This window comes from Leptosomus discolor, chromosome 11, assembly GCF_034619465.1.
Source record: "Leptosomus discolor isolate bLepDis1 chromosome 11, bLepDis1.hap2, whole genome shotgun sequence".
Classification (NCBI taxonomy): Eukaryota; Metazoa; Chordata; class Aves; order Leptosomiformes; family Leptosomidae; genus Leptosomus; species Leptosomus discolor.
The window spans coordinates 4,697,278-4,985,635 of NC_141401.1; the positions used below are offsets into that span (position 1 = coordinate 4,697,278).

General features: G+C 42.1%; 3 protein-coding genes across 4 annotated transcripts; 2 read left to right on the forward strand and 1 right to left on the reverse strand.

Annotated features, from left to right (window-relative positions):
• Window positions 1–6,892: 6,892 nt before the first annotated feature.
• Window positions 6,893–192,166, forward strand: IGF1R (insulin like growth factor 1 receptor). 2 transcript variants are annotated; one of them, XM_086471912.1, is made up of 21 exons: window positions 6,893–6,986; window positions 38,323–38,868; window positions 146,351–146,663; window positions 149,247–149,392; window positions 151,219–151,363; window positions 159,498–159,712; window positions 161,727–161,853; window positions 163,078–163,316; window positions 163,666–163,833; window positions 164,043–164,247; window positions 168,494–168,780; window positions 170,289–170,425; window positions 170,757–170,916; window positions 172,007–172,112; window positions 173,515–173,585; window positions 175,557–175,786; window positions 176,087–176,197; window positions 178,311–178,470; window positions 180,753–180,882; window positions 185,375–185,509; window positions 191,800–192,166. In XM_086471912.1, the coding sequence occupies exons 1-21, from the start codon at window positions 6,893–6,895 to the stop codon at window positions 192,164–192,166; spliced, it is 4,092 nt and encodes a 1,363-aa protein (XP_086328038.1). The 2 variants fall into 2 exon arrangements, with proteins under 2 accessions (XP_086328038.1, XP_086328039.1); XM_086471913.1 differs by having other exon boundaries at window positions 172,010–172,112.
• Window positions 192,167–201,128: 8,962 nt separating this feature from the next.
• On the reverse strand, window positions 201,129–212,508 carry PGPEP1L (pyroglutamyl-peptidase I like). Its single transcript, XM_009961344.2, has 5 exons — window positions 212,475–212,508; window positions 209,798–209,850; window positions 203,022–203,138; window positions 202,294–202,523; window positions 201,129–201,333 (listed from the first exon to the last, which is right to left on the reverse strand). The coding sequence occupies exons 1-5, from the start codon at window positions 212,506–212,508 to the stop codon at window positions 201,129–201,131; spliced, it is 639 nt and encodes a 212-aa protein (XP_009959646.2).
• A 5,615-nt stretch (window positions 212,509–218,123) lies between these two features.
• On the forward strand, window positions 218,124–258,934 carry FAM169B (Protein). The gene is made up of 9 exons (XM_086471783.1): window positions 218,124–218,238; window positions 231,058–231,236; window positions 234,026–234,125; window positions 241,739–241,824; window positions 243,418–243,592; window positions 251,013–251,195; window positions 253,575–253,703; window positions 257,725–257,801; window positions 258,713–258,934. Exons 1-9 carry the CDS (start codon window positions 218,124–218,126, stop codon window positions 258,932–258,934), a joined length of 1,266 nt encoding a protein of 421 aa, XP_086327909.1.
• Window positions 258,935–288,358: the final 29,424 nt, after the last annotated feature.

Consider the following 288,358-nt stretch of genomic DNA (forward strand, 5'->3'; position numbering starts at 1 on the left):
GCATCGACAGCCTTTAAAACGCTGTCAAAAAGGCACAAACATCAGCATAATTTATCGGTGGCTATTTTAGGCAGGTGCACGGGAACTCTAAATATATGGCATTCACCGCTTGCTGCAGTTGCTATGGATATGATATCTCAGGCCTGTAACTAGGGTTATAAATGCTGTTGTGTGCTTATTATTGTTGTTGTTATTAAAACATGAATTTTATAGTTATTCCTGCTCAGCTGCTGCCCCTAAATCGTCCATGTAACTGCATGCTTCTTTGTTTGAAGGAGGGATGTGTATGGGAAAGAAGTAATAAACAATACCCTTTCTTCTCTTCTGCTTTTTATTTGCTCCAGAAGGGACCAATTTTACTGTTTGCAGTAGCATTAGGGCCAAGAGAATTAGAAATCACCCAGTGCCGAAGAAGTGTACTTCATTTGGGTCTATCTGATTAGTACTCCGGCACTTAAGTCTTGCACACATCAAACATGTCCAGTCTTTTTTTTTTTTTTTTCCCTCCATTTGTCTTAAGAGGTTGGTCTCCCGCAGCTGCAGGGATTCTGCTCAGCCCTCTTGCTGTTATAGCGAGGTGGTGACTTCTGCCCAAATCCTGCCCAACGCTGCGGATCTGGGAAAGGACGGATGGCCGGTGGATGGAGAGGCTCTGCAGACACCTCGACCACTGCAGAGGAGTTAACGGCAACCTGCCCACCCAGCGTCCATCCGAGTGTGTGCTGCGCTCCTGTCCCCTTGCCAGGAGGAGATGGAGCATTTTCCTGCAGTCGGGAGCCCATGAAGGTCATCGGTATGTGCTGCAATTCACAGCAGGGCAAGAAGTGGAAAATGTGGTAAACCCACATTTTGCCTAACATTGATGGGCTCGTTATGAGCCTATAAAATGCAGTTTATAAGTGGAGATTTTGGGGAAAAAGCAGTGATGTCCAAGGACTTGTATGTGTCCTTCAGGCGTACAAATCACACTCACCCAAGCTGTGTAAAAGATGTATCACTCGCCCAGACGTAATTCCTACCCTGCACGCTTACCTACCCACACCTACCTACAGCACAAGTGTTCAGCCCGAAATGGAGCCTGAACAAGGTGAGCTGGCAACATCAGCAGCCCCTGGAGAAGCGGAGGTGGCTGCGGTGGGTGCTCTTTGCCGCTGGGAGCATGCCAAAGGCCATGCAAGGAGCTGCAGAGACCTTCAAGGAAGCAGCACCTCAAGCAGATACAGGCAATGCTCCGCAGCGGCTGACCTTCGTCCTGGGGAGCTGACATGGTTGGAGAAGACAGAATAAATTTCAACTACTCCCTTACGCCGGTGATACAAAATGTTCAGATGCTTAAAGGTTATGACAAGCTCGCGTCTGGTAAAGAGGTCAGTCTGCCCTGAAAGCATTGCAGAAGCCAAAATAAAGTCTAGTCAAGCCTATGCGGAGTACGAGCACTGAGGCAGGGAAAATAGTGAGGCCTCTTTCTCCCCAGCGGTGGCCCCAGAAAGCAGCGGTAAGGCTGCTGTAAAAGTTAAAATATGGCTGAGTATTAGGATATTTGCCTTGGGCAGATATATGTTTTGAGAGACCGGGGTCAGTGGCTGTTTTAACCGCGTTGTTTCATCCCTACTGCCACACTTCCTGAATTTTCCACTTAAGCGGCATTTTAAACAGGACGCAGGTATGCTGGTGGCATTCGGCATCACACTCTAGAGGGTAAAATGTGTGTGTGTGTGTATTCATGTGTTCCTTTCTGTCCATCTGTCTATCTCAAGGACCATAAACCAGCAGCGGGAAAAGGGGAGGCACAAAGTCCAGTGCAAACGGAGAGGAGGAATGATCGTAGAACCAACAGGACAGAGAAGAAAGTAATTTTCTACCATCAGGGAAGATCGAGTGACGACAAAATGATTTCTTACACTAATGAAAATTATATTTTAGACTTCATGTGCAAAAAGAAAGGAGGGGAAATAGATTTGCACAAATCTAGACACACAACATACATTGAACAGCACGTACCTTATTTTTAAAATGTTTTATTTCTTATCAGTGGCCTCACATAGGAGACAATGCCAAGGATGGGGACCGCAGTGAATTGCTAGGCAATAACAAAAGAACAGTGACCGCTACAGGTTATAGCTGAGCTGCCGGGCACGGTGCAGCAGGCAGAAAAAGGGACATGAGATGTAAGCTGGGAGAATGACTGACAAAATAATTGCGTTAGGAAAAAATGGAGGGGTGGTTTCATCAAATCTCCGCAAAGACTGCACACGGCCACAACTTGGGAAGCTGTCTCCTAACACATCCGTAATGTATTCAGACGGACTTGGGGAGACCGGGATCTACAGGAATTGTGCATTTTGATCACCTCAATTAATCCATTGGCTGAAATGCTTCCCTTTTGGGCTGGGTATTTTTATACCCAGTCAGTTTTGGTTTCTTGTGATGAGGTTTCAACAAAACATTTTTAATCACTTCTCGATCCAAAGAAAAGCTGAAGCTATTCAAGCTGCTCTGAGGATCTCAGTATTGTTCAGCCTGGAGTAGGATGCCAGATCTGGGTTCCCGGTAAAGAAAAACTTCCCACCACTCCTATCAACCTCCTTTGCACAGGTCTATAGATAAAAGCAGTGTTGACAGGGAAATAGATTTCATCATGAAGCACCTTTGCGCATTACCATGAAAATTAACTTTAATTTGTCCAAATCGTTAACGCTTTAATTTTGCACATGGTGCATGTAGTACATTTTGCTGGAGGTTGTCATAGTCAAAGTTATGACCGTGCTGTGGTTGTACACGCTGAAAAATCCTGACTTAAATATTTCCATTGAAAATAACAGGACCACTCTTGGAGAAAGATGCCAACATAAGGAGCCGAATCTGATTAAAAGTGTGCACTGAAGCTGAGCGTGTGTATGTGCATGGCTGGCACTGAAAGCGCCGAACACGTGAAAGCGCAAGGGAAGCTGAATGCTGGGCCCAGCTCTCCTCTTAACCTCTTACGAGTCCAGAGCTATGGGCATCTCAGCACCTGCAGAAAAAGGGCTTCTTCCCACGTACATCCCCAGCATAAAAGGTAAAGACGTCCTGGCACAAACCAGGCAAATAATTCCAAATCATGAATTTCACGTTGGCAGTTTGGGAGGATGGAGAGCCCTGTGGATGCCCGCAGTTCAACACTGTGCTGTTATTGCCTTTTTTTTTTTTTTTTTTCCTTTTAGAAGAATCTGACAGATTCCAGAAACAAACTATGTTACAATACCTATAGGACTGTGTTTATATGAGACTGTAAGCTCTTTGGGGGCACAGCACATCTTTTTGTTCTCTGCTTGTACGGCATCGAGCACAACGTGCTTGTCCATGACTTACCCCATTCGTCAAAGTAATGAAAGAAAGGCTATTTTACGATAATAAAAGTTCTTTATGACAGCAGAACGATAAATGATAGATGCCCAGTTCCCACTTCAGCTCTGTCTTTACACAACAACACATTAATTTGTAAATAACACATTACAATTTCTGCTGCCTCAATGCCATAATACGCACAGAAAGGACACTTGTTCTGCTCAGTATCCGGCAGTAGTGTGAGGCACAGCTGTACAGAGCAGTAGTAAAAATTTACTGGACGTAAAGATCTTTCTGGTCCAACTTAACTGAAACCTCGAAAGCCTGCCTGCAGTTCCTAAAGTCTATGGTAGACACATGCACGGCAGTCCAGGACAGTTCCACACGTAAATGCCTGATTCTCCTGCACTGAACCTTGTGAGAGTTGTGCTACCACCCAAACGGGCACATGCCCACGCTTTGACTGGTGACTGACTTACTGACGCAGTCCTGGGTGCGTTTGCACGGGTGGAATTCTGCCCCTGTTGTACTCCATGATTCATTTCCCCCTAACTTCTGCGGCACAGAATGAAGCCTCCTCATCTTCCCTGAGGGGTACGAGAGCTCCTGTGTAACTAAGGCAGCAATACCAGGCCATTCCGGGAAGGCAAATGGTATAAAAATGGATGGAGAAACTACAAGCAGAAACACATGTATAAGGTTGTGGAAAATGATGTAGTAACATAACTGAAGGCTATTGTAATACAGGAGGTTCAAGAAGAATTTAGGTTTAAACTGAAAAGCTTAATTTTGACGTTTTCATTAATAACGTGACATTTGTGTATTTTAAATGTAGTTTTTAAAAAACTAGAATATAGCTAACGCTCACAGATGCCTGCTTTCTTCTACTTCAGCATCATTTTGATCTCTCCCCATGCCGAAGTATTGCAACAAATCTGTGATTACTCAGGACATCCATATGCTGCGCAGCACTGCTGCCGGGAGCTGGGGCGAAACAGTGGGAACATGGTCCCTGTTTTCTGATTCCAAAAAGCCCAAACCTTTTCTGCTCCAACTAATCCCGTCTCCCCCCATTTGGGGCCTGGGTGTACAATGCCACCGTAAGGGACTGGTGAACAGCAGGGAAAAGCGTGAGAAGAGGCAATACTGGAGTATTCAGCGAAGACGGTAAAGGAAAGGGGACGTGCTGGTTGCTCCCTCAGGTGAACCAGGCCTGGGCACCCCCTCTCCTCGCTCCTGCCGAAACTGCGTCCCCAAGAGCAGCGCGCTCGGGGCTCGGCACTTCGGCTGTGCGCGACCCACAGGAGCAACTGCGAGTACACGCAGTAAATAAACAAACAGGCCATGGGAAAATCAAAGCTACGCGCTTCTCGTTCCTCCTAACTCGGTCCCTTCCTTTTTACATGGTTTTTTAAAAATTTTTTTCCCCTCCATTTCTGAAGAACAGAGGTGTTTCCACCGGCACGGGGCAAGGGGGCAGCCGCTCGCTGTCTCTCCCGCCGTGCTTTCCTTCGGCGCCCCGCAGGATGCTCGCTGCAGCCATCAGGGCTCCGCCGCCGCCTCCTTTTCCCCCTATCGCCGTTAGCGCGGACGCCGGAGCAGAGGCAGGAGCAGAGGCCGGAGCGGCGGGGCCCGGGCCCAGCCGCGGCCCCGCTCCCGCAGCGGCCCGGGCTGCAGCCGCTCCGCTCCGCGCGCCGCCGCTCCGGCTTTTGCCTCGCGCCCGCTCGCGCCCCGCCGCCACCGCCGCCGCCACCGCCGCCGCCGCCGCCGCCGCCTCCGCGCGCGCCGCTGCCGCCGCCTGGGCGAGGGGAGCCCGCGGGAAGGGGGGGGGTGTGTGTGTGTGTGGGGGGGGTGTGGATGTGAGCGCGCGCCGCCGTGCGAGAGAGGGCGCGTGCGCGCGCGGGAGAAGGAGGGAGCCGGGACGGGGAGGGGGGGGTGAGCAGAAAGAGAGGGCGGGCGCGAGCTCCGTCCCCGTGCGGCCACAGAGAGGAGAAGCAGCGGCGGCGGCGGCGGCGGCGGAGCGGCGCCGAGGCTCTTGTTTACCAGCGTTCACTCTCCGTCGTGCACAGGGAGCCAGCGCGGAGGAGGAGGAGGAGGATAAGGGGGGCGAGACGCGGGAGCAGAGCGCTGCAAACCCTGCTGCAAGCGAGCGGCGAATTAATTGGGAGGAGCAGCAGCAGCAGCAGCAGCAGACCCTTCCCCCCCCATCCCCCCTCCCTTCCCTCCCCGGAGGAATTACAGACCCTTCGCAACAAGCTCCTGGGCTTTGACCTTCAGCAAACCGGATCGCCTTCCTCGTCCCCCCGCCGCCCCCCCCCGGCTTACACGCGCACACATACACACACACACACACCTCTTCCCGGCTCCCCCTCCCCCTTCCTTGGGCTGGGCAGCGCGAGGGGAAGGTTTGCAGCGCGCGCACACCCAGAGGAGGAGGGGGGAAAAAAAGAAAAAAAAAAGGAAAAGGATTTACAAATTCGCTGGGTGGTTTTTGTTGTTGTTGTTGTTGTTGTCGTCCTCCTCCTCCTCCCCCCCCCCCCCGCCCCCGGCGCGATGGCAAGGCGGCTCGGAGGGATGCGAGGAGGAGAGCTGCGGGGGGAGGAGGCGGGGTGCTGAGCTGCTCCGCTCGCCCTGCTGCTGCTTTGTGTGTGTGTCCTGGATTTTTCTTTTTTTTTTTCCCTTTCTTTTTCTTTTTTTTTTTTTTCTGAGAAGGAGCCTGTGGCAGCGGCACCGAGAGGAAGGGGCGGGGGGGGGGGGGGAAGCAAAGCCTTTTTAATTCATTTTCGTTCCAAATTCCGCATTTCGAGTCTCTGCAGCCAACCGGACTTGTGGTGGTGGTGTTGTGGGTGGTGGTTGTGCGTGGGGTGGTTGTTTTTTTCCGTGGCGCCCCCCCCCCCCCCAACCTCGCTGAGCTGGGAGAGGAGCCGGGGGGGATCCCGCCAGCGCAGCCCCGTCCCCGCGCGGAGGGACGGAGAAGCTGTTGTTGTTTTGTAATAAGATTGTCTGGGTCGCACACCCCCCCTCCCCTTTCCCCCCGCAGCCCTCCCAGTTTTTGTGTCTCTGTGTGTTGTGTGTGCGCGCTGCCTCTGTGTGCGGTGTTTGAAAATGGAGGTTGAAGATGCAGACTGCCAGCCCCGATGTGCCTCATGTTTGCGACTACTGTGCACGATGTACCACTGCAGCCAGCGCTGAGGGGAGACGGCGGCGCCCCCCGCCCCGGAGCCCGCCCCGCCGACCCGGAGACAGCGTCGCCCCGGGGCTTTCATGCCTTGTTGTTGTTGCCGTTAATACATCTTGAATATCTGTGTATTTTTGGTGTGGTTGCTCCGGAAGATCAACACCCAGGGACCTCAAAAACCCTCCGGTTTGCCAGTCCGAAGGGTCTTGTTTTTTTCATTTCTTGAGGCAACGTGGATTTATTTATCCTGCCCCGCTTCTCGTCCGCCTTTTGCCTCCTCCGTTGTTTTTAGAGGACGGGGAGAGAAAAGAAAGCGAACAATTTTGGACTTTTTTTGTTTTGTTTTGTTTTCGGAAAGGGGGATTTTGTCCAATTAAAAAAAGAGGAATGAAGTCTGGCGCTGGAGGAGGGTCCCTCGCCGTCGTCTGGGGGTTTCTGCTCGTCTTCGCCGCACTTTGTCTGTGGCCAACAAATGGGGAAAGTGAGTACGGTGCGTGTCGGCCGGGCGGGGTGTCGGCGAGGGGCCCCCGGGGCGTGCGAGGGAGCCGCGGAGGGGTTCGCGGTGCAGGCATGAGGGGCTGTCTGTGAGGGGGGTGTGAGGGCGTCGGCTGCCTGTGTGTGTTTGGGGGTGAGGGAGGGGGGTGTCGGTGAGGGGCTCCCTGTGTGCCTGGGGGTGTGTATGTGAAGGGGGTCCGTGTGTGTGTGTGAGAGAGGGCTCCTTGTGTGCCTGGGGGGGGTGTGTGTGTGAGGGGCTCCCGGGGGGGGTGTGTGTGTGTGAGGGGGGTTGGTGAGGGGCTCCTTGTGTGCGTGGAGGTGTGTGTGTGTCGGTGAGGGGCTCCTTGTGTGCGTGGAGGTGTGTGTGTGCGCCTGGGGGGGTGTGAGGGCGTGGGTGTGTGAGGGGGCTCCCTGTATGAGGGGGTCGGTGAGGGGCTCCCTCTGTGTGTGTGTGTGTGAGGGGGTCGGTGAGGGGCTCCCTCTGTGTGTGTGTGTGTGAGGGGGTCGGTGAGGGGCTCCCTCTGTGTGTGTGTGTGAGGGGGTCGGTGAGGGGCTCCCTCTGTGTGTGTGTGTGTGAGGGGGTCGGTGAGGGGCTCCCTCTGTGTGTGTGTGTGTGAGGGGGTCGGTGAGGGGCTCCCTCTGTGTGTGTGTGTGAGGGGGTCGGTGAGGGGCTCCCTCTGTGTGTGTGTGTGTGAGGGGGTCGGTGAGGGGCTCCCTCTGTGTGTGTGTGTGTGAGGGGGTCGGTGAGGGGCTCCCTCTGTGTGTGTGTGTGTGTGTGAGAGGGTCGGTGAGGGGCTCCCTGTGTGTGTGTGTGTGGGGGGGGATCGGTGAGGGGCTCCCTGTGTGTGTGTGTGGGGGGGGGGGGATCGGTGAGGGGCTCCCTGTGTGTGTGTGTGTGTGAGGGGGTCGGTGAGGGGCTCCCTGTGTGTGTGTGTGTGAGGGGGTCGGTGAGGGGCTCCCTGTGTGCGTGGGTGGGGGTGTGTGTGTGAGGGGCTCCCTGTGTGTGAGGGGGTCGGTGAGGGGCTCCCTGTGTGCGTGGGTGGGTGTATGCGTGAGTGAGAGGCTCCCTCCGTGCGTGAGGGGCTACCGGGGCGCGCGCCGTTTCCCGCCGCAGCGAGCGGGTTTCGCCCCTGCCCGCGGGGATGTGCGTGTTTCCCTCCTGTTACGCCTCTGCTTCTTCGGCACGTTTAACGACGCGGGGCTGCACGTCTCCCCCCCCCCCCCCCCGTCCCGTCCCTCCTTCCCCGCGGTGTCTGGCTGCTCTGACCCACAGGATCGGCAGAGCCGCAGGCCCCAACCCGGCGAAGGGGGTGGTGATGCCTGCCCGTCCCCTCCTTTGTGTTTCCCCCACCTGACCCGCGAACTGCTGCTACCCCCCCGCCCCGAGCCCGGTGCAGACCTCTGCAGCCAGCGCTGCGAGCTGCGTAGTAAACACTTGCAGGCTGGGAAAGAACTGTGCTGGCTTTCCCCGCATGGAAGGAGCTTGATCTTTGTCAATATTTAGAGGTTGTATGCAATAACCTGCCATAGTGAGTGAAGGATTCCTGGAAATAAGCGCCTTGCCTTTTATTGCCGCTTTACTGCTGAGGAAAGGTTTCACTCGCCCTGCTCGGGGTGCGGAATTACGATGGCATCCCGCAATCTAAAGGTCACAGCCTGCTGTTTGCTGGTTGTTTTTTTAATTAATTTCTACGTTGATACTTTACGTTTGTGTCTAAATCGCAACGCTTGCTGGCCGGATGGGCTACACTCTTCAGGGTGATTTTTTTGGTGTTTTTGAGCAGCTGCGGTGCATCTAGCATTTAGGTTCGTGCAGTTGGCTTAGCAGCGTGCGAGCCGCTTCCCCCGTGTGTGCGAGTGCGGCACCGAGAAAAACGTGGTTCATTGTGCGTGACCGCGCTGCGAGCGGCCGCGTCCCCAGCGCACGGGGGACTCTGGGTCCCTCCGGCCGTTTGTCGCCTGCGGATCGCGGTGTCGGTCTTTCTGTCTTGCCCGGGAGTTGCAAAAGCCCCGACTTTTGTTTTTGTGCGTTTCAAACCTGTGATTATATTGCAGGGCCCGCCCCCTTCGGGCGCAGGGGGAAATAAAGGGGGCAGGGATGACTGGCGCTGCAATTGATTAGGCTGCAATCATCACCATATTAATCCCGGTGCTGATCGGTTTTCTTCTGGTATGTCGGGCTCAGGCTGGATTGAGGATCTCTTGCATGAAATTAGCCCTCCCTTCTTTTCTGGAGTAGCTCTGTAGGCAGGGAGATGGTAAATGTGCCTTGGAGCCCAACCATTTTAAAAACTGCTCCCTCTCCTTCGGCGTCTGCGGAAACGGGGATGTTTCTTTACTGCATCTTGACGCTTTAAATTCTTCCGTTGTGTGTTTTTCAACATACTCCTTGGGCTGTTGGTGTGTGCCACTCACTTTCAAAAAGATAAGCGTTGTTGGAGGGAAGGAACGGAGGGATCAATTTTCTCCATTTTAAATGTAAAGAATTTGGGAGCTAGAAACACTTTTCCTGAAAGTAGTTTCGGGTTGAAAAGAAAGGGAAGTTCTTTGGATGCACTGACAGTGAGGCTAACTACCAAAAAAAAAAAAAAGTGAGCAAGAAGCGCATCGATGAAGTCCGTAATACATGTTGAGTAATACTGTGTTTCATTAGCCAGTGAATGCCAATTAACTCCTCGCAAATTAAGGCCCAACTTAGGCTTTTGCGTTGTAGTGGCAGGGCCAGCTAGGGCTGGAGAGCTGCAGCCTTACTTGCATGAGTTGAACTTTTTAGCGAGAGCAGTTTTCAAGAGGGAAGATTATTCTCTAAGTTTGAAAACAAACCCCCAGTGCCCTTCTTCAGGGAAGGGCTTACAAAGGATCGAGTAGCGTGGAGAAACAGAACAGGAGAAGGAGATCTGGGGTGTCCTTCAGCAGCTGGGGTACAGGCTTACAATTTTTTTTTTCTTGCCTTACCTGGTAGAGAACACCTTCAAATAAAAATGCTCGCCCTGCTTTGGCAATAAGTAACGCCGGAGCAGTACGTTAAGATTTTAGGTTCCAGTCCTCTGAAGTGTTTGCGGTTGCCACTTAGCTAAAATGACCCAATTAAGAACCTCCCAAATGAAATATCTTCTTCTGCTGAAGATCTACGCTTTTAAATATGGGAAGATATGCGGAACAAAATTGTCTTAGCTGAATAGTGCCTCTAATCGATTGTCTTTGTAGTTTACAGTTAATAGCCTTTGTTTTCACGAGTTATTGCTGAAAGAATTTTGCTGTTAGGGGGAAAAATGATCTCCAGAGCAGATGTTTTGCATCTCTTCATATTCTTCTCTCTCCCCACAATAGTGGAAGGAAGATTAATCTTAATTTTTATTTGTTTTTCATATATACTGTGTCATAGCTAAAAGGCACTTCCATTTTCGGTCAAACAAGCAAGGCATTCCTAAATAGGAATACAAAGGAGTTACAACTGGAGGGGAGAGACCCATCCCTTTAATGCTAAATTATATAAAATCTGTTTGTGGTTGTATGACAGAAACCTCTTTAAAATGCAGGTAGCTTCAGTGGAAAGCTTCTCATTCAGAAGCAGTCACTAAAAAAATTCTGAGAGTTTCCTGAGATTTTGTTGGGATAGCAGAAAAACAAAAAGACCCTTCGTTAAGATAAGAGTATGTGCTGGTATAACCGTGCATTTGATGTGTAAGGCTTCGACTGTTGGAGACTGTTTTGTCCTAGGGGTGGGTTTAAGATGAACCATGAACACAGTGTTTTCTTCCTTTTCTACCTCGAGCATGATGGGGTTTTGATTTTTCACACTTGTGTACATTTAGAAAGGGAGCATCTGGAAGGGAAGGGGTTAAACATTTAGAATGAAAAGTAATGGGTTTAGGTCTGATAATACTCATACTGATAGATACCTTGATGGAGCTGTTCATATTAGCTCTGAGCTTTTGTTTGTCTATCCAGGCTGTATTTTATGTTTCTGATGTTAATAAACAGGAGCTCGTGCTCTATGTTTAATCCTCTCCGAGGTTGCTTAGTAAAAACCCTCATGACCTCCCGAGTGTCGGCGTTGCACACACCTAGCTTTCACATCAGCGTTTTCATGTACGCCTAGTGGTTAGTGAGTGTTGTTAAATGGGAGTTGGATAATTCCTTCTCTAATTGAGGTTGTGAATAGAAAATGCCAGAGCGTTTGCGGAATTGGTGTCAGTCAGGCTCGCTGGAGAGGAGGAGAGCGTTCAGGGAGGGATGGTGATGGCAGTCCATGGGAAGGAGTGGTGCGCCAGGCAGGACTTCGACTTTTTTTGATTATGTTAGACTGTACATTGAAAGTGTTTCCATACCAGCACTGGAGCAAAGGCTTGCATGACTCAGAAACTGAACGGGTTAGGAAATGGTAGTGACTTAGCTAATATCAGGCAAAATGTGTTGGGAATGTGAGAAAGCAGAGGAATGGGTGTGGAAAGAAGATGTGTATTAGAAGTTTCATTGCTGAACCAACATTTGAGAGAGAAATACTCCTCTTTGTGTAAAGTGAAGGAAATTTAACGTAGTTCTTAAGTGTGTTGTGAGAAATAAGGAAAGGGCTGCCAAGTGAGAGGACAGATCAATAGTTTAACTTCAGTACAACAAAAGGTACGATTTATTTGGTTTAATAGGGAAAAACTGCTCAGATTTGATAAATACTGTGTTTTTCCATCAGCTTTTCCCTGACCACTTGTTACTTCAGACTAATTCTAGAGTATAGTTAAAGCACAACTCCAGTGATACTGAAATTGTTTTCATCTTGAAATACACATGCAAAATCTAGGTTGAGGAATTTCCATGTGATGATTTTCAGATCTGTCTTCATTGGTAAATAATTAATTTCTCATAGTGTATGTTACCTTGGGAAAAGTTGTTTCGAATCCTGTTTAATTTTCTGCTAAACTGGCATTTACTAAGAAAATCTTTGAGGAGAATGTCTTCAGTGAGGAGAATTTTTTTTTAAGCATCTAACATTTAGATTTAAAATACATTTCAGGGCTGAAACTGTTAGCTTTAAAGGATGATTTGAGTTCATGTTTAACTGAAGCTTTTTTCTCTTCCCCAATAATTTTTTTTTTCCCTCTCTTTACTCTGAGGTAGATTTTACCAGTGATCACTGGAACTATGAACTCAGTGAGACCAGAAGAGGCAGTTTTGTTAAATGATTAATTATATTGTGTGTGTATATTCCATCTGTGTGAATTGTGAGCTACCGCAAACTTCATTGTAGAGAAGTTTGTTTATGGTCCTGAAGTTTGAGAGAGAGGAAATAATATATGCACGAAACCTGTTTTTCTCACACTGGATGTTAACTTCATGATCCCACACAGAAAACAACTTATCTGGCTTGTCATCTGTAATGGTCCCAAAGGTCATAACTTACAAAATGTACTGAATTAGATTATTAAAAAAATTAGAGTATTTCTTTAGATTATCTGTAGTTAAACTAATAAACTTCTTGAGCATTGTTTTACTTTTTTGAAGAGGTGATGACTGAGAAGCAATGGCAGCTTTCTGAAAAAGTTCTTTAAACTATGGTTTATGAAAATAAATATGTTCTTATTTGGATTTTAGTGAAAAGCTTTCACATTTGGAAATGCTTTGTGATGTTATCAAGTAGCAGCTGTTTTTTATTTATATGTGTGAGTGTGCACATAGGAATGGGTAAACGACAGTTTATTATTGAAAACTATTGTGTATGCTAAATTTTAAAAAAAGCTGCAGTTTGAGTAATTGTCTCGAGAGTCTCATAATTAAAGTTGCTGCACATTTGTAGTTTCAGTTTATTTCAGATCTTTCTGATGAAGTTGAGCTTTGAAGGTTTCTGGGCTTAGGTGGTAATGGAACATGCTCCTTTTAAGAATTCCGTGTTCAGAAAGACTCCAGGAATGCAATGATGTGTTTGAAAGGTAGAAATACTGTTTTAGTATTTTGATATATTTGACATGTATAATTTTTCTATCACTGTAAATTGTATAGACAGCTTCTTTGTGTAGGTTAGTTGGATTAGTTTTTATGATTTATGAAAGCCACTTTAAAAAAAATAGTTTCAAATTTTTTTTGTTGTACAGAAGCAGAACTCAACAAACAGTTGATGAAGACACATTTGTGGTTGTTAGCCAGCCTGTCTTGTGTGTGGTTTTTTTGGGTTGTGTTTTTTTTTCCCTCTTAGCCAAGTCATGACAGGTACAATCTGGACTGATTTCTCTAGTACTATATTTGTCTTTTTTTGTGTCCAGAACTGTCTGAGACAAACTTTGAGGACGAGTAAGTGATTAGCAACATACAGTGTTCGTTCATGTGTTTCAGTGCTCTGCAAACAGAGCTGCACCAAGTCCTCAAGCTCAAAAATAGGCTCTGGTTCCTTTAGTCAGGGCTGGTTGTTTTTGCTAAGTAAGTTTGATAATAGTTTGGCTTATTAATTAAGGAGATGCATTCTGGCATCTGGTGTTAGCGCAATGGTGTATTGTGAAGGTTTAACTTGCATTTATCACTGTTTTTATTTTTCTTTTTAACCTTTGCAAATGCTAAATATGAGCAGTTCCCTTGGGATATCTTCCAAGACACCAATTAACTTCGATGTTGATATCCTCCAGAAGTTGCTGTTGTGGCACAAGATTACTTAAAATGTGCTGAAAAGCAAAATTGTTATTTCTTGATTTACAGATTGATTTGCATATGACTTGTAAGCTTTAATGTAATATAATTTTATTTATTTATCAATTTTGTAATATCCAGGCATGTACATTTCCTATTACTCTGTTCCTTTCTTGGTAAACGTGCTGGTATAAGCAGAAATAAGCATCATCTATGTGTTTCAGTGACTCCCCAGGTAGTTTTTCAAGGAAACTGTCAGCGTTGACTTACCCAGCGAGAAGGGACCGCACAACCCGATAAACTACTAAGATTATTACTCTAGAGGAACAAATCCACTTAGTAAATATTTTGGTAGAACAGCAAATGTATGCTTTTGTAGCAACACAAAGTCATTTTAATAATAACTTGGAGCAATAATTCACACTAAGATTGTCACTGAAGAGGAGTGCCAACCAGTTTGTGCTTTAAGAACTTCATGCTATGCTGCTGACTTCAAAAGTGTACAGTAAACAAACAAGAAACTTTCAAAACAGGAGACGGGTGAACTGCACATGTATGTGCTTTACTGGAGTAGTTAATGAAATAGGTGTGTGTCCCGCTTTTGTGAATACTTGGTTTGTGAAGATGTGTGTTTTGGGCAAGTCCAGTGACCTAATGAGTTTGTTTGCTATGTGTTGCCACCAAGTCGCGTATTATTGAAGCAGCTCTGTGACCAGTCAAGGCGAGTGTTATCTTCAGACCTCTTATTGGTGCCATTACATGCTGTAAAGATAGCTCTGTTTACTTGGAAGTGTGAGCATCAACTCTGATCAAAACACTTTCTCTTAACAGGTGGGCCTTTTTTGGACTTCTTTGCGGAACATTGCTTCTCCTTGTGGAGGGGGAGCAGTGTCAGAATGTGGCAACATGAGGCAAATGCAGAAAATACTAGAATTCTTAATGATAGGAGGCAAATTTGACATGTGTAGTTTTTTTCCTGCTGTTGGATGGGTGGTGGATCATTTTTACTGATTGTTTCCAGAAGCTTTATAGTTTTTTTCTGTCAATATATGAACGGTTCACAAATTAGCGTGCTACTCATTTAAGTCAGCTTCTCACACAATCCTGTTCAAATAGCAGAGGGTTTGATTGGAGGCAGGAAAGAAGTTTTTGAAGTTCAGACTGGATGAAATGAATACATGCTGAAGTAGTCAAAGATCCCTTGTACTTTATCAGAGAGCAGTCTGCTTGAATGAAAGGTACTGTACCTGCTGTTAAGTTTATAAACTTGGTTTATACAGATTACTTTTTAAATTATTCATGATGCTACAGTACAAGTATATCTGACAGGTTTAAAATAAATGGCTTGATGGTAAGAGGGAGCATGCATAAATTAGAGCTGGGATAATGTGCTCTTTGAAGTATCTCTTCCATTTGTTACTACTGGAATACAGTAGGTAGCTGCAGCTGAACGTGTGATTCTCGAGTATGGAGTACATCAGTGTCTTCAAACCGTGTTGTAGTGGCGGTTCTTACATAAGGCAGACGAGATGAAGTGGCAGGGAGGACTAAGGTGCTCACTTTGTATTTAGTTACATACACATTTCTGCTGAAATGTGGAGAGTATTTACAGGATGAAACTTCTGTGAGCACAGCAGTTGCGAGGGTCGGCTAGTAGCTGTATGTTGGTAAGGTTAGGATAGCATCACGTTTTATTTACTCTTTTTTGTTAGCGTGGCTGTGGGTTTAAGAGCTGTTCTAGCAAGGTGGTGAGAGGTTTTCCCTTATACTTTGTTGGACACTCTGTCTGGCTTGCTTATGGGTCGTGGTACTCAGCTTGAGAAGTCTTTTTCGTATGTGTGCACAGGAAAACTTTGCAAGAACTGAACTGTTGTATTTGGAAAAGATTATTGGTGGGGAAGGAAGATTCCAGATCTCTTGGATGCAAAAAACAGCTTCCCCAAACATAAATTGACGCAGTGCTAGTTTTCCTGATTTTGTAGACAGGCAACTCGTTATATTTGAGAAGCAAGCTCCCAAAGTATTTCATGGTGTAGAAAAAACCCTGAAATGATGTGTGATAGAGCAGCCCTCAAAAATAATTAGTTTTTCTGGAAGTGGAAGGTCATCTTATAGAGATGCGTAGTTCAAATCTTAAGTTGTGATCAAATGGGTACAGCATTTTGGAGAAAGATCTGGTGATAGCTGCTCCTGGAAACAGTCTGTAAGCAAACTTTAAAAGAGAATTGACTTGGTCTTTGGAGGGGCTTTATCCCTGGATCACACTGGAGTGGTTTCCTCATTATTTGCATTGGCTTCAGTTTAGAGTCGTCTCCACATTTTGTCCTTCTCCAAGTACTACATTTTGCTTTTCTGCTGCTCTTGTCACATCCCCTTGGGTCCTTACTTCTGTGTGAGAGTAGCGTGTACCCTGAAAGGCTTAAAAGCCCATTGCAGACACCTGGCGGGAGGAGAGGAGGCACTGGCACTGCCCTGTAGGAACAGGGGGCTGCTCAGCTGATCTTAGAGTAAGGTTTGACTGTAGTGTTAGAGTTGAAATCGCAATGGAAATACCTTGTTTGTCCCATCCCCTGTGCTCTTTGCCAGTGCAGAAATTACTTTTATTGTGGTGTTTCTGTTGCTTGCTCCTGGGGCTTTTGATGTGTAGTGAAATTGTTACTGTTGTCTTCTCTAGTCAAATTTCATGTAACCTACTGGGGATTTGGTTTGTTCTCGAAAATATGGACAGAGTTAAATAGCGTGGATTTTTCTTGTTAAGCTTTCAGGTGGCTCAGCCTTTCTTCTTGGCTGAGAAGCAGTGTTCAGAGAGGCATTTAACATGATGATGGCACAAACTGGTAGGAGTTCACAGACCCACTGGGATGGAGGGGTGAGCCCACTGGAATTGTGATGGTGTCTGCCTGCCATGACAGGATTTTTAGCTGCTGCTTCTCTCTGGTTGTTCTGTATCCCCAGCAGGTGGAAGCAGCTTGTGATTCTGTATTGATTGCAGTTAGCATCTTCTGTCAGTTTATTGTGGCTGAAGCTTGCTTTTTTTTTTTTTTTTTTTTTTTTGAGATGAATGTACATTTTATTGGTCCCCTGCAAATGCCCTGTCTCCTGGGAGGTATGGAGAGAACGAACATCCAGCTGTGTTGAGATGCATATAAATTGCTGTTGTTGTGTGTGCGTTGCTCCTCTTCCTCAGACCCGAGGGGTACCAAGACTGGGGGAAGCAAAGTTGCAAACGAGTAGTATGTGTAACTGTTCATGTGTGGAGAATGCCAAAATTCAAAGGGTCTCTTAGTCGTGTTGCTCATGCATCTTGAATATGGTTTTCTTTTAATAAATGATGTTGGTAGCTTTTCCAGTGGTGGCACCCGTGGTGGAGGTTGAGTCTGTGCAGTTGTCACTGTACGAAAGAGCAAAAATGGAGTTTAAGAAAAGCTTGTTCCAAACTTGAGACTTGGCTTGGTTGGAGGCTGTGACTTGAGCCTGTCTGGAAGTGACTGAAGGTTTTGATTGTTTGTTTGTCTGTTTCCTTTTTGGTGCGTGTGTGCTAATAAAATGTTTGGTTTTTTGTCACATTCGAGTAGGCTGACTATGTGGACAAGTATTTTCATTGATAGTGTGTCTCAACACGAGACATGTAATATGTATTTAATATTTAAATTAGGTTATGAGAGTCCCTTTTAAAGCTTGAGCTTGCATATGCTTCGATGGGTTGTAGTTCAAAAATGTGGGCACTGTTATCAGTGAATGAACTAAGGTCATTATGGGCTGGTTCCGTTGTTATCGTACAGAAATAAGGCAGGGACAGAGAAATGCATTTGAGTGTGTGCGTATGTGGCGGTGGTTCTGGACTTCAGCAGAAACACATGTGAAATGGACATCTGTTTTTACATGGTCTATGTTTTGTGTATCTCTTCTGGTAGTTCATTGTTGAAGTAAACATGTTGCATTAGCTGTAAGGCTTTAGTGCGGAATGCCCGCTGATGAGATATGTCAGGGTTTTGCTGTTCCCGAGCCGTCCTGGGAAACAACAGCTTTACAATTCAACACGTTTGAGGAAGATTACAAAAAGAACTTGGGGTGGATCGCAATCAGCACTTCAAAAGCAATAGCTTTGGAGTAACTCTGCTGTAACACAGCACAGCCCATGGAAAAACACCGTCATCTTAACAGATGCAGTGTTATTTTGGAGATTCCACTGTATAAATACATGGACTGTGGTTAAATTGTGATGGCAACAGATGCAATCTCAGTTCTCAATTCTTTTGTCTCTTTAATATTTAAAAATACCCCACAAAGTGAAAAGACAACATCAATTCTGAAAACATGCCCTCTGTAAGTTGTTGGGGCTGTACCTTTTGGGCCTTGTTTCATTTCAGATACGTCACTGCAGATTAGACTTGGGCAGAGTAAATGCTCATCTCTGTGAGGGAGTCTCTGCAAGTGCTGCTACTCGTGGCTTATTGTACAATTTGCATATGAATGGCATTATTCAGCTATCCTTAAGAAATGTCAGCAAGATTGAAGTCAGAGTTAGTTAACCTGGCAAAAAGATATTTCCAGTATTTTTCATGAAAGAAAGTGATAGTATAGAGACAAGAATTACACATTCCACTGGCTAAGCCAGCATTGTCAGAGGATTTTCTTCGTGTTTTTGTAGTTGCTATCAGTGACTTTATTTTTAAATTTGTCCGCAATATGTTGCAGTGTTTGAGAGCGAGAGAATTGGAATGCGGGAATCAGATGTATCGTAATGCCGCACAGTTGTGTTCACATTTGCTTTTCTTTCCACATTTGGTTTTGTTCAAATACTGATTTGACAAGTATAAATTGAGAGCAAGGGTCTTGGTTTTTTTTTTCCTTTTTTCTTATGAACAGCAAATAAAGCATAGCAAGATGTTATTGGTGCATTCACCTCTATCCATCCTCTAATTGGGTAGAAAAGCCTGAAGTTAAATAACGTAACTGGATTTTAAAAAGGGACTGAATAATTTTTGTGAGCAACAACATTGGTAGTCATGCGTGCTAAAATAGGGAGTGATCACATCTCGTGCTTCAGAAGCTGACAGTATGCAAGGGTTGGGAAGAAATTGTATTCCTCCTCCGGGTGTTTGTGTTTCCCTCCCCATTTGTGAAATACAGAGAAATGCTGTCCTTGAGGGGTGGTTAAAGGGCTTTGTTTTTAGAACATTGATGTGATGTCAGATGCTCCTGTGATTCTGTCATCCAGGTGAAGGCACTTTGACTGGGAAGCTGTGTGTTGTCAGGCATTTGATGACTCTACTCTTAGCAGAAGTATGAGGATGGTGGTGTTGGAATCAGCTGGCTGATAAGGAGATAGTTTACTACTAAAAATAAACCCCAGATCTTCACAGGTGACTGTTAAGATTACCTGGTGTCACATGCAGTTAGAATGCAACAAAAGTTGAGGTTGGTTGAGCCTGGTTTTGCCTCCCTATGAGGATGTGCTGTGATGCTGTCTGTTGGTTCTTGAGGACTTCTCTTCATTCTTCAGGAGTAACTGCTTACAGAAGTATGCAGCTATTCATATTTCTTGCTTGTTGCATGTGTGGCCACAGGCCTTGTTTACTGTGGTACCAAAATACTGTTCTGACCTCAGGATCACTGTCACTGCTCGTAGTGTCTCATGCCTTGAGTTCATCCTTAACACCCCCGCAGCTTTCCCCAGACCTGGTGAGGTGAGAAGGTGAGAGTCATGGTTAATAGAGGGAAGCGGGTGGAGGAGAAGCGGCGAGCAGAAGGGCTGAAGATATAATTGTCATGTCCACTGATTTTTGCAGAGGGAGGGAGGAATGCTCCATTTAAGATGTCTACATACCCTGGTTAGGCATGTCCCCCTCTGTTCTCCTTGTCCATCAATACTCAACCTTTTGCTGGTGTCATGTGCTTGCGATAGGGCTCTTTGATGTCTTGATTGAAGATCATGACTGCAGGGCTGTTGTTGGTGTCGAGCCTGGTGCCCAGAAAATGATGAACATCTGTGGGATGCTGTGTGCAATCGTAACTGCTGGGATGTTCAGAGGGTGGAAGAGTTCATTTTCCTCTTACCTGATTTAACTAGCGAGTTACACTGGCTCATGGGAGGGCGTGATGAGAGCCTGAGGGGATGGCGTTGTGTGTTTGGGAACAGGGTGAGGGAGAAGCAGAACAAATGGTGGCTTTAGCACAATTGTCCAACGAGCAGTGCTCTGTGCTTGCCCTGTCCGTTCCGTGGAAGGTGGGTTTTGGTGACTTGTGCATTACTCAGGGCTCTACGACTAGAGGGGGAAATACTTCCTCCGGGTTAAGAGACCAATCTGTAGGTGGATGAAAGTCTCTGTGTTGGCTCTGGTGTGGCATCGCAGCCCACCCCTTGCTGGCAAGGGGCAGCTGCTGGCAAAGGCAGGGGCTTCTTATTGAAATGGCTGCTGTTTCCCGTTCCTACACAGTCACGTAAATAATTAGATGCTTTGGATACATTTAGTCAGATCCTTAATTTTCACATTTTTAAGTGATGAATGGTAAATGTTGTATTTTCTGGTAGATTACTTCTCATTTGTGTTATTTTTTTATTTGGATGGAAAATGGGGTTTTAATTGAAGTGCAGAAGATTGGCATTTTGAGACTTAATTAGAACTTCCAAGTATGATGGTCAGGCATGATTTAAAAAAAATATCAACAGAAAAAATAGTTTGTCATTGTTTTGCAGAAGTTTAGAGCTAATAGATCTTTCCCACTGGCTGTTTCACAGGTTTCTATGCAGGAGTCCTTTTTAATTTGGGATTAAGTGCTTGTTGAACTGAACAATTTGAGTAAACTAAAATGAGGCACTTGCAGAAGTAGCTGTTGGATGTAAAAGCTATCTTAGCATTTCGACAAAGGGTGGCTCCAAGAGAGCACTGAACAGTAAATTTCCCAGTCCAAACTCTGTGTAAATTACATGCTTACTATTTTTATTTTATTTAAATTACAGTAGGCATTTGCCCTAATATATGCTGTTATAATTTCATGTTGGATTTGTAATTAAGTTTATTTTTAGAAGAATGCATTTAAATGGTTTATATAAAATGATTTTCTATTTTTGTAAATGAAATAATTGTTTTTTATTGACTTCTAATTTCATGCAAATTTTTCTTTGGCTTGGAGGTTATGTAAGCAGAAATAAATCAATGATTTGAGAGTATTCTCATAAAGAATAGAGGATTTGTTGTCACTGGCTAGGGACATGGGTAGACAGTTAACTCTCACTTAGGCATCTTCAGATTGACTGATGGATGCTGTAGACTGTAGTACTATGGGTTTATATAATAAATTTTATTTATTGATTATTCTTCCTGGTTAAACTAGGAAAGCCAAATTGTAACTGTTTGGAATCTGACAGATAAGAAAGATGGTCATAATGTGGTGATATCTCAGGGTGCCTGAATATGTTGCAATCCATGGCAAATCTGATGGACAACTTGCTATTTTTAATTTGGCCTCGCTATCACGTCTCTTCACAGATGAATTTGAAGGCTAAGGGGAGTTGAGTGATGAGTCATTATTGAGTTAGTAAAATCACAATTGATCTCCATTTCCTGTTGATTCCAAAATTACTGAAGTGTGAAAGCTGAGAGTGACTGATGACTTCTTGGAGGGGAGTTTGAGGGTGGAATGTGGAAGTGACTCTAAAGTAATTCAATGCTGCCCTGGGTGTTAGTACAGAATTGTCTACAGTGAGAACAGGTGTGTGTCTGAGATGGGAGGCTTTGAAGGAAGTGTGGTGGTCTGGCTAGCCCAGTTACCCAGAAGTAATGATCATCTGGGCTCTAAAATATGCTCTTCAGCAAGGTGTGTGTGGGAGAGATTTCTTAAGTAGCTACTCAGAGAAGCTTAAGATTAAAATTTTCGTTAGTCTTCTCAGTACTGGAGATTTCTTCTGGTTGACCTGTGTTTCTGTCACTTAGCTCAGAAGATTTTTGTCTTGAAATCCCTTTGCTCCCAGGTACTATGTGCTGTGAAAGGCTGCTGCTTTTCCGCAGCATGGCCGCAGAATGAATGTCAGACTGCACAGTGACAGAGGATGGGGTGTAGGGACAGCAGTGTTGCGTGACAGAGAAAATGTTGTGTATCTTGGTTATTGTTTGCAATAATCTTCTGATGAATCCTTGATCTTGTCATTCTGCAGAGTTGTTCTTTTCTTGTGATGCAGTGAGATTAATGCTTTTTTGACAGATACTAATTAGAAACATTGCGGTAACATGTGCAGGTGAGGTTTAAAATTTCTTTTTTTTTTTTTTTTTTCTCCCTAGAACTTACTGTTAGCAAAACTTTTTTTTGTTAGGAACTATTAAGTTACATTACTCGGCATTGCCCACATGGTATATGTGAGAGTAAATTCTGCTGAAAGGAAGAAATTAAAGGGAGGATGTATACTGTTCTGAGTTACATTTGGAAGCAAGCTATAAAGAATCCTTGAAATATCACTTGAGGAAGAGAAAACGTAGTTCCCTGGGGGGAGGATAAGAGGAGGTGTGAGGTAAGGCTGTCCCTTCTCCTCTGTTTGTTGCATCCCTCACAAAAATCTGATTTTAAAGAATTTTTCTTAAGTGGCATTTTGGAAGGTGAAATCTGTGTTCTGTCTTAGGACTATTTGGATGGTCTTTGCACCACTGCAACTTGTCATGGATGTACGCTCTGATACGCTGTGTTAAAAGAGAAATAAAGAACTAGGAGAGGGAGAAATATACTTCTTCCCTGGAATTTTGTACAAGCTTTTCCCATTGTTGCTGTATTTAGGATTGTAGAAAACTGAGAAGGGGGGGGGGGGAAAGAGGTGGTGGATCTTGCTGTCTGAGAACAGCTTGGTTTTCAAATTTATAAACAAAACAGGAAAAAAAAATCTTCCAGGCTTCTTGACAGGCTTGGTATGTGGTTTTCACATTTAGAAAAGCTGATTCAGTTGGTCTGGTTATTACAAGGGAACAAGTAGAGAAATAAATTGCTCTGAGAGGGTGTAAAGAACTTTCCTCTAGAAAAAGTTGAGCAAACATGGAGCACTGGGTTGCATGGTTGAAATTTGGTGACATGTGGAAAGTACACTACTTTTCAGAGAAGTATGATGTTCCTTGAGGGTGTTGTGAATTCAGAAGTAAGAGTTGCCATGCTTAAAAGACGTGTCTCGGTCTTACTGAGGGTTATAGGAGCTGCAAGAGAGCTTTGTCAGGAGTAATCATAACAGTTCTCAAAGCTGTCGCTTGCAGAGAATCTTCAAATACTGGAAGTTGCACCTTGATACTTTACACCTTGTCTTGTAGTATCTGTGTTGATATGGCCCAGTACAAAAGCACTTTGTTAAACCAATTAAATGCATAATATTTTTATAATACTTGTGTTTTGGAAAAATCAATATGATCAGTTTCCCTTTGAAATGACAAGGAGCCTGTTGTGCTGACAAAGTAGAATGCATTAGGAAGTGGTGCTTTGTATCCTCTCAAGAGTAATGTGCTCTTGTTTTTTCTTAATCAGCAGGATGTTCTCCTGTATGTCAGATGTCTTAGTTGTTTTTGTGATCTGTATCAGAGGAGCGGGGGGGAAAAAATGTCAGAGAAGCAGAATAGGTTTAAATGCTTTATAGCAACAGAAGGCCTGCAGCCCTGTATTTCTCAGTTCTACTAAAACTGGTAATTGCCACATTAGTGTTGGACACTTTGTGTTTATGTTTGTGTTTTAAACAATAAATAAAAGAACAACTTGCCCTTCAGAGGAACATCACGTGTAGCCTGCTGAAATACTCTGGAGCATACGGGATATAATTAACCCTTTCCCCTTTAGCTTTGTTATGTTTCAGAAGGTAACACAAGTTGTCTAAAACATCTGAAATTGCTTATTTACCGGTTCACTGAAGTAAGGATTTTTCAAGTTGTTTGTCTGAAAATCAAGCCTCTTCCTCTCTCCCTTGCCTTCCCTTCCTTCCCTGTTCCCTGATCTGCAGTTTACAAAGTTGTAATAGGTCTAGTACTGATTTCACTGCCTCCCTGCCCCCCTTTTTATTTTAAACTTAAAAGCACCCATTGAGGAGAAAAGTTTATTTCCTGTCACTCTTGCTCAAGGCTATAGAAAATAGATCTTGGAAATTTAGGCACTTGTTCAGGCCTTTCAGAGGAATTTCAGAGGAATCTTTAAAAGATGCTTTGCTTTTGATGCAATGAGGGAACTTGAAAGGATTGACAGCACAACCAGGGTTTGGCTCATTGCATGAATGAAACCTCTTGCTGTGATCCTGAAGTGTTTTGCTTTACTGACCAGGTGCTCAAGTAGTACAAATCTGTCCTGACCGGTTTCTCTTAAGTTAGTTCTGGTACTATTTGGTGGAAGTGGGCTGAAAGGAGTCAGAATCTGAAATGCTTCCAGCCTTTTTTTTCCATCTTGACTGTCCTTGAAGAATGTGAATTAGTGTGAGAAAGTGTCTGTAGTTTCCACTGGGTCAAATAGAGGTTGGGATAAAAATACGTATCTCTCTGTGTGTATTGTAATATTGATCGTCATGTGGTAAAAAAATTCCTTGGCAGCAGGATTACCAAGACTGATGTTTTATGCTTCATTTGTAAGTTTTGGTGCAGTCTTACTGCTGGCTCTGTGCTCAGCCCTCCTTTTTGTTCTTTGGTGGATACCTTCTTCATGACTTCCTTTTGACCAGCCTTTGCTTTCCGATAAAATGTCATCCTTCGGACTGGTTAATACCACTGGAGCTCACTTGATCGCTTAGTTCACTAGCTGCTCTCTTTTTTTTTTGTTAGGATATTTTAAGAAGTTAAGTCTCCTCAAAGACCCATTCTTGTCTCTCTCTCACCTCCCCCAGCATGGGTGTGTACATATTCACACCAAAACAAAGATTACTTTGGAGTCTTTTTTTCTTTATTTTTTAATTCTTTGTTTTTATCTGTTCCATTTATAAACTTCTTTAGAGACTATTCCATGTGTTGCATTTTAAGGAGGAACACTGACCTGTGTGTTACTTCAGATCAGATTACATCTTTTTTGTTTTGGTTTGGGCTTGCTTGCTTGCTTTCTTAGTTGTCTTAGTTGGAATTTTTGGATTAATTTGGCAAGGAATATCAAAATACGACTGGGGCTGAAAACGAGATCATTCAGACTTTGGCAGCATCACTGAAGCGACTCCACTTCAGCACTTGGAAGTTCTGTTCTGATTAATTTGTGATGTCTTTTATTTTCCTCCTTGGTTTAACTCAATTTTGGGTTTCTGCGTTGAGATTAAAGCATGACTCTTCAAAGTTTATTTACAGAATGCTGTCTTCCTGTGTCCTCTGTTCCAAGTGTAGGTTGGAAATAGGTCTCCTTATGTTGACTTTCTAGTTTGTGCTTTGTTTCAGCTGGGGTGGCTAATAGGTACAGGTTTTTACAAAGATGCTGGGCAGAGCTGGGGGAGCTGGGACAGTAACATGGATGACTTCATCTGGCCTAATGCAGGGGTGTGCAAGAGCGTTTTACCCTCTGTCAAGGTGGGACAATGTCTTTCAAGGAGAAAAAGAGTAAGAAGGAAGGGCAGGTAGATGTCTTCTGGCAGTCTGTGTACAGGAAGGGAAGGTGATGATGGGACCAGTCTGCTTTTGTTGTCCACGGAGGACACCAGAGACGACTGTGGCTGCGGCGCCACCCAACACAGTCATTCATGTCGCTGAGGGACTCCCTTTTTTGGGTGATGGCCTTTTCCAAATAGGAGTAGAAAATTTCCTGTAGAAGACAGTGTGTGACCTTTCACAGGTCTGGGGGCGGTTTCTGAGTTCAGGACTTTTCTCTTTGTCTCCAAAATTGCTGGTTAACTGTGGAGGAAATAAGGAGACTTAAACCCTGTTTTCTGAATCTGGAGTTGAATGAAGCTGGCATGTGGTAAAGCAAAGCACAGTCCGCTCAGATATATTTTCTTAACATGGAACCAACTAGCCTTGCACAAATACCGTGGTTTTCTTTCACAACAGCAATGAGAGGCCAGCAGAGCTGTCAGACAAGTGAGGCAAGGCCAAGGACTGTCCATGAGCTGTGCTCTCCAGATGATTTTGCCTTCAAGCTAGCAGTTGGAAAGTTTTTTGTGTGTGTTTTCCTGTTCAGATCATTTTTACCTGTGCTCTTTCTGTTAATTTATGTTTTTCTTTCTCAGATCAGACTTAGTTTGACGCTTTGCAGTATAGCTGTGTTTAAATGTATGTGGCACTGTTACCCAATGTAGTTCTGCCATCGAACGCCCGCCCTGTAGGTGCAGTTTATGTTGGCAGGTGCTGTTTGGCTGGTGTGACCTAATGTTTGGGCAGGCAAATCATAACTACAGGCAGAAGAGTTTTGGGTTTGTTGTTTTTTTTTTTTTTTTTTGGGGGGGGGTGGCTGTGGTGGCACATCCTTTGCAGTGGAGGTGAGATTCTTGCTTTACCTTACAGCTGGTTTTTGTATATGTTGTTGGGGGCTGGGGAGGATGCAGGATTCTATAGTTAGTTCTGGGATTTCAGAGCTTGGTGAAACCTTTCGTGTGTCTGGAGGAAGCAGTCTTGCCAAAGCTTTGTTGGATGTAAAGTTGTCTGGATCCAGAGAGAGATTTTCCTTGATGAAATCCTGTCGCCTTTTTCTGAAGTCTTGTGGGCAGCTTCTCCCCATATGATACTGTCCTTTTTGTGAAGAGATGGGCAGAATTCTTTTTGCTGATGTCTCTCTGTTTGAGAGATGGTAGCTATTGAACATCAGGTAGTTTTTGTAAAACTTTATTTTTGTATCTTGCTTAATACAAAGTAGTTGTGTTTTTACTCATGAGAATTGCAGAATGTAGTGAAACTAAAGAATATGTCATTCAGCTTTATTTAAGAGCGTGTTACAGGTTCACGTGGTTTCTTTCGCTTCCCTTTTTCTGTCTAGCTGCTCTTATTTGTTGCAGTGGATAAATTTAATTGTTTAAAGCAATTTTTAATTTAAGTTCTCTAAGGAAAGATTTCTTATCATAGGTTAATTATAAATTTGTTTACTATAATAATTTAGATATTAAATAGTACAGACTTGTTAACAAAGCCAAAGCACTTCGCTGAAGCATGACGCTCAGCAGGCAAAAGTAGCAAGTGAAGAGAGAAACCATTTTTAGTAGAAAATCAGCATCATTCACTGGTTACTAAATCACAATAAACTTAAACCAAACCAACCCACCCTCCCCCAAATATAAATGCAAAATGAAATAGTTAAATACATAAACATAATATTCTGACATGAAATGAAAGCTAAGTGACAACTGAAACTTAGTGATGGAATTGCATTGGTTACAGCTAGTCCACTGTTCTGTTCTTCCAACTGGTTGTTTTTCTCTCCTTGATGTTATCCACCTCTTCTTTCTGGCTCAAATTTCTACTGATTTCTTGTGTCGCCTTCTTCATGAGCAGAACAAATAGTGAAATAATGCCAGGGAGCTGGCAAAGCTCTGCTTAAGTGTATGTTCTCCAGCTGTATCTTCAGCTGAGTGGGTTGTGTATGGAAGGTATAGGGTAAAAATAATGATGAAGACAGGTCTCTGTCTCGGCCTTGCCTTGATTTACCTTCTGGAATAAGTGTGTGTGTGCAGCTGCAGATCCCGGCAAAGGGAGGTGCCTCAAGTTTGGAGTGTCTCAAGCATCCAGGTTTGATGTTGCTGTTTGGTTTGCCTCCAAGTCCCATCTCCCCCTCTTTCATCCCTTTCTTCCAACATTCTTCCCCCCCCCAGTTTTGGCTCAGAAGGGGAGCAGAAGAGAATCCTTGATGATGAGTTGCTGAATGAAGTTGCCATGGCTGTATTTCTCTCACCCAGTTGGACCTGCTGGGGGGATTTGTTAGAAATGCATTAGGGCAACCTTTTGCATCCCAGGCTCTCTAGAAGTACCTGCCAGAGGATGAATAATAATTCTCCTGCTTGCTTTGCCATTCCAATCCTCTTCTAATAAAAGTGGATATTGCAACAATAATTGCAGTTGCCAAGCAATAGAATCAGCTAGGCTGATTAAATACCTAAACCATTTTGTTAACTAGAATTATAATATTAAGCACTGTGGGTGATGCACATAGGCAGTGTCTAAAAACTGTATATAGGGTTGGAAATCCGATGTCTGGGGCAGTATATAAATGTAAAATGGAGAGTATGGGCTGAAATGTCACCTTGAACTTAAAAGCTATGTGTCCACAAGCGACTGGAAATAAACCCCTGTTGGCACTTTTTTTAAGGCTCACCTTGACTGGTGTCACAGAGGCCGTGTTGTGTGTGTCTTCCCCCCCCCCCCGGTTACTTATTGTACTGTGATACCTCTGAGACAAACACCCTGTGTGAATGCTGCTGTTCTGGTATAGAGGGCACTTTCCTTGATTGGGCTGTGTGTTTGATACTAAAAGCGAGTCAAAAGCATCCTTTTGGCCAGAAAAGTGAGTTCACGTAAGAACTCCTACTTAGGTGTAGCTACTTTGGTTTATATTTGCCTTAAATTGTGTTCTGATGCAACTGTTTTTGGTTGCGAAGACCTGAACAACTGGTTACCTTGTCTCTGGTGCCAGCCTGTGTATTTGGAGAGCATGGTTAGCTCATGACCGAAAAGCCCCACAGCACCTGCATATATGTAATTTAATACCTTTAGAGCACTTTTTGGGGATTGCAAGTTGGTCATATTCTAACTGCCTTGAGAAAGCAGGTTACAGCACGACCTATGTGATTATAAGCTGTGTAGCTGTCATGTGAAGGGAGGGGTGGGAGGGCTCTCTGTTCTGTTAAATGAAGTTTGATAGCACTGTCGTCTTCTGTGCAATTAAATGCCTTTTTTCTTTTTCCACATTACCTTAAATCTCCATTGAAGTGAAAATACAGGATAATAGAAGTCTTAGTTCAGTTTGTTAAAACAAACATTACTACAGAAGGCCAGAGAACGTGGGATTTCTGGGTTTTGTCATGTAAGAGATGGTTAGCACAGAATAGTAGGGCCATGTGTTGCATATTGTTAAGAGTAATTGCATCAGACTTCTAATTTTTCTGTGGATCTAAGTATAACTTCCCGGTGACTCTCTTAAATCCTTTTGCTGACCATTAAGGATGCAATTATATGTTATGATAGTTTTGTCAATTTGTTTCTAATGAAGCCTAAATGATCTGTCCTGGTTGGCCAGTCATTTTTTAAAAAAATAAAAATAAAAATTCCAAAAAAACTTTGAAGAGAAGCAGATTTCCTAGATTACTGCAGGATGGCAACTCAGCAGGCAGCTAAAAGCATAGTAAAGTCTCCCTAAATGTGACTTGCTGAGCCCAGCCACATGATGAATTTTCATTCTGGAGGAATTGGCTGCTTATCCCGGCTACCTAAGTGTATATCCCATAGGTTTCTGTCTGCCAGTTGCTGAGTCACTTGCATGTGTAGACAACTCTTTTAAAAATAAATAAAATAATGCACACAACTATTTTTTTTAAAGGTGGAGAAGAACAGTCCCCAGGAGAGACAATTTCTGTTAAGCTCTATTGTCATCACAGATTGTGAAACATAAATTCAGTGTTATAAACAGCTTGTAATTTCAGTCTTCCATTTTTGCTTTAGCAGGCATTAGGCTGAAGCTGCTGGAATAAGGTTTAAATGTTACTATCACAGTTAAAAAATGTTTGACTCTCATAGGTATTGATCATAACATGCCACCTACTCACTTCTGTGTTACGTATTTTGTATAGAGTGGCATGCTCTTATTTTGTGGTGCTGTCAGAGAAGTGATAATGCAGGGTACGAATGAGTGCAGAGGTTTGAAGTCTGTCTTCTGTGAGGATGGAGCTCATCTTTAGTGATTTAGGCATTACCTGCTTTCTTCTGCCTTTTTTTTTTTTGTTAAGTTTCGACAGTTTTCTCACAAGCTGGCAAACTTGACCACACTGTGACTCTGAAATGTTGCAGTGCAGTTTATTAAATTCTTCTGGAGTCACGTTCAGCTAGTGCTTCAAACAGCTTTCCCTTCCTTCTGAAAACACAGAAGCATCTTGCCAGAGATTTCAGTGTTCGCCTCCAACTATAATGTTCAAACAATGGTTTTCAGTGTTTGGCATATACTGGCATTAATGGGTGAGGAATTTACTGTAGGTTTGATCTTTCTGTAAGGTTTTTGTCTTTTTTTTTTTTTTTTTCCTTCTTCTTGGTTGAGTGGCAGAGAATCCTCCAGGTGTTGTCCATAACCTGGGCACTACAGATCAAGGTTAAAAATTTGGTGCTACTTGTACTTGGTTTGTTAACCAGCAGTTCTGGGGTGATCATGCAAGCTCAGCCGCTTGGACGTTGTTAGCTCTACAATATCTCCCTCCGTTTTTGCCCTGCGTACCCACGAGGACGAACAGAAATCTGTGCCAACTGAGCCACTCGCTCGTGTTATGCTATTTCAGTAGTAGGAGGTAACAGATGTGGCTTCAGAGGAACCCCTGAGGGATGTGCTGGGTCAGTGCAGTCTTGGTGAGAGGATTAATTTGGGGATGACTTTGTCATGAGGATGCTTTCACGTGAGCTAGGCTAAATCTGGACCCACTTGGTCTGGTGAGCTGTGTGGAGAAGGCATCAATCAGTATTATTAAAGGGATTCAGTTCATTTTGTTGGCTCCATTTTCACTAAGCTGCTGTTCCTGTTGACTTTCAAAGTAAAGTGTTGGCAGAGAGAAAGCAAATGAGATGAGGGACAGAAATGTGATTTATTCTGAATTTTTTTTGTGTGTGTAAACTTATGGGGAAGTTGGAGGAAGTTCATGGAAAGCAACAATGCCAGAGATATCTTTAGCCAATGACAGCTGAAATTGCAAGAGCAAAAAGGCAGAGCCAGTTTGAGTTTGTGATGTGGGTTGTAGTCCTTCTGTGTGTTATTTCTGTGAATGTTTTGTTCTGGTCAGCTTGGTAACACAGTGGCCCTTGGATTTGGAATATATAGTTAGTAGAGTGGTAAAAGACAAAATTAAAGTAGGATGTGTGTGTTTTTCTAAAGGGTATGGGAGACAAGGAGAACATGTGTGGGGAAAAGGAATCCAGTTGCTTTTTAAGGTATTTGTGCCAAATTTGATTGGCCTCTTGTGACACCACTTTTTCCTTCTAAATCTGGGAGAGAAGAATTCTGTAAAAGGTTGCTAGGAGTGATGAGTGAGACAAGGTAAATTAATGATAATAGACTATATTTCTCAGAAATGACAAGCTATGCTGCAATATAATCTCCAATCCCTGGAGTATTCAGAAGATCATAGTGGTCTGGCTTTGTCCTCCAAAGCTTAACTTTTAATTAAATGAAGAAAAAACCCAAGTCCTCTTCCTGGGCCTTAGATGTGTAAGCAAGAATGTTCTATATTCAAATGGAAACAGTTGGGTTTTGTTTGGGTTTCAGTATTGCCTTTCATGTTTCGCAAGCCAAAGATGGCACCGTTGTGCTAGTGCTAGGAATACAGAAGTTGAAATTCAATTATGAGCTTGCTTAGCAAAAGCTAAAGTGGTTGATGTTTTCTGGATTGTGGGGTGTCTTTTATCTGTCCTTCCCCCCTTCCATGCAAAGAGATGTAACTTTGCAAAATCTTGATAAACGTAAAGCAGTTCATGTAGCATGTTTGATGAAGAGGAATAGTTCAGTGGTTAGGGAGACAGCTTGAATCATGTGGTGTAGATTCAGTTCCCTCCTTGTTACCGGTTCTGACATCCCAAGAGGTAATACAGAAGCTGGCTTCCCCGGGAAGAGATCTAGTGATTGATGTGACACATGCAGGATAGGTGAGCTTAGAGAGTACAGAAATTTTGTGGGAGGTTGTGTAAGTACATTAAAGACACTAAAATATATATTTCATTCATAGTGTCACTACGAAGGCAAAACCAAGAGCTCAGTGGGTGGTGGAATCCTGTGTTAATGTAAAGTGTCATAAGCAATCTCTCCAACCACTGATTTCTGTGAACTCCACATTTAATTTCTTCCTTGCATAGTATGCAATTAAAGAATCCTTAGACTTCTGTAGTAATTTTTTTCTGTGCATCTGCAGATGGTGCAACCATGCTGAAACTTTTCATGGGCTTGAAGGGAAATTGTGGTTGCTAATCAGTTTCTTCTCAGTCTTTCTACCTTTCCCTTCCAAGTGTGGAGTGAAAAACAAGTACAGGAACGAACTAGGTTTAAGACCAGGCCATGGACTACAGTACCTCTCTGTTCAGTGTTGACTGAATAAGAACACTTAAAAGATTTTTCTTTTTCAGAGCTGTATAACAGTCGTGATGGTTTTCTTAAAACAAGCATGATACTTAGCAGTAAGAATGAAGAGAGAGGTTAAGGTCAAGTTTTACTTTTCCCTGTTTATAATCTGTATGGGCTTAACATTTTCAGACTATTCCCTCTCTGTTTCCGCTGTTTCCCTCTGCTTCTCTTCTGAGCAGTTGAAGTTGGGTAGAAAAGAGGCTCCTTTTAAATCCACTGACTGGCTTTATCGTGTGTTTCATTCCTTTTTCCTAACCTGATTCAAACTAGTTTTTCAGTTATCGTGAAGATTAGGATGCTGTCATCAGCCAAGGTTGTTCTTTAACGTTAAGTGTCTGCAAGGAATTTTTTTAAGTCATTGGGTTTTTTCCAATGTGCCACATAACCCCTCTATTGAGTTGATCTGGTATGTAGTAAACGTGTCAATATGCAGGCCATGATACACTGCGCAGATCTAAGTCCACCCAATGCAATAAACGTGTTCTTTGTTGTGAGGGAGGGATGGTAACTCTGGAGATGCTTGCCTTAAAAAGGATGCTGCATGCTGTGGATCTGGGCTGAGGGCTGCTGGACTGCAGCCACATTCAGTAGCTGCTTTGGACCCTTTTTTTATAAGGACCTGGCATAGATTAAAACTAAAAAACAAATGGTGAAAAGGAAGTCACTCTGTTGGGAATAATTTACAACAGTGTTCAGAAGATATGTGATCTCCCAGAAAGACCCACAGCTCTGAGCTGAGATTACTGAAGGATGATGTGGTCAAGCCTCTTTCAATAGAGGAGTCTGGGAGAGCACGATGTTGCTGTGCTCAGTAACATCAGTTTGTAGCTGACCAGAGAGTAGCAGTAGCTGTCTGGGAAAGCAGACCTCTCATTGAAGTGGAGCGCGCTCAGAAAAAGCTGCTCTTGGCAAAGTGAGATTTTTTTCTTGTGGTGGTGGTGTGAGCAAGCTACTCTGCTAAAAGCAGAATTAGCCACAATTGTTTTTGTGTTAAGCCTTGTAGTTCCTTCTTTGCGTAGGAAGTCATCCAGTGCTGGTGGTAACATACTGTACTTGTTACCACTGTACAGAATTTCAGGGTAGATGAGAAGTTGAGCAACCTCATGCCTTCCCTTAAAAGAACCCTTTTGAACCTTGCAGATCACAGACTTTCCTCAGAATGGGTGCTTGAACCCATGGGCGGGAAGACAATACGGAATTAGAACAATTTCTGCCCCCTCAGCCCTTTCAGCAGATACCTTCAGCTTTTCCATTTTAATAAAAAGTATCCAGCCTCCTCCTTTAAGATTAAGCCTTCCATCTCCACTCTGAAGTAAAGGAAACAATTTTCACAGAAAGGAAGCCAGAAGAAGGGAGACAACTAGAAATCATAACTTGCTTCAGTAACACGCCATGAGTATACAAAACAGGAGAAAGGTGAACAGGAGTTGATTTCAAGATTGCTACTTAGATGTTAACGGCAAGCAGTCTATCCTGATTCTCGTTTCAGAAATGTAAATGACTGCACAGGCTGAACAAGTCTCTGTTGCTAGGGAAAGCCTGACCCAGCTGGAGCAGACTTAGGCTGAAAAGGCCTTAGACTTGCAAAAGGGTTGTGCTGGATTGACTGTGTGACTCAGAGCTGTCTTGGTGCTGCTTTGTCTAAGACTTTGCTGTTGAGAGAGCCAGAGAGTGATGGGTGCTCCATCTTTAACTTCAAGCTGGTTGAGAGGATACTGAGACCATTCAGCGTAGTACAACCTTTTAACATTGCCCAAAAAAGTAAAGGGCCAAAGGCAAGGCTTAAAATGTGAAGGTGTGTATTTTTTTTTCCCAAGAAAAACCTAAACAGTTGTGTTTCTTTAAAACTTCCAAATGGAGTAACTGGGAGAAATACAAAATTTGGAAGCAAGAACTACACCATGACTGAAATGGTTTCTTGTAGGAAATTAATTCTTCTCATTACTAAAATCGGTGAATGTGTGAACTGTCAATCCTGCCCTTGAAGACCTTAGTATTGATAATGAATTAACTGCAATGAATATATGTACAGCTGTGACATGCTGTAGCAAGCAGAAGTTGTATCGTAGGCTGAATGTTAAACAGCAGGCTTTCTGCTGATTTGTCTTCTGTAGCATGCCATTTTGCAAAAATAATGGTTTCTTCGAAATACTGAAGGCTAACAGGGAAGTCTGTTTAGGAGTAGCTAGTGACCTGAAATAACGAGTGGGTATATAAAAAGAATAAAGACTTGCTGCATGAAGTAAATGATTATTTGATGACAGATGATGATTAAATAGCAGGCGTTTCTCAAGGTGGCAAGGTTCTCCTCCATGTCAAAATGTTTTTTATGATCAAAATGAGCATTAGCAAATCATAGTTAAGACCGAGAAGAAACTACTGAATCGCTGTACGGTGAGCTCTTTGTGTCACACACAGCTTTGCGTTAGCCTGCCCAGTCTGTGTGTACGCAGTAGTGTCAGCTCACTGCCCGTGTGCTGTGCGGTGTGTCTGTGTTCACAGCCTCTGTTCTGCTCCTTGCTGTCCCAGCCTGGAGCAGCACTTGCAAAGGAGACTTGCCAGGAGATTCTGCCAGATCAAGGAATAGGCTGCCTGTCGCATTAATTACTCTCATCTTATGAACCTGTTACGTGCAATCATTTTTCCTGGTAGTTCACTGACCCCCTTTCAGTTACGTGATCAGGCTTGGATCTGTCCTCTGACGAGGAATGGGCTGCAGGTCCTCAGACTGTAGTGTGGAGTGGGTTTTTCTGTTACCTTTGGAAATCTACATGCCCTGCAGCTTGCCCCTGGGGTGCTCCTGGGGAAAAAAAGAGCACAGTTGGGCTTCTTGTTGGTTAGTAGGTGAAGCTCAGTACTTTTGGACTAAAGCTCTGCTTCCAGGGAGGCGTTTGTGTTCGTCTAGGTAAAGAATACACTGCTTATCTTTGGTATTTTACTGTATTGGGAAGTTAACTTTAAACAAATAAATATGTATTTCTTTAAAGAACTAATTTCTCACTCAGAATTAGGCCCTTAGTTTAGAGTAAGTCTGAGACATGATAGGCAGTTTAAGGAAAGGATTGGAAATCTGTAAGCAGCTAAATGAAAGCAGCGTGAATCTGACTATTGGTAATTATCCTGGGTGTTTCTAATCTACCCAAAACTATTGGGGCAGGTTAATAAACAGATGTTGCATTTGTGTATTCTGTCAGCGAGCAGAGTAAATACATACCTTTGTTACATGTGCAATTCAGAATTGGAAATGAACTAGTAAGTTATACTAGTCATAATAAAAAAAGCTCTATAAGCTGGAATATCAAAAACTGTTAAATGGAATATAAATGCTCTAAAGAGCATTTTATGTGCACTTCATTGTTTCTGACAGACCAGTTTATATTGTTAAGTCCATATATGCTTTCTCTAAAATGGGATCCAAAGAAAACACAGCACAGCCAGATGGAAAATGTAGTTGACTTTGAGCTCTGATGAATTTGTTTTTCATATAATCCTTTTCAGGGCAGCAAGAAAAACGTGAGAAAAAGATGATGCATTGTGATATAATTAACTTTCATGAACAATGTGAACTTTAAAGAAATTTCTTAAAGAAAAAAGAGAATCTGCTTTAATTTGAACTGTTTTTTCCAAATGTCAGTCTGGACCAAGGTACTTGCCCTAGTTCGTGTTTGCATCTCTGTAATTCTCATTATATGCATGAAGTTCTGCAAAATATAACTCGCTAGATGGACTAATAAGTTCTTAAATCAAGAATGTCAACAGCACGCTCATCTGTAATCAGTTTCTAATGTTGGCGCCCACTGGACTTTATCCTTTTCCATGTTAAGGGAGTGATGTTTCATAATTGAGGCAAGTGAGTGCATACTTTAGCCATAAAGTTCTAGAAAACTCATTGATTTATAAAAGCATTAAATAGCTAAAATTAAGTAACTTTCAAGCTGAAACAAACATAAAGCTAAAAGCAATATGGCTTTTAAAGCCCAGCTTCAGAATAGACGCATGAACAGCTATATAATGCTTTAGTTAGCGGTTGCTGCCATTTCTCTTACAAATTGTTCTTTAGGGTATTGTAACTCAGCTGTTTTTAAACCCATCACTCTGGAACCTTGCCTACAAAATGTCAGCGCAAGTGCAAATTTTATTTCTTTAACAAAATAAAGGGCTTGGAGCAGTTACGCTTTCTAAAATTTTATGACAGTAAAATAAATGTTGCTACTTTTGCTTTGCCATAACAGGAACCTTGTTCACCTTGTCCTGCCAGCAGGTAGAGACTAACCAAAATAGTGTAATTGGAAAAACGCTATGTGTTCTGACTTTTTCTGAAAAAGAGAAGTCCAGTGTCACAGTGTAAATATGCTCATGTTATCGTCGGGCTGTGCTTTGGGCAGAGGGCACTGTCCTGTGAGGGCAGGTGGAGGGCTGGTTGCTTTGGAAGAAAATTTCAGAAGTTAAAAGCAAGCTGTGGGTACCAGCTTATTAAAGGAATTCAATCCGGGTTGAGGTTGTCTTTCCTCAGATTCAGGAGAGAAGCCCACGCTGCTGCACATGACCAGTACCTCTCTTACCAGATCTGCTAGCTTGGAGTTCTTTAACATTCTCCCTCTCCCATCTGGCTTCTAAAGCAGGGCGATGCCAACCCAGTCACCTTTCCAGATGTTTTCCTGAAGCTGAAGCCTTGACGCGTGTTCCAGGCAGTAGCATGCAATTGTTCTGTAGCCAGTATATACTAAAATGGGGATTTTTCTGTCTCACTGGTCGTGATGGCCGAGTGTTACTGTTGGTACATTAGTTTTGGTGGTGGGGTGTTTTTGTTTGTTTGTTTGTTTGTTTTCTTAAGGTTTAGGGAATGAGCTTTCTTGCACATAGCTGCTTCTAGTGCAGCAAGTCCTATTTTAATAGCCTCTGCTTTCAGCTTGGATCTTTACAGAAGGAAGATTAGGTAATTGTTAGCGTAGAAAACATCTGTTTCTTAACAAAGATCTCACCCTGTTGTTTTTTTATGTTGTCCTAACATGAAAGTCCTTTAGTCTTTTAGAGACTTAAAAGTCTTTAAGTCAGTGTCGGATATTAGAGTTGCTGTGGTTTTAGCATGCTCATGTTCTGGATCCTTTGTTAGCTTAAGTTATTAGCCTTAGATAAGTGTTGTGGGATGGAAGGACTGCTTTCTATTGTCAGCGCAGTTTCTGAATCTCTGGACAATTTGTCTGGGTTAGAATTTAAGTTTTTTGGCTCCAGTGTTTGTTTAGACCTTTTCTTGTCTGAGGAAAAGATATTGTTAAAATAATTAAGCCTAGCATGCATAAAAAAGAGAACTGTTCCACAAAATTGAGTTGCTTGGGGTTTATTTAAGTTTTTGGTTGCTTAAATAAATTGGCATTTTACTTTGTCTGCTTACAAGCAACTTACGATCTGTTCCGAGGAATCTTTTTTCCATGTTTTCCACAGAAGACCAACTCTTGAGGATTTCTAAGAACAACAGCTCTCTACACTCCATAGTTCTTTAGTTTACATAGAAGTGCATTTTATGTATCTAATTATTACATTGTTAGTACGCTTTTCTTCCAGCCCCTTAAAGTGTTTTATTGTGGTATGTGTCTAATAAGGAAAGACTTAATATATGTATTTATTAGGGAATAATCCTTTTGGTCATTGTTTTCTTGAGAGTGCATTGAGTTCAGTCTGCTGTTTTCAAGGGAAATTCCTCACTGTGTTGTTGTGTGTACTTGTAAATAAATTTATCCTGTGTTTCTTAGAACTCAAGAAACTTTTTTGTATCTTGGTGCCAAAATCAGTGAAACTTGGTTTGCTGGAACATGCAAACAGGAATTCAGTGCATTAGCTACAAGTTCAAGCACTTTTCTTCCCAGTCACAGTGCAGGAAGTGCTGACCAGCTTTCCATGGGTTTTGTGTTGTTGCTCATCTTACGCAAGACCAGCATTCAAGAACTGGGGCGAGTTTGGCTTGTGACCCTGGGAAGAAAGAGTGATTTGAGAAATAAGTTGTAATTTTCTGGGAAGTGTTCCCTTTTATGTGCATGTGTCTTAAGGGGGGTGGGGGGGTAAATTAGTGACTTGATGACCAGTGGGTCACTCTCTGTATTACCTGACTTGTTTGAAGTCATGTGGCTGAGCCCGTAGTTTGGTCACACATGTCATGGTGTAATTTGAAGCAGGGTGTGCAAATGCATTTGGTTTATCTTTATATTCCTTAGTCCAGTGCAGCTCTTTCCAACAGCAATAGTAAAACAACGTTTCTGTTTGCTGCAGAATACAGACAGCTTGCAACTGTGTGTTGGTCCTGGTAGTGTTTACAGTGATAGGTTAAATGAAATGAATAGGCAATGTAGGTGTAAATCAAGTACTCATTTCTTAGTTTAACATTTCAACGTAATTAAGAAGTTAAAAAGTTCATGGCCATCAGTGTCCTACTTGCATTCCAATTTCAAAAGACTTAAAGATGCCTTATTTACTAACTTCCCTTTTTTTTTTTACATTTTCAGTTTGCGGGCCAAATGTTGACATTCGCAATGATATCCATGAGCTGAAACGCCTGGAGAACTGTACGGTAATTGAGGGTTTCCTGCAAATTCTGCTCATCTCTAAAGCAGAGGATTACCGCAACTTCCGCTTCCCAAAGCTCACTGTCATAACTGACTATTTGCTGCTGTTCCGTGTGGCAGGCTTGGAAAGCCTCAGCGATCTCTTCCCCAACCTCACAGTCATTCGTGGGAGGAACCTCTTCTATAACTATGCCTTGGTTATCTTTGAAATGACAAATCTTAAAGAGATTGGGCTTCACAACTTGAGGAACATAACCCGCGGGGCCATACGGATTGAGAAGAACTCTGACCTGTGTTACCTCTCCACAGTGGACTGGTCTCTCATCCTAGATGCAGTGTCCAATAACTACATCGTTGGGAATAAACCTCCAAAGGAATGTGGGGACTTGTGTCCAGGAACAATGGAAGAGAAGCCGTTGTGTGAGAAGACATCTATTAACAATGAATACAACTACCGCTGCTGGACCACCAACCACTGCCAGAAAAGTAAGATTTGAGTAGATAGTGTGGTTTTGTTACCTCTTTCTGAAGTAAAGGTTTAGTTTTGTGGTTTTATTTTAAGCTTTTTAGCAACTTGAACTTTTATTCTTTTTGTGTGTAGGCTGCCTAACAAGTTATCCACTTACCATGCAATAGATTCCTCTCCAACCAGTAAAACATCGTCTCACTTGATTTAAAAAAAAAAAAAGCGGGAATGGGGCAAAATCCCCCCACCAAAACCAGCAAAACACACCAAAACCCCACCAGCTTTCTGGGTTACTTCCTCATGGAAAAGATGCAAAGTAAATGTAGAGCTGAAGCCATTACAGCAAAGCTGGAACCAGTCTTACCTCCCTTGAAGACTTCAGCAGGAGGTGGCTGTTGAATGCCATCTCCTCCTTGCTGAAGTGACGTTGTGTGTGTGTCAGAGTCAGAGCCGTACTGAAGCTGTTAACTGGGCTTTGACTTTGTTTTTTGCCTCCCTTGACATGCACCTTCAGAAATTCCTGTAATGGTAAATGGTGTACGCAAGTACTTTGTTATTGAAACCAGTTTTTACAGTACAGTGCGTGCCAAAGAGTCAGTGGGTATCTTGACTCTCGGTGAAATTATCCTTGCCCGTTTTGTTCTTATCTGGCATGACGGGGTTTATGTCTTTCTGATAGCAAGTATTAGCAAAAACAAAACCTGATCTCTTCTCACTTTTTAAAAATAGAGTAAACATACATGGTTTACTCAGATAACATGATTACATGGCAGGCTTTTTGAGTTCATCCTGTAACTTTACGAAAGCTGAACCCTGCAGTGTCAGTAGGGCTTAATTACAAGCAGTCGTCACGGGGAGGAACAGTTCATGAATTCCACTTATGGTCTTGACCAAAGCTCCTATATGAGACGAAACACCGCAGTGTGAGAGAATTGAACGCCTCGTGTTCGGTTAGAACTGAAATGAAAATACCTTGTAGGGAGGTTTCAGTCAACACATGCCAAAAATATCTCTGAAAAAAGGCATTTGTAGGGCTCTGCTTTTATCAATACTTCCGACAGGAAACAAGGTTTGTTTTTAAACAAAGAAAAGAAACCCCCTCAGCCTGTTGCTGGGAGACTGTGATTTGTCCAAGGTGAGGGAAGTGAGCTGCATTGCTTTCTTACCACGTGTTGCTATGAGTCATTAGGCTTCTGCAGGCCAAATTTATGTCTTCATTAAAAGAGTGTAACTCTGTTGTCTACAGAGGGTGACCTAGGTGATTCCTGTCTTTAGTGGTTTGAATGGATGTAACGAGAGTGTATTTAATAGTACAACAACTTACTTGCTTTCTCTTGTGTGCTCTGGCTGTTTGGAATAGACAGAAGTAATGTGCACAAAAAGCTTGTTGGATTCTAGGGCAATGTTAAAATAATTTGGATCCCAAATGCACGTGAGAAGAAACCTGCTTAAATAAAGTGAGGTCATAGTTACGATGGCAGCACTTTTAAGACAAGGATGTAGGTAATGTTTTTCTTGTCCTATATGCTTTCACCTTCCTTTTGTGGGAGATTGTGAAGAAGAAAGCAAGTGTTGGAAAAGAGATGTGAAAGGCTTGTTAAGAGCGTTATACTGTGGAAAAACAATGTAGGTTTATAGTATCTTGGGATGCAGAGCGTATAAAGAAATGATCGAGTTCTAATTGATAAAGAGAGTGAGAAAAGTTGGACCTGTTTAATCTGTTGGTCATGGTAAGCCACTGACTTTGAGGAAGAGGACTTTAATAAAAATTTGTCAGCCGTTCATCTAAAACAAAACAAAAAACCAACAAAAATATCCAACCCAAAAGTACTTCTGTTCTGAAGAATAACAGGGGAAGTATAAATGCAGTTGTTCAAAAGGAAGCTTTTTGTCTTTCCTGCTAGATTGATTGGACGCTTTGGTAATGAACTGCTGATCTGGAGAGGACCCTTGCAGTACAAAATTACACAAGAAATGGAAAAGAATAGAAGCAAGGACTTTTAAGTTGCTGAGTGTTTCAGTCTGTGTTTTCCTACCAGTAGAGATATGAGACCTATGTTATTTTCCACGGCATATTTTTCTAGTGTAGTATCTAATTTAACCCTGACACTCTCCTTGTGCGTCACAGTAATGTTAAACTGAAAAGGCTGTCTATCACTCAGGGTTCCTTTATGCCTTTTTATTTTTCTTCTCTCTGGATCTGTGGAGGAGTGTATATTAAATCTCTTTTGTCCCTTGTTTAGGTTTTATGCTGAAAGATCTGAAGTTGGTGGGTAAATGTTGTGTGGGAACACTTAGTACTTTAAGTAGCCTGGCTTCTGTTTAGTTTTGCTGTTGAGTGGAAGTTGTTTTTTTCCATCTTTCTCTTGCTCACAAACAAAGGAAGAACACTGTGCTTCCTTCAATATAACTTGTTGAGGGAGGAGAGAGGGAAGGATATGCTGTGTTTGACTTTGAATAATCCGTTGACATTTGTATAGTAGAACAAGCTACAAAGAAGCTGTAACTTTTAAAATTTTTGTTTTGTTTTTTAAGGTTCACTGTAGAGTGTGAGTGGCTTCTCTGCCAGTTTTGTTGCCCTGGTTTCTATGTAGTGTACATTCCTTTACCTTCAAGTGCCCCAAGGCAGCAGCAGCCTTACTAGTTTGCTCCCTTTGGAGCTGCAGCATACTGTGTTGGGTTTGGCATGCTGTCATCTCCGACTTGCACCTACTTTTCTTTTGGCATATCAAATGCCAGCTGTACTTCACTTGGGTTGCAGGTCCATGTAGAAGAATCCCTCAAGATAAAAGGAGAGTACTGGAGTTGTTTGCATCAGTGGTTGTGCTTCGGGGCACAGGTAGAGATGGAAAAGATAAAAACTGAGCATCCAGACATACAAATAAGATTACAGCCTTTTGTTGTTGTGCCTTTTTTTTTTTTTTTTTCCTGGCAGATGTGTCTGCTGGAAACATGTATGGAAGCTGCCTGCATCTTGCTCAGGGATTGATGGGAGAACCAGAAAAACTGTTCCTGCTGTACCCCTTGAAAGACTAGTCTCTGACATGCTTGCTTTGCCTGTCCATTGGTATAGTGTAATGAAAACTTTTTGTTGTTTTCTATATTCCTTTTGCTGATGACTAAGTTTTGAGGTCAGCTGCCTTAGTCACTAGGCCTTTGTAAGCCTGCAGAAGCCAAATGTAAATTACAACCTTGAAAGCCTTCCTGGAAGTTTAGGATCACTTGTCTACCATGACCTTTGTGGTGTTTTTCGAACAAGTCCCTAATGCTTCCTAAGACACTTTTGTGTTTTCTGGGGCCATAAGAAATGAACTAAGGCAAACTGTTTCTCTGGGAAAGTAATAGCAAAACTAGCAGTGATCCATACATGAGATGAATTGTGTATGGGTGGTTTTTTCTTTCTTTTTAACTTCATCCAGTCTCCGTCCACCCCCCAGTTAAGTTGGCAATGTTCTCTGTCAACTATTAGCTGAAACCCTTCCTTTCCTACTCAGATGAAAGAGAGACTAGGGGTCTGATTATGGGGAGGACAAGCTATTAATACCCGCTATGAAGGGGTAACGGCTTCAACTGCAGCTTCTGTGTGAGAGGACAAGAGCACAGTCTGGAAGTCCAAGTCTTCCCTTTGTGAGAGAGCAAATTACAGTGCTGCACAAAGGGGAAGAAATATGGGGATTATGCTTCCCATAAAAACAGTGAAGGTGAGTGTCTGAAGTGCATGAGGGACCTTTAAGATTAGATTTGCCACTGACATAAAAAAAATTAGGTTTAAATTGACATCGTAGAGAGAACATGGAGTAGGGCCTTAAGCATTAAGCACTTGTTTCAAAAGGGGTGAATTTGACATGAAAAACAATAGCTCACGTAGACTGCGCTTCACAATACAACAGAAGAAAACTTTCAGCTTCCGAATGTGTGAAACTGAGAACCATGGAAAAGGCATGTGAGGATTTGGAGACTGATAAAGAAGCAGATGGCAGCTAAGCACAAAATGTTTTTAATGAAAATGTATCCTTATTCCTTTTTGAATTGGTTTGACAGTGGCCTGAAAAGATATGGTGTATGTGGGGAATGAGGAACAGGAGGGAGAGAATGACAGTGAGTGGGAAGAATGGTCCATATGTACCTTCTACTAAAATGTTTAAACATATGGAGACAGTAACATGATGTATTCTCACAAATATTCGGAATCTGCTCCTGTTTGTTTACACGGAGCTCAAAAGATAATGCAGTTGAGTGGTATCGTTTGACATAGCTTCATTGACTTGTGCAGTACTTACCAGTGTACGCCATCTGGGAATCTGCTCCCTGTTGATTCAGCAGAGTAGTGGTGAAAACCATGTGCTGGGATTTTTTTTTTTTTCCCCTTCTCTTCTCCTTGTTTTCCCCTTTCTGAGTAGTATTCACTATATTCCCCTGTCCTTTAGAAATACTGAACGTACGTGAACTGTGTAGATGCAGAGAGGAAGAAGTTGGGAGCCAGAGGTGCCACATTGAATTGCACTTGTTTTGCTTTAAGTTACATCTGCATGCTTTTTTCTGTTTGCTGCTTCATTTAAGTTTTTTTTTTGGTGTTTTTTTCTTAAACCCTGAACTGTAGTAGAAATTGCATGTGCCAGCAGAAGACGACATGCTTGAAAAGTTTTACTCTTGCAACAAGCAAATTTGATGTGTTATAATGTTAAGTGAGGTTAGTCTGTGTAACGCCAATCCTGTCTTTTTTGGGTTAAAAAAAGGTATCATATAAACCTGAACGTATTTTGAAGTGGACAGGCTGGATGTCCGTTTGGTTGGTATGCGAACTCTCCAGCAAATAAACATTTTCTGAAAGGAATAAACAGAACGGTGGACAAAAAAAAATAAATTGTAAAAGGCACAGGGTGGTGTCACCGAGTATAGAAAAATCTGGAGCATGTTAAAAAAAATTTTGTTAGTGTTTTCGTTCTGAATGAAGTTTTTTCCTGACTTTTGCTCCCCTGCTGAGAAGCCTGCTCTTCAGCCAGAGGTTTCCCAGAATTTTTATTATGGCTGTGAGAGCGTATTTAATTAGTAAGCTGGAATGGCCGCAGAGCAGTTGAGGCCAATCTGCAGTTAATTACTGTAGCAGTGGTTTATATTCTGAGAAAAGAGCTAAAATTAAACAAATGTATACTTGCTATTTTTCTTTGTTCTGTTGCAAAATGCCATAACCTGTGAAGACTATCTTGAATCTTGCAGCCTGCACTGGTCACCAAAAACTAAGTGCTAATGTTGGATACTCCTCTTGGCTTCCTAATTTCTTTTGGCACAGAGATGTGTAGTGGTTTTGAGAGGATTTCAAATTTTGGAGTTTTGTTTTACCATATTAGAAGACTTGATGCAATTAACTAGGTCCATCAATGACACTTTGCCACAGGTTAAAAACTTTTAAAAAATACTTCAAAAAATTTAGAGCTTTTCCCCACTGTTTAGAATAAAGAGTAAAAGGAGTTAGAAGTGTTCTTAGGGCTTTTGAGAGTATCTTGTGTCTTTTCTACTCACATGTATGCACACACTTTTCTCCTTACAAACCATCGTATTTTACACTTGCTTTGACTTGCTTTCTCTTTTGTCAGTCCAGAGGTGTGTTTATGTACACCAGATGATGTGTAGCCGTATCCTAGTGACCATCCATGCTACTGGAGGAATTTACTTATTTTGGTATTGTTTCTGATAATGAGGAGGGGTAATCCATGTGTTGCAGAATGGTACAGTAAATGTCGCCATGATTTCAGTGGAAGTACAACACCTTATAAGTGGTAATCAGGGTGGTTAAATGTATATGCTCATTCATTCTGACTAATATAAATGCTACTTTGCATAGAGACCATTCTGATTTAAGAAAAAATGAGGATTAGCAGGTCTAAAGTTAACCCGACAACAAATTTACTCAAGCTGGGAAGTGGAGGCAGAGTTTTTTGTGGTTTATGTAAATGCATCTTTTACTTGCAGTTGAACACAAGAGCGTGCTGTGATTGGAACCTGGCTGGACAGAAAGCCCTTCCAGATCCAGACTGTGCCTGTCTGCCATGGCTTCAGATTTTTGCCTCATGAAACTTTGAAATCCCAAATAATCTTTATTGCTACTACAATATGGATTTACTTGAATTGTCTTATGCCAAGCAACTGCTTCACTGTCAGAAAAACAACTATAAAAATATAATTGGAAGTCACTTATAGGAAACAGTCATTCCCTGGTTTTACAGGCTGCATGTGTGTTAATTCCTCCATTCGGTGTCTCTGTGGTAAAGGATAGGGAAGAAAAACAATGCCAGTCCTCCTTACGAGAAGATACAAAAGCATCACTAGATTGTCACTTACATAGTGTGCGATCTTTTAATGTGTAGTGCTTGAAAAGAAGTCCTGGTCTAACCTCTCATTATATGGAAGCAGGGAATGGACTTTGTAGCCAAGGGGCCTGAGGCTGTGGAGCAGAGGGGGATGGGAAGATTGTGTACAGTCTCATTCAGTGAAGGTTTTGAAGATGTTGCTTATTTATTTCAAACTTAAAAATCTTGGTAGCATCCTAAAGATACTTTCAAAGATTAGTAATGTTCCAGAAATTGGATAATCTGGGCTAGGTAGGATTGGAAATGGAATGCTTTTTGTTTTACTTGTAACACTTCTGCTGTTCTTAGCGACTTACTTTCATCTTAGAGGAGACTGAGGATCATGTGTTGTTTAGAGAATTATTTTTTTTTTACCTTCGTGTGCAGCAGTGCCATGTTAAATCTATGAGACTAAGTATGCATCTAAACTTGAACCAAATCTTTGATTAACCTGCTTAACATGGACTTCTAGGCCCCACTGATATATATTAGACAAAAGGTTGTTAATAGAATAGACAGTTGTATAGTTAATTACATGTAATGTAAGACTTTAATTTTATGATGAATTTGCAAAACAACTGGGAGCTGGGAATAGCTAGCAGCGTTATAGGGAAAATGTCAGGGAAATGTCAAGTGTAAGACCAGAAGAAAGCTGTGTTTTTGCTGTGTTCTTGCAAATGTCGCAGGGAGAAGGCAAACTCTGCCTGGCATAGCGTTTTCCACAGTGTCTGTGACTGTTATCGACACAAGGAGTCTGGCTGGTAGTGGGTTGCTAGCTTTCCTGGGGATTTCTGTTTTGACAGTTAATGCTTGTATGGATGTCTGGGGAGGGGTGAACTTCAGCCACAGTCTCTTTATCTTGGTGGGGACCCTAAAAAGATCTGTCCATTTTCATGGAATGTATAGAAATACGTCTTTTGTGATGACTGATCTGCAATTGAATTTGGCTGAAATGGGCTGAAGGAGGTTTGGAGCTGGGCATGTGAGTCAACTCACTGAACTTGCCATTCTACTTTTTGTAAGAAGTAAAGATAAAACTTTGTATCAAGCTTGGGTATAGGACTCGTGCCCTCCAAAAATTTCAAATAGTAGGCGCCATTTTCCTTTTTTTCCTTCCCCAAACACACACATGAATGTAGGAATGAATTGTCCTTAAGCATTTTCATAAATTGTTTTAATGTGGCAAACAAGTTTTTCTGTGTTAAACAGTGATGAAACAGCCTTTGTTTAGCCTTCCTTCCCACTAATAGTGTGATTTCCTTCTCAAGTCTGTTTATGGGTCTGAGAATTAACTTGTAATAAAAAGATGCTTGGATAATAGTATGTTAATACAGATTGTTGAATTGCCTTTTTCTTCTGAGGTGAACTCAGCCTGACTGTCTCTTCCTCCCCCTCCCCGGTAAAGTTTTCAGCCTGTGGAATGGAATGTGCATGTGCTATCGGCCGAGCGCTAAAAATGACTTAGCAAGTAGCGTGCCCACCGTAAAATGGTAGGGGTCTGAGATGCCCGTAACCTGGGTTTTTAAAGCTGGAAACCATATGCCATTCTCTCAGGTTTGGTTTGGTTTGTTTACTGTTTCTTGCTGGGCAAAGAGAACTTGTAGTTACCTGCCCAAAGCATAGTTCTGTATGCCCTGGCTAATTATTAAATACATTTGTATAGCCCTTGACAGTGTAGGCGAGAATGAATTCAGCACATGACTTGAGGATCCCTCTTGGAAAGGTTGGTGTTTTTTGGAATTTGGTTGCTGATTTGCATGTTCAGAGGGATTCGAGAGGCAACTCAGAGTTCTTGTTGCTAGTTAAAGTTCAGCTTATGCTCTTAGGTGGATCAGACTTGTAGTTCGTACACCAGTGTGACCTTCCTGATGTGTTTTTTCCTTGTTGCAACATATTGGGTTTATAGGCGCTTAGCTGTTCCCTTCTTAATAAACAGTGCTCTATAGCTCTTGAGACTCATCTCTTCCCAGCATACTCATTGCCCCTCTGTTAATGGCTTCTCTAGCTTTTCACCAGCGTAACTCGGTTGAGGGGTCTGTTTCTCCTATTTTTTTGTTTCTTTTCTGGTTGGTGTGTGAGGGATCTATGTGGATGATTAAAGGTTATAGTTTTGGGAAATGATGCCATTTAGGAAGCATCTTTGAAGTGTTGAGTGCGCAGAGAAAGTCTTTTATATCGGTGCAGGCCTTGGGAGGAGGAGATGTTTTTCTATGTATAGAAACTTCCCGTATAGGATGGCAAGAGAAGGTTGCAGGGGGATTGCCTGTCTCTTTAAGTGGGTTTATAATTGGCTAGGGATTTTTGTCAGCTTAGTCACTGCAGCATTCAGCGGATGAGGGGGAAAAAACCACAGGCCCCAACCGTTACGGGCCGTGGATAGGCTCTGTCATCCCAAAGGAATGCATGTGAACAAAACACTTTGTGCGGTGCAACCGTTGGCCTAAACAGTATTGCATTCTTAAAGCAGGCTCTGAGTCACATGGAGCAGATGGATTGTTTCACTAAAATGGAAGTTATGTATCACTGAGCACTCGGATCGAGCTTTTAAGTGTGGTTCGAATAGGTCACGATATGCGAGTGTGATGAAGGGGTGTAAAGGTAAAAAAAAAAAAGCAGCTGCTTGTTCTGTGGTTGAAATAGTTTCTGTGGCATTAAAAAGGTAGGAAAGTCTTTCCCTTTGTTAATTACTGGGCTGGCACACGGGTCTGAAGATTTCTCTCTAGATTTCAGACAAGCATGGTCTTAATTCTGAGGCACTCTGTGTTCATCTGGGAAGCTTTATGCTGCCCAAACTAATCCAGAGAGACCCCTGTTTGGGGAGGAACATAGGACACACACCAAACCCCAAACCTATTGGCTTTTCTCACAATGAAACCAGCTGCTCAGCTCTTCTTCCCCCACCCTGCACAGCCTTTAGCCCTAAAATCTATCTCCAAGCCGTTCTCTCGAGTGCTCACGGTGTATTGATTAGTGAGAGAGTAGCTCTGTCTCTGTGGGTGGTGTTACCCTTTATTTGGCTTTATCTCTTCCCTTTAAGGGATTTGAAAGGATCTGATAGGATCGTTGCCAGTCTCCAGCCTTCAAAGCATGCAGAGGAGGAGCTGTGACTTCTGGCTAAACAAATTCAGAGCTGTCAAGTGATTTCCACACCCCACCCCACTCCCCCACCCCCCTTCTGTTTTGTGGGGAATCCTCTTTAAAGAGTGGTCTAGGATTTAACGGAAAACCCAGCCTCCAGTTGGTCGTTATTGACAGCTTCTGTCATTTGGCAGGCTGTTGGTGTTAGGAGTGGAGCAAGTTTGGAGGTCTTAATCTGGTTATCACTAAGGCAGGTGTTTCAGAATTAGTGCCTCCCCGTGTAGTATTAATTGAATCTTAAATCATTACAACACAAAGGAGAAACATTGACTAAATTCCCTTCTATCTCTGGAGCTTTCCTCATGAAGGCAGCACAGGAACAGAAACTCTCTTGGAGAAGATGCTTTACTTTTTAAGAGCTTGATGAAGGTTGTTTGGCAGAATCAGAATTGACTGGTCCACGTGAAGCACTACATGCAGAACTGAAACTGCAGTGAGTCACTGTCTGCTCTGTCTTTTGTGATCTGCGAGTCTGGGATAGAATGCTGCAGTGGGTGTTACAGATAAAACCCAGTCTGCCAATCCTTAATTCAGAGGTGAAGTGTTCTTCCTCTTCTGCTCACTACAGTTGTTTGTCTGTGTGCATCCATTTCTCTTCTGTAGAAGAGAAATTAAAATAATCAGCAGTACCTTGCTCCAGAAAATGCGGAATGGTGGCAGGGAAAACAAATACCCCTTCCAGTAAACCAGCTGTAGAGAGTTTGTTGAATTCAAAGGCTGGTTAAGATCAAGTTGTTTACAGGAGGATATAAGGATATAAATATATTACAGGAATATATCTTACAGATAGAAAAATTAATATTCTTCCTAGGCAAAGATTTTTATTCTTTTCTACCATTAGGAAGCTTCTTGATACGGTTAGAAATTGTCTGCACGTGGCAGATAATCTGTTTAGGAGAAAAGTGAAATATAAGTAAGAGAGAGTAAGGGGGCATTTTTGGAGTAGGGAATGCAGTGGAAATCATTCACCATGGCAGTGCCTAGTGAAGGTGGTGGCCACTGAAACCTGTGGTGATTGCAGGTCTCAGCCTCTAGCTTCCTGTGACTTGAGAACTGGGCTGTCTGGTCGAAAAGGAACATTTTGCCTTGTGAACTGGCATTGCTTTGTAGCGTGGCACTGTTCTGATCATACTCAGATCAGTGTGCTGTACCTGTGGTGTGCTGTTAGGGCTCTGGGTACAGTGTCCGTATGCTTCCCAGTTAGGTAAATATTCAACATCATGCAAGTAATACCTGAAAACTTCAAGCTGTAAAGGTTTCTTGCCTCTCTACTTATTAAATATTTATTACAGTGGTAGCTGGCCTGGGATGAGGGAGGAGGGGGAAATACTGCTGTACAACACAGGGCTTACCAGTCATCATAAATGGTGCAAAGCTCTGTGCAGATCCTCCAAGAGATGTACTTTGTTCACATTAGGCATGCTTTAATAAACAGTATGTGTAATAAGGTTGCTTCAATGAAATTGTATAGCAAGAAGTAAAAACGTTTGCTTTTCTGTGTCTGCTGAGTGGGCTGCGTGATCTGACCTGTATGCGAGGGTGCTGTCTGGACAAAGAATGTCATGAGCAAGTGGACAGCTATTTTGCAATGTTATCCTACTCATTCTTCTAGTATCCGGGAGACGTTAGAATTGGTGCGAAAACTGTGCCATGCCTGGTTAAACATAATGCCTTAAAAGCAGGCGTTAAACCCTAAAACGATGACACCCCCACCTCCAGATCTTTCTGGTAAAGGCTGAAGGAAAAGGAGTTTCCTCCTGGCTTGTGTTCCCAGCCACGGCAGCAAGTGTGGCAGTAACTTGCCTGGGTTCTCGCAAGCCGTGCTCCTGTCACCCTTTTAAGACCTCAGCCTTTTCTGCCCTCCCCTCCCAGCACGCATTTCAGAAGCTGGGAGCCTTCCCTTTGCCTACCTGCCCCTTACTGCCGCTCGCTGCCGCAGCGCAGAAATGATGTGCCTGTCGACTTCGTTCTGCTGCTGCTTGGTAAACTAATGAGCAGAGGCAGCGCAGCTGCCAGGAGGAATTCCTTTCCAGCAGTTTTGTGAGAAAAGTCAGCAGGATTAGGGCCTAGTTAAAACTTGATGTTTCAGCAAATCTGCTATGCAAACCATTTGGGTGAGGGAGAAAGCAACCAGAGTGGCAACCAACTTTGCTTGAGGCAGAAATGAACTGTGGGAACAAGGAGGAGACTGTCTTGTTCTTTATAAACCATAGTGCTGCTTAGAGCATTTTGGTGTGCTTGAGTATATACTTATATATGTATACATACATATACACACACTCTATTTTCTGCAACAACACCTCAAGTTAACTGTCTGTCCTGGCCTAGAGGAAACAATTATTTCAAAAGCCTTTCTTAATAGCCTTTTGAGCTGCTCTGATGTTTTGCTGTTTGGATGCGCCTGCTTGTGCCAGATCGTGCACTGGATCTCACTGTTCTGGAGCACCTACTTAGTTATCTATCTAGGCAGGGAGCATTGGGGCACCTCCCAAGTATTTAAAAATAGAAATAAACAACTCATGCTCGTTCTTCCTTCCTTCATTAAATTTATAGGGTTTGTGTTGGGCTTGTTTTGGTTTGTGTGGGTGAGTGGGTGTGTCTTGTGGATGAAAAAATAATTGCAGGAGAGCTGGAGCAAAAGGAAGATGTTTCTACATTAGCTTGGAAGCTGTGAGGTCGTTTGTCATTTTACTTTCTGGGGTCAATTTACATGAAAGTTCTACTTTCTAGGCTTTTAATATATATTTTTAAAAATTATTTTTAATTTTTTTTTTTAATTAGTTCCCCATGACTGTGTAGTCAAATCAGCTGCTGTGGGAGGTTGCAGTCACAGCAGTGAGAGGTAATCTCTCAGGTAGCTTGGGCCATTGCCATGAAGCATTTGAAGTATCTGGAGAGAGACCTTGAACTGTATTACCTAGAGGAGCAGGTACAGAAGGTAGATCTTGTCATCATACTGTTGGAAAGACAGCCTGCAAACAATAGCTTTCTAGGAGATGATAACTGAAGAAGTGTGGTGATTGCAGTAACTAATAGAGGAAGAGTCTACAGATGTGATTATAGTAATGTGTTTTTGAGTAAAACTAGGTGAAGCAGGTATATGAACTTTTTTTTTTAATTTTCTTGTTAAATGCTTTGTTGTGCTAGTAATTTTTTTTGCATTCTTGTGAAGCAGGTGTGGTTTAATCTACCTGTATGCTGCAGTAATGAACGCTTAGACTGTTGTACATAATACATGGAAAATAAGATTAGCAGAAATAATAAAAACACAGTGTTTGTGCTGCTGCAGATGTGAGAGTTAATGGGACACCCAGAGGCAAGTGATGAACCAGTCAAACAGGGACCAGGCACTCTGGTTTAGCAAGCCATTCTGTTCTGAACGCAAGCAATGGAGACAAGTTAGACAGTGATTGCAAACTTGTTTGTTTGACTTTGCCTCAGTGCTTCCTGAGACAAGCTGCCTTAATTATATGGGGGAATTACTTCTCAAAATGACTTCCAGATAAACCATTATCTGTACTTGAATGACTCTTAGATCTGTAGCAGTCCTGTCTGCAGGTGAGGAAAGTATTCTTGACGGTCTGCTCTATGTGCATTTCCTTTGGAAGATGTCTATTGACAAGTTTTAGTCTATTTTCTCACTACCTATTGTATAGGACTAGGCAAGAAAATAGTAAGTGTAGAGGAGAAATATTCTGGTCCAGATGGTCTGCTTTGTAGCATGTGTTATAGAGGATGTTTGATTTGTCTTCAGCACTGTGTTTTGTGAATTGGAGCTGTAGAAAGCCTCCAGAGCAGAGTAATAGTTCAAAACCTTTGCATTCTATATTGTCGGGTAGCTCTTAAATGATGTATCACTGACAAACTTGTTACTTCTGTCAAAACAAAGGAGATGCTGATCTCCAGGTTAGCCGATGTGAGAGGCCTTTGCAGATATTGATAAAACACAAAGAGTGCAAGCAATCTTCAGAAAGCTTGCCTCTGTGGACTACTGCCTACCTGAAATGACAAAGAAGCAGTCTTTCATGTTACTATGCACAAGCCTTTTCTTAAATCTCTTACTACTGCTATTTTGGGCTGTGTCTTGGGTGGGCAAAGTATTTGGTAGCTTGAGTCACGATGGTGCATGTATCATCAGCTTCAGGTGAAGCATAGGCTGAGCTGAGTTTGCAGAGGTCTGTCCTCATCAAGTGAACTTTCATGGTGGAAGCGTCTTCTGCTCCTGTTGTGTTCTTACTCTCTGGACATTCTGCCAAAACCAGTTTGCAGACCAGGGCTTCTAAATTAATGCTTCTCTGTGAATGCATCATGTTGTGCCTTGCTCCCTTCCAGGACAATATTGTTAAAATAAAAGACACTATCCAATCTATAGCAAAGATTTTTGTATATATCAGCTTTCTATCATTTACAGAACTGTGCTGCAGGCTTGCTGCTGATTACTTGCCTTGTTTCCTACTCCTTATGTCATCAGTGTGGTGGGTTTTTTTAATATGAAGCAGTGAGGTCATACTGTAACGTAATATTTGGATTCTCATTTTAGTGATTTTTCATGTGTTACGAACAGTTCCTGGCAGAGAGGCCTAGCTCTTTCTGGATCATAGAACCATAAAATCATAAAACTCATGGAATGGTTTGGGTTGGAAGGCACCTTAAAGATCATCTAGTTCCAACCACCCTGCTGTGGGCAGGGACCCCTCCCACTAGACCAGGTTGCTTGGGCTATTAGCATATGGTAATTCAAAAAAAAAAAAAAAAAGAAAAGGGCAGTGAAGTTTGGGTTTTTCAGTGAGAGATACCCTGATTGATTGATTTTATTTAAGAAGTGTTCTGGTACACAGTATTCTGATGGGTAGTGTGACAGCTCAAGGTGCCTGAAACCAGTAGTCCTATTTGAAAATCTAGGCCAGAGGATTTTGCCAGGAGTAAACATTGTCTCATGGTGTGAAAAACAACTAAACAATTTTAGTTTGTTAATATAATGTACTTGAAGACAGACGATGCACTCGACATGGCTATTTATGCCATTCATATATCTGATTTTTAAATTGGTTGGTTTAGAGCAGGCCAACCAAAACTGGCTTATTTAATCTATAGTAGTAATTCCTAGATTGTCCAATTACACTGGATTTATTTATTTAAGCAGGCACCTTAAAACTAATCTTCCAGTTGAAATAACAGGAGTTTCCCTGGGCCTTTCCATTGTTTTTTTTCCTTTTTTTTTGAGCCTGGAAGGCATAGAGCCTTTGATTATTGCATCTATTTCTGCAGGTAACTGGAAACCCCCCGGCCCCCAGCTTAACTGCAGAATTGGGTCCTACTCAGCTCCTGTTGGAGCCAGCGGTGGGGTATACACTGATTTTGCTGTGTTTCACAGTGGAAGCTCCAAAACCAGCATCTACATCTCGATGATCTTGCCCTGGAAGCAGAGGGAGATGGGAAAGATGCTGCACTAGTGTCCCAGGGTGGAGCAACCTCACCAGAAGTGCTGCTGCGCTGTTCAGAAGCACACCTTTCCAGAGTTGCTCCCCCTCCAGCAGCCACAATAGTTCAGTTTTGGGGGAAAGCAGTCACTGGCGGCGTGCTTGGTACAGCCCGCTTGTAACAGCTGATGTCTCTTGTCAGCGTGACTGGAGAGCTTTTCCTCTCCCCTTGCCTTCCCTTCCACCTCCCACGTCTGCCTGGTTACAGTCAGAACAGCACCTGAGCTGAGTCTGGCTTGGGCTGCCTTTCGCAAATTCGTGATGAAAATGGAGAGCTGTTGCCGGCTCTCTTCCTGCGTGTAAACTCCCCTCCAATTTTGTGGGCTTGGGAGCAATTTCTCCTTGCGCGTGGGTCACGAGGCTGTAATTGGGTTTATGGAATCTCCCCAGTCCTGTGCGTTCCCCAGGGTTTGTTGTTGTCAGACCTCATTTTACCCCCCACGCCCTTCATCCTCTTTTGTTAATCCATGAGTTTTGGGAATGTCTGAATAGTGTTTATTGCTTTTATTGTTTGGGTGGGAAAATGGCCATGGAGCTTTGATTGGTTTATGGCAGGAGAAGGGCCTTGTGGAACCCCAGGCACTTTTTTCTTTTCTTTTTAACCCCAACAAGGAGTGCAGAAAAGTAACCAGTAATTTAATTTTAAATGAAGAATCTCTTGCTGGTTATAGCCTAGGGACGTGTTTTATTTGAGTCCAAAAACCAACCAGAAAATAAATTTAATTGCTTTCTAATATGTCTTGTTAAAGCATAGATCAGTCTGTACTGCAAATGAGTTTTGGAGGTACTGGTGAGAGAGAACGTAGACTTCAGTTTTGATGGTAGATCAAATGTTGGATGTCAGCGCTTTCTCTGATAACAATGTTGTTGAGAACTGCACTGGCTCAACACATTCCCTTGCATGCCTGTAGCTTGCCATGAAGTTAACTCAGGACTTCAGCTTGTTTTGTCATGCCTCATTTGGAAAGTTTTGATTTGGGGGGGTGGGGGGGAATAATGCTGTCTGCTTTTAAGCGTCTAAAACGAAGTGCAGAAAGCTGGAGTGAATAATTTTGAAGCTTGTGAAAGAAGCCTTACATATCTTTCTTCAAAGAATAACTTAGTTTTATCTTGTTATATCTTTCAAAAGCTTGATCATTAGATCACTGGTATCACTAAAATATCAACAGACATAAATGATTAATGTTTTATTTGGTGGTTGTTTTTTTTTTTCTTGTGTGTTTTTTGTTTTTGTTTTTAAATTTTTGAAAGATAACCTTCCTGCAAGATGAAGCCCTTTCTCCTGGCACGTTTGATGTGTATTAAGTGTATTAGTTTTAGAAAGATGCTGAGCAATGCTCCTTACACTCTGTATTCTTGCTTTTTTCCTGTGGGTAAAGAGAAAAAATATTTAATAATTTACTGTATTCTCAGCAGTTAAAAAATAAATGTTTGTAGACACTTTCTGTCTGTGTTAATTTATATGCTAGACACTGTTGATAATGATTTGAAACATGTCAACTTGTTTGATATTTAGTGTTTTCTGTATACAGAAATTTACAGTTATGGGTTTGAAATTGTAGTGACTATCCCAGGTAAGGAAGTGAGGTAACTTACTACTATTGTTCTCTACATAAAATACTTTGAATAATCTCCAAACTGATTTTTTTTTTGTTCCCTTTTCCAGGATTTTTAAATCTTTAATTATATCATAGTATTTAGATTAATCCAAACTTGTTCTTATATGTCTGAATATTGAAGGTCTTTACCTGTATTCTGGGTGATGCGTTGAATTTGTCTGCTCTGTGTTATGTTTCTGTGTATGGGCAGCTATTTAAAGTGGTCTGGCACTTTAAGATGTTAGTCTGGGCTCAGTTTATGTCTCTGTCCTATGCTTGCTTTATGGGAAAGTCACTTAAGTTGCAGTGTCCCATCTGTCCAATAAGGAGGATAATCTTGTTTAATGTGAATATTGTGGTGCACCAATTAATATTTGTGAGTGGCTGCAGGTACTGTTTAAATACAACATAAAGAGCTGATGAGCATCTTGCTTGGAAATCTTATTGTTAAATGTGTTTTTGTTACTGTATAACCCTATTTTCTTACATTGTACTGGACCAGTGATGTGCAGGCCTGTATTACAGTCACGCAGCTTGCTGCTTCTGGAAGATAAATCTGTTGGAATGGGTATGCTGGAGTTTTTTTGGAAGCACATGTAAAGCACATTAAGCAAAAGAGACTTAGATTCATCACTTCAGTATAAAGATCCAACAGGACAGCGTAGAGATTTTTCTTCCAGCATGCTTCTTAGAGTTGAAGTGTTGTAGAGAAAGGAATTACATACACAAGAAGGAATACCTGCTTCTCTGTTACTTTTTTAACTCCCTGTTTTCTTTCATGTGCCTACTCATACACCTAAGGCAAGAACAGAATACATTTAAGTTTTTTTGGAGTAAGGGAACAAAAGTAGTCTTTTTAGATAATATTCTGATTACCTTAATCTTTATCCTATTAATTCATATTGCTTGGTCGCTACTGGTGGAGGAGTAGCTAATGTGAACTAACAAATTAGATTTGGTCTGGAAAGCCTGGGTGGTTTTTTTTTTTTTTAATTTTTATTTAAATTTCTTTAAAATGCATCTCAGCAGGAGAGACTGTTACCTGTTAGCAGCTTGAATGAAATGCTGTATGAATCAAACTCCAGCTCTTCTAAAAGGTTGAAAATGAGGGAAGCATCTTCTTTTATAATTCATTCATGATCCAGCTCTATTAGGAAATTATGTGTTTTACTTAACGCTGTCTGCATTAAAAATGAGCCAAATTTCAGCCCCTTTTCTCCTCTCCAAGCCCAGTCTAGTTACGCATAAAAAGTAGGTAAGCAATGTGAATCTAGAATTGAATGGTCAAGGTGAGTGGGAAGGTGAAATCAATTATCTGCTATAATGTTGATGCAGGTATGTCTTTGGGAGCATGAACTGCTGTTCTGATATTTGCTAAGAAGCCTGCAGTGTGTATGCATCCTGACGTGGCTTTTTCCTCATTATGAGGGGGAATAGATCTTTAAAAGATAATACCTGCCCTGACTGCCAAAAAACCCTATAAACGACTTCTTTCTTGAATTTGCAGTTGAAATGTTTCCAGTTTTTGAGTTTCATTAACAGTGGTGTAAAAGCTGTTTGTCTCTTTTTAGTATCTTTATCCAACCAAGTTCAGTTACGAAGGTATAATGTATATTTGGCCTAGGAAAATAGGTCAATTCTGTACTTAAAGTATTTCTTTAAGTGATAGTTAGTGGGTAGCCTGCAGAAAGGAAGAGTGACTTTTGTTGTTTCATAAATGTCAGCCATGCTAGTCCTGTGGTGTCTGACTTGCTGTCTGATCTGCCATCGGTTGTCGAGAGGCCACTCCAGACTGCACAGAAAAGGCATCATTTGACATGAAATGACAAATTCTGTCAGATCTGTTTGGTCCAGGTATCACTCAGGAATATATTTTGGTTTTGGTGCATATCTATTTTCATTTTAAAGAAGCAAAACAATGCTGATACATGTTGGGTTTTGGTGGTTTTTTTATAGTTGACTCTAGTCACCTGGCATCTAGGAGCATCCTTTTGTTAGTCTTCTGGGAGCATGACTGTTCTTTGGGGTGAGAAGAATTGAGAAAGGTTTTCCTGTAATAAAACAAGCCTTTCGCAAGCAAAAAATTTATTGAGAGGGGATTTTGTTTGTTTTAAATGGAACATTTTCCCTCGGGGATAACTGGTTTGTGGGTAGCAAATATAGAAATTTAAATGTTGTGGTGGGAGAACGTTGGAAAGACAGTGTTCTATGTACATTTCTGAGAGTGAATGTTACCAAAGTTGTTCTTCTAGGATTCTTTCTCAGAAAGTATGGTGCGGCTTGAAAAGGTAAAGGTAAAGTCAACCTGAATGACTGAGGCTTAGATCTGCGCATCAGGGAAAACGTCCGGGATTCTGGGGAGCATTTGGCTGTGGGATAATGCCATTGGAGGGACAGGAGGAAATTTATGCTCATGTATGGGGAAAATGAGATACAGAACTTAAGTGACTTGATCAGATTCACATGCCTAAGACAGTAATAGCGGGAAGGAGAATCACATGCTGCTTGTCTGGTAATCCAGCTAGAAGGTTGTGCTTTGCCAGCTTAGTAGCAATGACAAGGACATGGCCTTCTGTGAGAGTCTCCTTCATGAATTTGCCATACGTGTGGATTTTTAAACAAAAAAACCCCGTGCATCTGTTTCATGTGTAACTACAGTCTATAGGCTAACATGAGAAGGCAGCATGGGTTAGTTTTTCTTGCTCCTTCATTCACCTGCTAGAATTGGGGATTTACTGAAGTGTCAGCGGATAGCGAGCATTTAATTTGTTGCAACTAGGAGAAAGATGCAGTAAACTTCAGTTCTGAAGAAGCTTAAGTTTTTCAAATAAATCCTCTGGGGAGTCATCTCTGTGTAGTGCATGGACTGAGAAAGATTGACTTGGTCAGGTTACGTTTGTAGAAACAAACATGTTTTCCAAGACCCTAGTTAACAATTCATAATGCTTTGTTTATAAAGGCTCTTTTCCCTGCGAGTTGGCTGAAGTGCTGAAAGTGGTCTCTTTGCTCTGTTTGGATTCCCTGTAGCTGGGTTTGTACGGCTGGAAAGCACATCGCTTTTGTGTGGCTCATAATCCTCTGTCTGAGCATCAGCCTTTATTTTACTCACAAAGAAAGCCTACGTTAGCTATGCTGCAGATGAGTTCAGCCAGCAAAATTTTTATCAATGCAAGGAAAGTGAATCCAAACAAGTAGAGAAACAATGGGCTTTTTTTTTTTTTTTTTTTTCAGCTCATAGGTGGCAGGCAGTTCTTTGTTTTGCTGTGGCCTGCAGATGAGACATCAGGATTGCTGTTCTTGTGCTGTAGCTTGGTATTTTGTTCTTGTCTGAAACACATGGACTAAGCTCTTTGGTCTAGCCTGGCTGCTCTGCCAAAGTCTAGGGCTGAGCAGTATTGAACTGTGACCTGCAAAAGTTTACTTAGTCATCTTCCTTGTCCCTGTTTTACATGGAAGACTCTCCTGGAAATGTTGAAGGGAAAAAAGAACGGTTGAAGGTGGCTGGTTGTTGAAAGCAGTTCAGTTTTACTAAAACTGGGCCAATTTGAGAATTACTGGCACAGTTCTGTAAATTTATTCATTTAATTTGGCTTGTTTCACTTTCTGGATGCAACTTCTATGGAAGGAAAACTCTGGATAGTGAGGAAGAAGCTATTTTACTATTTCAGTTCTTCCTCCTTCCTCTAAATTGAGTAGGGTAGCATTACCATTTCCATGCACCAGCAACATGAAGGTTGCAGATTTCTTCAGGCAACACTTGCAGAACTGTGTACAAGACTACTAAATTCCCCTCATCTCCCTGCCAAGAATAGTAAGCCTTTAAAAATATGTGAATATGTGAAGCATTCCAAAGCTTGTGAGTACCAGCGTGCTGAGCTACAAAGCTTTTGCATTTTAAGAGTACCGTTTTGGATGCGCTGGGGACGTATTTGTGTTCTCGTACTGCAGGCACGTTACCTTGGGCTGCTGCCTTGTCAGATCTGGTAAGGGAAGGAGGGTCAGGCCTAGTCAGTACTGGAAGGGAGAACTTCAAAGAAAGCTTAAATGTTGGAAGAATTGAAGTGATTGAAATTGGTGTTCTATTTTTAATTACTGATGCTGCAGCTTAGTACTGGAGGCATTGTTGTATTCCAAATGGAGTCTTTTTGACTTGGGTGTTCAGTGGAGATCTTCACTGCTTGGATCAGTACTTACCGGAGATATTTTTTCCTCTAGAATTATACAAGCTTAAGTGTAAGTAGTTCAGAGTATGCAACTATTTGATGTTCTCCTTGCTTTTTCAATTTAATACTGTCATTGTAGCTTTGTAGTTTTAGCGGCGGTGCACTATTAATCACTTCCAGAACAGCTGCTATGTTGCTCCGAAGAAGTGAGTGAAAACAGTGATACTGTTTGCAAAGCATGTTGGGATGTTTTGAAATGAAAAGCACTTAATAAACATTATTTAGATCAGACAACCTTTTTACTAGGTGGTTGAGCCCTATGCTACAGGATGATGTTCTGAGACAAGAATTTAGGATTAGAGTGATAGTTTTGTGGCAAAAAAAGAGAAAAGTATTATCCACATGACACAAAACCCAACAGTTTAATGTTGGAAAATGTGTTTGTGAGGATCATGTTAAAATTCTGCAAGAGATTACCTTTGCTATTGCCTGGCCTGAAACCTTGAAATGCTTGAAACTGGGTCTGTGAACGTTTTTTATTTAAAAAAAGTCATTGCAAATCAAGCAAGTAAAAAGGAAAAAACAAAAGCCATGCTTCTATGCATTTAAGGAGATGATGCGTTGAAGTGTTTGGATTTCAGATTTGCACAAAACTAAAACATTCTTCCAAACAATTGAATATTTTACAAATCAGTTGTGCTTAACCTGGTAATTTTTTGAAGTAACCATAAAAGCATTTATTGAGCTAAGAAAGTATTTTTTTGCTTCAACTCTAATCCACATTAGTTCTTCTGATTCATCTACCCACAGTTGCCTTTAAAATTTCTCAAACTTTGAAATGCCCGAGTACATTTCATCCTTCTAGTTGGGAGCAATTTTTTTTTTTTTTTTTTAAAAAAAAAGGCAGCAGAAAGCATTGGTTTTTTTCAACTTTGCCACACCCACCACAAGATAAATTCCTTAATTTTGTGCTGGGTCGCAGCACAATCGCAGAGAAGCGTGCTCCAGCAGCTGCGTGCATTCAGTTGCTGTTTCTGACCACACCTATGTAAGTCAGTATTGAATGTGAATTTTTGGGATTGTGTTGGAAATAACAAAACTTCATCGGGGCATTATCTTTATTTATAACAAATGCTGAAATAGCAAGAGTGGCAAACCTCTCTTGCTACGTGCAGATCTGCTTTTTAAGCACCAGTGTCGTTAGATACAAGATTAGAAATATTAAAAAGCAAGGCAAAACACTTCAAGTTTCTAAGAGTGAAGATGTGTGGTGTTATATCTCTGTTTGAAGAATCAAGACCTAATCTGATTTATTAGTATCAAGTGAAGAAGGAAAATACTCTTTCCTTGCGTGTGCCACATCAGAATGTGGAAAAAGATGACACATTTCCTTTAAAACACGGCGGTTTCTACCAAAAAGGCCCATTGCTGGCACTCAGTGTTGATTTAGGGTCTTAGTGACGTACTTATCTACTGGTATAGTAGTTCGAAAGTAGTGAAACAGTAGTGAAAAAATTTTAGGCCTGTGACTACTTAAATTTAGGTATCGAAATGAAGGCCATACTTACATCATTACCTCTTCATTGAAGCTGATATTCCTGCCCATACTGGGTAGGAGGACATGAGCTGGTGGTTCCCAGCGGGGGGCTGGGCTGGGTTTCTCATCTGTTGTGCGGAGTCAGGCTGACATGCTGAAATCCTCTAGCTGTTGCCACTGTGAAGAAAACCTGCAAAAGAAAAGAGGCAGTGGGAAAACTGAAATCTGGGAGTCGGAAATAAGTCTCGATGTGTGGGTGGGATTTTTTGTTTGGGTTCCCCTGCTTCCCCCCCCCCCCCCCCCTTGGTTCCCAATTTGAATTCTAGGCATCTTGTCTTAAATGATCCACAGTTGTTAATGCTCATGGAAGAGAAGTGAATGTTCAGAGGCGTGTGAGTTTGGTAGAACATCTGATGACTCTCTAGTCGGGTCTGGGAACACAAGAATTGTATGAGGGTTACTGCAGGGGCATTGAAATTAGTATTTCGTAGATATTACAGGAAGATACTGCGAAGATGCCAGTCATCAATCCCAAGCACAGCTGTGCAGAAATAGCTATGCTTTTTTCATTTTTAAATTTTCCCTCTCAGTAGCGTGGCTGCCTTAAATGCTTCCTTGCCCTGTACCAGCCTCCGTGCTGGTACAATTGTTTATGGGCTTGAGCAGTGACTGGGAGCAGAGAACTTCATCTGGGTTAAAAATAACTTGGTCCAAAAAAATAAACTGTATTTTTAACCTGGATCAAGTTTCCTGATCCAGAACACTGTGCAGCTCTGCAAACACTTGTAGTGACACAAGTGTGAAGGTGCTGCAGGGGTCCTGGGGTGCAGCTGAGGCAGTTTAAGCCAGGTTTTATGTTATACCCCAAGTGCAACAGGCTTGGCAAGCAGACATGGAAACCAATTTCTGCTGTTAGCCAAGCCTGCAGTGGAAGGACGTGCTTTGTGGGTGTTTGGGGCCTTTTTGAGTGCTAAGTATTCCATTAGCGTGTTTTACATTGTGATTTAACCAATAAGGCATATTTTTCAGCAATAAATAATTGTAAAAAATTCCGTCTCTTATAATACTGAACTATTTTAGTGGAATGACTTGGGGAGCATCTGCTTCGGGTCGGGAGAGAGAAATGGTGAAATCCAGAGGCTTATGAAGCATAGTTGTACACATTGTGTTCTCCGGTACTTGCTGGGTCTCTGCTGAAAAGGTAGGATGGTTTTCAAGGCCTGTCGAGTGGGGACAGAATACCATACCTTTTAGAGATGTCAAAGGGCTGCCAGTGATCTGTATGTCACTCAGTGGAGACCTTTGGTGTAAGTGTATGTCATCCACTTGATCAGATATGCTAGGTCATGAGTTGTCTGTCTGTTGTCTTCTGTCACCCACCCTAGGTGGCCTCTTTTTCACATGTCTTCCACTCCCCTAGAAAAAAATGTATTAAGCCATTCTAGCCCCAGTAGTGCTATAGAAACAACCCAGGTCCCTTGGACTTGCTTTTAGCAGGTAAAATCTTTCTGAATCTTTCTGAAGCAAAAAGGTCTCATTTTCAATTCTAGCAACAAAAAGAGAAGTCCTGCTTACCTTACATTTGGGGGAAAAAGAATGAACATGTAGTCGCTAAGGAGTGAGCTGCATCCTGCCTTTCACGTGTAAATTCTGCCAGAGGGCTCAGTCTTCTTCTGAATGTGGATCTTAATTTCAGACTTCTCTGTGGTACAGCTTAAATTGGTATCCTGTTTCAGGGTGCGGGGCGGAGGGTGGAGGTGCGCACCATGGACCTGTAGGATTTTGCTGTCATAGTCTTGAAAAATGTATGTGCTTGAGACAACTGAGTCTGCCTTGGGTCAGTCTTCTGCCCTCTTAAGACTTTGCTTCTGCCTGAACGTTGGGATGAAGGGCTGAATGTGGAGAAGTTAGGATCATCTCCCAACTCAGCCATCAGCATTTTAGAAGCAATGGGTCCATTAATGATGTAGGGTTGGGTTTTGGGGTGGGGGGGAGAATTGGGATGTGTGTGAGTGTTTTGGGGGGTTTTGGAGTGGTGTTTTGTTTTGGGTGTGGTGGGGTTTTGTTTGTTTGTTTGTTTTTTTAGGAAATGTGATTTAAAAGTGTCAGAAATGGAAAGTGGATTGAAACCATTTTCCTTTTTTTTTTTAAAAAAAAAAAGTTTTTATTCCTCACCTCTTTGCTTTCCCTTACAGTTCACAAAACTCTTCGAGCACGGTGAATCTACTTTCAGTTCAGTTAGGGATCTGGCAATGCCTTGGTTCCTAATAGCGCAGATACTACATCTGCTTCCTGTGCATTATCAGACATGGTTTTACGTCTGAGTTGTGATCTGCAAAGCTTTTGCTGAACTGGCCCTGGTCATTTTAGAGACAGTTTCATTTGTGGTCTGGACTACCACAGTACTCAGGGACTCCAAGTGGACGGGGCTGGAAGCGATACTGTGTGGGGGTGATGAGGAGCTTTCTTGGCAGCGCTTAGCCTGGAACTCTGTTTTGCATGATATGAGCCCGAGCCTGGATTTTACTGGTTTTGGGGTGAAACACAAGAAGGTTGGTTTTACAAAAGGTTTATCTGTGGTGCTAACTAGTAGAGTGCTCCAAGTGAGGGGACTCTGTAAGGACAGTTTCTGTATGCCAGTACCTGAATATAATCCAGTTCTTCAGGGCTTTAATTTTTTTACATAATTACCCCGTTTTTCTGTGTCTGGGTTTGTTTTTTTTTTTCCATCTTGTGAAGAACTATCTCAATCCTATTTTGTGAAAGTCAAAAAGTACTTGTTTTCTTTGCTGTGTTGTGAGCATATGTTTAAGTAACCTATTGTAAGAAGTGCTGACTATATTCTAGCTTGGTAGATTTTCAGAGGTGTCCTGATTTCACACTCCCTCCTGGTTTTTAGGTAAGAATAAACAAATTGTAATTCCTCAAAATTCTCATCTGTAAAAATACAGTCTATTTGTAGATGTCTGCTACTGAAAGAAAATGTGTGTTGAATCTTAGACACTAAAATGTTTGACAAAAAACTTCAGACTAGCAACAGTGGAGGAGGTGGGGAGAATAATGTTTGTTTGAAGATCAGTGCACCCTGGAGAAGAAATTTATTGTGATAGTAAATAAATATAGTAAATTTACTTTATATAGAGTAAATAAAAGTCCTTCTTTGGTGTAGTTATGTTTGTCTTTCTAATTAGCATGGTTCCTTGGGGGCTAGTTTCTGCTGGGGGTTGACCTGTATGGGTTTATAATAAGGGTCACTGAGAAATTTTTTTGTTTGTTTTGTTCTAAGCAGGTTTTTTTTTTTACTTTCTTTACAACTGATGTATTTAGCACTTTGTTTACCAGTAAGAAAGGAGAGAATTCCTTCTTAATCATTCTCTTCCTAGTGGAGGGGAGGGGGAACTATTCCCGATTTAGTGTTTCATTTGCAAACTGTTTAAATTCTGTGGTGTGTTTTCTTAAATTTGTCCTGTACCTGTGCTTTGGCACTTGCCCGTGTTTCTTACTGAACTGTGGCAGACTCTGTATCACTGTTGGAAGCTCTTTGGTTTCGTGGTCGGGCTTGCAACCTGTTTCAAAACTTTGAACTGTTGTTGTAATGTGGGAGCTGGTGAGGTACGTTATTAGGGCGATCTATGTAATTTCAAAATGCTGATTTGAAAAATTAGTGTGTGGGTTTTTTTCTTTTAAAAATACATGGATCACAATGCCTTGTCAAGTTCAAGAGGGTCCTTCCTTGAATACTTAGGAGAAAGAAGTTAGCTGAGTAGTTATCAGTCTTTGACCCTTTCATAAGATCTTATCCATAAATTGTTTGCTTGACCAAATTAAGCAATATTGTTTGTAGTATCAAGTGAGAGTTTCGTGTGCTGATGTTGATGTGGTGGGTTGTATAGGCATCTACATCTAAGGTCTCAGTTTGGGTATGAAATAGATGGGGAAGTAGTAGCGAGCATCAACTAGGTTTTGGTGGAATAATAGAATGAGAGTTTTAGTGGGATGGATAAAAGGAGGCCATGATAGCAGTTCAGAAGAAACCATTGAGTTTGGGCCATGGCTTGAGACTGAAAGCTGTAGAAATGTTAGCTGGTCACGGCCGTCATTTTCTATCTAAATTCCTTGACTGCAGCTGCCCTGACTTCTTTTCTCTCTAGTCTTTACCAGGAATAGTCTTTGCAGCGTTAACTCTGGCTCCTACTCAGATTTTGGTTTTCCTCTGGGGACTGTGCCTCCTCTGGCTCTGTGCAGTCACATTTACTGCTGGTCTCACCTGAGAGAGCTGACAGACAGAGGAGAGTCCCCGCTTGCAATGAAAATCTGTTTGCTTGGGGTTACCTTAAGCTGCTCTTCTCAAGCTTTCCTTGTGCCTTTCTGCAGCCCGAAGCATGGGTGGGTTTTCCCATGTTTCGCTGGCCAAACTCTGCAGTGCTAAAACCCAGGTGGTATTAGTCAGAAGTCTCGGTGTGCCTCCGGGCATCTCCAGCACAGGACGGGCACAACAGTTTGGGGATAGCTTCGCAGCTTTGGCAGACCTCACCTGGGACAGACGAACTCTGCAAGTAGCTGTGACTTCATTTGAAGTGAAGAGCATGCCTCCCACTCGCTCTCCCAAAGGCCACCACTCTGCTGAAGGAGGTAGTGCTTAGGGTACTTTGTCATTTGAGAGCTAGGGAATGCTTTAGGCAGACTTTGTATTGCTAATTTCTCCTAGTGCCGTGCCAGATCTGAGAAGCTAATGAGTCAGGCTGGCCTCACTGATTTTCTTTGCTTAGGTGAAGTTTATGAAGTTTATAAAGTTTGTTTGTCAAGTTTTCTGCAGAGATTTTCAAATAGTGAGTGGTCTGTAATGGGGCCGTGCTGATTTCTGGGAGGCAAACACTGTGTGATTCTGTGCTCTTTCTGCAGTGAGTTTGTGTAGTTCTTCAGTTCGTATGGGGTTTATCTTGTGCTAAATTATTGACCCTGAGAAATGATTATAGCGACTAGAAAAACACAACTGGAAGCTGTTGTGCCCCATTTGTTTGGGGAATGTGGTCTTAGTTTGTCCCAGAAATAAATTCCACTTTTGGCTGTAATTGTAGGGTTGTGGGGGTAGTGTAATGGCTTGTGCTCAGTGTAGTGTCTAGGTCTGTGGGCTGGATTAGGGTAACAGGCTACCATTTACAGGACTGTCTTTGACTCGATTGTCACAGGGTTTTTTGGGGGGTTAATTTGCACATTCAAAAGAGAAAAGGCAATAAATACAAACTCCGGATATGCATTCTATTTTCTTCTTTGCCCTGCATCTCTAAGATGAGCACCAACTTGCCCTGTCAGTGAAATCGGAGTAGTCACAACCTTTCTCAATTGTGGCCCAGTTATTTTATGCTGGGAGAAGTGTATTTTATGTCAAGAATTCAGTGTAATTGGCATTGCAGATGAAAGGCACAGCACCCTGATAAATGCTTATTTTTACTTATGAGTAAAACCAGATTTTGTGAACTTTGGGATGTTTTAAGGCTATAGCTTCTTCAGAAATCTGTGTCCCTTTTTGTGTGGCAGTTTCTTCCGCTTGATTGGCTGCAGCTACTGATCATCGCCTTTTCTTGTTGTACATGAACCTTGGAATCTCCCCTGGAGTCGCCCAGGACTTAGAAGCTGCTTTGGACATTGCCAAGGCAGACAACTACTGGCCAAGGCTGTGAGCCGATCTTTTTGCACCCTTGCTCCCTCTTCTAGGCACAGGGGACGTTGAACATTGCTCCTGTGAGTAGACCGAGCTCTGCAAGCAGGGGAGGTGGGAGGCCGTCGGCAAGGCTTCGGCTGCTGAGCTGCAGCGCTTGGTGCTGCCTGCTGCCGCCAGCCAGGTAGTGAGCCTTGCTGCCTGTCCTGCCTGCCTTCCCCAGCCTGGATTTATAGGGTTAGACTGTGCACCAATTGAATTAGCCTGCTGATGTGTTTTAATGAAGAATTGAACCAAATTGCTTTCCCACTCATGCATTTACAGATAGAGGAGTCGTTTTTCACATAATTCCATGAATTATTGATTACTCTGGGCTTCCTTTCCATCTCAGATCCTGCTGCTTTCAATGAATGCAAAGTTAGAGGTGTCCCTGCTCTGCAGATCACAGAGATCTCTGTGGTGGGGAGGGGGAGACTTCGTCAAATTCAGCGTTACAGTGAACTAGCAGTGAAGCTGGCAGAAGCCCTGTTGGACACAGTGATAGTTTAGCACTGGTAATCACCATTTTTTTAAATGCTTGTGTGGTTAGCAGCAGATACACAGTAACTCCAGGTCACTGTGACTTTTTTTTTACCTTGAAGAAAAGCAGTGTGGTTGGAGAGCTGTGTAGCGTGTGTTCTCATGTCTCATCCCTATGCTGTCAGGCTAGAAGAGGCTTAGATTGCAATAAGAAAAATTTTCTAAATCTTCCAGTATTTCCTTTATATTTTTACTGACAATGAAGGAATGGGGAAAAAAATCATATGGTATTGGCATTATGTGCTTTGCTTACAAAATAGTGTGTTGCAGTTTACCTGGACAGCAGGATTTAGAGCAGAGGCACGTGGAATTTTCTGTCCTGGGGTAGACAATGAGCTTGTTCTGTGTGCTGCTCTCAGCCTGAAGCGTATCCATTCTGTCTGTGACCTGAGTGTGTGTGTGTCTCTTTTCTTGTTTATAAGAAATGAACACTGCTCTCTTGCATGGCTGCCATGCCTGTAGCTGACATTGCAGCGGTTCTTTTCATGGTAACGTTCTCTCTTGTACAGAAACCCACTCCTGCTGCATAGCATGTGGCGTGCTCCTGTGGTGGCTGCATTTCTGTTACTATGCAAACGTCTGAGTGCCTCCCTTGACAGAGACGCTGTAGAAATACCCAGAATATTGCTGCTGCTCTAATCCTGTCCTTGAAAGCAAGAATGTTTATGGAATTTTGGTCTTATTCTTTAGGTCTTGCATTCCTCAGTAAATAACAGTATTTGACTGTAAAATACCATTTAGGGTTTGAGTGAGGAAATGCACGAGAGGCCCACATGCATGAACTGGGATGCTTTCGTTCTGTGGCCTGCACAGCAATTGGGTCTGCCTTCTGTGCAGGGAGGAGAACAGGCTGTGAAGTCAGTTTGTGGAGTGGTACTTCAGGTCTTTGTTGCTTGAAATTTACATTGTCTTCCCTCTTCTCCCTCTGGAAAAGAAACACTCCTCTGTTCTACTCTCTTCATGCGGAATGAAATGAAGTAAATCTGGCATTTTTATCACCTGGGGTAGATGATCGGTGTTCTGCGGCATAATGCTCTCTGTAACAAAATACATTGAATTTGATCCTTTCTCCTCTCTGACAGTAATGAGGGGGGTTGACTTGAGGCAGGAAGCATCTTCCCATCCTTCTCTGATAATCTAGTCAGCTTGGAAAAGCTTTATCGCTGTGGCCGGGTTAGAAGTGTTTACTGTGTGGGAGCAGGGAAGAACTGCAGCACTTATCACCCCTCCTGTTTTTCCTGTCTTTAGAAGCTTAAAACCATCACTCCTCAGGAATTCCCCATGCTGCAAATCACCCCTGTCTCTTGCGTGCTTGTGTTTCCTAAATGACCCTTATCTGTAGTGACAGGGCTCTAGTGACCAGTTGATCTGGATCTGGGTGGCCGCTCTCTCTTATCTTGCCACATTGACTTTATTTTGAGAGCAAATTCTGCTGGTCATAAATGGAAATTACTGTAGTTCTTGTTGACTCTTTGGCTGTTTGAATCATACTTTAAAAGAAGCTGGATAATAGTTTTTTAGATAAGAACCCTTAAAAAAAAAAAAAAAAAAAAGGATTTTGGGCCTTTCAAACTATATACACCTTGCTGGTGGTCGACTATGGGAGAAGTAAACATCTGTGCTATTACCAGTAATGTAAATCCAAGCAGATCCAGTATCCTGTGGTGGTTGTACTGACAGAAATTGTCTTAATGCAGAGGATACAGTTAATTGATGCTGGTGTGATTCAGACAGTTGCCTCTGATACCTTTGTTCACCACCTCCCCTTTAATCACATAAAATTCCAAGGTGGCACATTTATAAATTTTGTTTTAGAAGCTGTGCCTTTTTTTTTTAAATTGATTGATTTATTAAAACAGGTGGATCCCGTGTGGACAATGTCCAGCCTATAGAGATCAGGCAGCGAGGCCTCAGTGTCCTGTGGCTGGGTTTGATGGCTGTCCCTATCACTTACTTAGCGGAATGAAAAAGACCCAGTGTTAAGTGGTTTTGAAAATCCACCAGCAAAGGGCTCAATCTGCTCTGCAATGTACACCAGAATCTTCTGGGAAGGGAGGGAGGAAACGAGAACACGCCAGTGGGGTGGTTTTTTTTTTTCCTTTTTGTTACTTGGTTTTTCTTTTTTCTTCCGGAAAATGTCACTGTGTTTGAAGGCTCCAGTTGCACAAACTCAAAAGGCAGAATGAGGCTTTGCCGGCAACTCTTTTGTCCCTGTGGATCTTAAGAGTTTTGAACAATTAGTACCGCGTCAGTGTTAAACATGTTTGAAATCTCTCCAAGGCTTATAGTTTACGTCGAAGTCCACGTCAGTAGTTTTCCATGTTAGAAGGGATCCTTCTGATTCAAACTAGATGCATGTGTCAGGACGGTTTAGTTTACAATAGTTGCCTGTGCCTGCCAGGCAGTTAGGTCAAACAGATAGCAGGAAGCTCTGGCTTTCCATGCCCATCGGTCTGATTTTTAACCCATTGGGGGCCAGAACTGTTGTCTTCTCTTCCCGGTGCAGCATGGCTGTTCAGCATGTGTTCAGAGCACTGAGACTTCCCTCACTTCTTGGGTGACCTTAAAAGGCATCTGTCAAAGATTTTTGGTATTAAAAGACATATGGCTATAGGTTGGGGCCTTTTACATGAGCAGTATGGCACCGAAGCATAAAACTGTATATACCGTGGTGTTGAGGAAGAGTCCAGTATGTGCAGTTACTCCGTAAACGCCTTCACAGGCCATATGTGGTGGCTCGGGACCCTCTTTATCATGTGTTGATGTGTTGTCTTACCAGAATAAAATCTTCTTGAGCAGTCCAGTAGATGCAGTGAGTAGCTGCAGATGGAAAGCCTACATATAGCTGAGGAGAATGTTACAGGCTCTTTCAGGGACCTCAGTGATATCATTTTTCTCTATCTTAATGAAGCATTACAGTTAGTTTACATAGTGATAAATATAATTATTATTGTAGTGGTGGCTGTGTGCCCAAGATGCCTAGAAAGCTGAATGTGAAATCTTTTAATGGCATCATAATGGTCTTTGTAAGTGTTACAGATTTCCTAGTGTTATGTATAATAAATAATGCACATTATTTTGCAGTGGACTTGTACAACTCGGCAGTAGGTACACACAGGAAAGACTATCTTGAGAAACGAAATTTTTTCTGTGGCAACTGTCTCTGGTTAGATAGTTTTCAGCAGTGGCAACGCACTACAAGATAAGCAAGCATTACACTAGGCTTGCTGGGGAGCAAATGTGTGTTTGTGGAAGTAGGGGGAGATGAGATGAAAAACACATACTAGGCTTTGGAGAGTAAGTTGGGTGCCTTCCTCTCTTCGCTAATACATTTTTGTGCGTTAATTTCTGTTTTGTAAATAATACATTTTACAAGAACACACAAACTTACCACAGTATGGCTTCCTTCCCTTCTCCCTCTTAAATCCCTCAAAGCAAACAATCTGTAGCCAGTGTGAGATGCTTGTTTGTGGATTCTGCTTCACTTGGCAAACTACGACTCTTTTAACTTTGGGTCCCATTCCTGGCAAGGGTCAAACTTTTAACTACAGAAATCAGCAGGAAGCTGTTGGACCAAGATGCATCAGGCAAGAGAAAAAGCTGTTTGTAATTTTTTTTTGCTTCTTCCAGCAGATTCGAATTAAAAATATGTGTAAAAGTATTAGGCCCTTGAATTTTTAATATTAAAGTGTACTCTGCCCTCATCCTTCAAATTCTATGCTAAGAGTGTCTGCACCACAACAATTTGTGAAGATGAACCATGAATTTTCAGTGTTAGCAATGAATCCTGTATGGTCCCACCTTCCCTTATGCTTAAGGATAAGGGTTTCCAGCAGCTCTGCATTTTTAGGAAGCGTGAGTCAAGTAAGAGTTAACTATTGGCATCTGAGTAGAACGGAATACTGCATCCATAGCAACTACAAATGAGACAGTACTGAAATCAGTGATTTTTAAAAATCCTTTCTTATGCCATATTTGTAGTGTTCTGTGAAAAGTAAAAGGGGAACAAGTAATAAGATGAAAAAATATTTATGTGGTGACTTTCGGAGCCATACTTGCTTTATTACTTTGACCAATCTCAGTAATTTGGATTATTACTTGTAAAGAGCGTGGTATCTCAAAAGCATCTGGCATGGTGGTGTTGTACAGATGACAACTTGATGAAATTCAGTATTAAGGACTTAGTTTTTTCCTGTGACTTCAATGCTTTGGCAGGGAAGGGAATGAAAAAGAGATGGGAGAAAAAGGGTGGCTACTGAATAAAATACATAGCCTTTTCCTTTGGAAATATAACATACGTGGTCTATCTCTTGAGGAAAGTTTTTAAAGTCTTCATTCCTGTGAGTGCAAGCAGAAGTATGAACGATCTTTTAAAAATGTGCTTTTGTTATGAATCTTGTCCAGCAGAACATTTCCAGCATATCAGAGTGCTTCATTGGCCCGTGTGGGTGTATTGATACAATACTCCCTTTGAAGAGGGGCTTCAGGGATCTCTCCAGTTGCACCTGTGGCTGAGGAACAGTACTTGCCTGACAGCCTTACAGGGAAGAAGAAAATTACCAGGCAAAAGCTGACATCTGCTTTAATGCACAGCATTTTCTTTTGGTAGGCCCAGTGCAACCTTCTAAGTATGAAGAATTTTGACATAACCTTGTGGAACTCACTGTTATATTCATGTTCTTTGGGTGTACCATACTCTGTGAGGGGAGGTTTGTGTAATAATAGGCAGGCACCTTAATTTTGTATATTTGAAAAGAAATATGCACACAATATGCACACAAATTTGAATGTTTTTATATCATGTGCAAGGTGATTAATCTAGTGAATCTTTCGTATTTTAATTATCCTCTGTCACCCTAAAGACTACTAATTTAGAGGGTTGAGTAATTCCAGGCTAGTAGTCATCGATCACACCTGATGTTACTCTGTTTTAATTGTTGCTTCTACTTCCTTTCTAGTCTTAACCAGAGACTTCTCTGGTCAACCCACAATGCTCAGATGCCATTTAGGTGTAGTTGTCAATATGTTAAATGCTGTGGAGGATGTGGAAGTCTCTTGTCTTTTCTAAGGTGACTGGAAATGCTGGTTGTGCATTTGGTCATGTTACGCTGAGTGCTGCTCTGGACTGTGAGCTCTTTCACTCCTCCTTGCATACTAGAAATAAATGGTTTTGCTTTGGCCCTTTGGACACTTGCTGCAAGTTGAAGTGCTGTGAGATGTTACCAATACCTCTCTTTCCTAATGGTTAAAAAAAGAACCAGAAAATCTACTTGCTTGGTGGAAACTTCATTGAGTTCCTTCAAACCTTGTTAAGTGGGCTCATGACGTTTCCTTGTTTCTCTCCTTTGGCTGCTGGGTGGCTGCTGGTGGAGTAGGGAGGCTGGCAGTGAGGGGTCAGTGCCTTAGGCTGGTGTATGGTGGAAAAAGAATCTGCTTTGAGAAGGAGAAATGAAATCTCGCTGGCTGTGGAAAGCCAATTAGTGTGGGGCTGCACAGTGTTAGAGCTAACCTTAGCTCTGGTGGTGTGTGTCGGGGAGGACTGTGTGGATCTTCCTTGGAGCATGCATTGGCCCAAGTAGCAGGAACAGAGGCAGCTGCAGCCCCTAAATCCACTGTGCTGAAATGCAGAGACTTGTGTGCAGAAGTGTTGGTAGTGCTGAGAAAGGCAACGGGAGAGGAGATGTCCAGTTGCTACAGCAGCTTGCAAAAAGCCAGAGTGGTCTGTTGGTTCAAGCTCAGGGCTGGAGGTTAGCACATCCAGAGCTCAAATTTGGGATAGACAATATACTTCCTGTGACCTCAAGTCAATCGCTTAATCTGAGTAATCTGACTTTGTGGTTTGCTTTCCTCTTTAAGGTAGGAGTGATAGTGTTAGCTGCTGCTGTCTCTCTCAGGTGTGTTAGGATTAGTGGGTTAAATTTAGTTAAGACATGTCAGGCAGAAGTAGGAGATAAGTGTAGTAAAAATGCTGCTCTTACTGAAATACCGTCTAGGTGTAATCTTCTTGTCAATGCTTCCCGAGCCTGCTCTAGAGAGGGAATTTCAAAGTTTGAGCCATTTAAGGTAGAACAAGTAGTCTAATATTGGAAGCTTCTAAGTCATAGCATATTGAGGTATGATTATTATTGTCATGTTGTCTCTTACAATCAGTAAACAGGCTTGTTCGCAAACAAATCAATTAAATGTATCATATGAAGCTGTCACGTTAAGCCTTCCTGCAACATTTTGAAATAGTGATTATATTGTGGGGGTCAGGTAGGTGTATTGATAAAAAGGATGACAGGTTGCAGCTGAGCTGGGGGAAATTCAAGTTGTCTCAGCTTCTGCACGGAGTTCTCACTAGGATAGGTTGTGCACCTGGCTTGGATTACCTCTTTGCAACTCCTGCTGTCTGGCACAGATACTGTTTCCCTCCAAACGCTGTGGAAGTGAGGGTTAACTATCGATGGAAATGTCGACTGCCTAAATTGGCTACTTCAGGCTTTGCTAAGCAAGATAATGGGTTACCTCTCCCTGATGTAATAGCTTATGGGTTTTTAAAGGCTTTTAAATAAGTCTTTCTTAGGAAGTAGTATGGAGTGAATTGCCAACTCTTCTTATTTCCTTTCCTTTTTTTTTTTTTTTTTAAAAAAAAAAAGAATTTTTCCCCTTGGAGAAACCCTAAACCTGCCTTGAGTCTGTAAGAGGAGATTTTTGTGGGTTGGGTGGGAGGAGCTGCAGAAGGGGAGGGTGTTCAATGTTTTGCATTTCCCTTGCTTGGAATGCTTGAGATTGAGTAACCAGGGTATTGCCTGGCATATCTGAGGCCAGTGCTAAAGCTTACAAAAGAGCTTAAGCCATTTCAGTAAATGAATTTAGCTGTTGTCCATCTACATCCTGTGCTTGTTGAGACTTTGTTGATTCCCAGCTGTTTTCTGTTGCTCCTGTGCCAGCAGTTGCTCCACCTCCTCTCAAGAGCTGGTGGAATAATTTGAGTGCTAACTTCCTCCAGGCAAAGTTAGCCGGGTTTGCCTAAACCTGGTAAGAGATGAGAAGAGTGGGTCTGGCTCAGGCTTCTGCGGTGGGCTGGGAGTGCTCCTGCAGTTCCTCCCTCGGCTTTGCAGTGGGGGTGGCAGTGGCTCCTGTTGTTGGCATGAACTGCATTTGGAGAAGTGATTTTGATATCCTTGGGAGCCTTTCTCCGTTGCGTACGCTTAAATGAGCCAGTTCTAGTGCTGGAGCAGCCTGCTGTAGTAGAGGAGGAGGGAAACAGTAGGAATGCTTTCTACAAATTGCTGAGATTTTCTGGAGGCAGTAAGGGACAAGAATGTCATGGTAATGTTTAAATCTATGAAATAGGGCCCTTTCGTGTAGTCGCAGGAAGACTGTCGTTAGTAAAAGAGTAGGAGATTAAGCAGGTGTTTATCCCAGAGGGTGTGAATTTCCAGAAAGGAGGAAAGATTAGTTGAGGTTTATGTTCCTCTTTTCAGTGTGCTGGCTGTACTGTCCAGGTTAAGGTTCTCTGCCCTGTCATATCTGTAGAGGAGGAGGATTTGAGCTTCGTGGAGATCAGGCTATAATCTCAGTGATGACTTGTATATTCAAATCAATCCTATAGGACTGGTGTACTACAGAATGTATTCAGATTTCTTTTTCAAAGAGCAAGGAAGAAGGTGAGCTACATTTCCCACAAATTACTTGTCATGGACTGAAAAGCCAGTTTTTCTTTTTCAGTTACTTTATCTCTCTGATTCAGTAAAAATCTTCTAAAGGAGTCTTTTTGAAGACAGAATGTTTTTATTAATTTAGGAGTAGTAATAGGGACAAAATCCCTAGAAAGTTCTTTTAGTGCTCTTTTTTGACAAACACAGCCTTGGGAAAGTCTTAAGTATTTAGGGGATTATGTTATGATTTGCTTTGAAACACAAGGAATTGAGAGGCAGGGCTGAAACCTGGTCTGTGGCTCTGAATATTTGGAGGTCTTAAGCTGTTTGTATGTGATCTTTTTGCCTGGAGTGGAGGGAAGCCTCTAACTCTAGCATTGGCTGGGTGATGGGGAACGTGGAATAGACTTGTTCTGATTGCAATCTGGGACCCTGGAAATGGTTTTAAATGGGGAAAATGATCAGAATTTGTGCTCTTGTTACTAAAATGCAGCCATCCTTAGAACATCTCTGTATCTGTTGGTCCATATTAGTCATGAAATACTGTAGGTTCTGCTGGGGTGAGAGTAAGCATAAAGGTAGAAGTATTAGTCAGAAATCTCTCAAAATACTGGAAGTTTTTTTGAGTCCTGGAGGGAAACTAGAGGAGAAATTAAAATTTTAATACTCTTTCCCTCTCAGAAGAAATCTTCTTTCCCAATCAGCTATCATTTTAGTAACGCAGGTCACGGCTGGTGGCATCGATTTCAGTGTAGCTTCTGCCACTGTGTGGACAGAGGAGCTTGTTGTGTGTGGTCTGTCTTCACATTTTCTTCTCCCCTCCTTCTCTCTCTCCCTCTCCCCCTCTCCCCCTGCTCGTACTGTAATACTGAGATTCTGCAGTTTTTCAGTTGTAGTAGCTGCTCAGTGGGAGTGTGAGAACTTGTGATGTAAAGCTCAGTTCTCACTTTCGAATTTCTTAGTAATTGATACAAGAAAATAGACCATTGCTGAACTGCACGAAGACTAGCACTCACCGTCTAGTCAATAAAATGTAGTTGCAGAACTCTTCAAAATGAGAAGAAAAAATCTGTAAGCAGCATCACTTTCTTCATTCCGATAGTGTTGTTCTTGGGACACTTCTCAGCTCTGTAAATGCTCTTAGTAAATAAAAACCCCAGTAACAATACCCCTTATTAAGCTTTGTCTAAGTAGGCGAAAAGTTTAATAAAACTTTACCAGGGCTTACTGGAAAAAACCTCTTTAAAGTTAAGTGGCTGAAATAATTTTTATAGATTAATAGGCTTGATTAGTTTAATATGAACTGAATATCTAAAATTAGAGGCTGGTCTTTGCATTGGCTTATGTTCTTGGGTATATTTTGTTCAGTTCTGAAGGTTATGTTTTCTGAGCAGGGCTTAGGAACGTGGGAGAAGTTATGGACACTTAACTTGGCAAATAAATCTGTTCACACCTTATAGTCCTTTCAGGAAGTTTGCTGGGATTGAGGTGGTATGAAGGCAAGAAAGGAAGATGTGGAACTTGTGGGGTAGTCACAGACTTTGTAAAATAACACCACCAAAACAGCTTCCTGTGATTGAGCTGCTATTGACACTTGTTACCAGCAGTACTGTATAAATAGTGAAATCTAAACGGGTATGAATGGGCTGATGAGGGTGGCAGTGTGTTTTGCTGGTTTCAGGTGAACAGACTTGTTTTTCCATGCATTACAAAGACTAGATTTTTAAAATTTGTATCATTGGCTGAGATATATTTATGTAAAGCCGTTTGAGTTCTGGGGCTTAGTGATTCAGATTTTCCAGATGCAACAAAAGGTGTTGCTTTTGGAGGCGTGCCCTTTCCCACTAAGATAGCAAGAGCAAAAGTAGAGACTGTGACAAAACCTATATGGTTAATGTCCTAGTGCAAGGAATAATCTAGGGTTTTTTTTATCCCAAGGCTCTGTTTCATCAAAGTTTCTCAGTCAGAGATGCTTTTTCTGAAAGCTGTTGGTGTCAGTTTGGGGATAATGAAGGGGGAAGAGGATTTGGGATTAAAATTACTTGCTGCCTGGTATGTGCTATAGATAGCTGTGAAATAGCGCAGTTTGTTCAGGGACAGCTTTGCTACCTGGAAATAGAAAATAATCCCGGAGTGAAGCTGTGTCCCACCACGCAAATTTTGTAAATAAAGGAGCCTTGTCTGGAATGACAGACAAATCTGCCCGAGTACAGGGCAACCTTTTCCTCCTATGAGTTGTCAGAGACTTGTAATGACATCCCTGTTTTCAAGACTAGGGTTTTCTGCACATTTTGTGGTTAAAAAGAAATGCAAATTGTGGATTGATCAGGGGAATCAAATAAAAATTACATGTTTGGTAATTGATCTTTAAACTTGTTTCTAATAATTTGACAGCTCCACTCTACATAGTGTAAAGGGCCTGAAACCAATCTCTCCAAGAATTAAGTACCTCTCCACTGGTATGCCGAGAGCAGAACAGCAGTGACGTTCTGTGGTTAACTGGGATGCTGAATAATATTTTTCCTTCATTGAAAGCTACTGATTCCTTTTGAACTTGCGGATCTTCTTTTTCTGGAAGAAGTATGTTTGCTTTGCCTTATGTTCCTGATAAAGAAGTGGAGTTCAAACCAGAGTAGTTTATTTAAATTTCTTTTTTTTATATAATGAAATTATGATTTATTTCTCCAGTGGTCAGTTGGCCAAAATCTAAACTTTGAAGGGGCACTGGCCTGTGAAGCACTTGAAGTACTGTTGTTACAACAGGGTTGCTGTTAATTTAGTTTTAGCTCTAAATTCAAGTCCTGTTTACTTACAAAGTAAGAAGAGAAACAAGGCAGTGGAATTGCCTGATATGAATAAGGATGTTTTCTATTTTAACTAAAAATTGTTGGTTTATGTTCTCATCCGTGGAGGGATCAGCCCCAGCCCAACAGCACTGATCTGGATTGCTTTCGCAGCTGAAAAGTGAAACTGGGAAGTGTGACTCTTTGGGGTGGGGAATGTTTAACTTTACTGAAAAGCAGGAGGAAAAAACTAGTGATGAAGAAATGACATGAAATACTTTTTGAGTTGATTTCAATTGTGATGATTGATTTAAAAATAGGTGAGTAATTACAAACAACAGTTCTTAACACTAGAATTCAAGAATGCAATATTTTACAGTAATAAGCCTTGCATATTTTTGTTCTCCTAGGATAATGTATCAATTTGAGCTAAGAAAAAAAATAACTACAGTACAAATCTAATCTACAGTACTTATCTAATCCAGTACTTGAAAACACTCCTTTCTTCAGAATAACCCCGTGCTTTTGAAAGGAGAATCTAAAACTTTGAAGCATCGCACCTGCTCCTTGCACATTGAAGTCTATATACCTTAATGTCTGGTGCAGTGACTTGCTTGAGGTCACAGTCCTTGGCATCGCTTGAAATAGCAGTCGGATGCCAGGCTTGCTGTCCTCTGACGTCAGCACCAGACACGCTTTTCCCCAGTGCATTCTAGAGCTGTGATGCCTACTCCTAACTTGAGACACGAGAAGGCTGTGTGGAGAAGTAACGATGGCGGTTTCACCAGCCACTGTTTTAGTTTCTGCATACACAGACTGTTTGGAGTATGAAAAGGCAGTTTACAGTCAGGTGAAGGTATAGGAGTTACCGGATGTCCGTGGAGAACACTGTCCACGGTGAAAGAGTCAGGGTGAGGAAGTGCAGTTCTCTCAAAGTGAGTCAGTTGCCTAATGTAGTACAGCATTTAAAAAAGAAAAGGGCTGAAAACACAGTGAATGTAAACAGTTTTCCATTATCGTTTTACTTGAATTTTGATCTGTCAAACAGGTATTCCTGAAATTCTTCCGCTCTTGATTAATCACTTGAACAAACGTAGACTTTATCAAGGAATTATTTTGATATCTGATTGTCTGCAGTCTGCCTGCTGGTTTTTCTCATTGAGGTGTTGCAAACCTTTTTCCCTGTTTGCTTGGCCAAAATGAAAATCTTCAACTACAGAAATCATTTGCAGAGTTTGAATGGAAGAAATGAAAAAGTATTGACTTACAGTGTGTAACTGTTTTCCACTGACTCTTAAAGTCAGGGATGTTGCTACCAGAATTTTAATATGTTGCTAGGAGTTAAGGTTAAAGGGTCAATTTTCATTGCTGTATGGACAGCTTGTAACAGGGCTTGTGAAAAGCTAATGCATGAGTTGAATATAAACCTTTTTTCTGGCCCCTGCCCTTCCCTGGGTGCACAGGAGATTTGCAGCTCATTCTGGGAAAAGGGTGCAGTGAGTGGAAAGGAGTAGAAGGGATTCAGCTACTATTTTAGAGCTTCGTAGAAATGCTTGGACTTTCGGCAGTTTGGTAACCCAAAAATGATGTAAAGTGCCATGTGTTCAAAGGCTGGGCTGTGTGGATGGCACAGCTTCCAGCTTAGCTTTTGCATCTGGAGTTTTCCCCAAGAATTATAGTTTGTATTGTAGCTGTATTAGAAGCAGAGCCTGTGCCACATTTGTTCAGCTGTCTAATAATCTCGCTACTTGTCTTCTGTATTGCTGATATATGCTAATTTTGATACACTGTCCTTTAAATTTAAGTTTCTTCAAATACTGACACTACAAGCAGCAATATAGTATATTGTGATATTACTTTATTGCCAGGGTAGATGAAAAATGGATGATTGTTTTTAGAATCATAGACCAGTTTGGGTTGGAAAGGGAACATAAAGACCATCTAGTTCCAAACCGTCCCACCACGGGCAGGGACACTTTCCGCTAGACCTGGTTGCTCAAAGCACCATCCAACCTGGCCTTGAACACAGTGTCTCAGCACCCTCACAGTAAAGTATTTCTTCCTTACATCTAATGTAAATCTCCTCTCTTTTGGTTTAAAGGCATTACCCCTTGTCCTGTTGCTGCATGTCCTTGTAAAAAGTCCCTTTCCAGCTTTCTTGCAAGCCTCCTTCAGGTACTGGAAAGCCGCTGTAAGGTCTCCTTGGAGCCTTCTCTTCTCCAGGCTGAACAACCCCAACCCTCTCAGCCTGTCCTCATAGGAGAGGTGCTCAAGCCCCCCAATCATCTTCTTGGCCCTCCTCTGGACTTGCTGGAGCAGGTCCATGTCTTTCTTACACTGAGGGCCCCAGAGCTGGATGCAGTGCTGCAGGTGGGGTCTCAGCAGAGCAGAGTAGAGGGGGAGAATGATTTCCCTTGACCTGCTGGTTGTGCTTCTTTTCATGCAGCCCAGGATATGGTTTTAATATGGACCTGTGCATTTTGGTCTTTCTAAATTTATTAATGAATCAGTGATGTGTATATGCACATCAATAGCAGATAATTTTGAAAATGAGCTTGAATGTTTTAAAAATACGTGCGTTCTTGCAATTACTTAGTGTTTTTCAGGTTTAAAGAGCTGTGTTGCAGGTTCTTCCCTTCAGTCTACAAAAAGCTACTGAGAAAGTCCATGTGCCTTTTGTGGCTTGTTCACTGGTGTCCTGATTGCACTTGAAACATGGGTGTATGAAATCCAGTCCTCTGCGTTTAGAGTAGCAAGGTTGGTTTGTTTTATTTCCAGAGCCTAGTAAACGTCTCTAAATGTGTCAGATGCCATCTCAGTGCTTTGCCAGAGCAGCAGTTGGAGCAACAGTTGGTAACGATTGGAAGCATACCTGATGGCTTTAGTCATCTGAACGTTGCATTTTTGTCAGTGGTGCTGGAGAGGCGAGCAGAGGGTTTGGATGGCTCACAAGCCATGCAGTACCTGAACAGTGGCTTTGAATTTCTCTGAAGGCAATAGCAGACTTCTGAAACCCCTGCAACAGAAAATACTAATGTTTCATGCACTCCGTTGAAAGCTTTTGCTTGCTTTGGAGTGTCTCATGTTACTAAAAGAGATGGAAATAGACTGTAAATGTGTTTTCTCCCCCCCCCCCCCCCCTGTTTAATTCCTTTGTATATTGGCTAAGATTCTTCTCTGTAATCAGTGGCAGGTTTTTGCACTCGGCCAAATCAGCCTGTTGAGAGGGGATGGAGTACATCCCACAGGGTAAAGCCTCCTTATTGCTCCCTGTAGGGAAGGAGGCTTCAGATCTACCACCTGGACCCCTGCCCTGCCTTTCTTAGACCTTGCTTGGCTGCTGGATCCCTCCTGGCAGCCGTGGCTGGCTTGGGAAGCCTTTCATTGCTTCCTGGAGTACTTCCTGAAAAGTCTTCAGGGGCTCAGTGAGATAAACCTTCTCGTTTCCTCTACGGTTTCCTGATGACTGGTCTCCAGTACAACTCTTCCTGTTTCTAAGTGGAGGGGGGGAGTTTATCTTCTCCACCCACTTGACTGGCCAGTCACAGTTAATGGGGTGTTGCTTTGTCCATCCTTTTGCTGTAGCTCTGTTTTACATTTCTCTTGTTAGTTTTGTTGTTTTGGGACTCATCCAGACAGTTTAAAATGTTTAAATTTTGGCAAACCTCTGATGGACATAGAACTATTTGCACATGCTTCAAAGTGGGTTCGAACACAGAATTAGCAAGTTCTTTCCTTCCATTGCAAAGCAATGCTGCAGGTGGTAACTTTTTTTTCCGCTGACCTTGAAACTACCTAATAAGCTGTTATGTAGAAAGTATTTCAACTTCTGCTGTCCAGGAAAGGTTCCCTGTGTGCGCCCGCCCCCCCACCCCTAGGAGACTTCTCTCTTTGGGATCCCTAGGGTCACTGCTGTGAAAGCAGTAGGCATTTGTGCTCTTCAGCCTTTAACCTCAGTACTTTTGTAATTCTTGAGACTTCTGAATTCTCAGTTGCATTTGGTAGATTGACCGATAACTTGTGATCAGAGCTTTTCCCTCAGCGGAGTGAAAATAACCTCATCTTCAGCATTTCGTTGCTGCTGTTTGTGTGTTGTTGACCAGTTGAAAATACAAGATACTCATGCATTAATTTAATTTATAGATTTGACTATATTGTGATCATGTATGAGTATATAGTGTATTCTGTGTATGCATGCAATCAATGTACATATGAGTAGTGCATTTATTCTCTGTAAGTAGTTTGTTTCTTGATCCTTGCTTTAGAAAAGAGGAAGAAAGTTGATAGATGTTCTTTTCTCCTGTATCTAGTTGCGTCTGTATCCTCTGCTTTTCTTACTGTCTAGTTATCATACAGTCAAGTGGTATTTTAACTGCATTTAACTGATTTCTGGTAGTTACTTTGAACAATAAAAATAATTTCTGCCACTCTAAAACAGGCAAATGTAACCACTGAGTTAAGAATACAAACGTGAACTTTATTTTGGGAGGTGGAAGAGTCAAAACTGAGTGGAAGTTAACTTGCAGTGATGGCTCAGGTTGTAATTAGATCTAAGAAACTGGAAGTACTGTTAACTGTGGTGTGTTTCAGGCCTCTGAATTTCCAGAGCTTTGAAGTGAAGGACAACGAAGCATAGCATGTGGAAAAAATTTTCAGGACAATCAATCTGTTACTTGGGAATAAATCTTAGATTAAAAAAAAAAAAAGTTTTGTTGCAGCTGTACAGTCTAGATGGTAATTCAAGAATTAACCTACTCCCAGGCTCCTGCACCTCGTGCTTCAGAAAATGCAGACAGTTAACTGCATCTTTAGCCTAATTGGCTGCAGGAAATAAATTTTAAAATTTTAACTGTGTTTTTCCTTTGTATAAGAGTTGAAAGTCCCCCAAGGAAGCTGTTTAACATTAGCAGTCACTTCTTATTGAAAAGTCTTGATGGTTATGTATTCAAAGTTGTTTTTTTTATGGAGGGTTTTGTTTTCATTGTGTAAGTAGAAGTAACAAAAGTTGTAAATATTTTCCATTTAAAAAATTTAAGTTCTTATCACCACTCCAAGCACCTGAACTTCCTGACTTAAACATTAATCTGTCCTTAGTTTTGGCAGCAGCAGGTGATGGTGTGGCATGGGTACTATTCTTGCACAAGGCATATGCAATGTGTAGTTTGTATCTGCTGCTGAACTGCTCAGCTGAGTGGAAGTGAGAGGTTGGGGATGGAAAACAGATGAAATAAGGACTTGTGGGTTTTGGTTTGTCTTGTTTTTCCCTGCTGTAAAGGAAGTGCAGACCCAAGTGTTGCATTTTTATGTGTCTGTAAGAGCCTGTGTGATTTTTGTAGAGAGGTACTGACTTCAGTTTAGCTTCATCTATGCGTTTAAATTTTGGGGAAATTTGAGGACTTGATTTGTGGTGCAGGACTTGAAGGCTTTGATTACTAAGCTGCTTTGCTTTCAGTTACTGAGGGCTGTTTCATTTCACATGCCCACCCGTGCATGAGCCTGTGTTAGGAATACCATCTTTCCAGAGTGGTCAGTGGTCTAACTTATCCTTTTAATTTAACATGGGGATCATTGATGGTAAAGCAGCAGCCTGTATTTTACTACATGTAGAACTACACACAGGCAATGTCTGTGTGATCAGATAGCAGGGCTGGTATTTTGGGTATGGAATCAACGTGCTTTCCTACCTGTTAGGCAAGTTACTGATTCACGTCTCTTGTCGTACACAGAAGCGCCTTTGAAAAGCTGAGACCTGAGCTCTGTGTGTCTTTGGCTTTTGAAAAGCTTGAACTTGAACACGTGGCTCTGCATCTTGGAGTCTCTAGTTGCTCAAAACTTGTGTTGGTGTGTATTAGTTCCCTTTTCCATGAACAAGTTCTTTCTGTATCCGAAATCAGCAGGTAGCCTGATTCTTTATATTATCTGGTGATGACATGATTTTCTCTAGCTTGCAGTAGTCCATACAAGTCCTTACTGGTAAGAACTTGTGGCAGGAAAGGAGGGGAAGAGGACAGCAGTAGGTGGCAGCTTGTCAGTTAAATGAATTTACACACCCCCCACCCCCCCAATATTGTATTCATTTTGGGGGGTGGAACTGAAACTGCTTTTCATAATCTCAGCATCCCTGAGTAGCAGCAAGCCCGACAGCTGCAAGCGTCTGCTCAGTGGGGACCTGCTGCTGCCAGAAATTGAGCTGATAATGATGAGCAGCTCAGTAGTGTAATTAAGGTCATATTAACTCCAACAGTTCCTCCTACCTTAAACATAAAAATCCAGGAAACCCGTCATGCAGGAGAGAGCACTTCAGGGCTGGGTCCTATTAGGTGGAAAGCGCTGAATTCTTGCATTGAAAAACAAAGGGATGTTCAGAAAAATCTTAAGTTGATTATAGAGGAGTGTTTGATACCAACATCGTGCGGTTGCAGGGCGTCTTTCATGTCACATTGCTGGAGATACTTCTTCAGCAACCTGTCCACAGCATGTCTGACTGTGCTGTATGGGAGAATTCCTAAGAGTAGCTGGAAAGGTTTCATTGCTTCTGAAACTGGAGGAAATCCTAAGAGTAGCTGGAAAGGTTTCATTGCTTCTGAAACTGGGGGAAGGTGGTGTATAAGCTACCATCTAGGCTGTGCTGTAGTGGGGAGAGTGGGTGAGCAAGGCTTAGAGATCCAGGAGATTCCTTCCAGCCTTGGTGTTTTTTCCTGAATTTCTGAGGTGTCATTTATGAAACAGACCTGAAAAATAGTGCCAGTAAGTGCTGACATTGACTATGATATTCAAAGTAAAGTAATGTTCTGTTCAAAATCAGGGAGGTGTTTGAGGAATGCAGAAATAAGTGCTTGAAGTACAACTGCATATGGTATAGGCATACTGTAAGGATGCTTATTTGTTTAATTTTTGATTCAAGAGACTTGTTCTAGCTGGTGAGACATCTTTGGAGGAGCTATTGTCTTTTAATCTAGTTTTGCAAATGTCAGATGTGGTTACTCTTCTGCATTGAGTTTATGACCTGTAAAAGGGATATCATCATCATAATTTTAAGCTGTTCCAAAGGCTTATCTTGTACTTGATATAACTTACATGATAGATCTTTAAACCAAAGACTTTAGGTTGAAAATGCTTCTGGGCTAAGACTTCAGAGTAACTTGCAGCCCAAAGGAAGTCCTGTGAAGCTAAGCAATAAACTTCTTAAAATGAGGTTCATGATGCAAATTCTTAACTGTAGCAGCATTAGTAGTGGTTGTTAAACTGAAATACATTTTTGGAAAATGTGTCTGTTGGTAATAGCCAAATTGATTAAATTGGACTTTTTTTTTTTTTTCCTATCATCAGCTGGTTTCCCTGATACAGTGCTTTGACTGAAAGAATTAACAAGATTTAAGAGTTTGGGAGAATATCCTTAAGATAGTGCATTGGTAATAACAGGCAACCTGGTGCTGCTGAAATAAGTTATTTATTGTGGCTTGGGAGCCAAGTATCTGACCAGATGGACGGTTTATCGCAGCCTGACACAGTGTCACATTGTCTTGTACGGACAGAATTACAAGTTCCTCAATGCCAGTCCTTGCGTAGCCCCTGAGCAGAGGGCTGTGCTGCTTGCCCTTCTCTGTATGGCGATCTAAGTGTAGCTGTAACTACACTCCTCACTCCTGCTTGTTTTGATGGCTTGAAATTAGGTGGTACCATGTCATATCTGTGTTTCCTCTTTCCCCTTTCTGAAATGAAAAGTGGCTGCCTCAGGAGTGTTTTGAAATCTCGTACACAGAGAACCCTTTCCTGTTCTCAGAAAAAGCTGTGTGCTGTGCTTCTTTTGCAGTCTCGATTCCTTAGGAAAGAAAGTAATTATGTTGTTGACTGAAAGTCTGTTTAATGCTTCAGAGAATGGATTTCTGTGATTGTATTTCTTGTACAATGTTTTTCTTGGATTTTTTTTTTCAGATATCAGAGTTTCTTTTGCATAAAGATTGTCAAGTGTTGCCTCTAAAAGGTTTGTGATGTCTCTCCAGAGTTGCGACTTTCACATGTACCTGGGGAGGATTTTTGCTCCATGTTACTGGGAAGGTGGAAGTGCGATTTCTGCTCCAGGTGGCTGGCTGAGAAGTTGGGTTCTCTGTGCTGCGGCTCTCTGAGTAGAGGTGGTGTTTTCCCGTACCAGAGTATTTTTATGTGCCAAGGATGTGTTTTTCAAAGAAATGCATGCATGTAAATCAGCCTGTATTTATGATTCTTTCTTTCTTTTTTTTTTTTTTTTTTATTTCAAGGCGTGGTTATAGCAGGCCGGCTCTTTCTGTACTGGAAGTTGCGAAAACAAACGGCAACAATAAAAGGGGTGAAGCAAACGAAGTGCTGAGGAGACGGGGACTGTGTGCTTTTAAAAGTGGTGATTAGGGAGGGTAACTCGGTGCCTCTTTCTCCCGCCTTTGCGAGGCCCTGTGTCTGTTTTAAGCTGCTCCAGGCGCTGCAACCTAGTCTCAGCAAGCGTGTCAGTGTGAGGCACCTCGAAAGGGGGAAAGGAGAGGGTGGCCTGTTTCTGCCCTTTGTGTGTGTGTGTGGGAAGAGGAACGACACAGAGGGCTTTCCACACGGCTTTTTAAACCTGTAGCCTCCTCAAGCTTGAACTGGGGATGCTTGTTTGCGATTAGACCTGAGGTTTCGTTGTTGCCTGTATCCTGAAAGGAGTTTCTCCTGGCTCTGTGAGACAGTGCTGTTTAAGCTGGCTGTGATTGGGAGGAAGGAGGGAGGCAGTGAATGTTGTGCCCTCTTGTTTTTCTCTTCTACAGGAAGAAAAAAGCTGAGAAGCCTGTCCTCCTCCTCTGAGTCAGCTGTGGTTACGGTTTGCTGAGTAGGCGTGTATGTTTTGAAGAGAAAAGCGGCTTCAAATTAAGTCAGTTAAATGCTGTGCCCAAATAAGTTTGGGGAGGTTCCCCCACCTTGGACATAGTCTTGTTGGAGCTGACAGTTTGGAGTAGAACTGGTTTTACGATAATTACTAAAACTGTTGTGTGCATTGGGCAATTCTTGAGCTAAATAGGAAAACATGTTCTGTGCCCTGGTAGGTTTTCTATTTTGATAGCTGTTGTTACCACAGCAAGTTGAGGTACTGAGCTGCAGTGAGCAGGTAGGATTCAGTATTACACCAGTAGTATGCTTTCCCTCCTGTAGGTGCGTCCAGATCTTGCTAGTACAGCAAGGGTGAGCTGTCTGCATGCGTACTGTGCATGTTACCTTGGATGACTTGGGGTCAACATGAAATACAGGAGTCTGGAAGAGTACTTCCTAAGATTAGAAGATAACTGGGAGGCAGAAGTGAGCATCTTCCATGGGGTAGAATAGAAGAAAAAAGGATGCCTAAGGAGTTGATGTAGGAATCTGGTAGCTCAAAAAATGAATCTGAAATTTGATGGATAAATGTAATCATAATATGAAGTAGCTCTGTAACAGTATTAGAAAATTACACTCAAGAGGGAAACCCAGTTCCCCCACTGTTGTGTTTGGCTGGTCATTGTCATACACAACGAAATCATTTACTTGAGGACTTCAATTAAAAAACAAAGAAACTGGTATGTGAATGTTTGTCTTCAGCAAATTATTCAGGAATGTACTGCACTTCAAATTTGTGAATAGTCCTGTTGATATCGGTTGAGTACTCCAGGAAAGTGAGAACTAACTTCAGTTGGCACCAGTTCTTTCCATAAGAAAACAAATGTGTGCTCTGTAAGGTGTCCTGCTTCTCTTTCCAGTATCAACTGTGGAAAGTACTGGGACACTACAGTGAATTTTTGACTGAGTCATACACAGATGCTTTTAGATAAAGTGGTGACACCTGCAGTCTCGATTATCAGTACAGTGTTGAAATAATCAGCTATAGGTGATGAGGGTTGGACTGACAGGTGAGTGAAAAGACTGGAAGTACAAGAATATCACAGTGTCCACACAGCAATAAGACGGGTGACCTGTTGTTGAGGTAAAATGGAGGTAAGTGAAGTTCCTGTTCCAGCTGTGACTCAAGGACTGTGCTCAGGGGTTCAGTGTTAGGACACAGGAAGCAGCTGATACTGGCTTGATTTTGCATGTAATCTTTCCAGTATTTTGCAGAAAAGCCTGGCTCCTAACTGTACACCTTCCGATGCTACTGGTTGTTGCCAGTGTGACAGGAAATGTTCATTCCTTTTGTCTTTAGCTGCGGTATCTTTGCTAACAGAGATGGTCTGTTCTTGTTTTGTGACAGAGGGGGAGGCTCATTTGCTCTGTTTTTTTTTTTTTTTTTGTGTATCTTATCTTTTTTCCTGCCAAAATGAACGTAATATGATTTGTCATGGTTACTTTTTGGACAAACTGATCTGAAATGAAATGTAAATGATACTGTGTGTTTTGCCAGTACAACTGGAGTTCTAAGTGTACATCCTGTTTGTCATTTTGTTTTGCTGTTTTGTGAGGACTTTGATCATGGTGAAGTTGCAAGAAAGTACATAATGATGTTTAAGTGGAAGAGGAATGTATAAAAGCTGTTTTACTAGTCATAAGCCAGTGCTCAGCCCGTGTAAGAGACTTTGAGTTGACACCCCCAGGAAAAAAATAGAAACACATGTGGGCTTTCTGGCTGGATGCAAAATTAATATTTTTTGATGAATACGAAATACTAAGCTGTCTCCTCTAGAGTTTCTGCTTCAACGTGAGCAGGTTATTGCCGTCACTAAATGTTTTCTTGGGTCTTGGTAGGTTGCTGATATTTGAGACAAAGCTCTCCCTTGCGAGTTATGATCACTGACACTTGCAGTTTGTGGCTTCTTTATTTTGTGCTAGAAACTTTAAGTTAGCTATAGCTTATATAATGTTTTGTGGCTCGTGATGTTTGGGTACATGTGGATATTCTGTGGGCCTTCCAGGACAACAAGCATATTTCTGTGGTGCTTGAGGTTGTAGAGGATTGAGGTTAAGACAGAGAATGGCTCTTTCAGATTTTAGTGTTTTCCATACTGATTCATGAGCTAGAAGAAGGGCTGTGACTTGTAGGCTACAAAAACAACCAGATGTGTTGTTTATCTGAAAAGTCTGATATGCTTTTGATACTGAAGAGAAGTGTATTGCAGAGCTTTAAAGGATAACATGCTCCAGAGTTTGTTATTGGGTTTGGGTTTTTTTTTAATGTAACCTGAGTGGGCTATTTCACTTACCTCTGAGGCTGTCCAGAGATACTCTCATCACACAATACCTCTGCCAAAGGACTTATTTTGGGGGCAGATGCACAAAATTTAAAGAAAATCAAGCAACTTCCTTCTTACTAGGTTGTTTCCTAAAAGGTTGTGCTATGCAGCAATGATCACAGGGTTACATACAAAGAAGCTTCAAGCCAGTGCTATGAAAAAGGTTGATCATTGTGTTGTGGTTTTTTCCTCATAAAAGTGGTTCTTTGATTGTAAGTTTTGACATTGCTTTGTTCATTGAAGCAATGCTAAGATACCTATATAAAGTGTGTGTCTATATACATAGGTACATAAAAATAAAAATATTAGTATTAACTTCAGTTCCTACTTTTAAAACGTGGTCAGTGCACAGTAGCTTAGCTCAAGGCCTGTGACCTTATGCATTGAGAAGGTGTAGCTGTGGGGTGTGTGTCTTGGCCAAACAAAAAGTTCAGTTTAGATGAATCAGCAGCTGAAGGGTTGCTACCCCCCGATTTATCTCTTGTTAAGTTTAAAGTAATGATATAGGAACGTGTTCTGCTTAGCAAATTGTGCGTGGGTTTTTCGTCGTCTTGCTGTTGAAGTGCCCTGTACTGCAGATGATGTACACAAGAGCTCGGTATTACAGTTCTGCTCTAAGAATTTTCTGTCCTTGCTAGTGCTGTTTTAATTAAAACAGTTCCACAAATGTAAATGGAAACCATGCCCACAGAAAACTGATGCTGCAGTATTCATCAGGAAATGTTCTCCTGCAGAGCTTGTGAGTTCAACCATTTCTTCTGGAGCACAAAATCTTTGGTGATCACACCTGTGGGGAACAACAGTTGCAAATTATTTTCATCAAATGCCAGTGGGACTTTCTCCCCAGAAGTATGCTTTAGACTTAACATAGGCAACTCTCAAAATATTTCACAAATAATTCTTTTGAGGAGAGATGCCAGCTGTGGTTTATGTCTTTGGATCTGATAACAATATGCCTGCTCTTCAGAGGCCGTGACTATGGGTAAAAAATTGTCTTCCAGGTTTCAACGATGTGTGACAAGAGGGAATGGAACCTGAGAGGTGATGTGGGGTGGGTGGAAGTGGGGGCAACCTGCATTTTTTGAGTGCCTTTTTTGTGAATCTGACCTGATTGATATATGCGGGGAGTAAACAGTCATCTCTCAGGAGTTTTAGTGCCTCTTCTTGGTAACTGAATACATTGAGATGGGTCAGATGTGGTAACGGCTATCTGCTTGGGAGTTTGGACACCCTGTTTTCTTTTGAAATGCCTGTGAAATGATGAATTGCTGCTGAGGATCTTGCACCATCTCACAGTATTCTGTGGGCACTTCTATGCTTTTATGAAACGTTGACACTGAAATATCTGCACCTTTAATCCATTTGATTCAAGTTTGAACTTGTGTTAATTCAAGGCCTTTCTTCCCCTCCCTGGTCTAGAGAGAAAATTGTTTTCGTGATGAAGATGTGGCTGGGTTCTTGGGTTAGTTCTGCAATACCTACTTTTCCACTAGTGTAAATGTGATCCTTCCTTTCTTCCTACACAGTGTAAAATGAGCAAACGAGCAGGGCAGGCCTCCTTTTCCTGCTTGTGAGTTGGTCAAATGCGTGTTCTCACTTGCATGCTGTTTGGTCTGGGGGCCCCTCTGGAGGTTTAGCAAGACGGAAGAGAGATGTTATTTGTCGTCTTTTACATTGTCAGATTATTCTAATTTTGGAATAAGGAACTGCTTTGTTAAGGGAGTTACTTATCTTCTTGGAAAGTTGGCTGTAAAAGTAAGTCTGTTATTAAATGGCTTTGTAAGAAGTGGATTAAAACTTCCTGATTTATTGTTTAGCAGGAGAATTGTTCATTGTTCAGCAGGAATTTGTGTTTGTTTAGCAGGAGAATCAGAAATGAGTAACTCATACTGATGGTGACAACTTCAATCAGTTAATTTATTTATTTTCTGATAATGAAATAAGGTCCTTGGTCGGGCCTTGGCCCCCTTTACCATCTATCATTAGTTACCCGGGCTTTCGGCAATCCTTGTAAAGGTTTTTCTTAGCATTCCTACATCTATGCAAGTCTTGAGCATAACCGGTGGGATCTTTCCTTCATACATCTTCCTCACTCCTGTGCACATTTGCTATTTAATTTTTCTTCCTTTTTTGGGTAGTATTTTGGAAATTCCCCTTTGTAACTACAAACAGTATGCTGTATTGCCCATGATTTATTAGTACTGATACTGTTATGGCATGTTTGAGTCTTGTTCTACCTAATTGAAATGTTCTGAAGGAATTCTGAGCTGCAAATAACACAAACGTAAGGAGTAATAGAACTACCTACACACGTATGTAAGCTGGGGAGGCATATGAAAGCTTTTTCATTGCTTTTAAGCTAGCAAAATTTGTGATAATTTATTCTCAAGATCTTGTCTTGTTTGTTTCTCTATATGCATACATCTACAGATTCTATTCTTAGCAACCCGCTGTGCAGAGTAAGGACAAAGGCAAGCTTTGAGAAACCAGGCTGGCAGGAGAGGTGTTGGGTGAAGCCCGGGCTGAGCCCGCTGCAATTCCTCGTGTCCGATGGCGGGCACCTCCATCGGCAGCCGTGAAGCCCCTCTGGTAAACAAGCCTGCAAAGTTTCCCCCCCCCCCCATCCAAGAGGTTTGAGAGCTGAGAGAAAGAGTGGATGATTACGGAAAAGTAACGAAATACTCGTTAAAGCCGGTCGTGTCCCTCTGGCTGTGTGTCAGCGAGGGGCACGGGCTGCCGGGCGCCAGGCCGGTGCTCGGGCTCTGCAGCTGGGGCTCCCGAGCAGCCCTTTATGAATGAGGCACCAGAAGGGGAGGAGGGGATTTCATCTCCAGTAACAGTCTGCTACGAGGTTTCATTCACTGCTTACAATCTCGGTGTAATTGACGTGGTGTTTTAATAATACTATGTCCCTTTTTTTAAAACAAAACACATTCCTTCTTTTTCTGATTGAATCTGTTGCGTGATTTACTTTCCTTCCACTCTACCTTCCTTCATCTCTTCCCCTTTCCCCCCAGAAGCCCACCCATATGCTAAAGGTCATGGCTCCTGGTTTTGCTTTTTCTTTAAAACAAACCACACATCTACTCCATTTCTCCATCCCCGGTTAGGAAGCCTGGGCAGAGATGTGCCCCTCGCCGCTCTGTGTGCTGGGGCGGTGGCAGCGCTCCGGCCTGTCCTGTGTCACCGGCCCCTGACACGGCTCTTGTCAGAGGAAGCATCAGCCGGGTTTAAGGCACAGGGAGGGCTGGGTGAAGGGGGACTGTGGCTACTGCGGAGCTCCCCCTCCTTCCTCCTTCTAGCTACTTTAGGTAGCCCATTATTTTCGGCACTTCAGACCCCTTTGTTGTGACTGAATTGAAGCCGGGTGACAATGGCACCCTTGCTTCCTATTCACAGCAAAATGAAGAGACAGGCCATTGTGCTGAGCATAATTGAGCCTCTATCAAAACAAAAACACAAAGAGATGGGCAACTCAGTTAAAGCTGCTTGTTTGAGCTGTAACAGTGGAGGCTGTTTAGGACTAGAAACCTAATTACCAACAGTGAGCTTTTGAAAGCCAGTGCAGCATCCCTTTTCAGTTTAAGGCATGCAAGTTAAAAAAAAAAAATATATTTTTTGGTGGGAATACTACTAGTAGTGCTATCACTGATATCACAAACCACCTGCTGCCCAAATTTGATTAATTTTTTTAAATTAAACGTAAGCCAGCTTTACAAGAGATCACAAGTTCCAGCATCAAGTATATCTCCTCAGTTTAGACAGCTAAGCCAGCAGTTTCAAAAATGTATTTAAGCAACATGTGCTTGGTCAAGTTTATATTGTCTCGCAGTTTTCATTTGCCCCAGTCAAGCTATGGCGTTAGCTGTTGTTCTTCCTGTTGCTGCAAGTCTCAACATAACTGATCATTTTCCCCTTCTACTACATAAAGTATGGCATGTTTCTGTAACCCCTCTCGTAAGAACTGCCATAAAGTGCCCAAAACTACCCAGTATGTAAGTTCATTTTCCTAGCCTACATGGGAGGCTTTACAAGTAATTTCCACTGCAGTGGTCATTGGTCGGCCATAGGAGGACAATGTTTGTGCCAGTTAGTGGCAAGTTGATGCTGCTGCTCGTCATCGTCCTCACAAACAGCTCAGTCTTTCTGATCATCCGCAGATAAAGGGTTCTGCACACTGGGTTAACATAATAAAGACCCATATATTGTTATTTCTAAAGAAATTAGTATTTTGATCATCTGAGAGTGTCCTAGGATTTAATGCACTTAAACTTGTGCTAAGTAAATAGTAACTTCCTAGGAGATACTAAAAGCATGCATATTCTGGTGTGCCTAATACATGTAGGGGGGGCAGATTTTCTGATAAGGAAAATCTTGTGAAGAGTAGGGATCTCCAAGCTGGATTGTGACTTCAGAAGACTCTTTAAAAGGCTTCTTTGACTGGATATGGGAAACTGATGAAAAGGTTGGGAAGTATGGTGAGGGAAACTGATTTCCTGTTTTTTTAATGTGTTCCTCTGGGAATTGTATCTAGTGGGAATGAATTGTCTTAGGGTTGTTGGCTGGGAAGGTTCGTCTTGCTTTTTTCTTGTTAATATTATGATTCAGAAATAATTTTTAAACTGAGTAGGCATTTTACATTCTGGAGACGAATGCTGAACGGTTGGTTGAATTTGTTGAGTGGCTCCGATTGCTGGTGGCTGTTACCATGAAGTCAGGGGAAGGTGGAAACAGCACCATTTGTTTGGGCAGACAGAGGTGAGCAGAGCTCCCCTCCTCGGAACAAAATCTGGCCAGACCACTTCTTGTTCTGATGATGCCAAAGGAAGCAGTGATAAACTTCTACTGGTATAAAAGTAAGTAATCTGGTTCCCTAAGATCCGTATCCTTTGTAGTGTTGGAGTTAAGGGTCTCTGTGACTCATATCCATTAATATAGACACAAGTCTCTGTCTGAAGAAAAGCCTTAAGGGATGAGTAAGCTGAGATGACTCGAGAGGCTTGTGGGCTATGAAAGGCTGGCTAATAGCGACTGGAATGAGACTTCAAGTTGCTACAAAAGATATCTGCAGATTATGTTAGTTTTTCGATCATGAGCAATACACAAATAATGGAATGTAGTGTGGAAATCTGCTTTTGTGTAAAGAATCAAGTACTTGGGGCATAGTGTGGGCATAGGAGATGCCCTTCAAGACCCAGCAGACGGAAAGCTTTTGAGCAGTAGAACCGGGCAGTCTTGGCTGTTCTTCCATCCCAGTCTGCTTATAGTCTTACTTGCATTTTTTTTTCTCTTGAGAGTCAATCAAATCAACACTGTTTCTGTGTGAGTGTAGGCTGCAGACATATTTAATGTGACCCCACCGAAGTGGTGCACAGGCATCTGCAAAATACTCCTTTAAATGTTCAGGGAGTTTGGGGCCAGTTTTTATTTAATTTTTCCATAGACAAGGAAGATACCGGAATGTTTCTTTGGGTTTCTTTTCTGGAAGGACCTTCTCAGTCTCTCTCTCTGCAGTTCTGTATCATTGATGTTGGTGGGGTGCTCAACCAAGCACATGCCACGTAGATATTTTGTGAGATTGTTGGCTTAAGGGGTTTAGTTCAGGAGATACCCTTGATACTGGAACTTCTGATCTCTTGCGGACCTGGCTCAGAAGAAAATGCAGTTTGGGAGGTAGATGGTTCGTGAGTTGTCAGTGATATCGCTACTTGTAAATTCTTGCCTAGCTATTTTTAATATTTGGAAATGTGCAAAGCCTGTCTGTATGCCAGTTTTATAAAACTGTTGAAGAAAGTGTAGGAAAGAGCTCATCTTGCACCACATAAGTGAGCTCTTCCTGTCGAGGTTAAATAAGCGGACTCTGAACTGCAGCGATCAAAGGCAGGCACGCTTAGCCAACGCGTAACTTTAGAGGTTTAGCTCCAGGCAGTGTTCAGTGGTTGCCCTCCAATTCGGAGCCCTCTGCTAATAAAAATTTCTCCTTCTCTGAGATTTACTTAGTTGCACATTAGGGACTAGGATTTGGGAAGGGAAGCGGGGAGGGATGTGTTTGTGGCTTTGCAGTTTCAGACATGTTCTTTGGGGGTTTTATAAGCTATTTAGTGAAACTGAGCTGAAACAAAGAAGGAAAATACCTCTTAGCTTCCTCATATTAATATATTATTAAACAAACAAACCCATAACAATTGTCAGTTATTTTTGTTATGTGGAAAATATATTATTTTATTTTGTGGTTATCTTTCCTTGAAATTAAATTCATCTGTTGCCAATGGTAGACTAAATGAAGACTGAAAGGAGATAGGGGAAATCCCGGATTTTCTAATCTTTATATCTAGTATGAGCTAAGCCTCTATTTTGTGCTTGTTAGGTGATTTCCATTTGAGCAGCTTGAACATAACAAAATTAAAGATTCAAAACGAGCCCGTGGGGTAAACTGATGGACTCTTCCCATTCTTCAGAGAGAAACCACGTGGAGGGGGCCAAGGCTGGCTGCATGCAGAGTTCTGTGTGGGTACGTAGAGCTGTGACCTTGCTGCAGGTTACAATTGTGCATGAGCTACTGCTTGGATACAGTTTTCAGTTCACACATTTCAGAAGGAACTCTGTCCTCGTGCATCTTGACTGCATCTGGTTTTAAAATCTGCTGGTGATCTTCACACGAATTCTTTTTCCTGTAGCATACGCACTTACTGCAATGCTTCCAGACCAGTTTGGGGTTTTGAACATAAAGAACATGTTATCTGCATCTCGGCTTGTCTCACTGATTTCTCTCATTGCAGAGGCTTTTTTGCATGACGCAAGTTTGCTCTCGCTTATTTATGTCTGGGGCAGAAATTTTTTAGCTGTGGTTCAGCAGCAGTGGGCTGATGAATAAGGTGATACCGTGTGATATTATTGTGGATTGTTCTGGGGTTTAGTTGATTCTAAGCTACTGCAGGAATTTTTTAATTGCTGGTGACTCGAGCAGTTTTTAAAACAAATTTAAAGAAAAACCCCAAACACCCAAAACCCAACACCAAAGCAAAACATGGCCCTTCTGTGTTTTTGTATGCTGGAATCTTTGCCTTGGAGGTAATTAGAAATCTAACTGTTCTCCTTAATGGGATTTCTACACAGCTGTATTTTTTACCAAGCATGCCTGAGTGCAGCTGGCTGAACAGAAACATAATAAACACAAGAAATGGCTGACATTGTACTCAGATGTTCTTAAATATATATAAATATGTATATATATTTGAAAGCAGATCCTGTACAGCAGCTTGAGTTATACCAAGTAGCCTAGAGAGCTTTTTGAAATGACCTTGGAAAGGACAAGTGCAGTTAGGGAGGTGCTGGCTTGGCCTGACATAAGTGCTTCTGTACTCTCCAGTTGTTCAGGCATATAGACCGCGTTGTAGTTGTTGGGGGGTGGCCTGTTACTTGTTTGTGTGAGTTTTGGGGTATTTTTGGTTTTGTTTTGTTTTTTAGGCTGCTACTTGTCTCTGTGCTCCTATGTTCTCTACAAATAAAAAGATGAGCTTGGACGTGGGTCAGAACTGTAATTGCTTACCATTGGGGGTGACTTGCTTTGGTTAAAACTGGCCCCATCTAAGATAGCCTTGCAGTTTGTCCTTCTCAGATCGTCATAACTGTGTACTGGGGACTTGACATCTCATGGCCAGGGATGAGAGTCTTTTATCATAATTTGAGCACCCTGACTTCACTGAAAGACTAAACTCTGCGAAGAAGGCTCATTGGAAGGGCAGTACAAAGTGCCTTGGCAGCCTTGGATTGTACAGTTTACATAGTTTTTCAGTACTGTTTAGGTATTTGCTCCTGTAACATAGTCTTGAAGGAGTCCTGTTCACAAATAAATGAATTTTGTTTTCAGCAAAACCGTATGGCAGTTTTGTCTCCCGTGTATGTCTCCTTCCTCCACAGTCCAAACACATGCAGCTCACAGCTAGCAGCTTTGCTTGTGTGTGTGTGTTGGTGTCCCTGCCATGCGGATGCAAAATATCTTTACGTCTTGGCTCTCCAGGTCCAGGTTCAGACCCATTCCATTTTTCTTTCGTAGTCCAATAATACTGAATGTGTGGATCAAGTTGTGCTCTTTTTTTTCTGCATTTGCTCAGGGTAGCTACTAATGAGCCCCCAGCTCTTGAACTAACAACTGTAGTGGCCCAGGAACAGAGACTGTGGCTGCCTGCCGTGACTGTCTGACCTCTTCGTTTGAGTGGACTGGGACAAACGGGTTAGGCAAAAGTAGCTGTGTTTTTCAGTAGTGCTCCTACCAGGACACTGAGGCTGGTAATGTAAAGAAAAATGTAAAGAAAAATCCATGCGTTGCCTATGAAATATGAAAGCCTTGGCTTGTAGCCTGGGAAACTTAAACAAAACAAAACAGTGATGATTGTGGTGACAGCAGAGAAGGTGGTTGACCAGCGGTATTTTGGCCGCTTGGCAGGACTGGGAGACTGTCTGCTGCTTCTCAGAAAACTCAGAGCTCTGAAGTGCAGCCTTGGAAGAAAAAAAACCACAAACAAACTAGCAAAAACAACCAGCAACCCCCCCCCCCCCCCCCCCCGCCCCACCACAGAAACAAAGAGTGTTCAACATTGGACGTTTGCAAGCACTATGTTACTACCTCAGGTGTCCCTTCCTGAAGGTATAGCTTTTGTTTGCATGGATTCTGTGTGGGATGAGGAGCCCAGGCTGGTGACAAGGTGATGTTGAGGCAGAGCTGCTCAAAGTCTCTCCTTACCAGGCCTGGCCTGTCAAGAAGGCCCTGTGCAGTGGGTGGTGGCCTGGGACAACCAGCTTATGAGTGCTTACCCCCCTGCCTCCAAGTGGTTGGACATTTTGGGGAATAATAAAGTATCTTGATAGATTCTGTAAACTTTGAAGTAAATAAAAGTTCAGTGGACATTGGCCTTGTGTGCATCATCTGGCAGATGAGAGAAGGGAATCTGAGTGAAGCTCAGACTCTAAACACACAGCCTGTCGAATCTTAAAACAGCACAGTATGCAGCATTTCCTTCATGTTCCATCTCTGTCAATTAAGTAGTACCTCTTCTAGTAGGGCTTGGGATCCTGACTCTTTATAAAAAATAATCAAGGTCTAGATGATTGAATCTAAATAATATGCTTCTTGGTGCTAAAGCAGAGACTAGTAGATGCAAACCGAAGTATTATGTGATGAGCCCTTGATGATGCTACTGTTCATAAATAGAGAACCAAGCAACACGCACGTGGAAGTTGTCTCTGGATTTCTTCTAATGTACTAGAGTACTGTGTGTACCGTATCACGTTATTACATGCTGTTTTCCTTCCATTGCCATCTGTTATCTGTTTTCTGGTCCTTATCTTTAACTCCGCAAATCCTCTTAGAAATTTCTTAAACACTGAAGGGGGAAGCTGGCTCTTAGGTAATGCTTTTATTCATGGAGCATTTGTTTTTATTCGCACCACCCTCTTTTATTTTAACCTAGTATCTTTCTGTGTATTTTGGGTGCAAGACTACTGTGATCTAACTCGCTAACTCCAGTAATATATGTAATTCAACAACGAAGTACTGGAAATGGTAAGTTTTGTAAGCTTGTCTCTTCCTCAAAGTAAAAAATCAATAGTATTAGATGCGCCAGGCTTTTCCACCTGACTAACATCCAGTGTATAAGCAACCTATTTCAACACCCATAGAAAATTTCCTTTCCCAGTCTCAAATTTTAGAAACCCTGACAGTGAGCGCCTGCTACCCATGATACTTGAGAACATGCAGGTAGTGGTCACCGTGTTACTCTGTTTAATGTGCCGATTGGGAGATAATACCACATGTTTATTTTTACTGTAGGGATTTAGTTTGAACTTGGAAGGGCAGTGTGAGTTTCCAGGATGCTCTCCATGTGTGATACTGGCGCTCATCAATTAGTGTTTTAATATTCTCACAGTAAAGGCTTCTGGTCTAATGAAGAAGAAGGAATAAGAGGAATACAGACAATAAGATGCTAACAAAGTCTGTGACACTTGGGGTGTGAAAGCAAGGAGAATTCCTTTAGAGAGAGCATTCAGTTATGTGTTTAGATTAGAAAATACTATCTTGAAACACTGTAAGTCCTTATGGCTGCAGAGCTGCTTTTAAGGATTGAGAAGTTTCAAAATGGGGTGACAGAAGGATTGTTCTGTTTGAGGGTGGGAAAGGACATCCGCCCCCTCTTTTGGTAATTCAAAATCCTTTGGTTTGCTTGCTCTCAAAATGAAGGCAGTCATAAGTGAAACCTGAATATGATACTGTTTGTTCCGTTTATATGAATTTTGCTTTGAGTTGAGTTCTGGCAGCTTTGCTGAGTGGGAAGCTGATATGTTTGGCCTCTGTAATGGCTGTGTGGGTTGTCATTAGGAGGTGTTTTGCAGAAGTTGCTGTATCTTACCTTCTCACTTCGTTATAAAGCTTAAACATGCGATCTGCCCTCTCCCAGCTGGCACTGTATTTGTGGGTCTGAAGTGGTTTTAAAAACCCTGGGTTGCTAGGCTTGCAGAGTGTAGCTTATATTGCAGATTGGCTGGGAGCTGCTGCACTGTCTTTCTGGTTTTGTACCCCCGGTATTTTTATTAGCAAGGTACCTGCCTCTGAAGGAGAGGAGAGCACCTCACTATACCATTATGAGATACCACCTTGCGTTGCAAACCAGGGTTTCCACATTCAGGTAGGCATAGGTATGATGATCCTGGCCTAGGCTAAATACTGCATCTTGCTCTTGGGAATTGGAAGTTGTGTTGAGCTGGAAAAACATCAGGACCGTGAGGGAAAGATAAAGTTTTCAGGTCAAACAATGCTACGTAAGGGGCTGTGCTTGATTGAGAATGGTGAGAAGCTCCTTGCTGTACTATGTAGCTCATCCTGCAAGATCACAGAAATAAAGCATTCCAACAATTTAGCTCTTAAATAGTCAAACTAAAAAATGAAGTTAAAAAGGAAAATTAATTATGTTCTGGCAGTTTGTGGGTGTGAGTGAAGGACAAACTTCACGGAGGGCGAACTTCACGGAGACCACAACACTGGTCATGCAGGTATATAGGAGGTGCTTGTCAGTGTTGTCAAACGGCTGCACCACATGTAAAGAAGGGAAATGCAGTTTTACGTTCTCCAGAAAAACACTGGAGATTTCCCTCTAAATTACCTGTATGTGTGGAGGAATTTCAACTTGCATAACCATGAAATTCTCTTCAGAGTTTAGGCAAACATTTATTATGGAGGCCTACAAAACATCAAGGCAAAAATGAACAGAAGAGCAGCTAACAGATAAGCATTGCAAATGCTCAGATACTTATCTGAATCTTTTTGGTTTAGAAATTGGGTTTGGGAATCTTGAGAGAGCCTGTTCTCACGATAAGATGCCTTGTAAAGCCCTGACTCCCGCTAGTCAAGAACAGCACACGTTTAGCCTTTCATTTAAAGGATTGAATCCCTCTGCTGAACAGAGGTGGTGTAAGATGTGCCTCGCATCTAAATATTACAGTTGAGGTCTCTGGGTAGTTTAGGAAGTATGAAATTTGATGTTAGAAACTAAATGTTTTGTTAACTAAATGCTTTTCTTAAAGTGCTTGTGATACTGACGAATATATTTTAAAGTGTAATGCACATGTAAAAAGGCAGTAGGAATAGGTATAAATGTAGAGATCTGCTTTGTTATTAATTTATGGAGGTTTTCTTTGTCAGCTGTCTGAAATGCAGTCAGTCTTCTTCCAAGGCACTTCTATGAAGTAGATCAGAAATACATAAAAATGTTTTTTCCGTACACACCTGTGTCTCTTTATTCAGTTTGTAGTTGGGGCCCCTGAAGTATGAAGCTGTTATACTTTGCATGTTTCTCCCAGAGTGTTAGGGTAGTGCTTGCACTGCAACTTCCAACTTCTAGTGACAATTTGAGATGGTGTGGTTGGTAAATGAGGACACCACTTGTTGAGGTAACTTTGTTTAATTGGTGGTAGTATCGAAAAAAAAACCACCACCAAACAACAACAACAACGAAACAGCAAAAGAGACAACCAGTAGATGCTGAACTCATGTTGAGATCAGTTAATGGCTTTCATTTTTTTAAATTAAAAATCATGATCTTTTGCATTGAAAATAGATCGCATCAGTAGTGCACAGGTTTTATGAATCGTGACCAACCATTGGCAGGGGTTAATTCCTACTTGTGTTTTGTTTTGTCTTTGGTTCTACCTGATAACTTGCCTACCTGTGAGTGTGAGAGTTTGTGTTCTCAAGTTTCACGTCAGAAATAAGAATTTTGTAATGCACTTCTTGGTTTCTGACATAAGATGTCACAAATTTTTGGCTGTAATGAAAATCATTCTTCCTAGAAAAACAGAAAACAAGATAAAAATATATGGCCACAAAACTTCCCAAGATGCATCTACAGATGGAGACACTGCCTGTTTTTCTATAGGCTGAGGCATAAAGAGGGATACAGAAAATGGAAGTGTTGATTGGTGTTAATTAGCAAAGCGAGTGCTTCTCCCAAGCTCACTAGAAGTTTTACGCCCAGATTTGTAGAAAAGCAGATCTGAGTCCAAGATGCTGCTTTGGTGAAGACTGGCTGCAGAGATGGCAGTGGAGAGTGCTTCTGTCTCCTTCACGCTGCGTGGGCAGGAGGTGTGAGCGAGCTGTGCGAGCGTTACCTCTGCTACCTGCCTTGCCCTGCCTCTCCCGGGAACCGTGAGCAGGCACAGCCAGGAAGATGGGCTGTTGTGATTTTTTAACTACGCTCGGGGTTTTGTGATGTCCAGATAACCTCTAGAACTTGGGCAGCGCGAGTATGGAAAGTCCCGTGTGAAGGTGCTCTTTGTTCTCGCAATTCTGTGTTGCAGCACTTACATACTTTCTGATGAGTTAATGTATTGTTATCCAGGCCGTTGCGTATTGCCAAGTCACTTCTGTTTCTGATACAGAAAAGGCAGGTAGTCTTGCTTAATTCATGGGGTTTTTTTACATTTTAACAATTGGCTCTTTACTGAGCCTGAAGACAGGGGCAGGGGAAGCTTTCTTATATCTCCAGGTGGCTAAGAAATTTTGCCCTTTTTTTCCCCACTTGGCTCTAGTGATCCACACAAGGCTCTGATCTCCTAAGCCCTTGGTAAACCAGGATGTGGCTGTAGCAGTGATAGTGTCATCACTGCTCTCCCAAAAGCAGCTGTGCTCCTCTGGGCTGAGGGATTTACTGAGCCCAGGCTGGAGCTTGTCCCAACAAAGGTTGTTTGAAATAGTTTGTGGAAGGAACTTGTAAAGCAGTTTTGGACTAATTTGATTACCTACAGAGTCCATTGAGAAACACTGGTTTTATCCAACGTCTTCTCTCTGAGTAGTGTGTACATGGTGTAACTGTATCTGTCAAATGCAGCTATAAATGTTCCAACTTCAGCCAGAACCTTCTGTTACTTGAGAAAAGGGAAACACGCAGGTTGACTGTAACCCCAGACTAAGCTCTTACATGTATGTATCGTGGGAACATGTTAGTACACAGTTGATGGGTGGTGGTTTAAATCTCTGCAGATTACCAGTAATGAGTCTGAAGTTAAAAATAGAGGTATATGTGTAGAGAGCTGGGGGAAATACTTCTGACAAAAAAAAGGGACTTTCGTAGAGAACTTCATTAATTTATTATTTTTTTTTTAATGCCTTAGGGAACTTTGGTTGAGCTTATTAGTTTACTTGTATGGGCATCCAAACTTTCAACATCTGCTAAGGGTTAATGTCATGAAGTGGGCAGGTGCTGGAGCTGAAGGATCTCCAGAGCCATGAGGGGTGCCAAGGAGCCGGTGCTGCCATGCAGGGGCAGGGGGAGGTGAAGCCAGACAGCTCTGACGTGGGGCAGGGAGGGACCCTTGAGCCTTCGGATGCTTGGGTGTGCTCTGTGGTTATCGCGTGACTGAAAAATTCTATTTTGTAGAAAAAGCGAACATTTTTCAAATATACTGTCATGTCTCAAAGCATGTTTTTAAAAGCATGACCAGGTAAGGTCAATGATAGGTGGTCTTGCTCCATTAGCTTTTTCCAGTTTTCTGTACGCCTCTTTATGCCTTAGCCTGTATAAAAACTGGCAGTGTCTCCCTCTGTAGATGCATTTTGGAAAGTTTTTTGACCGTGTATTTTTATTCTGTTTTTCCAGCAAGTTTTGAAGCAGGCATTTTGCATAAATTTGTCGTAAATTTGGCTTAATCGCTGTGGCTAGCACCTGTCTGTTTTCTTTATGCCTAGTGTGGTGGGTGTTTTGAAGTGTAGTACAGATCAATGTACCTATTGATGCATTTATTGTAGTCTTTTTGGTGCACTTCAAAAACCAAACAAAGCAACCTGATTTATTGCAGACATGATGTTACTATCCATGCTCTTGCAACTGGCCATGTGCACTCTGCTTTGGTCTGTTGTAAAGAGCAGTGTAACTATTTGGTCTCATAACCATTACATCTGGTTTACACAGAATAATATACTATGTTCTATATATATATAAATAGTATGCGATGGTAAACATTTGGCTTTGAGGAGATTACAGTGCTGAGATGGTACTAGTACGGGCTGCTGGCTCTAAGTGGAATTAATGCATATTTCAGGCAGGCAAGGTTGGGCACTTCTGTTGCTCTGGTTTGGTTTTTTCCCAGCCCGAGTACTTCCTGCTGCAGCTGACATTATAATTTTTGAATGTGCTTATCTACGAGGTGGGGTAACTGAATAATCTGTTTGGAAGAAGTGTTTTGCCCAGAGCCCTGGGACAGCTAGACCTGTAGTTGGGGTTTGGACTAACTGGGTACCGGCGGCGCTGTCTGGGACATGAAAGGTGGGCAGGAGTGCCTGGGATGGCTGGCTGGGTACTGGGGAGCACTGGTGCTCCTTTGATGTTGCTGGGGCGGGTTGTTTTCTAATTCCTGACGTGAAGGAGGAAGGTGAATCACTACAGGAGTTACAGCTCTCAGGTTTCCTAACTCAAATGGGTGACTCTTTCAAAACACCTTATAGGCAGAAAAGGTCTCTTCATTGTTTTCTTTTAATATCCGTAGAACAGCCCTGCCTGGCCTGTAGTAGCTGCCCTTAGACAGCTTTTATCTTAAGAATGGTGAGAGGCCATGCTCATTCTGAGGCTACTTGCTCAGGAGAGTAGTGTGATGGGGCAGACATGCAAAAGTGGGTGCACGCCGACGGCTGTCACAGGTCAGCAGCACCCCCAAATCAGTCCCACAACACTCATTGGGGTCCGCTTCTGGGGAAATAAGAAATGTTGCTCCATGTGAGGTCTGTGGCAGGGCCTGAGGGGCTTTATAACGAGCTTTTGTTTGTTTGGTTTAGCTTTTTTTTTTTTTTTTTAAGTAGAAGCCCTCCGATGGCTGCCGCTTCAAAGTCCCAGTGGAGGGATGGCATGGGAAGGCGAAGGAGTAGGAAGGGAGCAATGCTGGCGGAGCAGGAGCGAGAGGCCCCAAGCCCTGAAAGCCGGCCTTTGTGTCCCCCTCCCCCCGGGCCCTGCCTAGGGCAAAACATTACACAATCTAGCTATTGTTTGCTTGGAAATGTCTACGGCATCCTATTGCAATTATTTATGAAAGAAAATATTTGATGTTTTTGTGGAAGGTGGGTGGGGGAAGCTGAATTTACCTCTCTTCTTGTTTGGCAGTAATATTTCTTCCTTTTGTTCTTCCTGTCCAGTTGTTCCAACGTTTTTCTAAGCAGCGGAGAGTGCCCATGCCTGTAGTCTGTGCTGCAGTGAAAGTCTTGCAATTGAACAAACACACACACACATACTGATTCTACAGAACTTCATTTGGTGTCATAAGTGAAGATACCCACAAGCTCCTTCTAGGGTTTTGGTTCATGTCCTTTGCGCTTTTGTCTAGTATGTTTTACAGTTTGGAAATGTTAGATCTTCCTCAGTTTTCCCTGGAAGTGTAGGTGTAGTGAGAGAAGGAAGGGAGCTAGGGAGGATCCAGAAGATGATAATCCTAATGGAGAGGCTCAAAATTAATGACATCACTTGAATCAGTTTTTTCTCAGCTGGGGGCCCTCACTGCAGGTGATGTAGAAGGCAACAGGAAAGCAGGTTAAAAGTAATACTAATAATTACAAGTTTTTACACACTTGCAGAAGAGAACTGAACTAGGAAGTACTGAAAGTAATGAGAAAATACCCAACACTTCTACACCACCTTTCACTTTGTGGCAGTACTGTGCAAAATAAATCTGAGCACCGTTTTCTTAGAGGCCTTTCTAGGTTTGTTTGAACTGAACTTGAGAAACTGTGTTATGGGCTGATGAGCTTCTCTAACACAGTTTCCAAAAGAAGTCTGCCTGAGACTGATGTCGATCAGTATTATTTCATCACATGAATTGTGGAAGCTGGCTTCATTCGTACTTTAGGGAGATACTTTGTTTTAGCTGGTGGATTTGGGAACTTGCATGCTTGTTGTCTTTGATCTATCTGTAGAACCTGTCTTGTGTGCTCTTGCCTCTGGAAGAGTTGTCTTGCAGCAGTGACTCCTCCAGTCCTCCTCTTTGAGTAATTTTTAGGCTGATACTCCTCATTGGTTGGTTGAGGGAATGTTATGAAGGCTCATTGTGAACTGTGGTGCTTAGGAGGAAAGGTTTGGAAACATCTAAACTCTCATAGCCAAGATCAGAGTGAGGGCAACTCAACTTCCTAAGCCTGTGAAAAAAACTTAGATCAGGGAGTAAATATTCTCCCTCTGCCAAAGGAGCTAAAGAAGTGCCTCATCACTGGAAACTGGAGGACAATTCCCCAAGGCCGTTCCTGCTGCAAGGTGCGCTCAGGTGCAGTGTTGGACATTGCTGGGGTTGTTCTTGGTGAGATGTATGGAGGAAGAGTGTTCTTGTGAGTAATAAAAATGCATTGTTTTGTGTAAAATGCATCACTTGGATTTTTAGAGCATTCTGAAAAGTGATAAATGAAGAGATCATTATGTTTCAGGTCCTGCTTAACGATCTCAGCCAGTTTTGCTGAAGTCAGGAAAAGCTTGCTGAGCCAGAAGGTTCGCTGTGGTGCTCTGAGCATGACCTACTCCCTTGTGGTAGTAGCAAAGAGCATATCTATCTTCTAGCAGCTGTCTTGTGTCTGCTGCAGAAGATCAGACAGACTAAACTGTACCTGTGTTGTCCCTGATGCATGTGAGCTTTACCCTGTTAACCCCAATCGACTTGTGTTGATGTGAACAGATTCTGTGTTTTTGAGTCGTTTCTCACATGGCAGCAAGGAGACTTTGATCGCTGAGATCACGGTTGGCGGAAAATACCCCCATGAAATACTGTATTCCAAACTACGCAAGGTAAACAAAAGAAAACCTCACTTCTGTGTTTGCTTAATTTCACCAGTGTTTTTTCCCCTGCCTTGTTACTGTCTAGAAGTCGAAGCTAGAACAGTTTTACAGCATTTTGATTTCATTTGCACATAAAAGCATTCAGTTTCCTTGTGTCTAAGGAGGGCTGAATTATTGTCCTTGTAAAATGTGCTGAGGTAGGAAGCAGTACATATTAAACTATTAAGACACAGTCTTAAAAGTAGTTCTGGGGTTTTGGGGAGACTTTTTAAAGCTGAACACATTTGTTTAGTGTGTTGAAACACGTTCTCTTAATATAGAAGAAATAGCGACATCATAACATGTAAAAATGATTCAGCTAGTGATGCTGTATGTGAATTTAGGTAGAACTGAAGTTATGTTGGCTTGAATTTATATAGTGGCTTATGGTGCTGCCTTTCTTGCATAAGAAACTTTTCTCTGAAAGCTTTCCTTCACAGGATGTGTTAGGATAGCAATGCAGCCTGGCTGAAAGTTGCCCTCCCGCATGGCGTGATGCTGGCCTGTCTTTGTGCATGGGAATGGGTCAGAGGCTCAGGGTTTGTGGAGTGGCCATCCTTCAGGGTTGTGCGCTTTCCACAGGGTATGTGGATGGTGTGGGTTATGGGAGATGCCCTTGAAATGCTGGATGTGTGCAGAAACTGCATTTTGTAAACACAGGAATGAGTTTTGGGAGCACAATTGTATTTGTGTAATTGATTTTGTATAAATTGTTGAGAAAACATTTTTAAATTGCAGGCCCTGTGGATACGTTTTGATGCATTAATAGGCGAGTAAAGCACGAGGTGTCTGAGATGAGTTACTCTCCATGCTGTGTTATGAACTCAAGCTCAACATTAACAACATATTTTTGTACTTAGTTGAAACTGGTCTTCTGCCTGATTGATCTGTGTTCATGTGCACATGAATAATTCATACAAATAAGCATTTGTATGTATGCATGCACACACATCCTAGTGTGTATGTGTGTGCTAAATAGAAATGTCCTGTTTAGTAGGTACAGAGGCAGAGCAGCCCATTTTTCAGTTTGTTTTTCCAGAGCGTGGTTGTAGACCATTGTTGTATATTTTCCTATGGTTGTATGTGCTATAAAATAATATTTTTTCAAAATGGTGAAAATATCAAGTTACTTTCATTATGTGCTTTTATAAAATCACTCGAGAAATTAACATTCTTTTGTATCAGGTTACAGGCTCCGAGTTCAGAAGGGGCGAAGCAGGACGTTAAGCTGGAACAAAGGCAGCCTCGAGTTGCAGAGGGGTAAACAGGAGACGGTACCGCTTTGTCTTAGATCCCTTCTGGATGTTAACAAAGGAATGGATACTGGGGTGCTCTTGAGCGCTCTTTGCGAGGGATTTGCCCTGCTCGTACGCTGTTTCCATACACGCTGTGTATCAATGTATAATTGCGTGTGTGTGCATGGGTGTTGTTCACTGTGTCTCTGTTGTTACGTTGCATATGGTTCCCATTTTCCAGGCTTAAGGTCTTGTTTGGCAACAAGTTTAAGACTTTTGCTTTAACACTTGCTGCCTTGCTATAACCTGTGACCCTGGTGAGCCTCCCAGCGCAATGGCCTTTCCTGGCTCGGCAGCCCAAACGAGACCGAGAAGCCACAGGCCTCTCCGTTTCGCTGCCGCTTTTGCGCGGGGAAGCCCCAAGGTGGGTCGGGGCTCTGATGTGCTGCTCGGGGCGGGCTGCCTCGCTCCTCTCAACTTGGCAGAGCTGTGTGAGGTCTGGAGGTCCCTGAAAGGGGGAAGCTGAAATGCAAACACGAAGCTGAATAATAAAATGATGTCACTGGCAGCCAATCAGGAGGGGTGATGTCACACGCCTGGCAGCCCCCCTGCCCTCGGAACAGGGGTAGCAGCCCCTTCTTGCCTGTTGTCCCTTTCTCACCACCAGGAACTGCTGGGGATCAAACCTTTTGAAGTTTATTATTTGAGAGTTAAGTGCACATAAACCAGGATTCGTCACTCCTGCAGTTCATGAGAAGTTTCCCAGGACTGTAGGGCTGTGTGGAAGCTCTTACGGCTCTTTCATGAAACACATGACGAGCAGACAAAATGATTTGCTTTTTATTTTTTGCAGTACTTGCTATTCTGTCCTGTGTGTGCTGGGTAGGATATGTCTTGGTATGTGTTTTCTGCTTTTGATGTGTGGTACACCATTCTTATTTCCTTATTTATTCTGTGCTGTACACTTGAGTCTTATTTTTCATCAGCAAATCCCATACATAAGCTCTATATTACATTATATCTGTTTCCTCCTATCCAGTTAGCAGAGGCTGAATTGAGCATCTTGGTGGTTCAAGCTGTTGGAGACTGTAAGAGCTGTTTATTGTTTCTGAGTGAAATTTAATAGGTTTTCAAACCAGAGAGCTGAGGCACCCTTTCTGATACTCAAAACAAATGACCGTGTGTACAGTTTGAGGTAGATCTAAAACAAAAAATACAGTGTGAGGACATCACTGGCACCAGGCAGAGAAGAAAAATGTGAACAAACAGATCTAGAACAAAAACTTAGTCTTAGAGGATAGACAGGGTCCTGCATTCTCATTTCTAGTACTACTTTTTTTTTTTCTTCCCCCTGCAGAAACAAATGGTGAGTAGGACAAGGGGAGAAGAAAGGAAGGCTGTAGGTTTTGTCATACAGGTTTTGTCTGCATTTGGGATAAGGAGAAGTAATGTCAGGGGGCACTGATGCTTTTAGGTTTTCAGGGGTAGATAATCTTCAGTCCAGGTACTGGAATTTCTTTTCTATTTTAGTCTACACTGGATTTCATGAGCATGTACAAGTGGTCAGTTTAAGGATAGCTGTGTGACCCAATTTGGGATGCCTAAAACTATTGTTGGAATAAGAGCTAGGCGTGAGGCTTGGGAAACAGTACGAAGGTGCTGTTAAGATTGGATTTCGGATCACTTTTGTGAGGGGTGAGAAGGGAGAAGGAGATGTGTTGCCTTTATAAACTGAGAAATGACAAGGTGAAAGGCTGAGAACAATTTGTTCCTCCTGACCAGCGGCAAGTGGCTGGTAAGTCAGAGTTGCTGCAGGCAGGAGGCTAAGCACTGAAGCAGCCTGCATGTCCTCCGGTGGTTGTGGAAATTTTGTTCATATCATGACCCAAATTAAAGTGTGTTGTTGGTGTTTTTTTTTTTTTTTTCATCATGCAATATAAAAGTGATTTAATATGTTGTAATTGTCGTCTTGGAGGAAGAAAGCAGATATTTATGTGAGCTTCAGTTAAAGATGCAGCTACTGTAATTCATCTCTGAAGGAGTCGGAATATTTTTTAAATGTATGCAACAGCTTAAGATAGCTGTATTATAAAGGAACCACATTGGAGCTATAAATCAAAAGGCGTCTTTGTATTTGTTTTCAGTTCACTGCCAGGTATATGGAGAACTCCTGTATCATTAGGCCAGTGGGAGAGAATATTTAAGATTTCAATCCTTTTCATAGTTTCCTTCTTTTCTTGTGAAGAATCCCGCTGTAATGAGAAGTATTAACATCAGAATAAAATACTTTAGAAAAGTAATTAAAATAACATGACATATTTAAGTTCATCTTGGGTGGTTTAGCAGAATTGATGCTGAGGGTAGGAAAACGTTTAGCATATCTTACAACTATTGATATGTTCCAAAAGAGCTTGAAACAGTTAAAGAAACTGTAAAATATTCCATGGATGGCTGTCGGTGTGGATGCTTGTATGCTATATGTGCACACGTATAGAGATACAGAGCATGGATTTCCCATCCGTGTGAAAACAAAATGACCCAAAGGCACATGAATTGTTTCACACAAGATGAGCAGGGGAAGATGCTCTGAACCACTGTGCTTTTCACCGTTCACTGTGCTGGTGGCAAGCGTACGTCGGTGCTTTCAGGCTTCTGTAACGAGCAAGGTGAAGCCTAAACAGATCTGAGTCCCCTTCAAACAGGGAAGTTGCAGCTTTCTGTACTGGACAGCCACTCTTTATAGGGATTTGTTGAGAAGTAACAACTACTTATTTTTTTTAATCTTAATTTTTAGGGCATCTCTCATACATGGTTTTCTAGAGGAACATGTGTTAGTTGAAAGCAAAAACAGTACAGCTTAAGTTTTTCCATTTTTAGCCTGTCTAATTCTGGGAAAGTCTTACATAGCCAAGTTGAAAACAGACTAGACATAAGGATCTCTTTGATACCCACAACTGTGACTCCTAAGTCACTCCTGATGTGTTAAAATGGTAAATTTTGTATTGTAACACAAATTGGGGATGTTTGTGGGGCTGAGCTTGCCAACACAAAGACCTTAGATAGGGTTATGTGAAAAAGCATGATACAAAAATGCACCAACCAGTGTGGCCCAACTCCAGTAAGTGTGTGTGTATCCTTGCTCCTTCATTGTGTTTTGCAATTATAAGCAGTCAACAGTTTTGTATCGTCGTTTGTGGTAATAGAAATTATAATCTGACATAAGAAATGGTTTATCTGTGAAGTAAAACTGTCGAAATGTTAGTATGCTGAACTTGTACAAAACAGTTGACGTCCTTTAGTACAGTTTTATGTTCCTGTGTTGGATTTGTGAGTAGCATGAATTGGAAGGCATGTCAGCAGTGCTCTAAGTCCACATTCGGACGCTAGATCTGCTTTTTTGGCTGTGTGTTGGGAGTTTCTGAACTATTACTGATGTGGTTTACTTGTGCCGACTTGCTTGATGGCCTGATTCTCTTTTAATAGTTAAATGTGGTGATTTGTGAAGATTTCCTGCTGTAGCATTAGCATCAAGGTTAGGGGATGTGGTGATTCCCCAGCTGCTGAGTGGACATGACTCTGTTTTTCCCAGATGTCTTGGACGTCCTTCCTACTTCAGCTTGTGCACTACACCTTGAGCAGTCCCTTCTTTGCCAGTAAGAATGCTTCAGTAGAAGAATGGGGTGGTGATGGGATTTTTTTCTTTTTTTAAAACATGGACTGGCATCATTTTAGGGGCCAGATAAAGGAGCTGGGGATCTGACTGTAGGCAGTTGGTCAGAAAACATTGGCTGATGCTAGTGTAGGAAAATCATACAGCTTCTCTTTCCGTCAAAGTCTTCTAGCATATTGCATGAGCTTTAATTTTATATGTCAGTAATTTGACCAAAGCTGTATTCTGAGGTTGGACTTTGCTTTTGAGTAAGCTGATACTAAGTTTAAATTGATAGACAGAGTTACCAAAAGGGCTTGGATATACTTGTGCTTTTTGTTCTCTCCTCCTCCTTTCCCACTTCTATGTTGTTGGCAGCTGAAGTGAGAGCTCTGCAGACATCTCCACAAGTGCCACAGCTGACCCATTCCCCAAGTGCTTGGTGTCTTAACTGGGTGCTACAAGATAGCTCCGCTTCTGGCTGGCTAAACCCTGCCTCTCCCCAGGGTGTAAAGGCTCTGGTAGGGAGCCTTGTGGTCTCACATTAAGTTCAGATTGCTTCAAAGCAGATGGAAAGAGCAGTGAGCAAGATGGGACAGAGGACATGCGGCTTATGTGGTCCAGGGTTCAAATCTGTAGTTGCTTATTTGAAAACACCCCAAGTCTGCTCTCTGCTGCCTGGCACCACTGTGTGATAGGAGGATATTTTTTAAATGGCTTTCTGTGAGATGCCAGTTGTTGATTCCCTCTCTCCCTTCTTCCCCCCCCACCTTTTACTTTTTTAAACTGCTGTGCAAATAGATAATTAAAGCATATCCTTTAACATGGATAACAAACAGGCAGTTTCTTTTGAAAGTGTGTACTTCTTTTTAGCCTGCATTTCCTCTGGTGTTGCACTTCAAGATGCTTGCCTGTAGAGGGACGATGACTGCTTTAGTTCAGTTTCTCTGGTAGGTAGACTCTGAAGAATACTGGAGGTTTTCTGTCCCAAGAGAGCGTTGTCCTAGTGACTCCAGGCTGTTTTGGAACTTTTTGTGGCTTTTGAATCTTGTAACGTGTACCAATTATGACCCTAAAAGAGGGTGGCTGTATTGGCGTTAGTCTGTTGGAAATCTCCTCCTGGATATGACCATTCCAGAGACCAAAACCATTTCAAACGGACAAGAGGTGACATCAGGCCACTTAGGACTTTAGTATGGCTCAGTGATGCTTAGTGTTGATACTCTGTTTTCACCTTTTTTGGGAGGAAAAATTGGTGTTTCTTGTTTTAATATAAGCTTTTAGTAATTTTACAGTGTTGAGACTTGCAGCCATAATACAAGTAGGGTACTAGTCATATAGTCGTTATGACTATGCCTTCAGGAGAAGAGTCCCAGCTGATGCCTTTTCCTCTACATCCAAATGAATCTTCAAAGTACTGACACTAATAAATTACTGTAGAAAACTATTAAACTAGAATAAAAAAATAATGAAAGCAGCTTTTTAATGAACTAAAAAAAGAAAGTGACTGACCTGTACCCAGGATTTCCTAATGCATTTGTACGTGTGCCTTCATCAGGAGTGTGATCTGCCCTGGAACGGTGAGTTCTCACTCTGGGACATGATTTCTGGATATTTTTTTTCTGGCACTAGGGGCTGTTGAGTGTGGAGTGAAAACTGCTTTTATAAGCTCAAATATGAGCATAAACTCTTGTGGCCAGTTTTGGACTCATGAGGTTTTTGTTTTGGGAACTGTCTTGAACAGTGTTTAGTAGCAATACACTGGATGCAATGAGGCATCAGGAGGGTTTCTTTGAATTCAAGAGATAAATTGTGATGGCTGGCCTCCACTTAGAGGTACTCACAGTGTATGAGCACCTTATTTATGCAAATCTGCCATGAAAATCTGAAATCCATGAATGGTCATGTGGGGCAGGAGTGTCTTTTTTTTATTTAGAAATAATACCTTTAGATTTCTTTGAAATGTCAGGTGTTACATCTTAGCTTAGAATCTCTTAGATCAAGTTATGAACTGTTGAGGAAAATGAGTTATTAATGCGAGCACAAAAAGCGAACACCAATATAGTGAGAAGTGGAGGTGAAATGTCTCTCTGAAGAGAAAATGCAGCGTCTAAAGGTAGAAAAACAATTTTTTTAAAGAAGGCACTATTTCAAAGGCTGAGGTTTTTTGAAAACAATTTGGTGCCAAAAGCTTAACCTGTTTTTCATAAACATGGTTGCTAGTTGGAGCCAAAACAAATAATTAAGGTCCTTGAATGAACTGAAGTGAGGGATCATAGCTACCCTAGCAGACTGCTAAAAATTGTAAGTACAGCTAAGTGTGAGTTAGAAAGAAGGTTCAGGAGTGAGGGCTCAGGTGGTGTGCGGGGCTTCCTGGTCACTTCTTCCTCAGTGTTACTCTTCTTGGAGGTGTGTGAGAAGGATGCTTTAGCAGCGAGAATTAGAGGTGATGCGCGCTCTGGCCTGGAAAGTGGCTGTAACTTGACAGAAGTGTAAGGCAGGCCAGTATAGACTGTGTTGCGTGTGAGCCAAACATATTATTACTCTGATGGATATTTTTAATCACGATCTTTACTATCTCTCCCTTTTGCTTTCTGTAGCACCCCCTGCCAAAGACTTCATGTATGCATGTGCAGTGTGTGTGTTTGAGGTCAGTGTCCTGGCCTCTGGCTGGCTGGAGAGACCCGTTACGCTTTGTTGAAAAACGTCACGGCTTTCAATGACGTTTGGAGTCAAACAGTTTTTTGTCGGAGGATGCCTCCAAGATGCTGAGGGCTACCTGTAAACTTGTGCCCGTAAAGGATTATCAGTAAAGGCAGGGAGGAGCTGGCTGTGTCTTTACTCTGAGCACTTAATGGCTGCAAGATATAATCAGAATATATTATTTTCAGCAGTTTTAAAAGCAGCTCTCCCATCCCACCTTCCAGAATATTAATGATATTGTACGGAAGAGGGATATGATTTCTCTCTGTCTTTTCTCAGTCTTGTGAGAGCCAGGCTGAGGCTTCTCCAGGTTTGTCATAAATATTATTCCTGTGCTCTACCTTGCTTTGTTTTTTCTGTTTCCACATGCTCTATGAGCTTAGGGTGGCTACACTAGATGGTAAAAGATTGAGTGAAGCTTCAGAGAATAGTTAAAGATAGTCCATCTGCTGAAGGCATGGCCCACATGTGGTTCACAGTCACATTTTTGGGACTTCCACAAGATGGTTTCCATGTAGAGATTTTGTGGAATGGATGTAGGGCATTGGGAAGACTCTGGGGTCTATGGGGATCTTGGGCAAGTCCTTCTGTGTTTGTGCTTCAGTTTCATTTTCTAAACTACCTTTATAAATATCTACAGGAAGGGTCCATGCATTTTGCTTGGCTACAGAATTGCAGATATTAGTTGTGAAACGCACTGGGTGGTCTTAAAATGGCCTCAGCTATCTAAAGGCTTGACAACTTCTTGAGACATACTATAGCTAAGCGTCGTAGCAATTGAATTTAATATATGTCTTGTACACTTCTGTTCGGGAAATAGTTCCAATCTATTCCAGAAAGTAGAGGGATGAATTATAAGCAAAATCCCTTTCTCATGGACAAATATCCCTAATTTGAGAGAGTCTGTGTAGTCACAGCATTTCACTTGCCTCCAGGCCTTCTTTGTAGCAGGTTAGAGAAGCTGGCAATGAAGGTTAAGCTCTAGAAAGCTGTAGGAATACTATTTTCTCACGTGTTCCTTCATAGTCATAAGTTTGGAAGAGACAGACAGAGGTGAGGATTATTCACAACCATAAAATGAAATGGAGTTTGAAGTGAAATTTGAATTTACCTACATAAACAAACCACGGGTGGTAGGGTTGTGGGGTTTTTTTTTTTCCTTTTTTACTGTGTCTGTGAGAGAAGTGTCAAACTACACATTATTTATGAGCTGTTGCAGATATTGGACTTCTGCATGACATCTTCACCTCATAAATGCCTTGTTGGAGAAAGAAGAATAGCTGGCGCGTTTCATTTTCCAATCCTCCAACTCCCACAGACGTACCCTCGTTATCTGACTTGACTGTGTGGCAGCCTTTGGCAGTGCAGAGATTTTTGCCAAGTGAACTTGCAGGAAGTACTCTGAGACAGATTAGCTGGATGAGTGCTCAGTTAACTATAAACAAAATATTTGTCTTTAAACATAAACCAAAAAGGAAATGAAGCAAGGAAATGTTAGTAATCCTCCTTAAGGAGTGTAAGTAACAATGTCAGTGTTGATTCTTTCCAAAAATCAATATCTCCGCCTGTTAAAATGTTTTTCTGGTGGATGCAGAGTTTTCATGACCACCAGAGAACTCTTGTACAGTGAGTATACCTGCTGGTCATTGGTGCAGCATGGCTTTGGGATTTTTAAAATAAACCCTTTTCTCAAAATTTAGGACCTAAATCACAGCTTCAGGATCTACATATTGCTGGAGAAACCGATCGAAGAGAGCAGGTAAACCATGCTTGGAAAGCATTCTGGTGCTGTGAGGCTCGGGTGGTTTTGTGAAACTTTATAGACAACTGTACCCTCCGCCTCCCTTGCCTCCCTCCTTTAATTGTCCAAACCTCCTGACTTGAACTGTTACTGGAGGTGACGGGCGGTTGGGAAGCCGTGCCCTTCGTCAGTTAACTGTGTGCAGGAGCTGCTCCCTCCTCCTGGTTCACTGGCGCTGGGTGATGGGGGTTTCTTCCCCCCTTGAGCTCATGGCACTGAGACAAAGCAGAGCTGAGGTCTGTAGCATGGAGGACAGGACAAGGAACTGCACTGAAAAACGATTTTAGCAGCAGCAAATGGACGGACTGCCAAGTACGGGATGGTGCTGCAGCCCCAGACTTTGGCATCCCAGAGATCCTGGTGTCAAACATATAATGAACTTCTGTGCCCGTAGCATCGCTCTATCCTCTGTTTTTATGTGCTCCTACACATGTGCAAGGGTAATAGCCTCCCAGCTTTTCCAGGCAAGGAAGGATCTTTCCTTTGGTTGAAACAATTGCACATGTACTGGGTTCGATCTCCTTACATAAAAGAGCAAGTACAGCTTGTGTAGTAAACTCTGTTGTAGTCCTGTTACTATTTTCTATGCAAAATCAGGACTAACTTGTTTTTATCAATGATTGGTTCAGTACAGAGACCTGTCAAGGTGTGATACCCAAAGCAAGAACCTCTCCTTTCTCCCATCTCCCCAGATTTCCTTCTCTGGCTGGTTTGGCATTCAAAGCAGTAAAAGACTGTACCAGCAAGTAGTAGGTTTTCTCTTCAGTTATTTTGTATCCTACAAGCCCATTATCTATTATAAATAAGAAGCTGTGTTTTCCCTGAGAATATCATTACCTATGATCTGGTTTAGTTTCTGGCATCAGGCACCAGTTACCTGAGAGTCTGTGAAGGATTTTGGATGCTGCAGGAGACCAAACAGGATCTGTGCAATGTGCAGTGCTGCCCGAGAGTTGCACACTGCTGCTGCCTGGCTCCTGCTCAGCTGGAGGTGTGTCCTGAGCAAGACTCAAATATTCTGGCCTGTTCCCCAGGTGGGGACAAGTTCCTGGTAAGCTGCAAGTTTCTATTCAAACTCAGGCTTTGAATTTAATTGTTAGAACGTGCTACCTGGGACTGGGATGGGGACTTCAGCTAACATGGGAGCCCTGCTGGTGAGGCAGCCTTGGTGACTACGTTTGTAGTACTGGGGTTTTCTATGTGTATTTTCTTACTGAAAATCAACAAGAATTTTCTTATTGAAATCAACAAGAAATCAAACCTGCTTTTGTAAATGTTCCCAGTTGCACTAGCCAAATGAGAGAACCTTTTTAATAGTTTTAGTGAGGAGAAATCAGATGTCAGACTACTGAGAGCAGTGGTTTAATAAGTACTTAAACCTAAAGGAGAATAAAGCTTGATTAGTGGAGACAGATCTCAAATACTTAAGCACTTGGAAAGAGCTTTTAACTAGCTGTTGCATGACAAATTCTATGCAGGCAGAAGGTGAAATTAATATCAGTGTGAATTTCATGTTGGGCAGCTTCTGCAGTTACTGCAAATTCACAAAATACCCTGTTTCCTTCTCTTGTCACCCTCCAAGCAACAGATGTTGCCCTGGTTGCAGTGGTAGAGCCTTGTGAGGAACAGACTGATATTTGGCAGAGACCAAGAAAATTCTTGAAATACTTCAGAACTTCTTTGGAAAGCGACTTTGGCAGTTTGTTATCTCTCTGTTTCCGAAATCAGTGTTGGGCTCCTTAGCAGATAGAAACAAATGATGAGCCTCATGCTGGACTTTTTGCAGCCATGGCTATAGTAGGTGGGGATGTTTTTCCTCTCTCGAAAGGAGGGGCTTCTCTCTTCATTTTTGGCTTTTGGCACATGTTACCAAAATATTTGCAGTGCAGTAACAAGTATTCTTTCATCTTGAAAGGGGGAAATAAAACATACTTGTTCCTATATGTAAATACCCTTTTCCAACAAAAAAAGTTTGCTTTGTAAATCCAGCCTGGCTTTCTCCTCATAGTGTGAATTCCTGTGAGCTCCGTTTCAGAGGGCAGGCGCGTGTGCTTCCAGGTTATTGTGGTGCCAAAATACAGGGGACTTGCAGTTCTCCCCCTGGTATTTGTAAGAATAGGTGTGACTTCTTAAAGAAAGGACCCCAGTGTAGTGATTAAAATGACCTTCTTAGGAAATGCCATTCATGCCAGGGCACATAACCTTCCTCCCCATCTCTTCCCCTGCATAGGAGGGGCTGTGGGATACAAAGGAGCCTGGGAAAGGGAATTCACATTCTTCTGTACAAAGGAAGCTCAGAATCCCATGGTCTATACATGGGTGTCTCAGTCTTCCCCCTTAAAAATGTTTTTATTTACTCTGTAATCAGAGAATTTTTTCCTTATTAATTTTACTTTGGGTGGAGAGAAAAGGGAAAGATCTATTGTTTGGATGGAAGTCGCTGCCGGGGGCAACAATTGGGCTATTGTTGGGCTGTAATTCTAGTCTGGGGCTCCAATGGGAGGTGAAAAGGAGGAAGAGGAATATGAACAAAAACAAGTATTAACTCTGTAATAATCTCCCATTGTTTACCTGAACAACGATACCCAGAGGTTTAGTCTCTTTTTCTTTTGTTTTTTCCTGAAGGCTAGTGAAACACAGTGTTATTACAAATGGTGATGCTGCTCTCCTGTGAGCATCTGGGAGAGGGGGAAGAAGGGAACTTTTTTTTTCTTCCAGCTGAGGACATGCAGTTATTTTTCTGAAGCCAAAATCAAAACTGTTAGTTGAAGGCAGAAACAGGCCTCAGGAAATGCTGTTTCTTCTGGCAGCAAGAGACAAAGATCGTTGTTTTTTAGACCAGCCTTTGTATAATTCAGAACAATAATAATTTTTTAAAAAATGTCTAATAAAGAACAAGTACTCATTATCATAATGTGTTAACAGAACTACAATTAAGGTTGTTCTTGTCACTTTTTTTTTAATATACAGTCTTCCTTTGGGAGGTCTTAATTGTTGAAAAAAAAAAAAAATCACTGTATATTTACATTTGGCAAAAAGAGGCTTGGGGACCAAAGGGTTTAAAGCAGCGCCGTTTGCTTTTCTGGACTCTTACATGAGTATGAGAGAGAGAAATGGAGAAAGGAGTGGAAAGGTCCTGTGGATTAACTCAGGTGTTGCTCAGACTCCATCCACAAGAGGAAGCAGCCAATTCATTACTACCTTCTTAAAAACTTTCTGCCTACCTGCTGTTTCTGGAGCACACCAAATATCCCAGGATTGCTTTGGGATCACACACACCCCCCCCCCCCCCCCCCGCATCCCTTCCGAGGGCATGCTGACAAGGTATTTACACCACCAAACTGGTACATTTGAAAGAGACTGCCTCCTTTTGAGGTTAAATAACCTCTTTTATTACTTTGATTACAATTAGAAGTGTTCATTTGTTACTGTTATTACACAGTATTGATCTCGATTGCTGACTGCTACTAAATGCTGGTGTTCCCCTGGTCCTTTGAGTCTCATAATGGAGAAGTCACTTGTACTCCACTGAAGACGTAAATACTCTGTTGTCATTTAAACTATGACTTCTTCCTCAGTGAGACATGGGATTTTAATGCTATTTTCCCACGTGGCCCTGCCAGGTGACAGTGCTGGGGAAGGAGGGAGCTGGAGGTACCTGAGACTGGTTCACCTTCAACTTGATGGCTAGTTGCCTGCCAGAGATAGGGACGGTTCTCATCGATACTTCCAACTTTGAGCTATTTATTTTTTTCGCTGTAGAGTCTTTGTAGTTAAAATAAATAACCTCGTTTCAAATTAGCGTTTCCTGGAGGAAACTTATCTGGCTATTGTAAAATGGTCTGTCAATGGTGCTGCATCCTTGTACCAGCAGAAGAGGAAGGATCTAGTATTGTTACCCAGAGCTAGGGAGAGCTGACACAGAAGAAATTCCCATGAACTGGGCTTTCTGCTCCCTACTATTTTTTTTTTCACAGATATATCTCTTTGATTAAATTTTAATCAGAATTAATTTATGACTCCATGTAACTATTAGATAATTCTCCTTTTATCCATGGTAAATAAAAATACCGTTCACACATGAACAAATAACAGTCTTGGCATGGTTGGAGTTTAAAAGTAGATCGGGAGAGAAAATTGTAATTAAAATTGCAAATTTCATAATTGAATGTGTTCTTATTTCATGAGAATATTTAACTGTAGCAGGATAAAAAACATGATGGAAGTAAAACATCTAAATGTTTTGCAAAAGAGCACAAAAATAAGATTGGTGAGATCTTTCAATGGAAAAAAATAATCTTAAGAGTGAGGAATAGATTTCTGAGTAGTTAAAGCATAACCTTGAGGATGATGGGCAGTTTGGACGGCTGGCAGGGTTTGGGGTCTGAATAAGTCGAATCACTTCAAAGGTGAACTGAACATCTACCCTTAGAGCTCTAACAAATAAACAGAAATTAATTTCAAGTACGGCTGCTGGCTTGGAGGTAGCAGAGGAGACCATATTCCTGTTAGACTGAATTGCCAAACCAGTCTTTTGTTATTTGACATGGAAGTACAGAGCAGTGAGATACAGAACTGTGAGCTTGGAAGAAGAGCTGGTGTGGAGCAGTTGTTGCAAGATTGGGCAGAGCAGCTATAGCTCGGGCTCATTCAGGTTCTCAGAGCAGAGAGAGGAGTGTGAGTGGTGGTGACAACTTCATCTTCCAGTGTGTTTGTGCCCTCCCCCGTGTTATTCAGAGTCAAACTCCAGGTGACAATGGGAAATGGGAGACACAGTGCTGACGTTAAGAATTGTGCGGGATTGTTAAAAGCTAGTCGGTGTCATGACGTACCTGCCAGGGGTTGCTTCTGACTTGGGTTCTGTTTTCATGTTTTAGTCTGTTTTTGTAGAGGGAGAAGTATTGAGATACCCGAGTTGCCATTTGGAATGCATGGATGGAGTTCTGCCATCCAAATTTCAGCAGGCCCACTAGTGGTGTGGTAATGCTGAAGTGAAATGCTGCTCCCTAAATTTATCAAACACAGTGTTTATATGGTAATAAAGACAGCTGGCTTGTAAGAATATTGATTAAGATATTACTTGTATTTGAAATGAGCCATGCAACAGTTTTAGGGCCTTCTATACTTTGTTGTCTTACAGCTTTCGTGTAAGCTGTAGTTGACTCTGGTATAGTGATGTGAATTTACATCACTTGAAGATAAGACTTATTAGGAGACTTTTTATTCACAGCTGGCATAGGAAGAAAACCACACAAATTGGACTGGAGTCTGATATGCTTTTTCTTCACTGTTCTACAAAATAATAAAGAAAGGCTTATGAAAAGCAAAATTAGTTTCTGTACGCTAACAGCATCTCTGGGTGGTAGAAGGAATGTGCAGCTACAGTCCAGTTATTTGTAAGAATTAAATGTGGATTTAAGCATTTTACTTGCAATTAGTCTGACAGTAATTGTGCTTTTTAATTCTCTTTGTGTTTTTGTTTTTTTCTTCAGGCTGAAGTATGGAAGAAAAGTCTTTGTTTTCGTGCATATGTGAATAGTTCTGCTTCTTTGTTGTGCTTCTCTACTTTTTCCAGTTTTATTCCACCCTTTTTGAGCTGAAGGGATCAGAGTTGCAGTCTGTATTTGAGATGTGAGCAGCCTGCACATTTGCAGTGTTATAGTGGAATTTCTTTTCTTTTATCACTATTTCAAACAGAGGTTTATTATTGTGTACAGTATCTGCAGTGCAAAGTCCTCACTGGATTTTTGGTGAGGTCACCCCTCTGGGTCCCAAAGGGAGGATGCAACTGTGGTAAGAATAAGAAGTATTCTGGTGGGCTTGGGCCCTCTGGCTTTCTGTTATGTGATAAAAAATGCTGGACCATTTGTTGTGCACGAATCATGTAGTAGTAGTTGGAAAAACTTTTTGGCCAGCTTTGACTTGTTCTGTTTGTTCGTTTTGTTTGTACCCAGGGTGCAGAGAAGAGGATTGAATTAAGCTTTCGCATCCTCTCAGTTATTGGGCCAAATGCCGCTGCTTTTGCTGCCAATGCAGCCTACAGAAGATGTGTAGGCATGAGGAGTGTGGGAGTTTCAGAATACACAGCATCTTTTAATTGACACGGGATTTGTAAAGTGCAGCTTGTATAACTGGTGATACCTAATCTCTCTTGTCCCTTCCAAGAGGCACGTTGATGATCCATATGCTCGATGGAGGTGTTCCTTTGTTTAAGGGAGATAAGAATTGCATAGTTGATTAGAGATGTCTTGCCTCTGATTTGCCTGCAGGCTTCCAAATTTAAGCCATACATTCGGAATACTCTCTGGCTAGATGAAGGTTTAATGTTTTAATATATTTGTTTTTTTTAGAGTTTTCCTGTTGCAAAAGGAGACTTACCTTCCTTCATCCCCTCTTCCCCCTCCTTTGTAAGGGGAGAAAGAAGGAGGTGTGGGGATAAAGGAGGGGACCGCGGTGTTCTGTGCGAGATGCATAATGGAAGGTTATACCGTAAAGTCAGGTGCTGTATGTTGCTACTGTCCTCACAACAAAGTGGATGCATGAAATACTGCTTTGCAGGTATTTTGTTACTTGATACAGTGTCATTCCTCACGAGTGACTTGGCATGTCTAACCCTGCCTGATCCCCAGAAATTATCATACCGCTTTCCCAAGCTTCCTTGTGGAAGAACCTGTTAGGGCAGCGGTTACAACCGCTTGGCCCTCGGGGATGGAAGGTGATAGCTCACACAGGCAGTGCTGCGTGGGGACTCAGGAGAGCGTCTCCAGGAAGCAGGTGATACCTGAACCAGAGAGTCATTTAGGTTGGAGAAGACCTGTAAGATCATCGAGTCCAACCTAAATCTAACACTGCAGCGTCCACCAAAAGTTCAGGTTTCCGTAGCTAAAAGAGTTATGTTTTGAGAGACCGTGTATGTTCATAAGAGCAAGGAAATTGGGAGAGGGAGGATAAGAGAATGATTTAGAAACATTTTGTTACTAGGTATAGAAACAAGGTGTGCTGACATCTGTTTTTCTTTCCCAGTGCTATTGTTGCTGTGGACGGCATGTGGAATAGCTTCAGCCTTCTTTGTGGCGCTGTCCTCCTTAAAGAACAAAACACATACACACAAAACTCCCACAAAACAGTGGAAGTGCAAACTCCACTAAGCCTACAGACAATAAACTTGCTTTTGTTAAATTCTTAAGACTATTTTTCCCCAGAGCCTGTGCATCCCAAGTGGAGATTCCTTGCTATGAGGGTTTGAGGCATCAACCGGTGGTGAGCGCAGCAGCCTGGTGGCTTGGGCTCCTGTTTGGCAAGACCCTGAAGTTACTTCCTAATTTTAAGCACAAGTAGGGCTGTGAGACTTAATGTAGGTTCTTTAAAGCCTAAAAGTCAATCAAGGGTTTTCTTCACTATATCAGGAATTTAATGGGCAAGACTATAAAGTGAGTACTGAGTTGATTTCAGTTCCTATTTACTTTGCAGTTGTTTTACAGCAGGGTTTTTTGGTCCTTCTTGTAAGCCCTTCTGTTTTGAGTCTCAGCACCCTGAACAATCCCTGTGTCTCCCTGGCTTCTACTGTGTATTCAAACAAAAGAATGGGTAGCACAGAGCTGGGCATAAATCCGAGTGCACCTTTTTCTCACGCACACACACACCCACCCCCCCCCCCCCCCCCCCCCGGCTTTTTTTTTAAATATGTGGGTTTTGAGTGTTAGGAAAGGGTTCAGTCTGGTTATTCTCTGTTTTGAGATGATGGAAACAAAATGTCAATGATGTTTCATTTAAATTTGTGTTTAATTTAGTGTTTCTTGATGTGTGATATGTAGGCAGTGGTGGTAGTGATGTCTGCATACAGCTGTGTAAAAATTAGGAAATGCTGTGTTTTCTTAGAGCACTTGAGGAATAAATCGAGGCCAAATTTGTGTTCCCTTATGGTACTCTGTGTGTTGCCATTGACTTCAGAACAGCCAGGCTTTTTTTCTTTGTGTAGTTGTGCACTGATATAAAGGGGGACAACTTTTTTCCTGGTGATCTGATTTTTATATTTTTTTTTCAATGCTGCAGGGTGCCACTGGTGGACTTTTTCCTTTTTTCTCTTTTTAACATTTCCTACAATGCAAGTTGCTTTTAAAACATGATACGGAGACACATCATGTCTAAAATACTCCGAATGTTTACAAAGCTAGCTAGTTACAACACCAACACACACAACTCTGTGCCTCCCAAAAATAGTCACCTGAAGTGAAACACAGAGGATGAAATTGAGCTGCTGGGTTTCGGGCTGCCCTGCCGGGCTGTCTCCCCGCACGGGCTGTGCTTGCATTCCTCCGGCTGGGGGCCCGGGCCTCTCTTGAAAGCAACCTTTCAGGCTCATGAAGCTGCATTGTGTAAACATCTTCAGCAATAATTTATTCTCTTGAAAGAGGCCAAACTAATCCTCCCATCCTGGTTAGAACTGCCTTAGATGTTAGTCTGAGCAGCACATTTTCTGTCTTGCAACAAGCGTGACATCACATGAGTATAGCAACATAACATGGTCAAATACCATTTTAAACAAATTTTTAAAATCCTCCCCTGTGGGGTGGCTGTATTGGGAACGTTCTTCCTTCATCTGTATGTTATCAAGCTAAATACCACGTCTTGGTTTTGCTAGAATGTTTCTATATGTGTAGGAAAAGAAAACCACTCTTGATTTCAGTGCGTTTTTAATTTCCCTTCCCCCCTTTGTTTTTTTGTCTTGGGGGGGGGACGATGGGGGACGTGGGGGACACAACAAATGCTGTTTGTAAAAGGGGAGAGGAAGATCTTTATAAAAATCTACCTGCATAGAAAATAAGTGAAATTATTTTCTGAAATTCAGAGCGTTCATGAACATGGTTTGTTGTAAACAAAATCATGAAGTCCTTCTGGAGAAATACGACTTTGATTTCTATTTTTTTTCCTCTTATAGGAGCAGCATTCTTAACTTTTGCGTTACAGTTTTTTAGCGCAGCCTCAGAAGCTCCATGTTGTTTTTGTCCTGTAATAACACTCGCCTGAGCAAGGAGATGGCATCTTTGGGGTTTACCTCTGTCTCCAGCCCCTGGGAGGTTGTTTACTACTTTCTGCCTGGAATAACAGGCCAGTCCCAGGGATCCTCCCTGGGGAGCAGGATTGTTGGCTTCTGTCAAAATACCACCTCCTTGCCGGGCCTGGCTGCAGGGCTGGCGGTGGCGGGATGCTGCCCTTGGGGATGATCTCGAGGGGGGTGGTGAGGGCTGGCCGTGGGGCAGCAGGATGGTACCCGCAGGGATGCTGCCAGTGGGGTGGTGGGATGTGGGATGCTGCTGAGCAGCAGGGCAAGCAGAGAGCCCCTGGCAGTGCAAGTTCAGCCCACATCACCGCTCAGGGCGGGGGGAAAGAAAACAGTGAGACCCTTTTCAGGAGTGAGGTGTGTTTCAGCCTATATTTGGATGCTGCGCCTCTTCTAAATTTGGGTTCTCCTCATTAATACAGGAGCTGTTTTAATTGCCCTTTAGGGAAAAACATGGGATTGCTGTAGGATGGGTTCTGGGGTTCTTTTTTTCTACTTTTTATAAAAGGCCAAGGTCTGTTTTGGAGGACTGGAGGGGAGGGAAGGGGTGGAGGGCGGGTTTGCTCTTCTGAGCTCCTTTGTGTGGCATGGAGCCCCATGTTTCCCTCTTCACCTTCCATCTGGCTGTCGAGGGGGGCACTCAAATAGGGGGGCAGCTCCTTTACTTACTAATAAAGGCATTGGGGCAGACATGGCTGCAGAGACAGCAGGATGACTGCGTTATGGGAGGGGGATCTGTGTGTTGCTGTTTCCATCTCCCCTTCCCCAGGCAAAGGCAGCCTTTGGGTTTTCCGCAGGGAGGTGGTTGTCCCCAGATAAGGGGAGTGTGGAGAAGGAAGCGTGGCAGTGTCGTGTTAAAATAAACGGTTTTCTACCTTTTGCCGTGACCTGAATCGGGTTTCCCCCTGTGCAGCAGCACGATGTGCTTGCAGTGGGTGTGATGGAGGAGTAGCAGCGGATGGGAATTATTTGTGTCGGGGCTGCCGGGAACGCGTGGAGTGGAGCTGTGCGTGGGAGCGGGCGCCTCTCGCCTCCCCGGCTCTTTGCCGAGCCACCGCCGAAGGAAGCCGAGCTCTGGGCTCTGTTGCACTGTAGTACGCAGGCTTTTGCCAGGCTCACGGCATGCTTAGGTATCTTCTCCTTGAGTGCTGGAGGTGTTTATAAAGGAGCTCTCTTTTGTGACAGGGTTGCAGTCAAGCTGTAGATGACACTGGATCAGATTTGAACATTGCTGTGTCCGTCAGGGAGGCTGAAGGGCCTGGTGGTTTCGTCTGCTGGCGGTGTCCTAGTGACCTGGGCTGCTGCCCGCGTCCAGCTTTGATGGAATGACCGGCAGAGACCTTTGCATCTGTGCAATTGATGATTTGCAGTAATTACTTCCAGTCGCAGCAGCATGCGGAGCGTGGCTGGATCCTTTAGGTAGCTCTACAGGTCCTGACAGAAGTAAAATTTCAGAGAAGGTGCTGATAAATACAAACAATTACGAAAGAGATTTAGGCCAAAAAGAAAAAGGGTGTAAAAGTACAAGTCCATCAGGGTATTGCAGTAAAAGCATAAAGGACTTTGGATACTAAGCTTAAAAATCCAGACACCCTAAGGAAATAAACCAAAATTGAATTAGTTGCAAGAATTAATTCATTTTTGTTAACTCCTGCTATTAATCTTTTAAATTATCTGAGATGGAAATTACAATTATAATAGTTATTTTGCTGTATTTCAGGGTACTCTCCCCTCCAGTAACTTGACCTAGTTTATCGGTGTTTTAATTCCACTCTCATTTTGAACACTTTCTTCTTGTTACCAGCTTTGTCAAGTCTTCTAAATATTTTACTGTCTGTTCCATTCCAGGGTCAAATGGGACAAGCATTATCTTCTGGCTAAAGAAAAACTGTGTTTAAAACCAGCACTAGTGAAGTCCCTTAATAGAACAGATGCAGCTGACCTGAAAAAGTACTTGTATGCTCCAAAATTTACTCCCCTCCCCTTCTCTAACAGCATCTGATAAAAGATTTTTCTACTGTAAAAATACCTTGCTTAGATCGTCAGACCATTCAAGTTACTAAATGCTGCAGCTAGACACCTTTCTGTCCGTATGTGCTGAAATGATTTTTTTTTCCTGTTTTACACTTCTAGTAGTCTTCTGTAGTGATGATTAACTTCAACACTAAGATTTGCTTTTCAAAAAACTTTTGTGAAACTTCTGTGGAGTTTCTGCTGTAATTATTTGTTCGATACGAGTTTCATTGTGTTGCATAAATGATGCAGGTGCTGCAGGGGAAGCAGTAGATTCCAGAGGTGATACGTGTATGGAGAAATCTTGCGCTGTTGTGGTAGCACTCATTTCTAGGACAGATGCACCTGACTAATTTTTTGCATTAAATGCAAGTCATGGGTTGTGCAGGGTGGTAGTTTCAGTGGCTTTTGAAATGTGTTGGGTGTTTTTTTTGTGAGAAGTGAAATGCGCTGTTTTGAGCGGCGGATACTCCACATATTTATCAATGAGCAAACCCGACAAGTGTTTAGATGGAAGCTGAAGAATTACGTTAGTGTTTATCCCTTTGACTTATGCTTCAATTTATTTTGTAGCAGTCCTCTTCAAATGTGCAGAGTATTGTGGATCTGATAAAAGTGAGGAATTAGGCTCAACTTCTAGGAAGTTAAGATCTATATGGTTATGGTAGCAGTTAATACTTCTACTTAGTGAATTTTGCAGGCAGTGTTAAATCACTGAGGTTAATCGCCTGACTTCCCCTCCCCCCCCCCCCCAAAACCTAAACTGCACACCCAAAAAAACCTCCTCAAAACCCCAACTTTCTTCTGAGTAAGAATTAGAGGTATTAATTTCTTCTTTTACAAGAAAAAAGTGTTTTTCATGTACTGTATGGTGCCTGTATGTAAAGTATCACATCTTTGCATTGATTGTGAAGAGACACAAATAGTGTCTGTCTATGATCCTATTTCTGGCTTTCAAAATAATAAGTAAAAAGTCTTTAAAAAATTATTTCTACTCCATTCTTTATCCTTGCACAGCATGGAGGAATGACACAGTGTTTCTACCCCAGGTGATGATCTTAATCGTCATGGTTTCAAAACCAAACATATTTTACTCTTGAGAAGTCATGAATGAAGTACTGCTTTTATTTTATTTTTTTTTTAAAAAAAGCCTAAAAATGTTTTGTGCCTTGTGTTACTGAATTTTTACTAGTTGAATTTTCATTTGGACTTGTCCAGGGTACGTGAAATTCAGACAAATGAAACACCTAGCAGCATACCTTTTGCTACAATTAATCAGTCTCCTACCTTGTGGGCCAGCACAGTTTCCATGGCATTTCAAAATTGCAATAGGTGGATGCTTAAAAAGCTTTTAAATGTAAGTGTATGCTATTAACTGGTCTCCTTTCTGTAATAATTTCCCCTCAAATTACACCACTGAAAGCTTCACAATGTAAAATAGAGCAAAACGCCAGTATGAAGCTCTCCGTGCGGCACGTGCTCCCTGCCCCTGGTCCGCGGTCGGTACCTGCACCACATCTCCAGCCGTTTCCTACACTTGACTCGTGTGCCTGCACCCAGCACCGCTTTCCCGTTGCTGTACTTCAGGCAGTGCTGGCTGATGGGCTTCCCAGTACGTTCAGAGTTCAGCAAGCTTGGGTTTTTGCGAGCAGGAGTTACTGAGCTTTTGTTGGGAAATGAATCCCTTCTCCTGGGAGGGCTCCAGGCTGTGACCTGTATCTTCAGGGTTGTCGTTTCCTCACTGCATCAGAAAGGGATAAAGTCGTATCGCGCTTCCAGCTAATGTTTACATTTCTAGCTGGTGAGGCAACCCAACTAAAACAAATGCAGGCTTGGAAAGTACTGGAGTAGCTTCTGCCTGGATCTCTTCTGATTGTCCAGCCCAGAGCAGGAGGCCATGGTGCCTGACACTCCTGCGTTGCTCACCTGGCTTACAGGGGGACCTGGGCTGCCCAGGTGGTTTAAAAAAACAAAGCCAAACCCCTAAAGTCCATCACCACATCAGCTCTGAAAAGCGTTGGTGTAAATTATTATTCAGTGCATTTAAAATAAGAGTGCATCTAAAAAGTGCTGCCTGGATCTCCAGATTCATTGGATGTCTTTTCAGTGAAAGAGAAATAACAGCCAAGAGTTGATGGATGGTGGATGGCCTTTGCAGCAAATCAAAACAGGGTGGGAAATGAGGGGTGGATAGTGAATGACTGATAAGTAGCACTTACTGTAAGGAGCTTTAAAAAAAAAAAGAATAATCTGAGAGTGGCTGTAACTTGGAGGAGTTCAGGATATCTCACTTGTGGCTGTACTGAAATCTGTATTGCAGCTCTTCTTTTTATATCCTTTTGTCCTTTGAAATGCCTTGCTAGTGGGGTTGGGCTCTTATTTATTTATTTCTTCCTCTCGGCAGCTGCAGTGCTCAGACTAGTAGGCTGAGATGCTAACAATGCACTGCTTGCTGCCAAGAAAGGAGGTATTTGCATTCATTTTCACTTTCTTATTCTGAATACAAAAAACAAATAACCCTCCTGCGGTCCCACTCGGTCCTGCCTCCCCTGAAATGTAAATACATGTGCCAGTACATGATTTTGAGTACTTACTGGTCGTGTGTTACACACATCAGCTTATCTGGTAGGTAATAGAAGCGTCCATATTCTGTAAAACAAAGCAGTCTTGACAGTAATCTGGAACAGCCATAATAAATAAAAAATAAAAACAACCAGTAATAGGTTTCATAGGAATTATTTAACTGATTATAAGTCTGATGTTTTACTCATTATTTTTGCTGAACCATTGGGGTTTTTTTCCTCAAGATTGTAAATTGTTCATACTAATCATATCAGCAGCAGTCTGTGGCGAATGGTTCGCATTTTTCACTCCTCAAGTAATTTTGACAATGGTGCAAGAAAGAGGAATTGGAGACTTGTTTGGAGTTCCTACGAGTGCAGACTTTGTGATGCAGAGTGGGGTGATGGATTGCCTCGCATGTGGACTTGGAGGGTTCGGGGTGCGTGTGGGAGGTGGTGCCATGCCACTTGCTCCCTCTCACTGGCAGCCCTATGAATGGGAAACAAATGGGATCATAACCTTTCTGAGTGTGGAGCTTGGGATGTGTTGACTGGATTATGAAGGCAGCGGTTTAACTAAAGGGACGTAATTTAGGAGTGGGGGACGTAATTTAGGAGTAGGGTGAGGAGGAAATCAGAGAAGCCCAGAGATTGAAACTCCAGGGCTTTTATATTGTAATGTATTGACTAAAACAGATATCAAAAATAACCCTATTGCTGTGACACTTGTTTGTGTGTATCTGCTCAGTTTTTAATAAGGCTCTCGTTACGATTCAGAGCACTGCACAGAAATCCACTATGCCATCTTTTTTTAATGCATTAAATGGTCTGCAGTGTGTTTCTTTTGTGGTGAAACCCCATTGCCTCAGCATGAGGAGTGCACAGTGGACATGTGTCTTTAATTCAACACGTTTTCCTCTTTCCGTACTGGAAATAGGACATTTTAGTTTGCCAGTCCCCACCGCAGCAAAGCAGGGCATTTCTGAGAGCATGCAGGGCGTTGGAAAGGGCGGGAAGGGCACAGGGCGCACCGCTCACAGGGATGCGCTCTGGATCTAGTCAGACAAAGCCCGTGTGCTTTTCATGAACAGCTCGTGCAGCTCCCTGTGTCCCGAAGAAATCACGCCCAAGGGAGCGGATTTCTGCAGTTCTGAACTGGCCTTCTCTTCTGGGCAGTTCATGGCTGGTTTTTCCTTTCCTCCTGAAACATCAGTGTAAAGACTCAGAAGGCTAAAGGAAAAAAAAAAAAAAAATTGTTTGGAAATATCAAATAACCTCTAGGGCGGGATTTTTATCTCCCTGCCTTTGTGGTAAGAGAGGTAGAGAAAAGACACTTGAAAGCCTACGACAGCGTAGCCTGTAGGAGCTTTACAAATTGATTCAGATGTTCCATTCAGAGCAGAGATTTGATACAGGGTAATGAAATCAAATGGCTTAAAATAATCTTTTATTGATTTTTATGGAGAGAAATCTATACCTGCAGAATCAAACTGAGGTTCTGGTAAGATCTGCCTTTAGATTTTGCTTTGTTTCGTGCGTGTGTGCTTTTAAAAGCACGTTTTTTCTGTGCCTTGAACGGCTGCTCCTGCTTCCCTTTAATTTTAAGTCTGAAGTCAAGAAATGCGTGCTGATACGTTACCAGCATAAAAATGTTCTTTCCTATGTAACATACTTGGTACACGTGCAGAGTTCTGAAAAGATATTTTTTGTACGCAGATCTGCTGTGCGGCCCTGCTTTGGTTTGGTTCGGTGGGGGGCGGTGGCCGTCCCCTGCCCATGGAGCAGGTCCCCGTGGGCGCAGCGGGGGACGCGCCTCGTGATGCTGCTCCAGACTCATAAACAAACCGTCACGTGGCTGCGCAGCCCTTCAGAGCAGTGGGCAGGCAGGGATGGACAGCGAGAGCATTATCCTTATTGGATTTCCCCTCCGAGCTGGTGCTGATTTGAATGTTTTGGAAAGAGTGGTGAATGAAACAACACAAGGCGCTTTTTTCTTTTTTTTTTTTTTTTCCTTTTCCCTCTTCCTTTTTTTTTTTTTCCCTTCTTTTCAGCTGCGGGGTTTAGGATGCACAAAAAGTCACTGAACCTGTAAGAAGCTTCTCTAAACACAGGTGCTTGCAATGCAGCCTGCTTTTCATTCTTGACAAAAACCAGGTTAGCATGAGCAAGCACTGTGCACTTAGTGTCATGTGAGAGAACGTATAGGTGCAGCTAAAATAATGGTTATACTTGAGATTTTAAAGAATTTTATTCTACGCATCTTTTTTTTTTTATTTCTCATTTAACTGGTAGAGGTTTTATGGATTTCTCAGTTTGCTGGCGTGTAGTTCCTTAGACCCGTCACGTACCCGGTGGAAGCTGCAGCGCTCTGGATGCAAGGCGATTCTTTGGACCAGTCTGCTAACCCTTGATTGTGAATGATTAGACTTCAAAAGCATTTAGCTCTAAATGTAATGATAGCTCAATTTCTCTACGTTGCATCTTGATTTACAGTGTGCACACTATAAATGAGTAGGATACTGCCCGTACAACAGTATGTGCTGCAGCACTTTGCTAAGAACATAACTTAGATCATGAGATCAGACTTCCAGCTGAATACTTCTTAGCTGTAATCTTCATCTTTAGGTACTGGAGCTCAGCAATCCTTTAGTTTGTTGGATGCATGTCAGCATTGCTGATTTATCAAGCTAACCCTGACCTGAACCATCAGAAACCAGATGTGCACTTGCATGAACTTTATAGCTTCTGATTATTGATAGAGTTGTCAGTAGACTGTATGTTTGAGAAGTACCAAGTTTGTGATGATACTTTATTAATGGTTTGTAGGGAATAACTCATGAAGTTGCATTTTGAGGGGTCTGGGGTAGAAAGGGGGTTCTGAGGAATGATTTAAGAGCTCAAGAGACTGCAGAGTGTACAAGCTCCTGAAGGATAACTTAGGCTCATGGCGGAGCAGGAGAAAAGCTGGTGGACAGCAGGAGATGGTGGAGTGAACAGGATGCTGTCCTCATCTGTCCAGAGATGAGACAGATGTGAGCAAAGCTATACACTGCCATGCAAGTGAGATGAAATCCAAGGGAATGAGAAGCAGGCCAAGGGGCTTCTTGACTTGTGGAGTTTTTTAAGTTTAGTTTGGCAGATTTCAAACTACATTTAAGAAGATTTTGGTTTCCAGAGACATTGTTATTAAGTTATTTGTGCTGAGCCTATTCTTTTTTTTTGTTACCCATTGCACCAAGAACCACAAAATGCTTTAAAAATTGTCTTTTCTCAGACGTACTTAATGCTCAGGAACACATTGACCGGGTAATGTCATTCTCTAAATTATAATTTTTAAGCCAGATACATTTGTTAATCTTAAAAAAGGCAGTTTGGAGAAATCTCCCTAGTTAAGATGTAGATGGTTTGGACCATTTCCCAAGCTCTGCAGCTGTGGGCAGGTTACACAGACTCGAGATTCCTTATGGGTGAAATCCTGTTGCTTCCCCACTACCGTGTTGAGTAAGGCAGATAAATCCTCCAGTGGCCACAGGGTACTTGAACACTGTGGCTACTGGTGGCTAAGAAAATCCAGTTGTGGTTGCCACTGGTTGTGTAGTAGAGGTTATATCAGACATGACACAGTGGAGTTAAGTGGGGACCAGAGGTAAAGAAAATGGGGCGTTCTCTGCTGAAATAGAGACAGATCCGTCCGTTGTTTCATTTTGCCATTGTAAACATAGGAATAGAAATGTCATTTCTAATGATGGAATTAAGAAGTGTTTCTCAGATTGAGTGTGGTGTGATGGCAATTTGGCAATATGGCCAAAACCAGCCACCGGGCTCCTTTTAGAGTCACTAGTATCTGGATCAGAGGTGACAGATAACTCTTGGTCACGACGTTTCTGAGGATGATACGATACTGATAACGCTAGTGTAGCCAGGAATATTTTGTTCTCAGTCTGCTTTGTGTATTGTAAATATACACCTAGAGAACTTACTGAATGCCATGGCTGGCATGTTCATAGATCAGTAAAAGGGGAAATATGTACTTCTGAATAGTAAAAAGACAGTGTAGCATCATGAGGAGTTTGAAAATGGGAAGCCTGATGATGCTTTCACCCATTTGACATCTGCAACCAAAGATACCTGCAGTTATTGGCTCAAGGAGACCCATAACTGGAAGAAAAGGTAATTGCAATCTTGTTTACTGCAGTATTATTGAGGAATAAAGCTTAGAATTCATTAAATTTTCCATTTGTAGGTGTTTGTAGGTGTCCTATAAATCTAATAATTTCTAGGGTAAACGAGGTTGTGGGAAGTCTTCACAGTCTGACTGAAGTCTGCACATTCTGCATGAAGAAGCTATAAATACTTTCACTACTGAATTGTATAATGCTTGTTTGTTTTGGGAAGCCGCATCTTCTCCTATACCAAATAGTAACCGTCTGCAGAAAATTAAATGCTTAGTGGAATTTCAGCGTTAAAAGAGAGTTTTAAAAAACTCCAGAAAAAGGTCAGTCAAACTGGAATCTTTTGTTGAAGAGCATCTGTGCTTTAATTACTGAAACATATATATTTTTTTAATGGTGTAAATATGTGGAACCTGGTTTTTGTTTTGTTTTTAATAATGGCTTTGTTTTTAATAATTTCAAAAGATAATACCAAGCTTTGCTGTATTTAGTTCTTCAAAGACCTTTTTATAGTTTTCCTCCCTGATTTTGATGGAAGAAAAAATATTCCATATTTAAATGCTTCCCTCAAAGTGAAGTGAACTTTAGCTTCTTGGGATAAATTTAGATAATTTTTCTTCTTGCTAAGTAGGGGGAGTTTTTAATAGCTTTTGAAAGTTTGTCTTGTGTTATGGGTATGCAAAGTGATGGAAAACAATTACATCAGTAGCGTTACTGCTCAGATGGTGAGAAGTACAGATTATTTTTTTTCTTTGAACATCTGACTCACCAGAGTTGTCTGTTAATCTTGACAGTTTTATTGCAAAGCAAAGAAAGCGGTTGAATAAACTGGAAAAAACCCTTGCAGCACTACTACCTACCTGCAGCAAAGACTGTGACCCTGGGATTAAAGGGGGGGGCGAGGCGGCCGTTTCCCTTCCGCGCCTCCGAGAACTGAATTTGCAAATGGTGCCACTCGGCGAGGCTGGGGCCTTTGCTGAGGTGGCTTCAGCCGCGGCGCGTTGTTCCGAGTTGTTGTAATTGTTTGCAAAACACGTTCAGGGGCTCTCCCCGTGCCGGTACTTGTTCTGAGCGTACGTAATGCGCAAACAAACCAGACAGCGAGTGCCATGAGGGTTTAAGGTAATGTTTCTTTGTCACAAGTACCTGTGTCTTCAGGTGAGGTGTGTTACTCTGCTCAGCTTTCAAAGCAGCGATTGTTTTGACTGAGTCAAAATGTATCTTTGACCTATGCCCTTTTTTCCTTTTGAAATCTCATTTTGCTTTATAGGGTGATTTAGGTGATTTATCTCTCTCAGCTGGAACATTTTAAGGACAAATTTATTTTGCTAGAGGAAAACTTTCTCAGTTCAGTTAAACAAATTTGGCCATGTTGGCCTCTTGCTTTCCTGGTAGTGCTTTTTGGTTACTAGGTATAGAAGCTTAATCTTTCTAAGTATAGTCCAGATCTTGTCACGTTTTTGTATGTGAAGCGTGTAGATCCCCAGATAAGTTCTTCTGAACTTGCATATGGTCTGATTCCTCAGCACTGGGGTGAGGGCTTGTGGAAATTACCTGAGACATTACGTGGAGGCTAGAGTACAAGGCAATTATATGGAAGGAGAAAAATGTTTTCCATGCTTCCTTTCCCTTTCAGTGCTGGGCTGTACTCTTTCTGCTTTCTCTTAATTCTGGTGCTTTTCTGTTTCTGAACTCTGCAAAGCCTCACAGGAAGAGTTGTGGGTTTCTTGATTTTTGTGGGTTTTTTTATAGCTCAAGTACCGTAATGAATCTAACTCCATGAGAGTTAGACCCCAATCCCAGCCACAACATACTTCGAATTTGAAAAATCTGCCTGTGTCTCTTTCTCACTCTCTGCTTTTTGTATAAATGTTTGTTTACATTGATCATATATAGGATATGAAAATTAGAAACAGTTCCTGTGGCTGGCACGTGTTAAAAATCCATTGATTGTGAGGCACATCTGTCATGACAAAGACTTAAACTTCTCTCTGGGTTTTATGAACTAGTGAAGTGTTTTTGTTTAAAAGACGAGACATGGATTCGTGCTTCTTGGTCAGACCTTAGGACATTCATACAGATTATGAGTGTCACCCAGGCCTCATTCATATGAAATCCATATTTTTCCTCATTTTGCTATATTTAGTTACCTGGTACGGTCTCTTCCTCTGCCACCCATTTGAGATCTGTCGTGTGCCAGCATCAATGAACACAGTATGGTCTTGGGGGAATTTTGGATAAAGGCTGAGGGTTTTGTCTCCTCCTAATTTTGAGACACTGATGAACAGTCTGTTGGGCTTTGTTGTGATGGCTTGGATTCGCCTGGTACTTCTGGCGTGTCTGTAAGGTAGGTGGTTGCCAGAGCTACTCAGCTAAGCATCAGAGTGCTTCGGCTTGCAGGCGCTGCTAAAACAAATAAGGTAAGTGTGGTGCCAGAGCAATAGTTTGGGCTGTACATGGGCCTGGGCTGTAGGTGGTGTATCGGTAGCATCGATACACAATCCGGTGCCAGTTAGGCATGTAATTGCACAGAAATGGCCTCTAATACCAGTTTCAAGAAGAGCTGCCAAAACCACAGCGCTCAATGCCTCTCCCTCTGAGTTCGGCCAATGCTCGACTGAAACAGCCCCCAGCTTGTTCCTCCGGGACACAGGCCTGCCTTGTTAGGAAATCGGTGAAGTTTGGGAACCCACAATACCTCACATAGCTCTGTGTACAGTAACGGAGGGTGGAAATAGGGCCATAGGCATGAGCAACCAGACGAGTTATAAATATAGAATACTCTCTCAATTCCAGTTTCGTTAGTCATGGGAGGACAGTGAGAGTTTTATAAACTTATAAGGAATATACAAACAGTTCTGAATTTAAAATAACTCTGTATAATTTTTTTAGTGTGTGAAAAGAATATTCTTTTTTGAGACCATCCATGTAAGTATCTGCTATACACAGAGTGTAAGGATCTGTGTATTTATATGTTCATGTGAATGTGACTTGAGATGACAAAAAAAGGTACTGGAGGAGAAAAATGTAGCTCAAACGTGGCAATTTCTAGCAGAAACAGAGTGGGAAGCAGTGCTCTTCCCGCTTTATGCCAGTATCAAAAACGTGAATCCCCTCTTTTTCTTTAATAAGTGCCATCTGATGCCGTCTCCAGCTGCAGAGCAGCCGGGTGTTATCTCTGAGCTGGCTCTGCTGCAGCCTGGAGCCCCTCTCAGATCCAGTGATGCAGCTCACCTTGACTGTCCTTCCTAGAAATAAATAAATAAAACTGTCTGGTACTCCCTAATCTGATCACAAATCCACTATGGGAAAGGATTTAGAAAGTCCAAAGCAATGTCATTATCATTTTTTTTTTTTCCAGTTACACTAACAGGAATTCCTCAAAAGCGTGCGTGTGTTTATAAGTGGAGACAACTCACACATCCAAGTATTAACTGTGTGTTTGGCTACACGGCCCACATGGGATGTGCGCCGTTTGTCCCGTGAGTATATTGGGTGTGTTTGCAGTTTCTAGAGGATGGCATAGTCCAGCACGGTTTTCCTCGCTCAGTTTATTTTATCAACCTGTTGGAAGAACTGAAATAGTTGCCTCATAACGGAGAATGCTTTTAAAGACAGTGGACTACGTGCAGGCTGGATGACATAATGACAGCCTCCACTTAGGTCAGAAGAAAACACTGAGCAAACTGACATGCTGTTTTCCCATCAGTGCCCCTCATTGACCCCAGTCACTTTTTTCCAGTGTCTTCTAATTCAGATGTTTCAGTCCTTGGCTTGGCTTGAGCGAGCCGGGGGTTCAGAGCTGCTGAACTTGCAGCAGTTCGCTTGGGGCTCCCTTTGGGTCACAGCAATGCCCAGTGCCTCTGGAGCATCCTTGTGCTTCTCAAAGCAGGCTCTGCCACCCAGCTCAGCCTTTTCTATAGCCGCAAACAGCTGTTCAGTAACCCACAAGCAAACAGGCAACTGTTGAAGCAGTTTTGTTCACTGGAGATCAAACCACGTAGGATGGAGTTAAAAGTTCATGTCCAGACAGTTCAGGATGATTTACAGACTGTGAAAGCAGTTTGCATCAAGTCTGAAAAGATACGCAACGTTTTCCCTTTTCCCTCTGAAACCCTTCCATCCACATAGTGTATGAGAAGAAACTAATATTAACACAGATTTAAAGTCAATTGTATCCTTTCTGTTGTCATGTTGCTTATGAATTTGTTAACATGCATTAAGAGATGGATTAATGAGTGATCTTCCAGTTTGCTTTTGGGTCCTACAAACTCTGGCACCTTCCGTACTCCCTCTGTGTTTATAACAGAGAAAAGATTTAGAATGAAAAAAATTATTCTACAGTTATTAAAACCAAGGAAAGAGCTCACCTTTTTGTTGTGGATCTCAAGAGCACAACCTTCGGTTGCTGTCAGATTCGCTTACACTCTCAAATTGTGAGGGAAATACTTTAATTGTTTTGAACACGAACACGGTAGCCTTAATACTGTTTGAAGTGATGATCTTAACAGGATGCGTTCACTTGCAATGTGCAAATACCGTAAGTGATGACATACTCCCAGATTTACTTGGCTGTAGTTTAAAACAAATGCACCCAGGTGTCTGACAACTTTCCAAACCATCAGTATTTTTGCGTCTTGTTTTACCCTTCCATTGTAATTCTTCTCCTTTCTCAGGTTCCTAGCTTTCTAGAGCTTAGTCATGTTTTTAGTGGGCTGTCTCACTAACAGGTGAACAACTTGAGAAAACTTGCTCTGTAGTAAAACAGTTTGAATGTTCTTGCTGTTTTCTTGAGTTTTAATCTTTTTGATGATTGATTAAAAACTCAGCAGGTTTTGTTGTTTGTTGTTTGTTGTTAACGCAGGTATCCTAGTTGGGGGTGAGCAAAAACTTTGTTTGCCCTACTGTGTGTATTGTAAACATCAGTTCTACTGGAGGGTTTGTTTTTTCATTTTTAGTGTAATTTGCCTTTGACTGGAGTAGTGTTGATGTGTGTCTTTAAGACGAGCATTATGTTTCATTGCTTGTGCCAGGATGGTTAAGCCTGTTGATGGGCTGAATGCATAAATGCAAAGGGCATTCCTGAAATGAAGCAGGAGTTGAGTCCCTCCGAACCAGAGACTTTTTTTGCCCAAGATTAAACTGCTGTTATCCTTCAGCAATAAGAAAACTACGTACTTTAGGCCAGCGTGATAACATTATCAAACTGTCTTCCTCATTTTGAATCAATCTGGAATGTGAATAATATTCTTCCTCCAGCTGGGGTTTTGCCAGGAGATGGCTGACCAGCACTCCTTGCTTGCAGTATATTAATTAAATCCTGTAAAGCTTATTGTCTTACACTTGCAGCATTTGGAAGACAGGCAGATTAAATCTAGCTTTAAGCAACAACAGGCAAAACCCCAATATATTGCTTATAATCTGGAGCAAAAAGAAAAATAACTTGCTTCAGAGCTCTTCTGCAGCAGCTTTCCTTACATGTTCAGGAACAGTTCAGGAACTTCAGTTGCCCCTTTAGAAATGTGAACAAATTTGGGACCCTGAATGGTGGGTGATGGCAGCGGATGGGCAGCAGCTTTCACTGCTGCGGAATGACCCTCGCTTTCCTGCTTTCATCCCCCCTGGCGTTGGCAGGACTGTTCTGATTTGCATCTTCCAGTGGGAAATTTCCCTTTTCGTATAGGAAATGCTTCTAGAACAGTGCAGTACTGATGGTAAAACATTCCAAACCAATTTGTTTACCTAATGTTGAAGATAGAGTAAAACTGGCCTGAATGCCTGATAGATGCTTGTGTATATGCCTCAGTTGGGTTTGTTTATGTACTGAATTCATACTGGCGTGGAAGGGACAAAATGGACTTGTTTTTTTCCTCTTTCTCTCAAGTGCCAGCTGCAGTGATGCCAGTCTGGGTTGTGCTGGGCAACATCAACTGTTTTGAAAGAGAATGCAATTTATGCTGCCTGCATTTGTCAATGTCGTGCTTATTTGCACCTTCCTGGTCGTTAGTATTACGCACTTTGGAGCAAACAGAGTAACTGCCCTATCTGTTGGTTCTTGTTGACTGTGGTCTAATGTAGTTGTTTTCTTCACTTGGGTTTCCATTTGCTCTAATTTTGGTGTGATGTGAGCAGCTACAATGCTGCTGGAACTTTTAGCAGGGTCGATTACCTCACTTACTTGCAGAAAACCTGAAGGGATGGGCGGTTTTACAGTGCCAAATACTGTCCCCAAGTCCTCTAGTGACTCTAAATAAAACAGATTTAGCACGCATGTTACGTGTCACAACTGGGAAGCCTGGAAGCTGTTTTGAGGTAACTTGTAGGGTAAAGAATGAACAATAGATGTCTGAAAGAGGGGTGGGAGGGGGAGTGTCACCGAACTGCAGTGTATCCAACTGAAATATGCTTTGCTTTGTCCTCATCCTTGTTTTTAATGGGCTGCTCTGTTGTTTTCAGCTGGGAAGGAGAGCTACAGGTACGTTACACTGAGGTGTTTGTGTGCTTGAGGGATTATGAACCATGCCATGGGCCTCTGGCTCCGCGGGGCTGTGCTGTTGTGTGTGCTAGCCTGAAATGCTGTAGGTACTAAAACTGTTCTGAGGGGACGGGAAAATAGTAACGTTGAAGAAAAAAATTGTGAACGACGGTATTTAGTACCTCACCACAACAGCATTTTCTAGCAGAGTGTTCGTTTCATTGAACGATGAACTTTTCCTCTCTGTTTCATAGACCTTACTGCATCTGGCAGCACTTCCGAGTTTCCAGGTGCTGAGTGGTGCTGGGCTTTCTTCTCCCAACCTGTTTCTGCTCCTTTCTCCCGCTTCCTTTGCTCTAGAATTATCTACAGGTGCTTCCATCTGAGCAATTGGATCCAACTGCTGCAGAACTGGCTATGCAGGCATTTAGTGTGTACTGCTTTTCAACCATGAAATCCTGAGAAAGAGGATGCAAGAGTAGATTCCTTTATCAATCTGTCATATGATTAAAAACTGAGCAGCTAGTGGGCTGATGTCAGGCTGGGCAAATCCCTTGAGGTTATTTTGAGGTTCTGGATGTTTCATCACACCTACTCTTTTCTCTTAGGGTATATGTCATACAGAATCTGTGACAAACTGAAATACCAAGAAGCAAGAGACCAAAAAGCTTTGTGTGGAAGCTGACCAGATGTAGTTAAACTTCAGCTGGATTTGTATAGTGGGAAGAAAATAATTCACGGAACAACTTCAGAATAATTTCAAGATCCTTGGAAAGGTGTGCCGGATAAAAATGGGCTGGTAATGACTAGGATGTAAACATGGAAACACATGACTAGTGAAATGATCTTGAGTCAGATGTAGCTTGCAGGCTGTAGACTCAACACCCTCTGCTTGCTTCTTGGTGTAAGTTTGTTGTATAGACCTATCCAAATATTTTACTGGTGAGCATGGTTCTGTACATAATAGAGGTTTAAAGAGGAGGGGGATGATCACTTTCAAGTCCTAGTACCACTGCTGAGTTGAACTGAACCTTTGAGATCTGGCAGTTAATTTCAAAATCTGCCAAACTTTATGCATTAACTACTAATAGTAGTTTGCTACGGGAGCAGTTTTTTCCTTTAGGATTTTTACTAAACGTGAGATAACCAGTTTTAGAGTGCTGGTGGAAAACAAGAGACAAAAAATAGACTGTTGTTAATATGTTGGTGCCTGTTTCTGTAGCAATATAAAGATTTTTATACAACTGCTCCAAGTGGCCTCTTCAGTTCTTTGGAGATGACTTGTACCCACATTTCTGCGATCGGAACACGTTACTGCATGTATTTAATATGTGTTTTTCCTTATTACAGCCTTTATTCTGTAGTTATTTCATTCCAGCCCTGGCCATGAATCACTGGAACTGGGTTTTCTGAGTAATGTCGCTCCAGTCTCTATATTCTCATAGTATACTGAGCAAAAGAAATCAGGTCTTGTATAGGCTGCTTGAGCATTTGAAGTCAGCTGTTGGAAAGACGATACCAAAGTTTAGACCATTAAAAAGCAATATTTTAAAAATTCTGTCATGTAGAAGGATTAACATTCCAAAAATGACTTTTTTTTTTTTTCTGTCTTTGTGGATAAATATAGGCAGCTAATTTTTTCAGTAGTTGGCAAAGAGAAAACATTCCCTTCCTCTGGTTTCTGCTCAAAACTAGCCTTTTCTCCCCCCTTTTCTTTCTGAAATATTTTTTTATGTGAAGGATGCTCTAAAAAAGCAGAAACAGTATAAAAAAGGAAGGATTGAATATCGTTTTACAAGGAGAGAAAGAATCTCTAAAAAAATATTTATTCCGCACTTGGCAACCTTTTGCTCGCCTGCATGTGACTGGCACAGTGCCATCCTTGGCAGAGGCTGGTGCCTCAGCTTGCCAGAAGTCTTCCTCTTCTGGCTGCATTTTCACTCCCTGTGACCGATTGTTTATTCACCTGATTTTTCTGTTTCAGCATTGCTGAAGTCATGGCGTCTTAAAGATAAGAACACTTTGTCTGTCCAAACTGTACAAGAGCCACGCTGTCAATGCAGAGTGTTTGCAGCGAGGTTTAGCTTTGCGTGTGGTTCTAATAGCAGGGAGGTATTAATGTCACACAAACTTACTACCACCTCCTTAGTGTGAGGCTGTCCAAAAAGGAACTGCCGTAAATACAGAGAGATGATTTGTTTCTTGCTTTTTTTGGAGAGTTGTGTTTGAGGATTTCCCAACCTTACGTTGTGTTTGCAATTTTGTTTTAGCATCTTTGGGATTTTTATTGAGAAGAATGAGTTTGAGTCAGATTCTCTCAGAGCTCCTCCTGTTTGCAAGATCTTTGCATTTAGTTTTAAAGTATCTGTATGTCATGTTTGAATCTTACTTGCTTAGTAAGTGAGCATCTTGGAACAAAATGATTTGCCTGGAATTAAATATTTTGCTTTTTTTGTGAGCCATCATTGTATCTTAATAGTATTTGGAAAAATCTCCTGAATTTTTTTGACAAGGAAAGCCTCTTGTTTGAAGAAATCAGAGAGGTGAAGCATGGATGGTCGAAGAAACTACTGTTGTTGGTTTTGCTCCAGTAAATTTGATTTGTGGCTACTGGTACTCTTGTAGTGTCCTTTGCTGGAGATCTGCTGATTATTCAGTACTTTCACTCCCTAAATGTAAATAGACACTCTGATCTATTCAAGCCTCCATCATCTCTGTAATGAAGCCATGAAGCTGCTTAAGGGTCTGCCCTTCTCCAGGTCTTGCTTTGACTGCCTTCTTCCATGGCTGCCCTTCAAGGTCTCTGAAATTTTCCATTATCTTGGTAGCTCCACATGATGACAATTAAACATTTTTTGCCCTTGTGCTTGTCAGCAAGGATTTGTTCGGGGGTTTGGGGTTTTATTGTGTACAGTCATCAGCCTTCACGATCCAAGGCACTGTTGTACCTGGCTGATAAATTCTGTCCCCAAATGTCAGCCCACTATTTGCTTGTCTTTGTCTCTCTAATGTTCTTGCGAACTGAAGTCAACAAGCTATTGAGCATATTTCAGGGTATATTTTTTTTTTTTTGAAAAAGCATTTTGAAACCTGCGTTTTACATGTTTTGATCCAAACCTGGCAGCCCAATTTGGGAGGGCAGGGAGGACGATAGGCGGGGCTGGATTGTAAGGCCAGCCAGTGTTCTTTAGTAGGATTTTTATCCTAGGGATATCTGAGGGAACTGGCATGTAAGGCAGATAAGACTTTTTGTTGTTTGTGATGCATCTTACACACAAAAGTTGTTATTCTGTCTCTTGAAATAAACAGGATACCCGTATTGTCTCCAGGCTGAAAACTGTGCCAGCGTTAGCAAGAACAGGCCAAAAATAGGACTGAGAGAAAAGCAAGGTTGCTGAGCTTTTAAAAAGTTACCTTTAAAAAGTTTTCAAGAGTTCTTGTTAAAATGGTTGTGATTAAAATATTACTATGGTTTTGAAAACCTGCTTCACTGATTGCCTCTTTCATGTGAATTTGTGAATCCTTCTGTGCTTTAATTTTTATTTCTGTAGACAGGAGTCAGCAGATTTACCAGGAGATGCAGGGAATCTTATTTATACAGCAGACGGTTCATGAATGGCAGAGGCATTAAGGGAATACAAAAGTCTTTCCCAAGAACAAAATAAACTCAATCTTTTTCTACTATATTTATCTGAATACTTAACGTAGCAGCATTTGTTTTTTAGCAGATTGTCTAGATGAAAACAAAAAACCCATGTAGTTACATACATCTAGTAATGAACTTTGTGGAGGCATGGGGGATGTGTGTGTGCTTTTTCTTAGTAGGGCTTTGAACTGGAAATGTAGCTACCACGTGAAATCTGAGTTCTGGCACCCACTCAGAACAGCAGTCCATCTGCTAGCAAGACACGCTGATTTTTTTTATTTTTTTAATCCCTTAGTGGTTGCAAATGCAAGTAGTGATTTATACCTTAAGGTGAGAGGCAATTTGTGATGCCTTACTAAGGGGGCATCTGGGCAGACTACTCTGTTTACGCTGGTGAAGGTTATGTGGAAAAAGAATACACACCTGCGTGCTTGTTTGGTTTTGTGTAAGGGTTGGGGAGTATGTGTTTTTTCCTTTTCAAGGAAAAAGAAGAAAATCCAGCATCTTCATGCAGTGCATTATTTAGCAGTGATTTCCTCTGCATTCCTGCTCTCAGTAACCGGCTCTGAAAAAATTTTCTTACTTTGTCCTCCACGTGATAATTGCAATACCTGGGCAGGCATTGGCCATCCTCATGCTCCCACCTCCTTGTGCTCGTAGCCTTCCCTTTCCACCCCTCTTCTACTTTTCTGCGTGGTTTCTGAAAAAACAAGCGTACAGGGAAGGAGCAGTGGTGGTAACAGCACTGCTGGTGGGTTGTAACAGCAGCATGTGCAAGGAGAGGGCTGCAGGGTTAAGTAATGTTTCTGTTCTAATTGGAAAAGATAGCTGAGCTCTTGGGCAATGTACTATAGTACCTCCTCAAGCAGCAGGCCAGCTGCGTTCGGTTTGGAGTGTCCAAGGTATCTGTGATGGGAGCTGCTTGTGTGAGTGGTACATGGCTCATAGGCACGTAACAGCAGTGTCAGATACTGTAAGCAGGTCTGCTGGTGGTACGTCATAGCTACCTGCTAAGGTAGGGGAGATGCTGGTAAGGCTGTCGGGTCACTGGGGTAGTACCTGCAGGTGGGATTTCCTCCACAAAACCTTTCTTAGCCTTAACTGTATGAGGAGAACCCAGATGCTTAAACTTGCTAAGTTGTCAGTTAGGGCTTAAAAAAAAAAAAAGTTAATAAAGTGAAGCAAGGTCGGTATAGAACCATTTTAATAAGAAATGCGAAATTCTCTGATGGCAGTTTTACAAGTCCTTTTCGAGGTGGACACTACCTTAAAGCTGGCAGAAAATGGCTTCTTACACTCAAAACTTGACGTAGGATGTCTAGATCCTGATGCAGAGCTATGAACTGGTTTGGGGTTTTTTGGGGGTTTTTTGGGGTTTTTTTGATGATTGCTTAATAGCACTGTCATGCTTTTGGTCCCGTGTCATGATTGCGGTGCTTTGCTCAATAGCATTGTAAAAACATACTGGAAAGCCTGGTCTCGTTAGGGAAAGCAGAGGGGGTCAAGATTTTAGGATGTTTAGTCCTGCATTAAAACAACACTGTACTTGCAAACTGAAGGATAAATTGCAATGCAGAACTTTTGTGGAACTGTTACGGTCTCATAAACGTGGTCTTTCTCTACAGGCTGGGCTCTGCTGCTTCCGTGTTCATTTTGGGATATTCTTTGCTGGTTATATGCTTTTTGCTCAGATCATTCAGTTTAAATGTCTTGTGGTGCTTTGCTTGGATCTCACTGTAGTTGTACTACTGAAATTTTGTTTTATGCTGTTATTATTGGTACTGTGTTTTAGCTAAGTTAGAAAGTGGAAAACAGTTAATGCAAACCAGATTTCCTATCTGTGTTTGTTTACAGAGCCTCTGGCACACAACCCACATGGCTAAAAGGCCATACAACGCCGTAATCATAATGTTGTTGTTACATAAATATAATGCTGCCACTTCTTTTGATGTAACAGTTGTGAGCTTGTCTGCTGACGATTCTACTCTTTGTTCGCGTCTTCCAAGCTGAAATGCTTTCACGTAAAGCGGATGTCTCCATAAATTTGCACCCCATTTTATTCTCCCTTTCGTACTTTGTTCTCTGAACCCAGAATTTGGGGATAAGGCAGAATTCTGTTATGCTCTTCAGGGGAAAATGGTAGCTCCGTGATTCCACAGTATTTGATGTGTACCATCTGTACTTTATTAAACCTCATTTTGCATACATAAGCAACATTGGGATGCTACATTGGGGTCAACCTAACCATGTGTGCTACAGTATAGCAGTGCTTTATTGTAGAAGTGTAATTAAGTTGTTTAAAGGAAGCTTGTTTTCTTGCCAGTGAAAGACCAATTTGAAGTACAAATAGGGAAGACAAGAAATGCTTAGAAAGACAATAAGTCAGCACTCAAAAGAAAAAAAAAATAACCATAATAGTAGGGCTATGGAATAGGTTCCAGTGCTTGCCTGTTTCCTTTGTCCTTGTGTTGATCTTGCTTTCAGCAGTTTTCCTTATTATTTAATTGGCTCATGTTATAAAGTTGATTTGAGAAAAAGATATTTTCAGGCAACTGAGAAAAACAGAATTTAATTTGTCACTTTTACAGGAGTTGGTTCTTTTGCAGAGATACTCTAGAGCCCAGGGAATGAAAGTGTAGAGTTGTATGGATCGGGGTTTTTTCTTTGATGCCATTCGCTTTATTAACTAGCTCCTGTTCATGCTACCTTGCTTTCTGTCTTGCAGTGTGCCCCAGCTCATGTGGCAAGCGAGCTTGTACAGACCAAAACGAGTGCTGCCATCCCGAATGCTTGGGGAGCTGCACGGCGCCTGACAACAACACGGCTTGCGTGGCCTGCCGCAATTACTACTACGAAGGAGTCTGCATGCCCACCTGCCCTCCCAACACCTACAAGTTCGAGGGCTGGCGCTGTGTGACTAAAGAGTTTTGCTCCAAAGTCCCTGCCACTGAAACAAGTGAATACGAGAGGTTTGTGATTCACAACGATGAGTGCATGGCAGAATGCCCCTCGGGATTCATACGCAATGGGAGCCAAAGGTAATGCAGCTTCTGGGAAGTCCGTTAGAGTTGCCATGTTTGGTTTTTTCCACCTCCTATTTGTGGCAGCTGGTGATGGGTATTGGGATTATATTGGGTAGAAACGAGAGCATACGATGGGGAATTGCCATCGCTTCCTGGTAAAGGTTTGCTGAGATGAATTCGCCATTGAAAGATCTCAGTGTGTGGTCGTGTGCGTTGTCAGTTGCCACTGATTCTTCTGAAGGACTTGAGGAGGACAGCACAAAGCAGAACCAGGTCTTCAAGTAAGCAGTTACAAAATGGAAGTGAAGGCACAGGAACGCGAGGTTGGAGGTTGCCCAATGACCATTATCACACAGAACAAGCTGTAGGAGTTACCTTGCTTCGCATATTACTTGCTTTATGTGCATTTAGACACGTGTACTTCAGTGTATTTAATTTTATTTCCCTTTTTTCACTGTTTCAAGAAGATAACTATGGTGTTTTAGAAGGGAGTAATTGTGTAGATGGTGACAAAAATAATACAGCAGCTGACAATATTAAAAAGAATAATTTCTTGCAAGAATGTCACTCACCTGCTTTTCTTGAATTCTAACGGTTGGAGTGATGCACAATGGTTTTCTTATTTTGCTAGTCGTTCAAGCAAGCAGCCTTAGTTGCCTGCTGACCCTTGGAGGTTGTAGACTTTGAGTAAAGGATAGTCAGTGTGCTAAAATTCGTAGTGCTTCAGTACTGTGCTAAAAAGACGTCTCTGTAGGCCGTTCTAAGATGCTGGGTTTTTTGGAAAGGTGGTTGTGATGATGCCTGCATCAGTTGCATGCCTGTGCCTGCCTCTGTGTCATCTGTGTGTTCGATCAAATAGTCAGGCAGTCTCTGATTGACATTTGGATGTAAGCAACTTAACACGGCCTTTGCTCGACTCCACGTATTCACCTGAGAAATGTTTCTTTTGTTATCTGCTTGAGCTTGTAGTACCAGCTGTTTGAACCACTTACACTGAAGTGCATGGCCATCCTATCTTATCTCAGTGTTGTGCTCTGCTGCAAAGATTGAAAGGAGCTGTAACTCAAGGCTAGTGAATGTTTTGTTCCCCAGAGATGGTGTTAACAAATAGTTGCAAATGGAAAGCATTTCCAGCATTCTTTGTGCATTTAGTTGAATGCCTCTTGCTTGTGTCTGCAGCTTTTAGTGGTTTGTGCCATGTTATAGTGCAGGATTTTGAAATAGGTGCTTACTGCTAAAAGAAGCTTCTTTCTTTTATTGTTTATGCCTGAAAAACATTTTTTATCAATTTACATGTTTCTTTAAGCCGCTGAAGAAAGTGGGTCCAGTTTCTTTTAAAAGTACAAAATAGTAAGTCCACGTTCGTCAGTGTTGATCATCAGAAGCTTTTGTCTTTGGACCAGGGTTTGTTTTTCTGTTTTAGTTTTTCCCCTCTAAAGTGATAAGGTGGAGTATGTAATTATGAAATATGAAGGAAAGTGCTAGAATAAACTGAAAAAATAAGTTACCTTGAATTGGGAAAGACATTTATCAGGAGGAGTGATTAGAGGGCATGTTTTGGGCACACATGAGGTACTCAATTCTGAGACGAGTGTGCAGACAGTATAACATGGAGGCTTTAAAAAGCTGCTGTAGCCAAAGGCTGACTGACCTGGCTTCTTGCTCCTTGAGTTTGTCTGCTAAAAATGCTTATGGATGCTTCTGAGTACAAGAAGCAGAAGTGAGCCTGCACTTCAGTGTTTCCTCCCAACTTCTGGCGATACGATTTCTCTTCAGTTTGGGGCTGTGTCTGTCTTCGTGTCTTATAGTTGCAGATGGACCTGTTTTCTTCCATCTGTATAATCCACTTTGAACCTGCTTAGACTTCTGCCTTCTCTCTCCCAATTCCTGTTGCAAATTAGTTTTGCCTTGCATCAAAATGCATCCTTCTGTTTGTTTAAACATGCTATTTTAATACCTCTTAAGCTATAAGAAATAGTGACTAATTCACTGCTTGCTTTCTCCACATCAGTCATGACTGGATGCTCCCACAGTTGTGTTTCCTGAGTTTGAAAGGTCAGGAGCATGGAATTCCCTGGTGCTGAGCTTCAAATGTTGGTTGAAGGGCATGGATACAGACAACTTTGTAAGACCTTCAGCAGTATTTTCCCATCTCCAGTTCCTGGCTGGCCTGTTTTTAGAGGTCAGGCCTGGATTGGCCTGAAACTTCACAGCAGTCCAAGGCTGTGCATAAATGGTCGTCTTTCTGGGTGTAATTAAGTTAGAGTACCTGCACAAATGCAAGGGCACTGGGTTTTACCTGAAGTGCCTTTGACTTTGGAAGGACCAGAAAGCCTTTCAGAAGGTGCCAGACAGTGAGCATGGGTCCATTTATTCACTCCTGTGTTGCTGTAAATGGGAGGTACAATGCCTCAGCCTCTTGAGTCCAGCAGGCAAGTGTGCTAAGTTCTCTGCAGAAGTACGATAACTTTTGTTCTAGCTTGAAGGATTTGTCTAAACTTTAGAGGAAAATGTCTTTCAAAATCTAACTCAAAACAGTCCGTAAACTCAGAATTGCATATTGTTGCTTATTTTCAGTCTCTCTTTCTTTCCTAATAGCATGTTCTGCAGTCCTTGTGAGGGGCCTTGCCCCAAAATTTGCGAGGACGGGAAAACGAAGACCATTGACTCTGTCACATCAGCACAAATGTTGCAGGGATGCACCATTCTCAAGGGGAATCTGCTGATTAACATCCGTCGTGGAAGTAAGTGATTGCCCTCTCTTTATGAAACTCTGATAAGGCTGCTTTTAGTATTTTTCCTTTTGTCTGTCAGCTTAATGATAAGAACATTAAAAACTCAGCAAACTGTTTGCTTTCCAGTCCCATAGCAGTGCTTCTGTTTGATTTGGCCCACTGTAGCACCATTCTCCAGCATGCGGATGGAATAGGTATTCAGCTACCAAGTTACAAGGCAGTGAAAGCTGGTATTTTTGTTAGCTTTTTTGGCAGGACAGGGAACCAGGATTAGGCAGTAAGATGAGCACTAGTCCCAAAGGAATAATAAAGGCGCAAGAAGGTGGAAAAGTTGAAAATCCTTGCATCTGGGTAGGTAAATAACTTGTCTGTAAGTAAAGCATGGCACTGTAAGACTGCATATCTTCCCTTTTTAAGGCAAGGTGTGGTGTCTTGCTAAAACATGGAACCCAGCGTGCTGAGAGCTCTTACAAAGCCTAGCTCTGTGTCTCTGGATGGTCATAGTTAGTGAGCTGGCCATCTTTGTCGCATGTCTTGAACAAGCTCTGGATTAAGTTTGTCAGAGCAGTGATTCATCAGCCAGGGAAGTGTTGACAGTTGATGAGCTCTTAAAAGCAGAATAAAAAGTTGCTGTTAGTTTTTATTGGAAATGTGTCTCCCTTTGGAATGTCTCTTTGGTTTCATGAGTAAGGTTGAAAGATTGAGATATATTTGATTCTCTTCCTCCTGCTGAATGAAAACTTGAGGGTTTAGGAACAGGAGCGTGTAGATTATTTCACTCATGGTCCCACTGCTACAAGTACAGTCTTCCCTTCTGGCAGATGTTCCAGTTAACCAGGGCAAGTGTGAGGTTTGGCGGGGTTTTTTTATGTATTATCTTAGAGTGCTGAAGAGATGTGCTTCCTCCCAGCTTATTTGGCATGGGAACCAACCATTGGTATTTGATAATTGGGCTTCCCAGCCATCTGTTAGGACTTTGGTTTGTTTATGGCAGCAAACACACCCCGTAGCAGAATCTCCCATCCTGAGTCTTAAAAAACTTCCCCTCACAACTGCGGTGTAATGTCACAGGGTAGTGACACCAGGCAAGGGACATGGGCCAGGGGTTGCTGGAGGTAAGGGCTGCAGAGTTTGAGCCTTGTGAAGGATGGGATGTTGCAGACCTAGGCAGGGATAGTTCAGTTCCTAGGGAGGGGGCGGTACTGAAGAGTAGAGCTTGCTCTGCAGTTGTTGTAAGAATTTATTACAGAAAATCACCTTTAGCGAGCTACATGGAATGTGCTCCATGGCACGAGATCATCCTTACAGTTTTATCTTTGGTGTTTCATTAAGAGTTCTCAGTTTTGTAGCCAAAGCTTTTTTGGTCAATGAAAGCAGTGCTTTATGCCCCAGAGAAGACCAATATCATACCTCCACCTTTTCGTCTTCAGTCTCATTCTCCATTTTCCAGTGGAGCTTTCTGCCTGAGCTTTGCTCTGTAGCCGAAGAACCATTCTAGTCTCATGGATGTGTACATTTACACAAGGGTCTTTTCATGCCTGCCAGAATGTTGGCTCAACATTTGGTGCTGGCTTCACAGTGCAATGTCCGTGGAAAAAGCAGGTATACCAGTATGGAAAAGCAAGACTGGTTTTCCACTGTTGCTCTGTGGCTTTATTTTGCCCTTTGACCATCTGTCTGCACAGGCAGCTGTTACTAGGGGAGGAATACCAGTGTCTTTCCTTTTCAAAAGCAAGAAATACAAAATTTTCTTTTATTGAGCTAATACTTTGTTAAGCAGAGTAGCAGTTAAAGCTGAGTTCTGCAATAATAAAATCACATTTTTCTTATTGTAGATAACATCGCCTCAGAACTGGAGAATTTTATGGGTCTGATTGAGACAGTGACAGGGTATGTGAAGATTCGTCATTCCCATGCCTTAGTCTCCCTGTCTTTCTTGAAGAACCTGCGGTATATTCTGGGAGAGGAACAGGTGGATGGGTAAGTGTTCAGATATTTGTAGATGCAATTTCACTTTAATAGAAAGCCACAGAGAATAAGTCTCCTACTAAACATTCACATACCATTTATAGAATCCTCTCTTCCACAAATACGCAGCATTTTTCTCCTGATGAGCACCATTGCACGGTCATCGCTCATTTGGATTACTATCCAGATCAGCGTATTAAATTGGGTATATTAGAAGTATTTTTGTGGTAACTTTGTTGTTTTTCACTTTAGATTTTTCTAGGGAGATTCTTTACATTGATGAAGTGTCTTTCTGTGTTCTTTTTTGCTCTGTTTGAGAAAAGAGCGTATTCAGAAGCAATTTGATTTCCTTGCAGTTCTTTGCTATTGGATTTTAGCAAAGCTTTATGGAGAATATCAGCTGAAAGGAAACTTGAACTTTACTAACCAGGGAGTACAACTGAAAGTGACCTAAGTAGTATGAAATAGATTGCAAGTTGCAATTGTTTGCAGCTCTTTGAAATGCTAACGTTAAATGAGTTGCGTATCAAGCAGCAAAAAGACTGGTCAGGAAAAGTAAATTTGATGCCTTGAAATGTTTGCTGTGGGTTATCTTGCTTCTGCAGTTGCTCAGCGTGTGATAATTTTTGCTGTATATAACTCCTGATTTCCTATGATGGTAAGAGACAGTCAAGACAAAAGTTTTTTTCTCGGCAGAACTTGCAACACTAAGGTGTGGGGATGATCCCTCAGCATACTGCCTTGCACTTTCTGCTCCTGAATCAAGTAGCCCCATCCCAGGTTTAAACCAGTGTTCTCTGGGAGAAATAAGTCTCCTTCAGTAATGACAGCTGTTAAATTAAGAATTTTGGGAAATCATATAAGAAAAGGTGGTGGGAGGGTCATGGGAAAGGTTGCTTGTGTCTGGTTTATCTGCCCTGACAGGATAAAGTTACAGCATGAGGGATTCTTCACAACCTCCCTCTTTCTCTCAGGCTAGGCTTTGGTCACCCTTAAATTCTTAAAATTCCACCATCTGACAGAGCGAGTTAAAGGACAGCTCTTCATCCTGCGCTTGAAAAATGCGCTGTCTTTTTCAGTAAGAACGTTGGGGCTACGGAAAAGCTTGTTTCTAATTGCAAATCCTAGAGGCTTGTCGCTTTGCCGAGCACAAGGCTCACTCAGCCCACTTACGATGTGGCGTGCTCTCGCAGATACTCCAATTATCGATTTGTCTTTTCTTCTTTCTGCTCCCCCTCTCTCACTTGCTCACTTTTAAATTTGAGTTTAGCTTTCTGTTTCGAGTAGTAGTTATGTTTATGGTACTTTGTATGTCAGCAAGCAGAGCTGATACAAAGGGAAGTGGCAAGTTTTTAAATCGAATTCCCAAATAGAAAAGTAAATAGGTGCAGCTTTGAAGAGGAAAAGGGGGATGGTAAAGTGGGGGAGCTAAAGTAGATCTGTAGTGAAGAGCTACTTATCCTAAAATTCACCCATGCTAGGAAATTACTGCAGTTACATATTTTGGGTCAGGGGCAGTCTCTTCTCTTGGAAAACGCCTATCATAATTGAGGCGTTACCGCAGTCTAAATAACATTTCCGAAAATACTTAGATGGCACCTGGCAAGGAAGGACTGAGCTTGAACAATTACTTTGGCAGAGCTATGAACAACAGGGAGTGGGGTCTTAACCTGGGAAGTACTGGGCTGCTGGAACAATAGCTGTTCAAGCCAACATTGTCTTGTGGGTGAGATTAATTTAGGATCCATTATGATAGTTGTTCATGACATGACTGACCCCACCACCACCGTCCCTTTTTTTTGTTGGACTAACAAAACAGTACTTCAGTAGTTCTTTCTTCCTTATTCAGTTGCTGGTGCCTGCCTTGGTTATCACAGAAAATGGAAAGTTTAGACGGGATTTACTTTGTTTTCAAAGTATTCGTTCCCTCTTTTGAACACTATGTTTGTAGTGAACAAGCCCCCACAGCAAGAAAAAAAAAATTCTTTTTGCAAATAGGGAAGGTGAAATGGAGATGTGCTGGAGGGGTCTCAGTGTCTGTTTGCAGGGTATTGAGATTCCTAGTCTGGTGTTCACTGTGCCGGGCCCCTCGGCCCTCTGCTGGGGTGCTGTGTGTTTGTTGCTGTCATTGACCGCAGCTACCATGTTGGTGGATGGCACGTGGGTGACACTTCTCAAAGCATCTCCGGGTTGGGTACGTGGAAAATGAGCAATTTGTGGCCTTCAGGAGTAAGCGAGGAGATAGTGACTGAGGAAGAGTTCTGTTGTGGCACCGACTGGCTGCTGACGTTGTGTTTCAACTTGTGCAGCAAGCTGGGGACAGTCTCTATAAAAGCAAAACAGCCCTTCCCACCCCCCACCCCCCCCTTCCTACATCTTTTTGAAGCAGAGACATCAGTAACTGTCAGGCTTGTTGGAAGGTGTGAACAGGATCTCTAGCTGTTGTATGGCTCCTCGCTGAAGACTTTACGGTTTGTTTTCCTGGGATGATTATTGTCAAATTATGGTAAACTCAGGCAGTCATCACGCTAGCAGCCAGGCTTGTTCTAGCCACAGCATTTCAACAAAGCAGTCACCCTGTGTGTGAGAGTTTTAGGAACAAGTAATGCTCTCCAAGCTGGTAGTAAACACGGGTGGTGAGCATGTCTGCAGTGGCAGGCTCCCATGGGGCAATGCTCCTTGGCTTTGTTTTAGTTTGAGGGGAGTCTGTAAAGACACTGTTTCTCAGCTGTCCATGTGTAAGTGAAGTTTCAAAGAGTGAGTTAGGGAGTGTGTACACTGAGGTGTGAGGCTGGGTTTGTGTGGGGGTTTAAGAAGCTCATCAGTTTACCTTTTAAAACTGTACAAGAAAACACTGAACTTCAGCATTAGTAAGGTGTGTTACTTCCAAATCCATGGGTTAGTGCAAAAGCCCCTAGTTTCCCACCCATGGATATGCCTGTGGAGATGCAATTCTTGGCCAAAATCAGCTGCTTCTAAGTTGCTTACAATTTACATTAGCAAGGTGTATGTGAGTATCTATTAGAGATAGGTATTCTGTTAGTAACCTCTGTGGTTCTGTTTGAAGTGCTGGTGGGAAAACACAAACAAAAGAATGTATCGGCATTATTAAAACAGTAGCAATGTTTTGGAAATTTGATAAAGTTTGGGCTTGTAGAGAGATGTTGAAGAACAAACCTATTTAAAAAGCAACCATCAAATGGAGCATTTTGTTCAAATATTGTCCTCCATATTGTTCTCTGTGGTGGTGGTGTGCTGTATATGTTTGACACTGTTGTCAGGTCCTCGTCAGGGATCAGGGCCACACTGTGATACAGGTTTAGAACATACACCATGTTAATAGATAGTTTCTAGCCAACACATGGCATGTTTTGTGTATGTAAAGCAATAAGGGTTTTGCTTTTCTCCTGTCTCTTACTGATTGATGTCCCAGCTCTCTGTCTAATGGGATTTTCTGTCTTTCTCAGCATTCAAGCAGTAGATCTAGAGATGAATGTCTTCTATTCTGTATGTCCCACAGGGTGGTTTGTCTTGTCCCAGCGTAGTCAGTCTGTCAGAAACCTCTGCTGCCTGGTCATCTTCTGTAGCCAGCTCATCCACCGCTCTCATTCACAGTCCGCCAGTTCTCGTTCCCTTTTTGGTGCAAGTCACTTGGCTTTATGCATCATGCATTGCTGTCTTATTAGCAGTGTACTTATCTGGTCATTACCCCTTTCAGGAGCTTTTTGTGTCCTGTACCCTATGGAGGGGGATAAAGGATGATTGAAACCTTGTTCACACACTTTGATCACACGCTGTCTCCTTTTGGTTTGGATCTCGTGTTCTGCCTCGTAGCTTTACGATGGGTGGATGTGCACAGATGTAGCATTGCATGCAGATGTGGTGTGAAGCAGGTTTTTAATGTATGCAGTCAATAATTTAAGTAGCTGTGGGTGCTCTGCAGTTGGAGATACACATCATGTTGTGAGAATTCTCTTGTGGGTGTGCATGGGTTATGCAGGTCGCCTTGGGGCTTTTTATGGCAAGTCTGGGACCAGATGTGCCTCCTACTCCTGTTCAGAGGTTTAGTCTGTCCTTCAGGCCATAATCTCCAGTCATTCCCTTGGTTACTGTCTCCAGGGTTTGATTGGCAGTGCTTTGTTTTCCTACAGTGAATCTTTTATTCTTTCCATGCTACCTTCCTTGACATCCTGATTTTTTCCAGAGCTGTTAAAGCCGAAGTCTGATATAATCTTTATTTATAACCTCAGCCCTAAGTGCACTCTAGTTGCCCTCTGCTCCCCCTTTCAAGCCACGCAGTGCAGCACTTCTCCTGTGACTGACACTGTATATAGTCCTACAAATGTGGTTTCCCTGGTGCTTTGAATGGAGCTAGAATAACTTCCACTAATTTATACTTTTAGTGTATATATATATATACACACACACACACATATATATGAACACTTAGAACCTGTTTGCCTTGCCTCAGATGGCTGCTCAAACTTGTGCAGTTGGCTTTAACGCTGAGCCACGGTAACTCCCAGCTCTGGCCCAGTCGCTGTGCAGTCGTGTAAAAGCACCAGTGTGTGCTTGGTTTGCCTCATTTATTCACACTCTTGAAAGCTTAGCCACATTACTTTAATCCAAGAATTGTCTCTAGTGTCTAAAGCACAATTGCCGCAGTTGCGAGCAGGAGGCGGGCTAGGCTGTTATTAAATATTTAAGATGGTTTCTATAGTCGTGGAGCCACACCTGTTTGTGTTCAATTTGAGTCCAGCTTTTTGGGTCTTTCCTGAAAAGCTTAGTTGCCATCACTTAATCACATGGCTAATTATGGTGAAGTGTCATCTTTTCAGCAGTGCACAGGGAGCTGCAGGCATTTTAGTCATCTGTAACAGAGTAATAGGTGTCTCGAACACAGTTTTTTGGTAATGCCTGTCAAATCCCACATGCAGTTTAGCTTCCTTGTTCTATCCTGGCAAGATGCATTTGAAGCACAAATGTGTATGTGCTCCCTTGTCAGCTGAGCACGTTCTTCTCGACATCTGTCTGAAGCGGCACCAGGTATATCAACTTCATTAGCAATCAAGTCCTGGATAATTAGGGGACAGTTGGAAATAGGAGAAACCACTTCTCTTCCACATTGTTCTGAAAATACACTCAGCATTTTGGTGCGTTACAACAAACTGCAACTGTGGTCTGCGCAGATGGCAGCAAAATGCGGAGTTTTCACTGCGGGTTGGGTGAGGGGGGATTTAATACTGAATTTTAAATTGAGTAGTTGAATGAAAACCAGAAATGAGTAGTATGTCAACTTATGAGCCCCCCATGGTTTGTCTGCCATGTTACCCTGCAGAAACTCTTAATTGTAGTTAAAAGTGTTTGTAGAAAGCCTAGTTTAACTAGGGCTTACCGATGCAAAGTGGCTTGCAGAGGTCGCAAGGCTTTATTCTGTCAATAATGGATTTTATGTTGATGCAGTTTAATGTTGGTGGGACTTTCCGCAGACGTATAATAAATGCTGCCATGATGGGTTGGTTTGATTTAGGTTCATCACGCATATAGCACGGGGAATAAACAACAGGCGTTAGACACATGTGCATGCCTGCAGGGCTGTGATCTTACTGGCATCCCACTGTAGGAAAAGATCAGGTTTAAGGCCATCTAAGGAACCTGAAGGTGCACAAGTCCATGGGACCTGATCAGGTGCATCCGTGGGTCCTGAGGATGAAGTTGCGAAGGCACTCTCCGTCATATTTGAGAAGTCGTGGCAGTCTGGTGAAGTTCCTACTGGCTGGAAGACGGGAAACATAACTATGGAAACTATGCTAAGGCGCATGGAGAATAAGGAGGTGATTGATGACAACCAACATGGCTTTACTGAGGGCAAATCATAGAATCATAGAATGGTTTGGGTGGGAAGGGGCCTTAAAGATCATCTAGTTCCAACCTCCCTGCTATGTGCAGGGACACCTTCAGCTAGATCAGGTTGCTCAAAGCCTCATCCAACCTGGCTGTGACAGGTTCCAAATTTGGTGGCCTGTGATGGGGTTACAGCATTGGTGGGTAAGGGAAGAGCAACTGATGTCATCTACTTAGGTTTGTGCAAAGCATTTGACACTGTCCCGCATGACATCCTTGTTTCTAAACTGGACAGACGTGGATTTGATGGGTGGACCACTCCGTGGGTAAGGAATTGGCTGATTGGTCGCGCTCAGAGTAGCGGTTGATGGCCATGTGGAGACCAGTGACGAGTGGCGTTCCTCAGGGGTCGATATCAGGACCGGTACTGTTTAAAATCTTTGTTGATGATATGGACAATGGGATTGAGTGCACCCTCATGAGGTCTGCCAAAAAGACCAAGCTGTGTGCTGTGGTCAACAAGCTGGAGGGAAGGGAGGCCATCCAAGAGGGACCCTGACAGGCTGGAGAGGTGGGCCCGTGCGAACCTCGTGAAGTTCAACAAGGCCAAATGCAAGGTCCTGCACGTGGGTCAGGGCAACGCCAAGCACAAATATAGACTGGGTGGAGAATGGATTGAGAGCAGCCCTGAGGAGAAGGACTTGGGGGTGTGGTTGACAAGCTCAACATGACCCGGCAGTGTGCATTTGCAGCCCAGAAAGCCAGCTGTATTCAGGGCTGCATCAGAAGTGTGGCCAGCAGGTCGAGGAAGGTGATTCTCCCCCTCTACTCTACTCCACTCTTGTGAGACCCGACCTGGAGTACTGTGTTCAGCTCTGAGGCCCCCAGCATAAGAAGAAGATGGACCTGTTGGAGTCCAGAGGAGGGCCACAAAGATGATCAGACAGGTGGAACATCTCTCCTGTGAGGACAGGCTGAGAGAGTTGGACTTGTTCAGCCTGGAGAAGGCTCCAGGGAGACCTTAGAGCGGCTTTCCAGTGCCTGAAGGGGCCTACAGGAAAGCTGGAAAGGGACTTTTTACAAGGACGTGTAGTGATAGGACAAGGGGTAATGCCTTTAAACCGAAAGAGAGGAGATTTAGATTAGATGTAAGGAAGAAATACTTTACTGTGAGGGTGGTGAGACACTGGCATAGGTTGCCCAGAGAAGCTGTGGCTGCCCCATCCCTGGAAGTGTTCATGGGCAGGTTGGATGGTGCTTGGAGCAACCTGGTCTGGTGGAAGGTGTCCCTGCCCATGGGTTAGAACTAGATGGTCTTTAATGTCCCTTCCAACCCAAAGCACTCTGTGATTCTGTGGTCAGCTATGCAGACATTTAACTCATTTCCCAATTGTGCATTCCTGTCCCTGCTATCCCAAAATGTAAGTGTCTTTCTAGGTGTTGTCTTGCTGCTGATGTAGAGCCTGTAATTTTGCTTCTGCTGCATCTGTTTGTTTGATTTTTACCAATTCAGCACAATCGAGGGGTACTGGGAATTTCTTCTTAATGTGTAATAGGATGTACACACAAAACTTTGCATTTAGTATCTGTGGAAATAAAGGATGTTCATGTTATTCCACTGCTGTGTTTAGGGAATGGGCTCAGCACATGCTGCTGCCTTTGTTGTCTGTATTGCCCTGCCCGTTTGCACTGCTGCCTGTACTTTGAAGTATGGATCCTGTGCTGTGCGGTCAGTGCAACTGTTTGTCAGGTTCTGAGGTACAGGCGCGACTGTACTTGGCACAGTGTAGGAAATAGTTCTTGGGCCAAGAGGTGAACTAAGACGGAGAGGCATAGAAACCTTGCTATGCAAACTCCTGCAGTTGCTTTTGTAAACTGAAGACAGCTGTGTTCACAGTTGTATGTTAGTGTCGGAACTGCACCGTGCTTTTTCTCCCGTAAGGTATGTAAGGTTATTACTTCCCATTTGCAACAAAACGGAAAATCCATTGTAGAGACCTGCTGTTCAGAGGACATGAATTTATATTGCTTATAGCAGCTTCTCTACAATTATTAAAACACATGTTGGAGGGGGCTTTACATGGTGTGGTGTCAGCCTTGAAGTCCTGTGTTAGTCATTTTCCTGCCCTCTGACCAAAGTGAGCGTTCAGGGAAATCTTGGTCATTGGGAGAAAAGAAAATATTTTACTGTAAACAGCAATTTAAAGTAGTAAGAGGAAACATAGTGTTTTAAAATTTTCTTTTATTAAGGTATTCTTGGTTGGAATTTGCTACAGATTAAAAGTAAGGTTTTTCCTTCTAGGAATTACTCCTTCTACGTGCTTGACAACCACAATCTTCAGCAGCTGTGGGACTGGAACCATCATAACTTGACGATCAAGGAGGGGAAAATGTACTTTGCATTTAATCCTAAACTGTGTGTTTCTGAGATTTACCGTATGGAGGAAGTTTCAGGAACCAAGGGACGACAGAGCAAAGGAGATATAAATCCAAGGAACAATGGGGAGCGAGCCTCTTGTAAGTAAACAAACAAACAAAATCTGAAGGCAAACTGCATAAGAGGGTGGCACAAAAAAACCCAAACCCAACACACTGCCGCACTGCTGTCCACTACAATATTGAGAGTTTAGAAATTACAGTAGGCTTTCAGTCGTTCTACTTGTTCAGGTTTTAAAGTGTAGCTGTGAAAGTGTGTTCACATGCATGGAAAATTACGTGGTTACATAGTCACTATCTCATCTGTAAAAACCATTTGATGAAGACAACTGCTTTCCAAATACCGTTGTTTTTTTGTGTGTGTGACAGCAGCATCATATAACAGTAGGAACATACCTGGGAAATGAGAAATAAAATCTGGTGTTTTGGTATATCCAATGAGGAGCAGTTTCTCTGTTTCCTTTGCAAATGTCCGTCATTATAGGTATTTCACTCTCTTGGGTATCTACTCTTTCTTGATACTAAGGAGGCTGCTGAATAACAATTCCATAGACACCAAAACAAGCTTGTTTCTGTTATGTTGAAGCTTCTTTTCAGCTCCTGATGAATATTATCCCTTGTTGCTAGAAATGCTTGTTGTAAACTCAATTTTCTGGGCTTTGTTTTCAATTCATTTGTTTTTGAATTGAGAACACTTTTTAGTGTTCTACAGTATTCCTAAGCTTCAGTGTCTCTGCATTTCATTTTGAATTCTGTAATGGTCAAAGTTGCTGGAAAGTCCTCTTGGCTTCAGTGGTCTGCACGTCAGGCCTCCCGGTGTAAGCAACGCATTTAAAGACAATCTCTCGTCTAGGAATTAAGACGACAGAGTTCTTAGAAATTTGGCCTCGTACTCAGACTCCTAGAACGGACAGCGCGTTTTTCTGTGGTCTATTTGTTGTGTTCTTGGAGCTGAGTAAATTAAAATGGATGTTGTGTATAAGTCAAGTCCCCTTGTTCTGGATGGTGTTTACAAAACAAGGACACGTACTCTGCTGAATATCTCTTCAGGCATGATGCATAAATGCAGATGGCATAGATCCTTGTTGTAAGCACACTCCATTCTTTGCACATTCAATAGAGCGAAGGCTTGCAGTCCTGGAGGAGTTACAGACACACAGCCAGTCCTTACTACCACTGAGGCTAGTGCCAGCCGCTGCCTGTTTTTTTAAAAAACCATTACAGAAAGCTTTCTGACTCCGAGAAGGGGAAAAGAATCAACAAAAGCTAAACTGCCTTTGAAAAGATAACACCAATAGTGCCAGTGTACATGAGGGTGAAAACCCCTTTATTTTCACAGATTTCTGAGGAACATTAGAAGCTAACTCACAGTTGACACTTAGAACAGAATGCCTTCATCCAAGAATTAAGTTTTTAAAATACTATTTTGTTTTGGATTGGAAAGCTCAGTGAGGTGGTAGTGGGAAGCCATTAATTTCAAAGCTGTCGGCTTCCATCCAGCTCTGTTCAGAAGAGTAGCTGGAAGCTGCTGCCATCAAATGGTTGTGCCGTATATGAACTGAGTTTTGGAGTTCTTGGTCCAGCCTCTCATGAATAGGAATGTAAACTTCTTTGTCCTTTTCATGTTGTCCAGTCCCCAGAAAAGCAAATTGTACCTGTCAAAAGTAGCCCTGGAAAGTGAGAACACAGAGGCCAGTTACTGCTCTGCACGTGCATTGGAGTTGCTTGATGAATTCAGTCCTCCTAAACCAGTCCTGTGAATAAACAAGACTTCCATTCCTTGCTCGGGGAGAGTCTGAAGTAGTTTTCAAGAACTTTTCTGATGATGCACTGAAAGAAAATCTGCTTCAGAAAAAATAATAACAAGTAGCTCCAGCATGTTCTAAAATGATTGCCGAGTTCACTGCTTACCCTTAAGCACTCAAATGTAGTAGGATGAAATCAAAGCCCTACAGAGACAAAGGCTGTTGGTGTACTGTGGTATCACAGGCACTACTGGAAAGGCTAATTAGCTAAAACTGATACCTACGAAACAGCAAAAACTAACGGGTGTTGTGATGCTAACTCTGTCATGTCCTGTCCTTTTGTGTTGCAGGTGAAAGCCACATTCTGCGTTTTGTTTCCAACACTACGCTCAAGAATCGGATTAAACTAACATGGGAACGGTATCGCCCTCCAGATTATAGAGATCTCATTAGCTTCACTGTTTACTACAAAGAAGCGTAAGTAGATGTCGTCAGAGACTAATCAGGGCAGTCCGAGACATAGTAGACAATTCTATTGACTGTTTGTTCAAATTCTTTCCTTGGTGGAGCACAAGCCCACTTTAAAAAGAGCATTGTTTTGATTGAAGCCTACAGATGGATTCCAAATCCATCAGGATGTTTCAAGTTTGAAGAAAAAAATGAGATGGATGGCTTGGCTGTTCTCAAGGGTCTAATTTGTAGCTCTTCGTAAGACATGTCATGTTTGCTAAGATCTTCTCCTCCTCTGGTCATAGTACTGACTAGAGAGCATCACAGATCAGAAGTTTGCCTTATCACCTTGATGATTTGTTTACTCAGGGTTTGGGGTTATTTAGATTATATAGCTTTGGTTGTTTTCTGCATTAGTATCTCTTGATACTGAAGGAGTGGGACAATTACTGGAGAGATCTAATTTCTTAGGAGGTGTCTCTGCCTTTGCACATCCTTGTAGTGTCTCAAATTTAAAATAGTAAAAAAACACAAGTGAGCATACTAATAATTCTCCAAGCAGTTTGGAAGTGTGGAAGGGGAGGTTCAGGATGCTGGTGATGACATACAGAGTAAGGCTGTGAGACACAGAAGCACAAATTGTTCGTGTCCAGTAACACTTAAGAATATCATTGTGGCCGTGTACTATGATGCAATAAACTTGGTGCTAATGAGTCTATAGTAGTAATTAATAACAAGAGTAGCACTTTATATGCTCTTTGCCAGTGTTGCAACTTACGAAAAGTAGAACTATGTGACTATATAAGTGTGTTGTATTGTATAGAAATAAAATAGGAAATAAAGCCTGTTGGAATGGTCAAGGCCAGCCATGGAAGTTTTGGGGTCTTTATGGTAAAAAAGCTCAGCTACGATCAATATCTGTTTTGAGTTGCTTCTGTTTCATATATGCTTAGCTAAAGTCTAAATGTGTCTGAAACATTTTGCTGTTTTGGATTTAAAAAAATAAATTCAGTGTTTTCTTGGAGAATTTTGCCTTATTGCTGGTGACTGAAGGTAAGACCTGCAGCTAAAGCTGAACTCTGAATTTTGTAGTGCTTGGAAATAAATACGAATTTTATTCTGCTATGGAAAACAAGTAAGCTTTATTTGTTTCATTGAGCAACATGGAAGTGAGGCACTCTCATACATACATGACAATGCCTAGGAAAGAATAAATATTTTTTACTGTTTTTTTTTCTTTTAATGTTTCAGACCTTTCAAAAACGTGACAGAGTATGATGGGCAAGATGCGTGTGGCTCCAATAGCTGGAACATGGTTGACGTTGATCTGCCACCGAACAAAGAGAACAATCCTGGAATCCTACTGCAGGGATTGAAACCTTGGACTCAATATGCCATTTATGTCAAGGCTGTTACCCTCACAATGATGGAAAACCATCATATTCATGGAGCAAAAAGTGAAATTGTGTATATACGAACCAATGCTGCAGGTGAGATCCTGGGCTCTTGGGTAAGAGGTTGCTCACGCTGCAGGTATGCTTGTTGTGTTATTGTGCAAGTTCTCTTGTGGCGCGGGTTGCTATTTCAGACTGTACTCCACTGGTGAAGGTAAATAAGTGCAGCCTTGGATTGGGACTGTACGTGGCTGCAGGTGAATCCTTAATAACTGTTGTTAGTGGGACCTAAGTAGGAAACCTTTTCTTTGAAATAGGATGGTGTCGCTTCCTGCAGTATAGAAGTGGATTGGGATTTACTTTGGAAGCTTGCATCAAAATACATTGTAGAGTGCTCTGGATTTACATAACCTCCTTTTATTTTTTTCTTTTTTTTCCCCTCCAGTGCCATCCATTCCCTTAGATGTTATTTCAGCATCCAACTCCTCATCCCAGCTGATAGTGAAATGGAATCCTCCCTCTCTTCCCAACGGCAACCTCTCATACTACATCGTACGATGGCAGCAGCAACCTCAGGACAGTTACCTTTACAGACACAATTACTGCTCCAAAGGTAGGAAAACAAAACACTGCTAAGGTGAAATGCCTGTGACTCTTCCCTGCCAGTGCACTTCATTGACAAGAGCCACAGCCTGTGCCCCGCTTCACAGCTCTTTTGTGAATAACAGCAAGTAGAAGGGAGTGGGTAAACACAGATTGTCGCTGTATTCATAATAATATGGAGAGAAAAGAAACAAGCTATCTCTGCTCTTTTCTTTTAAGATAAAGTCCCAATTCGAAGATATGCTGATGGGACCATTGATACAGAAGAAGCTACTGAACCCACCAAGCCAGAGGGCTGCGGGGGAGAAAAAGGACCTTGTTGTGCTTGTCCCAAGACGGAGGCAGAAAAGCAAGCTGAGAAGGAGGAAGCAGAGTACCGGAAAGTCTTTGAGAACTTCCTTCACAACTCCATCTTTGTCCCCAGGTAATGGATTTTGGACACTTTCTCTTTGCAAGTGGGGCTAATAATTTTGGTTTTTAACATTTCCTAGAGCTGAGGCTTCCTGGACATGAAAGCGTATGTCGGTAACACCCAAAGTGCATAAACATTGCCTCTGTTTTTATGTGAGACAGTCTGCAGCCTTTCTTTGCAGTTTCTCTTACTAATTTTCATCTCTTTCCATTTTAGCTAATAGTGAGGGTTCTTACCTATTTTGTTCAAGGACTTCAGTGATGGTTTCTTTTCAGAGTCGAGAGTCACTTGAGGAGCTCTTTGTCTGTAAGGGTTTCAGAGATGAGCAACATGTGGCAGACAAAGGGTTTCAGATGTGATCTTTCTCTAAATAGCCATTTAAGTGCTTGTGTTCCTAATCTGAAGATTTATTTGCCTTTGAAATTGAGGGCATAGTCACCTCGCAGGATTGAAACTGGTCTTCCTTTCTCACTGCACTAATTGCGAAGGCATATTGGTTTCCTGGGTCTGTGCTGCAGAGAAGTATTAAATATGCCCACTCTTCCATGATAAACGCTACCGCTTACACATTAAGTGGAATAGTAACGATTTTATGCTGCAACATAGAGTAGATACTACTGAATTAATTGGCGATTTTGATCCTTGAGTTTCCAATTTATCCTTCATGTAAGCTGTTCTTACTTTAGATAATTGGATCCTGGGGCCTAGCAGACAGTGTGTAGCTGTTGCGTTACAATCTATAAGCAATCAGATTTGAATCATGGCTGTTATCTCATTGTCTCTGTTGGTGAAGTCCTGTGTTTGAGAACTCTAAAGTGTGGTACTGCTGCTTAGGAAAACTGGTTTGTATCACTCTCCGTTGTGATTTTTTGGACCGTTATTCAAGGACATATTGGATAGACTTGTTTGGGGTTGGGAGTGTGATATGTGCAGATCTTCTTCGCTTTATCCAGAAAATGAAGAACTAAATACTGCCTCTCTTTGGAAGTGCTGAGTATTGTATCTGGGCTGCGTTTGAGTAACATCTAGCATTTGTGGTTGAACTTGTGCAGTGTTTCCCTACTGATGATGGGAACCAGCAGCACAGATGAGCTACAGAGAAGTAACAGCCACCACTGCTGGCCAGGATGTAGTTCCTGAGCAATGTGAGATCTTGTAAATGTGATCTGATTTTGGACTTTATGAAATAGCACAGCAAGGAGTTTTGACAGGCATATGTCAGGTCTAAACTACTTGAAATTCTACTGCAAGGAATTTTTCTGTTTCACCAGAACTTTGTCATTTAAAATGCATTATCTGCTCCCAAATTTTCATGCATTCCCCCTGTCCCCCAAAGGAAACTCCCAGAACCTTGAACTCGGACAGTAACAAATAAACTGACCAGTTCACAAAGAATTTCCTGAAAGTTTGTCCATTTCCCTTTTTCCTTAACTTGCTGTCATAAGGGTGTGTTTCGTAACAGCAAGGGCAGATAAGGTACAACACTCAGAAATAGCTGCATAGCTAAGCAACTTTAAAGAGACTGCATGTCAGGGAAATTAAAGATTATGAGCTAGTGAGACATCTCTATGGGACAAAACTATGCAGCTCGTTACTTGCTGGTGTCTATTTTTTCTTTCCCTTCTTTCCCAAAGGAGAAGTTAATTAATGTGTTAATGGAAGCCTCAATAGTAGTATTTGTTTCCAGTGTTCTGCCTGTCTCCAGGATATTACGAAAGAGATGCAGCATGTAATACAGCGTGAAGATACTCGACTGCGTGGTTTTAAGGTTGTTGAAAAAGCCTGTTGATCTAATCATGTTCACAACTTCTGGATGACCCCGTGTGTATTACTGTAGTGTTGAGGTGGATTTCAAACATGAGGACTCTGGTTAGTCCTGAAGAGACACTCACAACCACAGGAGGATGAGTTATTCTTCAAGGTTTTTTTCTCTCTAATGAGCAGGATGAGATGGGCTCTGTGTGTAGTTAGAAGGTATCTGAGAAGTAGCATTAAAATTGTCATAAAGTATGAGAACAGTTAGCTTTTATGTTAAATGACTCGCTTTTTTCCCTCCTTTTTAATTGCAATTCGATTTAATTTTTTATAGTGTTATTTTTAATTTTTCTCTTGCATTTCTTTTCCTTCCTCTCCTGTAACAGAATAGATACTTTTTCACGTGTGTTTCATGTCTTATTTCCTTGGATGGGTTTTTTTTGTTTTTTATCTGGACCTTTCACAAAAGCAGGAAGCTGCTTGACCAAAAAGCAGTGGTGTCAAATCTCTTGATGTTTTAATCATGTTTGTTCTGTGGTTATCCTGCAGGTCTTTTTCTCTTCCTGATATGACTGTAGTTTTCACCAACAAGTTTTGTGTTGCTTTCTCTTTATCTTTTTCCCCAAAGGCAAGGTAGGACTGTACTTCCCCCCCCCCTTCCAAGCATCACCAAAGAATTGAAATTTGATGCATCCTATATAAGCAGTGATGGATAAAGTCATGCCTTTTGGGTTCTTGCCTTGGCACGTGCTTTTGTGGCTGATTGAAAATGAACTTTTTTTCACTGCTTTTATCACAACATCTGTGCAAATGTTCGTCAGTTCAGTGCTATGCATCCCGTGTGCTTTTAGCAGTTCAAAAGTTTGTTCTTTCCACTCAGTTAAAGCGGTAAATGAGTACTTACCCTAAGCAAGGTGAATAGGTTTAGTAGCTTCCATAAATACCAGTGTAGAGGAGGCACAAGTGCTTACATCTCCAATGAAATTCCCCCACCAAGTGAAAACATTCGCTTTTATGTTGCTTAAAACAATTTCTTGGTAATGTAGGAAGTTTTTTTTTCTTGTCTTCATTTATTGCTATGCTGTGGTTTACATCTGAGAGTGTCAAAACAACGGCGTAAGACATAGTAAAAGGATTTTGGAAAATTTTTAGTGAACTCCAAAAGAAAAAAAAAAAAAAATTCATCCAACCTCTGCCAGAAGATTTCAAAACCAAGTCAGCCTGTGTTTGGCTGGCCCTGCGGCGTGCTGTTTTGTGGCTGAATGTACTAAGACGATATATTTGACAGTGAATTAACTTCTCCTGTTGAGTCATCTTTCTTCCTGGTGTCTGTCTGAGGGAGGCCTTATTTGCCTGGTTTGTAACTTGCTCTCTGATAGAACTGTGTTAGATTTCACCTTTGTCCTTGGTAGCCGCTGCACTGACGGGGTGCTAGATTGGCACTGGCTAAGTGATCGCAGGTGGGATAGGGTTCAAGCCAAAACTGCTCTGACAGTGTGACTTGTCTTACATTCTTCTTTTACTCCCCTGGTGCATTGCTTTCCAGGTGTGAGCAGTCCTACAAACTTCAGAGACTAGGAGGGCAGGAGCTGGAAAAGCCAGCTTGCCCGATGTGGTCAGTGCTCCTGTGCAAACAGCCTTGGGCCTGACACAAGACCCAGTGACAAGTCTAACGTGTGGCAGTCATGTGTTGGATAGCTAATACCATCCAAATGTTTATCAGAGTGTTTTCATATTGACTCTTGTACTGATACTCAGGCCTATCTACTAGGACAGTTTCTTAGACTTGGGAAGAAGTAGTCTTGCTGTAAATCCTCAAGTTTTTAACTCTGCATAAATTCCATACAGATGCCTACAAGGTAAAGCAAAGTTGCTCGGTGAACTCATTGCTATACACAGTGTTAGTGCTGTGTTTTCTCGTATAGGAGGATTGTTCCTTTGCAGAGCTTTTGTTTGGGTGAGAGAAGTAGAGATATGTGAATTACCACACACCAGCGGTGGTTAATGGTCTTCAGCTGCCTTCCAAGGTTTCTTTTCTCAGTGCAGTTCATTGAAAGTTCTGTAAGTTCACTGCAACTGAAAAATAAGTTAAAGCTACTGAGAGTTAGCTTTGCTAATCCAGCAAACTTCGAAACAGTTTTTCCCCATACCTTTTCAGCCTTTAACATCTGATTTTTATTTTAAGTGGCAACATTCCTGTCATTAAATACAAAATCTATGATGCGTATTGAATAACAGTGAAGCCATTTTTGCTATTTGGTTTATTGTGTGAGGTCAGAAGTTTGCATGTTTGTCTTGGGACGCAGTGTGAGGTTCAGAGATTTGATTGGTTTCTTGACCAGAAAAGAAAGTAATAGGATGTGCTGACATGCTGCAGGTTCCTTTGTTTAGCCTTTTTAATAGCAGAGTTACCTATTTTCCTGGGGTTGTTTTCCTGGAGCTGGAGGAAAAAGTGGATTTTCTCTACAGATGCCTTTTCTATACCTGTCTGTTTGCTCCACAGACCGGATCGGAAGCGGAGGGACGTGTTCCGAATAGCAAATGCCACTTTGGCCACTCGAAACAGGAATGTGACTGGGACAGATCACTTCACCAATGTTTCTGACGCAGAGGAGAGTGAGGTGGAATACCCGTTCTTTGAGACCAAAGTGGATGGCAAGGAGAGAACTGTGATCTCCCATCTCCAGCCTTTTACTCTTTACCGCATTGATATTCACAGCTGCAACCATGAAGCTGACACACTTGGTTGTAGCGCTTCCAACTTTGTCTTTGCAAGAACCATGCCTTCAGGTATGCTCTCATGAGTGTAAAGCTTTGGTTTATTTTCTCCATCTCAGGGAAGACAGACTCTCCGAAACCAGTTTGAAAAACATTGGGGTATAATAACAAAAATTCTGCTCAGGAAAATAAATTGGAACTGTATAGAACTTTATTATAGTCGTTTAATGCCCTTGACTGGTCTGTTGTGTGTACTGAATATATGTGTTGAGTCTGTCCTGTGACCTGGAGAAAGGTAGAAGTGCGTGCATTGACTAGCGAGATCATTATGAGAGAATTAGTTTTGCAGCGATACAGGTGAGACCCACAGACACCACAGACGTGGTGGGTTGAAAGATTTTATTCTTCAGTTCCCTGTCTGCTGAATGGAGACAGGGGAACATTTCTCTACCAATGTTTAGTTTTGCTATGTTCACTCTGAACTGTTTGCAGATGTTGAGAGTTTTGCTGGTGGGAATGTTTGCCAAACGTTTCTTCTGTCACAGAATGACCATGCGTTTGTCCAGCCTGGGAACAGGAGGAGTACTGTGTTGCTTTGTGCCCAGTCGCTGGCATCCAGAGTAATTCAAATAGGAAGCATTGAATGCCGTGCTCGTGTTTGGGACTTTACAGATTGTACTTCTTCTGAGAAGAATAGAGATGATTTTAGTGTAAGCTCATATGCATCCAGCAAAGAGCTTCTGACTCCAGCAGATGTCTGGGAATATTTGATGCAGAATGGTAGCAATTTTGTTTTGTTTCTGGAAGGAAAGACTATCATAGTCCAGATCCAGCTGTGTCAGTAAAAAAGCAAAAAGTATTGCTTATTTCAAGGAAATAAGGAAATCTGTGAGATCAGGGAAAAGGAAATAAGTGTTCCCAGATTTTTAGCACATGGGTCTGAAAATTAAAGGCTGAACAATTCTGTTTTCTTCTAAACCTAACCACTGTATTTTTGAAAAAGTGGTCTTTTTTCTTTGACTGAAATGGTCTTCGTATTCCTGTTAATTTTTGAATAAAACACATAAAATTATCAGGAATGAAACAGAGATAAAGCAGTTCCTGAATTGCTGATGAGACTTGGTTTTAAACTGCAGCAGATCTCCTAACCCTGGATGTGTTAGGAAAGGCATATGAGTGGAGTAGATCTTGTGTGTTTACAGGCATTTGCAGACAGGTTGCTGTTTACAGCCATTTGGTGTGGGTCTGCTCTGTTTTGGTGTAGTGGGAAATTTGTAAGGAAGGACAAGATAAACAGGTTTTCTGGCACATAGAGCACAGTGACTAACACAGAGCCCCTACCTGCTGAAGCTGTCTGTGTACACTGCACTGTTTTTTCAGGCAATCAGCAGTCCAGACTCTGCTAATCTCTCCAACAGGCCCCTGGCCAATGTATTTTGTTCTCTGGATCCGTGAATAGCAATTACTGCAGTGCTTCGATACCTAAAGAATAGTGTGAACCTTTTATTTCCTCAATTGTTGCCTGAGTTCCTGTTTTGGTAATAGATGTTCTTCTCACATCACTTGTAAATATTTTACAGAGGGAGCAGATAACATTCCAGGAACAGTATCGTGGGAAGCAAAAGAAGAAAATACCGTCTACCTGAAGTGGTTAGAGCCTGCAAATCCAAATGGGCTGATACTAATGTATGAAATCAAATACGGGCAGCATGGAGAGGTGAGGATTTAATATGTCTCTGTTAAGAATTACTGCTTGTAACTCTAATTTATACACGAAATGGGATCTTTCTTAACGTGCTTCTGTGCAGTGCTGCAGACCGAAGATAGAGATTGTGATTTCAAACACCCGGCACCAACCAGCATGCCATTCCTTCGTTAAGTTTGACAGTTGCTGCATTCCACATAGCTCCTTGAGGTGTTCGAAGAGAAACTGATCAGATGAGGCTTTTGTTATAAAAATTAAGTTTCTCCTGCAGCTGTGTTGTTTTCTCAAGAGTGAAGGGATGTAAAGATATTAACATGAACTGCAAATTGCTTTTTTCTTTTAGGAGAAGCGGGAATGTGTTTCCAGACAGGAATACAAGAAGCTTGGAGGAGCTAAACTAACTCATCTAAACCCTGGAAACTATTCTGCTAGAGTTCAGGCCACTTCATTAGCTGGAAATGGGTCGTGGACTGAGCCAGTCTCTTTCTATGTGCAGCCCAAATGTAAGATGAATGGGTTTTGGCTGTGTCAAACTAGGGGACTGTTGTCTTTCTAATAATTCTTGGTGTTTATGTACGTAACTGGGTGTACGAGGCTCTTGTCAATGTTCTGAATACTCTTATTTGCTGGTGCTTTTTTGGGAACTCCTCTCTTTTCCATTTTTTTTTTTCTGGCAAGTGTTGACAACCAGGAGGCGTATCTGAGGTGTGGTCCTTTTCTTGCAGGCATTGTGTGTATATATATATATATATATATATGGGAGGTGCAACCAGGTGCTGGGTGTGTAGAGCACACTGCTCTGGCTTCCTGTGATGTACAGCTGTGTTGGGAATGTAGCGTTAGCCGTAACGACGTGGAGTTGGATTGTACAGAACCAGTGACAATAAGGCAAACCTGCTTTAAATTGCAAAATAATACAAGAAACAAATAATTTGTTTAGATTTTTGGCTAGCAGGTTTTTTTAAGTATCAAGATGCTTTTTCATATGACCCGTTCCAAGTGACATTTGATAAAGGTGACGTCCTGATGAAAGGGTGATGCCAGTCCTGACAAGGAGAGTAATTTGTGTTTTCGAAGAACACCACTATAGTGTCCACAGAGACCCTCTCAAGAACTTCTGTATTCAGTTGTAGAGCAGGTGTATCCACAGAGAACTGGTACTCCATCTTTTTTTTGTTTTTGGTTTTCTAATTGCTCAACTTGGAAGAACTTGAAGTAAAGAGCAGTGTGTGTCTATTCTGAATACAAGTATAAGCAATTGCAAGGGGAACAAAAGGTGGAAAAAAGGTGAATATGCAAGTGAACAATTACATATTGTTCACTGAGGAATGCAAGTCCTTAAGCATGGCTTGTGAAAACAAACCCCAGACAGGCACTGTTCTGTGCAAAATTAAAGCTTTTCACCGTCTGTGTTCTTGTTCCACTCATCTGCAGTCAGGGAGTATTTCTGAGTACATTTTTCCACATCAGACAAGAAAATGAGTACTTTGATTTCTTCCCTGTATGGAAATACACTGAGTGGGTTTTGAATGTTTCTTTGTTAATGGAGATTTTATAGAAAACCTGATACAATTGTTTTCTTGTTGGTTGCAGCAGCAAACTATGGAAACTTCCTGCACTTGGTAATTGTGCTCCCTATTGCTTTCCTGCTCATCATTGGGGGATTACTGATAATGCTGTATGTCTTTAACAAAAAGAGGTGAGTAGTGTATGTTTGTGGTTAAAGTTGGGGAACATTTATTTTCAAATCTGTGGCTATGGAGCAAGTTAGAAATTAAAAAGGGAAAAGGCAGTCTGAGTACTAGAGAGGCTAAAGTAGGTTCTGTCTTGTTGGTGTGTAAAAGGAAGTGGTTTAGAGTTACCAGCAAGCATCTGGTTGCTGCTTGAGATATGAAGAGGCTTTTTATTACAGTGTTGTTTCTGAGAGGGGAGAGGAAGGCTTGTCCGGAACATATCCACTGGGACAGCGGTGGCAGACACTGAACTTACATAATCAGAAGATTTGACTGAAATATGGGTCAATATAAATCATGAAAACTTAGTTCTGTTTAGGTTAATTTGATTTCTTGCAAATTATAGAGGTTTTTTCAAGTCTCTACATCCACTTGAAAAATTGTGTCCTGGACAAAGCAGTCTAGGGGACTGTTCCATTGATTTGTTTTCCTCAGTTTTGTGGGTTTTTTGGTGGGTGTTTTTTTGTGTTGTGTTTTTTTTTTTTTGTAAATAATCATTTATTTATTTTTTTATGTAATTGAAATGCATAATGAGAACTTAATGGAAGTCAGTGCAAATGTTCAGCCTTGCAGCTTTCTAGGCATGGACGGTTTTTATTACACTCATATAAATTATGCTGATTGAGTATCCCATTATTTCCAGCTCTAATTCATTTGTGCACAGGCAGTAGTACCAGTTCTCATCAAGCGCTCCAAGAAGGACTTTGTATCTAGTGATGTACAATACCTGCTTGGCATTCCCTTGGGCTCTCCTAGGTGAAATGCCTGATAACTCATCCTTCTTTAAACTGTTGTTCTGGCCCACAAGAATGTTTTGTCTTTGATTCTCTAAGGTCTGATTGATAGTCTGTGCTGAGTAATATGTCTTACTCTGACAATCACCCCAGTAAAAGGGGGGTGGGGTGGGGTGTGTGTTTTTAAAATATGATAGAAACACTTACAAAATAGTTGAGTGGAATTACCCATTAAAAACAATCTTGTTCTTTGCTAGATCACTTCTCTCCCACAGTAGCGCAGATGACATGAAAGTATGTTCTCAGCCACAGGTCTTCTGGGTGAATCACCGTCCAGCTGCCTTTCTTGAAGGAAGTTTACCCAGCAGCTAAAAGTGCCTTGTGTTTACGCTTTTCTGGTGCTGATTTGGTAGAACGAAGACTGCGGGTTTCTTGGGAAAGCTCTTCTGGGCTGTTTTCCCTTTGATTATGTGAGGCAGATTAAGAACTTCGTTTCAAACCCTTTGTCTGAAAAGCTCTCCACTTACAGTAAATAGTATTCTGTGGTTGAGCAAACAGTGGAAAAGCTGTAGAAAAGGTGATCTGAAATTTACTTAAGTTTAAAGATTAAAAAATTAAAAAAATATTTCAACAGGAACAGTGACAGACTGGGCAATGGAGTACTTTATGCTTCTGTGAACCCCGAGTACTTCAGTGCTTCAGATGGTAAGTTTGGTCTTATGCTTCTGATGCCTTTGCTGCCGTGTATTCTGTTCGTGTCTGACTCTGAAAGGTATGAAACTCTAAAAGGAGTGGTGTAAAACCACTTTCTCCATTTATTAGCACAGCCATGGAATCCATCATTGATAATACATAAGTCTCGCTTGTCTATTGAAACTGGGAGGATTTGGACATTTTTCCTGTATTCAGATGAGGCAAATTTGGATGCATTAGTTTCAGATTATCATCTACTTGTCCAGTGATGTTTTCACTTAGACTCCAGTTTTTCTCTAGCTGCTAAAACAGTTTTTTTTAAAGCCAGTTTCAAACTGACCTCATGTATTTGTGACTGATGTGTATATTTGGTGATGACAATATTTAGAGCTATTAGACTGTGGCAGCGTTTAGATCCTAGCTGGGGTATTGTGTGTTGAGTGCTCTGCTAACAGTGAAATAATTGTAGTTCTCAAGTCAGATGTGGGGTTTTGGGGGGCATCTTTAATTTCTCACAATTTTCTGTGGGAGACACAATGTGGATAATTCTCAAGTGTTTAAAACCATCCAGGAAATAAAAATTCTTTAAAAGAAAATTGCTGTTCCTAGGACAGCATACTTTTTGGGTTTTGCTTTCTGTATGTCTGTACTGTTTTCCCGTACTTCACTATCGCAGGAGGTTGTGTCTGCTAATGGTGTAGATTAACTTGCCAGTTCTTGTGTTGGCTGTCCCTGAGCCAGCAGCAGGAGCTGAATGAGCCTGATGTTGCAGGGATCCTCAGCTCTTCATCTCCAGAAAGCCCATGTGCTGTGGAATGGAGAACCATGGAAATTCAGCTTTCTGGCTAAATGAATTGCCTTTTTTTAAAAACAAACAAACAAAAAAACCCCAACAACCACGAAACAATAAAATAGAAAAAGCAGCTATGTTCCTTGTGCAACCCTACTTGCTAGATAATGAATTTATTCCCCTCACCTGAGGTGTGGCTGTCTGTAACAGGCATGTGCCCATACTGTACGGATTATGTACGTGTGGAGCTCATCAAGTGCAGGAGGAGATCGGAACATCAGACAGATTTCCATGAGGCATCCGAACTTCTGTTGGTGGTTTAGTTTGGTGCTACTGCTGTAGACTTCTTGCTGGAATAGTGTTGCCGGAAGCCGCTGGGAGGCCAGTGGGTTTGCCAGAGCGGCAGCAGACTATTTTACTGTAATTTTTTATAGCAGCGCCGTTAGGGTTAAAGGTCTGTCAGTGTTCATGCTATAATCCTCTATTTTTGCATCCTGTCATTTCACCCGTCCAGAGCATGTGACACAACTGTCCCTTCATTTGGTGACTGATAGGCAGCAGCATCAGTGACTACTCAGATGTCTTCTTGCCTGAGGCAGTCCTCCCTCTTGGCAGTCACCTTCTGAGGTCTCTCTTCTGCCTCAGATCAAAGACTTGCCACGTTCTGCCTTCACTGGTGAAACGGCGTGTGTGCAAGTGATCAGAATAGTTTCATGCAAAGAGCCTATTAGATCAGAGAGTCTGTTTCCCTCTAGTCATAAAATCAATCTGTTAATATGGAATACAGCAGCCACTAAACTGATACAGATGATCAAGTATGTTTGATGCTGTCTGGAAGAGTTAGAAAACCAAGGATCCCAAGAAAAGCTCGAGCCTGAAGTATTGATTCAAGCCTCTTCCCACCATGGTTTTGTACTTTGAGGTTCCCTATTTCCGTCCCATTATGTCAGTACCATAGTGAGGCCACTTCAGGTCCCTCTGCACATTTCTTTAAGATTTATTTGTATGGCGAGCATCTGCCTGTCTCTATATGGGAAAGACTGTGGACTATTTGCCTACGTCATGCAAGGTCTCAGCGTTGTGTCCTCGTGTTTTTGACAGTGAAACTGTTTGGGCAGTTGGTATCAGAGGGCACTGAGTGATGGCACCGCTTACCGAAGTGGAACATCATGGCCTGTTCTTTCTCTCTGTAGTGTACGTTCCAGATGAATGGGAGGTGCCCCGTGAGAAGATCACCATGTGTCGGGAGCTTGGGCAAGGCTCCTTTGGAATGGTGTATGAGGGAATAGCCAAGGGAGTGGTGAAGGATGAGCCAGAGACCAGGGTGGCCATCAAGACTGTCAATGAGTCTGCAAGCATGCGTGAGAGGATAGAGTTCTTAAATGAGGCCTCAGTGATGAAGGAGTTTAATTGTCACCATGTGGTAAGTCATGAAAATGTAACAAGGCTGTGATTCATAGAGCTGCAGTGCTCACTGGCGTGAGGGTGTTTGGGACCTGTCTTCACTGACTGAAGCAGGAACTTGGGCTTTTAGCTTCAACTTTAGCTTCAGCTCTGCGCAGCTTTATAGTATTATTGTGAAACGGGAGTCAGTGGAACCAAATCTGCTTTCAGACCTTTCCCAGGTTCACGGGTGTTTGGGGCTACGTATCAACATAAATAAACGATTACTGCAGTTCAGTTAGCAGTATTTGTAACAGAACATTTGTTTTTCCTCTTCCAGGTTCGGCTGCTTGGTGTTGTTTCTCAGGGCCAGCCTACGCTGGTTATCATGGAGCTGATGACACGTGGGGACCTGAAAAGTTACCTGAGATCATTGAGGCCAGACACAGAGGTGAGCCATGAGCTGTCGGATGTTTTTTTTTATTATTTCTTCAATTAGAATCGTCTTGAATGAAACAGCGTCCCGTTGGAAGCAGCAGGCAATTAGCCTTTCTTGCCCTTCTCCTTAAGCTCAAAGAACAACAACGTGAGCTGCTCTGTGATCTGCAACACCTGTTTTCATGAGGCAGCTATTGCACATAGCCCAGTGTACTGCATGGAAGAGGTCCCTTCTTGTGTTACTGAGTCCCGTTCTCCAGATTTGAATTAAATCTCTTGTCTAATCTAATTTCTTGTCAAGATGTTAAACAAGAAATTGGCTAGTTGAAGCATGCACGTTAGGGTAATTGTTTCATGTTGTATATCCTGCCTGTTGCCTCTGCTGGAAAGTAAAAATCTAATATCTTTGCTAATATGCATACTCTGATATGTAGGCTGTCAGTCTAACAGCTAAAATTGCCACATATGATACAGGGTCTGAAGGATGAAGACGATGCACAGGACACTTGCCGCTGAAATCATAGTAGACTATGTAGAAAATGAGCTCAGCAGCTTTTGCCCTCGATCTAGAAATTCTGATGTGCGTAACAAAGGAACAGAACATGAGCACAATGTGACAATGTGTGCTCAAGAGAATGAATATGGTAGAAATGGAGGGCAGCGCATGTCGCAGGAGCAGATTGCTTAAGTGATTTGATCCAGAAAATAATCATACTGAATACAGGGTTCAGCAGATACCAGTAGGACTATGAGCTAAGAGCCTGACTGGCATTTATGACTGATAATGTTTCAGGTTGGTTGAATTCAACAAACTTTGTAAAAATGGACAGTGACATTGTATAGAAATTGCCAAAATGATGAGCTCTGTACTTGGCTGTTCTGTCTTGTATGCTGGCGCTCTCCAAAGCGGTCTGTGATAGGCCTGTGCCTAAATTCCCTGCCCCCCTTGATGTGCAGTGTAACGAGTTGAGCGAAGTCCTCTGAGGTCATGTATGAGGAGGAAGGCAGGAAACTTCAATAAGGTGTGGATGGAGGGCTTGCCTGACCGCTGGCTTTGCCAATAGTTTAACCATGCAGCTCCCACACCTCTCTCTTCCTCCTGGGGATTCCACTCGCATTGGTCCTTGTGGGCTTTCTTGCTTATATCTTCTTGGCTCCCATAGCGGGGGTTGTGTTCAGCTCTTGGGAGTTGGAAGTAGTGGGTATGGCTCATTCAAACTGCTGCTTTGCATTGAGAGAAAGTGGTGACGGGACTGGACATGAACACTTTCCGTGGAAGGTGGTGGGTAAGGGACTGTTTAGTCTCTGGGTGGGGATGTGATAAAGTTCAGTGACTTGATCTGTGTGCTTTAGGGTCTTTGTCATTAGTAGAATTCAGTAAAGGAGGCCATGGTTTTTGTTGCTCTTGTCAGGGATGATGATCCAAGGGGTGTAAAGCCAAGGCAAATTCATACTGGTAAGGGATAGTGGGACTTAACTGGTGGTGTATAAATACCTGAACTCCTGCATCCATGGGATTGAGAATGCCAGAAGCCATATATCCATGGATGCTAAGGGCTGAATTTGCTTCTAAAGAAACTGTCCCATAAGCTTTTCTCCTGTTTACAAATAGAAGTAATTCAAAAGACATCTGGTTATGGAGAACAGGAAATGAAATCATTTAACATCTTCTGGTGGTGTGTGAAGATGAAACAGTAGAAATCTCTAAAATAAGCCCTCTGCTTTGTATCTCAGAACTTGTGTGGCGGAAGGATGAACATTGAAACTCCATAGGTGTAAGATAATATCCGTATGCCAAAAAGTCTTTCTGGTTGTGTTCCCTAAAACAGAAAAGGCCTGTTATAAAAGAGCTATTTGGGAGTTCTGTTTGTAACCCAGCTTGATATGGCCAATTTTCCCACTAAGTAGATGCTTAGAAATCATGAGTTACTGTTTAGCCTAGATCATGTCAGGATGAATTATGACGATGTGATTTAAAAACCAAACCGAAACAAACACCAAAAAACCCCCGAAAACAACAACAAAACCCAAACAAACAAAACCCCCAAACTATGTTACAGTTTATGTAGAAATAGTTACTTTTTGTCTTTCCCTCTTACCTGTTTTATCTTCTTAATCTTGCTCAGAATAATCCTGGCCAGGCACCTCCGACTTTGAAGAAGATGATTCAGATGGCAGGAGAGATTGCTGATGGGATGGCATACCTCAACGCCAACAAATTTGTTCACAGAGACCTTGCTGCGAGAAACTGCATGGTGGCAGAAGACTTCACAGTGAAAATTGGAGGTGCGCTTCCATGACACTTACACAAATGAAAAACATCATCTTGAAAAATCAGCATCTTAGAAGGCATTTGAGTTTTTTGAAAGCTGTGTGAAAGACCTTTTAAAACTTAGCTCTAGTTTAAATTTCTGCAGGATGAAATATGTTCCTCGTGAAGGCTTGCTGTGATTTAAGAGCTGTGAGCAGTCAACATGGAGTTGAAACTCTTGGAATACCTCTACTCGCTGTTGTTCCAGTGAGGAAATAGTGTAGCATGTGGGTTTCAAAAGAGCTAGCGAGGCAGCGATTTGAGGTGCAGATGCTGCAGACATCTGGGCGGGTGGCGTAGTTACCGCTGGCGCGTCACTGGCTTTTCTGTTAATGCGCAAAAATAATTCCACCTCCTGTTTATTGATTCAAGAATGAGAATTTTAGGATTATTTTAAAACCTATCTGATTTGGAAGTGGAATGTAAGGCTTGACTTCAGCTGGGTGCTTTCCAGTCTGAACTGGAGTTCTGCTTTCCAGACAACAGAATGGCTTTTCTTCTGCTCTGCTGTTAGAACATGGCTTTTTTTTTTTTTTTTTTTTTTTTTTTTTCCCTTCACCACCCCTCCAAAATAGTGTCAGATGAGTTTTTTCAGACTTCTCTCCAGAGAGAGTGATTTTAAGCTTTTGGCTGTTTTTGAGTTGCGCATATTAAAATAACATGTGTAGCAACAGCTTTCTGCTGTAGGAAACCGATTCTTTTTCTCCGACCTTAACTCAGCTATTTTGATAATTTGTGTAAGTAATCCTGTCGTTTGGGAGAAAGAAAAAATGATTTCATTTTGAGTCAGTTAATTAGGAAATAAGATCTTTGGGGAATTTTGTGCATTTTTTTTTCAGGTTTGAGAGAAATCAGCCTAAATCCTTTTCACTGTGATTTTCTCACTCTTCCCCCCCACCAGCATGTTTTACAATTCTTTGAACTGAAGCTGGTGCATTTCTTCCCGTTAACGTGGTACATGGTTACCCTGAAAGCATTTTGTGAAATATGCAGCACTGCTCTTATTTGTGTACCAGTATTGAAAATCCCTTCATGTAGAAACAGTTTGGGAGGATCTTGACTGGAACACGCCAACTCAGACGGTTTAGATCTCAGAGGAGGAGCTTTATGCTACACTATCCCATGCTTGTTGCATATCGGTTTCTTATTTGCATTACATTTTAAAAGAATTTTCCAGTCAGCCAGGATAAAGTCACCTTGGTGTGTGGGAGTGATGGAGTAGCTGCACAGATGGCCTTTTTAGTCATGATCACCGAGGGTACCAGTGTCCCTAGCAGACAAGGAACAAGAAGGATCAGTGGTCAGTCACTCGTCAAGCCTGGTAATGATGACATCCATAGACTGTGAGAACAACTGAGAACTGGAGGAATTCTGTCCTCTTATCACTCCAGTTTTCCCAGGGAAAAAAGGGGCAGCTACAGGTCTGTATCGATAAAATGGATTTTGCCCTAGGTCTGCTGGGTTAGCAGACAGCATTTAGTATCAGTAAGAGATTTGTTGTTACCTGATTTTGTAACTTTTTTGTTAGTGTCTGAAAATGTCATAACCGGTTTAAATAGGCTGGTCCAAGACCCAGCAGTTTTTTGTGCATCAAGCTGATTGTACAGAAAAAAATGCAGAAATTAGTCTGAGTTACAGTCAGGAGATGAGCGTTGTTACATCCAAGTCTTGCAAAAACTTCCGTGTTTACAGATAAGGACATGCGTATGACCCAAAGTATGTCTTTAATACTGGTCTGTGTTAGTCACAAATGAATAGCCTAATCCTCTGTAGCATTTGAGATGGAATATTATACAGGAGAGGGGAAGAAAAAAGAAGCATTTCCCTCAACATGTGAGATTCTTGAGTTAAAGACAGTGGTATTAAGTACTAAAGGAGATCTTTACACTCTTTAGATTAAAAAGAAAATAAAATGAGTGAATTCAGAGAATAGATTAGTGAATTATATGACCTTCAGAAGAGCTAGCTTACTGCAATGCTTGAGCATAAATCCCAGAACTTCTCATATTAATATATTTAAATCATTCAGACTTCTCACACACTGAAGTCAATGGTAAAAAGATCTGTTGGTTTTGTTGAGGGGGGGAGCTTACCAGCCCTAAAGCAGCAGGTAAAGTGCCTGCAAAGTAACATGTCGTGGTAACAGTTTGCAGATTCTTGGCACCAAGCTGTGATTCTCTACTGGCTACAATGGCTTCTAGTAGGGGGAAATGTTCGTCATTTTATCATGCAAACTCAAAGTGTTTATACCTTCTAGATTTTGGCATGACAAGAGATATCTACGAGACAGATTATTATCGTAAAGGAGGGAAAGGTTTGCTGCCTGTCCGCTGGATGTCCCCAGAATCACTGAAAGATGGAGTCTTCACAACACACTCCGATGTCTGGTAACAAAAAAGGGGCTCTGAAAAACCTGTTTTGGCCCCTCTTCTTTCTAGCCTCTTCTCTTGTTTTAGTAGACTTAACTCAGTATACTGCTTCTCCTGTCTCTTCAAAGGTAACTCATTTTCCACTGTGAAGCATTCTGCTTCGTATTTCATATTTCCATTGCAAAATCAAGAACTCTTGAGGTTAAATTCTGCTCTCAGAGCAGAATTAAATGGATTTCCAAAACTGGAGGTGACGGCATGTTTCCTGCTGTGGGCTGTAAAATCAGTTGTGCAGTGAAAAACATTACCTTCACCTGGAAGAGCAAGTTGTCATTTTTCAAATTGCCCTCCTGCAAGAAAAGCATTAGAAGTTGCCAAGAATATAGAAAGGTTCATAGCACTGACCTGCTTTTCTATCAAAACCTTCTGTGTAAATAACTCTACTTTCCCGCAGACGGTTTGTGTACACCAGCAGGTCTTTTCTTGGGAGTTCTCCCTTGTGTATATCCCTCTCCATTTGGAGCTTTGTTTGCTTGTTTTGTATACCGCAAGATGCAGAAACAGGTTTTTCTTTAAAACCACTTTGTCTGGTTGCTCTATCTGTGAAGTTATTAATAGAGGCATTCAGGAGATTTCAAAATACACTTCTTGGAAGAAAATAATACTCTGGCACAATCCCCCTGCCCCCCCCCCAAACTTTTGCAGATAGGTAGGGAGGACTTGGCAGAAGACAAACATGTACTGGCAAAACCTCTACTCTGTCTTTTATGGTTTCTCTGCCTTCCTAACAAGATGTTTTTACTGCTGATCTGTTACAGAATTGGCAGCTGATTGCCTCCAAATGTCTAGAAGTCAGTAGGAATGGTATTTTAGTAGTAAACTGCATTTTCTTTAAACAGCTTGAGGATTTTGGAGTCAGTGGACTCTAGTCCACAGCACCAGCTTTGAGTGAGAGGTTCACAAGAGGAATTATGTAGCAAGTGAAAAAGCACCAGAATGTTACTTAAATTTTTTTGCATATGGCGAGTAACTTACAAACACAGTAACCCTCAAACTTGGAATTACGTGAAAATAACCACTCTGAGTTGGAGGGGAAGCCCTGTCTCAGCCTTTTATCTAACGGAACAGCACAGGCATGCTTTTGGCAGTCCCGCTGCAGTAAAAGAAGTTTGGGACTTGTAATGGCTTCCCAAAGCAGACAGAAATTTGGAATATATCGCTAGAAAATCCTCAGCTGTAGAACTGAACGAGCCTGGAGCGAAGAGCTGGCAGACCTGCCTGTTCTTACCGCACAGCAGTAACTTTTGAAGTCCAGCCGTCATCTCCAGCCGTTGTATCAAAAGGGGGCTGCAGCGGATCAGGCGTCCGCCTTCGGTGACGTACTGCGCGCGTTCCATGCGCGCTTCCCTTTTTGCCCGTAACTGCTCAGTGACGTCGTTGTTTTAACGTAGCTCAAATGCCAAACGAAAACCACCCCCACAGGTGTGATGCGAAATCAAGTGTCGGAAGTAAATGCGCGCTTCAGTTGTTGCAGGAGTACGTGAGTTCTCCCTTCAGCGTTAACAAGATTTGGCATTCCTCGGTCGTTCAGTCCAAAGCAGGGTTGGGCAAACAGTATTGCAGTTTATCAGAGATATCCTAGCCAGAAGTCACATCAAGGAAAGTAGCTTACTGATTATAAGGCTGGGAAACTTAAGAGGACAAATCTGACAGGTTTTTACTTGAAAGCATAGAGAGGAAAAATTGCTTTATGGAGAGGAGGTGCACAGCTCTCATCAGTATTTCAGGCGGTTCCTCCTGGGGAAGGTCTGTCTGTTGTTAGAGGTGACTTACTCTGAAATTGGGTTCACATAGGTATGCTATCTGGAGGTACAAAAACCCTGGTTCAACAGGAGGAAAATGCTGTTTGTTTAGAACACGTGTACATTTGCGTTTGCCGCTTGTATCCACAGCTATAGATTCAGAAATTTCAGTCCAAATTCCAAATGTAGTGAAGCTTGACTTAGCACTGTCATGAAAAAGTGTCTATTTACTTGATCTGCTTATGGCCAAAAGGATCATCCTGGTTTACTTCTCCATAACGTTTAGACCAAACACTGTACATCGAAGGTCTCTTCGTGCCAGGAGAAATTACCTGACTCCTTGTATTGGTTCAGATTTCGAAGTTGCCGTGTAGCTTGGCTGTTTCAGGGGCCATTTATTTTCATCAAACAGTAAAAAAATGTTGAGATTGTTTTTCCTGCCTTTTTGGTAGGATATTGTGACATCTGGTTCCATGTTCTTCGTGATAAGTTTTAGAAGCCAAAATGTCAAAAAGACAAAACTGTGTGAGTGGTCAGAGACCCAGATTTATAAGCTGTAAGGTGAAATGGCAAACTGCAGAAAGAGTGTCTGGAGGTTTTGAAGGGTGGAGCTTTATTTTAGCAATTCAGTCTTTTATTGCTTTTCAGACTGAAGAATGAGGTAATTAGACAGGACTGTTTTTGTTGTAGTTAGGGCAGGGGAATGTTTTAAAATTAACGTAATACTGTTCAGGGTGAGGGTGTGTTTCTATAAATAAGTCTTGTGCATCTTGTATTCTTTCAGAGCTGATAGTTGCCTTGAAGGAGCAACACAAGTTTATTTGTTATGATAATATGACTAGTAGGTGTGCAAGACTTGTTCTTATTATTCCTGCAGCGATCAAAGTAGCTTCAAAGGCACCAAAATGTTGAGTTGACCCTCTGTCCCTGCCTCCCCTGAAAGGCAAACAATTGCCAGTCTGTTTGTGGCTTCTGGCTCCAGATGCAAACCATTTTAGATACAGTGGATAACTGAAAGATAAAACCACTCTACCATAACCAGCTAATAATACTGGACTCCTGTTTTCACAACAATACCCTATTGAAACTACCCTTTTTTTTCTCTGGGCTTGACTCAGCACTTTAGCCGCAGAAGACAAGACAGCATCTAGATTTTCCTTCTTTGCACAACAGCTCTAAAAGTAGATGACTCTTCGGCGCAGGGCAGACAATTTGAGCCATGTCTGCTCAATAAACTAGTTTTAAATGGAGATATTTTTAGCAAGTGTCAATACTTACGTCCGAACTACCCAATTACATAACTATGGTTGTCTTTCTTCGCCAGGAGTCAGTGCCTGTTATTAGACAGACTCCTGTTGCCACTTCTCTTGTCCTTTGTAGGTAGTTGGAAGGAGCTAGAAGCTCTCTTTCGAGAGCATAGTTAGATACCTGTTGCAAAAGGGGAAACTGAGTTTCTCCTGGGGGCTTAAATGTTCTGCTGCCGAAGTCTTGGTACAAGAAGCTGGAGAACAGTTGCATTTCTTCCACGTCTTCTTCAAAAACTGGTTTTGCTTGCTGCTGTATGTTGACTGGCTGGATCCTTACTTTGCACCTTTGACTTAGAATGTGGAAGAAACCAAAGCAGGGTATTACCCAAGAAGTGTTTTTGTGCCTGGGGAATAGAGATTGGTTTGTTTGCTTGCTTTTAGTGGTAAGGCAGATGCGATGCACAGGTGTGGTGGTGTGTATTCGCTGTCTAGCTCTCAGCTTGCTAGAGCGGTAAGGGAAAAATGCGGCTTTTAAATCGGATTTGTGTGACTCAGGTATTTCTGATGAAAAGCAGCTTGCGCTGGAATGAGAGCTTACAGTTCTGCGTTACTGCCTGCTCAGCTGCTGTCAGGAGTACCTGAGAGATGTTACATGAAGATTTTGAGTTTAGTTTCCTCAAGTGTACAGATTTTTTTCTTGCTATCTTTGTGGGCAAGGGGGGCTTGTCAAGCTCACTTTAAATAACCAGTCTCTGCAACTTCTCCAAGTGCTTAAAGGTTTGATTCCCTGCACCCAGCCACGCAGGGATCTTTTTTCAGACTTTAATGATCGGGTGTCTATCCAGCCTGAGGTCCTCTCTACAGGAAGCACAGAGATAGGAACAGATATTTAAATTTTTTTCTTTTCCTTACCTTCATCTTTTCTGTTCTCCTCTCCACTGTTCTTCGCACCTTGCAGTGTGCCTAGTCTGAAATCAAAGCCATAGGAAAGGGAGGTGACGTGCAAGTTGATTCTCCAGGCAACCTCACAGGTTAAATCTACTCTGTTAGGATGCTTCTGGTCAATGCAGTGAGCTTCTGGTGGCTTCTTTACTGATTGACCTGCACTGGTGTAATCAAGTAATGTTGGACCACTGAATGATCACAGTCATGACCAGCTCCGAGCTGTAGATCATGGTGTGAAAAATGGAGATGTAATATTACCAGCCTTTTCTTACAGAGGTTGTTCTGAAGAGTCATTCAGAACTGGGAGGCTGTTTCTCACTGTTGACTAGAGGTGTTGGAAGTCAACAATCTCTTACGCTAGGTGATGTGGCTGTCACTGTAGCTGTGTACTTTTTGAGCAATAGGAATGTTTTGGTAAAAGGAAATACCCATGGACACCTGCCTGCACTGCATTATCTAAGAAAAATATCCTGGTAAATATTGCTTGGCTTTCTAAAGTTCTAATTTGTTTTCCAGGTCTTTCGGTGTTGTACTTTGGGAGATCGCAACGTTAGCGGAGCAGCCATACCAAGGCATGACCAATGAGCAAGTGCTCCGCTTCGTGATGGAAGGAGGTCTGCTGGAAAAACCAGACAATTGTCCTGATATGCTGTAAGTGTCGACAGTTACTGCTGTTCTGGGTGCATGCTTTTGTTTTTCCTGATCCCTTCAGTGTCCGCTTCTGCCCTATCCACGGCGAGAGAGGTTATTAAAGAGTGATAGTAATGTGAGGTGCTGCTTGGACAGTCTCTGTCAATCCAGTTATTTTATAGTAGTTAGACATCCCAAAAAACAACTTTGCTTGTGGCCAGAATCTCACTTTGGGCTATCTCCTTTAATAAGGAATCAAAACCCAATCTTTGTGTTCCTGAATAAAATTAGATTTAATAAAAGTTCCTAAGTGCCATTTGCTACAGCGGAAGACTTTGTGCCGAAATCTTGTCTCTTCTGCTTAAAGTAATTCTGCTGAGCGTGAAGAGAAAAAAAGAGCACAGGACGAGCTGAAATGTATTGTGCATAAACTCTGTGGAATTCAGCTTCTCAGTTTAGCATACAGATAAATGAATGTGTCGTTCCTTTGTCTGAAGCAGTGTTGGAGCTGCTATTTCAGTCACAGCGCTCATCACATGGAGATAAACAAATCCCCCCTGCTAACAGTTCCCTCTCCTGTAAGCACAGACAGAAGCGCGCAGGAAAACCTTTGCCTGCCCCTAGAATCGATACAAAGCCTTGCAGCAGAGGAGGGTGTGCAATGCAGCAGGCTTCAGTTTTTAGCTTTACATTGTTGAAATACTTCTGCTGGCTTTTGTGTACAGCAGTTTCAGTTGTTCAGACTTTATTACTTTGATATACTTCCCAAACTGGCTTTTGGGAAGGAAATACTGCGTCTTGCAGTTATTGAAATTTGTTGGAGGCCCACAGAAGGGATACAATCACTTAAGGGCCTCAGCTGCTTGGGATTCTTAGGAAAAGAGCTTTTTTGGCTGGAGCGCTGGCTTTGGTTTCAGATGACAGGCAGTGTTGTTTTGTTGTTTGAGGGGGGTGGGTGGTATATGCAGGGGGAGGTGTAGCTGCCATGTGATTCCTCAGTTTCACATTCTTTCCCTTCCACGATGCTGTGGAGAATTTCTGGCAGTCAGATTGACTGGGGATTGTTTAACACGGTGGGAGCTGTGTAATGGAGGGGGGAAGCAGGCAGGAATGGGGGAAGAACAGGGCGTGTGAAGGGATCAGCTCCCCGAGTCCATAGGAAAAAAATACCTTTACAGTGAGAACAAACTCAGCAAGAGATTCAGCATCAGGAATTCCCCATTAACAGGGGGACGGGAGGGCAGTCACAGCAAGAAGCTCTCTTTACTGCAGCCCACCCGGCCCGTTCTCCTTCCTCCTCCTCAGAGATACTCCTCTGCTTGCTGGGGGTTGCTGGTGGATGAATCCACTTTCAGGGTAGCTGGCTTGTGAGCTGGGAGAGTTCCGTTAATGTCTGGCAGAGCAAATCTTTGCACCAGTTTGTGACAGCAGGGGCCTTTATGTGCTGATTTCAACGAAGATGATGTTCACACGTTAGTTATGGCCGCCAGGGCTTTAGGCTGATGTTGCAGAGGTGCAGAATAGAAAAAAAATTTCCTTTGAATTTAGCCACTCCTCTCCATCAGAACAAGGAACAGGGCTGAACTCTGAACTTAAGGCACATCCAGTTTAGTGGTGTCTTCTTTTTTTTTGGTGGTAGTTGTGTACAAAACATCCTGACTCTGTCCAAGCTGCAAAAAAAGAAAATTGAATGTTTTGACCGTAGAAACTTACTGTGACTTGCTTTAGCTCCCTTTCAGCTTGTTTTACCTTTGAGTTAGGACAGACACCCAGGTCTGCTGAAATTCAAATAGGCTGTTGAAGGAATGACAGTAGGAAACTGCGGGAATAATCTTCACCGTTGTCCCATGCACGTGCATTTGGCACTCAGAGAACCTATTTTGCGTTACTATGGTGCTTTTTCTTTGCATCTTTTCATTTCTTTCCCCGTCTTCCATCCCATTTGCCCAAGATGCTGTAAAGATGCTGTGCAACACTCAGTAACCTGACAACTGCTGCCAGTCTTGAACCTCACAGGTGCTGCTGCTGGCAGGCAGAGAGACCTGGTCTGTAGGCAGAGTTCTTCTCCAGCTGTCTGATAAATGGCTTCCCAGTGCAGGAGGTAACCAAGAAAAGTACTGAACGGGCAGAAAGGTGCTTATAACAGTTGCAGAGAGCCCTGAAACTGCGTGTGGGTCTTGCCAGACATGTTTCAGACGTGGCAGACAACCCCAGAGTGTTTGAGGCAACTGCATTCTCAAGCACTTCATGAAACTCTTTGTAAAATAGGGGGCCCTGTTTTTTGTGGAGGTTTCTAAAAGGTTCTGTTTATAAACGGGTTTCTTGGCATGTCAGTGGAAGGTATTTTTTAGACAGCACAAATTACTGGTGGAGACTGACTGGTCTGTGGTACTTTAATATTAACACAAGATGTTCAGAAAGCGAAGTCCACCTGCTGCAGGGAAGTCAATATATTTGTGCTTGGTACCCCATGAAAGCAAGCGAGTAGAGGAGCCAGGAACTGAACTTCTCTATGTCTCATGTGGTAGGCTACAAATGCAGAGATACTTTTTTCTTTAAATCAGTTTGACTTGGAAACAACTCAAATTACAGGCAGAACACAAATTTCCCTTTCTGTAGAGAGAGGGGAGTATATTGACATAGAAAAACCTCTAGAACAGGTGGAGGAGGCAGACTGCTGTGGGGAAGGGTCGATGAGAACAGGGAGAAGAATCTTGCTGCAACTGTCACCGACTGTGCTGATTTAACCTTGCAGATGATGTGAGCGTTGACGCAGCCGTGCACGCTGCACCCACAGGGCTGTAGTTTTCCTAAGGGCCTCTTGTTGCCCCGCCTGGCTGGATGCTACGTGATGCAGGCAGTCCGGGACGCCCCGTCTCTCCTAAGGCTGCAATGCTCGTAATACTTGTCAGTGGCTGTGCTTCGCTAACCCCTGGTAGCAGCGAGGCAGGAGCTTTTGGGTGGATCAGAGACCAAGGACACCTGAAGAACAGGAGAGGTGGTGGTCTGCAGTTTGGTTGTATCAGTTGCTTGTGCAAAGGGGGGTTTTTATGGCGCGGTTGTCTTGTGGTTCAGAGAGGTGGTAAATCCCTGCGAAAGGGCCGAGCATGAAGGGGACGGTATTTCTAGAGGCTTTTTACTCTTACACAGGGTGAAACAAAACTCAGCTCTGTTTATGCTACGCCCTCTTGGCATAGTTTGCATGGTTTTACAGACAGAGCTATGCAATAAGACAGATGGTTCAATAAGATGGTGCCAGGAGAAGCTTTGCTGTTTTTCTCCCCTTCCTGTGTAATAAGTTACGTTTTTATGTATTACCATTGTTATGTCCAGTGTTCATCAGGTGGTGGCTGCGTGGGGAGAAGGTTTGTTACGGCTGAAGCTCTTGGGCAGTGTGTTCCCATGGGGCTTTTAAAAGTAGTGGAGGCTGGAATTCCTGTCTGGTTTTGAAACAAATTGCTTCCCCCGTATGTATTGAAGATGAATGGACTATTTACGCGTTGCCGATTTTCCCTTTGTTCCTGGCGAGCACTTGGTTACAGACCAGGGTCTGCTGTGCAGAGGCAGTGTCAGCATGTAGCAACAGCAGAACAGGAGAGGGGCTTCCAGTTTTCCCCACCAAATCAAGTCTGATGCAAAGCACACATGCAGCTTCTATAGTACCTTTCCATTTTCTGGGATTTTTTTTTTTTACCGTCTCTGCAAAAAGTAACTGTTTCTGCACGGTTCTTTGAGCAAAAGATGCATGAGACACAGGCTGGCTGTTCCTCTGTCTCATGGCGATGCCTCCAGCTTCGTGAGCTCACTTGCCGTCAGTCAGGAACATACTTTATAAAACTGCTCAGGTTGTATTAACAGCCTGTAAATTCTTCCATTGTCTACTGGGAAGGGTTTTTTTTGTTTAAGGTGATGTAAACAAGGTCGTTGAACCCACGGAGTTAAAAAGAAAAAAATAATCCTTTTATGGGAACTCTGTAGGGTTTTCAAATCTGGAATGGCTTAAAAGAAACATCACATGTCCTTGTTTGTGCTGATGTCACATGCATTACTCCACGGCTTGTGGTATCTCCTTAGCATTGCCCTTAGGCCTCAGGGCAAAGCGCCAGCGAATATCCAGTGTTCTTGGCTCCAGCTAACGCTTCTATTCAGGGACGCAGCAGTCAGCTGGAAAGGGAACAGCAATGAAGTAACAGAAATGGATTTTATATATTTATGTCTCGAGCTTTCCTCCTCCTTTGTGGGTGAGGGTACAGCGCAGTGTTATCGTTTGGCCTCACTTCTGCTAGGAAAGACTTTTTTTTGAAGACTCTAAACGAAGCAATGGTTGAGCAGTGTTTGTGTGTCTGCGTGCCTGGTACGATACGGCAGTGAGTACCTGGGGAGTTCTCCCGGCACAGACTGGTTTTGCCAGCTTCTCTTTGGGTGTCACAAGGCCGTGCTCAGGTGGCTGACTTCAGTTCATGCACAGTTGGGTCAGCTGAGCTCTAACAGGAATATTTGTGCCTTCAAATGCACTTCAGTGAAGATTGCTTTTTGGTTTGGTTGAAGCGCTCTCAGCAGTGTTTGCAGCCCAAACACAGCAGCGAAATTTCTGTCTCTTTGCTGGTTCACAGCACCGGAGAACACAGTGCGCCCGGTGAGGAAACGCAGCAGGATTGCCCAAGGAGCGAGTTTCTCGGGCAGGGGATTTCTGTGCTTTGGTTTTGTTTCAGGCCAGGGTTTCCAGACTCTCCGGACCCTGCTGTGGCGGTGATGCACAACAACGGGCTTCAGAGTCCAGGGTTTTCCAGCTCGGTGATGGTCCTGTTGAAAGGTCTGTTCTAGAGCGGGGGCTCTGCAGACCTTAAGACGTTACTCAGTGATGGACTTAAGTGCTATTTAAAAAAGGAGCGAATTTTTGTTTGGTTTTGTGTCTTTATTTTTTTTTAAAAAAAAAATTAAAAAACCCATCATTCCACACACTGCTGCAGAGATCTGGTAAACTGCTGCTGGGGCAGAAGGCAGTGAGAGCTGATTAAAGCATAAAATAGAATTGCTTGCCTGCTTTCTGGGAATCTGTGGAAGTTGGGGAGCTGGTATTGTCTATCGAATCAAACCCAGAAGTTCAGGTGACCTGGCTAACCTTACACGGGCAGGCTGGCAGAGGTGCGGAAACGAACCCAGACTGACCGCTGAACCGGGCTGGTGGCCCAGCAAGGAGAGGGGCTGTTACTGGGACAGCAGGTCTTGGTGCTGGAAGGTCAGTCAGAGATGTGAAGGGTTCTCCAGTACATTACCTGAACTGAAAGATTTTTCTTTTATTTTCTTTTAATGTTTTTTTTTAGATCCATTGTTATTCTAGCACAGCAGGTGGTAGCCTTGGCCAGTGGTGACTTCCTACACACAGCGTGTTTCTCCGAGTACTGTGTATGCAGAGGATTGGCTTGAAGAATTAATGTTAATTCTTCTTTTTCTTATTTACATCTGTCCTATTACTTGTGCTGTGTTAACAGAAGACATCCCTCTTCCATCTTCACAGACAGTGAAATCCTTTTTTGTGTTTAAAGCTCAGGGCAATCTCTCAGGAATATCCAATTTTGCTGCGTCATGCAAATGCTGTTTTCATTATGTATGTGTTGCTGTTTCGTTTTGTGGTTTTGTTTTGCCAGCATGGGACATCGTACAGATCTAATCATGGATGTGCTCAAACAGATGATCTCACACTCCGTAAAGTATTAATGCATCCCTGGCCGTAAATGAAAACAACATAATCTAAAATAAAAGATTAGAGAACGTCTTTGAGATATTGGCAAATGTCTTTTGGGGATTACAATTAATTGTAATGTAATTTCCTCCTTTCAGGGGAAAAGAGCGATGCTCTACTTCGTGTGTATTTCCTGTTTTAATTTTTTCCAAGGCAGTGTTGATAGGGTAGGGTTGTTTGAAAGAGGTACTCCGAGAGGCTCTGTCATGTAGCTGTATGAATGAGGAAGCACAGGACATTTTGGAGGAAAAAGAGAGAAATACCAAGTCGGAATAAAGAATAGGAAGTGCTCCTGGATGTCAGGTATCCACGAGGCTGTTTTATGGGCAAGTGTGTGGAAGGGAGTGGAGAAGGTTGAGACAGGACCTACGGAGTAAATCAGTGATTAGAAAGAAGGTCGCAATGTGACAGGGGGATCTCGGCCTATAAAAATCCTGTCACTTCATCTTCCATCAGAATTGAATGATTTTCTGAAACGCGTGGTCCGATTCAGCCATGGTTGGTTGGGCTCCGGCCGGGGCTCGTAAAACACCTTAGTAAATGGTTTTGCTGTGTGTTCCCTGTCCAGGTTTGAATTGATGCGCATGTGCTGGCAGTACAATCCGAAAATGAGGCCCTCCTTCCTGGAAATCATCGGCAGCATTAAAGACGAGCTGGATCCAGCGTTCAAAGAGGTCTCCTTCTTCTACAGTGAAGAGAACAAGCCTCCGGATACAGAGGAGCTTGACCTGGAGACTGAAAACATGGAGAGCATTCCTTTAGATCCCTCCTCCACCCTCCAACCCACTGACAAGCACTCAGGACACAAAGCCGAGAACGGCCCAGGCGTGGTGGTCCTTCGGGCCAGCTTCGAGGAGAGACAGCCGTACGCACACATGAACGGGGGACGCAAGAATGAGAGGGCCTTACCGTTGCCCCAGTCTTCGGCCTGCTGATCCTTAGAACCAGAATCTCACAGAAAAGAAACCCAGAAAAACACGTGCATTGGGGGAAGAAAGAAAGGAAATTACAATATATTCAAAAGCCTACTGTACCTCAGTGGATCTTCAGAACTGCCATAGCTGCACTTGGGAGAACCCTTTTTTCAGTAAACAAGTTACCGTATTTTTCTTTTTTCAATATGCAAGCAGATGTTTGTTTCAGTAAAGGACTCCATTCATGGGGCACACAGTTGGCCTTTTAAAACTCTAATGTTAACACTTAATAGCAACAGAAAACTTGAGATCTGATGTCTCTCTCTCTCTCTCTCTCTCCTCTCTCCTCTTTCTCTTTCTTTCTGTCTCTCTCTTTGCTTCATAATGGGAAACATATCTGTGTGCAAGTTCAGCCGTACAGCACTTTTATCAGATCAAAGATATCGCAGGCCAGGTGGCTCCCCGGTACCCTTGCAAGCACCTGCCTAACACTGTAGGTCTTTATTAAAAAAAAAACAACAAACAAACAAAAAAACAAACAAACAAACAAAAAACCACACAAAAAAAAAACCTAAAAAAGACTGGATTTTTAATGTTGCTCTTTAATCTTTTTAGGGACACGTAAAAGAATAAAAAAGGGCCATCATTCGTCCGAGGTTGTTACCATTTTCAACGCTGCCAAATTTTGCCAAAAAAAAAAAGAACTCTTTGGGTTTTGTTTTTTTCTTTTTTTCTTTTTTTTGTTTTGTTTTTTGTAGGCATGGAAGGAGCACAGTAATCAACTGCTCTGTTCAAAAGAGATCCTGACCAATACGTTCTGTTCAATCATACACTGGTATTTAAAAAAAAAAATTAAAAAAAATCAAATTGTCTAGAGCTTTTTTCAAAACTGGACAAAATGTGATGATTTTTTTTTTCTTGTGATGGAGAAGATAAAAGGGATGGGGTAAAGAAACAGCCCTCCCTCCACCCCTGTCCCCATCCCAATGAATTCTGGACAAAACTGGCAGTGGTGAGCTAAATAAACACGTGCATTTCGTACAAAAAAATCAACCGCACGCCAAAAATGAGACATGAAAAACGTGAAAATAACCGGCAGAGATCTCCATCGTTGCAGCCTGCCTTCCTTCACAGGCTTGCAAGGAAAAAAACACCTAGAAACATAAATTGGAGAAGACAAAAAAAAGCAGTAACCGGATTCAAGTATATGATGCTTTGTTGACCTTTTCTCTTTATTATTAAGACTTCTCGAAGGGTCTTGCAGTTCTATGTTAGACCATGGATCATTTGCATACACATTGTCTTTTGTGTCACTTTTATAACTTTTTTACGGTTCAGATACTCATCTATATGTCTGTACAGAAAAAAGCTGCTATTTTTTTTGTTCTTTATCTTTGTGGATTTAATCTATGAGAACCTTCAGGTCTGCCCTCCTTCCCTCCCCTCCCACTTCAACAAATTTTCTTATGCTTTGTACTATAGTGTGTAACTTCTACTTCCTCCTTCCCAGTAACTGATACCTTTCATATGATTTGCCATGAACTGTTTAATGCCTTTTTATAAATACATTTCCTCCTTTTTTTTCTTTTTTTTTCTTTTTTTTTTTTTTCCATTAGTTGTTTTCCAACATCTTGGCTGTGTGGGCTACAGGGCTTTTGAGGGGGACATGGAGAAAGAAGGGACACCCCGCACAGAAACACTCTAGCAGTGCTGTGGTGTGGTGTTTTCAAACCCCGGTTTTCCTTCCTTCCCACCAACCTCTGCCCAGACAGCATGCGAGTCTCTTACAGTGCAAGGCATGATACAAACTCAGGTCAGAAAAAAAAGGTTAAATATTTAGTACATTCTTGTTCAGTGTTTGTATTCATTGTTGTACAAGGGTCCTTCCCCTCCTTCCCTCCCTGCTTGTTTTGGTTGTGGCACACATCCACCCGCCCATCCCCCCCACAGACACACACACATTTTTTTTTTTTTTAACTATTATTTGTTGGGTACAACAGCAGACACCAGGCTTTTGGATCACTGGTTGGATTTTTTTTTTTTTTCAAAAAAACTATTTTAAACCTTCCACCCCGTGGTACCAGTTGCCACTGGTGGTGCCCGGCGTTCTTAGGGTGGCCACAGACCACCTGGCTCCAGCAGAACCCCAGCTCTGCACCTCCTGATGAGGAAGCCCTCGCGGAGGGCGCCCTGGGCTGCGCTTCGCACCCCTGGTAACAAAAAAAAAACCAAAACCAAAAAACCCCAACAACCACCAACCGCACCACAACAACCAAACCCATCCAAACCCACCGTGGGGCTGGGTGGAAGGCATGTAGCTGGGGCCAGCGGCTTGGCTAGCAAACAGTTAAATGTTGGCAGCTATGGAAACCTGCACAAGTACCAGCTTGTCGCTTAAATCATAGACCAAACCTCAGAACAAAAGAAAACGAGAAGCTTGTTTGTTCGGTTGCAGCAGCCTTGGTGGAAGGGGAAGGAGGGGCCGTCAGGAAGCCTACAACCAAGGAGTCGCACCAGTTGCTCATCTTACGTTAGTTACAGCACCTAAGCCTTTGTTCAGCACTGATCCAACCAAACGATGGCAGTGAAGAGGTGGTTCTGGGATGGAAATGGTTAAATCTTTCGAGTAAGAACAAAGAATTAAAATATACCGATTGCTAGTTTTGACTGGAGATTTTAAAAAGTTTGTAGTGCTTTTTGCTTGTGTAGTTTAGGTCCCATTATCTTCTCTTGCCTCTGTCCCATAGTTATTTTTCCCTTTTAAAAATGAAAAAGACAAAAAAGTTAATTAAGAAGGTATTCTATGTAGGATTTTTTATTTATTTTTGTGATATCAGTTTAAATCACTGTAGAGATGCCCCATAATAAATTTAAATACTGAGATAAGGGTTTTTGAGTATGACAGGGGGACAGTTTTTGATTTTTTTTTTCAAACATTTATCTACCTCACTCTTATTTTTTTATATGTGTGTATATAAAAAAAAATACATCTCACGTTTCTCAGCAGCCAATAAATGCCGTTGATACTGGTAACCTCTCACTCCATATACCACATGCTCTAGGTTCTGGAGGGGAACAGTCACTGCCTGTCACAAAGGGTCACTTCAGAGTATTTGCCTCAATTCCAAGGAGCTTCTCCAATTTTTTGGTTTAGATTCGTTACTGTGAGGAGAAATCCGAGAGTTGGCTGACGTAGGATGACCATTCTGTAAGGAAACACAAAGGCTTTTTCATGTGCTCTCACGGCCGTCCTCAGGTCAGCCACAAAATGCTGCGTGTTTCGATGAGCGGAGACACAGCTGACCTGATAGGAGGACTTGAAATTATGAGTATTTGATGAAATCTGTTACAGAAATCAATTGGTTACAGGGTTGGAAGGTCCAGAAGAACTGCTGAAGGGAATGGTCTTTCTGTTTGCCCTCTAGAAGGGGCTCGGTCATTCCTGCCGGTTTTTCCTTGGATGCCACAAGCACCAAAAAGACATTTGGCTGAATCGGCACCTAAAAATAAATGGGCTCGTGCAGCAGTAGCAGTGCTTTCTTGACCAAAAAACCCTGTCACGGGCTGCCTGGTGATACTGCTACACCGAGTTTACAGCTTTGGATCTTTGCTGCTTCTGTTTGATGAGAGCACTGATTTTTTTTTTTTTTCAAAACTAACGTTGAATTGATTTCTTTTAACGTGCCAGTAAAAATTCAGTTCCCTTTTCTTCCCCCGTTTATCTGCTTCGTAACTGTGGATTCCGATGGACCAGCCATCAAATTTTAACTGCCCTCTGACAGCGTGTAGCTGGTTTACAGGCACACAGGACTAACACGGGCTTGCCATCAACTTGATGTATAAGGTTTCTCTTTTTCCAGCTCTGGCAGCTGTTCGTGCAGGTGTTGGTTGTGGTATCTGAATAACGTGGTGCTTGGCTACTTCGAGTTGTACACGGCCTCTTGAATACACAGCGCTGTGGTTCAGCACCACAGGGGCCGTCTTTGGAGGGAGCGTTTCTCTCTAGCCCCGAGAAAACGGCGAAATTTACAGTTTTTACTGGGTGGTTCTGGTTTTCCATTTTTCGTTAGGTTACGGTGACCTTTTGGTGCAGTGGCTGTTCCCCTCTCTTGCACATATTGATTACCACAACTGGAGATCCTCAGATCTTTCAGCTGGCTAGGAGGGTTTTGTTAAAACTGTCCAAGTTACTGGTTTTTATAATTGTATGTAGGTGGTTTTAAAATGCATTAGGAAGAAACACTAACGACGTAGCACCCATCACGGTAAACATTTCAAAAAGCACTTGAGTAGAAGACAGTCACGTGACATCACGTAGGCATGCGTGATGACGGTCAGCTCTCCTGGACCAAACCACCTTCATGATACCATTGCGTTCTGTGTTTGCAATTCAAGCTTAATTCCTTTTTTTGTTCTGTTTGTTTCCGTAGCTTTTTTTTTTGTTGTTGTTGTGTTTTGTGCATTTTGAATAGCTTTATTCACATGGGTTTTTCATGCAGACTTCCCTTGGACAGTAAATCAAGTTGTTTGTGCATGTGAACAACTGAGAATTAATGTTGGCTTGATAGAGTCATAATATGGTTTGTGATGTTGTTCTTCCCTGAGACCACTGGCTTGTCTGGTATGGAGAATTTATTTAGAACTTCAGCTGTGTTTGAATAAAGTTCAAGTAATCCAGTTTGTTTATAAATGAAAAACAAAAGCCCACCCAGCCCTGAAAACCAGCATTTTGACAAATGGTACCAAGATGTTTTAATGCAGTAGGACACCAAATTGGCGTCACCGCGGGGAGCAGGCGGCCTTGGTCTTAGTGCTCGGCCGTTGGTCTCGCCTGACTCGCGTTTGCAAGCTGCTCGGTGGCACTGAAGGTGGTTTGGTCACAAAGGAACGTGGCTCCGACGTAAACGCAGAGGCGTCAGCTGCGCGGCACTAAGTGAGCTGCTCTTTGGGGGAGCCATAAACCGGGCGCAGAGGCCGAGCGGGATGGAAGGGGTGAGGCCAGCCCGTGTGCACCGGGGCTTTCTCAGCACGATGCCTCTGCTCTCTGAAGCTGGTTCCAAGTGATGTATCGTTCTAGGCGTGTTCGCACTGATGCTCCTCTTGGCCTTTAAAAACAAAGGAAAGAAAGCCCAGTTTGCCCAGGACAACTGGTCACCAGATGGAACTGCTCTCAGGTCCTCTGGGAACTGCTGAGGGGTGTTCAGTACAATCTGAGTCCAAGTGAACAACACTCCTATTGTTGGTGTAACTCCATACATATATATCTATATATACATATATATATCTGCGTATGTAGATATATATATATTTAAACCCTGTTCATTCCATTAGTACAAGTAACACTTGTTTCCTGTTATTCTTATTTTGTTTGTCAACTGTGTATTTAATCACTGGGCTGAACAACAGTGGAGGAAGGTGCAAGGGATCCACTCCTTACTAACCAGTGATAACAGCCAGATATTGCAACTTAACCCATGAGTAGTTGTGCAGACAAGAATTTAAGAATGATGTGTAGAAACAACACTAGTGGCCGGGGGTGCTGAAGATACAGAACTACAAATAGGCAGGAGGGCTTCGAAGGACGCCCCGGTTCAGAAACTGGTTGCTCTGAGGCGATGAACGGCCTCTGAAATGGAGCGCAGCCGGGTAGATCGGCATTGAGAGGTGTTTGTGCGGAGACACGTGCCAACAGAGGGTATGGAAAGGGGTATTTACGAAGACACAGGGCTTGGCACAAGTTGGAGGTAGTTTCCTGAGCTTGGTATGTGGGACAGCGTCAGAGCTCAGGTATCGCCATTCGGATCGTTGGTACTTGTAACTAAACCTCTGGGCTCTCCAGCTGCAGCGGTGAATTCATTGCCGGGAGTTTGACGGTGGTTGTCATCGGTCTGTAGGAATCAGTCTCGACTTGCAGTTGGTCTGTTTTGCAAGTACCCGAAGCCTGTCACCAGTCTGTGTGTGTGCCTACGCGTGTGTGCTCATCTTTCTCTTTTTTTTTTTTTTTTTTGTACACGTTTCGTTGATTAGCGATCCATTAGCATTTTCAATAGGGCTTTACGTCCAGTAGATTACGGGTAGTCAGTTGACGAAGATCTGGTTTACAAGAACTAATTAAATGTTTCATTGCATTTTGTAAGTACATAGAATAATTTTATAAAATGTTTGTAGTTTATAAATGCCTAAAATATAATTTAAGGGCACTTTGCTGTGTCTGTGTATGGGTGTGTCTGTCTGTGATCAGGTTTTGGATGGTACCGGTTTCCTAGTTAGCTTTACAATATGCCAAAAAAGGATGGCTAACTCGTCCAGTGCACGGCGTGTCCCTCTCCCCTCACCCGCCCAAGCTTTGTGTCCCAGAATACAGCGAATGAATAAAGGAGTTGGGGAAATGTTCTGTATCTTCAGTATCCTGGTCTTCCAGAGCCCTCTGGTTGGGGTGGGATCATCATAACTGGTCATTTCACTTTACTGTCTAGGGCAGTTACTTAACGGATTACAAGAACCTCACTGGTCGGGGAAACAGAACGGGCTTTGCTGCTCCCCCGGCTCACCTGTGCTGGTCAGTACCTGCCTGACGGTGGCCATGTGGTTTGAAGGATGCGACAGCGCAAGAGAAAGAGGGAAGAGTTTCCATGATTACTAGGGAAGAACGATTTGCAGATTTCTCTGAAAGTTTGTATGCAGCCTCTAAAGATGTTGAGCACCATTCGAAGCTTTGTTGACCATGAGCAAGGCAGGGTCCCTATTTATTTTTATTTAAGACTATTGAAGATCCCTTCCCCCTCACTCCCCCAAATTTGACCAACCACGTTGCTGAAGGGTTCTGATGATTTAGATACTGTTTAAAAATCGGCTCTTCTGTTTGCTGAACCAGTGAGGTTTGAGATGAAAGGATTGGCCAGAGTTTGTCTACCTCTGGGACAAAAACAAAACTAGAAAGTGCTAAGGAATGGATGCAGTTGCAAATACAACATTTTCCAATTTTTCTTGTTTAAATTTTTTTAAGAGAAAATTAAACAATAACATGGCCAATTTATTACATAAAAAGACTTGCTGTGTATAAATTATTCCTAAAGAAATTCCTGTGTTTATATTAAAATGAATCAGTAGATAAAAAAAATTTCAAAATGTTTTTGTATATTCTGTTGTAAGAATTTATTCCTGTTATTGCGATATACTCGGGATTCTTTACATTATGAAAAGAAGAAACTTTGTCTATTTTGAATGGCTGAAGCTAAGGCTCCTTTAGTTTCTCTTACTCTGCTTTTTTCTAGTAGTTTCAGTACTACATGATTTAAGTTAAATAAAAGAATTCTGTATGCATTTGCCTGTTTCTGAATTTGTTGCTCCTTACGCAAAGCAAGTACAGGTTTGAAAACAGAGCAAATCTCTGTTTTGGCTGCATTTAGTTGAGCTACTCGGAAGAAATCTTAGCAGAGGTCAGTGCTGCCATTATGTTTGAAATCGAAACTATTTTCATCCAGTGACACTGAGCTTGTGGACCATTTCTCGATGGGACTTTGAGCCCTGTTTTGCAGTAGGTAGTTCCCTTGAATAAGGTGCAATAAATTGATTTCTTCATCTGAAGAGAACCCGCGTATTTCCCCTCACAGCAATCCGTAGATGAGGCATTCAGCCACCCGGTGGTTACCAGCTTTCTGTAATGGTTGTTGGAAAAAAAGAGCGGCAAGAAAACGAGAATTACCTTGGTGCTTCCCGTGCCTCTGCCTCCTGTCATCAAAACATCGACTGAAGCGAGGCACGATGGTGGCCCAGAGCTTCATCAGCTGTTCCTCCTCTTCGGTTGGGCCGTTATCCTTTTTACCAGCGTGATGCCTGCAGAACGGGCTTTCGTTTCCCTGGAGAAATCCCAGGTGTCCAGATGAAGCTGCTGCTGTCCTCTTCCAGTGACTGTTTTTGAAAAATACCTGCTATTTTTATCTCGCCCTTGGCTGTCACGGTACTAGCAAGATTATCACGGAGAGCGTGCGTTGACGGTCCCTGTGTGCTGAAGGGGAAGCGCTGCAAACCTCTGTCACAGCCAGCTGTCACGGCGCAGCCCGTGTGGAGACGGGGAGCCTGGCGTGGCAGGGGGGAAGCACAGACGTGACCTGTCCCTGCCCCATGCGGAGTTTTACAGTTTGAGCTCTCGTTTGGTTCCTGTTCTGTAGGTAACGTTGTGTGCCGTGACGCCTGGCACAGCACAGGGCTTCAGCCGCTGCCTTTCCTGGGACAAGTTCGGCTTTTGGTGTTGATGCCCAAGTCCCTGAACAGCCGTGAGCTGTTCTGCTGACGGGCTCTTGTCTGGGTGCTGCGCTGTGGAAGGGCTGCGGGGTTTTCCTTTGGGACAGGCGCTGAGCATGGGGTAAGCGGTGGTTTTGGGCAGCTGAAACCCAAATCACCAACAGCATTACAGAACCAGTTGGATTCTGGCTTTTTCTTTACTTTCTTTTGAGCTGCCCTGGGTTGGTAGCCCATTTCCGATGGGGAAACCAGCAGGTCGCTACGAGAGAATTGTAAACTTCACATAACAGGATCTCTGCGTGTGTTGTGTTCATGTTCTCCTCCATATTTACGCGGTTTATGTGGGCCCATTGTATGGCTGAACTCTCTCTGGATTCAGGCTGGGGCCAAGTGGCCCCTCTTACACCATCCCGTGCTGAACATCCTTGCGGCGGTAAGCGTCCATCTGGGTTCAGGAAGTCTTTACTAAGGGCTTTCGAACAAAGGATTAAGCATCTACAATGTTTTAAGTCCCGTTTCATGCTTTCTTAAACCTGAAGCAACCTTGCTCTTGTCAGCAATACAGGCTGTCAGTCGTTTGTTTTTTCTCTCAAGCCTTTCACACCAAAGAGGGATCTGAACAGTTGTTTGGGTTTCGTAAGGAAATCTCACTGAAAATAACACGGCATATGAAATCCTTTATGCAGGGGTTTTCAATAATCTTCAGATTTGCTTCATTTAAGAGGTAAGGAACGGCATTCTAAGAAACCTTCGGGTTTTTCTTCTGTGATCCATCCTCCTCTCTTTCTTCCCCGCACTGTTTTAACATTTCGAAGATAATTGTCTGTAATGCTTTTCCGAGAAAGTCTGCTGTTACCGATGTGGATAATGGAGGCACGTGGATGAAAGCTGCTCTTCCACTGCCGTAATACAGAGAAGCGTAGTAGGTGAAATCACAGATATACCTGCCATATTCAGAACAAAACCAAGCCAGAAACCTGAATTAAGGAGCAGTGCGCTTTGATGACATTTAAATACTCTTCAAGTAGCCAAACCAGATCTGGTTTACAAAATTATTAAAAACATATTTGCTTAGTGAATAAAGGAAATACTGAAATAAACCAAGTTTGAGAAACAAATGTTCCTTATCTGATGGTTTGGTTTCGCAGACACCCACCCAGAAGGAACTTTAAATAAAAAAAAATCCCAAGCCGTGCATTCTGGCTTAGGCTTCTGCAGGCTATGTGAGACTGGGAAGGTAACGCAGTCCGCTGGAACTGCAGCTGTCTAACCCAGCTCGTGGTGTGAGTCCTACAATCGCACCGTCTGGAGGTCGGGGGGGTTTTGTCACCCTGCCTTTTAACTTGGAGGTGCAAATCCTGAAGTTAAGGGCCAAAATCAGCTGATTTTTATTTTTTGAAAACGGGATCGTTTTCTGTGGTTTCCTTGTGAGTGCAGACTAGCGTAACAGAAAATTGCTTCAGTACTGCTCAAACACGTAATGAGATCACAGACATCGTTCCAAAGGTACCTGTAATTGCTCTGTTCTTCAGTGGATGTATTTACATTTTGTATCCCTCCCAGTTGGGAAAAATAGATTAAAATCTGCTACTAGTCAGTATTGCTTTCAGACTCTTAATAGCTCAGGTTTACTGGGGTTGTTAATCACAGGGCGTGCGATGTTGAAACTTGTTTCTTTTGGAATTTACAAATCCATGGAAAAATATCTACTGGCTGTAGTTTTTCATGAAGGGTGCTTTCCATAAAATTTAAATTTATCCCACTTTCATACTTGTGCCCCTCTGAAGACTTTGCTTCAAAGGGGTTTTGCTTGGAGGAAAAGTCATTGCAAAGACCCTCCAAGGTTAAATGAGCTGATGGAGTTACTTCTGCTTTTACTGCGAGACCCTGACAGCAATATTTACCTTCCCGCGTCCCTGGAAAAGATGATATCAACCCCTTCCACTGAAATGTTTTTCCAGACGGTCTTCATATTAATTGTAGATTCAATCTTTTCTGGACCATCTAGCATGCAACAGCCACCTTCTGGGTGAAAACCACAAGCATCCATCTCTTGGTAGCCTTTGTTCTTCCCACACTGCTCAAGGATGATGAGTGCTTTGGCGGATGAAGCCAGCCCAACGTGAACAGTAAGCTGGTTTTTTCCCACCAGAGAGAATAACAGGAAATTAAAAACGAGACCTGGTTTTTAAAAGCACGTCATGCAACAGGGCCAAGCGTTATGTGAAGTACGAGCTGCGAGGTAGGGAGCTGTAGCTTGTGCTCAAAGAAAACTTCCATAAGAGATTACAAATGAGAACAAAATTGTGCTTTAGCTTGGTTTTGTCGTGTCTAGTCAGCTCAGGACATCAGAGCTGCAGTCCCTTCGTGGCAGTTCATGGTGGATCGGGTTTTTTCCGTTGTTCAGCGTGTAGTTACGCTGTTCAAGTGGCAGAGGGTTAAAGCAGCATGCTAATTACCGTGTGCTCCGGATTTTGGTTTGAAACCTTTATCACAGTTTTAATAGCCGCTTTCCAGATTGCCTGATGCCCCTATTGTGCAATACTCTTCTGGAGATCTTTTTAAAGATCCACTCCGAACAATAATATTCATAAACGAAGGGGGGAAATTGTGTAACTTTCTGATTACTCACCAGCGGCTGAAGAGTTGTCCATATGTTGAAGACTTGCTCCTTTGCTTTTTGGTAAACCACCGGCAGCTGCATGATACGGAGATCTATGTTTTCACCAAGGCCTCTCTTGGACAGCTCCTGTGTTTGCAAAAAAGCCACCATGGACTTGTAAGAGCGTTGGATTTCTCCGACTGTGTGAAAGAAATCAGGCTGATGCAACTGAGAAAACATCTGACAGAGCAATGTAAGGCCAAGCCCACGGTTCCTAAATTCTAGTCTGCAGTGGGATTCATTTGGGTAGTGGTAGCTCCCCCTTTTTTAATGGGAAAAGACTAAAATGTGCTGAACAATTTCCTAAGGTCATGTCCATGTGGAGCCGTTGTTGTGCTTTCCAAAGGGGTGCGCGGTCTCCAATGGGTGGGAGTGGCTGTTGCTTAAGGACTGGCCCATGGGGCACCATGAAATGCAGGATCTGTCAGAAAAGGTACAAGCCTGAAAGCATCTAAATAGGCTTTGAGCTGTTCCTCTGAAAGATCTAGCAGATAAACCTGCGCTATCAAGAGACACAACTTGAAAGGGAATTCACATGAGCTGTCCAGTCAAGTGACACGTGATCTGCTGTCTTGAACGGGTTCAGGTAAACTCTGCTGGAGGTGACGGTCAACGTTGAGGAAGGTCACATTTAGAATGCGTTTCATTTCTTTTTTGGTCTAGAATATGTTTCTTTAGCAAAAGGAAACATCAGTTATTGGGATGTTTTTGCTCTGTCATTTACGCAGAGTTGAATTTCCCCATGGGACCTTTTCCCAAAGGAAACAAAAATTACACCCAGAACTGAGGTGAAAGAAACAAAGGCTCCCTTCAAAGCAGCAGATTGGTCGGTTGGTTGGAAGATGGTCTGGAGAATAAATGTCGTGTAGAAATGACCTGAAACTATTTTGTCAGTGGAGCAGGGCTAACAAACGAGGCTTTAGCCTCTGAGCAGAAGGCAGGTGGCTGCAATGGCAGGCTGCAGGAGCGCAGCGGAGGTAGAGGGCTTTGTCCCAGAAAAGGAAAATGGTGGCTGAACTTCCCTGGTGCATTTGAGTAGATGGGTACCAACGGAGGGCACAGATGAAGCTGCCAAGGAGGGCAGCAGCAGAGGTATCCGATTAGCCCACGAAACCTGTAACTTTGTATTGAATGTCTTTGTCTTCTCAAGTTTTCATTTCTCACTACAGACACTCGTGCGGATGAGGCCCACAGTTCTAAGCTGTGCTAACTGGGAAATTTGCCCTTCAACACCGGCTTCCTATATAAACTGTTCCAGTTTTCTTGTCAGCGGAAACATTGATTAGCTGTGCTCAATAAACTATTTGACACAAGCAAGGAAACAATGCCTGCAGGGAAGTAAACACATTTAGAGAACAGTGCCAGCCTTTCTTCCTCTGGGCGCTGACAGTCTTTGAGAGACCGTTGCATCATCTTGCTTAAGAATGCTGTGCTGTGTCTTCGCTTCCAACAAAGAAAACCCCAGCTGCTTCACAACTAGCATTTTCTTTTCTAAAGCATCTTTAATTTTAACATTTAATGAGATTCTTCCTTTTTAACTGTAAGGCTTAGAGGACTCGACTACCCGTAACTTTGGTGCAGAGTGTGGAGACCCGCAGTGAGCTGGCAGGCAGTTCTGCGCCGGTGCTGCCTGGACCGACGTTTTGTTGTCACCATTTGTCATGGGGGAAACACGCAGAAATACCTTCGTGCAGGACAAACCCAGAAGCTGGCCAATAGCAAGGGCTGAGAATTTGTGTCAAAGGAAGATAGTTCACCACATCCTCAGCAATTTCATCATGTTGTCAGTGATTTGTGTTACTTTGTTGTCTAAGCATCCTGACCATGGGCTTATACCCCCTGAGACCAGGTGGCTCCTTGTCGCAGCCTTAACCAAAACCATTTTTGCATTTAAGGTGAGAGACCGAAGATGGTTAGAGGAGGATGGCTGCATCTGGAACCGAGAGCTCACTCTGGTGAGGTAACTCAGTAAACAGGTGCCTGGGTTTTGTAGCTGAAACAGCAAAGGAAACTTCGAAGGAGGACAAAAGTTTTGGAGGACATTTTTGTGGGAAACGTCGTTCAAAAGAAAGTGTGAAGATCCTTTGTTGGGAAGTTCTTTGAAAAGGGAGAGGAAATCCAGCGTTATCAGCTGATGATGACCTTGAGTCGGTGAGTTGTGGTCACAGTCCGGGTCCGCTGGAGTTCTAGCCAACGTTGTTACCCAGCCCTCCCCAAAGAGAAGCGATTTGCACAGAACAGTTGTGCTCAGGTGCAGCGGTTGTGCGTCACACGGGGTGTTAGAAGCATCTTGAACTGCTAGAAAACTCCAGAAAATTTCCCTGAGTTTGCCTGATTTTTCAATGATTTGCCAGGAGCGGGGGAGGAGGGCAGGGGGCTCACATGTTCATTTTGCAAACTTCATTCAAAAAGGCTTGTATTGGTGGCAGAAGAAAACCAGGAGTTATCCGTTGACCCAGTCAGTCTGCGAGTGTGTGGCATACAAAGTTGTTTTGTTTGGTTGTTTGGTGGGGTTTGGGGGTTGGTTTAGGTTTTTTTGTGTTGTGTTTTGTTTTGTTTTGAATCCTGCAGATACCTTTTTAAAGCTTTAGGGATGTAAGAAAGTTCCAGAACAGAACTGGAGGCACTAAATAGCAGTGTCGTCTTAGTTTCACAGACGATGAAACCAAAGCAGAGAGGGCGAGAGACAGAGAGATTAAATGACAAATTTCCAAAGACCACATGGTCAGTGGCAGGATGAAAAACTGCGCTCGGAGATCTGATCCTCATCTCCCGGTAGCAAACACAGTTCCCAGAAGCAGTTGGAAACGCGACCTGTTCTTTGCACTAACAGTTTAATTACTATGAATGCTGTCACTCAACGCACATTTGTGCCCTATTAACTGGGGACTCCGACCTCGATGGTAGACTGCCCCTGATCGGTTATTCAGCTGCCAAGTTGCAGAAAGGAGTTTCTGGAGGAGATGTAGAAACAGGGTCAGATCAAGGGTTATTAGGTGGGAGCATCAGTCTGTAACATGGAATAAATAATTCGGGGGATCTGGGATTCTGAGGGTCCCATGTGGTGCTGAAGAACTGACACACCATCGTAACTCAGTGTGATCCGTCAGCAAATGCGGAGTAAACACTTGGTGGTGTTTTCATTCAGAGGGAATGTCCCGCCCTTCCAGAGTTAGAAGTGCTGCTGCTGGAGGTTTTGTGCATATTTTAGGAGGGTATTTCAGGTGAATGGAGTTATGAGAACCATGAAAAACTTAGTGAGACAGGTTTCTAAAAGAGAAGCTGTCTTTCTAGTGCTAGACAGCCATGGTGGGCCACGTGACAGTGTCTATAAAAGCTCTGAAGCTTTTCTCAATGACCCTGAATTGACAGGTTCGCCTGTACTTTCAGATCCATTAGGCTACCCTTTTCCCTGGACACTGGAGGGCTACTTGCTGAGGAAGAGAACTCCGTGGATGCAACGCTGACGAATGCCTCATGTGCGAGTCATCTTGTGCTGTGATGAGAACTTGGGTCCATGCAAAACCGACAGGGTGGTATTCACGTTCTTGGAAAATTGTATGTTGATACTATAAAACAGGCAATGTGCAACAATGCACTGCTACCTCATACCCATAAGGAATCCAAGAATTCAGAACTCTTTCTAAACCAGCAGAAATAGAGATTTGGAGAGTTTTATTAACATTTATCCATCTGTTTCCTGGGGATTTCAGAAAATGGAAATTGGCTTATTCACCAAAAAGGCAGTATAAATAATTATCACACAACCATTTTTCTGAGTGCCCAACGAGGGCATAGGAGGGATGCAACTATTGGAGTGGGCTACGTGCTCGCTGGATCAATCGCTGATCCTCCCTACAGCAAGGAAAGAGGTTTAGGAAAACAGCTGATCCCCCCAGCAAAGCAGAGTACAACAGCATCTCACGGAGAAGCCCCTAACGGGGATTTTAAGGCAGCAGTTGTGCGTAGGAGCCAGCATTGCTCACAGAAGTGAAGCCTTGCCCTTTGGCAAAGACTCCATTTCCAAAAGCGTGGAGGGCGAGGCTCTGCTTTGAGAATTAGGACCCTGGAACTCCAGTTACATGTATTTTTATAGGATTTTGGATGCTTTTGGTATGAGGACCCTTCTGGGATGTGAACTCTTAAGATCACGTGTATCAGCGTTACAACATCACTGAGGGTGCCGTGGTATCCAGGCTTTTGGTAAGAACCCAGTCCGTTTTGGGGCAGTAATTAGGACAGTTCTGGGTAACGCTACAAAGGCCTTAAGCCTGAGCAGTCACGTTTAGTAGCTCTGGCCTGGCTGCTCGGTACATTCTTGAGGATGAGTTTGAGTGTCCTCCTGCTTGGTTCTCAGAAAAGAGACTCGGCAGGAGGGCTTTATGTCACTTTAGCGATCCAGGCAGGAGCCCCAAGCCAAGGCAGGATTACTTCCAGATGTAAACACTACATTTTGCTATCCGTCATACATGTGCGTAAGCTTCCTGAAGACCATGGGGCTACTCTTGTGAACAAGGCCAATGGAACAATACCACGAGATTGCGATTTAGCGTGGAGGAGCCTATCAAAATTCAAAGTACTTCCAGATTTGCAGCAAATTTCCCTGAATTGCCTGGATTTAACCACCTTTGCCAGGGAATAGGAAAGCAAAGCAGCATCCCTGGTATGAATACAAATTAATTCCACGCGGGGGGTGTCACATCAGAGGCAAATGGATTTGTTCTCCTCCATACACAAGGACTGACATCTGTTTCTTTATGGAGTGCCGTAGCCCTTGTTATGTAACTTCCTGGCGTAGCCAGCACATGGCGTTGTTACAGAAAACTCATCGGTGCGCTTTTGCTTTAGGCTGTTTTGCTTGAAGATAAAGAACAGGTTTTATTTTCAACCAGAAGAGGATGATCTTGCACCCAAAATTAGAACCAACAGGAATCAGGAAATAAATGAGCAAGAACATTGTCAACTGACAAATATTTGTGGTTTAGGGCCCATGTCAGGTTAGAGTTACGATAATTTACAGGTCTCCTGCGATGACTGGGGTGTGGAAAGTTGACACAGAAGTATTTTTGTTTCTTGTTAACCTACAGGGATAACATCCCTCACGACTTTGAGCAGGTAATAGATTTATTCTACCAAGCACCAAGTTGCACTCAGCGTTTTTCACATAGCAATGCTAAAGTAGAAAATATCTCTGGGGTGGTGGAGTTGCTATAGCTTTGGTCTTTGGAAAAATGTACTGGCTCCTTGCTTTTCAATCGCCTTAGCTTGACTGCACTTCGTTTTCAAGACAGGTCTTCAGTAGCTGTCACCAACACTTGTGATACGGTTATAGGCCTGTAGAGTCGCCACCTTTTCTATCACTACTAATGCTTTCTTATAGCAGCCTCTTTCATTTCAGTGTCCAGAAGTATTTAAGTATTTCCTTCAGTCTCCGTAATAGAACATAGTCCCCTCAGTTTGTTTTATGTCTCACTTTTCATTTTTAACAGTCTTATCTGGTTGTTTCTTGCAGATATTGGACTAATCTTCCAATTCAGTTTTACTATCTTGACTGTTCCCCAACTAGTTTCAGATTTCATTGTCTAAACCTTCTTTCTACCTTGGAATGGCTAAGAACTTGTGTGAAAGACCCTCTCAAAATAACTCTGTTCATAAATACCTTATGAGAGTAACTGAACTCGAGGAAAGGCCATAGTCTGTGCTAGGGAGAATGAGTGAACCTTGCACGTGACTTCTGCACACACGCAGCAAATCTCTGGAGCTGTTCCTACTGTTTGAACATATATACTCTGACCTTTCACACTTCAGATTGAGCTAGAGCACTAAAGTACCCAACTAGTAAATTATTTCATCGTAGCAGACATACTCTTACATACAATGGCTGGGTATTTATTTGGTAAGACATATTTGAAGACAGAAATTATGTTGTTATTAAAACTCAGAAAATATTTTAAAAATGAGTAATCTTGTTCCTGAGAAATAATCTATTTGTGGAGCTTTCTGGTGCGTCCCAAGAAATGTGGGTTCACACAAACAATAATTTGAAAATAAGCAATTGCAACAGAAAAGCTGATGCTGGAAGCCAGCAATCAAAACCACGTCTTTGTGCCACCCAGCTAAATTTGTTCTAATGCACATATTTAGGAAATACGCAGGAATTTTCAAGACCCCCCCCTGTTACTGCTAGTCAAGGTGTAGGGAGGGGGAAGAAATCTGACCGGCCTTGTTTTCCATTTTAACTGTAGAATTCACTGTCATGTGAAAGTGGAAGCCAAAGCTGAAATGGGAAAACATACTCAGAATTGGCATGGTTTAGGTGGTGTGTGCCTGCAGCAGGCAGCAAGAACTCAACAGGCCACACTTGTATGAGAAGGGAATCGGCTCACGCAGACATGACAGAATGAGCTGTGGTATGAGGTGGGCTCTTTACTGAAGACAGAGATAACCTGCGGCACATGCATTAGTTGCAGAGAAGCACCCTGGGTAAAAAATATCCTTTTTTAACATCAAGAATAATATTTTGAAAAGTGCTTAAATAGCATCAAAAAAACATTTGTGCAAAGAAAATAATGTTTCACTTCTTAATTATCGTCTTTCTTCCATGTTCGGACTCTGCTCCATGAGGCACAGTTCTGTTCAGTGAGTCATGAGACACAACTTTTTTGAAGGGAATGGAAAGCCTGAAAACAGTTTGGATTGGGATTTCCACAAAGTAAAACACCTCCCTCCCTTTTTTTTATGCTTACCTTCACTGCTTCCCAGCTAGAATTAACCAGGTATTGTCTGAAGGGACCGAAACCTGAAAAGAAAAATGCTTTTCACTTCTTGCTCTGCCGTAGTAGATTAGGTGCCGACGCGTATGCGCACACACGTTTGCTCTTTATCTTCATATTTTTGGTTATGGAGGTTGAGTTTTTTAGATAGGATTTAGACTTTGTAACACTTAAGAGAACAGCATTTTCTTTTTTTTATATGCACTGATACAAGAACTAATCCTGCAATCTCCATTCATGTCAAGGCTTCCTTAGGAGATAACCTTAATTGAAGCTAGTAAATGTACTGGAGCCGATAGGACAGATCACGTAAATGATGATTTTGAGCAAGGATCATCATCCATAGAAATAGCACTACTAAGAGATCTGGTGTTAAATACTTTCAGGTCACAGTCAATGTACCATTCTTATTAAAAGCTCAGGAAGATGAAGATACACATATTGAATGAAAATGTTTCAAACAGTAAAATTTTATTTCATTTGTAATATTTTTTTTAATCCCAAGTAATGAAAACTTAAGTTTTCTGTCAGGGAAATTGTGCTTTTTGTGGTCCTGGGGTAAACCTCTTCCTTTATTTTTTCCCCCACAGGAAAAGAGAGGAGGAAAGGGAAAAGGACTCTTTGAACCCAAAGTACAACATTTGATTTTATGCATCCTTTCTGGTGAAAGACTTTTTTAAACAAAAAGGAAAAAAAAAATCTCATTTGAAGCTGGATGGGCATTTTGTCACGAAAAAGTTTGATGGAAAACTCCCACTATCTTTATTAATCTCAATTACTGTTCTCGCTCAATCCAGAGTGTTGCCAAGTCTTAGATGCTGGGTGGCAGGAAAATGAGTTTGTGAAATGGTTTTAATGCTATAACTCTTAAATATTTAAAAATCCTTAAATGGACAAATAAGTACTTGACAGCCTATCATTGCTGTTTTGCACAGTGAAAGGTACTTGTATGTGGGGACAATTAAGCCTAAATGCAGGCTTATGACAGCTTAATTAATGCTAGACTTTAAGCATTTCTTAATTTGTTAATACTTACTTCATAACTGCTCACTCTTTTCTCTCTAATACTATGAAAAACCTGATGGTGCTAATATTTTTGACAATGTTTTCCCCAGGTTTATGGCAGGGGAACAAGGGAAATAGTGCTCATTTCACATTAACAGGGAACATAAAACCTCCCTAGTCCCACTCTGCTTTCAGAGCAAAATTAGGGTGACACCTACTCCATTTTGAAGGTGGTGCATGTTTGTGAACCTGTGTGTGCAGAACAGCAGAATCATATTAAAGTTATTAAATAGTTCACAGTGAAATACATGCATCTCAGTGGTGGCCATAAACTACCACTTAGGATAAAATTGTTCTATGAAAAGAAATGACTAAATGTAAGAGAGATTTACAGTACTGAAATACCTGCAACATTTGGAGAGCTAACTGGGGGAATATCATTAAGCACTATGTAATAAACTGGGCTCGCTGCCAGCAGGTTTATATTATGAGCAGGTGAAAATGTGACAGAGGCACGCTGTGATAATCTCTGTAATCGCTTAAAGATGCACCTGTGTCTGGAACAGGACGCACTAGTCTAAAACTGCTCGAACAAGTCGATTTCTGCACCTAAATGGCTGTGTAAGGAGAGGAAAAACCTCACAGGGCACTAAGAAGCGTGCCCATCAAGGGTATGTGCCATAAATATCACAGGAGAGCAACAGCTCGTCAGCGTTTTCAGAGGTTAGCAGAGACCTCCAGCTCTCTCCCGCGCTCCCATTCAGCTCCATGCAGCTAGAGCAAGCCAAACTAGTTCTGCCCATCTCGCAGCTATTAAAAACAAACAAACAAACAAGTGTTTAATTGAAAACAGCAAGATGCAAATGTCTTTGATGTAACTTCAACCTCATTCCTATGTCCTTAAATGACCTGCAGTGGAAAATTATCCAGCAACTCCCATGTCAAGATCTGTGTAATGATTGCCTTTAGCTGAGCCAGTGGCAACAAGAGGAGTAGCGAGTAGCAGCATTCCTGAAGAGCTTTAACCTTCTAAAGCTCAGAAGTCTCTAGCTGGTGGTTCTGCCACTGTGATTCAGCAGTAGCTAGAGCCAGCAAGAGACACTCCTAATTTGGTCCCTTGCGCTGCATGTTCAGGCACGCTCCTTCGGTGCATTTAAATTTCATGGTCTCGTTCAGCAGTGATGAGGCAGCATCTCCCGTTTAAATCTCCCTTACCTTGCCGTGAAACTGAGACCCTGCAACTTGCCATGTGTTGCTCTAATTCTGGACACTGACTATGTGACATTGTGATGCAACCTGGTTTTCTTGCTTCAGAGCTCCTTTTGGGTAAGCTTTATCTAATACTCGCCTGCGCTGCCTTGAGCGATGTGGTTTGGATCAGAGAGAATGTCAACAAAGATTAAAACATGGAGAGAATGAACAACAAACCAAACTGGATGGCAGCAGAGAGGGCAGACTGCAGTCTGTTTCCTCTGACATGCATCTGATTTTTCTTAGGAAGGCACAGCAGCAAGTTATTTTCCATTTGGAATTGTTCGTATGACCGTTTGCTACTGGTTTTCCCTCCAGGGAACTGTTTACGACAAAGCTCAAGCGTGTGTGCACACCTTCTTTTAGCTAGAGATGAGCAAAATGAAAGTCTTACCAGTTACAACCACAGTGTTGGAATTGGAATCCATGAAATCTCTGCTCCAGAAGGTGAAATCTTGTTGTCTTTCAGTTCCAAACAGTATTATAATTCACGTATCTGTGGCAAACTTCTTCGTTTGGGGTACTTTTCTTTTCTTCAACCTGTGATGTGTCTGGATTCACATGACAGGGACGATTTGTGATTCATGTAACCTTCAAAGCAAAAATTGTTACATGCCTGTATTAAAGATAGAAGTCTGACTGACCGGCAGACTGACTGGGACTGCCCCAAACTTCTTTTCCTTTCTTCAGACATGAAATATATTCAGGAAGAACAGGAAAGGCTAAAAGAAACTTCTTGTAAAATATCCAGCAATATTTTTCATCAGAAACCTGTTTATATACAAGTAAACAGAAAAAAAATTGAATCAATTTTATTATATCTCTGTGGATATTCTATTTTTAGCACAGTTGTAATTCACTTTAATTGTGAGGAATGACAATTACAAACCCGTATCTGTCCATTTCCACTTTTCTTAGACTTTTTCTTACTGACTTAAAAAACTCAGGGGTAACTTTGCTGTTCCTCTTCATAGCAGCTATCTAATTTACTAATCTTGACCTTTATATCATGCTCTTTATAAAAGAGTCCAAGCACCTTACAGATTTAAAACCAAACACCAACAGGAGAATGTGTGTATTTGATAAACCAAAACATTTACTCCAGTAATATCCTTGAATAGGCAACATGTTAAAAAAAATAACCTCACTCCAACTTGCAAGGTCAGAGGAACTCCAGAAGCTGGGTTACAGCTTGCTGAAACTGGGGAGTTTAATAACTGGTCTGTCTGCATTGAACTGAAGCATGAGAGCCAAAAGGGAGGGCCTGAAATCAAAACATATGCACATTGTCACTGCCCGAAACAAAAGCATATGAAAGTTCTCTTGGGAATTATAACTATGTGGGCAGAGGGTTTCACTGGGTCTTGTTTTGAGTAGGAAGTGTGTGTGTGTGTGTGTGCGTGTGAGAGAGGGAGGGGAGAAATACGCTAAGAATAGAAAGCCACTATATATATAATCTCAGGAGAGCTGGTAATTGTGAGACCTTAAGAAAAAAAAAAATCTCTGAAGAAACCTCCTGGATTGGGTGGTGGCTGAATGAGGTTTGGAGCTATGAGCTGTGTCTGTCATTTAAATCCTCCTGCGCTGAGGCACAAAGAAATTTGTGGGTTCTTTTAAATAAAATGACCCTGATTCCACCATCCATTTCTTCCCCTGACTAATACATCTTGCAAAACTAGCTGTTGCTAGCCACTGAGGCTGGCGGAGCAGCTCATGCAGTAAACCCAGAACTCTCTGCAGCTCTAAATAAGGCAAAATCTGCCACTGGCATCAGCGAGTTACATCTAAAATTCTAGTGTCTTTCATTCTTCTGTGTCAATTAAGATTTTTATCAACTAATGTTTCTGTGTGACCTGTTAGTAAACAGGACAATGACATGCCAGTCTTCTCGTAGTCATTTCTGATCTGTGCTTAAAAAAATAATAATAATAAAAAAAAATCTAAGTACAGGGTGGTCTAATGGACAAAGCATACACAAGGAATAAAACAAGATTTAAGGTCTATAGTTGCTTAATTAATTTCCTGCATGAGCAATCCTATGCTTTGTTTGGGACATTATAGCTGCTTTATAGATACAAGTGAAGGGTATTGGTTGAATGTTGTGACGTACTGGGTATTTATTAGACACTCCTGCAGAGTGCAGATACAGGTCTGTTAGATCCAAGCACTCTGGAACAACTGATATTATCCGTTTGCACTTCAGGACTAGTTAGTTTTCAAAGTTTTCACAACTGGCAGAAAAGAGCAGAAAAAACTACAGAGCAAGGACCATTAATCCTTCATGAAGAAGCTGATAGAAATTTGGGGAGAAAATCCCCCCCCCCCCCCTTTTTTAATGACTCATCAGTCAAGTGTTGACTTCAACAGTTCAGTTAGTCCCGTTCCATAAGCAGAGGTTTGCTGATTTCACAGTAAAGACTCCGAGACCTTTCCAGGGTTGTCATATGCTTGTGCAAATGTGGAATGCTGGTGGCTTGGATAAACCAGGAATTTGACAGAATGCACTGAAATTAATTTTTGCATGGATTTAATGGATTACTTCTGTTCTCCAGCTTTCTATGCATGGAGCATACTTGGAGGAATAATGCAGGTATTGCAGCCGCCTTACGTTTCTGTAACAAGCAGAAACTAAAGGATACGGTCGCCTCAAAAAAAGAATTAAAAAAATCTTCTGGTTAGGTGTAAGTTCTGCTGAGAATTTTATTCAGAAATGAAACCTTTTCTTTCCCCTAACATTTCTTCAGCTGAAGTCAAAACTACTCTTGAAATTTTTGTGAAAGTATTACTTTAATGTTAGCGCTCACCTGTGTATATGTGCCCATAACAACAGATACCCAAGTCACTGGACATTTGAGGTCTGTGCAAATTAGAATCCCCATCCATAATTAAGAAACCAGCCCTGGATATCTGAGGGCAAGTCACAGGCACAGCTGACTCAGCTAAACCCTGGTTGTTTTTCTTCTTGCTATACACAAGTGTGATTGGCATGGCACTCATCTCGAGGTGAAGAAGAAATGGAAGCAACTCAACTATGAAAGCCCAGGTTATCACCTTGAATATTTTTCTGAACAGTTGTCTGATACATTTAAAAATTGTTTGAACTGCTGAGTAAGGGAAAAATATATGTTCTGCAAATGCATTCTGACCACATTACAGAACTGCCAGAACACTGCTCAAATAGATTTTAGTACTGACAGTAACAAGAACTGAATATGGCCCTTCATTTAGAAACAGCTCTTTAATTTTTATCTCTTTTATTATTACTTACATATAGATTTTTTATTTCTTGTTATTGGCAGGCACTGACCAGTGTTTTAAACTGTTAAGTGGAAGTGTTTAATATATTCCAGTTTTTATCTCAGCTGTTCAACATTTAATGAGAGGAGGGAGAAATCAAGCTGTTACACTATTTAACATTAAACTATAATGGGATTTTAAATAGAAATTTCAGGATCTAACACTCTATATTTCTTTTCCATTCTAATAAAAATAAATGATCCTCAGGAAAGACCGAAGCTGGTGTTTAGGTAAATGGAATGCAGTGTCACACAAAGAGAGGAGACAAACATTTTGGTGTAAAGCTCCCTGTTCCCTGTGGACCAATGCCTCTTCTAGAAGAAACTCCTTAGAAATGGTAAATAGAAACATGTAATGGCAATTTCACTTTTTTTTTTTTGATAGAAAATGTTATATGTTTTATGTTGTTGCCTTATTTGTATTAGTTCTTCTGCAATTGATACCATTGCTGTATACCCAGTGCTTAGCAAGAATGGAAAAAAATGAAATTGTAAATAATTGAAATGTAGCCAGGCTGTTGGGTGGCTGTTATCGTTTCAGTTCTGGTCTTCTTGCAGTATTAGGAAAAACTAACTGCTGGGTACGGACAGATTTTTTTAAATTTTATTTTTAATTGTTTATAATAGTTTAATGCAGGGAGAATGTACTTTAGCAAGAGAGCATGCAACTCACAACCAATGGGTTGCTTTTGTTCAGGCATCATTTACCATTCACAAAGAGACTCTGCAAGCAGCATACAGTAATTAAGTAATAAGTAATTATTTATCAGCTAATGTGCAAAATAGTAAGCTAGGACTACTGGAAAGAGTAATGTGCTTACCACTACTGATGAGCCCTAGCTGGCCAGCAAGTTTCCAATGCGCTGGGGAAAGTTGGTCTCTGCCATTTGTTGATGTGGGCTGATCCTCACCATTACCGAGTTATCTTCGCATTTTCTGCTTTTCTTCTGTTTCTTTTCTCTTGAATCTTTCACCAGCTAACTACTGCCAACCCAGCAACAGTGCTTCTGGAGCCTTTAGCTTTTAGCCTTTCCTGGCTATTTAGCTCATGTACTTTCTCACAGCTTAACAATTTTCTCAGTAACACTCAGGCAAGGTCACACAGCAGTGCTGCATCAAACTAGGCCTTGGGCCATGGCACAGCCAGACCTCTGGGCTGAGTGTGACCTGGGGAGCGGTGGAAGGTACAAAGCTTAAAGTGATCGTGAGAATGTGCGGAAATCCACTGACGTGCTGTGAAGTGTGGTCGTGTGACAGCCACTTTTTGGGAGCATCAGTGTATGGGCTGAGATTGCTTTGTCCTGTTGAGGAAAGAAAATACAAATCTACTTTTGTATGTGTTTTAAACCATTAGAAAGGAGGAGCAACCTTTACGGAGTTTTCGGTCACTGTGCTGACAGGTAATGGAGTTCCTAACGCTGCCTTGAAACCTTGCTCCAGGTCACAGCCGTGTTCCCTGATGGCCTAAGTGCTGAGGTAAGTTTGTTTCTTTGCAAGCATACTGTTATTTCCATGTACTTTTCTCTTCACCTTGTTGACTTTGATACCTGTACATGCTACTTTAAAAATAATTAAGCGATCCTACACTCGGGAAAGGCTCCCAGGAGGCAACACCTGGATTGTACATTCTAATTTTGACAACTGTGTGTTCGTTTTAATCTCTGTACCTCGAATTTACGGTTTGTAATAACGAACAGCAGGCTCCTTGCCTGGGTTTTCCAAAAGCCTCTTTCACATTGGCAACACTCACTGCAGTACATGGCTGGAGAATGCTATAAAAATGTCATTTTTGTACTTATTTTCCCTCGTAAACCTTCTGCCTCTGCCAACCGAGTTTAAAGAAACTGGCGTTAGCTCTCTGGTTTGTCATTCTGTGCCTTTTAAACGAAGAATTTGGAGCCGGTGTTCGCAGTTAGCTCTAAATTAAGCCGCAGCCCAGCGCTGGCACTTGCCGAAGGCCGGGCCTTGATGGCGGAGGACGAGGGCTGCCCCTTCACCCTGCGGCCACCTTGCCGAGAGCTTGCAGCCAGCCTCCCCTCGCTTCCAGACTGTTTACCATTACCTCCCCCGTCCTTCTGCTTCCCCAGCCGCCCTCCCCGCCTTCCTACGACGGCTTTCCCTGTCAGCCGAACCCCCGCCCGCTGCCTCCCGCCCCTCCGGGGCTGCCCACCCGGGACCGGCCGGCACCGCCACCCCCGGCGGGGCGGAGGCGGGCCGCGGCGGTGGGAGCCCGCCTCGGAGGAAGTGATGGAGGCCGAGGGAGGAGGAAGAGCCGCCGCTGGTAAGAAGGGGAGGGAGAGCGCCCGGGAGCTCCCCCGCGGCCTGGCGTCCTCCTCCCCCGCGCTGGCCCCTGCCCCGTCTCTCCCCTCATGGCGGCCGCCCCGCTCGCTTCGCCTCCCTCCTGCTCTTGCCCTCACGCCGGGCCGGCTGCCCGCCCGCAGAGGCCGGACGGCGGTGCCTGGCTGATGCACCGCCCGCCCAGGCTGTCCGGGGCCGGCGCCAGCCCGCGCCTGCTGTGAGGAGCCCGCGGTGTGTGTCCCGTCCCGTCCCGTCCCCTCTCCGCCCCAAAATGGCGGGCTCCCCGCCGCACCGCGGACAGGGCTTTCCAGAAGCGGCCTCAACGCCGCGAAACACTCGGGCCTTTCCGGGAACGCTTTGCTCGGTCGCCTGCGGTCGTGACCGGGCGAGCCCCGGCTCTTCATCGCCATGCTCCCAGCGCCCTGCTTTCACGGTGTTGCTTGAGGGAGATGGTCCAGTCCGACCTCCCTGCGCAGAGCAGCGTGATAAAGAATGTCTCGGCTTCAGCAGGGTCGGCCAGAGTAGGCTGCTACACGGTTCGTGGGCCTTTTCCCAGGCGTACAGGTAACTTTGCCAGGTTTTAGGCTAGTCCAAACCTGTCCTGAAGCCGAGAGGAGGTGGCCTGATGATTTCTGTCAGCGCTGGCTGGGCAGGTGACGCTGGTGAAAAGCTCCTCTCCAAAGGCCTGTTTCCAGGGGGGGTTCAGAGGCCCCACAGCCCAGTTGCACGAGGTTGGGACTTTAATGGCTGAGTCCTTGAGAACTACCATAGACCAGAAGGAAGACTGTGTAAAAATACTACGTTTTAAAAGCCGAATCTCACGCAGCATTGCCAAGTGTTTACCCAAATTGAGCAAAAACATGGTTTAAGAAAAGAGGCATGGTTTAGCAGGGACAAAAGGAGCAGGAAACACGTTGCATCTTGACCACAGAAGAATAATTAGTCGGATTATTTCAGTGTAAAATATAAAAGGCTTTCTATACAGCCGAGTATTTACCCTTTCTTTAAAAAGTATGTGGTAAAAACTTTCTTTGCTGATCATGAGCTGACTGTAGAACAAGAAATACACGGTCTCTAACGATGAATTTTTGGAGAAAAAAGCCACTCACCCCTCATCTTTCAGCGAAGTTTATTTACTGGTGTTTCTGACAGTAGGCAAAGGGCTGCTCTGCCCAGTAGAGGCCAACAGGGACAGCTCAGCCATTCGGGATGTGGTGGGCTTGCACTGCTTTGAAATGAGCAGACATTATATTAGTTCCCAAACGGCGCTGCTCCTAGTGCTTGGTGAGGGAGCTGATTTTAGGACAGGTGGATCTTCTGCACATGCTCCACCTTGGATTTCCAAGGGAGTCTGGCGTGTGTAGTGTTCCTGGTTTATATTTGACTAGGAGCACTTCCAAGAATTTCTCTTCATGCACTTGTTTGGATAAGGGCCCGTTGCAGCACCTCAGTTAGCTTTTGCACTGCTTTCCCTGTTGCTCTGGTTTTATAGTTTTCTTTCTTAATTTGTCACGCTAGCAGGTAAATGGAGAGAAAGTGAATTTATCTTCTGAAACACATTTTAAGTTGCTGCCATTTATCTAAAGCACCTACTTCATCCCCTTCAGTAAAATAATGATGTTGTTCATTAGTTCCTCTAGCTGCTCATGGCTAAATGCAGCGTAGTCAGATTGCTCCATTTTCTCCCCCCTGTCAGCCACTTATGAAAGTCAAACATTTGTAATAATGCTATTGGGTTGGTTTTTTTTTGAAGACTCAATTCTGTTGATGTTTTTAATTAAAATACCTCTAGATGAATGGGACTTGGTTTTTCGTGTCCAAGCAAACGTTGTACTGTTGGGCACTTCGGTTGATGTCCGCATTTTCCCCCTTTTTCATTATTCTCAAGTTGAAGTTTAGTTCTTCTTTCATCCCCTTCCTCTTTTGGGACAGCTGCTATGGTTTTTAGGTATCATCTGAGTTTTGGCTTCGTTATTTAATTGGATATACCTATGTTTAAAACAGTTGTAGAACAACTGGCGATAGGTTGAGTATACAGCACACTTTAAGAGCATATTGGAGTCAGCCATTAGTTCTTCTTGTGCAAATGGTGCTTTTCAGTTTATGTTGGGCTGTAATTGAGATGCTACAAGTAGGTCTTGAGGTCTGTTCCTGTAACTGTTTTTCACTGGGCAAGAAACACTTACAGGTTTCTAAGCCCCTTTGTAGGTCCCAGGCAAACCTTACTGTTGAGAAGGAGGCCAGCTGTTGACCTAAAACTAGAGGTTCTTGGTTTAAATTCAGCCTTGTCACAAGTTCTTTTTTATTTGAAAACACTTTGAAAGTCAGATTTGTATGTGTTAAGCATCTAACAGCAAGGCTAGGAAGGACAGTCAGTGAGTAACCGTGTATATACAACTCTGGAGCCTGAGAAATAGTGAGTTACCAGATGAGAAACCTGTACATCCAGTTTAACCATTGCATTAATGAAGCCTTAAATTTCCATCTGTCTCTCTAGGAAGATGGAAATCTCCCTGCCCTCCATAAAATCCATGTTAATCAGTTTACAGGCAGGAGCTCAGCAGCCTGGAAGGTGGAACCACGAAATTCAAGTAGCATAGAGGTGCTGTATATCATGAATGTGCCCCGCACATCTAGAAAAGCTACTAAGGTGAGACTGACTGACAGCCATGCTCCTTCAGTATAACTAAAATCTCATGTATGGAACAGGTAGAATTTTACTCAGACGGAGGGGTGTGAGTATCTTAAGAGGTAAGGGCTGTCATAACCTCCTTGCTTTCCATGCCACAGGTAAGGCAAGTTACTGAAACCTTTCTTTCTTTAACATAAATATCTAGTTATGGTCTAGAAGGAAAGAAAACAGGAAACAAAATCCTAACTACCTACCTCGAAGTCCCTTTCCATGACAGCGTTGCAGTGAATACACGCCTTCCCTTGGGGGAAAGTACGAGAAAAGGAACAACACAAAAGAAAGTGGAGCCAGTTTTGATTTGCAAGTGGGAGGAGTGCAGGCATTATGGTTGTGGGTATAAGAACCTGCGTACAACAGGCTGGTATGTATTTTCCACTTTGTGCAGTGGTTGCGTACTGAGAGACTCCCAAACACTTTGCGTGGCAATTCTCTGTTCTGGTGTGTTGTCTTTGGAAAAAGATTGGCAGAAAACCTCAGGTTGCACATGTCTGAAGTAAACTGTGCCCTACTCAGTTACTGAGAGGTCTGTGGATGCTTAAAAATGTTGTGTTTGTAACCTTTAAAACTGCTGTCTGGTGGCTGGTCTTTATAGTATTACTGACAACAGATGGCAAATGGCTCCGCTGATGTAATTCTTGCTAGTGTTTCATTCCTGTGAAGTTGCATGGTTTCAAAATCTCAGAAAGTGCCTCCATCTTTTTTGCTGCATAATGATTCCAAGCCAAACTAAATAAAAACATTTTATATTATTCAAATTCCCATGGTGTCATGTGACATTTTTGTAACGATTGCCTTGCAGCAGTTTCAGATAAGTGCACGTTTGGTAGCAATTTAAGGCCTATGTCCTTTAAGTAATGCTTATTAGTACGTAACAGATGCCGTTTAGAAACATTATGCCTTTTAATAGGCTCTGCTTTTAGACTACATGTTCTCATTCCAGGCAGACTGTGGATCAGGCAAGCTTGGAGGTATGCTGTCGTTTATGCAAAGCCTAAGTCAATTTTCTGCTCTGAAGTCAAGCCATGTGTTTTTCCTTGTTTCTTCCATTCTGGTCATAGCTGCCTTGCTGTGTTTTTCCCCCTAGTCATATCTTTGGCTGATTGTCAAGCCATTACAATCAAAACCTTTTGCATTTTTAACCACCAGCAGTGGTTTCTTTTGTCCTTACAGAAAAGCCTGGGTAAACTGAATTTGAACACTCTCAGCCTTACTGTCAAGAGCACAGCAAGCACAGAGTTAGCCCTCTGTTGCCAGCCTGTCCTTCCTTCTCTGCTTCTTCCTCCTCCCAAAAGGAGAAAAAGGGAAAAGCAGAGCCACGCTGATTTTGGAGCACCTTCAAAGACATGTAGAATAGCTGACACAACGGCACAGAGAAACAAGAGAGATGTTTACATGTTTCCTCCACTACTTGCAGCTGTTTATTAAAGCAAGTTCTGAGACAGGCTGAGAGGCTTGTGATAGCTAGTGCAGGTGATGTATTAATTTGCAGCCGCATAACGAATTTAGCAAAGTGGAAATTACTGGGGGAAGGGATTTTTTGGTTTCTTTCCTTTTTTTTCCCCTCAAATTAATTGCTTTATTTTGAGATTATTCTGGCTGTACAAATTGCTCCTTGCAAGTAATTTGGAGGAAGGCTGCTGGGCTTTCTCGGGCAGACCTATGCACTCTACTGGTGGGGGCAGTAGATTTGTCAGATGTAAAGCATTTGCAACTCAAAGTATGTAGTATCTGAAGCTGCTATCCCTGAAAATCTAGAGAGTTGTCTTATGTTTTCATCACTACTTTGTTTGTTTGTGGAACATTGTCCTTTCTGATAGCACACCAGGGCTTTCAGGTGCTCTTGGTGTGCCACACGCGCTGCCATGATGTGTATGACAGGAAGATAAGGGCCGCGTGTAGGGCGGCCTTAGGTTTCCCACGCCTGCTTTGAAGGGTGGTAGCAGTAGGGAAACGTGTTTAATGCGGTACTTAAAGACTAGCCCTGGTGCCTGGTTGCGACAGCGAGTGTTTCAGGAGTAATTTTAAATGCTCCTTGGTCTTAAAATATGGCTATTTTCTGAAACTGCCCTAACTGTCAGTCTGTCTGGCTTCTCCCCGCAGGATGAAATCATCTTCATGCTAGACCATTTGCCAAACTCAGTTGTCATTTCAAGCCATTTCACTATTTCTTGTTTACCACGATGGGAGACGTTGTCTTCCTCTTTTCCCTTAAGTTATAGGATGGCTTTTGACCGATGTATTCTCCTTTCTATCTTCCATCTTTGTAAAGGATTGAAATCTGCTATCTGCATTTGAACCTGTGTTTCATAAAAGCGTTACTGCTGTTCACAGAATATTTTCTATTGTTTGCCTTTCAGGTCAGCCTCTTTGAATAATGAAAATTCTTCAGTGCTATACTTCAGTGTCATTCAGGGCCTCCCATTCCTTCTTTGCTTAGATTTTAAGAGTCAAACTCTGATTTGAGGGCAGGCTTGGACTACGAGCTTCTGCTGGCGTTTGGCTACGGGTATGATGAAGTGAGATGTAGCACTGGCATAACTGCTGGAAAAAGTCCCTGATATGGACACAGTTGTTCTGGAAAATGTGTATATTTTTCTTGTATATTTTATTTTTATTTAGGGGGTAGACAAATAATTAAGTTGATGAATTTAATTTTTTTTCTTACATATTCAAGAAAATCCATGGCACTGCCTTCAGTAGTTGAAGTTAGACTTTTCCAGGAACATTTCTGCCCATTTCTTGGTTGTATGAAAACCAGTATGTATTAAGAACTCAATTCTGATGTTCACAGGGTCAGAGGTATTAGCAGCAATGCCACTGAATGAAGGGAATTTCTTTGAGGAAGAACTAATGTGAACATGAACCTTAAAGCCTTAATTAATTACAATCCTGAATGTCCCTTTTCTTCAGGGGGTAACATCTTCCCTTACATCTTCTCCGAGTTACTCTTTAAGCTCCCCCCCTCTTTTTTACATTTAAGCTTTGTGAAAAAGAGTTAAATGTGCAGAAGTATGAATTCCTGGTATGTCATAGTTACAGCTGGTAGCACTTCCATAGTTTAACAGTGTGCTACAGTTTTTATTCATAAAGTCTGTTTCTGGCCCATAATACCTCAGCTTTTTTCAATTACATTAGGTTAGAACTTTGTGCAAAACGTGCCAGTCCAGATGTGCGTTCTGTGTGTAACAGGACAGGGGGTAGCCAGTTTACACAGATGTACTTTAACCTATCTGTACTGTCAGTTGGGTGTGGCTTTGTTTTTGTAAGTGTAACACTGCTAAAGATTCGTCCGACGAAAAATAGATATAGCTGGAACCTGTTTGCTGGAACTTTCAGTAGGTTAGAGTGGAGGAAATACCCTTCAATATGCACATGCCATTACGTGATCCCTTCAATATGCACTTGCTTTTCTGGCCTTGAAAACATTTTAAGTAATGTGGTTTCATCTAGGTATTTTTCCAAAAAGAGCTAAATAATTAAATCAATCATTTAATTCCCCTAATTTTTTTCTGTTTCATAAATTGCAGATTACTTTAAGTTTTGGAAAATAAATAACACGTGTTTTATAGACCTGGGTCATGTGAGGTTCTGGGAGCCTTCCGAGCCCACTGAAGTGAGTGGAAATTGAAGGTGTTCGGCATTTTTCAGAGTTAGGCTTGTCTAGTCAGTGCCTTTGCTCATCTATGTTCTGCTAAACGTATGTATGTACTTAAAGCTTTTTTCTTTCCTTTTCTGAAATCAGTAGTGAGAATGGGATGCCTAATATGATAGCATACTGTATTTGGGATGCTGCCTAACAGTTTGTCTGCCCTTCATTTGAGTGACCGAATTTGCAGTAATGACACATACATCTACAGCTGAATTCATCTATTTAATCTGTTTGGTTTCTTAATTGGGAATGGGATTAGGATTATTTATTTCCCTTCTGCCTTTATTGATTGCACAGCAGAAAAATACTTACAGACAGAAACTTGTATTCAGTTTGTCTTCTGAAGCCCTTCTTGCCATTCGAATTGTGAGAGAATAGTAATATATAGATTGTAGACTAGAATAGCAACAGTGTGTGCTTGCAGCCCAGAAAGCCAACCGTGTCCTGGGCTGCATCAAAAGATATGTGACCAGCAGGTCGAGGAAGGGGATTCTACCTCTCTACTCTGCCCCCGTGAGACCCCACCTGGAATACTGTGACCAGCTCTGGAGCCCCTGACACAAGAAAGACATGGAGCTGCTGGAGCGAGTACAGGGGAGGGCTACCAAGGTTGTAGGTCAGAGGGTTGGAACACCTTTCCTATGAGGACAGGCTGAGTTGGGCTTGTTCAGCCTGGAAAAGAGAAGGCTCCGGGGAGACCTTGGAGTGGCCTTCCAGTACCTGAAGACCTTCCAGACAAGAAGGCTGGGGAGGAACTTTTTACAAGGGCCTGCAGTGACAGGAGAAGGGGTAATGTTTGGAAGCTGGGAGAGGGCAGGTTTAGACTAGATACAAGGAAGAAGTTCTTCACCCTGAGGGTGGTGAGACACTGGCACAGGTTGCCTAAGGAAGCTGTGGATGCTCCATCCCTGGAAGTGTTCCAAGACCAGGTTGGATGGAGCCTTGAGCAACCTGATCTAGTGGGAGATGTCCCTCCCATGGCAGGGAGGTTGGAACTAGATGGTCTTTGAGGTCCCTTCCAACCCAAACCATTCTCTGATTCTATATAAATGGCATTTTTGGATTGAAACACAGAAATGTGTTAATGTCAATGCATTTTTTTTTCATCCTTTATGTTCCAAGGGCGATAGCTCTATTAGTTATGGTGAAAAGCAATGCAGTGGGGAAGAACATTGTTTTCATTAATGATGTACAGCATGTGGTTAAGAGCTGCCTTGCCTTGTTGGACAGATACCACACCACGGTGTTTGCCCACTAGCTCCGTTGCCACCACATGCTGTTATGATCCTGAAGTTTCACTTACACTAGAACTTGTGTTTTTGACATGTACTTGCTCAATTAAATTCAGGATATGAGAGTCAGGTTCTGCATGTACTCCCGGGAACGTGCCAAAGACCTCTTCCTTCCTTTGAAAGGTTAAACAAATATGGTTGTCTAATGATAACCACATGCATGGAGTTGTTCAAGCTTGCTGGAAGGAAAGAAGAGCTGATGTTAAGCACTGCTGTTTAACACAGAGCTCCCACTCCTGTGAGAGGATAATGGAAAGCACTTTTTTTTTATATGTGCACAATTTAGAAGGGCAAAAAAAGTTATCTTTAGATCCTAGACACCATCATGGTTGTGCTGCCATAGTGTGGCAGTGACAGTCCGCAGGAGAACAGAGAACAATTTATATTATATGACTTCTTAGTCTTTTTATGTTGTGACTTCAGAGGCACTGATAAGGAAAACGTCACACCCTTTTGAAGTGGTAGATAAGCCGTACACTTAACTGATAAGAAACCAGACAGAAGATGAAGTGATTTGTTGGGGGCCACAAAACCACACCTGTGTTAAGAATAATTTTAGTCGTTCTGGTCTCAGTTGCTTGGTTTAATTACAAGAATGCTCCTTCTGAAATATTGACCTGGTATGCTGTCATTTTGTGTTGGTGCATGTGTTTGCCTCATATTGCAAAGTGGTTTTGGATTTAAAAAAAAAAAAAAAGAAGGAAAATACTTCTTGGACAAAAAACCTCACAGCACTGTCAGAAACACTTAAAACCTGCTGAAGGTTTTGTATTTTGTTTTGTTTTGTTTTTATTGTGAAATACATTGGCGTGAAAATAACGCCAATAAATAAAGCCAGTACTGCTATTGCAAGCATTAGAAATGGCAAAACTGAATAGGAAAGAATGAAACTTGAAAAAGCTCTCTTTATCTATCTTGTTTCTGCAGCATTAGAAATCAGACTTAAATTTTTTCGTATTTTTACATGTAAAATTATGCACAAATTTGCACAAATGTACAAAGATGCACAGTCCAGATACAACTCCTGTGGTGACTGATGGTGCTTCTGTAAACACACAGTTCTTAATGGATGCATGTAGTATCATTCTCTGTGTTTGTAGAACATGAAAAAGTAGTTGTAGGATAAATGATTAATTCACTTCAGACATAACACTCTTCATGCTTCATCTACGGTGAGGTTGATGATGTATTTTGCTTTACAATCTGCCTGCATCCTAAATGCCCTTACAAATCTCTGAAATGGGCTTTTCAACAAGTAAGTCTTTCCTGGGAGTATCAGCAATGCCTCAGTGCATCTTAATCAACCCAGTGGTGTGTCTAGTCTGAAAAAACCTGCATCACCAACTTTGTTGGCTTAAGGAAACCATATTAATACGCTACACATGAATGCAGGAGTAGAAACTTCTTAACAATGAAAGCAAGTATCTCTTGTTTATTAAATTAGGTATTGGGTTCATGGTCAAGAAGAACTTAAGCATATTGGCGATACATACTAATTTGAAACTTAAATGAGTATTTGAAACATCTTCACAAAGAGACAGAGTTGATTGTCCCAAGTTGTAACTGATTTGTTAGATAATGGCGAAATAGTAAAACTAATAGTCTAGGGAAAGAGAGCTTCAGGGATATAATGGTGATTTGAATTGCTGTAGCATTATATTAATGAGATAAGTCTGTGGTTATCTATGTTCTAGTTAAATTATTTCTATTATGGCACAGGGTTTAGTTGCAGAGGATATAGAAGGATCATCAAAAAGAATCTTCAGAATATCTGATTAGATAGAAGCATGTCATTTACCTTTGGGCATTACAGCAGTCTAGTTTCACTTGTGGAATTTCACATACAAGTGTGTGCACCATGTGTTTTCTGTTGTGTTGAGAATAAATTCTTTTGCCCATGGAAAAATATTTCCTGCTTACTTTAACCGATAGAATGAAATTCTTGCTGGATCTGTAATGATGGGGATCTGTCTCTAATCTACAAAAAATAATTTCTAGTTTAAGGTAGAATATTGTCTTCCATTTTGTGATTACATTTGTTATTTATCTACCTGATGCAGAACATAAACATGTTAATCAGATCTATCTGGATTCCCACATACTGATCTTTTTGGATTGTAAGTGAAGTGAACTTTGTCTGACTTCTATTTCTCAGGAAGGTTATTTGTTCACTTAGTGAAACCACCATAAAATTCAGCTCTCTATTCTGGGGAAAATCAGAGGTGGAATAGCAGTGGGTTTAGAAAAAACTGGGTTTAGGGATCAGGACTGAAACAGGGGCCTTGATTTATGCCTTCTTGGCAGAGTTGTATGATGTTTTAGGCTGAGGTACCTATAGGTGCTGGAGGGTAGCATCTCATAAAGACGACTGAGTTGTATGGGCAGCGCCTGCTTGTTTGTGTAGCTGGTTTTAGCTGTAGCTTTTCACTTTAAAAATCAGATTCTTAGTGCAAATTGATGACAGATCACTAGAGTGAGAGGAGATGCACTTAAACATCCTCGCTTGAGAATGTGGCCCAGACTGCACTGTGGAAACAAAAGAGAGCAGAAGCAGCGTTAGCTTTTGCTTTAAAATCTATTTTGTATGGTTGAAATGGAAATATGCCCATTCAGGTTTCTCATTTATTTACCTCTAAATAAGTTTTTTTTCAGTGGAATTGCATACGCTTCCTCCCCCTTTGCCCTGAGTGCCGGTGCCCTGTAAAAGACAAGGTCTGTTACCTGTCTGTGAAGCCCTCATTGTCACTGCTGCCCTAGAGTCCGCCTAGATGATGTCTTGACCTTGTTTACCAGCTTTGGCTATTTAAGATGGCAGCCACTTCAGCGCGAATGTCAGGAATCCCTCTAATGCAGTAGGCCTCCCGTTCTAAATTTACTCTCCTTCTGGTTTATGGTCCCTCCTCTGTGGCTGCAGCAAGAGGCCCCCTTTTTATGACTCACCCCTCCTGCCCCCCTTCCCCGCTCCCTCCCTCCCCCAGATGGTAACCCTTTGTGCACGTCGCCTGTTTGAAAGAAGTGCTCGCTGGGTGTCTGGCAGATTGGCCGCCACAATGTGCTCTTTTGTTGCCACTAGGTAAGATCAAATTCGGATGAAATCCTGTCATTCAAAGCAGGTTGAAAGGCTGTCCTTGGAACATTGCAATTTTGGTATCCGAAGATGCTGATAGGGACCTCAGACTGAAGCACTCACAGGACCATAGTGTTGCTTTTCTTTTGAAGCAAACTTAACGAATTATTTTTGCATTTGATTTTTGGAACCTTTATAACATCCCGTTAGCCAGCAGTAGTTATTGTTGTAGTCAAACGCCTAATAACAATAGTTATGGTTAGACTTTGCCAAGGTGGGATTTTTTTGTTTCTGTATACAAAAAAAAAAGCATAAAAGGGACATACACAGGAGGGCAAATATAATTTCTTCTTTGTACTGGGGAAAACTGGGAAACACATTAGTTAACGTAAAAAAATTTTCAAACTAGTGATATTTCTCCTGCCTATGGCCGCTGAACAGTATTAGTGATGGGTGCGTGTCGTGCTAGTTTAGAGGGGATGTTCACAAAAGCCAGCCTTGGCAGAACTGACTTCTTGAGGACACTCCAGGGTACCTGAAGTTAGACTTCTGCTCCGTGTTGTCCCTAAGGGAACCTCACTCTCACTTTCTTTCTCCCCCTCCTCCCTTATATTCAGAAGCTGAGACAGATTTGTTTTCTTCATGAAAAATTTTTGGATTTCCCCTTTATTGGAACATGTGCTTCTAACTCACTTGAGCACTGTCAGTGTTACACAGGAAAGACAAGTTAACTGGAAGTCTAAAAGCATTTTTTAGAGAAAAAAGTATTTCTGTGGAACACTCCATTGATGGAAAGTTGATCAGAAGTTTTCTCTAATGCCTCATTATTTCATCTGAGACATTATTTCATCCTTCAAATAGTCATGATTACCTTAGAATACAAGCATACTTTGTACCAGAAAGTTAGTGTAACTTTGAAGGTACTAGCTGTTTTGTTCAGCGAGGAGAAAACATGATTGTACTTATTAAGTTGCTTTGGCTTAACAATGACAGGATGTAGCCTTGTAAGCAGCATCTCATGAATAGTATTTATTATTTTTCTTTGTGCTAAACTGAAGTCTTACATGCCACTCTTTTGCAAAGAATTAATTCACTAGTAAATGTACTTCAGTAAATTACTGAAGTTTTTAATAATAACCTTTAGTTTCTTTCCCTTATATGGCTTCTTGATGGTGTTATACAGTCCACTGGGGAAAGCCACTGCAGAAGAAAACTGCCACTGCAAAGTATGGGCTGGGATTTTATAATTTGCCAGTGTTGCAATGCTGTTTTCTCTCCCATTTTGTCACATACAGACATACTATGGAAACCATTTACAGAGTAGTTTCTGTTCAGCATTCTGACTACATAGCTTAGCTGTCAAGCCTCGGGATGTAAGCTGATTGCCTGCAAAGGGCAGGAAAATAATGGTTAAAGCATTTTAAGCAGTGCTGGGTGGTGGTGAATTATCAGTTGTCATTTCCTACTCCTTTGCTGAGGAATCAGATGCTGATCACTGCCAGAGGGAGAATGGTGGGACCGCGGGTGAACAGTCTGACCTGGTACTGCAAATCCCATGCTCCTACTTTTACATCGAAAGGTATCATTTTCAGTATGGTACTTTTATGACTTATAGTTTCTGAATCTTAATATACCCAGTTCTTGCAATGGTCCTCATCGGACTGTTCATTGTCTCAGCTGTTTACTTTGCACTTACCAGTGCAGTTATTTCACATCAAGCTTGGATCACAGGAGCTGCCACGTGAGAGCAAACCACGATTAAAAGTGGAGGATTCAGAACTAAGATTCCAGTTGTAGCAGTGTGGTAGAAGGTTTTGTCCTCAGTTTGAGGCTTAGAAGAGTTACAGGTGTGGCTTGTTGACAGAAAGACCCTTAAATTGAAACTATTTCCTTCCTAAGACAGAAGACTGGCAGAATACTATTTGGCCTGCTAACCCATTTCTTCTGATGTTCTTTGTCTTGAGCTGGTGGTGAGCCACCAGTCAGTCTGGTTGGTTACATCAGAAAGAGGTTGCTTGGTTCCTCACGAGCACTGAGTTGGACTTTGCATGTGGGTAACAGGCAGCAGATGTATGTAACTTTTGTTTGCCTGCAATTAACAAAAATCTGGTGTGAATACCCTCCAGTATTGAGTCACATGGATTAAAAGTTATGTTGCATGAAAGATAATGGTTATTATTTTGGGAACTCTTACGTAGGTAAATATTTTAATATTTCTGACATTATTTCATTGTTGTGAAAGTGCCCACTCGAAGTTGCTCAAAAAAGCGGAAGAGAAAACTAATCATATACAACAGATCATGGACTGACCCATAAAGGGGCAGTCTTCCAAGAAAGAGTGGAAGCTTTGGAATTCTTTTCCTGTTATATTTTTGGACAATACTAGAACTCAGCCTGTGTTTTGAAGAAGTTTTTTTGCTCTTCCAGCTTTAAAGCAATTTACTTACACGGAGAAAAAATTGAGACTGTGCTTGTTGAATTCAAAGGAGACAAATGTGATTTGATGCTGTCATGATTCTACTTTGTAAAATTGCATATCAAGAGGTAAATAACATATAGTTTTTTTACCAGCCTTCCTGTTTTAGACTAGGGTTATACAAAAGGCTCAATGGGATACAATAAGGGCCCAGCTACACCAAGCAGCTGCTGGGAAAACTGAGGTTTTAAAACTCATGTTTCTTAGTTAATTTAAAAAGTAAATATATCTTGTGTTTTATTTCAACTGCAGGTTGCTTTTACTTGGTAGATACGTTAGCAGGAGATCCAGAGGTTCTGCAAGTGGAAGCTGAAAGATACTATGAAAAACTCTTGACGAAGTCACCGTCCACTCCTGATGTTTTTTCAATCCCTGGAGGAGAAGAGGTAGTAGACCAATGTTTTTCATACTGCAACTTAGATACTTGCAAACGAGTTTGTTGGTTGTGCTCATAGTCTGTCTGTGAATAGGGGTAAACTGGTGTGACCAGATTACAAATCTCTTAAAATCAGCAAATTCTGCATTATTTCAAATAGTTTTCATGCTGCAAATCAGAGATGAGCTTAAACTACAAGTCTAAAACACCCTGAGTGTGGATGAGGGTTTGAAGTACTTAGCTGAACTTTGCATTTTGACCTGCCACCTTATAGGACTGAATCAAAAATGAATTTGATAGACGTTTACACCGTGGCACAGCTCTGTATTCTGCCTCTACTGTGCAGTTGACACAGGTATTGTGATAGAGTCTATCTTTTGTTTCCGTTCTTTCTAATACTTATATTGATAATTTTGAATACGGGTTCTCCCAAAGGAATTCTGATCAGATGTGATATATGGTATAAATACTGTAGGTGACAATGCTTTAGGGTCCGTTCCTGAGCCACCTGGGGGGGAATGCGTTGGAGATGACTGAGCAGGCCTATTAAAAATTCTGACTTCAGTCAACCTATGAAACCTTTCATTCTGGGTATATTCTAGATCATAAAAGGTGTGCTGGGCTATCTGTTATTGCACTATCAAACCAGTGAGAGGATTAGTTGAAATAAGTGTTTGGAATACGGTGGCTTTTCTACAATTTAGGAAAACAATATGCGGTAGTTTCCAGAAAAACGCTGTTTCAGGTGGGTAGCTTCATCGTTGAGCCGGGAACGTATCTAGCTTTAAATACTCTTTTCATGCCCTCTAGTGGACCATGTAGGGTTAAATACAAACAAACCTGAAAACGCAAAGATCTCCCAGTTTAGGGCTTCTACGTCCTTACCTCAGCCTTTCATGTCTGGTTGTACTTTCAGAGGCTCATTTGCTGTTCCATTAGAAGGGAGGATAAGTTAAAATCCCAAGCAGTGCTGTGGTGTGTGCTTGCAACAGCTAGACACAGTGAGATCAGTTAAAGGTGGGCTTCTGGCTTTTGATTTAGAACTGTCTTGATTTTTGTGGCTTGTCATCAGACCTTAAGTATATCACATGACTGATTTGAGTCTCATAGCAACACATTTCTCTTTGCATTCATTTAATTCAGGTCTAATCTAATCTGCAGTCAGACAGCTAGTCAAGGGCCTAAGTAATGGTAATGTTCTTGCTGTATTGTTTTTTTCCTTATTGTCTATAATAAATAGTTCAAAGAATGTTGATACATTGCAATTAAAAATAAATTAAATGTAATAAGGTAAAGCTTCCATCCCCAGTGAACATCTTGGCTAACAATCTCTAATGTATGCCTACAACATGAAGGATGAGGGTTTTTGGTGTTTGAGTAATGGCTGCAGTTACCACGCTTCTTTTTCTTTGTGCGTCTGAATTAAAGCAGGTTTCAAGTGGCAGGGCTGGCAACCATGAATAATTATTTAGCAAGTGTTAAGTGGCTGACAGCCCACTTGCTCCGGTCACAGAACTTCTTTTTGGTATGGCGTGGTCTTTGGTCAAGCATTCAGTACACAAATAGCAGGGATTATTGCAAGTCAGGATGGGAGCGCATTGGCAGCGTTCATACACAGAAAGCTATGCTTGGCTCATGCTGATGTCGTTAGCACCTGTGAAAGTGCACATTACCTTATAAAACAAAATAACAGTCATAGCAGTATTGGAAATAGTACTGGCCTTTTCATTATAGTAATGCTCCCGGGTGCTGTAATGACATCGATGCTGTTGTATTTGAAGCACGCAAAGAACGACTGAATCCCCAGAACATACTGAGATTTCGGGAAGCTCATGAATACAGATTTCAGGCAGTTTTCAGCTTTTTCCTGGAGTCCAGTGTTTGCATAGATGATCCCAGGATTCTGGCACTCATAACTAGCGAACACTGGTTTCAATATAAAGTTGTTATCTTGAATAATCCATATTCATACTACTCCTTCCATGCACTGAGAAATATTAAATGTATCACGTGACTGATTTGAGTTTCATAGCAGACTGACAAATGGGTGCAATTAGAGAGAGAGGCACACCCACACATACACAATGGACCAGATTTTTGAAAGTACAGTACATACTGTGCGAAATTATGCACGCTCTTTGCCTGTACCTAAACTTACATGAGAGCATTTGCAATATTCATATGGAAATCGTCATCTCTGTGCATATAGAAGTTTGAGCACAGTAATTTCGTGTTTATGTGTCACATCGTTTAGAAGTTTAGTCTAAGACTGAGAGCTTGAGAGCTGCGTTTTGATTTTAGCTTTGCCTACAACATAACCACCTTGTGCCAATTATCTACCCTCCCAGTGCCTTGCAGATAAACTGCCCAGGCACTGCCCTAATGCTTTGATACTCCCTGTACCCTGAGGCTTAATTCATTGTTTGCAAAACACCACAACGACTCAGCTGGACGATGCTGTAAGAAGTGCAAGTTGTATTTGCTTTTATTTGATGTGTCTGGTCTTTCATAACACCATTTGTCTGCATGTAACAGTGTTCAAAGCCAGGTTACGTACTAATCCTAGTAAGTCGGCATTAAGATCTTCACTAACTTAGGCAGCTTGATTTCTTTTAAATTAACATTACTTACTGATAATATTATGTATGTTTCAGTGCCTTGAAGTTCCAGATTGAGAGGGTGTTGTGTTAAGCTTATACCATGCGTGTTAGTAAAACATATCATAAGTGCATCTGAGACGTGAAATACTTCTCATGAGCTTTGCAGTACAAATAGCTACAGGGCTTGTTTGTTTTTTAGGTTAAACTTGAAGATTCCTGTGTGGGTTTTGTCCCTCTCTACCGAAATAATCCTACTTGCAAAATGTTGCTGTTAACTGATCCAAAGGATAAAGAGACAGGTTAGAATTGGTCAAAATATTTTGAAATTTTAGTAGTTGTACTTTCTTTGCTTTTAAGATGGTCTGCTTGTTTATGTGTTTAAATATTTTGGGGTTTGTTTTGAATATGAAGTAGATTCAGTTTACCTATCAGGGGTTTGAGTCGGTGGGCCACTGCTTAGAAGGGAGGATTGACAGTCAGGGCTTTTTAATTCTATGCAGAGCTCTGCTGGTAGCTGAAAAATCACCTTGGGTAAATCTGTTATTCTTTCTGAGTTTGTTCAATGGAGTAATATTTTTTTCTAATTAAGGATGATGTGAAATACAACGCATTGTAATTTGGATAGAATTTTGAAATACTTAAACAAGAACAAATATATATGTGAAATTGTATTAGGTCTTACTGATTCTTATTCATATTATTTTTACGTTATGATGGCTTATTCAGTCCTAGGTTTAATTGCCTCCTGTTTCTAGTACTGGTGTGTGAGGGGTAGGTAAAGTTGGAGTGAGACCATGCTCAGGAATTGAGTTAAATCTGTTTTGTTTGGCAGTTCTCTCCAGATATTCTTTAAACTCTACCAGCTTTGCCTTGCTTACTGCTAGTATTGCTGGTGTTTTCCTATTACAGCCGTGTGTCAGCCTGACAGGGACACACTGCAATTGTGTTACAGGCAGTAGAAGTCGGCATGTGCTGCTGCTGTTTGTGTTTCATGAGCCACTGTGGAGTATCAACAGGTTATTAAGATTTGATCAATAATTGTATCTAACTTTTGTCTTCCTGCTATTAGGATCACAGTATTTTCAAGCACAGCCTGACTTCTTCCTACTTACTCTCTTAAGCAAGCGTCTTTGACTATGGAACGTGAAAAAAATGCAAATACAAAATAAGTAACAACTCTTGATGCCACTGTCATTGATGGGAAACTTGACTCCAAGTTGCATGAAGCTAATTGACGGGAAACTTGACTCCAAGTTACCAGAAGCCCGGGTTGTGACCCCCCTAGATTGAATGAGGAGTGTTAGACCTGTTGTGAAGCAATAGGCTATAGAATTTTTGGAACATTTACAATAAAGACATGAACCTATGCATTGACCCACTGTGTCACTTAGGAAATACAGAACACAGGAAATCTCTTCAACTTTCAGCTTCCAAATGTGGCACCAAACTAATGAGATCTGTCATTAAAAACATCCTTTTTTTTTTTTTTTTTTTTTTAAATCATAAGCTAAAAATTATGCCTGAAAGGCTTTAATAGCCAGTATTCTTAATAATACAACAAAGGAAAGGCAAAGAAGTTTAGCACTCTATGTTCAGTTCTAAAGTGTGTGAGGTAATGATCTTACACTCCTAGAACAGGTACTATTAATGTAACTAAATGTTCATTGTTCAGTCCAAACACTGTAACCAGGAAATTTCTTCATAAGAACAAAAACCAGATTAAAATCATCTGTGGTTAGAGGTGAAGCTTTCCAGCTCCTTTTACATATGATTTGAATTGGATGTTTGCTAATGGGTTGTGATTCACATAGTTGAGGGTGGGAGACCTTTCCAAGTTAGAAGTGTAGTCAAAAGACTTTCTGGTCCCTCTGAAACTATTGATGTAGAATTACTTTCCTGACATTAATTTGTGTAATCCATTAACATTTTTATGAAGAGAGACAGGCACTGGTGTGATAGGGGAGAAAAGTGTCTACACTGGAGGCCAGACTCGCTCTCTGAGCACAGATGTGCATGCCTACTGACTCACCTTGAGAGGAATGTGGTTGAAAAAAGCATTAAGTTAGTTTCGGCTGCACAAGAGGAACGGGGATCTGTCAGAACTACAATGCAAAAATAAGGAATTATTCAATAAATGCAGTGAAAGCAGTGCGTTTAGCACAAATCTTCAGTTAAATGGTCTGATAGTATTAGGAACAGGTATTAATGAGATACATGTACACAAGGAAATAATGATTTCCCACAGGAACATGTCAAACAGGTCCGCATTGGAGCCTAAATTATATGATAGCCATCTAGATTAAAAGCTTAAACCTAACAGAATAAACACCTTATTGTATTATAAACAACGGACTGACTGACTACTGTGATCCCCTTGCAAAACTCCAGCTTCAGTCACCAGCCCATAGTCACAGAAACAGTCTCACAGAGAACAGTAAGTTTGGCTACTTAAGTAAGACCTACATCATCTGGCTTTTAATATTTCCTTTTAAAAGAATGATTGAAAGGATTTTACTGGAAGTTCTTTGTTTCTGGATTTTCTATGCTATAAACATGTGGCCAGCCTTCCTACACACATCAAATTTGACCGATGTGATTTTTTTTCTTTAGATGAGTTTTAATAAATTTTCATTAGTTGTCTAAAGTCTAGTGGTGTGTGTATATGTGTGCATACCTATACATAGGGGTACATTAATTTGAAGTATTTTGTCCAAAGATTTTTCCCACAATTCAACAGATTTGGAATTGACTCTTAAGGCAGCAGACTGTGTTGATGTGGCAAGTCCATTTGGATTTGCTTGCCTATATGACCTTTTGTTCTGACCAGTGAACAGATCAAATTGTTTCAAAACCAGTTCCTTCAGAGAAAAGCAGTATTTGTTAACCCAGTCATCGTTACTTAAGGACATGGGAAGAAAGTTAAAACATTAAACAAGTTGCATGACATTTTCCTCCCTTGAGCTTTACACTTTTCTTGTGAACTCAAGTTTCAAGATGGGAGAGGCAAACAGTCTTGCTGTAGTTGATCTCTTTCTCGTGTGCTGTCTAGTGCGTCTGCACTTTAGTTTTACTTTACACCAGGAGTGCTCGTAGAAGCAAATTTCCTGATTGTCTCCACATACTGCGCTTCAGTTCGTATCAAGGAGCAGTCTCGGAGTGTGTGAACTGGATTACTTTTGGCAGAAATTAAATTAGAGGATGCACTACAGAAGCACGTTGATGTGCCCTGACCTATAATGGGCTTTTAGTTTTCAGCACCAGGCTAGAATTTATGAACATCAGGTTCTCTGCACCAAATGTTTTGCTCTGTGAATTCAGTTTTGTAGCGTTAGTCTTGCTAATGCAAGCATGGTCGACTGATTTTTTCCTCTTGCAATTCATTTGGACATTTCTGAAGTCCAATGGGGGAAGGCAGCCGAGGGTGTCCCAGGTTACTGAGAAGCAATTTGAAACGCAGTAGAAGACGCAGCTGATAAGTGTGTAGGGTGTGTTTGGTAGTGTACTTCTCAGGTCCTGGTGTGGATAGTGAAGCAGCAAGAAGCGTTAGAATCCTCACTGCTTGGTTCTGCTGCAGCTCACATGGTGCTCTGAGACCATATCATATTGCTCTTGAGACCCACAACCTTCCTCTGCTCTGGTGGTTCTAATGACTGGTGATTGCCAAAACCCTGGCTAGAGCCTTTTCGGTTTAGTTCTCTTCTCCAGCTCTATCCCTGATGGCATCAGTTCCTTCAGCTTTGCTCATACCTTTGCTCCTGGTGGCTCCCCAACATCCCTCACCCCCTAAAATGAACTCTGTACAAGGCCTTGACAATTGCTGGGGCTAACCACACACCTGGGCAGTGCCTTAATCTCAGTGAGAAAGCTGTATACCTTGTTTGTCCTGTGTTCATTTGTGATGGGATTTCCTCTTTCAGCTTCATTTGTGTTTACATCTGCAATGGTTAGGTATTGCATAGATAAAATGGTGTATATAATGCTTATGAAATAACGAATGTACTTATTTTCCCACAGTTCCCAAAGAAAATATTGTCAATCTAATAATGTATGTTTGAAATTCTAATAATTTAGACTCTGGAAAAATACTGAATTTAGCAGCCTAGCTGCAAGTTTTTCTGTGAAGAGCTTTAAAGTTTGATGGCATTTAATTCTTGAACATAGGTTAAAGGGGGGTTAATTCCAACACTGAGATTTATATCTGATCATCTTGATCAGATGGGTTGTCCAGAAGTGATGTGTAGCTTGTGGTCTGAAATGGCCTGCATATTCAAAGAGAAAATGGATATGGTATCTTTTCCGTAGGACTTGGTCTTGGTTGGGAGCATTTTTAGTTTATTTTTGATGGGCTGAGTGTTCCGTTCTGTTAGTGTATCTGTACAGATATTTTTATGAGAATGTAAATTGTGTTGTAAGGGCTTACAGAGCATAGCACGGGTGATTAACATCTTTATAGCACTAAATAAACATACCCTATTGTGGCATTTTCTGTATGCTGTATATAATAATTTACAATAACTGTTAGATGCCATGGAACATTTATCACAAGACATTTGCGACAAATCACTGAGTAAAACTTGAATTGTAGAAGAAAATGTAATTGGTTGCAGGAAAGATATCTATCTTAGATACTTGAATGGCTGCCATTACTGCAGCATCTGCATGCCTCCCAAGCTTTGATGTATTTATTTCAATAAGACTCTTAGGAGAGAGAGAGAAATGCTCTTACTCCGTTTTAAAGATAGGGAACTGGGGGACACAGCTATTCAGGGTATGTCCACATTGCAGAATGCAGTTTAATGTAGGATCTCAGAGCTTGCTCTGTTGTCAGAGCTGACCTAGGCTCAGTTGCATGGAACTACTTGTTGGGGTAACTTACCGTTCTCCTTCCAAGGTGGAAATCTGGCAAAAGCAGCCTCTGTAAATATGTCATCAGTCTGAAATTCTGCCAAAATTAAGATGAAGATGACTTTGTCTCAGGTAAAGAACTGGTACATTCTACATTTATTAAACAAACTCAAATTACATCTCTCATACATAGCATAGCCTTTAACTTCGTTTGTGACTGAGGGATGTGTTTCAGCAATTCAGATGGAGGCTGGGGAAAAAGTAGTACCAAGCTGGATGTTGCTTTAATTTTTCTGCTTTACGCTGTGTGTAGAGTCCTGATGTGCACATTTCATTCAAGTAGTTGTGCACCAGTGTGGGAACATTTGGCCAGCGTAGCCTAGAAAGTAAAAATATAATCCAGACCTGGGTTGGGAAGGAATCCACGTTTGCCTAGCAAAAGGAGACATTTCATAATCACAATTGCATTATGCTTAGTGCCTAATTCAACTCAGTGTTTCTCAGTACTGGATTCCAAATACCCATAGTGGTACGGAATCGTGTGCTTCACAGGCTGTCAGCTTCTTGCAGTGCTCTGAATATCTTTGTCTGACTGCAAGCGATCAAAGTACTGGGGTTTAGCAAGCTAGTGGTTACAGGGCAAGCCACCCAACTGAGTGTGTGTACGCTCCATTAATTGTGAACTGAAATGCGTTGGACAATCCATTTCACCGAGTTTTGCAATTGCAGGGTCAAGCACATAAGTCTTACAGTTGCAAGATCATTGTAATCATGTACATCGTCATTCACAGGGTCCAGGTGATGTGTGTAACTTACTGTTGGCCATAACTTGATCTCTTATGATCAGGTGATCATAACGGAATGTCTTGGAAAGAACAACAAGGCTGGGAAAGGAAAGTGAAGGAACACTTGGTCTCACAAAACATGTTTGCATTTGAAATAGTGTTCCTGAAAGTTGATTATGAAATGAAAATGAGAATATGGGGAAGCATGGATGGATTTAACTGCGGACCAGATGTTGACTTGAAAAATTATAACAAAAAGCAAAGCACATATGTTTGTGTGAAATCTGGAGAAATGTTTTTCCTTCAAGGAAGGCATTCATATAGATAAGGTTGCTCAAGTAATGTGATGTGACAGTTGCTATGTCAACTGGTGTTCCCTTCCACACATTTAAATTATTGAATAGCACAGTAAATGTTCTATAAAAGTAGCTGCTTAGAACATGGTTATGCATCTTCCTCTTTTCCTCAAAGATTTAAAACTTTTCTGACCTTTACTATGTGCGTTGTATGTGTCTGAACTATGTGCCAAACCTCTGTGCAGCTCCCATTAAAGTCATCTTTGGCCCATTGTGTCCCCTTTGTCTGAGTCAGCTCCCTTTGTAGCTGCGTGTTTCGTGGATGTGTAATGGAGCAGTGGCTGCTTGCATTTGAAAGCAGAGTGAAGAGATTGAGGGAACAGATTGAATCCATCATAGAAAGAGTATGAAACTCCCATGCAAGTAAGTGCATCATATTTAATGAATTGAATCTGGTGCTATAAACAGGCATCTGCCCTTGCGTGCAATACTTTCTTCATTGTTAACCCAGTACACAAAGCTTTTTGGCACATGCTTTAATAATTTATTTGAAATATAAGTTAGCTAAGCGGAGTCTCCAGCCTTAAAGCCAGTGGGAGCTGGTAGAGGCTGGAGCAAAAAGGGAAACTAGCCTGTGCCCATCGGTGACATTTGTACATCCTGAGGCTAAAACAGGTAAATAATGAATCCTGTTAAAGCCATTTCACCTCCTTGTGTGTGAATTTGTCTCTAACTCATAGGTGGTTTTTAACTTTCTTATGTTTGTCCCTACTTGGGTAGCTTAGAAAACCGCTAGACCGTGCGCTCTCTTAGGACTCAAGAGGTATGAACTCCATGCTGTTCTTTGCAACGTATTTCCTCTATTATATTTTATCTTTTTGTCTAAAAATGGGGATGCTGGCTGACCTATTTGAAGATGGTAAAGATATTGGTGCTCTTGAGCAATGCTGAAATTGTGGTCATGTACTTTCTTTAGGTGGATGCCACCACTGCATGGATAATAGAAGTTCTTTTTGATGAAATATTTGCTGCTTGATGTGTTGGTGGTCATAAATGATCAAATTTCTGTGTTTATTCTAAAACATAATTTATACCCTTCTATATGCTTTGAAATGGCCCTGTGTTAAAACTTTTCTTCCTGAACAGGGCTTGGGAGCAATTTCAATGTCACTTGCTGCTTGAGTCTTTCACTTGTAAATGAATAGCTGGCAATGAATTCTGTAGATGAACATGTAGGAGTAGGGTTTAGATACTTGTTTCTGCATATGTGAAAAATACAGGAAGGATGGGAAGAAGTGGGGTGCAAGTTTTGCATAGCACCTACACAATGACTTGACTTATGTGTAGGTTGGTCGTACACTTTTGCTTCAGGGCAAAGTGTATCTTCTGTGTGCGTGTGTCTGTCCTTTGTGGATAGAAACCTCTCTGTGTGCGTTTGAACTTCCGTGAACATCTGTCCATGCAGAGGTTTAGGAGTCTGTACTCTAAAGGTGTAGATACATAGAAATTCAGTCACATAGGTAGCTGAGAAGCAGTTTGATAAAGCAGGTATGAAAAATTTTGTGTTTGACTTGTGTGGGTGCAAATACAGGCATGTGGACAGGGGAAGGTCTGAAAGAAACTTTAAAACCAGAACCTTTAGCTGGGTAGCGCTCTCTGTCCCAGCTGCCGCTCAAACTTACTGTGCCACTGAAGGGATATTATGCAGGAAGTGTTTTATTCATGTGGCACACAGGTTGTCACACCACTCATACCAATTCCTGAGAAAAATTACCTTCTCTTGATGCCTCATGCATTACTGGAGGTTGGATATCAAGGGACATGGAGGTGGAATTGAAATAGAATTGTTGTTCTGCTGTCTCACAGCAGGTCAAACTGGGGTCAGCTGGAGGGAGAAGTAGATCTGAGGCTGCTTGTGGAAAGGTTCAGAACCAACTTTGTATTTATTTGCAGGTAATGTGTTCCCCTGTCTTTTTCTTTTTGTAGTTTTGGCAGTTTATTTGAACCGGTGTTGGTGGCCTGTTGAAGATGTAGTAAAGACGGCTGATCCTTCTAGAGACGGGCTAATTTCGGTAAGGATGCTATTTTAAACACTTGCCTTTACTCTGGAACTTCACAGCTAGAACAGTCATACGTAATCGTCCCTGGTCTCCTACAGCTCATGCTTTATAACCTGTGGGGTCTGGGCTGTGTGGCTCACCAAGTACTTCACATGTCTCCCATTGCACAGTGACAAGCACATTAACCCTCTCTGAACAATTTTCTCTATGCAGTTTATGATTAATCTGTGGGATTTATTTTGTTTTGTTTTTAGTTTACCCTCACTACCTTCTAAAGGAATAATCAGATAAACTGAACTACTACATTAGCAATGACTCTTCACATTAGTGTTGCTTCACTGACTGTCTGATGGAAGGTGTTACTACCCTTTGGAACAATGTCTTATCTAGTTAGTTTTGTTTGTTTGTTTGTTTGTTTGTTTTGCCTTGAATAATGTTTATAGTGTGTTCATTTTATGAAATGGTTGTACATCTGTAATTATTTTTCCAAATAAATTATCTTGGTATGATACAACTATTTTTTTTCTAATTCGAGAGATTTGTGTAGCCTGTAGTCTGTTTTCAACTAAGAAGTCAGATGCCTACTGCTTGTGAGCTTTGTGTTGCTGTGAGGCTATTAAGTCAGTTCTGTTTCCTACCCAAACCTCTGTGTCCAGCTTTGGTCCTTGATGATTCTTTCCTTTGTCATCTTTCCCTAATATGTAATACACAGAGTTTAGTTCTTCACTGAATTAAGTAGGCTTTTTGTGGGTAACTGAACCGGAGGGATTTTGAGATACAAATCTTTGCAAGATAGTACTTGGAGCAGAAACACAGGCCTTCAGACTTTGAAGCGTCTGCTTTATCACCAGAGAATGAAAAAAATATCTGATAATAGAAAACTTGCCCCTTTAGCTCGTTGCTGAGAGGTAAGTTGTCATTATTTGTGGAAACTCTCATTTTCTTTTTCAGCATTTGTATAAAGCTTGTTGGCACCACTTTTAGTGACCAATATGATATTGTTCATTTATATTCCATCCTCTTGTCCTGTTGGTTGTCCATGGAAGCATGGCATAAAACTGAATTGTTCGTGTTACACCTAGATTATAAGCTGTTTGGGACAGACTGGTTTTATTCTCTGTTTTGTATAGTGTCTACCTCAGTAAGGTCCTGGCCCGTTAAAGTTCTTTGATGCTGTGGCAAGACAGGTAATAGGGGAGAGGTGACGAGGATAACACAGTGAATCCTGTCTTTATTTCACTTTTGGGTAGGATTAGATTGCCTTGATCCTGTATCCAGATCTGTCACTAGTTCACTGGGGCTACAATCAAGATACTTCTTTTCCTGCTGCTTTAGCGTTCCTCTCTGTGACAACGAGATATATGTCAAGCTTTATAAATTGTTACTAAATTATTCTATGCCCTCTGGATAGTGGGTGGAACACTGGGAAAAACTGGTTTTGTTATTCTATCTGAACCAATTCATGAGGTATTTTCCCCAAATTCAGTGTACATGTTTCCTGACCTCCTCCTTCCCAGCTCCTTTTAATTTTGAAGCCTTTTATAAAACACAAAATAGTATTCTCTGCTTCATTTTTCTTTGGTCTGTTTTTGTTTGTTCTCTAAGGTCCAGACGTTTGGAGAAAGGATTGTCCTCTTTGTTCTGAACTACATTATTTTTGGAATGCTGGAAGGGAGTTCGGCTAACGATGCATTCTTTCTACCTCACTCTGCCACTGAGTGTGCCAAGATACTCTGGACAAATGGCGAGGCTGTTGCCTTTTACTCGGTCAAGATGAAAGGTAAGGTCGTTTTAGAGACACATTTCCATTGGCTCCTAATAGCTAGAAATGTAATCCTTTTGTTTATCTTTCAGTATAAATAATCCTGGTTCTCATTTACATTTTTATATCATATCTCTCTCAGAATGAATCTGGGGAACAAACCTTCCCAGCATTTGGAAGCCATCCATGTTACTTTCATTTAAACACGATGGCTCCAAACTCAATTCTCAGTTACGCTGAATGATCTGAGGTACTGGCTTATGCCAATAAAATATGTTTTGATGCAGCCAAGTAGAAGGTTGTACATCTAGGAACAAAGAATGCGGGGCCTACCCACAGAATGGAGGACCACGTCCTGGGAAGAATGATATTTGAAAAAAGGAGTGCGGTTCACAGTGGAGAAGCAGCGTATCAGGAGTGGCTGGTGGCGAGAAGTGGCGATATCCTTGGATGCGTAAGGAGCAGTGTCTGGGTTGTGTGGAGGAAGGTGTATGCACTGGATCAGTCCTGGAATGCTTTGTCCAGTTGTAGTACTCCGAGTTTAAAGGATGATGTTTAATTGCCTTCATCATTAGTTGATTGACTAGCATAGAAAAGAAACAAAACGTATTTGATTCTTTAGCACCAGTATAAACTTTAGTGAAGGTCTTTTATTAAACAGAGAGTTGGTATTAACACAGGTACATTGCTACTAACCAGTCTAGAGTGGAAAAGGCTTTATTAGAATAACTCCACGTATGCCGTTGAGTATGTACCCCCTTGTAGGAGCTGGTTACCAGGCTGTGTTTAAGATTCATGGGTGTCATCTTGATACCAGCAGCTTAAATGTAGAGAAGTTGGTATCTTTGGAGGTAGATGTATTGTTCAGATGTTCAAGTCAGCAATCAGTAGCCATCTGTCCAAAAGGGGAGAATACGAAATAGCTTGAGAGGTATGCAGATACAGATTGCTTTGGGTTCCAGAGGACACCCTGAAGGTACCTTCTCTGATAGAGTCTCAAAGGCCAGCAACAATAAGAAATGTTCTGCTCTTCTGCTGCATTGAGATGTGGTAAAGGGATCTTGTATATTCCTGTGAATATGCTGATGAACTGGTTTGTAATTGGCAAACACTTCAATTGCCATAGTACGTTTTCCTTTAAGTCCATAAATATTTCTGAGCAAGGCTTTTGGAAAGAAACACTTGCATGGGCTGTAATGATTCATGCTTCAGTAAAATAAATTTGCACAGTAGTCTGTTATGGGTGGGGTATTAGCCAAGTTGAAACAGTTTCTGAGTAAGTTGAGAGTCACAGTTTGGTTTTAAACCAGGTCCACATAAAATACAAATTCTTCAAGTCAGCTCTGTCAGCATCTGTCTTTTGTTGCCAGTGGTTTTCTTCTCTGGGCAGCTATATTTGTTAGTTTTTGGCCTGTCTCACAAGTTACTGCAGTCTTTTGCCAAAACCTTTTCGGGAAGCCTGAAACTGATTGTTTTTGCCTCTTTTTGCTATTTGCTGTATGCGTTTAGAAAATAATTCCTCTTTCTGCAGTTCTGTGATTTCAATTTCATACCAGCCATGCTCTAAGTGACCCTATTCTCTCTACTTTTTAGAAGAGCCATGGATTTATTAGGCCCAAAACAGGCGAAGATAAACATCGTCTCTTACAAGTTGTATTTCACATGGTTGTTTTAGATTTTTTTTTTAACTTTTGTTAATGTAAGTTCCTTTTCTTTTTACTATCCTGCTCAGAACATTTTGTGGGGGCAGCTTTAAGTACAGGACTTTATATTGTGCTGGACCTCTGTTACAGCTTCTGGTCCTAGGAAGAAATTATTTTCCTCTGTGCCCACCATGTGATTCTGATTCCCTTTATTTCTATGCTCTGCAATTACCTGGCCATTTTTTATAGTTTTATTTTCATCACTAGATAATTGAGACTCTCATGCTGATGTTGTATTCAACTGTATTTCTCATCTGTGAATTTTCCATTATCTACGGTATGACAAAAAACATGCTTCAGTGGAGCCAAATAAGCCAGAACAGATCTGTGGAGCATGTCTATTTCAGACATAAGTCATCTGGGTGAATCATAGAAACGGTGACCAAGGAGGAGGGAGTCTGTTCTATCTTTGCTACAGATTTAGTGTGCCATTATGCAAACTCAATTTTCAATGGACTTCAGTGATTCCAATTAACTATCTTGGCAATATTGTAAAGTCATTTCCATTTGCCAGTTCCTAGGTGGCCTGTACAAAGTGAACTTGGTAATTTTGGTCCAGTTCCACACATCCATTGATCTTATGAACATCTTTAACTGGATCTCTTTTGATAGTCTAGCCGAAGAGGGACAGATGGTCTTGAGCACCCGCCTTTCTCAGAGGTGCAGTAACTGCAAGTCAAGGTTTTCAGACAATTTGGCAACTACTGACACTAGCCATCCTGCACCTGTTGTGTAGATAAACAGAAGACCTATTCTTCAAGGCTATCACTTTTCGTGAGCATTAGACACCTTTATTAAAACAAAATTTATTCATGACTACACAGATCATCAACCTAGCCTCTCTGGTATGAGCCTATTCCTGTCCAATGACAGGCATGCAGCATTTACCACTGGGTATACTGAAGATTGATGAGACATACTAAGCCACTAATGAGGCTGATAAGACACTTTGTCACGTGCCAAGATAAATGTCTCCAATTTTATCTATGTCAGTGCCTTCCATATCAGACAGCTGAGGAGTTAGACCTCACTGAGTGTAGCTGCTTAAAGGTACAACAGGAAATGACAGTTCCCTGTCCCTGCCCCTTTCTTTGCAGACAGCAACCTGAGAATGAAAAGTTTTGCAGAAAGCCTTTATTTAGATACTTTGGTTTTGAGATCTGTTTTATATTCTTTTAAGTATTTCTTTCAGTTTTTTTTTTCTTGGCGTGCTTTAAATCTGTGTGAAAACCTCAAGAAGAATGTGTTTTGTGGAGTGATGTAGGATTAATGACCACAGTTACTGACACTATTTTTTGTGGAATGCGACCATGTAATTCCCTGAAAGTTTTTCTTTTTTATTTACTGAGGACTAGTAATTACTGAAAATGGACTTTTACCACCTCCACATAAATGTCAGGAGGATGTAGAAGAATCATAATGCAAATAAATCAGTCAGGAAGTTGGAGTGTGCTATGAGCCAAGATTGTCTTAGTCCCTTTAAGAATAAAACAGAACCAACCCCCTTTTTTATATACAACTTTTTTTCCCCTACTGTTCCGTATTACTGTTTCTGTAACACATAGGAGCTGCCCAGTTGTGGACCAAGCTGTCTGTGGTACAAAAAGCAAGAGTCAGATTGTCATAACTTGTCCCTTCCCAAGCTTGCGCTGTCCCTTTTGTCAAACCTTAGTAGTAAAAGTGTGGAGAAAGACGGTGTTCTCTGTGATTTGAGTCAAACCAGCCTTAACAAAATCGGGTCCTCTGAGAAGGCTGTAAAACATGCAGTTGATCCAGGAGTAAACGCATTGTTGGCTTCTCATTCATTCTTTAGAGGTGCTCCACAAATCACAGTTTGGGAACACCTGACTGTAAAAAACTCGAAGCTGCTATAAAGTAGGCAGCAAAGCAGCCCTGGCCCAGTCTCTGCTTTTTGCTACCTCGGAGTCTTAAACATGGTCTTTGGAAGTGGCTATCCAAGCTAAAATCCACTTCACACTGTCCTTCATACAAGACTTTGCAAATTTCTTTTAATACTTTGGTGGCCCAGGTGGTATTCTTTAGAAATAGATCCCTAAAAACATAACAGGATTTTATTTTTCGCTGATTACATGCTTTTCTTTTAGAAAAAAAATTAAATCAGAATTGAAGTTAACCTGACAGACAATTAGCTGAAATCTTGTTGGATAATTGCTTTTGTCTCCCTCTGTTTTCTAGCAATAATATTTTTAATGTGCATTTCTGAGGCAGACTGAAGGTTCTGGCTGTAATAAAAACTAAATGACTACATACCAGTCAAGACATGAATTAATTTAATTTTATTGAAGCCAGAACCTTTGTTCCCCTTCTCACATACAAACACACAATGGGTTGACCTTGGGTTCTATTCAGCAGAAATATTCCCCACCCTTTACACAAGCACTCAGCCTGCTTAAGGCCTGTCCAAACATGTGTGTGCCAAGCCAGCTTGTTCAGCAGGGAAATAGTCAGTATGCACAACCTTGTTTTGTTTGGGTCTGTTGGATGTGGGGACTGGATTGTTTTTTTTTCTGGTTTGTGGCTCTTTGGGAATGCTAATGGCTGTCTGCTTTCCTGCCCTTGTAATATCTGTTTACCATTTTGCTGGCTCATAAGTTGGTCATTTGGCACTCGTGACCTAACCAAACAGATCAAAGGCTTTCAAAGGGCAGACTGTATGAATACTTCCATCTCCATCGCCAATGCCCTTATTTTCCCTGTCTCCTCCCTCACCTCAAAACTTAGTCTGTTTGTGTGTTTCAACAATGAAACAAACCTCTGAACCAAATGTGTGAGAGACTAGTGGTCACCTCTGGGCCACCATTAGTTTACGGTAACCTCTTTGCTATTAGATGGGAACCAGAGACAAAGTGGCCTTTGTTCCAAAGGTTGGTTTGTTTGTTTATTTTATTTCAAATGGCTGTGGGCTATGACTCTTCTAATATGTTTCCCAGGGACAAGGTGAAGAATAGCTTCATGGTTTCTTTATTTACAGTGCCTTGAAACGTTACAAGTTTTTGTCATCTTCTCAACCCAAAATTAGGAGCACAGACATAAATCACTCAGCTCCTGAGATTACTGCACAGCAGTCTCATCAGGATTTATAGGAGACAGACTATATGAGATAATAATAAACTTGTAAGGACACTTGCAACATGCAGGAATTCTTAAAGCTATTGACTTCATGAGGAAAAAGTTCGTCCCTTTCTTAGAATGTATGGTGCAACACTGCTTGAATCCAACATCTCTGTAGGGCTGGCAGCTAACAATGGAACTGGGGATATACTCAATTTTTTGGCTCATGAAAAAAGAGTAACTACCCATCATGTGTTACAAATATTGAAAGATTACAAACACCACCACAAACCATCCTTTTCCAACATGTGTTTGAAGTTAAGCATGCACTTTGATTAAGCAGGGGTGGACCAAGCCTGGATGTGAATGGATTTGTTATGTAGCTACTGAGTATGTGTGATGTGGATTCTTGCTAAAGGGAGAGCTACAGCCTTGACAAATCAGGGTCTAAAATTAAATGCAGTCATGTATGCTTTGCTGAATTGGCATCCTAGAAAAGAGAGTAATCAAAGTCAGGCCTGGCGACTGTCAGCAAAAGGTACTAGGCACCAACTCAAGGAACAGAAGTGGACCTCAGTTCGAGATAACTATGGGTAGAAAATGGATCTATTAAGTGAAAGTCTTATACTGGAATTTAGGAACAGCCATTCAATAGGAGGTCTGTGAAACTGTGAAATAGGTCTTGGTGAAGTGATGAAAGTTTCATGTCTCAAGACACTGAAGACTAGACTGAGTGGTACACTAGTAAGTGGTAAGAAAGAAAGACGAGAAGGTCTTGGTGAGATTTACGCAACAGAGTAAAAAAAAAAAGTAATCTTTTTCTGTTATAAGGGCCTGGATATCCATTTCTATTTAAACTGCCATGTACCCAGATAGAAGCAGATAAAATCTTTATAAATATTTTCTAAAAATGAAAATAAATCAGCAAGATGTTTCTATTGTGACCTTATGCTGTATGTAGGTAGTTGGTGAACTGATGTTGGTCGTCCATTTCAGGGTTGAATGCTTATGCTGTCAGGTAGTTTGAGGCTCTGTTTTTATGGTATTCTGCGCTGAATGGAAGTTGTACAGTGAATTGCTAACGTACCTCCTGCAATAGGTATAGGGTGAACATTAAAATTTTGGACCCTGAATGTCTGTCTGTTCTTAATCAACTTTCTGTTGACTCCAGTTTGAGTTCACCATACATGATTGCAAAATAAATCCCTTGGTTCTAACTTTTTTTTTGACAGTTTTCGCTGAGAACAGAGTTCTAGTTGTTTGGAGGCTTATACTTGAGTCTATTTTATGTAGAGTATTAATCATGTCGCTATGATTTCAAGTGACTGACTTAATGTATTTATTAGCAAGGACCGTCCTTGAGTGAAACCCCTACTTTAACACTGATAGTAGTAGTTCAGGCGATGGACTAGAAGCATACACATGTGTGATAAATTACCACTTAGTAGAAACTGAGAGACTTATAAAGGAGCACTTACAGTACTTTCTTAAAATGCACCACTCAGTTGTTTACGGCTTTATACCCAAATGCCTTAATTAATGTCTGTACTCATTTTTCTGCAGAGGTGTGACTTTTGTGTGCTGCAGTGTAAGGTTGAACCTAAGCTGCTGCCGTAAGTTTAGCTGTCACTTGGATTCTACTCAGTGCTTTCTCGGGCACAGTTCTTCCTCTTTGGGAGGTCATTCGCCTCCCCGTTAACATGCTGGGTTGTTGGGGCAGCCTGGCTTCTGCTCTGTTTTCCCTTTCTCTTGCCTGGAGTCACTGCAAGCGTGAGCAGTTAGGGACCTGTTCGTTTCAGGTGGAGCAACCCCAATGCTTTTTGTGTGTTCTCTTACCAGCAAAGATTTGAAGATGACTCCTGGGTATGTGTTGACAGAGAACTGAAAGAGAGAAATATTCTTTTGTACAGTTGTCTGAGGAATTTATGAACTAGGAGATCAAAGACTGAATGTGCAGTAAAAGGGTGGTACTAACTTTCTGACCAGTAAAAGTCTGAAAGGAGGTGTAAATGATGGGGCCAGTCAAGTTTCATATTTAAGAGTATTATCATACCATTTGGGAAGGCACAACAGCAATGTATGCAGAGGCCAGGAGAGCCTCTCTTCTCTCCCCACAGTCATGAAATTGTTAGCTTTAACAGTATTGGGAGTTTTCTCTGGGTCCCTTCTCCACTGTCCAGCTGTGTCAGACAGCATGGACATTCTGAGCTCTTAGGTCATACTGCGTTGCGTGGTTCAGTGTCTTTCATAAAAAGAGTTTGTGGGGTGATTTACTAGAATAGGCAAAAGCTCAAGCAATATGCTCAGATTACATTCAGAATATTTGTGCCTCTTTGTCCGGTTACATCTTTTCGGTGAACTGTCCTATGTATGTTGCCTGTGTATCTAAATGGTCTGATTATGAAGAATTGGAATCTGGAAAATACTATGGTGAGACCTATCAACCACGTGTAAAACAGATCCTCTTGAGTTTGATGGCACAAATCTTCCTCCTGGAAAGTGTTTTACTGTCTATGCAAATGCACTTCTGTTGGGGGTCATCCTCATAGCCTGTGGAAAGGTATCAGGGCAGTGTTTGTGGCTAGAATCACACAGCACTTAGTTAGTGTAGCAATACTAATTTTGTTTTCAAAGTTGTGGGTTTTTTTACTGTGTGCTTTCAGGGAGCCTATGTGATGGTACAACCAGTCAATGTTACTTGCTGCCGGTTTTGGATACTATATTCGTCCGGAGAAAGTACAGAAGAGGTGGCCTAGGGATGAAAATGCTGCATGATTTCTGTCAGTCTTTCGTGGCTGAGGATGCCTTGGGGATCAGCTGCCCTATTTCTGCTGCCATGTATCAAGGTAAATCGTTTGATGTGGAAACGTTAGGTAAGGGTCATGTATAATGTATAAATTTCAATATGGTCTTGGTAGGATTTTCTTAACTGTACAAGAGTTCAGTGCACTTGTCTGAACGGAAGTGTTGTTAGTGTCCAATGGGTTACTTTTCTTGAGACATCTGGAATTTCCTGTAGAAAGGTAGTCCAATATTTATGTAAGACAGTGAGAAGCGTAAAACTCACTGCCTGTTTGACATTTTGCATTCTTGTGTCACTCTCTCTTAGAAACACAACCATGTCATTGCCCTAGACAGTGACTTACCAATTTTATTTGACACCAGAGGGAAAAGAATCATAAGATGTTGTCAAGCCTACACTATGCACGTAATGCTCCAGTAGATACTGCATTTGTAAGAAATTAGATTTAATAAGCTGTATACCTGCTCATTCATCCAGTCACATCAGTACTTGTTTTGTATTGACTGTCTTTGAACATTTGGCACTTTTAAAAGATAAGTAAGTCATTATAGATCTTCCTTGTTTTCAGGTTGGAGTTCTGATTTTGCTGCTAAAATTTACAGAAAATATCTGTGCTCACATTATTTATAAAACTGTTTTCTTTAGAAAAGCATTTTTTCCTGAAGTGGCTCTCTGTATGGTATACAGTCTTTACTGTCATTTTTTGGGAGATGTTTCTATTGATTTACCACTTTACAGCCATTTCCTAGTAAGTGTCATCAGAATTTTCACTGTATCCATTCTTTCCCTTGGTCAGTATGTACCATTGTATATACCCAATGTATACAAATGCGCCACAGGCGTTTCTAAGGTACTGCTACTTCTAAATTCAGGAAAGAATATTCTCTTCTCCCAATAATATCCATTTCTCCTACGTCAGGCATAAATGGTTTAGACACTATGGATCAGAAAGCTGCATTGTTTATGTGTAAATGCTAGCGATATGTTGCTATGACTATGCTTTCATCTCAATTAATTTTAGAGCTGATAGTGAATAAATTTGACTTGTGTCATGTTCCAATTAGGTTTTCTGGGTCCTACTTTTATAAAAATACTAATACTGTAAGTTAAGTTCTGAGGATATTGAAGTAACTGCCTGGTTTTGATTTCATTGGAACCACAATCTTATACTTTAACAAAAGAATGCAACATTTTACTCTAAATCTCTGTACTAAATGTGCACAGTTTTCACTAGCGTGTTATTTAGTGTGATATAGAGGTCTAAAGGTCTAAAAGGAAGTAAAAAGCTAGTTAGCAGATATCTTTATTTTGGTATATATGTTACTTTCAGTAGCTCATACTGAAATGATTAATTTAGTTTGGATATCCTTGGATAAAATTAATGACAGTGATCTGCTCATTACTGTAAGGCAAATGTTTACATACTAGAATTGGGTTTTTTTTTTCAACATCCCATTGTTAAACTCAACTGAATATTGAAGATAAATTACCCATTCTGTAGTATGATGAACTACAATGGACAGAGGAGAGTATGAAAATAGTTTCCTTGTGTACAGATTGCTGTCTTAGTACACTTGATGGAACTGATAGAATGGTCTTTAAGGAAAGTTTAATTTTTTAAACTGTTTGTCGTACAACATATGCCTCCTCTTGGCTCTGCAGACATCCTAAGGAAACCTCTAAATAAGACAGGTTTCAGTTTGATAACATAAGCAAACCTAAATTTGATTTGTTTTCCAAATTACATCAATGTTCAATGTGTACTGAGAGTGATAGGAATCTGTCGGAATATAGTTTCTAAAGGTGATCGTACATCTGGCACACATACCCCCGTTATTCCTCGTTATTTCTTCCTATTTCCTGCTTTCTACACCCAAAGAAGTAAATGAACCCCAGCAATGGAGTATAGGGTAGCCATGGTAAAATGGAGGGTGGTATTGGCCCAAGAACAAACGGATACAAAGGTTTTGTTTATAAATAGAAATGAGAGTAGTATTCTTAATGGTTAAAGCTGGAAGACACTGAAACACCTTTCATTTCAGAGTAGTGAGGGTGAAAAAACCCGCACTGCTGTTAGCCTAAGACCTGCTAAGTGTCCGGAGATAGTTCTGTGATGCAGTGCCAGAAGGTGGCGGCTCACTAAGTCATTTCAAGTCCTGTATTTCTGCCCTCACAAGGGAGTAATCTAGACTGAAGCAGACGGACAGGATTCACTTGTGCCTGTTTAGGTCATTCCACATAGACTTTTCCTAAAAGCCCCAGCTAAGAGAAAAAAAAAGGAAGATGAGAAGAGAGAAGAAAAGATTTCCAAAGGAAAGAATGAACGTAGGTCTGAAGAGAATTTCCAGGATAGAATATACTCCCTCTTCCACTGTACTTTTCACTCATTCATGCTTTTACCCCTTGGTTTCTTCTATTTCAGTTTGCCAGAAATTTTTGCAGACTTACCCCGAGGAGCAGAAGCGACTGTGGGAGGTGGAAGCACCAGGAGACTGGAGCCAGCGAGTGAATATCTGGTTAAAAATTCAGATGGACTCATCCCTTTCAGGAAGTGAGTTAAAATAAACAGTGTGAACTTGGCTGTGTTAGTTATATAAAGATAAGAAATAATATCAAGGGCTAGATCGTGAAAATAGATAGGTGATTTCTCTGTTATTTGCACATGGAGAAACTAGTGAGTGTGCAGTCCAGTTCACTGGTCTTTTCCCAGTAAACAAGACGGTTCTTAGAAATTATGAGGTAATGAAATTGAACTACAGAGCATCTGAGAGATACTGAACAAAGCACAGTCTTGGCATAAATTGTCTGCAACTCCCATTGCAGTGCGCTTACACCAGGGTAGAAGTTAGCCCAAAAAATTCCTGTTGCACAGCACAATGTCTGGGTTATAGAGAGGGGTTTGTTTCTCTGAAATTATTACAAAGGAGAAATTTGTATGGCCAATGGGCAATGTGTTTAATTACCTTCAATTTGCTGCCAATACCATTCTTGGATGGAAACACAAACATTTTCATTATGGCTTTTGGAAGATTCAAAGTGCTCTCCTTGTGCAGGGTAAATCCTTCTTGCTGGGAGCGTTTTCTGCCTCCTTCACAAAAGATACCAACAAAGTAGGAAAACCTTTTGACAGTTCGTACGGGGATCTTGTTGATGTAGTCTGTTCAGCTGGGTTGGGGGTCCAGAGAGGCCTCCCTGCTGCATGCAGGCAAGCTGTGATAGGCGTTAGGTTCCAAAAGAAGGGCACACACTGTCTCTTTCTGGAAGGGCAGCAAGGAGTGCTGCAGAGCAAATTACTCCCATGCCTTCCCACATCTGTCCTGCTTTGTATTGGCTTGGGGACCTTCAGTTGAGACATTGCATTTCATCTTGTCTGCAGCACCCCACCGGAGAGTTAAGGCAGAATTTAGCCCTAGGCTGGGTTCCTCTGAAGCCATTATATTTATGTTCCTCATGCTTTCAACCAACAAAAACTGCTGTTGCTCTTTTCTTTAATCCATCTTGTTAAATTCAGTTTATTAATGGCAATTGAAGAGAACTATGATCAGATCAGCAAACAGAAAGTGGATCCTGGAGAGATAGAGACTTTCTGTTTTCTTTCTTCTTTTTGCCATGTTACACAAAGATGAACAAACAAAGAGAAACAACCCAAAACATGGGTAAATAGGATTCCACTGGAGTGGCTGTCAGTAAAAAATACATGTGAGGCCTTGGAACTGCCTTGGCCAGTTCTGCTCGTAAATGAGATGTCTATATCTACAAAAAGAGGAAGGAGGGAAAGTACAAACCAGAAATGGGGGTGTGTGGGGTGTGTGTGTTTATATATGTTTATACAGATTGTGAATTGCAATGTGGCCTTTGCAGTGGAAGGGAGCAGAAGCAAGTGAATTTGGCACTAAAATGTATAATAAAAGTCTGCTTTTTAAGTTAAATTCTCCACTCTGGTGCACAGCTCACTGGGCATCACTTTCCTTTATACTGAATGTGCTGAACAGGCTTTATTTCATCCATTTTCAGTGGAAAATCAACGCACTATAAAAACAGTATTTAAAGCAGTGTAATACATTTATTATATCTGTTTTACATATGGAATCTACTTGTGTGCTTTCTGTGGTTGCATTATCCCAGTACTGTGCATATTATGCACCTAGCGAAATACCAGGGGAGAGAGTACAGGACAGAGAACCCCTGCTAAAACTAGGGAAGAGTTTCCCTGGTTTTGCTTTGACCTAAAGGCAGCATTACTCCTGCATAGCTCTGTCTGAGAGCTGGTGAGGAAATAACGAGAGAATTTTCCACGACTTCATGCTATCTGTTAATAGTAGATAAAGCAGAAACATTTTCTGAGTGCAGGAATCATTTATCATCTGATCTAGTGTGCTGCTTACCGTACACATAAAGAGAAGCTTCTGTTTCCAGAGTCTTGATACAGGAATACGGAGAGGAAAATGATGTGGCAAAGAATGGAAACCACTGGAGTTGTACGGTTACGTGTTCCATACTCGCACCATCATTTAGAACTTCTACAAGTTTGCAGATGACACCAAGCTGAGTGGTGTCGTTGATACCTGAGGCTTGAGAAGTGGGCCCACGTGAACCTCATGAGGTTCCACAAGGCCAAGTGCAAGGCCCTGCACCTGGGTCGGGGCAATCCCTGGTATCAATGCAGGCTGGGGGATGAAGGGATTGAGAGTGGCACTGCTGAGGAGGACTTGGGGGTACTGGTGGATGAAAAGCTGCATATGAGCCAGCAATGTGCACTTGCAGCCCAGAAAACCAGTCGCATCCTGGGCTGCATCAAGAGAAGAGTGGCCAGCAGGTTGAGGGAGGTGATTCTCCCCCTCTATTTTGCTCTGGTGAGACCCCACCTGCAGTCCTGCGTCCAGCTCTGGGGCCCCCAGCACAGGAAAGACATGGACCTGCTCCAGCAAGTCCAGAGGAGGGCCAAGAAGATGATCGGGGGGCTGGAACATCTCCCCTGTGAGGACAGGCTGAGAGGGTTGGAGTTGTTCAGCCTGGAGAAGAGAAGGCTCCAGGGAGACCTTATAGCGGCCTTCCAGTACTTAAAGGGGGCCTGTAAGAAAGATGGGGGCAATCTTTTTAGCAGGGCCTGTTGTGATAGGACAGGGAGTAACGGATTTTAGCTGAAAGAGAGTAGATTTAGACTAAATATAAAGAAAATAAGATTTACAATGAGGGTGATGAAATACTGTCAGAGGTGGCCCAGGGAGGTGGTAGATGCCCCACCCCTGGGAGCATCCAAGGTCAGGTTGGACGGGGCTCTGAGCAACCTGATCTGGCTAAAGATGTCCCTGCTCATTGCAGGGCAGTTGGGCTAGATGGCCTTGAAAGGTCCCTTCCAGCCCAAACCCCAATTGTTCTATGATTCTATCTTTAGGGGGTCACTTGGGAACATAGTCCTTCATTCCTACTTGCTCTGTTACATAGAAAGCAAAACACAATGTAATTCAATATTGTCAGCTGCAATCTGGATCTATGGCAACAACCATGAAAACAGACAAGTCTTATTCTGCTCTAATTTCTTAGATCTCCATCGACATTTGCAATGCTATGTTTTGGAACAAAATTATTGGGAAGAAAAATTGAAAATTCTCCTCATATTATGTTGGTTTTGTTTTTGTTTTTTTTTTCCCCAGTACTCAGCATTGAATACTATTAAAGTTGTTGTAAGAAGTCTGCAATCATAGATATTCCAAAAAAGGTTTCTGTAACCCTGAGGTCAGAATTTTAAATTTTTCAAGGTTATGTGGCTGCATCTAGTGGCAGTACAGTTAAACTGCAGCACTCTGTACTGCAACTGATACTTCAATTTGGATGTGCACAGATACATAGACATGTGTATACACAGATATTTCTGTTTGCATGTATACATATATCTATAAAAACAAAGCTCTTTAGCATGTTGTCACACATAGCTGCAGTCGTTCATTCTGAATTCATTCTTTTTGTTTGAAAAATGGAGAGATTTATATGCAGCAAACAGTCTTAGTAATGGGAACACAGTGACATTTCTCTTCTGGGGCTGATTGGAGGAGCAGAAATCTTTTAACATGATTTGGTCCTAGTTGCTAAATCTACCAGGCAGTGAACTGAGCTCTTTTGAAGTAGTTTAGTAATATACGTAACGTATGTAAATGTGAGGCTAATGCAAAAAATAATGAGACTGAGCAAGAATTAAAATAAATTTCAAATGATTGTTTATAATCTTTAATCCGATTTGGTGAGAATATCCACATTTTCTGAAAGGGTGGAAAGGATGTGGGCTTTCTGGGTGTGAGAGATGAATGGATTATCTATTTAGCAGAACTTTCAAGCTAAGAAAGACCCAGAGTAATTTTGTTTCTGGTATAGTTGTTCACCTTAGTCTTTTGTGGTAGTGTCATTGGGCACGCTGGTTTGGTTAATTAACAAAAGTAAGGCACGAGGGGTTTAAGGTGGCATCACAGGTGGCATTTTCTGGTGTGTTTTTTCAAATTAAAATTGCCATGGAAGTCTGCTAACATTTTTTCCTTTTTAATCTCTTTCTGGGGCAAAACTTCACCCCATTTCTCCAGAGGCTGAAGCGGGCTCTCGTATAGAGCATGCTCAGACAAGTAAACCCAGACCATCGGATGTAGACCAGATGAATAAGGTACAGTGACTGCTGTTTTTTACTACTGACCCATAGGTTTATGTAGGTAATCACAGCTGTGTAATATAGCTACATACACATAGAATTGATTCATATAGCTAATTTATATAGCTGTAGTAGTTTGAGAGGCTAAAGATTACAGGATAGTTTTCACTGAATGTTTTAGTTTGGTCCTCAGTGAGATAAGGGAACCATAACCACACTGGCATACAGCAAATTCCAAGCTTTGCCTATGCAATGGCTTTCTGTGATTTTTCCTGTGCCTATACAGGGGCTGGAGTGTGACACCTTTAGTAGAATGAGTGAGCCAAGCTCCGTACAGTCCTAATTCTTTTATCTCACTACTGAGCTGCAGATCTGACTGTGCTTAGCTTTTTGCAAGATGGAGGCCTAAAACGGGCTGAGAGGTTTGAATGAAGCCTAAACCTAGTTAGGGCTACACGTATCTGAGAAAACAAATCACAGTAATGAAGCTTTTTCAAGTAATAAAGAAAAGGGAGAGACGAGTGGAAGCAAAACAAAGAGCTGTAGGGGTTGTTTCCCCAGCCCATTTCGGTTGCCGCACAATTAAATCAGTTTGTTTTCTTCAGACATGGGTCTCCTGGGGGACCTCTGACAGCACTGGCCCCTGTGGTGCACGCTCTTGCGTTATGTGCTGTGGTCATGGCTTCGGAGCCCACCCAGCCAGATCAAGGCTCCGTGTGCTCCCAGTTTTCTTTATGCTGACGCTTCTGGGAACTCGGGCAGAGCAGCAGGAATTAAGCTGTTCTATACAAACAATGCAGCTCAGTTTCTTGCCTTGCATGTTTATGGTAGCCTTGGTTGACAGAGGCGTTTTATATTAGGATCAATTCACTGTTTATGTTGTTTGTGTATAATTTTGTGTTCCCTCTGTCTTGGTTTAATTTCAGGGCGTTGAATACATTCCTGGTGTTGGGAAAGTGTCAGGAGATGCCACAGAAGAAAAAGATGACACAGCAGCAGCAGGGACTCTGAACTCACAGGGTCCTGAACAAGAGGATTTAGAACACGGCGCAGGCAGTACTCAGCAATGCAAAGGATTCCGAAAAAGAGCAGGCTCTGGGGGCGTAGTTGGAGACAAGGCCACCAAACAATTTAGAATTATACCATAACTGCACTTTCAAAAATCAGCAAAATCTCAGTGTGGTCTTAAAAAATGCAGTTGACTGTTCATAATTTGTAACACTGGAGAGATTTCTTCAGGTAAGATACAATTTTTTTGCAAGACACATGTTCTCCATCTTGTGTTTTGTTTTAAATAAAGCTTTTGTTTGCTAATTGTCCTTTTCTTTTTCTTCTCACCAAGTAATTAAGGAGTAGTCGAGCCTAGTTATTTCCCTGCTCTGAAAAGATTTTATTGGATTGCATGAGATGTCCAAAAGGGAATAATTGGAGGGCTTGTAGATACTGATGTAAGAAGATATTTCTATGGAAACCACATCCTGCATTATGGAAGAGAGATGCCACAACACACATTGGTATCAGAATGACAGCTGTAACCTTGCTTTCAAAGAGAACAATTGATCTTGAATTGCTTTCATTTGAGTTTTTCTAGCAGAAAAATCTGCCTTAAACCCTGTGGTGGACAGGATGACGTACAAACTCCATTAAGGCAGAAGAAGTTTGGTACAGAGTGGAAGAGTGACCAAGCTACAGGCCTTAAACTGCCTTTAAATTCAGGCACTGTGATCATGCTGCGTGTAAGTTCAGGATGTAGAACTTTGTGTACATTACATATTGCATGTTTTATGTGCTGAAAGATCTTTCCTAATGTTTTGCATTTAATTAACTTGGAAGTAGAACATATTTTGCTAGATTACTTGTGTTATGGCTTTGTAAAGAAATTTCATTCTTTCACCACAAGCTGGTTCTGTGTTAGATTTTTTTTTTTAGTGGGGAATTTCTAAAGCTTGAATGTTGTATTAATGATTACAGGTGACACTCTTGAGGATGAGACCTTGAGAGCAGTGGCACAGAAGGCTTTGCGAAGAGGTAGGCTCGGTAGTGAACAGCAGTAGGGTCTTGATGAACCTGAATAGATCCAGCAGCCTGTAATTCTTAAGTGGGTGCCTTGGAATGAGGAGAAGTAGCTATTTCTTTCCAGAAACTAATCCAGCATTTCCAGGGAGACACTTCTGTAGGCAGGCATTGTAGGTACGCTGTAGGGATGTATATTTTTTCCCCCCTGTATGGCATAATTGCTCACACATCACATAGTGCTGTCACCCTGGTTTTGTTTGAGGTCGTGATTTAACATAGCGTTTATTCATGTATCCAAGTAACTCCTCCCCTGTTGAGCTGCTCAGTAAACCATATGCCTGAGACACAAAGAAATCAGACCTTTCTAGGCATCTCTTAAAAAAAAAAAAAAAAAAAGCAAGCTATAATTGGAACTTACAAGTTTTTGCCAAGAGAATTAAAACACTGAATTGTGTGCCAGCCTTAATCATGTTGCTATGGTTCTCTTTTCTCAAGGAGAATGCATTTAGAACTAACTTTATAATCAGTTGATGTTCAGGTTGTTGTTTCCTCAAGTTGCAAAGGGTGTGCTGTAAAGACGGCTAGAAACTGCGTGTCCTCCTGTGCAGCAGCCTACATTCTTACTTAATATATGGTTAAATACGTATGTTGGGTTTTTTTTTTGAATACAGTATTAGGGAAGATTTGCAACACCAGTTGCTCCTAAGTATGATAGAAAATTATTGTATCTCTCCTCATGAAAGCTGATTCTGGAGTTGCAGTAGCATAGCAAACTAGCCTTACGTCTAGTTTGCACATAATAGCCTGTATTGTAATTGTCAAGGTAAGGTAAACTGGAGTTGTTCCAGCAAGTGGGGACTATTAAGAACTTTAATCTGATTTAAGTCTTTCAACAAAATTTTAATCTAGAGCCCCAGGAAACTCTGTATGAATTTGTATTAGAATAAGAAAGATGGATAAGGTACTGTGTGTGGAATGGGCAGTTACCTAATTTGATTAAATTCGTTCTACATCCAAGCACACTGGGTTGGAGGAAAACCCAGCAATTTTTCAATACCTCCAAACTGAATTTCTGTTTCACCTCTCTATGTTATCCAGTGATTCACTGGCTGCATTAACAGTCACTTTACTGGCTGTTCTCGCAGAAAAGTTGCTCCTTTTCTCCGTGTAAAAATTGTCTTCCTTGATTATGCATAGTTTTTTATTTTCTAAGTAACGTTTTTTTCATCAAAAACACTCATGATGGCAACTGGGCATATTACAGAAGTGAGTGAAGGTGCATTTGATGAGATGGTGTCGGCAGATGGCTTGGTACTTTCTAATTGAAGAAAATGATCACATCATCCTTCTAATCAAAACTTGTGACAATTAGGGATGTTATACATTCAGTTCATCTGCCCTGCCTGGCAAATGAGACACACTGAGCAGAAACAGTAGAATAAGAGGATACAGACATTTGCCCGTTAGCTATATCCAGTAAAGAACCAGAGCCAGGAGCTCTGAGGTCCTACTTAACAGTACTAAACTCCTGGGCTACAGGTTGCAGGAGGACACAGGCTTGCTTCATATTATTTCAGAAATGCTGACTTACAAAAATACCCAACAGGACAAACATCTTTTTCTCACAGTGGAAGTTCTTTTATTTAAAAGGAATCTGCATTTACTCAAGGGTAGGATGGTTTCAGAGTGCTGGAAAAGTTGGCAAAGGCTTGAAAGAGCATTCCAATTTTTGAAGTTAAGTTTTCAAAATCTTGGATTTGATCTCTGGATCTACACTCTGGTGGTTGTGGCTTGACACGATACTTCTGCTTTAGGAGACAAGGAGGTAAGTGTGTGTGAGAGAGAGAGAGATGGCAGACCTGCTGAAAGGAAATTTGTACCTATTGTTCTTATAAGCGTAGACACTTAAGTCTGGCCTGTGAGTAAGATGTTAGACGTCACCACTAGTGTTAGCAGTGATCTGGGTGGGCGTGTGCCAACTAAATAAAATATTTGAATTGTTCTCAAGAAAAGTAAACATTCGGATTTTAAGGCTAGAAATTTCATTACGTTAATCTGTCATGATGTTTCACATAATGTAAGCCAGACAATTTCATGCATGGTTGCTGTATCAAAAATCATTGGTTTTGGTTGAAAGAACACATTTTTTAGAAAGATTGTTTTGATTTGACATTTTTGATTTTCAGATGTTGGGCGGTGGGAAATCTGCCATATTCCTTGGCAAGTTGCTCTGAGGTTTCGTGTTTACAAGTGCAGCCGTTTTTTTTTAGTCTGGATTCATTTCGTTTTAGTCTCCTGTGATGGATTTTGCTTTTCTGTTTAATGCTGAGCTATGGCTCTGGTACTATCCAGATTCTTTCAGTGTGGGGATGGATACCTTGTGGTCTGTCATGACATCAGTGAGCAGCACTGATTTTTGGATCTGTCTCCGTGAGGCAGATCTTCCAGACCTTGATTCGTTCTTCTTGTCCCTTCAGAGAGATTTTCAGTTTTTGCGATTCCTCTTAGAAGCCTGAACCTCCTCAGAGACCCGGTTACAGTTACAACCACGCCGACCGTTCGGGTTAGCATTTCCCAGCTGCTGTGACCTGTGGTTGCAAATCATCGCGGGATTCTTTCGGACTTGTCGGTGTCTTAAGGGTGAACATGCACAGTAAAACTTACACGACATGGAGGGATTAAGAGGTATCTGTTTTAATACGTTGTTTTATGACCACAATGGTGGCAGCGGACTACTGAAAACGTAGTCGGTCCAGCGTCGTCTTTATTGTTACCACGAGATGGCACCGTTACATAGCTTAACGTCGTTGTCATCTCGCGTGCTTAAGACGGTGCCCCAGACTTAAATACAGCACTGGTTGGCTTGACTTCTTCGGAGAAAGGTTACCAGTTCAGAGGAAGGAGGACGAGGGTGTGGTAAAGCTTGTCTGGTGTGTGCCATTCAGTCTCGTTGTATCTGTGGAGCTTGTCTCGAGTGGGCCCTGAGTTGATTTTTTTGTTTTTTCAAATATTTGTGAAGCCAAGATGAAGCCATAGAGTAGCACAAAGTGCAAGCTGCACCCAGGTTTTCCCCCTTCGTACTCTTGTCTGGGGTGGGACTTTCCCAAGTTGTATTTCATGGTTTTCCAGCACGAGATGATTCTGTCTCAGTTGTTTGATGGGTAACTTGAGCATCTAATTTTCCATTTCTGTCCCTTCTCTGTCCACTACATACTTTGTGTCAGAGTTCTGTTGAGCACTTTCTTTGACTTTTTTTGGTGTAATAACAGCTGCCATGTAATACACTGTTAATGTTCTCAGCGTTAGAAAAGCAAAGATGGTCTATATTTGCCGTAAAGGCTAAGTGTCTTCCTTTGCTGCTGTGTTTTATATGTGACCATTCTGAAGGAGAGGAAAGATTAGGTAAGCAGACTATTTAATCTAATATTTATTTTAATTTTTTTGAAATATTTAATGTCTAGTTTGGTTGATAAAATAAAACTTCAGTGCAAATATAAAGTTGTATATTAAAGGCAGCTCTCCATCCTAATCGGATCCTGATTGGATCGTAATGCAAATGTTTCAAAGCAAAACATCCTCTGTTCTTTCACTTGCTCTTTGAAAGCCCAATGCTAACTCTATTTTTGGGGTCATTTCCCAGTCCTGGCCTGCCGTATCACACTCCTTGATTAGCATGGCATGATAGATGTCTGCTAAATGACAGGAGCTCTGTGCAACTCTTAAGAGTTTTATCGCATTGGTAACTTGGGCCGATGTCCTTCCCTCCCATCTCTATGATGACATTAACGTATTATGGCATCTGTTTGGACACTCATGGACTGCTCTTGAAGGGTCTGCTAGAAGTCACCGTATAGAAACTTCTGATGCCTTCTTTCTGCTGTGGTTTTTGTGGAAAATTTTTAGAGGTTTGGAAATACAAATTAAACACTTCTAACTAACCACTTTTCACTTGTATTGTTTGATTGTGAGAAGCGAGCCACCCACAAAGCTGCCTTATAAGTAGGTGCCAAAGTAGGAAAAAACAGCTAACTTGTCTGAACCCATTAGTCTGAAAAACAGACTAACTTGGCACCTTTGCATTGAATGTGTCCAAACAAAGGCTCAGTGACATCCTTAGAGCTCAGTGCCTAGCTGACATAATTGGGATTGATTCTGAGTGACCCACGTTCCTAAAGAAAGCCTGGGCAGGTCAGTAAAACACAGCAGTTAATTTGGAGTCATTTAGGGTGTTCAAATCCACATTTTAGTGCCGTTTCCTATGGATGAAGAAGGGAGGGAGCAGTCTAAACTTCAGTACCTAGCTGGATCCTTCTTCACATTTGCATAGCAAGGATGTTGCAGAAAAAGACAAAATTAACATGTCCAAATAGAAGTTCTGCTTTGTCAAATTTATTGCTCAACTGCATAAACAAAGAATGCATCCAGCTGTAGTTAGTTGTTTGGTATTGACTTAGGCCTTCCTTTATATATCTCTTGTTACAGATGAGCATGCAGTAAAGTTTAAGTACACAGGAGACAAAATGAGGAGTTTGTAATTAGCCTGCTTTTCAATTTGTTTCCTCTTGCAATCCAACTTGATGGTAAAGTCTCAGTTTGATCTTCTCTATTTGCCTTAGACTTTATCCTTGCTTTATTGAATTTTTCTGTCTTGAAGGTGGTTGGGGTTTTTTTTAGTGGTGTTGTTTTTTTTTTAAGAAATCTTTTTGGTTTTAATTTAAACTGAAGGCTCCATTTTTGGAAGATCAATAAACTCCATCTGGAAGAATTCTTTTCTCCCAGCCACCTGACGCTTAGATGAAGTTGAACTTTTTTCTTTTTTTTTTTAATTCTGAGGGAGGAGATCAGAGGTTGCATTCACCATGATGAGTACATTTGGGGATGTCTGTATTAATTCACCAACATCTCATTTGTAAATTAATAGCTCAGCCTCTCTGGACTGTGGTATGTTAAAGGTCAGTGACCATGAGAGGAGAAACACTTCAGAGCTATGTGTGCCCTCTGGTCAACAGGAGTGGCCTTGGCTTAATAGCATTAATTTCGTGCTGCTTTTAAAAGATACAGATGTGCAGCATACCTTCAGTTCTCCTACCTGGAACCAGTAATCCCATCCCAGCTTTCTGCAAGGAGCAGGGAGGGAGAAGAGAAAAACCCTTCCTGAAAGGATTCGTTCAACTGACTCGTTTTCTAAGTGTCTCCTTGCTTAGTATGTCCCCTGTCCTCCAAGCTTTTGATAAGTATCTTAACTAAGATGCATTTTGGGTAAATTCTGTCTTCAAGCCACATGATATAAAAGAGCTTTCTGATTCCCCCGCCCTCTCCAGATCTTGGGGCTGGTTCAATCTTTTTTAAAGCTTATTTCTCTTGTGCTGCATGCAGAGCCCATCTGCTGTAATACAGACTGAAATGCTGCTTTTATCCTTGTTTGCGTAGAAGGTTGGTGGGTAAATCAGTTGGAGTGAAAGACGTATTGTCCCTCTTTGCTCCATGTCACAAGCACAAATATCTTCCTTTCAAAGTGTCTCTTGGTAGAAGCCAAAGCCTTTGGCACAAGCCACCTCTGCTAGTTTGACCTCTTTTGTGCATCTGGAATGGAGGAACAGCTCTGAGAAGCGCAGAACAAAACCAGCAAAATAGCAAGAGAAAAGGTCAAGAAGGGGTCTTGCTCCCTGTAGACATCAGAAGTTTCTGCAAGATGATATTTAGCATGTCCTGCCTGAACAGTTACGGCATCAAAGACACTAGCACTTCGATAGGTAATATCCTTGTGAGTTGTCAAATAGATTGCAAAGCACATTGCTCTGCCATGCTGGGGACGGGAGGGAGGGACCTCGTGTGTTTCTACTCATTGAGACCGAGAGCTTCAGAGAGCCTTTGGCTTCCAACAGATGGATGTACCATGCTGTGCTCTGTCCTTCCCTGGCTTTTGACTTACAGGCCTAAGCTTACAGAGTGGTGCTGCAGTCCTGCAGAGGAGTGGGAAGGCAGGCTTCTACCAAAGACAGAGCTGACATCAGTTAGAAGCAGTAGAAGTGCTTGATTTTTGCCTCTGTATTTTTGCCTGGTCACAGCTTTGCAGTGTCTTAGTCTCAGACCAGCCAGTCTCTTTGATGCAGCATAATTACAATGACAGAGGTGATTCCCTCTCCCCTCCCATTCTATCAATGGGATCTGAAGGGAAGTAAGACATATTCTGATAAGCCACCTCTCAGCTTTGCAGGGTTGGAACAAACAATATTCCCTTTCCTAGCCAAGGGAAAAAGCCACTGGTGTTAGAAATCTAGGAGGCAGCCAGTATTCTGCTGCTCAGGACCCAGAAATGCTGGGAAATACAATCCTGGCAGCTTTGATGCTAGTTTATTCTGTATATTTGTAGCAGTGGATTGATGCAACTCTGATCAGAAAGAATCATCTTTGCCAAATCTCATGGTTGAACCCCTGCCCAGGACAATAAGCTCATATGGTGATGACATGGGCTGAGTTGTGTTCTTCATTGTTGTTATAGATTTTTCACAGTCCCCTGGTTTCATCTGCAATTTTTCATGCAGAGGCGCAGTTCTGCTCCTCTCCTCTTGTATCCTGCCCAGGAGTAGCGTGGAGCCTCAGACAAGCCTGCTTTCCCCCCAAAACCCTGCCAGTATCTGCAATCGATTCAAAATGACTTACCTTGGATTCACTTGTCCTTGCTTAAAAATAAACGTGGACTGACGGGTTTTATATATAAAGCCTGAAAAAAAAACAAGAAAAAAAGCAAGCAAGCAAGCACAGAAGAGAATTCTGTTGATACAGAGGTACATGCTATAATGCCAGTTTGGCTAAAGTATTTCCTGAACGCTGGAACTCATCCAGGGTGAAACTCACTGTATTGCTGCTTTCTGATGCCGACCTTGCTCGTAGAACAACCATATTGGTGTGCATCAGTCCTGCTTTTCTGGCCACAGCCTCCAGGTAGTTTCAGTCCCACTGTGTCCTGATGGTGGATATTCATGGGAGCCAGCATCCCTCGCTGCTAAGGGAGCAGTTTGAACCCAGGGATGCTCAGGCTAAAGATTGTAGCCGACTAATAGCACTACTTGTTGAGAAATGCCATTTGAATTTGTGGCTTCTGGTGCTGAGGAGTGAACTCATTGTGAGCAAAAATTAGCTAGGATATGTTTTGGGCTTTATTAAATTCCTTTAAAGCTTTCCAAGTCGTTTGCAAAGGCACAGATGAGAGCTTTAGCGAGACGGTAGGTTAAGGAAGAGAATGAGGCTGTTGGCTTGGAGAAAGGGGGGTGATGAGTTAAAGCGCCTTTGTGAAAGTAAGTCTCTTTCTGCATCAAACTGTAGTTTCGACCTTCCTAATTAATGTTGTTGTTTTTCTTCTTACTGTAGTGCAAGCTGTCCTAGCCTGACCTATCGGTTCACAAGATAAAGGGGGTTAGCTAATCAGAATAGAGATCCTTTCTACTGGCTTATCCAAATCTTTACTAAAAGTGTGATATCCATGAACACAAATAGAACAATGCATCTAAGAAGTATGTATCTGGGAGTTTAAAGGGGGGGGGGGGGTGTAAAAAAGGGAAAAAAGTCCATGTTACTTTGAGGTTATTTTAAAAACTGAAACTGAATAGGTCAATACCCCTTAAGCTTTTTGGTCCTTAATTCTCTTAACGGTATGGCAGAAATCGTTAATTGTATTATTAAAAAAGCTTTGAAGAGTGTATTAATGTAATGTGACCTCGGATCAGTCAAGATCACATTTTCATTATGATTAAAAGATTCCTTGTCCTGGAAACATTGATCTCATCTTCAGCTGAATGTGTCAGGCGGAGGGGGGATGTTCTCCCGTCTGGGCAGTAGATGGCAATATTGCATTTCACTCTGCTCGTGCTCTGCTCGAAATGCTCACCTCAGAAAGGGGCCGTGAACTTTTTCCCTCAGCTTCCAAGGGCAGGTTTGCACTTACATAGTGTATTCAATATTCCAGAAGCAAAATAATTCGAAATTCCAGTTTGAATCCGTATTTCTTCAGTGACTGGTGTCAGGAGCCTGAGTTACAAACTGCAGCACCCAAACAGTCCTGATCCTGCATGTCACCTCTGAGAACGGGCGTTTGCACGTTAGGGACCATCAGCACTGTCTGTCTTGTAGCAGGGATTCGATGAGGCAGTATATGACCCCTGGAAGTAACATCTTGCACTTGGTTACTGTGATTTTTGTAGCTTTTTGGTGTATTTTCCACATTTGCATCAGGAGAGTGAAATCAGTTAGTTGGTTATGACTGGGGAAGTTCAGAAAGCTACGTAGCTAACATGTTGTCTTCCCTTGTACTGTAATATTTGGACAGACCTTATGCCAGGTCCTGGGGAAGGTAAGAAGAGACTCTGCAGAGAGCTAGGAATCAGGAAAATGTGTGTTACAGGGTCTTACACACATCGACGGTGCTGTGCCCTAGTGTGCTGTGGCGCTGAGTAGGTGGACAAGGATTTCAGAATGAAAGTGACATCTGGGGTCAGCGATTTATGAAAATGAAATATGCTGTGGCAGCTCGAAGGTACGGTGTGTGTAAAGCGCTACTCCTTCGTTGTCCTGTGGGCATATGCCACGTGTCTCCACGGTTTTGTGAGGTACCAAGGTAATTGCCTTAAACCTCCTTGCTACGCAGGGTGTTGCAGGATGCTGGCACACGCGCTCAGTGATGGGAAGCAGAGGGGTGTGCTGGCTGGTGTTAAAGCTTCAGTGCTGCTGACTTTTCTATAAATAACTGCTGTCTGCTGTAATTGGTCACATCACAGTCCGTGGTGATCTTTTATATTATTGCTGGCTGCTGGAAAACTCCCGGAGGCGTAAAATAGATACCAGGAAGATCCTGCACCCAGCAGTGTGTTTCCCCATGCGGCACAACAGGGTAAAACAGAAATAGTGTTTACCAGGAGCTGATGAAGAATTTTCTGCAGCAGGAAGGATGAAAAAAAAAGAGATTGCACCTCTAAAATGATAGCAGCAGGCCATCTCTCATGCAGGTTATTGCTGGGTCTTGTGGAAAGAGAAAATCTTCGTAGGGTTTCTAGCGGTGAACTGAATGGGTATTATTATTTGCCTCTGACTTACTTATGGGTATTTTTCGGCGCTCCATAAAATAACAGTGTCTCGCAAGAAATTGGAAACTAGAGAAAAAAGAAGTAGATAGTTGGCTTCTGTGAGATGTGTGGGGATAAAATGTAAAGTATTCTCTGTATTCTGAAGGATTCGGAACACTTCACAGCCCACGAATGCTGAATGCTACGTGCCACACTCCCTTAAATGCAGCCAGCTTGGGGTGGAGCGCAACACTGAGGAGAAGCTGCCCAGCATCAGGAATCGATGTTTTCATTAAGGGAGGTCAGCGAAGCCCTGGAGTTAGATGTTCAGGAAGGGGTTTGAGTAGAAAGGGTTGAATTGGCAAACTTTGCTTGGTAGTGAGCATTTGAAATAGTTACTGTCCTGAGAACTGATAGCTGTAGTGAACTGCTGTAGAACTATAGTGGCTCTAAGGCCACCAAGTGAGCGTGGGTTGTGTGCGTCCCACCCTGGCTTCATTTCTACCTCCTGTCTTAAGCTGCATTTGCCCCTCTACAACATGCAGTGTAGTACACTACATGCATTACGGGGTGCATGCTTCACTGGCCTAATAAAAACTTTGCTCATGTCGACAAAGGAATTCATTAGAACTGAAATCTTCCCAGCATTACACAGAAGCTGGCACAGAGAACAGGACTGTGGAAGGACTTGTCAACAGCCTCTCAATTGACTTTTGCTGACTGATATTTCAAGATTAGGTGCTATTGTAGGGCATTTAATGTAAGAAAGGACTGCTGTGAGATCTTAGCTTCTGTCCTGGTTATTTGCTATTGGTGGGAACTCTGTGGTTCCAGCAGTTTGGTTCTTTGTGCTTTGGAAGAAGCATTGAAAGTCCACATAGCTTTGGGTCAGAAAAGTATTTTCCTTCAAAGTATGCCAGGAAAGTGTCAATGTGACAGAAGCAGGGTAAAAAGTCTACAGGGAAGAGAACAGCAGGATGCCTTCTGTGGCCTCAGACAGCCCCACCAAGTGATTCCTGGGACCTGGCTTGAAAGCAGGCTGTATTGCTTGCTGTAAAAAGGCAGATACTGTACAAAAGCCATTGCTCACTGATGAAAAAGTCTAGGCTATTCTGGCATGGATTTGCTCATCCAGGAAAGAATGAACTCACCATATTGGGCAGTCTGCCTAGTTGTCGTGGGACATTATCTGCTTTATATACTGAAGTCTCCAAAGCAATGAAGAATCTGGCCCTTATGCAGAGCACTCCGGTAACATGCAACTAGACTAAGACTTATGCCTGCTGATCTTCAGTTTTGGTGTCAGCCCTGGTATGTATGTGACAGTATCAGTATATGTGGGTGAAGATGCATATCCAGAGCCGTATTCAGACCACCTGATCATGTTTAACTTTCCTTGGTTTCCTGCCTTCCAGCCAGGATCCACTAACCACATAGGGAGTGCTCACAGTTGTTCATTGTGCTCATGGAGTTACATGCCTGCATTTATCTTAGGTGCCACCATAAGCAGCCTGCTTATGGCCTAGGTATACGGGCTGGTCTTAAAATATTATGTAAAATATTATAGCAGCAACAATATAATGACTAATTTATGGCAATTGCCCCTCAGATAGGAAAAAAGCAAACTAGAAAAATTCCAATTGTAATTGGCAACTGATAGAATAGACTGGAGAAATGGTAGGAAAAACTTCAGTAACATCTGAAAATCCAGATGGAGAATTTCAGATGTTTACCTTCATTTGAATACTGCATACGTAGGAATTCAGCACTGAGACTCCTCAAACTAAAAGTGAACAATGTTGAGAGAAGACAATACCCATTCAGAAACAGCAAAGGTAGTGACCTGTGAGAAGAAGGAAAGCTTGGGGAGTGCAAAATGCCAGCTAAAAACAATGCTGCAGTCAAGGAAATGAGCGTATCTGGTGTAGCTCCTTGAGACCCAGCAGTAATCCTGAGTGACCAGTTTGTATTGGGAGAAGACTGTGGTCTGCAAAGCTTTTCTCGCCATCTACTTTGAGCACCAGAAGAGAGCCCCTCCAATCTTCTGAGGTCAAACTGTGCTTCCCACACTAGTCTATGCTACTCTTGACACCTTGCAGAAGGATAAAAGTAAGCTGGTGAGACACCTTCTGCCTCTTTCTCTTATTCAAGCAGTTCTTTCTCCTTCAGATGACTAGTTCTCATTGTGAGTAACTAAATTCGAGAGGGAAGGGGAGTTTCGGTGCCTAGATTGCTGATGTAGAGTTAGATTTTTGTTTCACTAACAGTTATTTTTTTTTTGCTCTAGCCTGCAGGTACCAGGAGAAGAAATGAGCAAACCCCTCTGACACCAGTTTTCACCATGACAGTAATTTGAGTAGAAACAGCTTTGCCTGCAAATAAATAAATAAATATTATATGAAAAGCTTTGGATGGAGCTGCCATGTTCATTCTTGTTTCTAAAGCCCCCACAGGCCATGTCACATATGTGGGTCATGAGGTCTATCGATTATGTGTCAGACCCTTAGGTGTCAGTAATCAATAACACTAACCTGCAGAAAATGCAGCAGAGATTTGCTAAACCAACTCTTCACATTGTTCTTTTTCTTGTATTTAAGTTTTCTGTGCCCCACTGAAAATAACAGAATGCATACCAGCAAAGGCAGGGGAGACAAAAACACCGTTTGGCTGCCATCTCATTTACTGTCCATTTTCGTCTGATTCAGCATGGTTCTTGGTGAGAAGGCAGGATGGGGAGGGGCAAGACAGGAAAGGGTATTTCCAACTGAATGGCTTCTGAGAAGTAGAAATGAAAGTGATTGAGTTGGGAGGACCTAAACATTTTGACCCTGACAGCTTATTAATATTTAACAAGGTGCCAGATTTTTCTTTGACACTGGAAATTGTTGCGACTGTCTGTCTCCAGCAAACTGAGTCTGCTTTCTCAGTCCACCATATCTAATGTAACTGCTTATAGTCCTTATCCACAAATGCTCTCCTTTATTTGCTAGTTCTGAGAATAAAGAAGGTGGTTTGGCAGATTAAGTTGGGAATTCTGTCGTTCAAACTTCATATCTCTTTATGTTCTCAATGGGTCACTGAGCAGACTGTGGTTTTCTTGTGTTGATTGTGGTTTTTAGAATCATTCCTCAAATAACTTTTAACAAAACATTTGTTTGCCTTTTTAATTTGCAGTTTGCTTGCGAGCTGTTCACTGTGACAGTTACATCTTTTAAATGTAAGCAGCTCTGATGAGATAAATACAACAATTTGGAATTTGTACTCTTATTTTTATTTGTATTAATGCAATACTTCAAGATGGTATATGAAATTGGGATCCTGTTGGGGGTGGGAGAAAAGTCTACACCATAAAGATAATGCAGCATCGAACGAGCAATACTCAATAGAGGAGATGAAGAGTAGGAGAAAAGAATATCTTTATGTATTATTTAGGTGGTCTGCATCCCCCCTCTTTTGGTGCCTGTCTCTGTCTCTCTGCATTATCTGGGTGGATTAGCTTCCTAATGTAGATGTGTAGACCTAAATGACTTTCCCAAGGTCACACATGAAGTTTGTGGCAGAGCTGGGTATTGAAATGGTTTACCTCCACTGTCCTGAATATGTTTTTGTGTTTTTTTTTTTCCTTTAAAAAAAGGCTTTCAGACATCCATAAGCATTTATCTTTCTGTACTCCCAATTAAATAAGTGAAAAATTTTAAAAAATGACCTTTGCTAAAGAGTTAGCTTTGTGTTAAACTGACAGAGTATCCCTAGATTAGAGAACTGTTGGGTTTGGCTTTAGGAATTTCCAGTCAAGACGATGAATTCTCAGTGCTGTTTTTGTGAATGCTTCACAACCTGGGTGTAAACTGTGAGATCTCAAAGTTTAAGTGTTTAGGGTTTTCTCTTGGAGATACTTGTCTCCCTTGGTGGTTTTTACATTGCACCCCAAGACCAGTGTCAAAAAACTTCTGTCTTTTTGGCTTGTTTGAAGAGTAGTCCAGAATCTCTTTCAAAATTTTGTATTATTTTTTACTGCTCCAGCTGCTCTATAAAGTCTGATTCTGATAATTCATCTGTTCCCCTTAATAGAACGAGGCAAACATTTGGTGATTTGAGTTTACAACGTGTATTTATGCCTTGCCATTGGGGAATCGGCTTCCATTTTTGCATTTAGAAAGTTTTCAAATGAAACCGGAAAAATATTTTTCCTCTCTTTACAATGTTTAAATTGCAAAGCACCCTGTTGCTGCCTTGAGCTTTCTGCACTGCGTAAATTCAGTCATTTCAATGATAATCCACTTACAACTGTGCTCAATTACCCACTTGTGCTGTGAGTTGCCAAGTATTTGCCTAGTTGCAGAGGATAAAACCTGTTTGGAGAAATTGGGTAAAAAGTAAATGCCAGGAGGTAAACCTGGAGGGAAAGGCTACCAGGGGAGGAAGAATGCTTGAAGTTGAGAACAGAGGCACTGGAAGAGAGATGGACATAAAGAAGAAACATGTAAACGCTGAAAAGGCAGAGAATCATGAAAGAAAAAAAAAAATCAAGGAGCGAAAATGACAGCAGTGTGGCTTGGTGGATGAGGTCTGGTCTAGCAGACGGAAGAAAAGATTTATGCCCAGCTTTGCACATGAACTTCTAGGTGACCATGGACCGTTTGTATCACCTCCTTGTCCTCAGTTTCACCTTCTGTAAAATAGGTCCTGTGGTACTTAGCCTCCTCTGAGATGCACGGATGGGAAAGGCTAGACAAGAGCTACAGTAACACGGGTTATTCTGATTTACTGTTTTTCCTTTGCTAAGCCAGCATTTAGCCAATGGCACTCTGCCCTTTCACTTGTAGGAGAACTAAAAAACTAAAGAAAGAAAAACACACTCTCTTTCGGGAAAGGAGGGAGGCTTTTAATTATTTAAGCATCTCCTTTTCATGTTGCTTCTGGTTTTTGAATCGTTATCGTTATAGTTGTTAAGGCTATAGGCTCTACATAAATCATTTAAATAAATAATAAATAAGTCATATCATTAAGTAATACACTGGTATTATTTATGGCTGCAGGGAGAGGGTAAGAATGATTGTGCTTAAAATGAAAGGGAGCCTTTGTTAGGCTCATCATTTTGAACACTGCCTTCTGGAGCTCTAAGGCATTAGCTTTGGGAAACTGTCCTGGGAGGTGGATTTGCTGTGAAAGAATTAGCCACCAAAGCGACTGTCTCTGATTCTGCTGTCCATTGGGCACATGGCGTGGTCCCGGCTGAACACAGTCCTGTCTCACAGACCTCTTGTTCCTCTTGGCCTTGATTTTTCTCTCCAGAAGGACCAAAGGTTTTGCATCAGGCAGCGTTCAGCGTTGTGGTGTTTTGAATGCCAACGCTGTCCCGGGCAGACGCTACAGCGTGGTCAGGCTTTACGGCTGCTCAGGTCCTACGGCAGCACACATAGAGCATTGCCTCCAAGTTATTCCTTTGCTTAAGAGGATGAAGGCCTGATATTTACCAGGCTGTTCTGAAAGTCTTATTTCGCAGCTCTGTCACTGAAATCCTCTCTCCCTCAAAGCAAAACCAGCCATTTAAAGTTGGAATATATATATATATATATATATATAATATGCATTTGTAAACAAAGTTAGGAAGGTATCGCTTCAGAATCTTATTTCTGAAGTGAAAAATCAAATTAATTTAAATTTTAATATATAGTAGTTAGAGAGTGTTCCACTTAATTTTTGGTTTTGCTCTCCATTTTTGTTTGACTGATTATTTTTTCTTAGCTGAATTTTCCACACCATTTGAGAATTTGAAAGAAAAAATGTGTCCCAGCTAGTCTTGCTTGTGGCTCATCATTGCCATCACATCAGTTCTGTAATTTGGAAAAATAAGCAAGACAATTATGGAAGAATTATCAGTGGGTGATGAGGAACAGTATAATTTTATCAATAATTATGTTTCTGTGCAGCGTGATAAGTATTTTTACTGAGTACCTATAAACGCTTAACTGTTTTTCAGGAGGACTTCTTAAATCCAGATGAGTCACGTAGTCCTTGGGGCCTGTCCTGAACATGGCCACGCTGCTGTGCGTGGGAAGACCAGTGCGTGGCGACAGCGCCATCCCACACCCCACGGAAGGGCGAAGTCTGCAGTGAAATCGTGCAGTGCCCTGCGTGCAGCAGGACAAGGCACAGAGCCAGCCAGCACCCCTGCGAGGCTGCTCAGTGGCATAGGTAAAACTTGGGGTGCCTTTTGGTCCTGAGAGACAAGACCATGGGAAGGAGCTGGGCCAGGTACTGGTTGCTCTGGAGGGTTTGAGACAGAAGTAGAGCAGAACCAGAAGGGACAGCAGGAGGAGGCTTTTGCCACCGTGGGGTGAGGTGGGCCAGAGCACAGCCCCTGTTGTTGGGAAACACTTTCCTGCTTCTCTAAGATGTTACAGCCTTGCATTTTGACCTTCTCCTCAACCCCAAAAGTCACAATTGCCGGTGATTGCCATGCTGCTGCCTACTTTTTCTGCACCTTAGGCCAGCTTTGGTGGGAACCGTGCCAGTTCTTCTCTGGACGCAATGATTTTTCTCTTCCTAGGAATATGCTAACTTTCAGAGACTGGATTTTCATGGTGTAGAGACTCAGAGACACAGTGAAAATCTATGAGGCTGGCTTGCATGTTAACTCCACCCTTGAGCGAAACACGTGGTGTTTAAAACCACAGCAAACTCCCACCGTTACATGCTGTGTTTTAGTATCACGTGTGAAACCCAGCTCATCAAGAGCATATAACACTGCTGTAAGGGGTGTCCTGGGTTAGCAGAAAGTGAGGAGCAGTGGTACTTGTTACCAGGCAGGCAGTGAGCTGCATGATCTGTGAGTCCTTTATCCCTAAGCAGAGATTTAGTTTTACTTTCTGAGATGCTATGTTCCACAGGTGGTTATTTGCCTGTTTCCTGAATACCTTGCAGAATTGGGGATAGAAGGGATGATGGTTTATTGTCATAACTTCACAGAACTCATTGATGCTGATCTTGTTTACACCTCATTTATGCTGTGTATGCCATTTTCACGGGAACCCTTAAAAAAAAAATTAAATTAAAAGTTGTGTTTCAGATTCAACTGCCAAGCACCTGCTTGAAGTTCTAGACTAACTATGTTGTAGGACTTACCTTCTCCTATTTAACTGAGGAGTATAGTTTTCCACTGGCATGTTGTGTATAAACACAGTTTCCTGGCCTTTGCTTTTGAATCAGCTAGGTGGACCTGGCTCCAGTGAAGTGGAAAAACTCTGAAGTTTCTTTTCCCCTGGGGCAGGATCCATCCAACTCACTGACGGTGAGAAATACCACCAAGTCAGCATGACTAACTTTTGGAAGCTTACTGCTGTCCTTACCCTTAATGCCAAGTCCCCAGCTGGGACTTCAGCTCACTGCACTTAAAGGCAGAGGTTCAGCGCACTAAAGCAGTTAGTGCTTTTAGCAGCACACTTTCTGATCCCCTCACCCAGTCCCACCAATCACTGATGTAGTTTCCTCCTGCTTATTCTAAATTGGCTTTAATTTTCTTTTAAATAATTCTTAAGTGTGACTTTTTCAGTACAAGACTGGGAACTATGACTAATTATAAAATCATTACATGATTAAACTCAATTAACTTCAAATAACCCTTGAAATTTGCTTAATGTCAGCCCTTGGCCCTGCTCAAACCAATAAATATTGCTCACCTTTTGTAACGGGTGTGAAAAGAGGTGGTTGCAGAGCATGATTGTTCGGAGTCAGCTGAGCCGGAGAACGGCCTTTCAGAACAGGGTTAAACTGGTCCCACACAGTTGAATACTGCCACATGAAGAAGGGGAACAGAGTCTTCTGCTCCTAACTGGGATCTTTTTCCCCCAATATTTTTCTCTCAAGTAATAAAGCTTTGAAAATTCTTTTCAGCTTTCCTTTCAACGGTCCCAATCTGCTTTGCAAATGTTAATAAGGGTTAAACCTCACAAAACCACCAAGGCATGGGAAAGTACTGTCATCCCCATTTAGACAAGGGATACCAAGGCATAGATGAGTGAAGTGAATTGCAGAAGGATCAGTGGCGGGAGCAAAATCCTAAGAGTTCTGATGTTCTAGTTTGTATTTTAGCTAAAGCTGTTTCTCGCATAGTGCTGCAAATGTCATATAGCTGTATGAAAGGGTCTCTTTTCTCAATTATTGGGCACATCTGGTCGTTGGGGGTTTTTTGATGGTTGGTTGGGGTTTTTTCTTTCCTACTTTATGAAGCCATTTCTGGATCCAGTTTGTCTTACAGCTGGATCTTGGCAAGAGAGCTGGCAAAAGCGTGCAGAAGAATCCCAGCAGCTTTATTTCTGTGTTCGGTTCCTGTGAGGGCAGAAGGGGATGTCATTGCTACTGTTCCTGGCAATCTGCTGTGACTGGGGAACCAGAGCAGACAGCAGCATTGTTCTCACTGAAGGTAGACAGTAGATGATGGATAGAATTTTTCCAATAGGTAATTAGATGGGCATGGTGACTACATAGTCATGAGGATGCCCGTTCATCTACTCACAAACATCCCTTGTATGGTGTGCTGGCCATGAAATGTTCTCAGAATTTTATTGACTTCCAGTACTTCTCCATGTAAATTCTCAGCATTCTTGCTGGGTCCTACCTGAAAAGGGATTTAGAGGCTCCTTGGGGAAAAGATTTAACTTCACACACACCCTCTCACCCCCTTTTTCCTTATTTTTTCTTTTTCCTGGAGACAGCACATAGCTCTGCAGTTGCTATTGAAATAATAGTATTTGGGAATTGGCTCTTAAGGAAGCAGAACAGTTGATTAATGCACCTGAGTGCAGTAAAGTGGTGTATTTGGTCTTCAGATTTTTGGACACTTAATTTTTTTTGTCCATTTATGATGAATGTGAGTGGATCATTGGTGTGGACTGTTAACAGAGTCTCCTTTTTCTTTTGATTGCTGGAACTCGTGTAGCTCTTTATAGACTCTTGAAGGACATCACACAAGGTCTCAACCCATTTATTAAACAATAGAAGCAGTGAGAGAGAGAGGAGAGAGAGAGACAGGATGTAAACACTCATCCCTAAACATGAGCGTTTATATCCCCAGCTTGCTGTTTGAGTCTGGTTTCATGACTGGGAGTGCCCTCGGGTCATCATTGAGCAGCTTGTTCGACTGTGACTTCTGAATGATGAATGTCTCCACTTAAATTACAGATCACTACCCCATAACAAAAAGCACCACTATTATTGGCCTCCACAGGGGCACCAAAGGGTGACTGGGCAGCAGTGCAGGGCTTCACCTGCTACAGCACTGCTCTCTGCCTGACGGTAAATGGAAATTTGTCAACAGCCTATCCTGTAGGACATGCGGTGGGGAAGTTTGACTCAGCACTTGCTGTTCTTTTTACTGTAGACAGAGTTTTCCTGTCTGTGGTACTGCCCGTCAGATTAGTTATGGTCAAAAGCTGAATACTTAGATTTTTGACCTTTGAATGAACTTCACAAAAAATAAAGACAAGGAAATCAGTTCTACAGTGCTCTGTCCAGTACTTGAGGGTGGATTTGGACATCAAAAGATGGGCAGTTCAGAAAGACGGAGACACAGTTGTGTTCTTGAAATCAGAAGAGTGTATAAATTCCCCTTATCTTTTTTGGGGAAGAACTTCCCCCATGGGTCTAGCTCATGCTTGCTGTTTGTATTGTGTTGCTCCTTTTGCTATGACAAGTCCTGATAAAAACAGTTTAAAAGAAACAAATTGGGTTCCAAGATGGCTGGGAAGCGAAGGGACCATTATATTTAATTACTTGCATTAAAACGGTTTGTGGATTGAAATTATCTTGGGAATGTCTGTCCACCTGTTTGGATGAACAAAAAGCTAGTTATCATAGCAGACTGCCTGTTTGTTGTCTGCCTCCTGGTGGGAAAGTCCTGTGTTCCCCTCAGAAGTGAGCAGGTGTAGCAGAAGCAGCAATGGTGGGCGTGCAGTAGAAGTTTGGGCCATCTGGAGCGTGCTGCAGCCAGTGCGGAGTTGAGGCACATGTTCGGCAGCAACGTCCTCCCAGCAGCCTGTGGACCTCCTCTTGCGTTGGTCGCTCAAGAGCCAGTTGCAGTGGTAAAATACCTCCCTGCTGTCCCCTGACAGGTTGATTTTGACCCTTGACTTCCCCTTCCACCTGCTAATTACTTGGTCACTTTCTCTCCCAATGCCCTGTCCAGCAGGTGGTGGCCTCTCCCATTCTGCTGCTGCCCTCTCCACCTTTTGACTATTTGTTCTTAAACCCCTCTTATCCTCACTGCCTTCCTCCTCTTCCTGGTTATCCCAAAGTTTGTCATTAATATCCCAAAATATTTGGGTATTTTGGATATCCAAAATCTTTTGGATTTTGCTGATTCCCAGCAATCTGATCTCTAATGCCTGCTGGTTGGTGGGAGCAGGGGAAGGGGGAGTGAAAATCAGGGTTTTCCCTTTTAATTTGTGCTTTGTTGCTGCTGGTTTGACCTTTAATCAGGTGTCTGGCTGTTGTTTGCTTGCAGATGGTTTTTACAGAACAGTCCCTTGTAAATATATACAGAAAGGGCAGGAGAGTAACTGGAGGTTGTAGACCACTCTTTTATTTCCTGGGAGCCTATTAAAGGCGGTTTCCAGTTTATCCATCCATCTCTTTGTCAAGTTCCCTCCTGTGTCCATCCACTTGTGCATTTATTTAGTGGTAACGTTAGCTACTGTATCATCCTCTAGGACTGTAACCGTGTGTTTCAGAAGAAAGCCAGTGATGCAAAGTGCACTGAACCCATTATAAAAAAAATAAAAGGGCTTTCCTTGATGGCATTTAGCTCAATAAACACAGTTTGTCAGAGATGTCTTTATCTCCTTACATTTAAGCGATTAAATGTTGGTAAAAATAGCTTCAGAAATAAAACATGAAGAGAGCTTCTGGCAAAGCCCTGTCCAGTTTAATTCATACATTAAATATTTGCTAGTAGGGTCAAAAGCTGAATGCTTAGATATTTTGCCCTTTGAATGAACCTAGTTAAAATAAAGACAAGGAAATCAGTTCTGCAGAAGCTGTCTCCAGAATACTAGGATCACTTTAAACATCAAAGGATGCAGAGATCATACAGATGGACAGCCGTATTATTCTGCACAATTAATACTCAGAGAGGTGTTTCCTGAATTCTGAATTTTGTGCAGGGAAGATAATATTAACATTTCAGAGTTTTAATTATGTAAAACACAGTCCTTGATCCTTAGCTCCTGAAAAACAGAGCAGTTTATTTTGCATTAATGAATGTAGAAAACATCCCCCAGTCTGAATCTCTGCACTGATGCAATCTTTTTACAGTCAAATTAGCATTTATATTTCTAAAGGTAATTTTTAGACAACACAATAAATAAATGATATGCTGGTAACCTCCAGATGGATAAAGTGGTGCTCGTACAGCATTTACAATGCAGATGGGCGGAAGATTATGTAAGGGTCGGCTCTGTTGATCTTGGGCAGCGGTGAGCAGGGAGGGCTGAGCGGCGCTCTGGGTCCAGGGCTGGGCTACAGACCCCTGCAAACTCCTTGTGTCTTGGCGGGAATGACTCGCTGGGTCAGGGGTTAGCTACAGAGACAGCGAGTTTGCACGGAGGGCAGGGTCTCTCGTGACTTTGGGGTTGCTGGTGGGATCTGTGTCTCGGACTGCTACATTAAAAATGCACCATCAGTATGTGGTGTAGAGTTAAATTCTGGAAAGGTTTCTCCAAATTGGAGCTTATTTGTTTTGGGCTCGAGCTCTTGGATTCTGAGGTCCTGAGAAGAAGGGAGAGAGCAACAGCCAATTGCTCTGAGCAACTGGAGCTGAGATTTGCCTGAAGTCTGTTGTAAGTCTGTGCATAGCCTGCGAGTCACACTTGTGCTTCAGGTTTCAATAGTAGCTTTAATCTGTTTTAATAATTTCTGTATATGCCTTATTTCAATAAGATATTGACCAGGATTTCAGGATTAAGGCGAATGATTTTTGTAGTGCAGAAATTACATTTTACTGTTGGGATTTTTTGATGGCTAGTAAAACTTCACTCCTAACTTGAACTTTCTTTAGGCACCAAAATAAGCGTCCTCATTTTTGTTATGTGATTTCAGGAGCTGCTTTTAAAGACCATACCATGACTTATTAAGTTACCTAACTTAAGCATCAGTGTTTTGAAAATCTTAGCCATGATTATTTTCTCACTGTGCATCTCCAAAATCTGTTTGTTTGGGTTTTGAGTAGAGGACTGTATTGCATCATGTGGATTTTACCATACCTTTTAGTTTTGGATGGTAAATGATGTTAAGAACGGATTAAAATAAATAAAATAAGAGCCAAGGTTCTGATCTTTGTCTGCTGACATAAAGGAGAATTTTGTCATTTACTTCCATTGGATCTATCAGAGAAATTCTGTGTGGTGATGAAGTACATGGTATTTGCTTAGTTTGGCTCATGTGGTAGTCAATGGGGTGACTTGACTTCAGAAGCAGAGTTGCCTTGCTGTACGTAATTAACATTACAGTGCTGTAGGTTCTGCATATGAAAATCCAGGCTATTGTAAATTGTGGTTTCCTTGCCAACCGTATCTCGGCTCTCGCACTTCTGTGGTTGTCTCTGTGATGCTTTGTGCAGTATTATTACCCCTCACCCAATACTGGAGCTGGATAGGTCTGCAAAATCTAGCTATTATTCTTTCCATCTGAAATACATTAATATGAAAAGAAAAATAAAATCGAAGATGTGTCACTTCCTGAGTAATTCTATTCCGGAAACATTAAAATAAACAGACTTGACATTGGGAATGTTTCAAAAAGATATTTTTTTGGCAAACGTTCATAGCTAATGAATTTGCATTCATAAATGCAAGCATTTATATCAGAATTGTGATTAAAGCATTAAAATTGACTCTTCTGCCAAACTGTAGGTCATATAGCTTCAATTTCATGTTTTTAAAGTTTCATACTTGGAGTGAACCGCTCGCCAGCAAATTACAGACCAAGACTTATTCCCAAGAATTACTTTCTGGTGAAGTTCAAATAATGAATATATGTTTGTGTCTGTGGAGAGGGAGGAGTCTCACTTCACTAGTAGTGTTTTTCATTGAACATCGTTTGGGCAAATGGCCATGGAGATCGCTTTCTTGAATTTATTCTTATTTCTCTTTGATTTGTCCCCAGAAGATATTGATCTGGCTGCATCTGTGGGCAGGGTTTATTGGTTCTCAACAAATTTTTGCATGTTCTTGGCAGCATTTTCCGAAACAGAGGTACCTATTCAAAATGCTAGTAATAGCTTCAAGTAGTGTCAGAGTGAATGTACTTAGATGCCATGCTTAAGATGTAACCAAGACCTTAGTCCTGCTCGTTCCTTCTTGAGGCAATTGTTTGCATTGCTTGTTTCCGTGTTGTCGTGGTTTGGGCTAAATCAGAACTAATTCTGTTTTAGTGCTTTAACTTTTCAGTTAAGTCTCCTCTAACTAACGGCATTTTCTGAAACAGCAGCGTGTTTTTCCAGACAGTGACTGCTTCTAGCAGTGATAAGGCCTGATGTTTGTAGTTCATACCAAAGAATGGGGTGCAGAGAGGCCCTTGCTTATACTTGTTCTTGTATAAGGTGACCAAGGTCACTGCTAAATCTTGTACTGCGTGTTGGGGTGCCGGGAGTGAAAAGGGTCGCACCTGCAGGGAGGAGCGAACAGGACAGGTGACCCAAACCTGACCAACAGAGTGTTCCATCCCATAGGCGTCATGTTCAGTATAAAGCTGAGAGATCACGAGGGTCTCACTCTCTTCTTTGATGGCTGACATCTGAGGAGGACTCTGTCTGTTCTTCTGTCGTCGATCCCGATCCGTATATCCCTGAATCCAGTGCCTGAGTCCAGCTCCTGCATCCCGTCCCTGCCTGCTGCCCAGTCCAGCCTGGGACTGCCCCAGTGCCAGCCCTGCAGCGTGGTGGTGACGTGTCGTCATCAGGGTGGGGGGAGTTGGGTTCGGTATTGGTTTTGTATCTATTTGTACGTATTGTATATATTTCATTATTTCCTTATTATTATCTTTTCTTTTATTGTTATTGTTTCATTAAAGCTGGTTTAGTTTTCTCTTCCAAACCGTAAAGTCTCTCTCCCTTGTTCTTTCTCCTTTTCCTGTTTGGGAGGGGAGAGGGTTTGGCAGAAAGTGTCTGTCATTTGTTAGTGGCCGGCCCAGCCTCAAACCGTGACACGTGTTATTTTGAACTAATATATAGATCAGGAGATAAATCTTGTTTCTTCTTGACCGAGGTTACTTTGCATGTGGAAGACCTCTCCAATCCAATTTACACCGTTCCTGCATGATCCCCTAGGATGCAAATGTGGAGGCATGCCTAGGAATGAGTGAAATATGGCAGTCTTCCTCCCTCATGGTGACATGGTACCACATCAAGGGTGTAGTACAATTGCACCTTAAAGCTTAGAGGAAAGAGAGCAGAATCTGGCACTACCCATCCCATGGTGGAAGCTACCATGTTTTATTTATCTAAGTCTCTACTGCTATTAACAAAAGGTAAATCAGGCCAGAACCACAACAGCTGTAATTTGGTGACTTTGCTATCTTCAGTGGAACAATGCTGTGGGATCCTGCTCTGTGCCCTCCACCTGGCTATGTGTCCTCTCCATACCTGCCCTCGTGGTGTCCATACTTAATATTTACAGCCAGGATAACTGCAGTGATTCGATGCCTTGCACTTAGTTGCAAGACTGGGATGTTATTCTGCGTTCCTTGTCAAATCAGAGATCCTCTCTGTTCTTCTGTTTCCTCCACAATCCAGACTTGATAAGGTAGAACTTTTGGCAAGCTTTTGAAGCCAGGTTAGTTCCTGGATTGCAGTGCAGCACTTAGTGGGGTGAGTGCTAAGGATAGCGTGTGAGGACAGGGGCAAAGAAGGAGAGGTTGGAGTCCCGTAGGCTGGTCCTGCTGCCAAAAGCAATGTATTGTCAAACTATGGCCTAATTTTCTTACCTAGGGTGTGTTTAAAGAGGTATTGGCATCAGGAACAGGCCATTAAGCAATTGAAACTCTAATAGAAAAACATAATCTTATCACAGATTTTTTTTAAAAAACCCTCGGAAAATAGCTCAAATATAAGGTTAATTGGAGCCAGAAATGTCAAACTAATGTAGCAATTTACCCTGGGAGACTGCCCTGGCCTTTGAGTATAGCAATAGTACAGACTACTGAGTAAGATAGTGAAGAAATATAATAGGATTTTATGTAGTCCCCTGTCATATTAAACGTTCTTTGCAATTAATTTCTTGTTGCAATGTTATTTTCACTGACCTATTTTTTTTTGACCTCCTACAATCTTTAAGCTACCAAAGTAGGGCATACGGGAATTCACGTTTCTTAAAAAAAATATTAAAAAAATCTTAACTTAAACCACTATCAATATATACATTGCAGTGTAGACTGGTATTAACTCAGAGCAGTATAAAATGTCATTGGCTCGTTCTACAATAGCCTTTAGTCTATGAGCCGTGCTTATCCATTCAGGAAAATATTGCTTATGAACAGCTTGTTCAGAAACAAGTGGGAGTTTTCTTGGACTGAGAGCTTGAGGATGTCTGCCCTGTGAATGAAACACGATAGGTGGTCCTCTTTTCCTCCTTCTGGTTGCTGGCTCCATTTCTCCTGCTCGTAACTAGACATCGGACTGAGATACCTTGATATTGTGATCTGGTCTGATTAATCCAAAACTGCTGGACTTAAAATTAACAATGATAAAATCCCAAAGTTGTGGACTAGCCAGGGAATCCTGATAGGTTCCAGCTGTTCTGACTCTGACTGAATCCCTTTCTAACATGAGCTGGATACATAATCCATTTTAATTTTTTAATCAAACATTACTGAAGTGATGTGCTCTATATATTTCAATACAACTTCCAGTTTACTACAGAAGTGGCTATATTTCTCTGGAGGCCTAATATTTCCTGAAAGCATCTCTTTGTCTGAAGCTGTGAGTGGGTAGGATAGTCAAATTTCAAAACAGATCACTTTGGGGGAGTGTGAAACCTCCATCAGAGAGACAGGTGCCTGCTAGAAACAGTCGGGTGGTTTGGGAGTGAGATGATCTCTGGAAGTCCCTTTCACTCCTGTTTTTCTGTCATTCTAAAAGATGGAAAGTGCTACCCCAGGAAAGTATACCTCGTGTCCAGGTTCACAGTCAAGGTGACCAGCTCAAAGGAGAGAGAACAATAAGGCAACAAAACTTTCTGATCTTGAATAAGGACTCTTAACATAAGCCCAAGTGTTTTCCAAGCAAGTGTCCTTAATGTTTTTCCCTGTGGTAGTACGGATTTTTTTTTTTTTTTAAAGTGGAGCTGGAACCAGATATCGTTGAATCAAAGAAGCCAGCATTAATCAAAGCACATCAGAGAGGTTCCTCATCAGTTGCCTGGAGCAACAGAATCTACAGCGTATCATCTTTCTTATGCTAAGCTGGAGGAATTCAGAGAAGAGAATTTTGTCTGTTTGCTCTCAAATGAACACAGAAATAGTATTTTCAAGGTTTCTTTAATAGTTCAGTGAGTTGTCCCATTTAGCCATCGTAATTTCTGAGTCCCAGACTTAGATTTCCCAGGAATGTTTTTCATACGAAAATCAATCAAACCAACCTTTAAAACTAAGTTTGGGGTGGGTTGCTTCTCCCGACAAAGTTACAGAAGTGTTTTCCACTCTAACATTGTCTCTTTCTGTTCTGTCTCTCTAGGACATTAAAATGGTACCCCTGGGACCCGTTGTTGCCTCGCTACAGATGCATTTCATTCTTAGCTAATAGTACTTAGATGGAGCAGGGAACCCAGCTGGCTAAACAAATATGGTTCCCTGAGCAAGGAAAAACCCCTCCTCTCAGATCAATATTTTCTGGTGGTCCCCAACACAGGAATTAGGGATGCTTGTATTTACTATCTATTTCCAGAAGATCCGTTTGTTACCTAAAAACTTATGGATGCTCAGTACAGCCAAGTGATTACTCAGGCGTAGAAAGGCCTGAATTTTAGATTTCAGACAGATTGATTCTTACACTTGCTTGAGCAGTTGATAAAATGCTCTCCAGCAAAACCTCTTTGTCCAGCCTAGGGAGTTTCAGGGCGGCATTGATGGATACCCAGACCTTTCATGTTGATTGCATTTGCCAGAAATAAACCCCAGCAACACGTGAGTGTTGTGATCAACCTGCAGTAACGCTGAGCTTGGAGCTGTGTTTTTATGGTTTTCTAGGTCACGTGTTGTGCACCTCCTTGCTAACAAGTCCCAGAGCATTTTCCAGAATGTGTACCCATGGGCTGAGTCCTGTACCCCAGCTCAGGGCTGGAACGTGTTTGCAATTCAGTGTGAGCAACACTTCGCTCCGGTTGTTAAAAGAGGAAGTGAAGAACAGAAGTTCTGCAACTGAAACTGCAGGGGGAATTTTAGTGCAGTAGAATGTAATTATCCAAACTGGAATATGGCCAGGATCCCAAAGTTAATAATACCCTCTGCTCTTGCAAAAAGTGCCATAGGATCTTTAATGACTGCTAGTGGTCAGCAGGCTTCACATCACATCTCAGAGACAGATATTAAACAGATCAGAAGTGTTTGTATTTCAGTCTTTCATATAACACAAATATTTCTGGGCGGCCTCTGGCTGCAGCTTTGAGGTTCAGGAGGGAATTGAGTTAAGCAGATAGGGAAGAGACATTAGTCTTAATGAAAATCATCCCATTAAAGGCAGATGACATGCAATTGGTGAAGAGCAGCTGAGATGTATACTGGTGTTACCCATAAGGTAGTATTTGGGTACACCAAATCACCAGTCATCTTCCTTGACCATCATCATCATGTAGTTTGGAGGAATGGAACAGAAAAGGTTAACAGCATCCTTTATATAACAGGGTCAACTCCTGTGGAAATCCATATTATGAATTTACCCTGATTTCTGTAATAGTGGAAGCTATGTGCAAATGAATTGGGAAATGGGTGTAAGTGGCAAGATTACATTGTGTTAATTAGCCGGGCATTGACGAACTGTGCAAAGCCTGGGAACTTCCACATCACAGAGAATCCCTTTCGTCAGAACTGACTTGTGCCATGGGACTTCAATTAAAAACCGGACCAGGCCACTTTTAATCGCTTTAATGAGATTTTTTTTTTTTTTTTTAAACAAAAATCTTTGCTAAACTGTCTGTCTACTTTTTTACAGTGCAGCCCGTCATGATGGCAGGTAAGGTGCTAATTATCTGTCGTGGCTGCTTTTTCTGAGCACAAGCTTTGTTATTCTGGACTGCACCTGGCACCATAGGCTCTGATGTTTGGGATCAGTGGGCATTACTGCACTACTAGCTGTAATAAAGAGTAGAAGGCCAATGGTCCTGTATGTCTGTTGTTAAAATGAAGAAAGACTTGTACAGTTCTCCCCCTTGGTACATCCCAGTACATTGGTACTTACACTGTAACGGTATTATCTCAGGGAATATAAGTCTGTTACAGGATATTGCCACTTCAACCACCTGAACTGCCTTTTAGTTCCAGTTTCAACTCAGCGTCAAAAATATTACCCCTGTTTAAGATTAATTTGTGACAAAATGTCATATTAATACAGCTATATTTCCCAGGGGATAAATACGGCCTTTTGAAGAGCAGCCATGGCAGAGTGCTATATAGGACTATAGAGAATTATCAACAGGCTTTTGCTTTAGCAAATGTCATGCTACCAGAAGAATGGTGCAGTTTGCGGGTAAGTATAGTGTACGGACTGTTTTATTGTAAGAGTGAGGTTATGATATTTTCTTCCTATTAATCCATATCTCATCCCTAATTACATTAGCACCTCTCAGTGACACCTGATTAAGAATCTGAGGAGGAAACTGTCAGTTGCCTATAAATCCATCAGCATTGTATCATGTTTATTTTTGGCATCTTAACTGTTTTGGGAGGCTGATGTTTACCTTGAGGTTTGAGCATTGTTGGTAGAATTACTTCTGATTTACACCAGTGGGTTTGCAATCACAGTTCAGCCCTATGTGATGCTGAGGAGTTTACTTGTAAGGGGCTAAATCCAGCACCAGTTGTAAGCAACTGTAATTCCAGTGAAACCAATAACAGCTGCACCTGCATGTGCTATGGCTGACTTTGGAACAGTTTATCAGGTATTCTTTTTGTACTGAAGTAGAATAAACTTTGTATTTCATTGCACCTTTGGTACCTGTAGTACACCTTGGATATGTCTGAGCTATTGAAACCAAGCTTCTTAACAGCCCTCAGATGTAAAGAAAGAGAAGATGAAAAAAAGTCCTAAAACTAATCTCTTGCCTCACAGCATTCCAGCAAGATGACTCAGAAAATGACAAGGGAACCAAGCTGCAAATTAGGCTCTAGTGTTTGTTGAAGACATTTGCCATCGGTAAAAATGAGTTCTTGAAACAGTAAAGCTGAGGACTTTAGAGAAACTTTGATTGACAACAATAATTACAGCTATTCTTGTTCCTATAAGAAATACAG

Excerpts from the sequence above, each read along its gene's own strand:
- PGPEP1L (XM_009961344.2), bottom strand. The coding sequence starts at position 212,508 with ATGGATTCCAATTCCAACACTGTGGTTGTAACTG. Across the intron at positions 209,851-212,474 it reads CAACACTGTGGTTGTAACTG|GTTTCGGTCCCTTCAGACAA; the intron begins GTAAGACTTTCA and ends TTTTCTTTTCAG. Across the intron at positions 201,334-202,293 it reads TTTTCCAGGGACGCGGGAAG|GTATATCTGTGATTTCACCT; the intron begins GTAAATATTGCT and ends TGAATATGGCAG.
- FAM169B (XM_086471783.1), top strand. The coding sequence starts at position 218,124 with ATGGTCCAGTCCGACCTCCCTGCGCAGAGCAGCGTGATAAAGAATGTC. Across the intron at positions 241,825-243,417 it reads CTAGAGACGGGCTAATTTCG|GTCCAGACGTTTGGAGAAAG; the intron begins GTAAGGATGCTA and ends TTGTTCTCTAAG. Across the intron at positions 257,802-258,712 it reads ATGTAGACCAGATGAATAAG|GGCGTTGAATACATTCCTGG; the intron begins GTACAGTGACTG and ends GTTTAATTTCAG.
- IGF1R (XM_086471912.1), top strand. The coding sequence starts at position 6,893 with ATGAAGTCTGGCGCTGGAGGAGGGTCCCTCGCCGTCGTCTGGGGGTTT. Across the intron at positions 163,834-164,042 it reads ACACAATTACTGCTCCAAAG|ATAAAGTCCCAATTCGAAGA; the intron begins GTAGGAAAACAA and ends TTTTCTTTTAAG. Across the intron at positions 170,426-170,756 it reads AATACGGGCAGCATGGAGAG|GAGAAGCGGGAATGTGTTTC; the intron begins GTGAGGATTTAA and ends TTTTTCTTTTAG.